Raw genomic sequence first — 288358 nt, 5'->3', positions numbered from 1 at the left:
CTGGCCAGGTGTCTAATTTGGATGCCCAGTAATCAAATGGGAATGACGGTTGAGGGAGAACATCGATAAGGGATGAAAAATAGTTTGTAACCATACTGGACAAATGTTGTCTCCTGTCACTTTGAATTGATGCTGCAGTACCTGTCCTGTCTGCGGTCATAGCAAAATCACTCCACAACCTGGTCAGAAAACCCCTCTGGCCAACGCCACTTCTGATTTCTGCCCCTCTAACTCCTCTGGTCTGCTGGCCCCTGCAGCTCGTGTGAGAACGATCACGGGCGCTGTGTGCAGGGAATGCCAGAAGCAAACGGTCAACAAGAGTTGATTGTTTGGTTGCTAATATTGGTTCCAAGTTCTCATGTGGCATTATATTTTGCAATTTGCCTTTATAGCGAGGATCAAGGAGGCAGGCCAACCAGTAATCGTCATCGTTCATCATTTTAGTTATGCGTGTGTCCCTTTTGAGGATACGTAAGGCATAATCCGCCATGTGGGCCAAAGTTCCAGTTCTCAAATCTGCGGTTGTGCTTGGTTGAGGGGCAGTTTCAGGCAAATCCACGTCACTTGTGTCCCTCCAAAAACCAGAACCCGGCCTTGCCGCGCCACCAATTTCCAGTGGCCCTGGAAAAGCTTCCTCATTAAAAATATAATCATCCCCATCATCCTCCTCGTCCTCCTCCTCCTCTTCGCCCGCTAACTCGTCCTGTACACTGCCCTGGCCAGACAATGGCTGACTGTCATCAAGGCTTTCCTCTTCCTCAGCTGCAGACACCTGATCCTTTATGTGCGTCAAACTTTGCATCAGCAGACGCATTAGGGGGATGCTCATGCTTATTATGGCGTTGTCTGCACTAACCAGCCGTGTGCATTCCTCAAAACACTGAAGGACTTGACACATGTCTTGAATCTTCGACCACTGCACACCTGACAACTCCATGTCTGCCATCCTACTGCCTGCCCGTGTATGTGTATCCTCCCACAAAAACATAACAGCCCGCCTCTGTTCGCACAGTCTCTGAAGCATGTGCAGTGTTGAGTTCCACCTTGTTGCAACGTCTATGATTAGGCGATGCTGGGGAAGGTTCAAAGAACGCTGATAGGTCTGCATACGGCTGGAGTGTACGGGCGAACGGCGGATATGTGAGCAAAGTCCACGCACTTTGAGGAGCAGGTCGGATAACCCCGGATAACTTTTCAGGAAGCACTGCACCACCAGGTTTAAGGTGTGAGCCAGGCAAGGAATGTGTTTCAGTTGGGAAAGGGAGATGGCAGCCATGAAATTTCTTCCGTTATCACTCACTACCTTGCCTGCCTCAAGATCTACAGTGCCCAGCCACGACTGCGTTTCTTTCTGCAAGAACTCGGACAGAACTTCCGCGGTGTGTCTGTTGTCGCCCAAACACTTCATAGCCAATACAGCCTGCTGACGTTTGCCAGTAGTTGCCCCATAATGGGAGACCTGGTGTGCAACAGTGGCAGCTGCGGATGGAGTGGTTGTGCGACTGCGGTCTGTGGACGAGCTCTCGCTTCTGCAGGAGGACGAAGAGGAGGAGGAGGGGGTGCGAACGGCTACAGCCAACTGTTTCCTAGACCGTGGGCTAGGCAGAACTGTCCCAAACTTGCTGTCCCCTGTGGACCCTGCATCCACAACATTCACCCAGTGTGCCGTGATGGACACGTAACGTCCCTGGCCATGCCTACTGGTCCATGCATCTGTTGTCAGGTGCACCTTTGTGCTCACAGATTGCCTGAGTGCATGGACGATGCGCTCTTTAACATGCTGGTGGAGGGCTGGGATGGCTTTTCTGGAAAAAAGTGTCGACTGGGTAGCTCGTAGCGTGGTACAGCGTAGTCCATCAGGGCTTTGAAAGCTTCGCTTTCAACTAACCGGTAGGGCATCATCTCTAACGAGATTAGTCTAGCTATGTGGGCGTTCAAACCCTGTGTACGCGGATGCGAGGCTAAGTACTTCCTTTTTCTAACCATAGTCTCATGTAGGGTGAGCTGGACTGGAGAGCTGGAGATCGTGGAACTAGCGGGGGTGCCGGTGGACATGGCAGACTGAGAGACGGTGGGAGATGGTATTGTTGCCGCCGGTGCCCTAGATGCAGTGTTTCCTACTACGAAACTGGTGATTCCCTGACCCTGACTGCTTTGGCCTGGCAAAGAAACCTGCACAGATACTGCAGGTGGTGCGGAAAATGGTGGCCCTACACTGCCGGAAGGGATGTTGCATTGCTGACTAGCTTCATTGGCCGAGGGTGCTACAACCTTAAGGGACGTTTGGTAGTTAGTCCAGGCTTGCAAATGCATGGTGGTTAAATGTCTATGCATGCAACTTGTATTGAGACTTTTCAGATTCTGTCCTCTGCTTAAGGTAGTTGAACATTTTTGACAGATGACTTTGCGCTGATCAATTGGATGTTGTTTAAAAAAATGCCAGACTGCTCTCTTTCTAGCATCGGATACCTTTTCAGGCATTGCAGACTGAGCTTTAACCGGATGGCCACGCTGTCCTCCAACAGGTTTTGGCTTTGCCACGCGTTTTGGGCAAGATACGGGCCCGGCAGATGGAACCTGTTGCGATGTTGATGCCTGCTGCGGCCCCTCCTCCTCCGCTTCAGAACTGCTGCCGCCTGCACCCTGTTCCCCCAACGGCTGCCAATCGGGGTCAAGAACTGGGTCATCTATTACCTCTTCTTGTAGCTCGTGTGCAACTTCGTCTGTGTCACCGTGTCGGTCGGTGGTATAGCGTTCGTGATGGGGCAACATAGTCTCATCAGGGTCTGATTCTTGATCATTACCCTGCGAGGGCAATGTTGTGGTCTGAGTCAAAGGACCAGCATAGTAGTCTGGCTGTGGCTGTGCATCAGTGCACTCCATGTCAGATTCAACTTGTAATGGGCATGGACTGTTAACTGCTTCACTTTCTAAGCCAGGGATGGTATGTGTAAAGAGCTCCATGGAGTAACCCGTTGTGTCGCCTGCTGCATTCTTCTCTGTTGTTGTTTTTGCTGAAGAGGACAAGGAAGCGACTTGTCCCTGACCGTGAACATCCACTAACGACGCGCTGCTTTGACATTTACCAGTTTCACGAGAGGAGGCAAAAGAGCTAGAGGCTGAGTCAGCAAGATAAGCCAAAACTTGCTCTTGCTGCTCCGGCTTTAAAAGCGGTTTTCCTACTCCCAGAAAAGGGAGCGTTCGAGGCCTTGTGTAGCCAGACGACGAACCTGGCTCCACAGCTCCAGACTTAGGTGCAATATTTTTTTTCCCACGACCAGCTGATGCTCCACCACTACCACTACCTTCATTACCAGCTGACAATGAACGCCCCCGGCCACGACCTCTTCCACCAGACTTCCTCATTGTTTTAAAAGCGTAAACAAACTAACGGTATTTGTTGCTGTCACACAACTTACACGGTGAGCTATAACTTCAGTATGATTTAGCTACCCCTTTACAGGTGAGTGAGACCACAACGAAAATCAGGCACAATGTTACACACTCTGTTGTTGGTGGCAACAAATGAGAGACATGCCACACACGCTGGACTGTCACTGAAGCACAAATGTAAATATTAATCTCCCACTGAATTTTTTTTTTTTTTTTCATGGAGACTTTAGGAAAAAAAAATAATAGAATAATATGATTTTTTCAGGAAGAATTTAGAAACCAAATAAAATAAAATGATTTTTTCAGGGAGAATTTAGAAAACAAATAAAACAAAAAAAGGCTTTCTATGGCCCACTGAGTGAGAGATGACGCACACAGGAGTCAGGAGTGGCACACAAGCCCAGAGGCCAATATTTATCTCCCACTGATTGATGTAGTGATTTTTTCAGGTAGATTTTGGAACCCAAATCAAGCTAAAAAAATAATAGGCTTTCTATAGCCCACAATTGGAGAGAGAGAGAGAGATGGCACACCCAGGAGTCAAGACTGGCACACAAGCAGAAAGGGCAATATTAATCTCCCACTGATTTTTTTTTTTTATCAGGGAGACTTTAGGGAAAAAAATAATAGAATACAATGATTTTTTCAGGAAGAATTTAGAAACCAAATAAAATAAAATGATTTTTTCAGGGAGAATTTAGAAAACAAATAAAACAAAAAAAGGCTTTCTATGGCCCACTGAGTGAGAGATGATGCACACAGTAGTCAGGAGTGGCACACAAGTCCAGAGGCCAATATTTATCTCCCACTGATTGATGTAGTGATTTTTTCAGGTAGATTTTGGAACCCAAATCAAGCTAAAAAAATAATAGGCTTTCTATGGCCCACAATTGGAGAGAGAGAGAGAGATGGCACACCCAGGAGTCAAGACTGGCACACAAGCAGAAAGGGCAATATTAATCTCCCACTGATTTTTTTTTTTTTTTCAGGGAGACTTTAGGAAAAAAAAATAATAGAATAAAATGATTTTTTCAGGAAGAATTTAGAAACCAAATAAAATAAATTGATTTTTCCAGGGAGAATTTAGAAAACAAATAAAACAAAAAAAGGCTTTCTATGGCCCACTGAGTGAGAGATGATGCACACAGGAGTCAGGAGTGGCACACAAGCCCAGAGGCCAATATTTATCTCCCACTGATTGATGTAGTGATTTTTTCAGGTAGATTTTGGAACCCAAATCAAGCTAAAAAAATAATAGGCTTTCTATGGCCCACAATTGGAGAGAGAGAGAGAGATGGCACACCCAGGAGTCAAGACTGGCACACAAGCAGAAAAGGCAATATTAATCTCCCACTGATTTGTTTTTTTTTTTTTTTTTCAGGGAGACTTTAGGAAAAAAAAATAATAGAATAAAATGATTTTTTCAGGAAGAATTTAGAAACCAAATAAAGTAAAATGATTTTTTCAGGGAGAATTTAGAAAACAAATAAAACAAAAAAAGGCTTTCTATGGCCCACTGAGTGAGAGATGACGCACACAGGAGTCAGGAGTGGCACACAAGCCCAGAGGCCAATATTTATCTCCCACTGATTGATGTAGTGATTTTTTCAGGTAGATTTTGGAACCCAAATCAAGCTAAAAAAAATAATAGGCTTTCTATGGCCCACAATTGGAGAGAGAGAGAGAGATGGCACACCCAGGAGTCAAGACTGGCACACAAGCAGAAAGGGCAATATTAATCTCCCACTGATTTGTTTTTGTTTTTTGTTTTTTCAGGGAGACTTTAGGAAAAAAAAAATAGAATAAAATGATTTTTTCAGGAAGAATTTAGAAACCAAATAAAATAAAATGATTTTTTCAGGGAGAATTTAGAAAACAAATAAAACAAAAAAAGGCTTTCTATGGCCCACTGAGTGAGAGATGACGCACACAGGAGTCAGGAGTGGCACACAAGCCCAGAGGCCAATATTTATCTCCCACTGATTGATGTAGTGATTTTTTCAGGTAGATTTTGGAACCCAAATCAAGCTAAAAAAATAATAGGCTTTCTATGGCCCACAATTGGAGAGAGAGAGAGAGATGGCACACCCAGGAGTCAAGACTGGCACACAAGCAGAAAGGGCAATATTAATCTCCCACTGATTTTTTTTTTTTTTTTTTTCAGGGAGACTTTAGGAAAAAAAAATAATAGAATAAAATGATTTTTTCAGGAAGAATTTAGAAACCAAATAAAATAAAATGATTTTTTCAGGGAGAATTTAGAAAACAAATAAAACAAAAAAAGGCTTTCTATGGCCCACTGAGTGAGAGATGACGCACACAGGAGTCAGGAGTGGCACACAAGCCCAGAGGCCAATATTTATCTCCCACTGATTGATGTAGTGATTTTTTCAGGTAGATTTTGGAACCCAAATCAAGCTAAAAAAATAATAGGCTTTCTATAGCCCACAATTGGAGAGAGAGAGAGAGATGGCACACCCAGGAGTCAAGACTGGCACACAAGCAGAAAGGGCAATATTAATCTCCCACTGAATTTTTTTTTTTTTATCAGGGAGACTTTAGGGAAAAAAATAATAGAATACAATGATTTTTTCAGGAAGAATTTAGAAACCAAATAAAATAAAATGATTTTTTCAGGGAGAATTTAGAAAACAAATAAAACAAAAAAAGGCTTTCTATGGCCCACTGAGTGAGAGATGACGCACACAGTAGTCAGGAGTGGCACACAAGTCCAGAGGCCAATATTTATCTCCCACTGATTGATGTAGTGATTTTTTCAGGTAGATTTTGGAACCCAAATCAAGCTAAAAAAATAATAGGCTTTCTATGGCCCACAATTGGAGAGAGAGAGAGAGATGGCACACCCAGGAGTCAAGACTGGCACACAAGCAGAAAGGGCAATATTAATCTCCCACTGATTTGTTTTTTTTGTTTTTTTTCAGGGAGACTTTAGGAAAAAAAAATAATAGAATAAAATGATTTTTTCAGGAAGAATTTAGAAACCAAATAAAGTAAAATGATTTTTTCAGGGAGAATTTAGAAGACAAATAAAACAAAAAAAGGCTTTCTATGGCCCACTGAGTGAGAGATGACGCACACAGGAGTCAGGAGTGGCACACAAGCCCAGAGGCCAATATTTATCTCCCACTGATTGATGTAGTGATTTTTTCAGGTAGATTTTGGAACCCAAATCAAGCTAAAAAAAATAATAGGCTTTCTATGGCCCACAATTGGAGAGAGAGAGAGAGATGGCACACCCAGGAGTCAAGACTGGCACACAAGCAGAAAGGGCAATATTAATCTCCCACTGATTTGTTTTTTTTTTTTTTTTTTCAGGGAGACTTTAGGAAAAAAAAAAATAGAATAAAATGATTTTTTCAGGAAGAATTTAGAAACCAAATAAAATAAAATGATTTTTTCAGGGAGAATTTAGAAAACAAATAAAACAAAAAAAGGCTTTCTATGGCCCACTGAGTGAGAGATGACGCACACAGGAGTCAGGAGTGGCACACAAGCCCAGAGGCCAATATTTATCTCCCACTGATTGATGTAGTGATTTTTTCAGGTAGATTTTGGAACCCAAATCAAGCTAAAAAAATAATAGGCTTTCTATGGCCCACAATTGGAGAGAGAGAGAGAGATGGCACACCCAGGAGTCAAGACTGGCACACAAGCAGAAAGGGCAATATTAATCTCCCACTGATTTTTTTTTTTTTTTTTTCAGGGAGACTTTAGGAAAAAAAAATAATAGAATAAAATGATTTTTTCAGGAAGAATTTAGAAACCAAATAAAATAAAATGATTTTTTCAGGGAGAATTTAGAAAACAAATAAAACAAAAAAAGGCTTTCTATGGCCCACTGAGTGAGAGATGACGCACACAGGAGTCAGGAGTGGCACACAAGCCCAGAGGCCAATATTTATCTCCCACTGATTGATTTATTGATTTTTTTCAGGTAGAATTTAGAACCCAAATCAACCAAAAACATAAATAGGCTTTCTATGGCCCACTATTTGTGAGAGAGATGGCACGCTCAGGACTGGCACACAAGCCCAGAGGCCAATATTCATCTCCCACTTTTTTTTTTTTTCAGGGAAAATTTATAAACCCAATAAAAAAATAAATAAATAGGCTTTCTATGGCCCACTATCTGAGAGAGAGAGAGGGCACGCTTAGGACTGGAACACAAGCCCAAAGGCCAATATTAATCTCCCTTTTTTTTTTCAGGGAGAATTTATAAAACCAAAAAAATAAAAATAAATAGGCTTTCTATGGCCCACTATTTGTGAGAGAGATGGCACGCTCAGGACTGGCACACAAGCCCAGAGGCCAATATTAATCTCCCACTTTTTTTTTTTTTGTTCCAGGGAAAATTTATAAACCCAATAAAAAAAAATAATAAATAGGCTTTCTATGGCCCACTATCTGAGAGAGAGAGATGGCACGCTTAGGACTGGCACACAAGCCCAAAGGCCAATATTAATCTCCCTTTTTTTTTCAGGGAGAATTTATAAAACCAAAAAAAAAAAAATAAATAGGCTTTCTATGGCCCACTATTTGTGAGAGAGATGGCACGCTCAGGACTGGCACACAAGCCCAGAGGCCAATATTAATCTCCCACTTTTTTTTTTTTTGTTCCAGGGAAAATTTATAAACCCAATAAAAAAAATAATAAATAGGCTTTCTATGGCCCACTATCTGAGAGAGAGAGATGGCACGCTTAGGACTGGCACACAAGCCCAAAGGCCAATATTAATCTCCCACTGATTGATTTATTGATTTTTTCAGGTAGAATTTAGAACCCAAATAAAGCAAAAAAAAAAAAAATGGGCTTTCTATGGCCCACTGAGTGAGTGATGATGCACACAGGAGTCAGGAGTGGCACACAAGCCCTGAGGCCAATATTTTTCTCCCACTGATTGATGTAGTGATTTTTTCAGGTAGATTTTAGAACCCAAATCAAGCAAAAAAATAAATAGGCTTTCTATGGCCCACTGACTGAGAGATGGCACACACAGGAGTCAAGAGTGGCACACAAGCCCTGAGGCCAATATTTTTCTCCCACTGATTGATGTAGTGATTTTTTCAGGTAGATTTTATAACCCAAATCAAGCAAAAAAATAAATAGGCTTTCTATGGCCCACTGAGTGAGAGATGGCACACACAGGGATGGCACTCTAGCAGAAATGTCAATCTTAATCTCCCACAAAAAAAAAAAAAAAAAACAGGGAGTGTCCAACAATTACTATCTCCCTGCAGTAATCTCAGCCAGGTATGGCAGGCAGCAATAAGGAGTGGACTGATGCACAAATTAAATAAAAAGTGTGGACAAACAAAAAAGATAGCTGTGCAGAAAGGAAGGAACAAGAGGATTTGTGCTTTGAAAAAAGCAGTTGGTTTGCACAACGGCGTACACACAGCAATGCAGCTATCAGGGAGCCTTCTAGGGCAGCCCAATGAGCTACAGCGCTGAGGGGGAAAAAAAAAATGTAGCTTCCACTGTCCCTGCACACCGAAGGTGGTGTTAGGCAGTGGAAATCGCTACAGCACAAGCGGTTTGGTGGTTAATGGACCCTGCCTAACGCTATCCCTGCTTCTGACGAAGCGGCAGCAACCTCTCCCTAAGCTCAGATCAGCAGCAGTAACATGGCGGTCGGCGGGAACGCCCCTTTATAGCCCCTGTGACGCCGCAGACAGCAAGCCAATCACTGCAATGCCCTTCTCTAAGATGGTGGGGACCAGGACCTATGTCATCACGCTGCCCACACTCTGCGTTTATCTTCATTGGCTGAGAAATGGCGCTTTTCGCGTCATTGAAACACGACTTTGGCGCGAAAGTCGCGTACCGCATGGCCGACCCCGCACAGGGGTCGGATCGGGTTTCATGAAACCCGACTTTGCCAAAAGTCGGCGACTTTTGAAAATGAACGACCCGTTTCGCTCAACCCTAGTCCTGACCACCAGGTCATAACAGTACAGGTGGCCCAAAGTACTAATGCATCTCAATAGAGGGATAAGAGAAGTTCTGAGACCATTTTTTTTTCTTTGCAGTGTGTAATGTCTCTATTTTCCCCTTTACCTCTGGGTGGTTCAGGACACTGGTGTAAACATGGACATTCAAGGTCTGTCCTCTTGGATGGATAATCTCACTACAAGGATACAAAACATACAAGATTTTGTGGTTCAGAATCCGATGTCAGAGCCTAGGATTCCAATTCCTGATTTGTTTTTTGGTGATAGATCTAAGTTCTTGAATTTCAAAAATAATTGTAAATTGTTTCTTGCCTTGAAACCTCGCTCCTCAGGTGACCCTGTTCAACAAGTAAAGATCATTATTTCTTTGTTACGTGGTGACCCTCAAGACTGGGCATTTTCCCTTGCGCCAGGAGATCCGGCATTGCGTGATGTTGATGCGTTTTTCCTGGCGCTTGGATTGCTTTATGACGAACCTAATTCAGTGGATCAGGCAGAGAAAATCTTGCTGGCTCAGGGTCAGGATGAAGCGGAGATATATTGTCAGAAGTTTAGAAAGTGGTCTGTGCTCACTCAGTGGAATGAATGTGCCCTGGCAGCAATCTTCAGAAAGGGTCTCTCTGAAGCCCTTAAGGATGTCATGGTGGGGTTTCCCATGCCTGCTGGTCTGAATGAGTCTATGTCCTTGGCCATTCAGATCGATCGACGCTTGAGTGAGCGTAAAGCTGTGCACCATTTGGCGGTACTATCTGAGCATGGGCCTGAGCCTATGCAATGTGATAGGACTTTAACCAGAGCTGAACGGCAAGAACACAGACGTCGGAATGGGCTATGTTTTTACTGTGGTGATTCCACTCATGCTCTCTCCGATTGTCCTAAGCGCACTAAGCGGTTCGCTAGGTCTGCCACCATTGGTACGGTACAGTCTAAATTTCTATTGTCTGTTACTCTGATTTGCTCTTTGTCATCCTATTCTGTTATGGCATTTGTGGATTCAGGCGCTGCCCTGAATTTGATGGACTTGGAGTATGCTAGGCGCTGTGGTTTTTTCTTGGAGCCCTTGCAGTATCCTATTCCATTGAGAGGAATTGATGCTACGCCTTTGGCCAAGAGTAAGCCTCAGTATTGGACCCAATTGACCATGTGCATGGCTCCTGCACATCAGGAGGATATCCGCTTTCTGGTGTTGCATAATCTGCATGATGTGGTCGTTTTGGGGTTGCCATGGCTACAGGTTCATAATCCAGTATTGGACTGGAAATCTATGTCTGTGTCCAGCTGGGGTTGCCAGGGGGTACATGGTGATGTTCCATTTTTGTCTATTTCGTCTTCCACTCCTTCTGACGTTCCAGAGTTTTTGTCGGATTATCGGGATGTATTTGATGAGCCCAAAGCCAGTGCCCTACCTCCTCATAGGGATTGCGATTGTGCAATTAATTTGATTCCTGGTAGTAAGTTTCCTAAGGGCCGATTGTTCAATTTATCTGTGCCAGAACACGCCGCTATGCGGAGTTATATAAAGGAATCCTTGGAGAAAGGCCATATTCGCCCGTTGTCATCACCGTTAGGAGCAGGGTTCTTTTTTGTGGCCAAGAAGGATGGTTCTTTGAGACCTTGTATTGATTACCGCCTTCTTAATAAAATTACAGTCAAATTTCAGTATCCTTTGCCGTTGCTGTCTGATTTGTTTGCTCGTATTAAAGGGGCTAGTTGGTTCACCAAGATAGATCTTCGAGGGGCGTATAATCTTGTGCGTATTAAACAAGGCGATGAATGGAAAACAGCATTTAATACGCCCGAGGGCCATTTTGAGTACCTGGTTATGCCATTCGGGTTTTCCAATGCTCCATCAGTATTTCAGTCCTTTATGCATGACATCTTCCGAGAGTACCTGGATAAATTCCTGATTGTGTATTTGGATGATATTTTGGTCTTTTCGGATGATTGGGAGTCTCATGTGAAGCAGGTCAGAATGGTGTTCCAGGTCCTTCGTGCGAATTCCTTGTTTGTGAAGGGGTCAAAGTGTCTCTTTGGAGTTCAGAAGGTTTCATTTTTGGGGTTCATTTTTTCCCCTTCTACTATCGAGATGGACCCTGTTAAAGTCCAGGCCATTTACGATTGGACTCAGCCGACATCTGTGAAGAGCCTGCAGAAGTTCCTGGGCTTTGCTAATTTTTATCGGCGCTTCATCGCTAATTTTTCTACTGTTGCTAAACCGTTGACTGATTTGACCAAGAAGGGTGCTGATGTGGTCAATTGGTCTTCTGCGGCTGTAGAGGCTTTTCAGGAGTTGAAGCGTCGTTTTTCTTCTGCCCCTGTGTTGTGCCAGCCAGATGTTTCGCTTCCGTTTCAGGTTGAGGTTGATGCTTCTGAGATTGGAGCAGGGGCTGTTTTGTCGCAGAGAAGTTCTGAGGGCTCGGTGATGAAGCCATGTGTTTTCTTTTCTAGAAAGTTTTCGCCTGCTGAGCGTAACTATGATGTTGGTAATCGTGAATTGTTGGCCATGAAGTGTGCATTCGAGGAGTGGCGTCATTGGCTGGAAGGAGCCACGCATCGCGTGGTGGTCTTGACAGATCACAAGAATTTGACTTATCTTGAGTCTGCCAAACGGTTGAATCCGAGACAGGCTCGATGGTCATTATTTTTCTCCCGTTTTGATTTTGTGGTTTCGTACCTTCCGGGCTCTAAGAATGTGAAGGCTGATGCCCTGTCAAGGAGTTTTGTGCCTGACTCTCCGGGTGTTCCTGAGCCGGCGGGCATTCTCAAAGAGGGGGTAATTTTGTCTGCCATCTCCCCTGATTTGCGGCGGGTGCTGCAAAAATTTCAGGCTGATAGACCTGACCGTTGCCCAGCGGAGAAACTGTTTGTCCCTGATAGATGGACTAGTAGAGTTATCTCTGAGATTCATTGTTCAGTGTTGGCTGGGCATCCTGGAATCTTTGGTACCAGAGATTTGGTGGCTAGATCCTTCTGGTGGCCGTCTTTGTCGCGGGATGTGCGTTCTTTTGTGCAGTCCTGTGGGACTTGTGCTCGGGCTAAGCCCTGCTGTTCTCGTGCCAGTGGGTTGCTTTTGCCCTTGCCGGTCCCGAAGAGGCCCTGGACGCATATTTCTATGGATTTTATTTCGGATCTCCCCGTCTCTCAAAAGATGTCGGTCATGTGGGTGGTTTGTGATCGCTTTTCTAAGATGGTCCATTTGGTACCTTTGTATAAATTGCCTTCCTCCTCTGATTTGGTGCCATTATTTTTCCAGCATGTGGTTCGTTTACATGGTATCCCGGAGAACATCGTTTCTGAGAGAGGTTCCCAGTTTGTTTCAAGGTTTTGGCGATCCTTTTGTGCTAGGATGGGCATTGATTTGTCTTTTTCCTCGGCTTTCCATTCTCAGACAAATGGCCAAACCGAACGAACTAATCAAACTTTGGAAACATATCTGAGATGCTTTGTTTCTGCTGATCAGGATGATTGGGTGTCCTTTTTGCCGTTGGCTGAGTTCGCCCTTAATAATCGGGCCAGCTCAGCTACTTTGGTTTCGCCGTTTTTCTGCAATTCTGGTTTCCATCCTCGTTTCTCTTCAGGGCAGGTTGAGTCTTCAGACTGTCCTGGTGTAGATACTGTGGTGGATAGGTTGCAGCAGATTTGGACTCATGTGGTGGACAATTTGACATTGTCCCAGGAGAAGGCTCAACGTTTCGCTAACCGCCGGCGCTGTGTGGGTCCCCGACTTCGTGTTGGGGATTTGGTTTGGTTGTCGTCTCGTTATGTTCCTATGAAGGTTTCCTCTCCTAAGTTTAAGCCTCGTTTCATTGGTCCGTATAAGATTTCTGAGGTTATCAATCCTGTGTCATTTCGTTTGGCCCTTCCTGCTTCTTTTGCCATCCATAATGTGTTCCATAGGTCGTTATTGCGGAGATACGTGGCGCCTGTGGTTCCATCCGTTGATCCTCCTGCCCCAGTGTTAGTTGAGGGGGAGTTGGAGTATGTGTTGGAGAAGATTTTGGATTCTCGTGTTTCGAGACGGAAACTCCAGTACCTGGTCAAGTGGAAGGGTTATGATCAGGAAGATAATTCCTGGGTTTTTGCCTCTGATGTTCATGCTGCCGATCTGGTTCGTGCCTTTCATTTGGCTCATCCTGGTCGGCCTGGGGGCTCTGGTGAGGGTTCGGTGACCCCTCCTCAAGGGGGGGGTACTGTTGTGAATTCTGTTGTCGGGCTCCCTCCTGTGGTCATGAATGGTACTTCGGCTGGTTCTGTCCATGGACTTCCTCTGGTGGGTATTTCTGAGTTTCACAGGTGACGAGGTTAATTGGTTAGCTGCTGCTGTATTTAACTCCACTTAGATCTTTGCTCCATGCCACCTGTAAATGTTCCAGTATTGGTCTGTTCACTCCTGGATCGTTCTTGTGACCTGTCTTCCCATCAGAAGCTAAGTTCCAGCTTGTATTTCTTTGGTTTGCTATTTTTCTGTCCAGCTTGCTATTTAATTTGTTGTCTTGCTTACTGGAAGCTCTGGGACGCAGAGGGAGCGCCTCCGCACCGTGAGTCGGTGCGGAGGGTCTTTTTGCGCCCTCTGCGTGGTCTTTTTGTAGGTTTTTGTGCTGACCACAAAGTAACCTTTCCTATCCTCGGTCTGTTCAGTAAGTCGGGCCTCACTTTGCTAAATCTATTTCATCTCTGTGTTTGTATTTTCATCTTTACTCACAGTCATTATATGTGGGGGGCTGCCTTTTCCTTTGGGGAATGTCTCTGAGGCAAGGTAGGCTTTATTTTTCTATCTTCAGGGCTAGCTAGTTTCTTAGGCTGTGCCGAGTTGCATAGGGAGCATTAGGCGCTATCCATGGCTATTTCTAGTGTGTTTGATAGGTTTAGGGATTGCGGTCAGCAGAGTTCCCACGTCCCAGAGCTCGTCCTTATTATCAGTAACTATCAGGTCATTCCGTGTGCTCTTAACCACCAGGTCCATTATTGTCCTGACCACCAGGTCATAACATTGGTCCCAGGAGCGTCTGCTCGCCGCTGATCAGTGCTGGCTACAATGGCTGAACCTGGAAGATCAGCAGTAACCAAGCGCACAGTATTTGCCTAAGCCAGACGCTGGGACTGACGTCTCTGCTGAGCAGGCTCCACTGCAGCTGGGAAGAATGGGAGAGCGCAGGGGAGGTGGTTTGAGATTCCCCCTGTGCAGCAGTGGTAACTCAGCACCTAACACATGCTTTTGGAGATATGCACCTGTAAATTAGGTGGATTCTCATCGCTACAGACATGCCAAACAAGTCGTTTAAGGAAACTGTGTGGCAAAGAAGGCAGGGGCCATTTTGATTGGGGAGCACGGATTTTGTTGGCTTTCCTTTTGGGGGCAGGGAGCAATAGCACTTTTACAGAGCCTTTGTACTGCCTGTAATGTGGAAGCTTCCTATGTTTCAGTTAACAGATGACCGATCTGAGTGGGGGCTTTTTTTGTGGATTGAGTTGAAGCTTTTTTGGGAACGTTTTACGTTACGTTTTGGATCACATTTATCTGGCGCTGTACTCAGAGCACTTACTTTGGGGTTTCCATCTAAATCTCTGAGTGACGTGATTCAGATGAAATCCCTGAGGAATCTATTCACTATAATGAGGCAGCAGTGTTACTCTGGACTCTGTCTGGCCTCTGTTCAGCTTTTCCTTCTTTTCAGAGGAGCACAAAACTGTGGCAGACTGTGCTTTTATGCACACCTAAAAAGATGGATGCTGCCAAATCACAGGTCAGATGGCGTCCACAGTGTCTACATCTGCCTCATTATAAGGAATCGTCCACCTTGGTTTCCATCTGAGTCATGTATTTCAGAGATTTACAGAGAAACCTAAGCGCAGGATGAATGTGAACTGAGCCTTACTGTGATCTTTGGGAGGCAGAATGAACAAATGAAGAGCACGTGAAGAATTGGTTTTATTTATTTTTATATTGTTCCTCATGCGGTATGAGTGTTTAGACTACTTTAATTTTCAGATTGGTGCGATTACCGCGATACCAGTTTTATATAGGGTTTTTATGTTTGGAGGCTGTCACACACAATAAAAATGCTTTTTTTTTACAAAAGCAAGTTTTTTCATCACCATATTTAGATAGCTATAATTGTAACATATTTCTGCTAACAGAGTCAAGTGAGGGCTTGTTTTTTGAGGGACAAGTTGATGTTTTTATTGGTGTAATTTTTGGGCACATAACATTTTTTGATCGCTTTCTATTCAGATTTTTGGGAGTCCTAATGAACAAAAACATCAATTCAGAAATTGTTTATGGGCTTTTTTTATTGCTGTTCTGCATGCAAGGTAGCTTTATTCTTCAGGTCAGTACAATTACAGTGATACCACATTTATATCTTTTTTATGTTTTGCTGCTTTTACACAATGAAAATTATTTTACAGACAAAAGAATTGTTTTTGCATTGCTTTATTCTGAGAGCTATAACTTTTTTATTTTTTCACTGATTGAGCTTTGTGGTTGCTTTTTTTTGCAGGACAAGATGACGTTTTCATTGGTGCCATTTTTATTGCCATTTGAATTTTTGATTATATTTTATTCCACTTTTTGTTCAGCAGTTTAATGAAAAAGCAGCATTTTTTGCTCCTTTTTTATGGTATGTACAAAAGAAGTTAACTACTGGGACAGTTTTATAGGTCGGGTCATTCTGGACGTGGCGATTTCAAATATGTGTAATTTTTGTTTTTACGTAAGTATATATATATATTTATTGCTTTAATTATTTTCTATTTTTTTATAGTTTTAAATCATTTTCTTACTTTTTTTTATGTTTTCACTTACTCCCTATGTGGGACTCCAATTTTTTACATTGGCAGGTCATCTGTTAAGGTACCGTCACACTAAGCGACGCTGCAGCGATACCGACAACGATCCGGATCGCTGCAGCGTCGCTGTTTGGTCGCTGGAGAGCTGTCACACAGACAGCTCTCCAGCGACCAACGATGCCGGTAACCAGGGTAAACATCGGGTTACTAAGCGCAGGGCCGCGCTTAGTAACCCGATGTTTACCCTGGTTACCATCCTAAAAGTAAAAAAAAACAACCACTACATACCTACCGCTGTCTGTCCCCGGCGCTGTGCTTCTCTGCACTGTGAGCGCCGGGCAGCCTGAAAGCAGAGCGGTGACGTCACCGCTCTGCTTTCCGGCCGCTGTGCTCACAGCCAGAGCAGAGAAGCACAGCGCCGGGGACAGACAGTGGTAGGTAAGTATGTAGTGGTTGTTTTTTTTTACTTTTAGGATGGTAACCAGGGTAAACATCGGGTTACTAAGCGCGGCCCTGCGCTTAGTAACCCGATGTTTACCCTGGTTACCAGCTAAGACATCGCTGAATCGGTGTCACACACGCCGATTCAGCGATGTCAGCGGGAGATCCAGTGACGAAACAAAGTTCTGGACTTTCTTCCCCGACCAGCGACATCACAGCAGGGGCCTGATCGCTGCTGCCTGTCACACTGGACGATATCGCTAGCCAGGACGCTGCAACGTCATGGATCGCTAGCGATATCGTCTAGTGTGACGGTACCTTTAGACTCAGCTGCTGGCTGAGTCTTACAGGCCACTCTAGCTGGCAGACCAGGAGCGTTAATGACTCAGGAGGATGTGACATGTGGCATGTGTGTCCGTGCACCACAACAGATATGTTACTTCAGTGTTTAATTGTAGTAAGATTTATGGCATATGGAAGGCGACCGCTCAGTATGAATTAAAGGAAATGCAATGTCACGCCTTCAATGCGCTCTTTCCCACCCTAGCTATTCCAATTTTTACAGAGTGAGGGAAACTGACATGAAAATAGCAAAAGTTACAAAATGATTGTAGAGTTCCAAGTTGTGCAAAAAAATTGCAACTTTTCAAAGCAATTTACGCCAGAATTCTGCTGAAATTGCTGTGATGATTCAGCCTCAAAATATATTAGAAATCTAAATAAGTTTTATTCACGATTAGCTAGAAATCTATTCAATACACGTTCAGTACTAGAAAATGTATTTGTAGATCAAATTTTATATCAATATCTTGATTTCATTATGACCGTTCAAGACACAATTATAAAATGAGCCAAAACATTTTAATTGTTATGTTTGGTCATAGCTGAGAATTAAGTTTACTTAGTTGGGTCATCGGAAATCTTTAAAGTGTTGCTTTTCCTGAGATGCAGACAATTGTGTATGGAAGGTGGATGTCAAGATTTTTCTATCTCTATATTATACTTCACTTTAAGTGTTATCAGGACATTGTTTGCAAAGGCATGCTGGCTGTCATGAAATCAGATAATTGCTTGGAATTGAAGCCAAAGGCGTTCTCTGTGCTATGCCAGTAGGAACAAACCCATCTGTAACTAATAACGTAAGCGGGTTGGCTCTTAAGCACTTGCGAGATTGACAATAAAAGACTTAAGATTCCTGTTAGAATCCATTAATCTTCCCAGGTTCAAGGTTTAGTTTTTTTGAAAAGAAACTGGGCTTATTAATCAGCTAGTCCTAACACTTGACCAAAAGTTTCATATTCTTTCGGTTATAAAATATTGATGCATTCATTATACTGATAGAAAATAGCTGTAGTGTTGATTGAGCTGATGTGTATAGGGCATAAAATGAGCAGATTAATGCTCAGCAACAAACTTGGAGAGAGACAAGCTTTTTTTTCCCTAAGGATGGGATTTCCAAGTGTTCCCAAGCTGTGTTATCTGATTTTTGTTCCATGTTAGCAGTCTGGTGGACAACCATTTAGATAACAGGTATAATTAACCCAGTAGGATGCATGTACACTGGGTACGGAAAGTATTCAGACCCCTTTAAATTTTTCACTCTTTGTTTCATTGCAGCCATTTGGTAAATTTTAAAAAAGTAAATTTTTTTCTCATTAATGTACACTCTGCACCCTATCTTGACTGAAAAAAAACAAAAAAGTAATAATTTTTGCAAATTTATTAAAAATGTATTAAAAAAGAAAAACAGAAAATGTTCTGTTATTTCTATATCATAAGTGCTAACCATGTCACGTTAAGCCATTGTGCCTATACCTGTATATCAAACTTCTTGGCAGTGGCATCTATCTTATGATGTTCTTTTCTAAGAGCAGTAACAAATTCACTCTATTTACAAATTCATATCATAAACATATTGTGAAAAATTGTAGAAGTTGAGTTTCTGGAGAGATTTGATATCTTTTAAATACTTTTTTTTTTCTTTAAAAGGGGTTTAGACTGCTGGACAACCCTTACGTAATCATTATTGAGCCCCATATAAAATAAAAACAATCGATTCTCAGCTCCAGCAGTGATACTGTTACTACAATGTCAACACTGCTATTCTTGGCGGGTCACATTGTGTCATGTGAACACTGTAACCAATCATTGGCTGCAACCTTTACTATTCTGGTAGAATGGACATCGGCTTTGGTGGAATAGTAAAGGCTGAAAACTTTTAGTAGTCACTGATTTGATGCAGCTAACATGTGACACAATAATGTCCTGCTAAAAATCTGCCTATCAAATCTTTTGCCTGAGTGAGATGAGTCCTTGCCAGCTTTGATCTTTCTTAATAGTTCACTAGAAATGCATGTGACTCCTAATTTGGCAGAATTGACCTGTAGCTCTTCCGGAGAGTCCACCTTAAACTATGAATTAACTTGATTTACACATCTTACACTGGTTTGCTCTCTATTATTGACTGCCTTAGATTATCATTCTTCTATTTTAATCTTACATCTATAATGGAATGTTATCTACATTGGGTTCCTCTTTCATTCTTATGGAGTCGTGCCTATCGTGGTTTCCTTTAAAGTCAGAGAAGGTTCACATGACCTCAGGTGCAGCTGAATTTGCAATCATATCATAGTTATAATATCAAATGGAATAGTCTTGTCCCAACTTTTTTGAGATGTGTTACTGTCATCAATTTCTAAATAAGTTAGTGTTTTCAAATGAAATAAAAAAAATGTCTGAATTTTAACTTGTGATATGAGTTTTATAAGCTGAATAAAATATGTTGTAAAAGATTTCCAAATCATTGTATTCTTGTTTTCTTTACATTTTACTGTAAAAAAATATTGTTGTGCACTCAGTAGGATGGGGAGGTGCTAGTTGATCGGGATGATTCTGCAAAAATGTAGTTGATAGAATAATCTACGCCACTCTGTGAACCTTGGAAGTTGCAAGTCATTTATTGTGAAATAAGCACAAAAGCAGTAGTGTGGAATACAGGGACATGGGAGACCAAATAAAGGATGTTTCAAGCATTCCAGGGTCATTATCGTGTAGTCGCCTAGATGTCAAAATAGCTCTGAGCAACATCCTCTCAAAAGATGGGGGAGAAAAGACAAATATCTGGGAGAGGACGCTGCTCAGAGCTCATGCATGCAACTAACTGACCCACTTTGCCATTAGGTAACTACAAGCTAACGACCCACGAAGGGTCAAAACGACCTTAATTTGAACAAGACAAGGTGTGGGAATTCTTTTCTCTGTTGACAAAAGACCAGCCTGTAGCTATTAAATTTAAGGGTTAAATCGCGGAAAAAATTGGCGTGGGCTCCCGCGCAATTTTCTCCGCCAGAGTGGTAAAGCCAGTGACTGAGGGCAGATATTAATAGCCTAGAGAGGGTCCACGGTTATTGGCCCCCCTGGCTAAAAACATCTGCCCCCAGCCACCCCAGATAAGTCAATTATGACACCTATCCATTATTAATCCAATAGCATGAAATGGTTAAAAAAACACACACACAATACTGCAAAGTATTTTAATGAAATAAACACACAGGTTGTTGTAATATTTTATTCCACTCTCAATCCACCTGAAGACCCTCGACCTGTAACAAATTAAAAATAATAAACCAACAATATCTCATACCTTCCGTCGATATGTCCCATGATGTAAATCCACCTTAAGGGGTTAAATTATTTTACAGGCAGGGGCTCTGCTATAATGCACCTGTGCTCGTGCCTGTAAAACCCCAGCGAATGAATGGAAACTAGGTCAATGACCTGTAGTTACCTTCATTCGCAGTGATGCGCCCTCTGCTGGATGTCCTCATATGAACTCGAGCCTGGGAACTTTTCTAAATATTTTCCCACGCTAGAGGTCATATGAGGACATCCAGCAGAGGGCGCATCACCGCGAATGAAGGTAACTACAGGTCATTGACCTAGTTTCCATTCATTCGCTGGGGTTTTACAGGCACGAGCACAGCTGCATTAGCAGAGCTCCTGGGTGTAAAAATATTGAACCCCTTCAGATAGATTTACAGCGTGGGACGTGACAGATCATCGGAAGGTATGGGATATTGTTGTTTTTTTTATTTTTCCTTTGTTACAGAGCGAGGGTCTTCAGGTGGATTAAGAGTCTAATAAAATATTACAACAACCTGTGTCTTTATTTCATTAAAAGACTTGTAATAATGTGTGTGTGTGTTTTTTAACCATTTCATACAATTGGATTAATAATGGATAGGTGTCATAATTGACGCCTCTCCATTATTAATCTGGCTTAATGTCACCTTACAATAGCAAGGTGACATTAACTCTTCATTACCCCATATCCCACCGCTAGATGGGAATGGGAAGAGAGTGGCCAAGTGCCAGAAAAGGCATCTTCCAGATGTGCCTTTTCTGGGGTGGCTGGGGGCAGATGTTTTTAGCCGGGGGGGCAATAACCGTGGACCCTCTCCAGGCTATTAATATCTGCCCTCAGTCACTGGCTTCACCATTCTGGTGGAGAAAATTGCGCGGGAGCCCACGCCAATTTTTTCTGCAATTTAACCCTTAAGTATAATAGCTAGAGTGCCCAAATTTTGCACATACACACCACTAACATTAGTAGTGTGGAATATGCAAAAAAAATGGGAATATGACATGGTTTACTGTATGTAAACCATGTCTCATATCATGTCGGGTTCAGGAAGGAGAAATGAAAAGCCGGCAATTGAATTACCAGTAGTGTTGAGCGATACCGTCCGATACTTGAAAGTATCGGTATCGGATAGTATCGGCCGATACCCGAAAAATATCGGATATCGCTGATACCGATATCCGATACCAATACAAGTCAATGGGACATCAAGTATCGGAAGGTATTCTCATGGTTCCCAGGGTCTGAAGGAGAGGAAACTCTCCTTCAGGCCCTGGGATCCATAGGGATGTGTAAAATAAAGAATTAAAATAAAAAATATTGATCCGATACCGATACCCGATATCACAAAAGTATCGGATCTCGGTATCGGAATTCCGATACCGCAAGTATCGGCCGATACCCGATACTTGCGGTATCGGAATGCTCAACACTAATTACCAGCTTTTCTGCTATATCGCGCTGAAGTAAATATAAATATATGGAGAGAGAGAGAGATTTCCCATTGACTTGCATTGGATTTCGTGTTTTGGTCGATCCCCGACCCCGACTTTTCGCGATAATCGGCCGATTTCACTCGACTTGACTTTTGAGAAATTCGGGTTTCGCAAAACCCGACTCGACCTTAACCCCTTCCCGACCTGTGACACAGCGTATGCGTCATGAAAGTCGGTGCCAATCCGACCTGTGACGCATATGCTGTGTCACAGAAAGATCGCGTCCCTGCAGATCGGGTGAAAGGGTTAACTCCCATTTCACCCGATCTGCAGGGACAGGGGTAGTGGTAGTTTAGCCCAGGGGGGTGGCTTCGATCGCTCTGATTGGCTGTTGAAAGTGAAACTGCCAATCAGAGCGATTTGTAATATTTCACCTAAAAAACTGGTGAAATATTACAATCCAGCCATGGCCGATGCTGCAATATCATCGTCCATGGCTGGAAACACTGATGTGCCCCCACCCCACCGATCGCCCCCCCAGCCCTCCGATCTGTGGTCCGCTCCCCTCTGTCCTGTGCTCCGCTCCCCCGTCCTCCTGTCCGCTCCCCCGTGCTCCAATCCCACCCCCGTGCTCCAATCCAACCCTCCGCACTCCGATCCACCCCCCTGCACTCCGATCCACCCCCCGCACTCCTATCCACCCCCCGCACTGCGATCCACCCCCCCCATGTTCCCCCTCACCCCATCATACTTACCGAGCCTCTCGGGGTCCGTCCATCTTCTTTCCTGGGCGCCGCCATCTTCCAAAATGGCGGGCGCATGCGCAGTGTGCCCGCCGAATCTGCCGGCCGGCAGATTCATTTCAAGTGCATTTTGATCACAGTGATAAAACCTCACAGTGATCAAAATACAAAAAATACTAAATGACCCCCCCCCCTTTGTCACCCCTATAGGTAGGGACAATAATAAAATAAATAATTTTTTTTTTCTTCCACTAAGGTTGGGATTAGAACTAGGGCTAGGGTTAGGGTTAGGGTTAGGGTTAGGGTTTCGGTATGTGCACACGTATTCTGGTCCTCTGCAGATTTTTCCGCAGCGGATTTGATAAATCCGCAGTGCTAAACCGCTGCTGATTTATTGTGGATTTATCCTATTGCCCATGTGAAAATGAAAAAATTGAGGCGAAAAGAAATTTTTTGTGAAAAAAAAGTACTTTTTCATTTTTACGGATCAGTTTGTGAAGCACCTGAGGGTTTAAAGTGCCCACTAGGCATCTAGATAAGTTCCTTGGGGGGGTCCAGTTTCCCAAATGGGGTCACATGTGGGGAAGCTCCAATGTTTAGGCACACAGGGGCTCTCCAAACTTGGCATGGTGTCTGCTAACGATGGAGATAATTTTTCATTCAAAAAGTCAAATGGCGCTCCTTCCCTTCCGTACCTTACCATGTGCCCAAATAGTGGTTTACCCCTACATGTGAGGCATCGTTGTACTCAGGAGAAATTGCCCAACAAATTTTAGGATCCATTTTATCCTGTTGCCCATGTGAAAATAAAAAAATTGAGGCTAAAAAATTCTTTTGTGAAAAAAAAGTACTTTTTCATTTTTACGGATCAATTTGTGAAGCACCTGAGGGTTTAAAGTGCTCACTATGCACCTAGATAAGTTCCATGGGGTGTCTAGTTTCCAAAATGGGGTCACTTGTGGGGGAGCTCCAATTTTTAGGCACACGGGGGCTCTCCAAACGCGACATGGTGTCCGTTAAAGATTGGAGCCAATTTTTCATTCAAAAAGTCAAATGGCGCTCCTTCCGTTCCAAGTCCTGCCGTGTGCCCAAACAGTGGTTTACCCCCACATATGAGGTATCAGCGTACTCAGGACAAATTGGACAACAACTTTCGTAGTTCAGTTTCTCCTACCATTGGGAAAATTACAAAAATTGTTGCTAATTTTTTGTGACTAAAAAGTTAAATGTTCATTTTTTCCTTCCATGTTGCTTCTGCTGCTGTGAAGCACCTGAAGGGTTAATAAACTTCTTGAATGTGGTTTTGTGCACCTTGAGGGGTGCAGTTTTTAGAATGGTGTCACTTTTGGGTATTTTCAGCCATATAGACCCCTCAAACTGACTTCAAATGTGAGGTGGTCTCTAAAAAAATGGTTTTGTAAATTTCGTTGTAAAAATGAGAAATCGCTGGTCAAATTTTAACCCTTATAACTTCCTAGCAAAAAAAAATTTTGTTTCCAAAATTGTGCTGATGTATAGTAGACATGTGGGAAATGTTATTTATTAACTATTTTGTGTCACATAGCTCTCTGGTTTAACAGAATAAAAATTCAAAATGTGAATATTGTGAAATTTTCAAAATTTTCGCCAAATTTCCGTTTTTATCACAAATAAACGCAGAATTTATTGACGTAAATTTACCACTAGCATGAAGCTCAATATGTCACGAAAAAACAATCTCAGAACCGCTATTATCCGTTGAAGCGTTCCTGAGTTATTACCTCATAAAGGGACACTGGTCAGAATTGCAAAAAACGGCCAGGTCATTAAGGTCAAAATGGGCTGGGTCATGAAGGGGTTAAAAAAGTAAAAGTTGCTCAACCCTAGTTATCTGCATAGGAGCATGCAGCAATCTGCACAATAGCATATTAATATTCTTGGCTGCAATGCACACCCAGTGATCACAAATGGAGTCACCCTTGTCTGCCTGATTTTCTTCTTTCTTGTTATTATTACAGCATGTAGTCTGAGCCTTAACCCACATGGACTTCTGGGTCAGCAGATTGGATTAGTGTCTGGAATTGGTCCAGTTTGCCATGGGAATACTTTCTTGACAAGCCTTCATGTACTGTAAGAGAGGGTATAGAGGGCAGCAGGTAGCTTTGTCACTACTAAGTGGACTAGATTGTCCTCTACAAGTGTAGGTCCCCATTGATAATTTACTTAAATAAATTCTGAATCTGTTGCTACAGAAATGAATAATTAAAAAAATTGTTAACAGCTAAAAAAAAGCCATTATTTTTTAAGCTTACAAAACACCAAACCGGCTTCTACTATCAAAAATGAAAAGGGATAATTTTTGTACCGTTGCTTGTCCAAAAAGTCACGTTTTTTTTCCATGTTTACAGCATGTTGATGAACACTTGTACATCAGGTATCTGTCCCCAAAAAGAGATTATTTTTATGACGTTTTTAATTTTAAAATACCTAATACCTCCAACAGTGCTGTTGGTTATTAAATAGATTGTTTGTTACTGCTGGTTATAATCCATTTACCCATAGCTACAGTGCTCATCATAAATAAGTACACCCCAATAGATTTGTCAGAAAACTTTTAGTTTCCTTTCAGAATCCACATTTTCTGTGGGACATCATACTACAAAATACTCCCACAAATGTGAGCCATAGATTGCAAACAAGATTTGTTATTTTACACACCCAAAAAAGTTATTTTTCTAACAAATTCATTCAAGACCATGTTGCAAAAATGAGTACACCCCAATGAAAGTTTTAGGAGCAAAGCCAAAGTTTAGACTGCAAAATGCTAATTACCAAGAATTGAAACACAGTTAAGCCTAATTATTAATTAAAAATAATTTTTATTTTTTGTCTAGTATTTTACCTATCTGTTATGGAGGGATCTATTGGTGTGTACAACGCGAACTATAGCAATATGCTTATACCATCCGGTGATGACTTCTGTGAGGAATACTCCAAACAAATCCTTGAACATTATTTGCCAGCCTTCATGAAGGAAAGAAATCCATATTTCAATAATAGTGATTATATACTGGCAGTTCAGTGGGACTATATTAATTTAGTCATGGTTGTCTGTCCATTGTTTTCCTTTTGTGTTCATAGGAGCATGCATATGTTTTTTCTTTCACCTATGTGTCTTTTTAATGTTGGCAATAGCTGAAACCATTTATTGACATGCAAGCCCTTTTATAGGGCTATGTACCTGCATAGATATTATTATATCACCTCTTTCTATGATTTATGGTATTATCACCTATGCACATATCTATATGCAAATATGACCAACAATCTTTTATAAAAGGCACATGGCACTTTTTTCTTTTTTTTCTTTATATATAATTACTTTTTTCTTTAATATAGTATGAGACTATTCCATTTGTCATTAAACTTTGTTTTGGTGCTTTGATAATTATGGCACTTAGAAGGTTAATATTTTCAGATATTTTATTTGACATCTATATTGATAAACCATACCTATTCCTTCCCCAACAAATGCCTCCTGATGGAGACATAAAGAAATATGCGATGGGGCTGTGGGAACTCTGCAGGCAGCTGGTGTGATTTACACTATATGTAAGTGCTATTCTTTTACTTTAGCCCATCTTCTGTTTGGTATGTGTTTTTGAAAGTTATATCTGACCTTATTACAGTATATCTAGGGGATCATGCTACATTTATCTTATACCCAACATGTATTTCTAACCATCACCTGCATAAGCTAGTGTTCCTCTGCATATGTACTTAGGAGCCTCTGAATTATATATTACTAGCTGTACTACCCGGCTTCACCCGGGTTAATAACTGCTGCTAGCAAAATAGAATGTGTTAACAAAAATTTATTCTGCACACAAAAACCACAAAACAAATAGATAGAAATGTAATTATTAAAAGGCAAAAACTAAGCTAATAGAAGCATTTCACAACATATATTTCAACACCAGAGATATTCCACACAGACTTAACTAAATTGGCCAAGTAATGTGAAGTAATCTTCTACTATTTATTCAAGAGCCTTTTGATAAACAACATTCTTAGTTTTTCCTTCAGGTGCAAAGATGAACAGATTTTTGGCTGTTCCAACTCTTGAACAGGCCACATAAAGTTGACCATGAGAAAAGCATGGAGATTGTAAATCGACTCCAACTGCTTTCAAGGACTGTTCCTGAGCCTTGTTGATGGACATAGCAAATGCCAGTCAAATAGGAACCTGGAGGCATTTAAAATCAAAAGGCAAATCAAATGGAATGAGAGGAATTGTTGGAATAAAAACATCTTCTCCTATGGCACATCCTGTCAAAATGGTTGCCTCAATTACATGTGGAAACAGGTTCTTAATCAAGAGTCTTGTTCCATTACACAGCTTTGGTGGATTCAAACTTCTCAATAGCAGAATAGGTGCTCCAGGTATTAGAGAGAGGTTGTAAGGAGGAAGTCCTTGTGGTTCCAAGGAATTGAGGAACTCAGTTGAAAAAAATAATGCTTGAGCAGGGTCTATTACTGTATCCACTGACTTGTAGGTGTGCATACACCTGCAAGGAGAGTTAGAAATTGAAGATTGATCTTGTTGACGCTGTCATTTTTGGGAGCTAGAATAGCCTTTTCACACAGCCAGCGAGAATTTTTGAAGTGGAGTTGAATGTTTGGAAAAACCTTTGCTTTCAACTCCTTAATGGAAGTCACAATGCAATAAAAGTTGCTAGGGAAGGTGATCTGTCCAGTACTTGAGTTTACTGGTGCCTTGCCATCTCCAATAGTCAATAGCTGGCTCGAAAACAGTCCAGCAGAAACATTGCCTGTCATGTAGACCCTCATGTTTGTGTTCAGTGACATTTTCTTTACTTTTCTCCAAAGGTACGATGCTTTGAGACAGGCATTGAGTTCGTCTGCAGGGGTTGATCTTGGAATAACAGGTAGTGTTTTGCGGAAGTCACCTGCCAAAACAACAACTACTCCTCCCTCGATATATTTGTTGCTACGCCGGTCTTGCAGCAGTCTGTCCACTGCTTCCTGAGCCCTTTTGTGTGATATGTTGCATTCATCCCAAATGATGGCACTGTATTTTTGAAGCCATTTGGCCAGTCCTGATCCCTTGGCAGTATTACACACGGGGCTGTCACTATGAGACAGGTTAAGTCATAGTTTGAATGTCGAATGTGCTGTCCTGCCACCTTTTAAAATCGTAGCTAAAATTCCAGAAGATGCCACTGCAAGTGCAATCTTTTTTTTGTTGTCAAAATTTTGCCAGGAGCAAGTTGATTACAAATGTCTTGCATGTTCCACCTGGAGCATCAAGGAAGACAATCCCACCTTTGTTGGTTTCACTGAAACTTAAAATGTAGTTATAGGCGTCCCTTTGATCTGGTACCAATATTGGCAGTTATCAATATTGTAGTTTGTTTCTATGGGATATAGGATTTCTTATTGGAGCAGGCAAACCAAGCAACTGTAAGACTTTTCTTGACATTGCTAGGCACTGATCTTCAAGGAACAATAAAGTTTCATTGAACATTTCCTCAGTGAAGTTGATGAGTTGCTAAGGATTTTACCTTCTAATCTGCATGAGGATGTCCTCACTGAGATCATAGTAACATAGTAACATAGTAACATAGTTAGTAAGGCCAAAAAAAGACATTTGTCCATCCAGTTCAGCCTATATTCCATCATAATAAATCCCCAGATCTACGTCCTTCTACAGAACCTAATAATTGTATGATACAATATTGTTCTGCTCCAGGAAGACATCCAGGCCTCTCTTGAACCCCTCGACTGAGTTCGCCATCACCACCTCCTCAGGCAAGCAATTCCAGATTCTCACTGCCCTAACAGTAAAGAATCCTCTTCTATGTTGGTGGAAAAACCTTCTCTCCTCCAGACGCAAAGAATGCCCCCTTGTGCCCGTCACCTTCCTTGGTATAAACAGATCCTCAGCGAGATATTTGTATTGTCCCCTTATATACTTATACATGGTTATTAGATCGCCCCTCAGTCGTCTTTTTTCTAGACTAAATAATCCTAATTTCGCTAATCTATCTGGGTATTGTAGTTCTCCCATCCCCTTTATTAATTTTGTTGCCCTCCTTTGTACTCTCTCTAGTTCCATTATATCCTTCCTGAGCACCGGTGCCCAAAACTGGACACAGTACTCCATGTGCGGTCTAACTAGGGATTTGTACAGAGGCAGTATAATGCTCTCATCATGTGTATCCAGACCTCTTTTAATGCACCCCATGATCCTGTTTGCCTTGGCAGCTGCTGCCTGGCACTGGCTGCTCCAGGTAAGTTTATCATTAACTAGGATCCCCAAGTCCTTCTCCCTGTCAGATTTACCCAGTGGTTTCCCGTTCAGTGTGTAATGGTGATATTGATTCCCTCTTCCCATGTGTATAACCTTACATTTATCATTGTTAAACCTCATCTGCCACCTTTCAGCCCAAGTTTCCAACTTATCCAGATCCATCTGTAGCAGAATACTATCTTCTCTTGTATTAACTGCTTTACATAGTTTTGTATCATCTGCAAATATCGATATTTTACTGTGTAAACCTTCTACCAGATCATTAATGAATATGTTGAAGAGAACAGGTCCCAATACTGACCCCTGCGGTACCCCACTGGTCACAGCGACCCAGTTAGAGACTATACCATTTATAACCACCCTCTGCTTTCTATCACTAAGCCAGTTACTAACCCATTTACACACATTTTCCCCCAGACCAAGCATTCTCATTTTGTGTACCAACCTCTTGTGCGGCACGGTATCAAACGCTTTGGAAAAATCGAGATATACCACGTCCAATGACTCACCGTGGTCCAGCCTATAGCTTACCTCTTCATAAAAACTGATTAGATTGGTTTGACAGGAGCGATTTCTCATAAACCCATGCTGATATGGAGTTAAACAGTTATTCTCATTGATATAATCCAGAATAACATCCCTCAGAAACCCTTCAAATATTTTACCAACAATAGAGGTTAGACTTACTGGCCTATAATTTCCAGGTTCACTTTTAGAGCCCTTTTTGAATATTGGCACCACATTTGCTATGCGCCAGTCCTGCGGAACAGACCCTGTCGCTATAGAGTCACTAAAAATAAGAAATAATGGTTTATCTATTACATTACTTAGTTCTCTTAGTACTCGTGGGTGTATGCCATCCGGACCCGGAGATTTATCTATTTTAATCTTATTTAGCCGGTTTCGCACCTCTTCTTGGGTTAGATTGGTGACCCTTAATATAGGGTTTTCATTGTTTCTTGGGATTTCACCTAGCATTTCATTTTCCACCGTGAATACCGTGGAGAAGAAGGTGTTTAATATGTTAGCTTTTTCCTCGTCATCTACAACCATTCTTTCCTCACTATTTTTTAAGGGGCCTACATTTTCAGTTTTTATTCTTTTACTATTGATATAGTTGAAGAACAGTTTGGGATTAGTTTTACTCTCCTTAGCAATGTGCTTCTCTGTTTCCTTTTTGGCAGCTTTAATTAGTTTTTTAGATAAAGTATTTTTCTCCCTATAGTTTTTTAGAGCTTCAATGGTGCCATCCTGCTTTAGTAGTGCAAATGCTTTCTTTTTACTGTTAATTGCCTGTCTTACTTCTTTGTTTAGCCACATTGGGTTTTTCCTATTTCTAGTCCTTTTATTCCCACAAGGTATAAACCGCTTACACTGCCTATTTAGGATGTTCTTAAACATTTCCCATTTATTATCTGTATTCTTATTTCTGAGGATATTGTCCCAGTCTACCAGATTAAGGGCATCTCTAAGCTGGTCAAACTTTGCCTTCCTAAAGTTCAGTGTTTTTGTGACTCCCTGACAAGTCCCCCTAGTGAAAGACAGGTGAAACTGCACAATATTGTGGTCGCTATTTCCTAGATGCCCGACCACCTGCAGATTTGTTATTCTGTCAGGTCTATTAGATAGTATTAGGTCTAAAAGTGCTGCTCCTCTGGTTGGATTCTGCACCAATTGTGAAAGATAATTTTTCTTGGTTATTAGCAGAAACCTGTTGCCTTTATGGGTTTCACAGGTTTCTGTTTCCCAGTAAATATCCGGGTAGTTAAAGTCCCCCATAACCAGGACCTCATTATGGGTTGCAGCTTCATCTATCTGCTTTAGAAGTAGACTTTCCATGCTTTCTGTTATATTTGGGGGTTTGTAACAGATCAGTTTTGTACTTTGTCCAAATCTCAAGAGGATTTGAAATGCTAAAGGTTGTTAGAATAATAGCAAAGAGGTGTCTTAGTCGCTTTGGGGTTTGTGTGGCTGCTGCTTCACTGAGGGTCATTTCCCAGTGTCCATCATTTTCCAGAAGTCCTTTTCTTTGGCAAGCTTGCCTGAATGTTTCACACACATGGCCTCCAACGGTCTTCAGGTCAGAAAATGATGTAGGGCCTTTGACAACATGGAGTAACATGCGCAGGTAAAAGCACTCTGCATTTGACTGATGAACAGTGTAGACGCGACCAAGAGTATCAGTTGCTTTCACCCCTGGATAGCCTTCAATATCAAGCATCCGTTTCCTCCGTTCCAGTCTTTTTCTGGAGGCATTCCAAGTGTAGTACTTTGGTAAATCACAGTAGAGAATTGTTTTTGCATAAAGGTCTTGTTGACACAGCTCAAAAAATGCCAAGAGGGTGGTCTTAGGTGGTATTAAGAGCTGCTACTGCAAGTTTGCTGGGTTAAAGAAAATTCTCTGTCCATTTTCCAAGTGCACACTCAGATGCACAACTAATGGGTAGCGCTTATGAATGGAGAATCCTAATATTCTCCAAACAACTTCATTGCGGCTTATGTACCTGCCCATCCGGAATGCCTCCACTTCATCAATAATAGGTCCATTTTTCTGGAGTTCAAAAACTGCTTGATCACTTCCTTTGTGGACATATTTGCAGACATGCTTGATTGATTTCACAGAGTGGCAAGATTCGACATTTATGTGGACCTGGAAGATTTTTGAGAGGAAAGGGTTATAAGGCACTACCCACCTGTTGTCAATTTCTATCTTTTGGAGTGATGATCCAACACACATTTTGAGCTTTGCTGAGAAACCACCATCCCCTGGCTTTCTTCTTCGGTAGACTGGATATCCATGTTGTCCTGTTTGGGTTTCTTGGACCAGGGATCGTGGGTAATGCTTTGAACACCTGCTATCAATCATACAGGGAGAGTTTTTGTTGTGACTCCCACACAGACCATGGATCACGTTTTTTGTGATGGTGTCAGACAGCAATGGGTCAATCTGAAGGTCTGGCAATTCTTCACTGATGATATTGTCAATTTTGGTAGGCTGTATTTTTTGCTTCAGCCAGATCAAGATGTGGGCGTGAGGAAGGCCTCTTTTTTGCCATTTAACTGAATACATCCAGCACTGCGTCTCATCATAAATATGTGATTTTGTGATGAGATTAGTCATTTTTAAAGTTTCTGTTTGAAAACCCGAGCAATAAGGTCATGGCGATTCACTGTTTTTTGGCCCGGCAACAGGTGCCCTCCAATTTCCTCCCAGGCAGGATTGCAAGTAAAGGTGATGAAAAGATCTGGACGGCCATACTTTCTCACATAAGTCATTGCATCCTGTGCGTATTCATGCATGTGTTGTGGGCTTCCAGTGACAGTTGATAGAAGAATAACCATTTTCCCCAACTCTTTTGGATCAGCATAATTTGCAACAGCATCTCTAAGGTGACTATATTCCTCTGCCCTGAGCTTCTTTTGATTTAGTCAGATATATAAAAGACGTTCACTCTCAATCTTTGCATACATGTCAACAATAAATTTGCATTTCAAGATGTGATTTTCCTCTGCAAATCTTATCATGATCCTATATGCATAGAAGTCCATGGCAGACACTTTTTTTTCCTGAAGGGTTGCCTGTTGTAGGATCTGTCTGAGGTATTCCAAAGTGATAGCCATCCTGTCCCTGCCAAAAGATGAATGGATATTGCAGTGCATCATAGGACCTGTGAGTTTCTGCTACTCGTTGCAAACTATTGTTCCTTTTCTGAAGCACAATGTCATGGCTTTGAAAATCATTACCTACAATCAAGATGGCTATCTCATCAAATGTGGGAGCATTGAAACGTCGCTGATGTTCACATTGTGGTGTTTTGTCAGCTCGAATGACAACCTTGTAGTCGTCATTTGGCATGCATTCAAATACAGTCTTGAAAAGTTCAACATATGGATAGTTGAAGCGAAGGAACTGTTGCAAAATAGTGACAATATCAAGGGGAGTGTTAGGAATTAAAGAGCATCTCCGCTGAGCCTCTGCTTCTGCATTTCCTATGAAGAAGAGTTGAAGAAATTAAGGTTCTTCTCTTTATAATGGAAGCAGTGAGCCAATTGAGTGGTAAACCTGTCCTTGAACTTTAAATGTCGGCATAAATCCTGTTGTAAACATTTCTTTTGTTGCACCAGACGATGTCATTTGGAAGCAGGAGTTGTACTTCCTGATGTTGTCCAAGAAATGCTTTGATATTGTACTGGTACCTGTCATCAGAAACATTGGGGGATCTGGTGGTGACAGGAGAGGTGGAAGTTCTATGTTGCCATTTGCACAGCATAAACCTGGCGGTTCATCTTTCCATTTCAGGGCACTGCAGTACATGCAGACCACATCCATTTTTCCTATCTGAACTTTAGGATTATCCTGATAGTTTATGTTTGACTGGTAACAAAAGGCAGCATTGTTGTGAATTCTGTGGCTGAATTCACTCCTGTGGTCACAAGTGGTACTGCAGCTTCTGAGCTTCCTCCCTCAGGTGTTCTGGTGAGCTCGTTAACTGCTTCATTACTTAACTCCGCCTGATGCTGCTATCCTTGCTCCTTGTCAATGTTTCAGTGTTGGATCTGAGCTTCTCCTGATTGTTCCTGTGACCTGCTGCTCTGTATAGCTAAGTGCCTTTTGCTTTTTTGTTGCTTTTTTTCTGTCCAGCTTGTCTTTTGTTTTGCTGGAAGCTCTGAGACGCAAAGGGTGTACCGCCGTGCCGTTAGTTCGGCACGGTGGGGTTTTTTTTGCCCCCTTTGCGTGGTTTTGCTTTAGGGTTTTTTGTAGACTGCAAAGTTCGCTTTACTGTCCTCACTCTGTCCTAGAATATCGGGCCCCACTTTGCTGAATCTATTTCATCCCTACGTTTTGTCTTTTCATCTTACTCACAGTCATTATATGTGGGGGGCTGCCTTTTCCTTTGGGGAATTTCTCTGGGGCAAGTCAGGCCTATTTTTCTATCTTCAGGCTAGCTAGTTTCTTAGGCTGTGCCGAGTTGCCTAGGTAGTTGTTAGGCGCAATCCACAGCCGCTATTAGTTGTGTTTAGGATAGGATCAGGTGTGCAGTCTACAGAGTTTCCACGTCTCAGAGCTCGTTCTTGTATTTTTGGGTATTTGTCAGATCACTGTGTGCGCTCTGATCGCTAAGCACACTGTGTTTCTGGATTGCCTTCATAACACCTGTCATTAGCAAACATAACAGTACAAGGAGCCAAACTAATGATTCTCAATAGAGGGAAAGAAAAAGTTCTGACATCATTTTTTTTTTTTTTTTCTGCTCTGTGTTCACTTTTTTTTTTTCCCCTAGACATTTGGGTGATTCTGGACACAGGTGTGGACATGGATATTCAGGGTCTGTGCTCTTCAATGGATAATCTCGTTATAAATGTACAAAAAATTCAAGATACTATTGATCAGAAATCTATGTTAGAACCAAGAATTCCTATTCCTGATTTGTTTTTTGGAGATAGAACTAAGTTTCTAAGTTTCAAAAATAATTGTAAGCTATTTCTGGCCTTGAAACCTCATTCTTCTGGTAATCCTATTCAACAGGTTTTGATTATTATTTCTTTTTTGCGCGGCGACCCTCAAGACTGGGCATTTTCTCTTGCGCCAGGAGACCCTGCATTGAGTAGTGTCGATGCGTTTTTCCTGGCGCTCGGATTGCTGTACGATGAGCCTAATTCAGTGGATCAGGCTGAGAAAATTTTGCTGGCTTTGTGCCAGGGTCAGGATGATATAGAAGTATATTGTCAGAAATTTAGGAAATGGTCAGTACTCACTCAGTGGAATGAATCTGCGCTGGCAGCTTTGTTCAGAAAGGGTCTCTCTGAGGCTCTTAAGGATGTCATGGTGGGATTTCCTATGCCTGCTGGTTTGAATGAGTCTTTGTCTTTGGCCATTCAGATCGGTCGACGCTTGCGCGAGCGTAAATCTGTGCACCATTTGGCGGTACTGCCTGAGGTTAAACCTGAGCCTATGCAGTGCGATAGGACTATGACTAGAGTTGAACGGCAGGAATACAGAAGTCTGAATGGTCTGTGTTTCTACTGTGGTGATTCCACTCATGCTATTTCTGATTGTCCTAAGCGCACTAAGCGGTCCGCTAGGTCTGCCGTCATTGGTACTGTACAGTCCAAATTCCTTCTGTCCATTACCTTGATATGCTCTTTGTCGTCGTTTTCTGTCATGGCGTTTGTGGATTCGGGCGCTGCCCTGAATCTGATGGATTTGGATTATGCTAAACGTTGTGGGTTTTTCTTGGAGCCTTTGCGGTGTCCTATTCCATTGAGAGGAATTGATGCTACACCTTTGGCCAAGAATAAACCTCAATACTGGGCCCAGCTGACCATGTGCATGGCTCCTGCACATCAGGAAGTTATTCGCTTTCTGGTGTTGCATAATCTGCATGATGTGGTCGTGTTGGGGTTGCCATGGCTACAAACCCATAATCCAGTATTGGATTGGAATTCCATGTCGGTATCCAGCTGGGGTTGTCAGGGGGTACATGGTGATGTTCCATTTTTGTCGATTTCGTCATCCAGCCCTTCTGAGGTCCCAGAGTTCTTGTCTGATTATCAGGATGTATTTGAAGAGCCCAAGTCCGATGCTCTACCTCCGCATAGGGATTGTGATTGTGCTATCAATTTGATTCCTGGTAGTAAATTCCCTAAAGGTCGATTATTTAATTTATCCGTGCCCGAACACGCCGCTATGCGCAGTTATGTGAAGGAATCCCTGGAGAAGGGACATATTCGCCCATCGTCATCACCACTGGGAGCAGGGTTCTTCTTTGTAGCCAAGAAGGATGGTTCGCTGAGACCGTGTATTGATTACCGCCTTCTTAATAAGATCACTGTTAAATTTCAGTATCCCTTGCCATTGTTATCTGACTTGTTTGCTCGGATTAAGGGGGCTAGTTGGTTCACTAAGATAGATCTTCGTGGTGCGTATAATCTGGTGAGAATCAGGCAAGGAGATGAATGGAAAACTGCATTCAATACGCCCGAGGGTCATTTTGAGTATCTAGTGATGCCGTTCGGACTTGCCAATGCTCCATCTGTGTTTCAGTCTTTTATGCATGACATCTTCCGTGAGTATCTGGATAAATTCCTGATTGTTTACTTGGATGACATTTTGATCTTCTCAGATGATTGGGAGTCTCATGTGAAGCAGGTCAGAATGGTTTTTCAGGTCCTGCGTGCTAACTCTTTGTTTGTGAAGGGATCAAAGTGTCTCTTCGGTGTGCAGAAAGTTTCATTTTTAGGGTTCATCTTTACCCCTTCTACTATCGAGATGGATCCAGTTAAGGTCCAAGCCATCCAGGATTGGATTCAGCCGACATCTCTGAAAAGTCTGCAAAAGTTCCTGGGCTTTGCTAATTTTTATCGTCGCTTCATCTGTAATTTTTCTAGCATTGCCAAACCATTGACCGATTTGACCAAGAAGGGTGCTGATTTGGTTAATTGGTCTTCTGCTGCTGTGGAAGCTTTTCAGGAGTTGAAGCGTCGTTTTTGTTCTGCCCCTGTGTTGTGTCAGCCAGATGTTTCTCTTCCGTTCCAGGTCGAGGTTGATGCTTCTGAGATTGGAGCAGGGGCGGTTTTGTCACAGAGAGGTTCTGATTGCTCAGTGATGAAACCATGTGCTTTCTTTTCCAGGAAGTTTTCGCCCGCTGAGCCTAATTATGATGTGGGCAATCGAGAGTTGCTGGCCATGAAGTGGGCATTCGAGGAGTGGCGTCATTGGCTTGAAGGAGCTAAGCATCGCGTGGTGGTATTGACTGATCATAAGAACTTGACTTATCTCGAGTCTGCCAAGCGCTTGAATCCTAGACAGGCCCGTTGGTCGTTATTTTTTGCCCGCTTCGACTTTGTGATTTCGTACCTTCCGGGCTCTAAAAATGTGAAGGCGGATGCTCTGTCTAGGAGTTTTGTGCCCGACTCTCCGGGTTTATGTGAGCCAGCGGGTATCCTCAAGGAAGGAGTCATTGTGTCTGCCATCTCCCCTGATTTGCGGCGGGTGCTGCAAAAATTTCAGGCGAATAAACCTGATCGTTGTCCAGCAGAGAAACTGTTCGTCCCTGATAGGTGGACTAATAAACTTATCTCTGAACTTCATTGTTCAGTGTTGGCTGGTCATCCTGGAATCTTTGGTACCAGAGAGTTAGTGGCTAGATCCTTCTGGTGGCCATCTCTGTCACGGGATGTACGTACTTTTGTGCAGTCCTGTGGGATTTGTGCTAGGGCTAAGCCCTGCTGTTCTCGTGCCAGTGGGTTGCTTTTGCCCTTGCCGGTCCCAAAGAGGCCTTGGACACATATTTCGATGGATTTCATTTCTGACCTTCCCGTTTCTCAAAAGATGTCAGTCATTTGGGTGGTCTGTGATCGCTTTTCTAAAATGGTCCATCTGGTGCCCTTGGCTAAATTGCCTTCCTCCTCTGATTTGGTACCTTTGTTCTTTCAGCATGTGGTTCGGTTGCATGGCATTCCTGAGAATATTGTTTCTGACAGAGGTTCCCAGTTTGTTTCAAGGTTTTGGCGAGCCTTTTGTGGTAGGATGGGCATTGACCTATCCTTTTCCTCGGCTTTCCATCCTCAGACTAATGGCCAGACCGAACGAACCAATCAGACCTTGGAAACATATCTGAGATGTTTTGTTTCTGCAGACCAGGATGATTGGGTGTCCTTTTTGCCGTTGGCTGAGTTCGCCCTTAATAATCGGGCCAGCTCGGCTACCTTGGTTTCTCCATTTTTTTGCAATTCTGGGTTCCATCCTCGTTTCTCTTCAGGACAGGTTGAGTCTTCGGACTGTCCTGGTGTGGATTCTGTGGTGGATAGGTTGCAGCAGATCTGGACTCAGGTAGTGGACAATTTGATCTTGTCCCAGGAGAAAGCTCAACTTTTCGCTAATCGCAGACGCCGTGTGGGTCCCCGACTTCGTGTTGGGGATCTGGTTTGGTTATCTTCTCGTCATATTCCTATGAAGGTTTACTCTCTCCTAAATTTAAACCTCGTTTTATTGGTCCGTATAGGATTTCTGAGGTTCTCAATCCTGTGTCTTTTCGTTTGACCCTCCCAGACTCCTTTTCCATACATAATGTATTCCATAGGTCGTTGTTGCGGAGATACGTGGCACCTATGGTTCCATCTGTTGAGCCTCCTGCCCCGGTTTTGGTGGAGGGGGAATTGGAGTATATTGTGGAGAAGATTTTGGATTCTCGTGTTTCTAGACGGAAACTCCAGTATCTGGTTAAATGGAAGGGTTATGCTCAGGAAGATAATTCCTGGGTTTTTGCCTCTGATGTTCATGCTTCCGATCTTGTTCGTGCCTTTCATGCGGCTCATCCTGGTCGGCCTGGGGGCTCTGGTGAGGGTTCGGTGACCCCTCCTCAAGGGGGGGGTACTGTTGTGAATTCTGTGGCTGAATTCACTCCTGTGGTCACAAGTGGTACTGCAGCTTCTGAGCTTCCTCCCTCAGGTGTTCTGGTGAGCTCGTTAACTGCTTCATTACTTAACTCCGCCTGATGCTGCTATCCTTGCTCCTTGTCAATGTTTCAGTGTTGGATCTGAGCTTCTCCTGATTGTTCCTGTGACCTGCTGCTCTGTATAGCTAAGTGCCTTTTGCTTTTTTGTTGCTTTTTTTCTGTCCAGCTTGTCTTTTGTTTTGCTGGAAGCTCTGAGACGCAAAGGGTGTACCGCCGTGCCGTTAGTTCGGCACGGTGGGGTTTTTTTTGCCCCCTTTGCGTGGTTTTGCTTTAGGGTTTTTTGTAGACTGCAAAGTTCGCTTTACTGTCCTCGCTCTGTCCTAGAATATCGGGCCCCACTTTGCTGAATCTATTTCATCCCTACGTTTTGTCTTTTCATCTTACTCACAGTCATTATATGTGGGGGGCTGCCTTTTCCTTTGGGGAATTTCTCTGGGGCAAGTCAGGCCTATTTTTCTATCTTCAGGCTAGCTAGTTTCTTAGGCTGTGCCGAGTTGCCTAGGTAGTTGTTAGGCGCAATCCACAGCCGCTTTTAGTTGTGTTTAGGATAGGATCAGGTGTGCAGTCTACAGAGTTTCCACGTCTCAGAGCTCGTTCTTGTATTTTTGGGTATTTGTCAGATCACTGTGTGCGCTCTGATCGCTAAGCACACTGTGTTTCTGGATTGCCTTCATAACACCTGTCATTAGCAAACATAACACAGCATGTTTCAAAACTCCAACCATTTCCTGTGCCCTGGTGGAAGAAATAGCAATTCTCTGAGTGGCAAGACAGCCTTCTCTCTGCTGAGATGACTCATTGGCCCTTGAGGAAGCAGCTCTTCTTCTCTTATCTGCAAGCCTCATTTCTCTCTCCTCAGAAAGTTCATTGGCTCTTGAGGAAGCAGCTCTTGTTTTCTCATCTGCAAGCCTCACTTCCCTCTCCTCAGAAAGTTCATTGGCTCTTGAGGAAGCAGCTCTTCTTTTCATGTCTGCAAGCCTCGCTTCCCTCTTCTCAGAAAGTTCATTGGCCCTTGAGGAAACAGCTCTTGTTCTCTTGTCTGCAAGCCTCACTTCCCTCTGCTCAGAAAGTTCATTGGCTCTTGAGGAAGCAGCTGCTGTTCTCATGTGTGTCAGCCTTGTTTCTCGGTCTTCGCATTTTTCATTGGCCCGTAATGCAGCTTTTCTTTTTGCATCAGCTGACATTCGTGCCATAGAATTCCATTTCTTATGAGGCATTATTGTGGTAAAAATAGTCTGTAACTGGCAGTATATATTAGCTCACACATGCACATAATAGACAGGTCATGTGACTGACAGCTGCCATATTTCCAAAATGGTACATTTGTTGCTCTTGTAGTTTTTCTGCTTATTAATCAGATTTTTATTTTTGAAGGATAATACCAGACTTGTGTGTGTTTTAGGGCACGTTTCAAGTTGTGTGTGTTGAGTTGCATGTGGCAACATGCATCTAGCGACTTTTGTGAGATGAGTTTTGTGTGGTGACATGCGTGTAGCAACTTTTTGGGTGTCGAGTTGCATGTGACAGGTTAGTGTAGTAAGTTGTGTGCAGCAAGTTTGGCACAAGGCGAGTTTTGCTCATGGCTAGTTTTATGTGTGGTGCGTTTTGAGTATGTGCAAGTTTTGTGTGAGGAAACTTTTGCATGTGTTGCAACTTTTGTACATGTAGCAATTTTTCCGCGTGTGCAAGTTTTGCATGTGCCGAGTTTTCCATGAGGTGAGTTTTGCACATGTGGTGAGTTTTGCGTGAGCCTAGTTTTGTATGTGGCGAGTTTTGCATGTGGCGAATTTTGCATGTGGTGAGTTTTGAGTGGCGACTTTTGTATTTTGACTTTTATGTGGCGAGTCTGGTGCATGTGTGGTGAAATGTGTGCTGAGGGTGGTATATGTGTACAAGCACGTGGTAGTGTGTGGCGCATTTTGTGTGTATGTTCATATCTCCGTGTGTAGTGAGTATCCCATGTCGGGGCCCCACCTTAGCAACTGTACAGTATATACTCTTTGGCGCCATCGCTCTCATTCTTTAAGTCCCCCTTGTTCACATCTGGCAGCTGTCAATTGGCCTCCAACACTTTTCCTTTCACTTTTTCCCCATTATGTAGATGGGGCAAAATTGTTTAGTGAATTGGAACGCGCGGGGTTAAAATTTTGCCTCACAACATAGCCTATGACCCTCTCGGGGTCCAGACGTGTGACTGTGCAATATTTTGTGACTGTAGCTGCAACGGTGCAGATGGCAATCCCGGACATACACACATACATACATACATACATACATACATACACACACACACACACACACACATTCAGCTTTATATATTAGACTAACTGTACAACCCGGCTTCGCCCGGGTTAATAACTGCTGTTAGCAAAATAGAATGTGTCAATAAAAATTTATTCTGCACACAAAAACCACAAAATAAATAGATAGAAATGTAATGACTGAGGAGAGTCTGCAAGCCTCACTTCCCTCTCCTCAGACAGTTCATTGGCTCTTGAGGAAGCAGCTCTTGTTTTCATGTCTGCAAGCCTCGTTTCCCTCTCCTCAGAAAGATCATTGGCCCTTGGGGAAGCAGCTCTTGTTCTCTGTCTCCAAGCCTCACTTCCCTCTGCTCAGAAAGTTCATTGGCTCTTGAGGAAGCAGCTGCTGTTCTCATGTGTGTCAGCCTTGTTTCTCGGTCTTCACATTTTTCATTGGCCTGTAATGCAGCTTTTCTTTTCACATCAGCTGACATTCGTGCCATGGAATTCCATTTCTTACGAGGCATTATTGTGGTAAAAATAGTCTGTAACTGGCAGTTTCTTTATCCTCTCACATAGAGGTAATGTGACTGACATCACCACCAGCACACCCTAACTGACATGCTATTACCTCACGCAAGCTTTGTTATACTGAGAATGTCTTTTGTTGCCTATATTAACCAATCAGAGCTCAGATTAATTAACTGTAGCAAAATAGAAGCTGAGCTGTGATTGGTTGCTATTGGCAGCCTGATAAATCCCCAGCCAACAGGAAGCCCTCCCCCCTGGCAGTATATAATTAGCTCAATACACATAATAGACAGGTCATGTGACTGACAGCTGCCGTATTTCCTATATGGTACATTTGTTGCTCTTGTAGTTTTTCTGCTTATTAATCAGATTTTTATTTTTGAAGGATAATACCAAACTTGTGTGTGTTTTAGGGCGAGTTTCATGTGTCAAGTTGTGTGTGTTGAGTTGCGTGTGGCGACAAGCATGTAGCGACTTTTGTGAAATGAGTTTTGTGTGGCGACATGCGTGTAGCAACTTTTTGGGTGTCGAATTGCATGTGACAGGTTAGTGTAGCAAGTTGTGTGTAGCAAGTTTTGCGCATGGCGGGTTTTATGTGTGGTGCGTTTTGAGTGTGTGCAACTTTTGTGTGAGGCAGCTTTTGCATGTTTTGCAACTTTTGTGAATGTGGCAATTTTTCCGCGTATGCAAGTTTTGCATGTGGCGAGTTTTCCATGAGGTGAGTTTTGCACGTGTGGCGAGTTTTGCTTGAGCCTAGTTTTGCATATGGTGAGTTTTGCATGTGACAAATTTTGCGCGTGGTGAATTTTGAGTGGCAACTTTTGTGTTTTGACTTTTATGTGGCGAGGTTGGTGCATGTGTGGTGAAATATGTGCTGAGGGTGCTATATGTGTTCAAGCACGTGGTAGTGTGTGGCGCATTTTGTGTGTGTTCATACCTCCGTGTGTGGTGAGTATCCCATGTTGGGGCCCCACCTTAGCAGCTGTACGGTATATACTCTTTGGCACCATCGCTCTCATTCTTTAAGTCCCCCTTGTTCACATCTGAAAGCTGTCAATTTACCTCCAACACTTTTCCTTTCACTTTTTCCCCATTATGTAGATAGGGGCAAAATTGTTTGGTGAATTGGAACATGCGGGGTTAAAATTTTGCCTCACAACATAGCCTATGACGCTCTCGGAGTCCAGACGTGTGACGGTGCAAAATTTTGTGGCTGTAGCTGCGACGGTGTAGATACCAATCCCGGACATACACACATACATACAACCCGTGGCAAAAATTATGGAATCACCGACCTTGGAGGATGTTCATTCAGTTTAATTTTGTAGAAAAAAGCAACTTTCTGGCTTTAAGAAACATTAAAAGAAATCAAGAACAAAAAATGTGGTAGTCAGTAATGGTTACTTTTTTTAACCAAGCATAGGGGAAAAATTATGAATCACTCAATTCTGAGGAAAAAATTATGGAATCACCTTGTAAATTTTCATAGCCAAAAATAACACCTGCATCAAATTAGATCTGCTCGTTAGTCTGCATCTAAAAAGGAGTGATCACACCTTGGAGAGCTGTTGCACCAAGTGGACTGACATGAATCATGGCTCCAACACGAGAGATGTCAATTGAAACAAAGGAGAGGATTAACTTTTAATAGGGTAAATCATCATGCAATGTTGCAAAAGCTGTTGGTTTTTCACAGTTAGCTGTGTCTAAAATCTGGACCAAATACAAACAACATGGGAAGGTTGTTAACGGCAAACATACTGGTAGACCAAGGAAGATATCAGAGTGTCAAGACCTGAAATTTAAAACAATATGTCTCCAAAACAGGAAATGCACAACAAAACAAATGAGGAACGAATGGGTGGAAACTGGAGTCAACGTCTGTGACCGAACTGTAAGAAACCGCCTAAAGGAAATGGGAATTGCATACAGGAAAGCTAAATGAAAGCCATCATTAACACTTAAACAGAAAAAAACAAGGTTACAAATGGGCTAAGGAAAAGCAATCGTGGACTGTGGATGACTGGATGAAAGTCATATTCAGTGATGAATCGCATACCTGCATTGGGCAAGGTGATGATGCTGGAACATTTGTTTTTGTGCAATTCCAATGAGATTTATAAAGATCACTGCCTGAAAAGAACATGCAAATTTCCTCAGTCATTGATGATATGGGGCTGCATGTCAGGTAAAGGCACTGGGGAGATGGCAGTCATTACATATTCAATAAATCCATACGTTTATGCTGATATTTTGGACACTTTCCTTATCTCATAATGACTTCAAAATCCTATATAAGGTGTGCTTAATTATTAGGCAACTTCCTTTCCTTTGGCAAAATGGGTCAGAAGAGAGATTTAACGGGATCTGAAAAGTCCAAAATTGTGAGATGTCTTGCAGAGGGATGCAGCAGTCTTGAACTTGCCAAACTTTTGAAGCGTGATCACCGAACAATCAAGCATTTCATGGCAAATAGCCAACAGAGTCGCAAGAAGCGAAAAAGGCAAAAAGGCGCAAAATAACTGCCCATGAATTGAGGAAAATCAAGCGTGAAGCTGCCAAGATGCCATTTGCCACCAGTTTTGCCATATTTCAGAGCAGCAACGTTACTGGAGTAACAAAAAGCACAAGGTGTGCAATACTCAGGGACATGGCCAAGGTAAGGACGGCTGAAAAACGACCACCTTTGAACAAGAAACATAAGATAAAACGTCAAGACGGGGTCAAGAAATACCTTAAGACTGACTTTTCAAAGGTTTTATGGACTGATGAAGTGAGAGTGACTCTTGATGGGCCAGATGGATGGGCCAGAGGCTGGATCAGTAAAGGGCAGAAAGCTCCAATCCGACTCAAACGTCAGCAAGGTGGAGGTGTGGTACTGGTATGGGCTGGTATCATCAAAGATGAACTTGTGGGACCTTTTTGGGTTGAGGATGGAGTGAAGCTCAACTCCCAGACCTACTGCCAGTTTCTGGAAGACAACTTCTTCAAGCAGTGGTACAGGAAGAAGTCGGTATTATTCAAGAAAAACATGATTTTCATGCAGGACAATGCTCCATCACATGCCTTCAACTACTCCACAGCGTGGCTGGCCAGTAATGGTCTTAAAGAAGAAAAAAATAATGACATGGCCCCATTGTTCACCTGATCTGAACCCCATAGAAAACCTGTGGTCCCTCATGAAATGTGACATCTACAGGGAGGGAAAACAGTACACCTCTCGGAACAGTGTCTGGGAGGCTGTGGTGGCTGCTGCACGCAATGTTGATCGTAAACAGATGAAGCAACTGACAGAATCTATGGATGGAGGCTGCTGAGTGTTATCATAAAGAAAGGTGGCTATATTGGTCATTAATTTTGGGGGGTTTTGTTTTTGTATGTCAGAAATGTTTATTTCTAAATTTTATGCAGTTATATTGGTTTACCTGGTGAAAACAAAAAAGTGAGATGGGAATATATTTGGTTTTTATTAAGTTGCCTAATAATTTTGCACATTGATAGTTACTTGCACAAACAGATATCCTCCTAAGATAGCCAAATCTAAAAAAAAGCACTCCAACTTTCAAAAATATTAAGCTTTGATATTTATGAGTCTTTTGGGTTCATTGAGAACATAGTTGTTGATCAATAATAAAAATAATCCTCTAAAATACAACTTGCCTAATAATTCTGCACACAGTGTATTCCGGATCTCAATCCAATTGAAAATCTTTGGTGGAAGTTGAAGAAAATGGTCCATGACAAGGCTCCAACCTGCAAAGCTGATCTGGCAACAGCAACCAGAGAAGGTTGGAGCCAGATTGATGATGAAGAGTACTGTTTGACACTCATTAAGTCCATGCCTCAGAGATTTCAACCTGTTATGAAAGCCAGAGGTGGTGCAACAAAATAGTGATGTTTTGGAGTGTTTTTTTTGTTATGTTTGTTTTTCATGATTCCATAATTTTTTCTTCAGAATTGAGCGATTCCATAATTTTTTCCTATTGCTTGATTAAAAAAAAGTAACCATTACTGACCACCACATTTTTTGTTCTTGATTCTTTTTAGTGTTTCTTAAAGTCAGAAAGTTGGCATTTGAAATGACTTTAGTTTTGTGCCATGTCTGTGATCTGCTTTTTTTCTACAAAACTAAACAACTGAATCAACATCCACCAAGGCCGGTGATTCCATAATTTTTGCCAGGGGTTGTACATGCATACATACATACACACACACATTCAGCTTTATAGATTAGATTTTTTGTACTTTGTATCTTAGTTAATAAAGTTTATTTTATTGGGTACATAATTTTTTCCTACTTCTTTCTGGTTTTGGTATATTATGTACGTTGTGACAATTATTCTGGTTCTTATATGGGTCCTTTGTTGTTAATGCATTAAAAATAATTTGTATTGCATCTTACCTTCTATATACAGTATGCATTACATTAGGCCACACTCACTGTCTTGGGGTTACATTTGAATCAGTTCTGTCCCATCCTCTCCATTGTGCTAATGACACTGCATCTAGCTGCAGAAGGTCTCAGCAGTTGGCTTTGCAGACTCCTTCCTAGTCCTTCTGAATTTAGGACCCGGTGGCAAATTCCCTTGGCTCTAGTTGACACACCTGAACTGGGGTGGATATAACTCCCAGCTTGCTGCTGGAAGTTGCAGTTGATTTTTCTATTTACAGTCCTCTGTTGTGGCTTGGAGCTATTCCTCCTTGGTGTTGCTGGAGGACATCTGTGTTTCTCTCTGAGTCTACTCAAGTTAAGTGTTCCCCCTTGTTTGCATATCCCATATGTCTTTAGTGGTAGTGGAGATTGATTAGCAATATCCTGCCTTCCCGACAAGCCAAGGATAGGCAGGAATTAGGTAACCTGCTCGACGATAGGTGCAGAACCTATACAGGGACGATAGGGCAGACAGGGTGGCGTGCAAAGAGTGTGCAAAGCAGATATCAAATCAAAAGGTGGCTACTTTGAGGGACCTAGAATATAAGACATAATTACAGTTGTTTCACACTTTTTTGTTAAGTATATAGTTCCACATGTGTTAATTAATAGTTTTGATGCCTTCAGTGTGAATGTACAATTTTCATAGTCATGAAAATACAGAAAAATCTTTAAATGAGAAGGTGTGTCCAATCTTTTGGTCTGTACTGTAAGTCTATGGGAAACCCGAGTATTTTTACCTCAATCCCCCCTGGGGGTCCTTTTAAGGTCTAAAAACATCTGAAAATGATGGAAACACTGCTCAAAGGACACAGGGACATCATGGGGAGCACCCCTGGAAGCATTACTGACTCGAAGTTCACAGCTGTAAACTTTTTTTTCCGAGATTCATGCCATTTTTCCCGGTGCCACAAATAACACACTAAAACGAAACCAAAACGGATTTTTCTGGGAAATATGTCAAGGTACATTCTTTGCAGGTTGATGACTTGCCTGTAAGGCCAAATAATTAACCCCAGACCAAAAATCTCCTCCACCACTTGGGCTTAGTCCAGACGGAGGGTTTTTGAAGAGTTTTTCAACTTTAACATTGCTTTCAACCACTACAAATGCATTCACTGGGAAATGTCATTGTAACAATTAACAACCCTAGCTGGCCATGTGGTGTGTGACACATAAGCAGACCCATCTTGTTTCATTTATGAAGGAGCAACTCTTAAAGTCACAGAGCCTATTTTTACTGGTGCATCAGGGGGCATTAATCTTCTTAAAGGGCCACTATTATACAGTGGGTCTCCTAAGCTATTGTAGCCTAGGCTGTGAGTGGATGGGCTGCCAAGAATTACGATGCACCACAATACCCCTTTCATAAGATGTCCAGGGGGAACTCCTGATAAAGTGTTGCATTGAATTCAAGGCCTGCCCTGTCACCAATTCATATGCACCCCAATAAGCATTTGAACCCACATACTGGATGGGCCCCTGAAAATCCACTTCACAATATGCATTTTGTACTCCCGTACTCCTTTGTTTTACACATTGGCAGCAAGTCTAGCCCTGCTGCATAGTTAAATGCACCCCATTACGCCTTGGAACCCACATACTGGATGGGCCCATGAAAATCCACTCGTATTTTTTAATGGTATGATGGTTCCCTCTTTGCAGAATTATTTACAGGAGAATTTGGCAATTTTATTTGCCATGTTTTTAACACTCAGGTTCAGCTACGGCTTTAAATAAGGCTAATACTTGCAATGCATCGCAATTTTATTGCAAACAACAAAATTCAAGGAATAGTATGATTGAATAGTGTGAGTGCGTACACTTTTGTATATGTTAATATACAAAGGTTAATAAGTACATATAAGGATTAAATACATATAATAATTACGTATATATGAAGATTAACAACATACAGTATACTTACATCATCCACAAGAGGCTTTTAAACATCATCTGTCTGGAATATCAGAGAAGCAACACAAAGACAGAGAACCCCTGGGAGATTACCTACACTGCATGGGTGTCCCCAATTATGCAGGTATCAGCACACTGTACATGTACAGGTACCCCAGTTTTGGCATCTGTCTTAGTCATGTTTCTCTGGTCTTACATAGTGATTTACACAATGTAGTAACTCTAGTTTCACCCTAACCTTCAAGTGGCCAGCTTTCAAGGTTGTATGAAACTGAGATATCATGGATTCATCAGATGAGGGGTCATAAACCACTAGAATGATTTGATTTAGATCAAACCACCACTGGCAGAGTTTCAGTAAACCTTAATGTTTTACAATGACAAACAGCAAACATATAGAGGCTTAGAACTCTTTGTGAAGTGAATAAACAAACATTTCTGAAGATTGTGCCACTATGAGCATTGTCTGTCACATCTATAAATGTTTTACAAGAAATGCAGCTATGTGATTGTCTGAATGCATTCGGTATACAGTATTTTAATCTGGTTTCCAAATCGCCATTTGTACATTTTAGGCAGCCAAAGTTATAGCTCTCAAGGGGAGAAACTAATATAGTCGACAAAGAAATATTTGTAATGAACTACTGAGCCAAACTAACAGCTTTGCTTTATCAATTTATATGAAGTGTATTGTGTCCATTGTGAGCAACCAGCCAACACAAAAAAGAGCTTTTCAAGTGAGCTCTTTAACCCCTTCATGACCGGGGGATTTTTCGTTTTTCCGTGTTCGTTTTTCGCACCCCTCCTTCCCAGAGCCATAACTTTTTTATTTTTCTGTCAATTTGGCCATATGAGGGCTTATTTTTTGCGGGACGAGTTGTACTTTTGAACGACATCATTGGTTTTAGCATGACGTGTACTAGAAAACGGGAAAAAAACTCCAAGTGCGGTGAAATTGCAAAAAAAGTGCAATCCCACATTGGTTTTTTGTTTGGCTTTTTTGCTAGGTTCACTAAATGCTAAAAATGACCTGCCATTATGATTCTCCAGGTCATTACGAGTTCATAGACACCAAACATGACTAGGTTATTTTTTATCTAAGTGGTGAAAAAAAATTCCAAACTTTGCTAAAAAAAAAAAAAAAAAATTGCGACATTTTCTGATACTCGTAGCGTCTCCATTTTTCATCATCTGGGGTCGGTTGACAGCTTATTTTTTGCGTGCCGAGATGACGTTTTTAATGATAGCATTTCGGTGCAGATACGTTCTTTTGATCGCCCGTTATTGCATTTTAATGCAATGTCGCGGCGACCAAAAAAACGTAATTCTGGCGTTTCGAGTTATTTTCCCGCTACGCTGTTTAGCGATCAGGTTAATACTTTTTTTTATTTGATAGATCGGGCGATTCTGAGCGCGGCGATACCAAATATGCGTAGATTTGATATTTTTTTTATTGATTTATTTTGATTGGGGCGAAAGGGGGGTGATTTAAACTTTTATGTTTTTTTTATTTTTTTCACATTTTTTTAAACTTTTTTTTTTAACTTTTGCCATGCTTCAATAGCCTCCATGAGAGGCTAGAAGCAGGCACAACCCGATCGGCTCTGCTACATAGCAGCGATCTGCTGATCGCTGCTATGTAGCAGAATTGCACGTGTGCTGTGAGCGCCGACCACAGGGTGGCGCTCACAGCGACGGGCAATCAGTAACCATAGAGGTCTCAAGGACCTCTATGGTTACAATATACAAGCATCGCCGACCCCCGATCATGTGACGGGGGTCGGCGATGACGTCATTTCCGGCAGCCCGGCCGGAAGCGGTAGTTAAATGCCGCTGTCTGCGTTTGACAGCGGCATTTAACTAGTTAGATCGCGATTCTGCCCGCGCCTATTACGGGCACATGTCAGCTGTTCAAAACAGCTGACATGTCCCGGCTTTGGTGCGGGCTCACCGCGGAGCCCTGCATCAAAGCAGGGGAGCCGGCATCGGACGGTATAGTACGTTCGATGCCGGTAAGGGGTTAAGGTACACAAATGTTATGAAGTCTTTGCCAACAAGGATGTGGTTTCACCAATGGGGTGTACGATTTTTAAAAATATACTATTGCCATCAGAGCCCCCTTGTTCAAAATTCACCGTACAGAGCACATTTACCCTGGTGATCTAGTGGCAGTTAAAGGACACATTGCAGGAGACAGAGTTAAGAAGTAGGCCCAATGTGGGGTCCTTTTTTACTAAATAAAATAGTGACATCACAGTCCCCTTGCCCAAAATTCACCATAGAGAGCACGTTCACCCTGGTGACCTAGTGGCAGATAAAGGACACATTGCAGGAGACAGAGTTAAGAAGTAGGCCCAATGTAATGTAACGCCCAATTCCCCAATGTGGGGTCCTTTTTTAACTAAATAAAATAGTGCCATCACAGCCCCCTTCCCCAAAATGCACCGGCCTATAACAGCACAGAGCACGTTCACCCTGGTCATCTAGTGGTTCTGGATGATGAGGATGAGGATAAGGTGGAGGATAACAACAAACAGACCAAATCTGGAAGCGTATACCCATGTGTGGTTGTGAAGAGGTGCATGAGAATACACCTCCCCAAAACAGAAAATGAATTTGAGGTTATGTTTCACGGTTTTCACTTGGTGGTGTACAGAAGTCTTTCCTAATCCAGCCCTTGTTCATTTTTATAAGAGTCAGCCTGTCAGCATTTTCAGTTGACAGGCAGATGCGCTTATCTGTTATAATTCCACCAGCGGAAATAAAAACCTGCTCTGACAGAACGCTAGCAGCAGGGCAGGCCAGGATCTCCAAGGCGTAGAGAGGCAGTTCATGCCACGTGTCCAGCTTGGATACCCAATAATTAAAAGGCACAGCGGAATCACGAAGGATGTTTGTACGATCTGCAAGGTATTCCCTCACCATTTTCCCAAACATTGTACTTCATGTGACAGCACCCCTTGCCTCTGTGCCATCACAATGGGAGGATCTGAGAAAACTGTCCCAGAACTTTGCCATTGTTCCCCTGCCTGAGCAGGATTGTACCTCTGTCTCTCTCGCTTGGACTCCTTGGTTGTACAACAAACTCTGACATCTGCTGCTAGCGGTCTCACATGGGAGTTTTCTAAGTAATTTCGCTACAAAGACTCTCTGGTACTGCAACATTTTAGTACACCTCTCTGTCTCTGGCAGAAGAGATTGAAAGTTCTCCTTGTAGCGTGCGTTTAGAAGTGTCACCAAACAGTAATGAGTGTCACCCAAAATTTATATAATGCGAGGGTCACGTGAATCGCAATGCAACATAAGGTCAGCCATGTGTGCCTGACTGCTAACAGGCAAGACTTCTGTGTCCACACCAACAGGACAACTGACCATGCTGTCCTCCTCCTCATCCTCCTCCTCCTCCTCCCTGTCCTCAGGCCATCCCCGCTAAACAGATGGTATGACAGCTGTGTTTGTAGTACCGTCTATAGCCCGTGATAGTAGCTCCTGTTCTTCCCACTCCTCCTCATTGCCTACCAATCCACATTGAGAAGACAAGAGGTTGGTCTGAGTGTAATCCCCCTGTATAGTTCCTTGCTCCATGTCCTTGTGCTCTGCCTGCAATGCATCCTCTTTAATTGTGAGCAGAAAGGTTTCCAGAATGCTGAGAAGCGGGATGGTGACGCTAATTATGGCGTCATCGTCGCTCACCATCTTGGTTCAGTCCTCAAAGTTTTGGAGGATGGAACATATGTCGGACATCCATGTCCACTCCTGAGGTCTTGTGTGTGGAGTCTGAACTGAATATTGATGGCCTTGTTGATGTTGGTAGTCAACAACTGCCCTTTCCTGCTCACAAATCCTTTCCAACATATGCAGCGTAGAATTCCAGCGCGTGGGGACATCACACACCAGCCGGTAAGCTGGAAGCTGTAAACGCTGCTGAAGCACGGCAAGTGCAGCTGAAGCTGTAGCTGACATTCTAAAATGGGCTGACAGATGGCATACTTTCACTAGCAGATCTGGCTGCTCCGGGTAGCTTTTCAGAAAACTTTGAACCATGAGGTTAAGCACACGGGCCAAGCAAGGTACGTGTGTGAGCTCACCTTGCCTCAGAGCCGCCACCAGGTTACGGCCATTGTCACACATGACCATGCCTGGCTGTAGGGTCAGCGGTGTCATCCAAACATCTGACTGCTCTTTCAGTGCTGTCCACAACTCTTTTGCATTGTGCGGTTTGTCACCTATGCAAACTTTGCTGTGGCCGCTTGGCTGAGGAAGTGCTGCAGTGCTTCCAGCTTCTGACTGATGTGTTGATTTCAGAGATGGAGGCTGAAGAGGAGGAGGAGGTGCAGGAGCTGTAGACTGTGGGGGCAACCCTGATTGACGTAGGGCCAGCAATCATCGGCGTGGGGAGGATGTGTTCCATCCCAAGGTCCGACTGCGTCCCGCCTTCCACTATGTTAACCCTGTGTGAAGTCAATGAGATGTACCATCACTACCCACAAGCACTTGTCCATGTGTCCGTGGTTAGGTGGACTTTCCCTGTAAAAGCATTGTTGAGGGCATGGGTAATGTTGTGGGACACATGCTGGTGTAATGCCAGCACGGCACACCGAGAGAAATAGTGGCGACTGGGGACCGAGTACCTTGGGACGGTCGCCACCATCAGGTTGTGGAAAGCTTTCGTCTCAACGAGCCTAAAAGGCAGCATTTCTAGCTCAAGCAGAATAGAAATATTAGAATTAAGGACTGTGGCCTATGGGCCGTTGGCTGGGTATTTCTGTTTGCTTTCCAAAGACTGGGGTATAGACAACTGAAGGCTGTGCTGGGACAAGGACATGGAAGGGCTTGATGATGGTGCTGCTTGACTGTGGGCCACAAGTGCAGGGCTAGAGGCATCTTCACATGCACGGTGGACTGGGGATTGACTTCTACAGAAAACAGTGGAAGAAGCAGTGGTGTCACCTGTAGACAGTGGTACTGGAGCCTGGGGTTCGGCCCACTAAGTCGGGCGCTTTGCTGCCATGTGCCTGATCATGCTGGTGGTAGTCAGGCTGGTTGTTTTGCTACCCCTGCTGATGCGGGCATGGCAGGTACTGCAAATGGCCTGTGTTAGGGGTCAAGTTCCTGCCTCTGCACAGGGGGAATCTCAAACCATCTCTGCTGCGGTCTCCCATTCTTCTCCAACCGCAGTGGAGCATGCTCAGCGGAAACGTCGGTCCCAGCGTCTGGCTCAGCCTGATACTCTGTGGATGGTTACTGCTGCCTTTCCAGGCTCAGCCATTGTAGCCAGTCCTGGTCAGCGGCAAAGTCCTGCTTTTTCCCTTCTGAGCATGCCCAAGGTAAGAGCTCTCATTGGAGGTCAGGGGTCACATGCTCAGGTACTGCAGCAGCTACCATTGGTCCTCTAGGAAGGTCCTGAAGTTGCTGCAGCTATAAAAGGTTTGCATGGCCGCACGGCCATCCGCTAGTGTCAACTAAAGTTATGTGCTCTGCGCCAGTGTGGTCTTATGCATGTGGATTCAGGGTTCAGCTGTAATAAACCCTTAGAGTACCGGCACCTCCGGTGAGGAGTTTTGAGTGAGTGGATTCAGGGCCCGGGTGAAATAAGCCCCTAGAATACCGGTACCTCCGGTGAGGAGTTGTGTGTAAGTTTTGCTGACTGCATGACCACTGTTGACTCTATTTGCTAGCTGTTCCCCTGTGAGGTTAACAGGGCACAGAGTTCTCTTTTCTCAAGCGTCTCTGTGAAGCAACAGAGATTGCTTATACTGCCATATAGTACCGCCATCTACTAGCAGCAGGTTTCTCTCCTGCATGGTGGACCCCGGGTTGCGAACGCACCTACTATTCAATATATATTTACTCAGTGCGTTCCACCAACCCTAACAGCCTGTTTGGGGTTATCGGCAGAGTCTTTAAAAAATAATCAGACTCGGAAAGATCTAACAGTTGGAATGGCAACTTCCCTCATGTTGGTGTTTTAAGGGGAACGGACGCACCCCTTCTGTCTGCGGCCACCACCCTGCTTCATCCTGCCTTTTGGGGCGATATGCCTCCTTCCACATGTGTGCTGCTGCCCTTGCTCTGCATGTCCTCCTGCCAGGTTGGGTCAGTCACACAGTCATCCACCACCTTGTCTTCCACATCCGCACCCTGCTCCTCCTCCCGACTTTCTGGCAATTGTGTCTCATCATCGTCCACCTCTTCTGACACTTTCCCACCATCGCCTTCGTGTGACCGGGGCTGGTCAAAGCTTTGGGCATCTCTACATGCAATCTCATCTGTCCCCATTTCAAGTTAACCGGCCAAGAGTTCTGATTCTTGAAATGGAGAACTGAACAGCTCTTCAGAGTGGCCAAGTGTGGGATCAGTTGTCTCAGGGCCCTCGGCATGGTGGGAGGAAGGAGGATCAGGGTCAGGAATGTCCAGGTCACACTCACGGCTACTCAGACTTGACCATGTGGAAGACATGGTGGTGGTGGCTAAGTGACTGGAAGCATTATCCGCAATCCAACCAACAACCGTTTCACACTGCTCCAGCTTCAATAGTGGTGTGCTGCGGTCCCCTAGAAACTGGGACATGAAGGTCGAGCAAGAAGATGTGGGTCTTTGTTGTTGCCCACTTTCACCTTGGCCATGGCCTCGTCCTCTGCATGCACCATCAACATCACGTCCATTTCACCGTCCCTTGCCCCTTGCTTTTCCCATTTTAAATGGACTACTGCACTATTTCAAATGCTCAACACAAATGTATTTATTAGTAGCAAAATAATATCTGATCAGTATGCCTGCAAATCTATGATTTTTCATACCCAAACACCAGGCAGGCCTAAGCCTGACATAACAGACTATATTCAATTTTTGGGGCTTTTTTGTGAAGTTAATTTATGCAAAATAGTGCTGTATATAAGTAAAGAAACAGACAGCAAAAAAAGTGGTCCACCGGCCTACAATGCCAAGACTTGGAGCACACAGATATATGAGGGCTGTCACGGAAATACCACACTGGCAAATATGTGGCCTTTTTATTTTTTTGTATGCTAAATAGTGCTCTGTATAATTACAGAAACAGACAGCAAAAAAAGTGGTCCACCGGCCTACAATGACCAAACTTGGAGCACACAGATATATGAGGGCTGTCACGGAAATACCACACTAGCAAATATGTGGCCTTTTTATATTTTTTATGCTAAATAGTGCTGTATATAATTACAGTTACAGACAGCAAAAAAAGTGGTCCACCGGCCTGCAATGCCCAAATGTGAAACACACAGATATATGAGGGCTGTCACGGAAATACCACACTGGCAAAATATGTAGCCTTTTTATATTTTTTATGCTAAATAGTGCTGTATATAATTACAGTTACAGACAGCAAAAAAAGTGGTCCACCGGCCTACAAAGACCAAACTTGGAGCACACAGATATATGAGGGCTGTCACGGAATTACCACACTGGCAAATATGTGGCCTTTTTATATTTTTTATGCTAAATAGTGCTGTGTGTAATTACTGTAACAGACAACAAAAAAAGTGGTCCACCGGCCTACAATGCCCAAACTTGGAACACGCAGATATATGAGGGCTGTCCCGGAAATACCACACTGGCAAATATGTGGCCTTTTTATATGTTTTTATGCTAAATAGTGCAGTATACAAGTAGAATAACAGACAGCAAAATAAGTAGTCCACTGGCCTACAATGCCCAAACTTGGAGGATGCAGATATATGAAGGCTGTCACGGAAATACCACACTAGCAAATATGTGGCCTTTTATATGTTTTTATGTTTAATAGTGCTGTATATAAGTAGAGTAACAGACAGCAAAATATTTAGTCCACCGGCCTACAATGCCCAAACACACAGATATATAAGGGCTGTCCCGGAAATACCACACTGGCAAATATGTGGCCTTTTTATATGTTTTTATGCTAAATAGTGCTGTATACAAGTAGAGTAACAGACAGCAAAATAAGTAGTCCACTGGCCTACAATGCCCAAACTTGGAGCACGCAGATATTTGAGGGCTGTCACGAAAAAACCACACTGGCAAATATGTGGCCTTTCTATATTTTTTATGCTAAATAGTTCTGTATATAATTACTGTAAGACATCAAAAAAAGTGGTCCACCGGGCTACAATGCCCAAACTTGGAGCACGCAGATATATGAGGGCTGTTACTGAAATACCACACTGGCAAATATGTTGCCTTTTTATATTTTTTATGCTAAATAGTGCTGTATATAAGTAGAGTAACAGACAGCAAAAAAAGTGGTACACCGGCCAACAATGCCCAAACTTGGAGCACTCAGATATATAAGGGCTGTCACGGAAATACCACACTGGCAAATATGTGGCCTGTTTTTTTTTTAAATGCCAAATAGTGCTGTATATAATTATAGCAACAGACAGCAAAAACATTGGCAAATGGCCTAAAATGCCAAAACTTGGAGCACGCAGATATATGTGGAGTTTTTTGTGAATTTAAAACACAAAAAAAAAACAGTGGCACAAGGTTAGCACACACAACTATGCTACGCATGCCTGACAAACTATGATTTTTAAACAGGCCTCAGTCTGACAAAACACACTGTATATTTTTTTGGGGGGTGATTTTTTTGGGGAAAAAAATGCAACTAAATATACAGTAAAGAAGCTGCAGCAGACAGTTATGGAGCTTTGAGAGGGATGCAGTGGGAGCAATGTACGCACATACAGTGCCTGCAGACCTTGCACTGATGTGGATATGCTGTGCCCTGCCTACCTTTCGCTGCAATATCGGGACCCACGAATTAGCCCTAAAAAGGACTGTTGGTTTCTCAGGAGTTGTGGATTTAACAGTTGCAGACCTACACTAACTATAAAAACCACGATTCTGACCCTATCTCGGCAGCAGCTCTCCCTACTCTCGCTGAATCCGGAACAGAATGTGGCGAGCAGGGCTGCGCCAGGTCTCTTTTACTCGGGATGATGCTGTGCAGCCAAGCCAATCACTGCACGACCACAACAAAGATGGCTGCAGAGTTTCATGGCCTGGCAGACAATCCCTGCAGCGTGATTGGGTCTCTAAAGTCCGACAAAAATGCTGGGTGGAGACAGAATAATCCTGGAAATGCTCGATGCTCGCCGAGTACACCGAGCATAGTGATACTCGGGTGAGTAACGAGCAGTGGCGAGCACGTTCGCTCATCACTAGTGATGAGCAAACCTTTCTAAGTGCGGTTCGATTCATATTGCCGAATGTTTAGATGTTCGCTGAACATGTTTGCTGAACGGTTGAGGAACATACCCATTAGATTAAATGAGAGGCCAAGCCAAACGTATACACAACATATTAATGGGTGACAAAAGCATCCCAAATAGCTGAAATTAGGGGCAGACACCATGAAAAGGTGCATTCATTGACCCACAGTAGAAATTTGCAAACGGCACAGCAGTAATACGCTATGGGCCATGAGTGAGGTATCAGGGTCTGGTCCAACATTTAGAGCTTGGAATTGAAGTTTCAATGAGAACCTGGTAGTGAAGGGAGCAATGTGAGCCATCTTAGCTTAGAGACCTGGTACCTCATGTAATACCTCCAATTCTTTTTTATTCCAGCCACACTCAGATGGCACAAACATCAGTTTCATAAAGTACTATTGGTAGTAAAATGTAAGGAGAGTAACACAGGTAGTTCACTGATCATTTGGCCCACAGTAGAACCTTTTATAATGGCACAGAAGCAGTCAGCCATGACCCATGCATGAGGTGGTTTCAATAATGATCTGATTGTTAAGGGAGTGGTGTGAGCCTTTTAGCTGGGAGCACTGATAGCTCATGCTACATCTCCAATTTATTTTTTTTATTCCAGCCTCACTCAGATGGCACAAACATCAGTTTCATACAGTAATATTAGTAATAAAATGTAAGGAAAGTAACTCATGTAGTAGACTGAAAGAAAGTGCAGGCCCGCCTGTCTGGGAGCACTACTTACACAGACAACCCACCAGATGGAGAACCAATTTGGAGTCTCCACATTTCAAAAAATAATTGTCACACACCACTAAAGTGTCATCAATTTCCATAGCGTAGAAATAGTACAGGGTGGAGCGCGGTAATTTGCTGATTTTGGAATGAAATAAAAAAATTATGATCATTAGAAAAATTTATTTTATATTTTAATTATACTGAACAGTAATGGAATTTTTAAATTACATGGTTTTAAATAGTGTATCTGGCAAATGTCGACCTTCGCTATCCACACACTGCTGCATACGTTTTCTGAAGTTTTCATGAACTCTAACAAGCATGTCCACTGGTATTCTGCCAATTTCAGCTTCAATATTGTTCCTTAGGTCTTCCAAGGTGTTGGGACGGTTGATATACACCTTAGACTTCAGGTAACCCCAAAGGAAAAAATCGCATGGGGCTAAATATGGTGAGCGTGCTGGCCAGTTCACATCTCCCCTCAAAGAGATAAGCCGTCCAGGAAACATTTGCCTCAAACAATTCATGGTAACCCTCGCTGTGTGTGCAGTGGCACCATCCTGTTGGAACCATGTATCCTCTAGTTCCATTGCCTCAAGAGCCGGCTGAAAATAATCCTGTATCATAGACAAGTACCGTTCGGAGTTCACAGTTATGGCACGACCATTATCCTGAAAAAAGTAAGGACCAATGATGCCTACTCGTGATATGGCGCATCACACAGTGACGCGGTCCGAATGCAGAGGTCTCTCGTGAACTTCTCTGGGGTTTGTTTCACTCCAGTAACGCATATTTTGTTTGTTTACACACCCACTGAGGTGAAAATGTGCCTCATCAGAAAAAAACACAATTGCGTCACGGGGTATCGTTGCTAACATGTCTTCACAAGAGGTCCGCCGTGTCAAATAGTCCCATGCTGACAAATGTTGGACCACGCACATTTTATACGGGTGAAAATTCAGTTCATCATGAAGAATCCGGTGGAGAGAACGTCTTGAAATGCCAAGAGCAAATGATTGCTTCCGAGCAGAGCGTTTCGGAGATTGCAGTACTGCTGCTCTAACTCTCTCGATGTTTTGTGGTGTTGTAATCCTTCTCTCAGGTCCCCTTCGTACACATGACACATTCCCTGCTGTTCTGAATGCATTCACCCAATTTACAATTGATTGCCGTCCAGGAACACGTCCGCGTGGAGGAACAGCGAATTGTAAACGAAAAGCACGCTGCACTGCAATGATCGAATGGGCATTTGAAAAATACGCTTCAACACAAAATGACCTCTCCTCACGTGTCCACTGCATGATGGCAACTGAAAGGCAGAGGAATACAAATCTCCCATCAGCCACTGTAAGCCACACCCACTCTCCCCTCTCTTCGACCGACAGTGCCGCCACAGCATGCAGTGCAAAAAAGCAAATTAACGCGCTCCACCCTGTATAATAGGCCTTTAAAACACATGCTACTACCAGCAACCCACCAGATGGAGACTCAACTTGGAGTCTCCAAATTAAAAAAAAATCATTGTGATACACCACTAAAGTTGCATCAATTTCCACAGAGTAGAAACAGTATAATAGGCCTCTGACAGACCTTACACCACAGGAAATTCACCAGATGGAGACCCAACTTGAAGTCTCCACGTTTCAAAAAATTGTTTGTAACATCAGCAGCAGTAGCAACAGCAGGCACAGAAGACACCACAAAGGTGTCACAGACTGCAATAATGCAAGATCAATGCATGACCCTAAAGACTACACCATTGTCAAGTCTGCTCAGTCTGCAACTGGGGTGCAACAGTCATTGGAGATCCATGACATGCCCATTTTGATGAAAGTTAGGCAGTCTACACTTTCAGGGGACAGCCGGATGCACTTATCCAGCAGGACACCACCAGAAGCGTTGAAGACACATTCTAAGAAACTGCTGGCTGCCAGACATGACAAAACTTCCAAGACATGACGGGCGAGCTCAGACCACTCTTCCATTTTTGAAGGCCAAAATGCAAAAGGGTCCAACCCCCCAATGGCATTGATATTGAGCTTTAGATACTTATGTACCATCTTCTCCAGTTGTTCATAAAATGTCAGACTTGTACTCTGTTGTGCTGGTGTACAGGCTGGTCTAAAAATGTGTGAAATGACTCACAGAAATTGCTTTGCCACTGACACGGCTGCTGCTAATGTTTTTGCCATGACACCTTAACATTCTCGGGGCTGGACATCTAGAACTAGGACACACACACTGTGTACCTCACTGATTTCTTGGGGATACTCCATCATGTGTGTGTCCCTTAGTGCAGCAAGAAGGCTCGCATGTGTCGGGTGCTTCCACAAAGTCCAAGTCCATGGTGTGTTGGTGGCATGGTAGCATTCAAGGTTGCTTCCTTTGTCCCCTCCCTCCAACCAAGGACAACAGAGAGGGGATCATTATTCTTTCATCTCCTGACTTTTGCGCATCCATCACCTCTTCCTCCTCTATTTTATCCTCTGCTCCTGCACCTTCACTAACAGTTTGTTTGGTACTATGAGCCTTCCTCATCGCTGTAAGCCACCCTTCAATTGGCACTTGCCTGTGCGATGACAGTCTCGAAAATTGAGATATTGTTATCCCTTCCGCATCCTCCTCTGCTTAAATCTCTTCCTCGGGGACTACCACCTCCTCACACAGACTATTCAAAGTGTGCTCCAGCATGTGGATGACCTGAATAGTGATGCTGATGATGGCATCGTCAACGCTAACCATGTTAGTAGCCATTTCAAAACTATGCAGAAGGATACAGATCCACAAGTATGATTTGCACCACGTCCATACTGCGTTGGCTCAGGCTGCGTAAAAGGACATACTGCACCATGGCTTGTCGTTGCGGCCACAGTCACTGCAACATGGGCAGAGTGCAATTCCAACATGTCAGAATATCCCAAATCAAACGATTAACAGACAGGTTGAAAGACCTCTGTAAAGATGCTAGTCGATGACCTGCGGGGTGCAAGAGTTGGAAGTGAGCAAACAGAGCCCATGCTTTCTGCAGCAGCACATCCAGGCCCAGATAGTGGTGGAGAAATTGCTGTACCACCAGGTTGAGGATGTGAGCCATGTAAATCACGTCTGTGAGGTTGCCCCAGCATAGAGCCACCATCAGGTTTACACCGTTAACACACATGGCCTTCCTTAGCTCCATGTTCAGTGGAGCCAGCCATTGCTTTAACTCGGCCAAGATAGCTGTCCACAACTCTCGACCTGTGTGACTGCGATCTTCAAGGCATAATAACTTGAACCATGCCTGAGTGAAGAGAGCCATGGCTGTGCAGTATGGAGACGGGGGAGTTTCTATCGGCACTGTTGGAAAGTGTGTCTGATTAAGGGAGAGGTTGAGGGCACAGGTGAAGGCCCTAGAGGAGGTGGAGGAGCCCGAAGCAATGGAGGAACAAAAACTTGTGGAGCAGCCCCTTGATAACCTGCCCTCACAGGTTATCCGGGTGTCAGTGGTGAAATGCATGCTGGCAGACATTGATTTTTTTCAGAGAAGGAGTAACATTGTCTGTGACATACTGGTGTAGTGCAGGTACATCTTTCTTAGAGAAGTAATGGTGACTGGGCAACTGGTAATGGGGGACTGCAACGGCCATCAACTTTCTGAAACCATCTGTATGCACCAGGTGGAAAGGCAGCATTTCTGTGGCCAACAGATTGGAGATGGTGGAGTTCAAACTGTTTGCTTTGTCATCTGCAGGAGGAAACATTCTTTTGCATGACCACAACTGTGGGAACAAGGGCTGGCTGCTGTGCTGACAGAAGGTGGAGCATGGAGAACAGGAAAAACTGCTGTACTGTGAGTGAGGTGCAGGTGGAAGTGTTATGGTGTATTGAGAAAGATGTATTGTGCTAGGTGACACAAAAACAGCAGTCATATAACACTCTGTAACAGCTGTCTAGCTCTCACTCACCCCTCAAGCCTTGAGAAAGGTCCACACTTGGGACCGAAACATTGCACATGAGCCAATAAACCGCAAGTGAATTTTCAGCTGTTTGATGTGCTGCCTGCACTTTTTGGATTTATTTATTTTCTTAGATAGCATGACTGAACAACACTGTTATCCCTAATGATTTTTACATGGAAATCTGGCCTTCTGATTTGTCACTGAAATGCAGTTTTATCACAAACAATTTGGATTAGCTAATTGGGCAACCTTGGCTGCAGCCCAATATTAGGCCTAACGATTTTTTAGTGGAAATCTGGCCTTCTGATTTTTCACTGAAACACTGTTTCAGTTTGATTTAAGGAACTATCACTGAATTTTGTCGACTTTGAGTAAAAATGCTTGTGAAACTGAACATGAATCCAAATGTCCTACATTTGTGCTGCATTTGAGATTGGCAAATGTTTTCCAAACACGTTCGCTCATCTCTACAGTGGGTACGGAAAGCATTCAGACCCCTTTAAATTTTTCACTCTTTGTTTCATTGCAGCCATTTGGTAAATTCAAAAAAGTTCATTTTTGTCACATTAATTTACACTTTCCACCCCATCTTGACGGAAAAAAAGCAGAAATGTAGAAATTTTTGCAAATTTAATAAAAAAGAAAAACTGAAATATCACATGGTTATAAGTATTCAGACCCTTTGCTCAGTATTGAGTAGAAGCACCCTTTTGTTATGCTAGTTACTAGCCTGAGTATACCAGACCTTAGCTGTCTGCTTAATCTTGACTTGTTGTAAAAAATGGGGAGCTCCAGGCTCAAATGGCAGCGTGGAAACTGCGGCTGTCTGACAGGTGGTAATAATTTTACTGCCTATCAGAAGCAGTGTTTGCCGCACTGTCATGCACATGATAGCGTGGCAAATACTGAATGTTCAGGCTCACCATATAAGTCAATGGGGTTCGGTTTCGGGTACTGTTCTGGTACCCAAACCAGGGCTCTTTTTAATTGTTTGGTCAAACCTGCCAGACCCGAACATCCAGGGATCTAGCCATCTCTAATTAGGAGAAAACATGTTGTTGGGAGTGTTTCTTTAAATAAAAAGGGAAGTCCCAAACTAGTGATAGGTACTTTTGTAACACAGTGTTTATGAAGGCTAATTGTCCAAAACTGCAAATAAAATATTGTGGATATGTTCTCTCTTCCTTCTTAGCCTTATCCATCTGAATTGGATGCCTTTACCTCGAAACACCTGATGAAACGGATCTTACTCAAATTGATATTGAGTTTAACTGCAATCCAAAGTGAAAAGCTGACCTATGAAACAGTCTGTATGATTGACTCCATGACTTGACTTTTGTCTACTTAGTTCCCTTGCAGGTTCTAGGCAATCTAGGAAAATATATAAAAATATGGGGGACTTTTGGTATCATGGGTACAAAAAACAGAGGTAGCTTCTGTCAATGTGAGTATTTTGATAGACATTGTTTCATGCATTTTACATTCTTGCAAATCACATCCCACTTTGAGCAATAAAGCACCTACACTTCTTCACAGTGTCCCAGGAGCCATTTGTCAACATGATAATGCCAGGCTTCATATTGTTCATACTACTGAGAGAAGTCTGTGTGGTTTACATGTGCTCCCATGGCTTTCAGACTCTCCAGATTTGTCTCACATCAAGCACATCTGGGATGTCAACGTTCAACAACTGCTACGTGTTCTGCCAGCAGTTGGTCTTGATGATTTTCATGCACATTTGAATTCAGAATGGCAAGAATATTCCTTAGCCATACATTAATAGCTTCATTGATAGCATGCCATTTTGTAAGTGTGTGTATCTCTGGTACACATACCTGATACTGAATAAACTGAAATATTATAAAATGAAAATACTAGGGAGAAAGTAGTGCTAATAGGGTCTTATCTAACATACAATTATAATTCTTAATCAGATTGTACTAACTTGACTCATGATTTAAAAGGCATTTTTAAATCATTTGTACAGTAGCTGTGGATCCACGGGTTACAAAACTAACAGGTAGAAGATAAAAATAAGTTGTACCTCCCACGCTGCTTTTTCCATCTTTTGACTAGCACTTGCTTATTACTGTGATTTTTTTTTACAACAGAGTATTTTTGACCTCACTGTGCTCTTTTGTGTCTTCAAGTTTCTTAGTGGTGTGTGAACAGGTTCCTACAGACTTGTTCATTGTGCAAGTAGCCCATGTGTTTCTGTTTCTGTAATTGTTCTCTTGTTTCTACAAGACTTGGGAGTCCACCACTCCTTATGGGTTATTTGGATCAAAGCTCTTCCATCCAGCATGTCCACATGAAAATTCCCTCTCTGAACCCTGCTTATACAGGTACTATACAGATGATCAGGTTTTTAAATACATCAGATAGGGATTATATACATTAGGTAGGACTGCTCTATATGGGTATACCTTGACGATTGGTGGAGCAGCTTAGTATACTTTTTTTTCAAAAAAAAGTATCAACTAAATACCCTGTTTTTTACCATCTTTTGACTAGCACTTGCTTATTACTGTGATTTTTTTTACAACAGAGTATTTTTGACCTCACTGTGCTCTTTTGTGTCTTCAAGTTTCTTAGTGGTGTGTGAACAGGTTCCTACAGACTTGTTCATTGTGCAAGTAGCCCATGTGTTTCTGGTTCTGTAATTGTTCCCTTGTTTCTACAAGACTAGGGAGTCCACCACTCCTTATGGGTCATTTGCATCAAAGCTGTTCCATCCAGCATGTCCACATGAAAATTCCCTCTCTGAACCCTGCTTATACAGGTACTATACAGATGATCAGGTTTTTAAATACATCAGATAGGGATTATATACATTAGGTGGAACTGCTCTATATGGGTATACTTTGACGATTGATGGAGCAGCTTAGTATACATTTTTTTCCAAAAAAAGTATCAACTAAATACCCTGTTTTTTTCCATCTTTTGACTAGCACTTGCTTATTACTGTGATTTTTTTTACAACAGAGTATTTTTGACCTCACTGTGCTCTTTTGTGTCTCCTCGTGTATGGAAGATGCCAAATCTCAGTGATTTGTTCAAACGTGTTTTTTATTCTATTCAACGTGTTTTAAAGTGTAAAGCACTTTTTCCTCAGGAAATGACCACATGTGGGCTTGATGTCAGCTGACATTACAAAGCTGGTATCAACCCAACAACTATTATCCCACTTGCCATCACACCAGGGCAAGTGGGAAGAGGCGGGTAAAGTGCCAGCATAATAGGTGCACCTTTTCTGGAGCGGCTGCAGGCTGCTATTTTTAGGCTGGTAGGGCAAATATGCATTGCCTCTTCCCTGTCTGAGAATACCAACCCGCAGCTGTCTGTTTAGATTGACTGATTGTTAAAATTGGAAGACCCTACACCATATTTTTAAATTATTTATTTAAATAATTTAAAAAAAAGTGTGGGGACCCCTGTCTTTTTGATAAGCAGCCAAACCAATGCTGACAGCTGAGGGCTGCCGCCCGCAGCTGTAGGTTTTGCCTGCACTGGTTGTCAAAAATAGTCATTTTTTTAAATGTATTTATTGCACAGGAGCTGGTTGGTGAATACTCCCATCATCGTATACCTGCTCTTGCTGCCATCAGCAAGACCAGGTGTGGGATGATGAAAATAATTTAACCAGTTGACGCCTGTGACTGTAGGTAACCTTTTTACTGCCGGTCACAGCTGCTGGCTCACACGCTGTCATGTGTATGATAGTGTGGGAACCTCAGCGCTTTGACCAGTGGTAACAAACGTTTGAATGGGGTCCAGGTTCGGATGTGAACATCCAAGGATTCGCCCATCACTACTTACTAGAATTCAATAATTAATTATTTATTCTAAAGATATGTTTCAATTCTTCCTCGGCTGTGAGCTGTACAACTGTTGTCAGATGCTTTTTAAATATTTAAGTATTATTTTCAATTTTTATTGGGTTTATTTATAGGAATTTTAATATTAATTCTTATAATTAAACTATACAAATCTTCCATAAACTGTGATTAATTTTTGAAATCTAAAAATAGTCAATATTAAATCAGTTCTTGTGAGAAAAAAATGTGACTTATAGAAGCAAGTATATTGTTGTGAGTACTGTTTTTTTAATTACTATAAATCTTTTCAATTTATAAAATATTTTTACTAAATTTGCCAAACCAAGTGTTACATCTTTCCTCTACTAAATATTTACCCATCCTGACACCAATAATATTGTTTAAGTCTACCAATAAGCAACAAATTACTATCCTGACTTCCCTCTCTAAAAAATTGTTAAATGTATAAATCACCTCCAGATTAAATGGGGAGGAGGTAAGTATAATAATGCTGTAAAACAATGTGAACCAATCACTGACATTCCTTATAATTTGAGCAGGCAGTCTTGTGTTTTTCTGCTTGCATCTCTGTCCGCTAAGCCACTGGAGATCTGGTTGCTGTCCAGGTGCTGATTACCCTTTGTCTTTTCTTCCACTCCTTTCTTACAGCAGTTGTTTTCCATGTGCTATTTTTCCAATCCTATCATTGTACATCCATAATATAAATCTCACTGCTTCCTCTGTTCCCTGCTGGTGATAGCTTACAAATACCCAGTTTAGTGGTGAAGGAGTAGTCCTTATTTGTATCAGTTAATTGATGTTAATTCTAGGAGTTATCTGCATGGTTTTGGTTGTGTATGTATTTCCTTATCCTCTCCCATTTGGTTGGTCGTTCCTATTGTTCCCTTGTTCTCCATTTTGTTGTTTCATGTGCATTTTTGTGTGATTGCAATTTCCTTTAATTTTCCTGTCTGCCAGTTTGTGCTACCCCTTTCACTTCTTTCCCATGCCACCTTGAGTGGGGGAGGGAATAATTTCAGTGTGCATTCAGGAACATAGTAAAGTTGGAGACCCAGGCTTCTCTACCTTCAAGAGTACCTCTGGGACAGATAGTGAGGGCATCAGATCCAGGGACAGTTGCAAGCCAGCACATCGTGACAATTAGTGCAAAAATACAACTCTATAGTTGTTATCAATTTTTATTTTAAGGTACTTCAAATTTTACTCACACTCCACCTTAGTAAGAAGCATAGATAGCACACTTGAGCAGGGTGAACACCTGCATCCACATCTTATATAATCTACCAATAGTTTCCTCAATAAAATGTGTTTCCTGCAATCAAATCAAGTAGGATTTCTATTGGTTTATCATTTCAAACACAGCTATTCCTGCAACTTTATTTCCCATCCCTTATTCCGTATATATTCCAGAAGATAAACTGACATTGCTAGCAGACCTTCCAGGAAGATTAAAGTGTATTATGCAAAAAAAGGAAGACTAACTCCACATATTGTATGTACTCGAGTATAAATCAACCCGAGTATAAGCCAAGGCACCTAATTTTGCAATGAAAAACTGGGAAATCTTATTGACTCGAGTATAACCTGGGTATACATTGTCCCCTCATCCCTATCCTGATATGCAAGGCTCCTCATCACTGCCTTTGTATGCATGCCTTTCCATCCCTGTCCTTGCATGCATGGCTCCCCATCCTTGTATGCATGGCTCCCCATCCCCGTCCTTGTATGCATGGCTTCCCATCCCCGTCCTTGTATGCTTGGTTACCCATCGCTGTATGCATGGCTCTTCATCCCCTATCCTTGTATACATGGTTCCTATAAAAAAAACACATCCTACTTACCTTCCCTGCGCCCTCACTGCATCTCGTTCCGGCGCTAGCAGCTCTTCCAGCTGAGCGATCACGTGTCCTCACTCATTAAAGTTATCAATATTCACTCCACGCCTGAGGGAGTGGAGAGGGGTGAATATTCATTACCTTAATGACCGAGGACTTGTGATCACTCAGCCGGAAGAGCTGCTGGAGCCGGAACGAAATGCAGCGAGGAAGCGCAGTGAAGGTAAGTAGGATGTGTACTGGAAGCCAGCGGCTGCTCCTGTAACTGTGTGCGCTGTAAGAGAAATTAATATTTACAGCCAGCACAATGAATATTCAATTCTTTTTAGCAGTTACAGCCCCAGCCGCCACCTCCTGCGTCTGTGACCCGTTGCTCCGCCGCGCCCGCTCCCTCGCCATCTTTCTTGGACAATGATTCATATATAAGCCGAGGGGGGCGTTTTCCACACAAAAAAAGTGCTGAAAAACTTGGCTTATAAATGAGTATATACGGTAAGTGGCAATTCATTTTAAAACAGATTTTCAACAATCAGTTATGGGTATGGTGTTCGGTAATACACATTTTTGCTTATTCATAAAAATGAGGGACATCAGAGAGCTCAATGAAACCAAGATTTTTATTTGACCTGACATTGCATTTAAATAACAGTGTTATCTTTATACTTGGCATTATAATGAGAATACATAGATATCATTATTAATAAGCTAATTCTGTGTGTAAAAATGTTCATAGCATTCTTGGAAAGTATTCTGACATTTTAATATGCAGCTACTCAGATTCCTTTGGGGTTACAATATTTATTATATTTATTATTTGTAGCAAAATATACTGTAGGATCTAGTACTGATTATCAACAACAACTGTTCCTAGGAATGTATGTTTCCCAATACAACAGTGTGACATGCTTATTTCTTTTTACTAGCCAGGTGTGCCATTCATAATGAGATAGACTTTTTCACAGTAAGAGTTTGTGCAGACGACCGTATTATGAGTGTGAGTCGACAAAACATTCGCTCCTACTCAGACCAAATTTATTCTATAGGGCCGTACACAAGTTCGATTTTTTTCCTCAGACAAAGCCAGTCTGGGGAAAAAATCACAGCATGAACAAGTTTGATCAAATATTTGGATCGCAGTCAGCCATGCAAGTCCATGGAAAAAATCAGACTGCACTCGAATGACATCTGAGTGCAGATCGATTTCCGTGGACTGACAGAATAGAGAGGATGGAGACATTTTTTTTTTCAATCTTCTCCTCATCCAATAGAATCTGAGGACACTCAGGTCACTCTCTGATCAAACTCTGGTCAGAGTGTAATTAGCATATTTGGCCAGATACTCTTAGGCTAGGGTCACATGAGTGTAGATTCTCTCATCTAAGAGCACACTGTGCCTCATTTTCCTTGACCTTGTGTTAGATTTAACCACTACAAACACTATGTTAACTAGATTTACTTTTGCTCTACAACCCATGTCCATTGTGCTTTGAACATACTAATTTAAGTAATTTTGCACGGAAGTAACTTCACTGCATATTAAAAGGACATTTCGGAGGTCACATAGGTAAAGAATGTACTACATATTCATCCATGAATTACATATATCAATTGACAAGTTCACAAAAAAATAAGAAACTGGACAGAACATTACATTTCATATAAACAAAGTTTAACAGTCAACTATGCAGCAATTAAGCTGAATCTGCAATGTAAAACAGTCTATGCACCCTCTCTGTCCCGGCTCCCACTGGCATTGCATTTTTTCTTTCATTTTCCCAACAAAAAATTCCATTTAATCTTTAAACATACAGTATGTATTGGTGGATATCTTCTTAACCCTCTATGTGAAAAACCTTAGGGTAGTAGTAGTAGTAGTAGTTGAGTTGCGAACACCCATGCCTGCCATGGCAGTACTCCTGTGAAGCACAAAAGTACTCCTGTTATGCTTCAAGGTGCTAAAGTAGAGTCTCCCCCCTTATGCCAAAGTAAACAAAGACCCCAGCACGCTTTTCAAAATTGCAAAGTATAGTTTTCTTTATTGTTAGCAAACTTAAAAATGCAATGTTTTTTTAGAAGCTAATCACAATGTAAAAGAAATGCGCAGAGAGGAGGTGTCACGATAATATAAATATGCCATATTCTGAGTTTACTTCCAGAAGGTTCCATGGCTTTCCAGACACACGCTGTGGGCTCTCTGACCCCCCTCTCCAGCTGCATAGGAAACTCTTCTTCTCACTACACACTCTGTGCAACTTGATATCAGTGTGCAGCAGCCCCACTGAGTAGTTTATGGCTTAAGGCTATGTGCACAAGTTCAGGTTTTTTTCACGTTTTTTCACGGTAAAAACACTATAAAAACTCATTAAAAGCGCATACATTATGCATCCTATCATTTAGAATGCATTCTGCATGTTTTGTGCACATGATGTGTTTTTTTCCGCGAAAAAAACGCATCTCGGTAGAAAAAAGCAGCATGTTCATTAATTTTGCGGATTTTCTGCATTTTTCCTGCTATTCGTTCTTCGTAACGAGTTTTAATAAAGTTCTAAGTCTCTCTGGAAAGGGGAGTGGAGTACATAGGTCCGCCCACTCAGTGATGTCATGACCAGGGGACATAAGTGAGTGGGAGCTCATTTTTCACTAGTCTTTGCCCAGGAAGCTAGCTGAGAGACACATCTATGATGCATTGGGACATATGCTCCCGTCTTCCCAGCCGCATGGTCAGCAATGATATGAAAGAACTGTAAGTCTATTTTCCTCCGTTAATCCCTTTTTATTTTGTAATTGTCTGTATATACATAATTGTCTCATTTTATCATATCTTTTATACGTTTGTAAACACTGCCTACCTTTTGGTGTAAAATATATAAAATTACTAGATTCGTTTCTCCTTGCTCTATAGCGTACTGTCACGTCCTCTGAAGTAAATTATGCTACTAATTGGGTTGGCTCCTGACACGTTATTGATTAAGGAATAGGAGCTGGTGGCAGCACTGAGCTTGTTGGGTAAAGCTGGCAGCAACGGAACGGAATTTATAAGTGTATTGCTCTGCTGCAGCTGGGAATAATTACGTATATCACCCTCACTGTCGTGTCCGCCCCACACCCATACATAGCAGGCAGCCTTTCTGGCGACTACTTATCCTTGGTGCAGTTCCCTGACTGACTTGATGGTAAGGGGGATGCCAGAGAGCTACAAGTTCCAAACCGGAAGTGGGATATAGATAAATCCCCTTCAGATAAGAACCGAGGCCGGCCAAAAAAACGCGATTCATGACAGGCGGTATGACTGATCGAGCGAGAGGCACCCCTCACCGGATAAGTCATACCACCACTCTCTGTGCATCTCATTTTTAGATTCTTAATTCTCTTCTGTGAACCAATGTTTGAGAAAGGTCATGTAATCTGACCGAATACCTATGCTTTTAGATTGCCTAACAATAAACAGAACAACTATACTTTCCATTATGAAAAAAAAAAATCCTAAGGGATTAAAAAGGGATTAACTTTATTGTTGTGCGTGCAGAATAAATTTGTGGAATTTTTTCTTCCAAGTCAACTTCTCTCATTAGCATAATGAACACAATATAAATTATCAGGACACATATCATTTAATATCTCTTCCTATCAGTTACCTACATAATTATTAATACAAGTAGTTTAAATATTGGGCACACATTTTCAAAAGAGAATCGTAGAAAGTGAAACATCCTAAGGTGTGTGACATTCATAGTATGTTAACTCTTTTAAATCTCCGTAATATTAAAGTACATTTAAAAATGATAAAATCTATTAAAATACACATTTTATGATGCTATATATGGATAAAAGTATACATTTGTAAAGCTTTACATGTACTGTATATATTGTAAACACAAAAAAATCTGATATGCATTTTCTTTGCTAGCTTTAGACTAGTCTCCAAACATAATAATGAAGGCAATTAAATATTAATCTTAACTTTAACCTGGTGCTTTTTTATAAAGCAATATTCTTTTTTTTTTCATTTTAATGAGCTTCTATGATTTATATCGAATGATAGTTTATAATTTATGGGGCCTTTATTACACAAAAAATCATAAAACCAGTGCTCAAAGAGTTTTTCAAGACAGTATAAATATTTTTTTTTTACTATATGGGCACAAATATGTGCACATCCCTCTTCATTGAGTTCTTTCAGCCACACACATTGCAAACAGATGCATATAATCAAGCCCACAGCCATGTATCGTCCATAGACAAACAATGGGAGTAGAATGGGTCATGCTCTAGTCAGTGGACAAGAACTGAGAACTTCATGAAGGACTGTAGATTTCTATGGTTGAGCTGCTTCACATAAGCCTCATATCACCATGCAAAATAACATGGTGGTAAAAATGCACTACTACAGGACTTTGGAGACATATTTCCTGGAGAAATTAATTATGTTTGACTATCTGGCAAGATAATTATCTGATTGGAAAAAGTGTGTGGATATCTGGAGAATTGCCTACCAGAATGCCTTCTGTAAAAAAAGAAAAAAAGAAAAAGGAAACAACATGGAGGAGGGATAATGGTATGAGGTTTTTTTATTTTTTAGGTTTTAGACCACTATTTCCACTGAAGTTTATTTTCATCATACAAAGATATTTAGATATGTTTCCAACTTTATGGCATGATTGTGCCCCAAAGTCCATAAAGCTATGGTTTGGAGGAGCTGTGGAGGAACTTGATTTGTTTGACCAGAGCTGTGACCTAAACCCAATCCAGCACCTTTGGAATGAATTGGAGTGCTAAGTGCCATCCAGACCTGCTCATTCAACATCAGTATCTGCAGCCACTATTGCTGTTCTGGTGGATTGGCCACAAATCTACTATATAATTGTCTAAGGGTCACTTCCGTCTGTCCTTCTGTCTGTCTGTCACGGTTATTCATTCGCTGATTGGTCTCGCCAGCTGCCTGTCATGGCTGCCGCAACCAATCAGCGACCGGCACAGTCCAGAAGAAAATGGCCGCTCCTTACTCCCCGCAGTCAGTGCCTGTCGCCCGCATACTCCCCTCCGGTCACTGCTAACACAGGGTTAATGCCGGCGGTAACGGACCGCGTTATGCTACGGGTAATGCACTCCGTTACCGCCGCTATTAACCCTGTGTGTCCCCAACTTTTTACTATTGACGCTGCCTATGTGGCATTAATAGTAAAAAATGTAATGATAAAAATAATTTAAAAAGTAGTCGTAGTCGCTCGCGCCGGCCGCCATCTTCCGTTGCAGGTTCCGGTGGCAAAGATGATATGGGAGAAGGACCTGCCATGACGTCATGGTCATGTGACCGCGACATCATCACAGGTCCTGCACTCATACCAACCCTGGGACCAGAAGCTGCCGTGGACTACAAGGGGCCCTTGGAAAGGTGAGTATATGTTTATTTTTTATTTTTTAACCTGTGACAAACCTGGCTGGGCAATATACTACGTAGCTGGGCAATATACTAACTTACTGGCTAATATACTACGTGGCTCTGTGCTGTATACTACTTCACTGTGCAATATACTACGTGGCTCTGTGCTGTATACTATGTCGCTGTGCAATATACTACGTAACTGGGCAATATACTACATGGCTCTGTGCTGTATACTACGTCACTGGGCAATATACTACGTCACTGGGCAATATACTACATCACTGGGCAATATACTACGTGGCTGCGCAATATACTATGTCACTAGGCAATATACCACATAACTGGGCAATATACTACATGGCTGGGCAATATACTATGTGGCTGGGCAATATACTACGTGGCTGGGCAATATACTACGTGACTGGGCAATATACTACGTGACTGTGCAATATACTACGTGGCTGGGCAATATATAGTATGTGACTGGGCAATATACTATGTGGGCTGTGCAATATAGTACGTGGCTGGGCAATATAATATGTGGCTGGGCAATACACTACGTGGGCATGCATATTCTAGAATACCCGATGCGTTAGAATCGGGCCACCATCTAGTTGCTACATAAACACTCTAATATCTTATGGAAAGTCTTCTCAGTGGAAGGAAGGCTTTTACAGCACCAAAAGGAGGTCCGACACATTTACCAAACAAGGTTTTCAAACTCGCTGTCCTACAAACTCCTTTAGGCCGGGATCACACTTGCGAGTGTGATGCGAGAAACGCAAATCTCTTACATCAATACCCGGCACTGCCACCGGCACTCGGGACCGGAGTGTGTGGCTGCATGTATTTCTATGCAGCTGAATGCTCTGTTCTCGAGTGCCCGCGGCAGTGCCGGGTATTGATGCAAGAGACTCGCACAAGTTTCTCGCATCACACTCAAAAGTGTGACTCTGTCCTTAGGCATATTTTATGGCCTGTATGCCTGAACTAACATGTCTATATCCATGAGATTGTATGTTTGGGTCAAGAGACCCTTAGTCAGTCCAGGTATTGCGGTCTGGCAGTGAAATATGGCTTTCTGAACCCGACCTTAGGTGTGACTGATTTTGAATCAATATGTACTGTATATGTTTGTCTAAAAGTCCACGCTAGATGATAAGAACATTTTTGTAACAGACACGTTATAACGTGATTGATGTGGTTTTCATGTGTGAAGATCCCCCCATTTACTCAAACTAAGGTTATTCTATCTACATCAGTTACAAAATAGCACTTCCTTTATCAGTGACCACTTACTACAGTCTCATAACAGACAATGTGTGATAACATTTTAAATAGAGGCGTAGAAAAGAAAATGAAGCCATGACGGTCTTCGAATGTGATGTGAGGACACTTGACTTCACTAGGGTGTGGATATGTAGAAAGGTTGACATGTGCATAAAGTGGTAAATGGTAAATTTACTTTGTGTTTTTTTGGGGGGGGAGAAGATAAGTTTAGTCCAGTTACTGAGTATAACTGCTTGGAATTTCTTTTTAAAGGGAATCCGCCAGCAGGTTTGTGCTATCTAATCTGACAGCAGAATGAGGTAGGAACAGAGACCCTGATTTCAGTGCTGTATCTCTCAGTTTACTGGGTGCAGAACTTATGATAGGATAATAAATTTCTCTGTTGTAGCTTTAGCAGAGCTTTGAATGTTGAGCCCTGTGTAACCCCACCCAGTTGATTGACAGCTTTCTATGTACAATGTACATTTACAGAAAGCTAATCAGTAGTGCTGGGGGTGCGGTTGGACTAGATGGCATTGCACTCTCTAGTCCTGTCGTGGTAATCTCCTTCTGATAAAACTGCAAAACACTGCCCGGTAAGTGACACAATGCTGGAATCAGGGTTTCTGCCCCTACAACATGGCACTCTCACATTACATAGCAAAAACCTGGAGACAAATTCCTTCTACAAAGAAAAACCGCCACACTTTTGCAAAGTTATAAGCAATGGGTTCTCTCTAACTAACATGATTAGCTAGATTTATTGTGTAATTTCCATCTTAAAATTACTATGTACTGAATGTATAAGGTATAATCAACAGGAATTCAACTACAGGAACATGCACTGATCACAATAACATAGGACCATTGGCCCCTTGCGCAGTTCTCCTGCACAGCAGCACCGCTCCATTTAGGTGAATGAGGCTGTGCTGTAGTATCATATACAGAATTATTATGCATGGAAGATAACTGAGAGAGCTGCTGATCTTAACTAAAATGTGATCCCGTCATTCATTTAGAATCCTGACAGCTGGGATTCTACCAACTACAATCTGATATGGCAATAAGCCTTAAGTTGGTAAGTCTACTGGACCTCTACATAAAAATTTTGCAAAATTCCCATGATCGTCTAATATAAAGCTGAGAATCCTGAAACTGTGCAGAAAATCTATGTACATGGTCAACGTGTTTGGATAGGGCTAAGCCGCAATACCAAACACAGTTAGTGGACAAGAGTGAGCCTGTTTAGGTGGGAAAGAAAATCCATACTTTTTCCATGTACCACTTATCTTAAATATCTATAACTATTATAACTTATTTCAGTGATCACAAAAGAGTTTGTCAATCCTACTCTTGAAAATTAGTATTCAATAAGTTGAGATCTCTTTTCCATATAACTGTCTGGAGGTAATTGGATTCTCTGAATTATAGTCAGTCGTAATAACAGCACATAATGTGTTACTCCTCTTATTTATAAAATGGTGGTGATTTGGAGCACAATGGGCTGTATGGAGGTTTCTTACTGGATGATATATGGAGGATATTAATTACATGCTTTCAATCCACTTTATAACAGGTAAAAAGAAAATGAGCAAATACCCTGAAGTAAGTAAATAAATAGCAATAGTACATGAAAATAATATAGGGTATTTGTTTAACATAAATACAATGTAAAAGCCATCCCACCACGTCAAGGCGACCATATTCAGTACAGTCCTAACCTCCAGCATTAAAACCTTGGTCCTGTTCAGCCTTTATTCACATTTAAGTCACTTAACATATGGTAATGTTTCATTACTACAGGTTAGGACTGATCTGAATAGGGTCACCTTGACGTGGTGGAATTGCTTTCACTTTTTGGAATCAAAATTATGGTAACTAAGTACCCTATGTTATTTTCATGCTCGATTGCTATTTGTTTATTTACTGCAGGGTATTTGTTTATTTTGCTTTTAACGTGGATTTTGTCTGTTTAGTGGTCAGTGTGAACATGCGCCTACATGTTTCATGCATACCACGTTATATTCCAGTTCATCTCTTTAGGTTTTTGGTCCATTTTATAACAGAATTACTTTAGTTAAACCTTATTTCTGTGATCTTTTTTTATAACTTTTCAATGAGTCATTATTACATTCTATGGGTTGTATGGGATTATAACGAAGGGTCTTCTTTACTTCCAGGAAAGGCATGACTCTTGTTGATGGGTTATATCTGATATTGTAGCTGAGCCATATTTACATTAATAAGGACAAAAGTGGGACTGTTCCCAATGAATTATAAGACCAATTTTTAACATCAGACAACCGCATAAAAATGCTTCAAAATTGTACACCTTACTTTTTCCCTTTAGACAACCATGATTTGCACTGCCCATGATGCAGTTCCAGGATGACAAGGGCAGAAGACCAGCTGCCATGGAGGACCAAACTAGACACAGAACCAGGGCAAAATGAATTGAATTGTACATCTCTAAGCCTATACTATTTTAAGGATTGGCATGATTTAATAAAAAGGTAGGAGGATTTTCTTCTCTTGACTTCGTCAAGTGTTGTTTTCTGATTACGCAAAACTAGTACTAATACAACTTACAAGAAATGAAGTAAAGGGAAGATGCTTGCTATGCTCTTTGCATAGGCACATACAGTAACTACTGCAGATATGGTACAAATATTTAAGAATGGAAAAATACATCAAATACATATTCTTTGTTTTTTATAGACAGGTGTCTTCTATTTCCACTCAGTAGGATAATAGATGATGGATTTGTGTTCTTGTAGAAAAGGAGAAAAAGAGAGGAACAGTCAACAGTTTCATGTCTCACAGTTATCACAACATTGTATTACTTAGGCTTCTTAAATTGGGCACACTGTGTCTTACATAAATATTGTGTATGTGTGTGAATATTCTTTATATTGTGTATATAGAGTATCAGATGAAAGATACTGGAAAATACTTAAAAGAATTATCATGAAGACAAGACAGCTTTGACACTTATCTGGATTCTCAGGCACTGAGCAAACATTCTTAAGACGAAATCTATCTTAGCAGACACAATAATGTCTCAAATCAGAGATTATATTGTAAATGTTATCTTTTCTTGATACATGTCTTGTGAATCTTCCGGAAACAAATGATGATATTCGAATGCCTTTTGTTCATTGCCTTACACACTCAACCAATGGTGAAGCTAATGGGAGACATTAAGAAACACATTTTTAGTTATGTGAAGCAAATTCATAAACCAAGTAATGAATATACTGTATTTTTTGCAATATACAATGCTATTTTGAACTAATGAAGTAGACTCGAAGCATATGGCAGAAAGTTTCCATGGAGCCTTCATTTACAGTTACTATAGATTTTCACCTGTCACATGTCACCTATCTTATCCATGGTTTTTCCCTTTTTTTCTGTGCTATGTTGTGCATAAATATGTGATTCTCCAGAATTTCTTTTAGTCTATGCCTGATGAAGAGACCTGTGTGGTCTCGAAAGCTTGCAATTTGTTACCATCTTTTCAGTTAGCCATTAAAAGGTATCAACCACTGAGGACTCTCAATTCTAAATATTTTTCTATAGATTTTCTGGAAGCATTCTTCCTGGCACCATGTAGTGTCTACAGTTAATGTAATATTGCAATGCTATTCTTTCATAAGTACAATACTTAAAAAAAATCAAAATGAAAGTAATGATGTTAAGTAATCAACTAGGCTGCGTCCTTTAAGGGGTGAAAGTAAATGTGCTCGCTCTAACACGGCACTTATGATTTTTAGATTCAAAGAACTTTAAACTCAGTATACATGCATACAGTACTATCAGTCCTTGCTAAAATAACACCAACACTCTTTAAACTTTGAACCAATATTAGTAAAGTTAATTAGATGAGTTATATTAAGTTAGAGATGTGGAATGTTTTATTCATTTAGAGTTGTGGTATGTTTCAGGGAGCCTAAAAGGTATTTTTTCTCTTGTGGAGTGAGCCAAGTAGGTGTAAGTAGACTTATAGGCCACGCAATGCTTCTCTGGGAATTCTGAACAGTTTCATTTTATGAGGTAATGACTCAGGAAAGCTTCAACATATCCAAGTGATTCTGAGATTCTTTTGTGGCATGTTGTACTTCATGATAGTGGTAAATTTTGGCCCATATGATTTGTGTTTTTGTATGAAAATCTGACAAAAAATTAGAAAATTTTGCAATTTTCAAACTTTGCATATTTATGCACTTGTACCAGATAGTTATACCATTCAAAATAGTTTATAAATAACAATTACCACATGTCTACTTTATGTCAGCATTATTTCTGAAACATACTTTTTAGTTTACAAAGTTAGAAGGGTTAAAAGTTTATATGAGATAATATAACTAAAAGTGAGACCATTTTAAAAACTACACCCATCAAGCTGCTTAAAACCACATTCAATAAGTTTATTAGCCCTTTAGGGGCTAAAGCAATGTAAAATGAAAAAAATGAAAATTTTACTTTTTTCCCATAAAAATATAGTTTTTTGAAAAGGGTAACAGGAGAAAATGGGCCATGCAATTTAGTGTGCAGTTTCTCCTGAGTACACTGATACCCCATACCCCATATGTGGTGGAAAACTACTGTTTGGGCGCATGGCAGGGCTTGGAAGGTAAGGAGCACCATTCAACTTATAGAGCAAAAAAATGGCTGGAATAGATAGCGGATACCGTGTTGCATTTGAAAAGCCCCTGAGTACACCAATACCCCATGTGTGGAAGGAAATTACAATTTGGGCACACGGCAAGGCTCAGAAGGGAAGCGACGAATGAACTCTGGAACATAATTTTAGCAGGAAAAGATACTGGATGCTGTGTCAAATTTGAAGAGCCCTTGAGGTGCCAAACTAGCAGAAACCCCTACAAGTGACCCCATTTTGAAAACAATACCTCTTTAGAAATTCATCTAGGGGACTAGTGAGCATTATTAACCCGAAGTATTTCATAGAATTGTATAACTTTGGACTGAGTCAATAGGAAATTACCATTTTTTCAACTCAAATATTGCTTTGGCCCCAAGTTTTCAATTTTCAAAAGGGAAAGTAAGACAAAAAGGTCTGTACAACTTGTTAGATACATTCTCTTGAGTATGCCAATACCCAATATTTGATCGAAAATGACTTTTGAGACCCATTTCGAAGCTCAGAAGGGAAGGAAAGCCATATTGGAGCTTATACCTTGCTGGAATGGTTTGAGGGTGCCATATCACATTGGCAGAGCCTCTGAGGTGTCAGAACAGCACTCCCCATTATTGAACCCATTTTACAAACTACATTTCTCAATTAATTAATTACTTTAAGGGTGCAGTGAGCATATTGACATCACATGTGTCTCAATGAATGTTATACAGTTGTGCTCAAAAGTTTACATACCCTGGCAGAATATTTGCTTTCTTGGCCTTTTTTCCAGAGAATATGAATGATAACACCAAAACTGTTTCTTCACTCATGGTTAGTGGTTGGGTGAAGCTATTTATTGTCAAACTACTGTGTTTTCTCTTTTTAAATCATAATGACAACTCAACAAATCCAAATGACTATGATCAAAAGTTCACATACACTGGTGATTTTGACCTGAAGTTGACACAAATGAGTTTGAATGGCTACTAAAGGTAACATCCTCACCTGTGACCTGTTTGCCTGCAATTAGTGTGTGCGCATAAAAGCTGAGTGAGCTTCTGGGATCTAGACAGACTATTACATCTTTCATCAAGCCACTGGATTGTAAGTCATGGGGAAAGCAAAAGAATTGTCAATGGATCTATGGGAAAAGGTAGTTGAACTGTATAAAACAGGAAAGGGATACAAAAAGGTATCCAAGGAATTGATAATGCCAGTCAGCAGTGTTCAAACTGTGATTAACAAATGGAAAATCAGGGACTCTGTAAAAACAAAACCACGGTCAGGTAGACCAGCAAAGATTTTGCTCACAACTGCCAGGAAAATTGTTCTGGATGCAAAGAAAAAGCTACAAATAACATCAGCTTTATTACAGTTTTCTCTGAAAACTAGCAGTGTGGCTGTTTCAAGATGCAGAATAAGGAGGCACTTGAAGAAAAATGGGCTGCATGGTCGAGTACACAGACAAGCCTCAATATTTCTGGAACAAGGTAATTTGGATTCATGAGACCAAAATTGAACTTTTTGGCCACAACCATAAACGTTACATTTGGAGAGAGGTCAACAAGGTCTATGATGAAAGGAACACCATTCCTACTGTAAAGCACAGAGGTGGATCACTGATGTTTGGGGGATGTGTGAGCCACAAAGGCATTAGAAAATTGGCTAAAGTTGAAGGAAAGATGAATGCAGTACATTATCAGCAAATACTGGAGGCAAATTTGCAATCATCAGCCTGAAAGCTGCGCATGGGATGTAATTGGATGTTCCAACATGACAGCGATCCAAAACACAAGGCCAAGTCGACCTGTCATTGGCTATAGCCGAGCAAAGTTAAGGTTCTGGAGTGGCCATCTCAGTCTCCTGACCTCAATATTTTTGAGCCACTCTGGGGAGATCTCAAGCGCGCAGTTCATGCTAGACAGAGCTGGAATTTACAGGAACTGGAGGCTATTTGCCAAGAAGAGTAGGCAGCTTTACCATCTGAGAAAATAAAGAACCTCATCTGCAACTACCTCAAAAGACTTCAAGCTGTCATCGATGTTACAGGGGGCAATACATGGTATTAAGAAATGGGGTGTGTGAACTTTTGATGAGGGTTATTTGGATGTTTTGGGTTGTCATTATGATTTAAAAAGAGAAAACACAGTAGATTGACAATAAATGGCTTCACTCAACCACTAACCATAAGTGGAGAAAAAGTTGGTGTTATAATTCCTATTCTCTGAAAGAAGGCAAAGAAATCAAAAATTCTTCCAGAGTATGTAAACTTGTGAGTACAAGTGTTCCATTGGGCAGCGAAGAAAAAATAATTATATTTTAACCTCAAAATTTTGTTTTAGCCCCAGGTTTTACATTTTGGGAACTTGGTATAAATGTCACCAAAATTTGTCCCACAATTTCTGTTGAATATGGCAATGCCCGAAATGTGGTTGTACAGTACTGCTTAGACAGGCGGCGAGACTCCGGAGGGAAGGAGCGCTATGTGACTCTCAGAGACCAAATTATTGAAGAATAGTGTGCGGACTCCATATACAGAGCCAATAAGTGCCGTAATAGCAGAATCCCCTCTCAAGTGACCTGATTTTGGAAATTTGCAAATGTACCTACAGGTGTAGTGACAGCTTTAACTCCATGGGTGAATTCCAGAAATAAGCAGCAGTGGATGTTCCTGAGTGAAAATTGCAAATCTGCAACTGTACTACCCATACATTGTTATGACCAGGACATTGCAGTGTCCATACATTGTCATGCCCGTACACATTGCGCCCAGCTCACATTTCTAGACACATGGGTGGTGTAAATTAAAGCGGGCTCTCATCACTACTAAATGCAAAACGTGTCAACACTAAATGTGGCTTAGGCACAGTGTGGGGCTCAGAAGGGAGGGGGCATTTGCCTTTTGGTTAGCAGAATTTTCGGGATTTCTTTTGGGGATGAGGAGCCACAGCACTTTTCCAGAACGTTTGGGTACTAGTAACATGGAAGCCCCCTATATTTCCATCAACAGATGACGACCCTGAGTGGGGACTTGTTTTGTAGATTGAGTTGAATCTTTTATTGGAAACATTTTACAAAATATTTTGCATCACATTTATCCTTTGCGCTACACTGAGCACTTACATCGGGGTTTCCATCTAAATCATCAAATTACGTGATTCAGATGAAACCCTTGAGGGATCAATTCACTGTAATTAGGCAGCAGAGTTACTCTGGACTCCATCTGGTCTCTGTTCTGAGGTGTCCTTTTCAGAGGTGCACAAAAACTGTGACTGATTGCGCTTTAATGCATGTTTAAAAATACAGACTCTGCCAGATCATAGGCCAAAGAGCAACTAAAGTGTTTCCATCTGCCTCATTGTAGGGAATCTTCAATTGTTCTGTCTGAATCACATATTTCAGAGATTTACACAGAAATCCAGATGTAAGCTCTCAGCGTAGAGCTCAAAATAGATATGAGCTGATCTATACTGTGATCTTTGGGAAGCAGAATGAACAAATCAACTGCAGGTCAAGAAATGGTTTTATTTATTTATTTTTATGTTGTGCCTCATATGGAATAAGTGATACCAGATTTATATCTTTTTTGGCTACTATCACAAGCTAAAAAACACTTTTTTTGTGCATCAACATATTTTGAGAACTATAATTTTTCCATACTTCTTCCAAAGGAGTCATGTGAGGGCTTGTTGTTTTAAGGGCAAGTTGCCATTTTGATTGGTACCATTTTCAGGCACATAATATTTTTTGCTTGCTTTCTATTCTTATTTTGGGAGGCAGAATGAACAAAAACCAACAATCTAGGAATTGTTTTTTGGGTTCTTTTTATATTCCATTCACCAAAAGTGATTAATCAGCTTTATTCTTCAGATCAGTACGATTACAGTGATAGCACAATAAAAATTATTTAATAGAAAAAATAATTGTTTTTGCATCGCTATACTCTGAGAGCTACAGCTTTTTTATTTCTCAGCCGATGGAGCTGTATGGTGGCTTGTTTTTTTGCAGGATAAGATTACATATACAGCTACATCATTTTTATTTCCATTTGTTCCAATTTTTGTATGATGAAAAAACATAGTTTTTTGCCCTGTTCTATATTTATATATTTCTTTTACGGTTTTCACTGAAGGGGTTTAATAGTTTTCTAGATCAGGTTGCTCACAACGCATAATACCAAATATGTGTACTTTTTTGTTTTTGTTTAACATAAATAAACCCATTTATTGGAATAATATTTTATCATTTTTTTATTTATGTGGCTTTTTTTTTACATTTTTTTTAACTTATCTACTTAGTCAGTCTACTAGACTTTAATCTTTATTACTCTGATTGCTGATATAATGCATTATACCTGTCAATGTTACACTGACAGAAGCCTCTTAGACCATGCTCCTGGCATGGTCTAACCAGGCTACCATAGCTGGCAGATCCGGGGGTCATCTTAATGACTTCTGATTGACATGACAACGAACGAGCCCTCACAATGATAGCCACCCCAAAATCTGTAATCAAAATCGGTCATGGCATTTAGGGGGCTAAATAGCCAGGGGCAATGCAGGCACTGCTCCTGGATGTGAAAGCCAGTGCTCGGGTATCATGTAAGCTGAGCTCCCTGAATTGATCGTGCGGACACAGCTCCTGTGCTGCACATAATCGCCATGACCTTCTTAGGCTATGTGCATGCATTGCTGATTTTGATGTGGATCCGCAGCATTTTTGGAAATGCGGAATTGCATCAAATCCGCAGTGTAGTGCACAAGCAATGTTATTCTATGTGAAATGAAGAATTGTTGTGTACATGCTGCGGAGAAATGAGCGAGGATTTGCAGCTTTTTATTTTCCACAGCATGTCAATTCTTTTTGCTGATCTGCAGCATTTCTGCATCCATTGACTTCAATTGAGTCAGGCACATCTGCAGCAAAACCGCAGGTGTAAAAAAGATCTGCAGATTTGCTACGGATGTGGGTGCGAGAAATGCTGCAGATTGGAAGTAGGGAAGTGTGTGAGCGGAGACTATGTGCGTATCTGTGTGCGGAGTCTTGGTGTATATGTGTGTCTGTGTGTGTGCATGTGTGTCTCTGTGTGTGTCTCTGCTTGTGTGTGGGTCTGTGTAAGCAGCCATTGTCTGATGGGACTACTGCTCCCATCCGACTATGAATGCTCACAGTGACAGCTAGCCGATGATGGGAAAGTAGTCCCATCAGGCAATTCATGTGTTCAGTACTTCAAAAAAAACATACAAAACATACAGCAGACATACAGGACATACATTACAGACAGTACATACTGTACAACATATAACATACAGTACATACTCACCAATCACCTAGTCCCCGAAGCCCTCGATCACCTGTAATAAAAATAACATAATTAACCAACCTATACTTACCTTTCCACAGTAGTCCAGTTAATAACGAGTGTCCCACGATGATCTCCCGTGTAGAACAGTGACATTGGGTGATGTCAGTGCTCTACAGGGCCTCCGCGATGAACTGACAGGTGGAGGCAATCCTCCGCAATGTATTCCTCTGCCACTGTCAGGAGAGAGGTCACCTGAGTTCATTTTCTTACCGGCAGCGCTGTGTGAGAAATTTCCCATGCAGCATTGCCATAAAGTGAGCCTGAACTCAAGTAACCTCTTCAGCGATGCACTGCAGAAGCCATTGTCTCCTGTCAGTGCATTGTGGGAGGTCCTGTAGAGCAGTGACATCACCCGATGTCACTGTTTTATAGTGGAGATCATTGTGAGACTCGTTATTAATTGGACTGCATCGGAACAGGACGTATACTGTTGGTTTATTATTTTTTATTTTTTTGCAGATGATCGATGGCTTCGGGGAATTAGGCATGGTTGTAAGTATGGTGGAATTAAGAATATTAAAATACTTTTTTCTGGCTGAGTCTTTATTTAACTCTTTCACTACTATGGGATTAGTAATGGATAGGTGTCTTATTGACGCCTCTCCATTACTAACCAGGCTTAATGTCACCTTACAATTAAAGGTGACATTAACCCCTTATTACCCCATATACCACCGCTACAGGGCAGTGGGAAGAGAGAGGCTAAGTGACAGAACTGGTGCATCTTACAGATGCGCCATTTCTGGGGTGGTTGGGAGCTGGTATTTGTAGCCGGGGGGGGGGGGCAATATCCATGGCCCCTCTCTATGCTATGAATATCTGCCCGCAGCTGTCTGCATAGCCTTTCTGGCTATAAAAGCCAGTAAAGGCTAATTATACAGCAGCGGGCTGATATTCATAGCCAGGGAAGCTCCATGGGTATTAACCCCTTCCCTGCCTAGAAACATCGGCCCCCGTCCCTTTTTTTAAAATTAAAGATATTTCATGCAGATTTTGTGTGTGTGTCCTTATTTAACTGTTTATGTACCATTTTATTAGGTTCATTACTAAACATCGGCCTTGGTATTATCTACCTATTATCTATCTATTATCTATCGATCTATTAGCTATCTATCCATCTATCTATCTATCTATCTATCCCATGTATATCGATTATCTAGCTATCTAGCTATCTAGCTATCAAGCTATCATCTATCTATCTATTATCTATCTAAATAGAAAAGACAAATAGCAGCACAAACTTGAGAAGATTTTGGGTCCAATACTTCCTGAATATTGTGGTTGTCCAACGCAAAATATAAATAGAAAAAAATCAGGCAGCACTCCAGTTCAAGAAAAATGATGTACTTTAATCCAGCTAGCTTGATACCTAGACACTTTGATGATTTAATATTGTTTGGGTGCTCACACCAAATTTTGATTTATATTTTCTTTTTGTTCATTCACTTTTTGTTAATTTATAAAAAGAAACTATTAACACTTATATTTTTAAAATCATTCTTTTGCAGCAATTTTTCAGCAGGAAAAAAATACTCTTATGTAATTAGCATAGATATACTAAAGAACGTGAACCCTAAATGGGAAGCCAGCTACTTCAAGCCATAACATGACTTCCTACTACCCTCCTATACATTACCAGAAAAATGGACTATGTCTAATTACTTTCTGGGACACTTAACTTTTATTATATTTACGTACTTTTATCTTATGCACTGGCATGCATCTGAATATACAAAACGTATGTTATTAACTTTTTATAAATATGTCTCAAAGTTAACCTTCTGTCAGTATTCTGTCAGAACATTTATGGTTCGAGTATGGACAGTGAAGTATGGATTGGCTTGACATATACTTATACGGCTGTTGAGCTTGGGTTGGGAGAGTCATGTCCGAACTGAAAGTCGCATAATGTACTTGGACTGTGAATTTTTGAAAGTTTGGAGCTGGCCTTAAATGCTAATTTATTAAAAGCAGATTCTTTGGAATGCTTTGACAACTTTACATATATGCTAGCCACCTTAGGGACAACTTTAAGCATTCTTAACTCCTAAGTGTGATGCAGCTCTGTTTTTCTCATTATTGAAGCTAATAAGTAGCATTACACTGCGGCAATAACAGGGCATTGTCCTGGCAATGTCCTGATTAAACACGTGGCCGGCAGTAGCCTGTATTACTAATTACATTGTTAAACCTATCATTAGCATGCTCTACTAAGTCAGTGACTAGTGCAGCAATAGTAATGACAGACCAAAGAAAATCAACTCTTATTTTGCTCTTTCCTGTTGAATACGAGATCTTTCAAGCAATATTGATTTGGTTTTGGTTCAACACTCTATAGTATTACCATCAATAATTTGAATATTTTTGATCAGATTATGGTTCTTATTTTTTCTATATATCTGCTACATTTATTTTTATTCTTACTTTATTATATGTTTTCAGGTTATTGTAAATATTATTATTATTATTATAAGTGGGGACACCTATTTTTGTGGAGAGGATTCTCATAGAAAATAATTGTATTAAACTACATAATTTGAATTAAAAACCATTAAAAATTGGAAAAGCAACTCAACCACAAAAATGATGAGAAAAAGCACAAACACTGTACATGATAATGGTATGGTACATAAAGTGCAACAATACAAATTATGCAGAATAGCGAACATCAAGTAATAATCCAACAGACAGTTTAAAGAGAGATAGAAAAATTTGACAATATAAATGGAGTAAAGGTGAGTATAATATCATCAATACTAGTCATAGAAATAATATGGCCTTTCAAGAATATTGTGTGAAGATTAGGTAAAGTGCATAGTGCAGACAATTTTCAATGAAATATATAGAGAGGGATAAATCAATCCAGTATCTAATTGCATATCAAATCTGTCCATTTTTCATCTGAAGAAAAGAATATAAAGAAAATTTTTTATTTTAATTATTGAAGCAGTGTAGTAGGATTATATGCATATGCACAGGGCCGGACTGGGACTAAAATTCAGCCCTGGCATTTGAAGTTACACAGGCCCACTGGTCACATGGTGACTGTATAATATCTTTGTACACTTGTAGGCAGGGCCGGTTTTAGGCAAAGTGGGGCCCTACTCCTAGGCAAAGTTTAAAATGGAGCCCCAAATGCCAACATATTACACATCACACAAAAGCATTTCGGTTGTATTTACATGCGCTGAGTTCAGGCCGCTAAACGAGTTTGATCAACAATACTGAAGTTGTTCAAAGCTTGTTTCCCGTCCTCTTTCCACCAGCTGAGGAATAATGATGGGACAGAGCGATCACTAACAGATCACCATACAGTATCATATTATCAGCAGCACATCTACAGTTTACGCCGGCGATGTACTGCTGAGAACAATGATTTTTGTTCCAGCAAAAACAATCTGAATATGCAGCATTTTACTTGTTTAGTATAATACACTCCCTATAGTCCTCCATATATTAAAATACACTGCTCAGTCCTCCATATAGCATAATGCACTCATTATAGTGCTCCATATAGTATAATGCACTACCATAGTCATCCATGTAGTACAATTCACTTCCCATAGTATAATGCACCCCATAGTTCTTCATATAGTATAACGTATTCCTCATAGTCCTCAATACAGTATAATGCAGCCCACATATGGTATAATGCAGCCACCACCCTACAGAATATAATGCAGCCAACCCAGAGTATAATGCAGCTACCCCATAGGAAATAATGCAGCCCCCTCATAGTTTAATGCAGCCCCCTCATAGTGTATGATGCAATCACCCCTCATGAAATCTAATACAGCCCCCATAGAATATAATACAGCCCACCTCCCCATAATATATAATGTAGCCCCCATAGAATATAATGAAGCCCCCCGTAGTGTATAACACAGCCTCCCCCATAGAATATAATATACCCCCATAGTATATAACACAGCCTCCCACATAGAATATAATATACCCCCCATAGTATAAAGCAAAGCCCGCATAGTATATAGCACAACCCGCATAGTATATTGCAAAGCCCGCATAGTGTATAGCACAACCCACATAGTATATAGCAAAGCCCTCATAGTATATAGCACACCCCGCACAGCATATAGCACAATCCGCATAACAAATAACACAGCCCACGTAGTAGTATACAGCACTGCCCACACAGTAGTATACAGCACAGCCCACACAGTGGTCTACAGCACAGCCCACACAGTAGTATACAGCACAGCCCACACAGTATCCAGCACAGCTCACATAGCAGTATACAGCACAGTCCACATAGCAGTACAGAGCACAGCCCACATAGTAGTATACAGCACAGCCCACATAGCTGTATACAGCACAGCCCACATAGCAGTATACAGCACAGCCCATGTAGCAGTATACAGCACAGCCAACGTAGCAGTATACAGCACAGCCCACGTAGTAGTATACAGCACAGCCCACGTAGTAGTATACAGCACAGCCCACACAGTAGTATATAGCACAGCCAACATAGTAGTATATAGCACAGCCCACGTAGTAGTATATAGCACAGCCCACACAGTAGTATATAGCACAGCCCACACAGTAGTATACAGCACAGCCCACATAGTAGTATACAGCACAGCCCGCATCTCTCCTCCCCCCTGAGAATGGCCCCACAGTCCAGTAAGAAAACCACACTCCTCACCTCTCCTCGTGCTCACGTTGCTCCCTGCTCCTGTCTCGGCGGCTGCCGCTGCACTGCCTAGGACACAGTGAGTGCGCGATGATGTCATAACCCATGTTGATGTCATGACCCAAAGTGTCAGAGGCAGAGTGGAGAATGATCGGAGAGCGTCAGCAGATGAACTCTCCTCCATTATTGCATTCAACTGTACTGGCGTCATAGACACCGGTTTAGTTGAATGCGGCGGTGCTGGTAGGGGGGTGTGTTGTGAATTCTGTGGTCAAGCTCCCTCCTGTGGTCATGAGTGGTACTTCGGCTGGTTCTGTCCATGAGCTTCCTCTGGTGGATGTGAGTGGGGCTGCGGCTTCTGAGTTTCCTTCCTCAGGTAACGAGGTTAAGTCGTTAGGTGCTGCTCTATTTAACTCCACCTAGTTCTTTGTTCCTTGCCTCCAGTCAATGTTCCAGTATTGGTCTTGCTCTCTCCTGGATCGTTCTTGTGGCCTGTCTTCCCTGCATAAGCTAAGTTCTGCTTGTGTTTCTTTTGTTTGCTATTTTTTCTGTCCAGCTTGCTATTTTGGTTTGTCTTGCTTGCTGGAATATCTGGGACGCAGAGGGAGCACCTCCGTACCGTTAGTCGGTGCGGAGGGTCTTTTTGCGCCCTCTGCGTGGTTGTTTGTAGGTTTTTGTGCTGACCGCAAAGCTATCTTTCCTATCCTCGGTCTATTCAGTAAGTCGGGCCTCACTTTGCTAAAATCTATTTCATCTCTGTGTTTGTATTTTCATCTTACTCACAGTCATTATATGTGGGGGGCTGCCTTTTCCTTTGGGGAATTTCTCTGAGGCAAGGTAGGCTTATTTTTCTATCTTCAGGGCTAGCTAGTTTCTTAGGCTGTGCCGAGGCGCCTAGGTCTGGTCAGGAGCGCTCCACGGCTACTTCTAGTGTGGTATGATAGGATTAGGGATTGCGGTCAGCAGAGTTCCCACGTCTCAGAGCTCGTCCTATGTTATTAGTAACTATCAGGTCATTTTGTGTGCTCTTAACCACCAGGTCCATTGTGGTTCTAAACCACCAGTTCATAACAGGGGTGAGTCGGCGCGCTGCAGCCCACTACTGCCACCGGCCCTCGATGGCCAGTCCGGCCCTGCATATGCACCCCTTCTGAGGAAGATTGAATATCGAAAGCGCGTTAAGGAGTACACTGGTACGTGACTTCAGACAGGTTGTATCTTAATTTTCTTTGATACTTTCAGTTGCTGCTACTGCGGTCTATTTAACCATTTCAGGTCATGGTGTGCACATTATGCTCTGTTTTTCCTTTGAAGGCTTTAGATCTCACTGATCCTACTACACTGCTTCAATAATTAAAATAAAAAAAACCTTTATATTCTTAGCCTTCAGATGAAAAACGGACAGATTTGATGTGCAATTAGATACTGGATTGATTTATCCCTCTCTATATAATTCATTGAAAATTGTCTGCATTATGCACTTTTCCTAATCTTCACACCATATTCTTGAACGGCCATATTATTTCTATGACTAGTATTGATGATATTATACTCACCTTTACTCCATTTATAGTGTCAAATTGTTCTATCTCTCTTTAAACTGTCTGTTGGATTATTACTTGATGTTCGCTATTCTGCATAATTTGTATTGTTGCACTTTATGTACCATACCATTATCATGTACAGTGTTTGTGCTTTTTCTCATCATTTTTGTGGTTGAGTTGCATTTCCAATTTTTAATGGTTTTTAATTCAAATTGTGTAGTTTAATAAAATTATTTTCTATGAGAATCCACTCTGGAGGATTTTGTTTGTCCCTACATTTTCTTTGGTTACCTTATGGTCCTCCTATTTTGGTATTTTTTGAGCACGTCATTTTGTATTTATTTTTGTGGAGAGCATAGAAGATCAATTCTACAACTAGTATCCTACACTATGCAGTGCAAAGTTGATCATTTACTGTAATGAAATTTCTTCCATCAACCCCTTTTTTTCCTTCACAGATGTAGTAAGCATTGATTGTACCATACCTGTTACACTGAAAATGTACTTTATGCTTCAGGTATCCAACATATATTAGTTTCTCTATTACTGTTGATAATGATTATTAATATACAATGGTACATCTATCATGGATAACAAAATATGTGGTGTACAATAAAGGGGTGTCCCGACAATAAAAACTTCCTGTGGATCAGTGATAAGTGTCTGATTACTAGGAGCATCACATCTTTGGATTATCCACTTATGTGAATGGGGATCCAGTAACCCCAGATTGGAAAAAAGTTATATATTGTAGGAAAGCAATAGGTCAAGTTTTGGATGGTAGATATGTGTCGGTAATGTAAGCTGTGCCAGTAACACAAGGTTGGCAAGAGGACTTAATGTGACTGGATTTTGGGTTCTGTTTTTTTTGGACTTACAAAAAGAACCTGGCTGGGAAAAGTTGATCCTGTGATCCAATCCTAGGTTTACAGGCTTTGTAATAGCAGCTGGGTTAACTCTGCAGAATGGAGTGTGTTGAGTCTGGAGAAAGACAGAGCTGCTATTTAGTCTGCTCTGCCAAGAGGGGATTTGCTAGAGCCAAACAGAGAGGTGTTTGTTTGGTGAACACGTTTAATACAAGTGTGAACTGCTTTTTGGAAATACAAAGACTGCTGAGGCTGCTACATTTATGTTGTTTCATTCTAGCTGAAGAAAAGGATGGTTTATGTTATTTGTTGATACTGAAGGAAGGCTGTTTTTATTTTGGAGCCGTAAAGTTTGTGATGGACAATAAACTACATGCTTTTTTATATAAAGCATGTGCTATACAAGTGGCTACCCGAGAGCATGCAATCCCTGCAATATATTGATAGAATGTTAAATAAATGCTATATCCAGGGCTGTTTTAGTTATAGCTGTGAAATATCGCAATAACTAGTGATTTGGTTTAACAACACAAGTTTTGCAACTAAGCTGCTTTACATTTACAAAGGGTGAAAACACTTTTTGACCCCTTACCAAAATCTGCATACATTTGTGGAGCATGTTAATTGTGAGAGTTCAGGAGCTCAGCCTAAATCAGACCTGCTAGATGCTGGCTGCGTTACACAGCCAACATCTGTCTCTAACAGCAGCAATCAGAGCTGAGCTGTTAACCTCTTAAATTATACCCTCAATCTCTGAGAGTACCATTTAAGGCGCTGTACAGACGATGTGCAATTTCATGTGCCAAATGGCCCCATCAGAGATGTTATTACAGGTTGCTAATGGCTGCCATGGCCCCTTCACCTGCCATAGGATGTCATGGACTTTTCTACATGCAGCAATACAACAGTACTGTGGTATAAAGAACAACGATTAGAGAATAGCAAATTAAGTCCCTTAAGGAGACTGAGAAAAAAAGGGCAAAAATAGTGAAAAAAAAATCACCTCATCCCTCAAAAAATCAAGCCCTCCTCACATGGCTCAATTAATGTAAATTAAAAAAATAATAAATAGTTATTGGTTGCAGAAAATGGCTAAAAACTTTTTTTTTCTATAGAGCCAAGTCTCTTATATGATGGTCTTTTATATCATCTGATTAGTTAAAACTTAGTTTTTGGGGTGACAGTCTATATTTAACTTATTCCCACCAAAGTAGTCATTTTTCACCTCCTTGATCAGGCCAAATTTTTCAAATCTGATAAATAACTATGAGGCAATAACTTTGGAATGCTTTTATATATGCCAGTGATTCTGAAAATGTTTTCATGACACATTGTACTTTATGATCATGGTATATTGAGGTAGATATAATTTGTGTTTTATTCATGAAAATATCTAAAATTTCCTAAAACGTATTAAAAATTCTTAATGTTTAAACTTTACGCTTTATGCCCATGAAACAGATAGTCATACCATGCAAAATAATGAATAAATAATGTGTATAATATGTCTACTTTTTGTAAGCATCATGACTGGAAAAAGCTGTTTTTTTTGTTAAGATTTTAGAAGAAATAAAGGAGCAAAAAATCATCCAAGCTTTTCAATGATTTTTTATTCACTTGTGTGAACCCAACATTGCACTGACTGGAGGCCTCTTAGGCCCTGTTTAGGCCGCACCTAGTAGACCTGGAGGTTATTCTTTGACCTCCACTGGCACTTTCAAGTATCGGCACCCCATGATCCTGTCACAGGAGAATGCCGATGGGGTGAGAAGACATCTAGAGGGTTAAATAGGCTGTACCCGCAGGACCTCAGCTGATAGTTAAACAGAGTTCCATCAAAGATTGTGAAAAGCACAAGCTCTTATGCCAGCATAATCCCCTAGAGAAACCAGGACATCTAATGTTAAGAAGGAGTTACACATGCTTTTATCTCTTTTATGCTTTAAAACCAAAGTCTCTAATAAGGTATATTAAAACACTTACAGTAAACTGACGCACTTCTCCACTTTCTATTAGATCATATTCCTTTTCGGGAGTTATAGCGTAAGCAAATTTCTGAAGTAAAATAAAAATACACATTATGCTTTGCATTACATAATACACATACAACATACATATGTACAGCTCTGGCAAAAATTAAGAGACCACTGCAAAATGTTCAGTTTGTCCGATTTTTCTCTTTATATATAGGTATATTTTTGAGTAAAATGTAAATTGTTCTTTAATTCTATAAACTTCTGACAACATGTCTCCGAATTTCCAAGCAATAAATTTTGTATTTTTTTTCTGACAAATAAAAATGGTCAAAATAAAAAAAAAACAGTGCTTTCAGACCCCAAATAATGCAAAGAAAACAAGTTTATAATCATTTAGAAACAACAATACTAATGTTTTAACTCAGGAAGAGTTCAGAAATCAATATTTTGTGGAATAACCATGATTTTTAATCACAGCTTTCATGCATCTTGGCATGCTTTCCACCAGTCTTTCACACTGCTTCTGGCGCAGAAATGTAAGCAGTTCTTCTGTGTTTGATGGCTTGTGACTAAACATCATCCTCTTGATTACATTCCAGAGGTTTTCAATGGGGTTCAGGTCTGGAGATTGGGCTGCCCATGATAGGGTTTTGATGTGGTGGTCTCTTAATTTTTACCAGAGCTGTATAAGCACTGCTCAAATGTCTGATAAGTTGTATCTCACAAAAACGAAATTATATATTTCTTAACAATTTTTCAAAGAATTACATTTTACACAGAAACTTCTGTACATTGTATTAAACTAAATTGGACATAAAATAGTCATCAAAAGGTTATTCCAGCAGAAATTGTGCATCAGAAAATTTTCAAGATATGTTTGAGAAACACAGAGAAATTACTAAAATTGAAATGCATCGATTTAGGTCTACCTTAGCTATGCAGATGAACAAATCTTCTATACCATAACTTTTTTGAGATCTATGAAACCATATGTTCCATCTACGTATCACAGCTGATGTCAGTGATTGGCTGCAGCGGTCATGTGGGTAGGCAACATATGACTGTTGCGGAGAGGTAAATAGATATAAGTGGAGAGCTCTACCATGGTGGCAATTGAGCCACAGGAGATTCATTAGGTCAGTGGTTATTTCATATCTTTTAATGCCTCTAGCCAAATTTTTAGCAAACCAATTTTTAAATAGATTATTAGCAAAAATATGTGGATCTTTGCCCTGGAAAATGTGTGTAACACTTTGAGGTCTCTTAGGATTATATCCAACCACTTTTTAGCTCTTTAACCCCTTTCTGACCTCGGACGGGATAGTACGTCCGAGGTCAGAAGTCCCTCTTTGATGCGGGCTCCGGCGGTGAGCCCGCATCAAAGCCGGGACATGTCGGCTGTTTAGAATGTGCCCGTAAAAGGCGCGGGCAGAATCGCGATCTGCCCGCACCTATTAACTAGTTAAATGCCGCTGTCAAACGCAGACAGCGGCATTTAATTACCGCATCCGGCCGGGCGGCCGGAAATGACGACATCGCCGACCCCCGTCATATGATCGGAGGTCAACGATACTTCTCCATTGTAACCATAGAGGTTCTTGAGACCTCTATGGTTACTGATCGCCAGTATCTGTGAGCGCCACCCTGTGGTCGGCGCTCACAGCACACCTGATTTTCTGCTACATAGCAGCGAACAGCAGATCGCTGCTATGTAGCAGAGCCGATCGTGCTGTGCCTGCTTCTAGCCTCCCATGGAGGCTATTGAAGCATGGCAAAAGTTTAAAAAAAAAGTGAAAAAAAAAGTGAAAAAAATAAAAAATATATAAAAGTTTAAATCACCCCCCTTTCGCCCCAATCAAAATAAATCAATAAAAAAAAAGAATCAAATCTACACATATTTGGTATCACCGCGTTCAGAATCGCCCGATCTATCAATTAAAAAAAGCATTAACCTGATCGCTAAATGGCGTAGCGAGAAAAAAATTCGAAACGCCAGAATTACGTTTTTTTGGTCGCCGCGACATTGCATTAAAATGCAATAACGGGTGATCAAAAGAACGTATCTGCACCAAAATGCTATCATTAACAACGTCATCTCAGCACGCAAAAAATAAGCCCTCAACCGACCCCAGATCATGAAAAATGGAGACCCTACGAGTATCAGAAGATGGCGCAAATCTTTTTTTTTTTTTTTAGCAAAGTTTGGAATTTTTTTTCACCACTTAGGTAAAAAATAACCTAGTCATGTTAGGTGTCTATGACTTGGAGAATCATAGTGGTCGTAGTGACCTGGAGAATCATAATGTTAGGTTAGTTTTAGCATTAAGTGAACCTAGCAAAAAAGCCAAACAAAAAACAAGTGTGGGACTGCACTTTTTTTGCAATTTCACCGCACTTGGAATTTTTTTCCCGTTTTCTAGTACACGACATGCTAAAACCAATGATGTCGTTCAAAAGTACAACTCGTCCCGCAAAAAAATAAGCCCTCACATGGCCATATTGATGGAAAAATAAAAAAGTTATGGCTCTGGGAAGGAGGGGAGTGAAAAACGAACACGGAAAAACGAAAAATCCCAACGTCATGAAGGGGTTAAGGCAATCACAGCCTTAGTAATGTCAAAGTCACCTGGAAATATAAATGGCTATGTATAAACGGAGCCTGTTTTCACTTTCCTGACAAAGCTCCATTTTTCAATTCTGTGTCACTTTATGTAGCAACAACTCTAGAATGCTTCTTCAAACCTTGTGATTATGAGATTTTTTTTTATGACACTTTGTGATTCATTACCTTGGTACATTTAGGTCAATAAGATTTGCATTCATTTTTAAAAATTGCAGAAAGTTGGCAAAAGTGTTGAAAAATTAGCAGTTTTCAAACTTTGAGTTTTCATGCCCAAAATAGTTTTTCAATAGCGGTGATGTTTAGTAAAGCACTGTGGAATTAATGGCGCTATATAAGCAAGTGAATTTGCTACATAAAAATACATTTCTCATATGTTATTTTTAAAACATCATTTTATTATGGTGTTATAAGTTTGCAGAAATGTTTCATTTTTTTCAACAAATCAGAATCCACACAAAAGGGAGTACTTGTGTTATCTTTGTCTTACATTTAAAATTGTTTGATGATCTGGAACATTTAAGTGTGACAAACATGCAACGGAATGGGAAACCAGGATGCAGGCAAACACTTTTTCACACAACTGTATGTGACATTTTTTTTTTACTTTTTTTGCATTTTTTTAAATTATTACCCATGTCCAGAAAATGAGTTCATTCAGGAAGCCATAATGGCACAACGTAAATAAAATACGAAGATTAGGACTGCCCCATTATGAGATTGCCGTGAAGTGGCGGGGTAGCTCAAAGAATTGATCAATTGTTTGCTAAATGTCTCATATTTGAAATACAGTTAGAATTTATGTGCAATTGCACTTCAGTTATTGCGTTCTGACCATAAGCAGTGCTGGCTTCTTCCCTTTTTTTTTTTGCAGAAAATGAGTGACAAATGCAAAATTTTGTACTGTTTATGACACACACACTTTGTGAGGCAGATAGTCACAATTAAATTACTGTATTGTTTACCTTCTCTTTTATACATTTGTAACACTATTCATCCTTTCCAAAAAAGAATCTGCCAAGAAATGCTAGATAAAATCCAAAAAAATAACAGCAATAACAGCCGTCTGGCAGCAGTATTGTTATGCATGCATATATATCAAATTAGTCTATTAAAACAGGTGTGCAAAAAGAGGAACTGTTTGATACACGCACACTTTGTGATCAAGTGTAATATTTGTGGCTTGCTTTTGCATGAATGCAAAAAATTGAAACATTTCATTGAATAGTAGCAGATCACACAAGCAGCGCCAGATGCTATGTAGTCCATTCTGACCCTGCCCGACAGGCTTGATCTCCTCTTCTATGTTTCTCCATATCTGTTAAATCTGTATTATTCTCTGACTAGGGTTGAGCGAAACAGATCGTTCAATTTCAAAATTCGCCGACTTTTGGCAAAGTCGGGTCTCAGGAAACCCGACCCGATCCCTGTGTGGGGTCGACCATGCGGTACGCGACTTTCGCGCCAAAGTCGCGTTTCGTATGACGCGCTTGGCGCCATTTTTTTCAGCTAATGAAGGAGCATGGGCAGAGTGATGACATAGGTCTTAGGGGCGTGGACGCCTATCGTCATCTTGTTGCTTGTGCGCTGTAGCGATTTGCAATGTGTAACACCAGCTTTTCTGTTCAGGGACGGAGAAGAGAGAGAGAGAGAGAAAGAGAGAGAGAGAGAAAAAAAAAGTAGAAAAAAATTCCCATTGACTTTGCATTGGGTTTCGTGTTTCGGTCGATCCCCGACTTTTCGCCGTAATCGGCCGATTTCACTCGACTCGACTTTTGAGATAGTCGGGTTTCGCGAAACCCAACTCGACCCTAAAAAAGTAAAAGTCGCTCAACCCTATCTCTGACCGTCACACATTAATATTCCTCCTTACTGCTATGCTTTAAAACACTTTGTCAGAATTTCTCTTACTATATCTATAGCTAACCTGTGAGTTATGACATCCCTTCACTATCCAGATTCACGACAAAATGACTTCTGCATTTCCTGAAGCTACTTTAATACAGGCGAAGATAGACCAGCTCTATTTATTTGGGCAGCTGCAAGGCATTATGGGGACTCCTGCCCAACTCCGAGTGAAATCAATACAATTGAAAAAAAATACAATTCAAGTCCCCTAAATGACTTAAAAAAGTGAGAAAAGAGTTTTTAAATATATGACAAAAAATTAAAAAACACAAATATTCAAATCACCTCCATTTCATCCCATTAAAAATAAAAAAATGAAAAAAAACAAAAGACACATATTTGGTATTGCTGCATTCATAAAAGTTGGATCTATCATTAATCAGATAATGAGAAAAATCAAAACGCCAGAATTACTCATTTTTTACTTCGACAACATTGCATTAAAATGCAAAAAGAGGAAATAAAAACATTGTATCTACACCCAAATGGTATCAGGAAAAATTGTATAATTTAAAAAAAAAGCTCAGGGCGCAAAAAATAAGCCCTCACACAGCCCTATATCACAAAAAATGAAAATGCTATTGGTCTTGAAAAATGTAGTAAACAGCACAGAGAAAAAATAATAAAATATAACTTTTAATAATATATTTCTTAAAACTACCCCAACAAACAAAAATAATGTGATATAGTGCACGTTAAAATTACACTCAATCAATTACAACGTCCATCCGGACAGACATATCATAGGGATGTAAAAACTCTCATAAACCAGAGTCCCTAAAAATACATATGACAAACCAATTCTGATTAGATAGAGTGCCCAATCAAAAAAAGGTTAGTAGGTAGACCGTGTGCTCATAAATCCCGGCATCATACCGGGATACCGTAGATACCGTTCTTACATGGGGGACTAGGGTTCAGTCCTGATACTACTTGGGCTAAATGTGGTACCACATTTAGCCCAAGTAGTATCAGGACTGAACCCTAGTCCCCCATGTAAGAACTTTTGTTCCCTATTAGAGAGTACAGTTCCCCTGAGGAGTCGTGGTGAAGACGAAACGCGTCGGGTTGTACAGGGACAAATAGGGCTATGAGTATAAGGGTCAGATGTGGACTGCCCTTGTAAGGGCGGGAGTTTGGGGATCAGGGCCATTCTAGCCTATACAGGGCATATTAGGTCTATATGTGATCCACTCCCTCCATGGAAACCTGGTTGTCTGGGAATTAAGAGGAGATGACTGGTACCTGCTCGACTGATGGGTGAGATCCTCCCTTTTTTCCTGATTTATTTGTGTTGGTGTTTACATATGCAACCAGGCTAAGGAATCCACATATAGACTGTGTTGATATCCCTTTTTAACAAGAGCATCGGGTATGATGCCGGGATTTATGAGCACACGGTCTACCTACTAACCTTTTTTTGATTGGGCACTCTATCTAATCAGAATTGGTTTGTCATATGTATTTTTAGGGACTCTGGTTTATGAGAGTTTTTACATCCCTATGATATGTCTGTCCGGATGGACGTTGTAATTGATTGAGTGTAATTTTAACGTGCACTATATCACATTATTTTTGTTTGTTGGGGTAGTTTTAAGAAATATATTATTAAAAGTTATATTTTATTATTTTTTCTCTGTGCTGTTTACTGTTTAAGGAGAGAGAAATTGGGCTTTGACTCAACTTTGCTGGTATTTATTCTTGAAAAATGTAGACAAAAGCAAAAGAAAAAATTCTTACAAATTTCCCCCCCAAAATTTTCACAATTTAAGTAAAAAAAAAAAAATAATGTTTATTATGTACTTACTCATACTGACTTGGAGAATCATACTGCCAGGTCAGTTTTACCATATAGTATACAGGGTAAATAAAAAGAAAAAAAAACAATTGTGAAATTGCACTTTTTTGATGTTTCAATGCACTTGGAATTTTTTCTCATTTTCAGTACATTATGTGGTAAACTGAATGGGGTTATTCAAAAGTGCAAGTCCTCATACAGCTATATTCATGGAAAAATAAGAAAGGTATGGATCTTGGAAGAAGAGGAGGAAAAAACACAAACGAAAAAATGGAAAATGGAGATGGCGTGAAAGGGTTAATATTTGCCTGCCCAAGTGCATTCAGAATAGCAGAACACTCCTCAGTCAGCCATAATAATCTTAACTGATGGCATGCCAAGGCGTGTAAGTGACTGTATGTCTGGGTGTTTCACTCATACTGAATAAATCAAAATGTTTGGAAAATTTTGTTTAATTTTTTTTCATCATTTGCATATCACTAGCATTATCACTAACTATTGATCTTCTGACTTTCATAAGTGTATGTCTTTTCCTTCTTGGTGTTGCAAATTTATGTTAGAGTGTGTGTGAGTACGTAGAAGCACATACTGTATATAGAGTATATCTACATATATATAATATATATACATATATACATAAAATCAATACATAGGTAATGCACACACCATATATTGTTACTTACATCTCGAAATGATCCAGGAAGAGAACAAAATTTATATATAGCATAAATTGGTACCATTGCCATAGATGAAACCGCAAGTAACCATCCAATCACATTTGCCCATTCTGGGAATGTATAGTTTCCATATTTTGGAGACTTATAGGTGACAATGCTAACAACAACCACAAACTGCGAAAAAAGCAAATTATCATTATTATTACAATAAATTGAAAAATAAATAGATAGGTAGTATATACCTAGAGCTGTTTAGATGGACTTACACAGCCAACAATGTTTTTGGCAGATCTGTATAAATTTTCAAGTGTGATCTAAACACTTAAAGGAGTTGTTCACTACTATGACAATCCCTTCTCGATCTGAATGTTTGCCCTTGTGAAAATAAAAATACTTATACTCAGCTCCTGGCAGTGTCAGCAATCGCGTTCCCGGGTCTCACATGCGGTTGTTATGGCACATGAGCACTGCGCCCAATCAGCACTGGCGTCACTGAACCCACCTTCAGATGTGTATGCAATTAACAGGAAGTGAGAGAAGCTCACTTCCTCTTGACATCCAAAGGCGCGGACAATGACGCCAGTGCTGATTGGGCGCAGGGCTCATGTGTCATAACAACTGCACGAGAGCTTTGGGAACGCGAGGGCCGACACCATTGGAACAGGTTCTCTTTGCCCCAAGAGACTGGCCACTTCAAGGTGGTAAATTAGGCATCAAGCAAAAAGTATAAAATTAACAATCCTTCAATTCTTGAGAACAGAAATAATTTTTTATAGCAAGTAAATTGCAAAGTTGCACTTTACAATTTTTCCCAGGTAAAATGATACAACCCTATGACCGTATAATTCTATACACTGCGGTCAGTTTTACATGGTGTATGTACATAGAATGTGCTTTGATCAGAAGACCCAGGTTGACCGTTTCACATATTGCTATGGGTTGGGAGACCCAGCTGTCAGGCCAGATCTTTTGATGTGAGAACGGACTGTGTGAAAATGGCCTTACTGACAGATTTACCTATAGAAATCTGCCAAATGAGACTTTAAAATATTTGGTGAATTAGTCAATTTTCTATCTATACCCTGCTGAAAAAAGAAATGTTGGAAAGAAACGGAATGATTATTGTAAAATAGTTGAGAAAATTAGAAGTATAGGTCGGCTTGCCCAGTTTTTACTTTAGACAAACAATAACTAGCTGCATTTGTACCTGGAATAACCCTAATAAAACTAATTTCAAGGTCACTGTACAAATGTGAACATTTATGCAATTATTTTGCAGACAAAATAATAAATACATGTAAATCATTTTCTAGATAATGGTGTGTCCAAATAAACTATTATGTATTGGAAGAACAAAACAGAAATTGTCAAGGATAATTATAAAAATGACTGTTAATAAAAGGAGGCATGATTTAAAAAGAATGTCTATTCAAAAACTATTCATAGGGTAAAGAAAGTAAAACGTCTGAGAAATAAAATATGAGACAGCCGTGTACAGCTTACAATATCCTAACCCAATGATACCACAATGTATCAGCTTACAATATCCTAACCCAATGATACCACAATGTATTATACTAATCAAGTGTAAATTTTGCTCAATGAATGTCACACTCCAAATTTAAAATACTAATGACTCGTCTCCAGGATATAAGTAATAAGTAATTGACTCAGCTGATTGGACGAACCAGGAAGGAAAAGGCTTCTACATAGGTGAGTATAATGTGTTGTGTGTCTATCTATCTATCTATCTATCTATCTATCTATCTATCTACTGTATCTATCCCATAGCCATCTATCTATTCAAAAAAAGGCAGCATTCCATTCCTTCAGTGAAAACGTGGAAGATTTAATCAACCCACATGTCTGGGCGACGTTTCGGCTCCATACGAGCCTTTCTCAAGCAGTGGGTTCCTATACTTAGTACATATTTATATGTGTCTCAACAATCATCAATTAATACTTTTTTAAATTTACATTACATAAAGTGCATTAAAAAAATAATATATTATGCATTGTTTCCTTTGATTAACAAAGTGTACCTGGGATAAAAGAATTTGCAATGCCACCATTATATGCATATAAGAAGAGCAAGAACATAGGGGACTATTTGGTCAAATCAGATGTTGGCTCTTTGAGGAAAAGTACTCAGTTGACACTAACGAGTAAAAAGAAAAAGGGATGTTTTCCTTGTTTAAATTGGGTAAATTGTACACACATGAAAACGGGCTCTACGTTTCAGCACCCAGTAACCGGAAAAATATATGAGATAAAAGAATATTTGACATGCAACTCAGACTACGTAATATACCTCCTTATGTGTCCATGTAATCTTTGGTATATCGGTGAGACGACCTGTGAATTCAAGGTGAGGATCATCCACCACCGATATACCATAAGAAAGAAGAGGATGGACCTCCCAGTCCCCAAACACTTTGTAGAATGTAACCACTCTGAAAAAGAACTCAAGTGCAAAATAATAGATGGAGTTCCAACTCTGAGAAGAGGGGGTGATAGAGAACAAATACTTAAAAAGAAGGAGCTTAAGTGGATATATGAACTTAATACCCTTAAACCTGGGGGTTTAAATGTGGACTTTAAAATACATACGGTGATTTAAGGGGGAATATGTGAACCTTGCCCACTGAGTATAGTTGACAATATGTAGGTGACAAATAATGTTACTTAGAGTTGGGGGTATGAAGTATCCCTAATTTTAATTATTTTTAATTTTTTTGCCTTTCAGATATATGGCCATGGATAACACTTACCCTGGGAGAATGTGGTATCGTGGAGGACGAAGACAATATAATATAATATGTTCTTTTTTTCTTCATTTTTTCTTTCTCCATTATTTTTGTTTGTTTTTTACAGTTTTGTTTTTTTAATATTTTGTCTGTACATATTTGATAAAAAAGGATAGCAATAATTATTTTGGATAAAATAAATTGTCCTTTAATGAGTGGATGGATTGTTAATCAAGTGATAAAAAATTACTATTAAAAATCTTTAAAAATAATTCTATATGACATTGAAATTTTCTGTGGATGGTGTAGGTGTCTGTTCGGGACAATGGTGAAACTACCTTATAGTTGAACTTGTCACAGTTGCAACACTTTGGTCTGGAGGGATCATTTGGAGCATTTGGACGCTATGTGACCCCGGAGACAGCCTGGATAAGGTGTCATCCGGTGCATCAGGGTAGGATTAGGTAGGATTAGGTACCGTAAATATTCCGCATGGGGTCATAATGCCACACCAGAAAAAATGTATATATAGATATAGCCTTCTTAAGTTCAAATGAAAGATTTGCTTCTAGTGTAATGCCATAGTGGCTTCAGCGCATGTGCAGTTGAGAAATGGTCACAGTATAACTTTACAACAAGCATGGCGCAATAATATGTCTTTGTACATGCGCATATAGAAAAAAGGAGCTATATAAGATGTATTACTGGTTGACAATCCAATCCATAATATGGACAAAATACAGTTTTGTATGGTCTAAATGAAAGGCGCTACTGTGTGCATTTGCGTGTGCGCAGATAAGGAATTTTGATATGATGCCATAACAAATATGGCGTAGGAACGCGAGATTGCGTGTGCACAATTAAGAAAATGCCAGACAGGACTGATCATTGGTTAGTAATTCATTCCATTGTAATGACGCGTTGAGATCATGCGCAATAGGTTTTATTGAACGCTGTATATCGTGTATGGCCTCCTCCATGAATGCACAAGTCTCTTTAGGGTAAGTGTAAACAATAAGCAATAACTAATATTATAATCTATATAGCAATCAGCCGCATATTGTGAAATATGATCTGAGGAGCAATTTGGTGTTTAGCAGTAATATGAATGAATGTAAAAACACTAAGCACTTTGCACATGTACACTTTATGTTAATCAAGGGAAACAATGCATAATGTATTATTTATTTTTTTAATGCACTTTATGGAATGTAAATTAAAAAAAGTATTAATTGATGATTGTTGAGACACATAAATATGTACTAAGTAGAGGTACCCACTGCTTGAGAAAGACTCATATGGAGCTGAAACGTCACCCAGACATGTGGGTTGATTAAATCTTCCACGTTTTCACTGAAGGAATGGAGTGCTGCCTCTTTTTTTGATTACTTGTGAATCGGTGTAATCATTGGACGGATCACCTGGGTGCCTTGCACTCGAAGATAAGTAAAGTGTTGTGCTGTTCCTTTTTTATACTCTATCTATCTATCCCACATCTAGCTATTAATCTATCTATCTATCTATCTATCTATCTATCTATCTATCTATCTATATATCCCATATCTAGCTATTAATCTATCTATCTATCCCATATCTATCTATCTGTCTATCTATCCCATATCTATCTATCTATCTATCTATCTATCTATCTATCTATCTATCTATCTATCTATCTATCTATCTACAGTATCTGTCTATCTATCCCATATCTATCTATCTATCTATCTATCTATCTATCTATCTATCTATCTATCTATCTACAGTATCTGTCTATCTATCCCATATCTATCTATCTATCTATCTATCTATCTATCTATCTATCTATCTATCTATCTATCTATCTATCTATCTACAGTATCTGTCTATCTATCCCATATCTATCTATCTATCCCATATCTATCTATCCAGCTATTATCTATCTAGAATTTCTCAAGTTTGAGAAAGGTTCATGTGAGCCGAAATATTGCCATGCCATGTGAGCCAAATAAAGTCCACCATAACCCTTGGTAAGATAGATACAGTTGAAACTAGAAGTTTACACACACTATATAAAAAGACACATATGCATGTTATTCTCAATATCTGATATGAAATCAGAATAAATCTTTTCTGTTTTAGGTCAATTAGGATTACCATATTTATTAATAATTGCCAAATGCCACAATGAGAGAGAGCGAGTGTTTTAAAATATTTTTATTACTTACTACAAAGTCAAAAGTTTACATGTGATGGTGTTTGGAAGCTTCTGATAGGTTTTTTGGCAACATCTAAGTTAATTAGAGACACACCTGTGGATGCAGTTTAATGCACACCTGAAACACATGGCTTCTTTTTGTAGCATCATGGGAAAGTCTAAAAAAATCATTCAAGATATCAGGAAGGGAATTGTCGACTTCTACAAGTCTGGCTCATCCTTGGGTGCAATTTCAAGATACATAAATACATGAAGGTGCCTCTTTCATCTGTACAAACAATTATATGCAAGTACAAACAAGATGGGAATATCCAGCCATCATACCGCTCAGGATGGAGATGGGTTCTGTGTACCAGAGATGAATGTGCTTTGGTCTGACATGTGGATATCAACCCAAGGAGAAAAGCAAAAGACCTTATGAAGATGATGGTGGAAGCTGCTAAGACTGTGTCAATATCCACAGTGAAACAAGTACTGTATCAACTTGGGCTGAACAGCCACTCGGCCGGCCAGGAAGAAGCCATTACTCCAACAAAGAAGTTAAATTTTGGAGACATGTCCCGTGGTCTGATGAAACTAAAATTGAACTTTTTGGGTATAATAACCATCGTTACATTTGGAGGAAAAAGGGAGAATCTTGGAAGCCTAAGAACACCATCCCAACTGTGAAACACGGGGGTGGCAGCACCATGTTGTGGGGTTCTTCTGCTGCAGGAGGGACTGGTGAACTTCACAAAATGTGGCAATACTGAAGCAACATCTTAACCCATCAGCCAAGAAGTTAAAGTTTGTACGGAAATGGGTCTTCCAAATGGACAATGACCCGAAGCATAGTGCCAAAATGGTAACAAAGTGGCTTGAGGATAAGAAAGTCTATGTTTTGGAGTGGTCATCACAAAGCCATGATCTCAATCCTATTGAAAATTTATGGGCAAAGCTGAAAAGGAAGGTGTGAGCAAGGCCACCTACAAACCTGAATCAGTTACACTAGTTTTGTCAGGAGGAATGGACCCAAATTCTGACCAACTATTGTGAGAAGCTTGTAGAAGAATATCCCAAATGTTTGACCCAAGTCATTCAGTTTAAGGGCAATGGTACCAAATACTAATGAAATGTATGTAAACTTTAGACTTTGCAGTAAGTATTAAAAATGCCTTTGGCAGATATTTATAATTACGGTAATCCTAATTGACCTAAAATGGAAAGGTTTTGTCACGCTGCAGCAATGCAGGTGTGTGCAGACTCCATGAAGGAGAGTGAGTGACAGAAAAAGAGGTCACACTGGCCACACCGCAGCCCAGTGCAAGCTGCACTGCGCCACCAGGTGGCGACAGAGAGTGGTCAAAACAAGCCAAGTCCGTATAGTTTAAAGGGGAAAACAGAACTCGTGGTCTAAATACAAACCGAGGGTCCGAACCAGCCAGGAGCAAAGGTACCAGAGACGTGAGACAGAGATCGGAGCCAGAGTAAGCCAAAAGGTCAAAAAGCCAGACAGACGTGTGGTAACAAAAACTGGAAACATGAGACAAAGTCAGAGTTTTAGCCAAGTCACAAACGGAGGGGATACACACCAGAGTCAAACTAGGTCGGGTACAGGAGACAGGTCAGGAACAGGTAAGGGAGGTCAAGGGAAAAAGGAACACAAGGGTTTCACAGGTAGCAGTTCCAGCAAGCCCAAAACTATCACTGACACAAGCTGCCAGCAAGAGAACTAAGAAATAGCCACTCCCAAATCAAAGAGAGGCAGGAATAGTTAACCCCACCATGACCAGGCCCGAGCAGGAGAAACATGGCAAAATCCGACCCTGATCATGACAGGTTTATTCTGATTTTATGTCGGATACTGAGAAAAACATGCATATGTGTCATTTTATAAGGTGTATGTAAACTTCTAGTTTCAACTGAAGGTAGGTAGATAATTCTGTAACTTTGGACATATAATAATAGTTACCAGGAGAAAACAAGGGCTGACAAACTTCCAACAAAGTCTCCAGTACAGTCCTGGTCTTGATCCAATCATTTCCTTTATATCATCACTAAAGCGACTAACTCCTGTTGAAAATACACAAACGCATTATAACCAAACTCTACAAATCTGTTGCAATAAAGTAAAAAAGAACAAAACAGTCATATTCTAGGTATGAAAGATAAAATAAAGGTATGCAAATTGGCAGACATTTGGTTTGTCGGGTGTATGTTAGAGTGGATGTCAGGATTGAAAAACAAAAATAATTATTCATCTGAGAGCCATATTGTTTTATGTCCACTCTAGGCCAATAGAGCACAACATTACCAAAACCCAGTAGCCTGGCTACTGGTGGGAGCAAAGGGGGTGCAGTCGCTGTAGGTGCCTGACCCAGAGGAGCAACCGAGGTTGCATTGCAATTCCGAGTGAATGACGACCTTGACAATTGCGCTGCATTGTAGCAATGACACCTAGCAAACTTTGGACGAGTGACAGGTGTCACAACTAAAGTCATTATGTATCCATGTAGCCCCAGTCTCAGTAATTAAATATACTGCATCATTTTCATATGGCAAGAAGAATCCTGTTTATATGACTCTCATTTGCTAATTCACATCATGAGCAATCTAACGCTATAGAGATTGTGAATGGCGCTAAGTATTGGCACGAGTCCTCCCAGGAAGTGAAGGTCCTGCAATTGTGGAAATCCTGTGAATTTAACATAAATTTGTGAGATGGGAATACCCCCTTAACTTTTTGGTTGTGAAGCAAATAAAACAATTTTCAAGATGTGTATCAATCTTGAAATAAAGTTATAATATGAAATTGATCAGCAATGAATTTTGGACTAATTTAGATAAAACTAAAGACCAAAATAATTAGGACAATAAATTGTGCATACTGTATAGGAAACACTATTGATCAGTACTTACCATAAAACCATGCAATTCCAATAGCTTCAATGAGTACTCCAAATAAAATAGAGGTACCTGCTGCAAAATGATCAAGTAGAGTGAAAACGTAAATTCCACCCTAATGTAAAAAAAAGAACATGGCTGTTACATACAGAAAGATACTTATATATCTTCATAAATGACACAAAAAGATTGATGTTCCCTGTGAAACGTGCCTTCATTAAATCACATTGTGTAAAAGAGTGCGGACATTTTTAGGTCTTCATGAAAAATTGTGAAAAGAAAACATTGGTATTGCCAAAAAGTTATTGAGTAATTGTCAGTTTGCTACGACAAAACACAATATGTAAACATATGGGAGAGCTTGACCTTAGTCTACATTGTACATCATGTTCTGTAAAATTGATTTAATTTTGAGGCTACAGAGTTTTATGCCTTTCTTCGTCCTTATTATACCACAAAATGTCTCCTTAAACTGTTAGATTGTGGATAGACTTAAAGGGGTTGTCTCAATATCTTCAGTGCTGGAAATTTCAAATTGGTTGTAAAAACAAGCAGCATTGCTCGTTACCTGTTATTAAAAACTCTCTTTATCCTCAAGAATGGAGAGATTTGTAATGCTATAGTTTACTGCTCGTTGACTAGGTTTTCGTCCATTTCTGCAGTCTCAGGTCTCTTAGGCAAGTAGTGCAACACTTAACAGGTCGTTGCTATAAAATTTATATGCACTGCTCCAAATCTGTCCTCAATTGGCAACATTGGATAGTGGAAAATCTGATAAACAAAATCAGCTCACCCTTGGTAGAAACACTGCTTTGTGTTTCAGTGTGATAAGCAATGGGATCTCGTCTCTGCCAGAAGTCAGAAGAATTTGCAAAAAGGTAAGGATCAAGCTTAAATCCATAAAATCCAAAATTTATTGTTTTATTAAAAACATAAAGGCACTACTACATGCACCTAGGCATAGGTATGAGTTGGGTAAAAGGGAAGGAAACCTGACACGCTACGAATACTGATTGTGTTCTTAGACTCAGTCTGCTTTTAATGAAACAATAAATTTTAGATTTTATGGATTAAAGCTGGATCCTTACCTTTTTGCAAAAACATTGGATAACGCACAGTTCAGGCCAGTGATGAAACCGTGCTGCTGACCTAGGCTGTCAATCATTCAGGAGATAATTGCACCCTACTCCTGTAAACAGAACAAGGGGACGCCCCTTTAAATATAAACTTTTATTACAAAATAACCTAATTTAAATCAGGTTTTCTTGTTACATGTATTTTTTTACAATGTGTATTCTTTTATATATTAAAAAAACATAATTAGTAATCCGGAATTTTCACACCAATCACTGGACTCATACTTCCTTTCTAGAAGAGTTTTCCACAAGGCTCTATATTATCAGAGACAGGATTACAATGATAGGTAATGCCTCTATAAGCAACTGATAAAATGCAATCTACCAATCACAATAGCAATCACATCTGATCCTGTTGCCACTGCCTTCACAATGAGCTTTGCATATGCTCACTAGATTATTCAATACCAAAGATAGGATTGGATCTTGCATATTGTGGCTATGTACATATGTTGTTTCCTGTAACAGCAGGAAGTTAGAGTTAGGGTACCGTCACACAGTGGCATTTTGATCGCTACGACGGTACGATCCGTGACGCTCCAGCATCGTAACAATATCGCTCCAGCGTCGTAGACTGCTGTCACACTTTGCAATGTAGGACACTGGAGCGATAATTTCATGACGTATGTGCGATGTAGAAGCCGTTGGTTACTATGCGCACATCGTATACAATATCGTGCACACCTTTGTTACACCATGCGATCATGCCGCCACAGCTGGACACTAGACGACTAAAGAAAGTTTCAAACGATCTGCTACGACGTACGATTCTCAGCGGGGTCCCTGATCGCAGGAGCATGTCAGACACAGCGAGATCGCTGGAACGTCACGGATATATCGCTGGAACGTCACAAATCGTGCCGTCGTAGCGATCAAAATGCCACTGTGTGACGGTACCCTTAGCCCAGTTGACACTGTAAAAATTGCAAGATTTCTGTTTTTCTAATTTTAATGCTGAATATGTATAAAAAAATTGATATATATATATATATATATATATCAACACATAACATACAAATTTAGACAATAGTTCTCTTTCTGATTGTAGATTCCTTCTAGCAAAAAATACAAACCATTTGTTCAGGATTAGAAAAAAATGATTTTGTTTCCATTTATCTCATTTATAAACATTACTATTTCTGTACATGGACAGTTAAAAAAATTAATACCACAATACCAGGCATATTACATCAACTTGGTTTCTGTTGTTTCTGGATTCTAACCTTGTATCATTGTTTTAGTAACCAGATATTATTACATTTTATTAGGATAGGTCTAATTGTATTCACCAAAGTAAACATTGCCAGATTTGACTTAACCAGTAAAATATAATACTCCAGAAATATGTTTTCCGGTAATGAATGGCTGTTTACTGATTTTTGTTACCAAAATTTCATCATCTACCATTTCTCTTTCCATTCATTAATAGATGAGTACCCCTAAAATGGGAGTCCATTAGATTTAATGTTCACTTGCAGACTTAACTAATAGAATTTTTGCTTAACAATTTTTGCCAGGAAGATGTTTTCAAGGTCTTATCATAAGAAGTGCACCACCCCTCTGACTCCTGAATTCCTGTTTGCCTTGGATATATGCACTACTGAAGATTGAGAGTTTGCCTCAACTACCTGCTCTCCAACTTTGCAAGCAACAGCTAAAAGCCTCTGAAGTGACCTCCATCATTGGCAACTAGCTATTGCTACAGAATTTAAAATACTTCATTGTGCACAACGAGTAGGATTTTTAATAAAGTTGCTTGTTTAATATTAAGCAAAGTTGACCGTTTTTACAAACACTTTGCAATTTTACCCATTTAATAAGATAAGAAAATGTCTTCAATATCCCACGAAGTAGTATAAACTAATTGTCATACACTTAAGTGACCTATAATATTGCACTATAATTTGGAAAGGAAGGATCTTAGTATTTTGTAGAATTTTAGTGACTGAAGTATTTACTAGCTAAGGATCTCCTGATATGAAACAACGTACATTGGTCACACAGGAGAGGGATATGAAGAAGGTACAGAAAACAATGAAAAGTGTAAAAAGCTCTCGATGTCTGCGTAGGAACTTGAATTCATCAATGAGTCCTGTTATCACTGATTCCATTCCTCCCATCTGTAATATCGAAGGAAAAATAAAATTAGTTAAATAATCAATTTATAGAGACATTTTGGTCATGATAATACAGGGTGGGTCATTTATATGGATACACCTAAATAAAATGGGAATGGTTGGTGATATCAACTTCCTGTTTGTGGCACATTAGTATATGTGAGGGGGAAAACTTTTCAAGATGGGTGGTGACCATGGCGGCCATTTTGAAGTCGGCTATTTTGGATTCAACTTTATTTTTTTAATGGGAAGAGGGTCATATGACACATCAGACTTATTGAGAATTTCACAAGGAAAACAATGGTGTGCTTGGTTTCAATGTAACTTTATTCTTTCATGAATTATTTACAAGTTTATGACCACTTATAAAATGTGTGCAAGGTGCTGCCCATTGTGTTGGATTGTCAATGTAACCCTTGTCTCCCACTCTTGACACACTGATAGCAACACCACAGAAGAAATGCTAGCACAGGCTTCCAGTATCCTTTGTTTCAGATGCTGCAATCTCATATCTTCGCAGCATTGACAATTGCCTTCAGATGATCCCAAAGATAAATGTCGAAGGGAGTCAGATCGGGAGACCTTTGTGGCCATTCAACTGGCCCACGACGACCAACCCACTTTCCAGGAAACTGTTCATGTAGGAATGTTCGGACCTGACACCCATAATGTGGTGATGCACCATCTTAGGTGTCAGGTCCGAGCATTCCTACATGAACAGTTTCCTGGAGAGTGGATTGGTCATCATGACCAGATGAAAGGCCACCGAGGTCTCCCAATCTGACCCCCTTAGACTTTTATCTTTGGGGTCATCTGAAGGCAATTGTCTATGCTGTGAAGATACTGCAGCATCTTAAACAACGGACACTGGAAGACTGTGCTAGCATTTCGTCAGCGGTGTTGCTATCAGTGTGTTAAGAGTGGGAGAAGAGGGTTGCATTGACAATCCAACACAATAGGCAGCACTTTGAACACATTTTATAAATGGTCATAAACTTGTAAATTACTCAGGAAAGAATAAAGTTACATTAAAACCAAGCATACCATTGTTTTTTTCTTGTGAAATTCTCAATAAGCTTGATGTCTCACATGACCTTCTTCCCATTGAAGAGCTGTGTATCTAATCCTATCCTGTGTGATACTGACTGCTGAACCATGTATCTATTTCTCTCCTATGTGATACTATCTGCTGAACCGTGTATCTAATCCTCTCCTGTGTGATATTGTCTGCTGAGCTGTGTATCTAATCATATCCTGCGTGATTCTGTGTTCTGAGCTGTGAATCTAATCCTATCCTGTGTGATACAGTCTGCTGAGCCATGTATCTAATCCTAGTATCTAATCCTATCCTGTGTGATACTGTCTTCTGAGCTGTGTATCTAATCCTATCCTGTGTGATACAATCTGCTGAGCCGTGTATCTAATCCTATCCTGTGTGTTACTATCTGCTGAGCCGTGTATAAAATTCTATCCTGTGTTACTACTGCTGAGCTGTGTATCTAATCCTATCCTGTGTGATACTGTCTGCTGAGCTGTGTATTTAACCCTATCCTGTGTGATACTGGGCTGTGTATCTAATTCTATCCTGTGTGATACAGTCTGCTGAGACGTGTATCTAATCCTATCTTGTGTGATACTGGGTTCCCCCTGGGCTCCCCCTGCAGTCTGTGGCAGAGGGTGGTCTGCGTCGGCACGGTAATGAATTATGTTATTTCCAGCTTTACAGAAGGAAGATAACACCATAGAAATGATAAGAATAATAGGCCTCAGTTACCACAACTGTCTACAAGGAAAACATTTGATCATAGCGACCAATCACAGCTCAGCTTCACACACACACACACACACACACACACACACACACACACACACACACACACTCATTTTAATAAATATATAGATGTACACATCTGTATAGAGCATACAGTATGTACACTGAATACAACTATAAACTCAACACTTTTGTTTTTGCTCCCATTTTTCATGCTGATTGTGGCATTTTGAATGTTGGTTCACTCCTCTTTAATGACTGCATCAAGTTGCTGAATATTGGCATTAACTTGAACACAATATCATATACAACGTTCAGGGGCGTAACTGCGACCGGGTCTGGCAGGCCAGGGGCCCAGCAGGTCAGAGGCACCCGAATAAACCATACCGGCATCTATGATGTACATGCCATATAGAGGCTTAGGAGGAACCATCCTACTGTCAGGCTCCTGTGACTGCTGTAAGGCACTGCTCCTGAAAGGGTTAACCTTCATCACTACCTATGTGTCCACATTACAGACAGTGGTCCTATATGGTCTCCATATGCCCCGTAGCCCTCATCGCCGCCGTCACCGCAGCCCTCACAGGTCTAACCCCGCACAGAACGGAGCCTGCGCCGACAGGTTTCCATAGTGACGATCGCAGCACCGACTGGTGACAGGCATGTCAGGGAGCACAGGACCATGACATAGGCGGCAGGGATGCGGTCACCTGCAGCTTACTGAACATGGAGGAATCCCGAGCAGAGGAGACCGGACAGAAAGAGGCTGAGGGTCAGGATGGAGAGGAGGAGGAATGAGGAGGCTGCGGGGAAGATGAAAATCACAGGGAGGAGGAGGAGCAGGAGGCAGGGCCAGCGCCTCCCAGATCCTCCATGCTGGACACTCAGGTGTGTGTGCTCCCAGTGGTGTCCTCTCCTACCCAGGGGGATTCTGCCAGTGCAGCCCTGTCTGCAGCTGGTGCTGGGGTGCAGGGACATTATTTTCTGTGCACGATGCATAAGGGGACATGTAACTACCATGTACACACCCTGTAACTACCCTATACATGGCCAATAAATACCTTGTACCTACCCTATACACAGGGGCATAACTACCACAGTCGCAGTGGTTGCCGCTGCAACCGAGCCTGGCAGGTCAGGGGCCTGGCAGGTCAGAGGCACCCAACTTTCCCTGCCACCGCATTGAACTATACCAGCGTCTATGACACCAGTACAGTTCAAAGCAATGATGGAGGAGAGAGAGTCAGCTCTGCCTCTGACACTGCAGGTACACGATCACATCACTTCATCGTGCACCCGCTGTGTGCAGGGCCCAGGCAGTGCAGCATCTGCACAGGTGATGGCAGCCGCCATATTGACGGAGCCTGTGGCTGCTGCTGGGCCCAGGAACAGGTGGCTCTGGAGATGGCAAGGGGCGCGTGGACCCAGCCACCCAAGAGGGGGATGCTGCAGCGGCTGTATGGGACCGGCGGCAGTGAGGTGTGTCTGCTGCCCATGTGTCGCCATCCCCGGGCCCCTGTGACACCAGCCCAGTTTCCTCCCTGCTCTCCTGCACCCCATGTCCACGTAGGTCCCCAGGTTCAGGTCATTGTGCTCTTCGGGCTCCCGTATGCACCTTGTCACTACTCCCGTGGTCCTCCAATGCTCCCCATCTCCCATGCCTTGAGTCCTCCTGCACCCTCATGCATATCCTGCCCCTTGTCCCCGTGTGATCCATCAGCCCTGCTACCAAGTCTCCCCTGTCCCCTTTCTCACCATGTGTTCCCCATCTATCCTGTCCTCATAATCCCTGTGCCCCCTTCTTCTGTGCTCCCAAGTCTTCCCCGTCTTCCCCTGTCCCCTTACAGCCCCGTCTCCCCATGCGTCCCTATCTACTCTGCTCTCGAAGTCCCACTAGTACTTGTGTGTCCCCTTGTGTCAGTCTTCCTTGACCACTAGTCCCCGTGTGTCCCCTTGTGTCATTCTCCCTTGCTCACTAGTCCCCGTGTGTCCACTTGTGTCAGTCTCCCTTGCCCACTAGTCCCCTTGTGTCAGTCTTCTTTGCCCACTAGTCCCCATGTGTCCCCTTGTGTCAGTCTCTCTTGTGTCACTTTGTGCCAGTCTCCCTTGTCCCCTTGATTCAGTCTCCCTTGCCCACTAGTCCCCGTGTGTCCCCTTGTCAGTCTCCCTGGCCCACTGGTCTCCGTGTGTCCCCTTGTGTCAGTCTCCCTTGCTCACTAGTCCCCTAGTGCCCTTCTCCCCTGCCTCCTAGCCCCCTTGTGTCCTCTTGTGCCCTGTCTTCCTTGCTCACTAACCCCCCTGTGTCACCCTTGTGCCTGTCTCCCCTAGCACCCTTGTGTCCTTCTCCCCTGCCCCCAGTCACCATTTGCCCATGTCTTTTTCACTGCCCCTGTATGGAGGGGCTGCATTATACTATGAGGGGGGCTGCATTATATTCTATGGGGGTTACATTATATTGTATGGTGGGGCTGCATTATACTTTTGTGCGGTGGCTGCATTATACTCTGTGGGGTGGCTGCATTATACTATTTGTGGGCTGCATTATACTGTATCGAGGACTATGGGGAATACATTATACTATATGAAGAACTATGCATTATACTATGGGAAGTGAATTGTACAACATGGATGATGATGGCAGTGCATTATACTATATGGAGCACTATGAGGCGTGTATTATACTATATAGAGGACTGAGCAGTGTATTACACTATATGGAGGACTGAGCAGTGTATTTTAATATATGGAGGACTATGAGGAGTGTATTATGCTATATGGAGCACTATGAGGAGTGTATTTTATTATATGGATCTATGAGGAGTGTATTATACTATATAGAGGACTGGGAAGTGTATAATACTATATGGAGAACTATGGGGAGTGTATAATACTATATGGAGGACTATGAGGAGTGTATTATACTATATGGAGGAATATGGGGAGTGTATTATACTATATGACTGTGAACTGTGCAGTATATTATATAGAGGACTATGGGGGTGCATTATATTATAAGGAGGACTATGGAGGTGCATTAAACTTCCTATATGGATCCCCATGACTTCTATGTAAGACCCTGATGAGTATAATGGTTTATTTTTAGTGATGAGTGAATATACTCGTTGCTCGGGTTTTCCCGAGCACGCTCGGGTGACCTCCGAGTATTTGTTAGTGTTCGGAGATTAAGTTTTCATCGCCTCAGTTGAATGATTTACAGCTATTAGCCAGGTTAAGTACATGTGGGGGTTGCCTGGTTGCTAGGGAATTCCCACATGTAATCAAGCTGGCTAATAGCTAACAGCTGCTGCGATGAAAACTTAATCTCCAAACACTAACAAATACTCGGAGGTCACCCGAGCGTGCTCGGGAAAACCCGAGCAACGAGTACACTAGCTCACCACTATTTTCTTTTATACATTACATAACAACAGCAGTACGGGGGACAAACATATACCAGGATGGGGCACCGGATAGTTACGCCACTGAGGTCACACTATACAACTTTGCAATAAAGTTATAGTGTGCGAAATGAATAGGGAAAATGTGAATTTGGGTGGAAAATATTTTGGCATGGTGGGGGGGAAGTTCACACCGGGGCTCATAACTTTGTAGTTACGCCACTGGTGCCGATCTATAGCATCCCAAACATGCTCAATGGCTGACATCTTCGGAGATTGTGCTGGCCATGCAAGAACTTTGCACAGCCAGTGAAGAGGAGTGGACCAACATTCCACAGGCCACCATCAATAACCTGATCAACTTTATGCAAAGGAGATGTGTAGCACTGCGGGAGGCAATTAGTGGTCCAACAAGATACTGACTGGTTTTCTAACCACCCAGGCACGCAAATACTGTAGAACTGCACATTTTAGAGTGACCTTTTATAGTGGCCACCCTAAGGCACCCCTGTGCAATAATCATGCTGTCTAATCAGCATAGGAATATGTCTCACCTGTCAGGGAGATCCTGAGCAGAGGAGAAGAGCTCACTAAGGCCTTTTGTGTACATAGACCGCAGTCTCCAGATGCAGCATACAAGTAGCCCTTAATGGGCCTCCAGCACCTCTCATGAAATATTTCTTCTCCTTGCCTTTTTACTATGAGTAAAGTTTGATAAAGACCAAGTGGGTCAAAACATTAGCTTATACCATTGGAATACCTTATTGTCTCAACTGTGGTGAATCATTTAATTTTGGTGTTTTGAAAATAAAATTCTAAATTGTTTGTAACTTAAAGGAATTCTGAGTGTGACTGTTTATCTTTAGAAAAAGTCTTGGCTATTTGATTTCTGCTCATGAAAAATGGGAGCAAAAAGCAAAAGTGTTGCGTTTATATTTTTGCTCAGTGTATATTTATCCATCACCAATTTTCTAAGTAAATATATTTTTAAAGTTGCAATGGCCACTAAATTCTCATTAGATATTGGTAACAATTCATCCAATCCACACAGGTAAAGAAATCAAATCATAGATGTCCATACATTAAGTTATATGTAATAATGAGAAATGACACAAGGAAAAAGTATTGAACACATGAAGCAAGAGAGGTGCAAAAGGCCGTGGAAAGTCAAGACACCAGCTGAAATATATCAGTAATTAGAGAGCAATACTGGCACTTAGTTAAAAATAATATCAGCTGGTTCAACTGAAGGCCAATAAATAGGTGTCTCATTATCAAGGTGCCACAAAAGAAACATCTCATGATGGATAAGACCAGTGAGCTGTCTCAAGATCTTCACAACCTTATTGTTGCAAAATACATATAGAACAATTTCTAAATGACTGAAGGTTATAGTGAGTAGCGTTTGGGCCAAAAATCTCTGCTTTTACTTGAAACTGGGTGAGGAACAGTCAAATTCTGCTGGTGTGGTGAGGTGAGGTGTTTGAAGTCAGTATAATGTCACAGGTCATACACCATGACAAAGCTGAGCACAGCACCAAGACTCAAGGTACTCAAGGTTTGGTAGAGATTCCTTGCAATTTGGGGTTACATTTCAGCAAATGGAGCACAGGTTTGGTCAGGTTTAATGCTGTCAATACTGAGAAGTTTAGGCAGTTTCTTATCTGTCATGCAATACCATCAGAGAGGCATCTTAAAGCTTTTACAGCAGGAGAAAAACTCCAAACATGCAGCGAATGTCCTAAAAAAATGTTAGCATAAATCAGAACAAAGAATCCTGCAAGTAAAGAGATATGCCCCCCATAGAGCACTGATCTCAATGTTGAGTCTGCCTAGAATTATATGATGAGAAAAAAGAATTAGTGCAAGACAAAATCCTCAGGAAGATCTGTGGTTATTTCTACAAGATGTTTGAACAATTTCTTCAAAGACTGTGTGCAAGTGGACATCGAATAATTGATGCCTTTTTGAAGAGAAAGAGTGGTCACTACTCACTAGAAATGAGCAAAACAGGCAAAATTTGAATTTACCTGTTTGCACACTTTTTCCTTCTAAATTCCATTCACGGAGCAGTGATTCTATGTAAATTTAATTTCCCTGTCTTCAGAGTCTATTAAGTGTTACATGTAAAAAAAATCGATATACCTTATCGATTTACCTTTCTGGCGCCTCCTCTCCTCTCCACCACCTGTCTAGTCCTCATCACGTCTTTGGATTACTGTTGGCTGCACAGGGCCTTGTTCGCCAAGCTGAGATGTCTGGGTTTACTAAGTCAAGAAGGATTCTGCACGTGTCTGCAAAGGTCAGGTCAAGAGTGAAGGGGCCAGAGAGGTGAGTACAAGTATATAAAAAAAAATGTAATAGTCTTTAACAGATCAAAAAAAGGACGGCAAGCAGCAGCCGTTTTGCTGAAGATGCACAAAAGCAAATTACAAAAAAGTTGCATTTATTGAATGCTTATTATTGTAAAATTCAGTTCCACTCAAATGTATTCGCTCACCTCTAGTGATCACACCACGTGTTAATCTCATTTAAATTTCTTTTTTGTTCATTAATTTAGTATTTTGTTAATTGATAAAAATAAACTATAAACACTTCTATTTTGTTAAAGCATTCTTAATTTGCAGCATTTTTTCACACCTGCCTAAAATTTTTGGCACAGTACTCAGTATATACTGTAAATATATGTAACTATTACTTATGTTGATGACCTCCTATTAGAGATCATTGATGACGAGTTTTTATTTTTGCAAGGTCACATAATGCATGCTATACCCCTATAATTTTGCACCTAACCAGTTTTAAAAAGAAGATCCACAGCAATGATGTCACTGTTGCTCTAGGGAGAAGCGTATGCTTTGGGGTAAAAAATAACTTTGTCACAGTCAAGACTTCTGTTGTGCATCTCACTGGACTAGCATGAGGCACTGCGGCTTTTTGGTCTGAGATGTAATTATTGGCCAGTGGGATTTTGGCAAAAACATGAATCATTCTTTATTTCCATTTTGCATGCAAATTGCTCAATTTGAGTATCAAGGTGAAAGTATGAAAGATGTAGAGTTAATATTGACTCCTATAGTCTGAAGGGGACCAATGACCATTCTACCACAAAAGGGAATCCCTCTTTTTACTCATTCACATGTCTCCCAACAGTTTGGAAAGAAGATGAGCACATACTATATATAACTATATCAGCAATGAACCACCATAGAAGAAACCCATAGCATTTTTCTGGTTATGTAATAGTCTGCTTAATTATTCTGAGTGATGCGGTGTTACGTTATGCATGTGAATAACCGCTGTTTAAATAAATGGTATTTCAGGTACTGCATGTTTAGTATGTACCATAATTATAGTTTATTGTATGTATGGTGTCTCTAATGCAGTACTACACACATGGTAAGTAAAAGACCAACTAACTAAAACATCTGGAAACCCAAATTTGTGTCAATCTCAAAACTTGTGGCCACAATTGCATATTCTCCCTGAAATGCTGCAGCGTTTCAGTATTGATATAGAAAGGTTAATAGTTTGCCTTTAAGTGCCTTTTGCCTTTAATTGCTACAATTGCTAGAATCTGTTGATGCAGTAGTCTTAATGTCTCCAATTCAAGGAGACCATACTTCTTATCATGTATGTTCCCAATATTCAGTCACAACATGCTCTGGGTATGTTAGAGAATAAAGGTCAGTATGACCCTGGGTGATGGAGGGGGCTACATGAATTACATTAGAGTTACAGTTGTTGTAAATGGTATATAATATTGCCTCTTGCTCTATTACTTCAGATAAAAGTGACTTGCTCACAGGATATGTGTGAGGTGTCTTTTTGTCTCCAAGCGCGCTTGTAAAATGACGGGCTTAACTCCACAATTTGGCCCTCACTGGTGATCTGTCAGCTGACATTTGGGTCAGAATGAAAAACAGCTACGACAGTTTTGGCGCCCAACGTGGGGCCGTGTATCCAGCCTGTTCGGAATCCGTATGGGGGAGCTTCTGGGAGATTGGACATGCAAAACACCAGCTGCAGCAAGGTGAGAAATATTATTCTTACACTCTGTTTTGCACTTGCAATCTCTCATCTGGATCTCTCCATACCTCTGGGTAAAAGGCTGCGAACATGGTTCAAAGAATCCACATCACCAGTGAGTTTTGTGTTTTGTCTATTTATGTCTGTATGAGAGTTGAATAATAGAGTTATAAGATGATAATTGTTATCTGTATCATTTATCAGTATCCTAATTGGTTGTGTATTTGTGTAGTGTGTAATACAGAGCTGGGATAGACTCTGTGCAGTGTTGTTATTTTGGTCATTTTGGATTGGCAGTACATTATATGAAGCTGTATTTTGTAATAAGGCCATGGTTTTTGTTGTTTGGCCTTAAAGTGCTTTCAGAGTGTCAGTGGACACTGCTGCAGTTTTTGTTATATAGAGTTATATAGAGTTGTGTTAATTCCAAAGTACAAAATAGGCAGGCTGTGTGAACCTTGTATGTCTATGAGAACTCTGAATGAGATGAGAAGTGAGTAAATAAGTATAAGGAATAAACATAAATCCCTGATTGATGAGGGGTTCCGTTAGGTGTGGTCCTCTGTATGTGACAGAAGACATTATTCAGCGCAGTTTGAGCTGAATTAGGTGGAGTGATTGAGATAAGGGATTTTCTTCTTGTAAAAATCAACTGAAAAGTGGAAGGAAAAGAAACAACAATCCCTGAATGAGCATGTATGTATGAGTGATCACATAAGTATCATTACTTATCTAACTGTTGTTAATTGTCCAGGATGAATGAGTTGTGGATATTTTTAATGTACATTTAATTTACATCTGAGATTCAGTGAAACCCGTGTTATGTGTGGTTTGACATTGGATAGGTTTCTATATGTGTTTTGGCCGGACGCGGTCAGAATCAGCTTATTCAAGTTATGCAGTGATCTGCCTGTATAGAGAAACTATTTTTAATTCCGAGAGAATGAATGTTTTGTAGAGATTAAGTCTGAAAACTGCTGCATTCTGTTTGTGTGTGTGTAAGACAACAAGCTTATCAGCGCGAAATAGCTGATGGGAGGGGTAAGCTGAGCCCCTACGCGACTTGCTTGACATTTCTCCCTTTTGTGCTGTGGGCCAGAGAAAGGGGGGGGGGAAGCCATACAGCCGCACTGTAGAATATAGAGCTGTGCATATTTTATCCTCGGGTCAGTACGCGCTGAGAGATTTTGTGTTTAAAGCAATAGTACTGACTGTATGTATTGAAGTAGAAAGAAATATCGTAAGTTCAAGTTGGAATTTGAAAGTGAAAGAATTGTGCCTAGTATAGAGGAAAATTTGTAAGTGATTGAAAAGATTGGTAAAAGATTCTCCTGCTTCAAGTTGAGTGATTGATATAGCGAATTGAGGATCCACAGAGGAGGTAGCCAACTGCACGGCTGATGTAGTGTACGGAGTAACCTGCTACAGTCAGTCTACGGCATTAGGTGGTGTAACCTTGCCGTCCATGGAGCTGTGCTAGCCAGCTGATTTACCGAGTGGTAGGTAGTGAACCTGCTTGGTAAAATCCTTTAAGTCCACCGAGTGGTAGGTAGTGCACCTGCTCGGTGCCACCGAGTGGTAGGTAGGGAACCTGCTCGGTGTTGTTGAGCGGATAAGTTGAAGCCATGGGCAACTTATTCTGTGTGCAGTCAGGGCCCCCAATGGGATCCAAAAACCGCTGTACAGATTGGAAAAAGGAAGCAGTGAAAGATGTGAGACCAATATTGAAACAGGCAAAAATGCCAGTGAGTGGATGGATGTTTGGATGTTCAAAAAGGCACAGACAAATGAGGAAAATAGCATGTGAATAAATGGCATCTGAGAGAGTGCAGCAGGACGGAAGCAAGGTGTATTATGAATGTTTTGATGCTTAAAAGTCCGACTATGACCGACACATTACTGCTACGGTCATACCTTTTTATAACCAGAGACCAAGACAAGACAGATGGACTTGTAAACATTGCGGTCAGACAAACCCAGACTGGAGAAATACTTGTATGATCTGTGATGTAATCAGGTAGTGTAAGACAGATACAGGAGTATTATCCCTGGAAGCCCTCTGACTAGCTAGCTATGATAAAATGATTGGCTGACCCTGAGAACAAACCTTTCCCATTTTACAGACAAAGACAATATGATGGACGAATAAGTGCACCTGAGCAGACCTAGAGAGTTGGTGAGCACCAAAGCAGGTGACATACTAGGATGCAAATTAAGACTTTTACAGATGTGACTAAAGGAGAGAGAGTAGAGATGTACTCTGGACGGTTACAGCTGAAATGGGCAGACATGGGGTACAGTCCAGTAAACCCACTCGATGTTAAAATATTGGTAAATACATTCATTGACGGTATGACAAAAGGCTTATGAGACGCAGTACAGACAGCCAGACCTAAATGGAGAAATGTAGATCCAAAGACCTCCTAAAGGTTGCTCAGGAGTTGAAGAAACTAGGACAATAAGACGACGTGTCATGTATGCTGGAAAACAAGGAAAACAGTAGAGACGTAGTAAGGGACCTAAGGACTTAGAAACAGTGACGTGCTGGAATTGTGGAGAAAATGGACACTCAGACCAATCTTCCACCTCCTTCACCTTCAGACTAGGAAACTGACAACCCAGTGACAAATGTGTGCCCTGTTCTTGTCCCCTCCGGACCTGGTCCTGCCTTGATGACCACCATACCAATGCTGGGAGGGAAATAGACAGAATTCTTGACCGACACTGGGGCAGCTGGGACTAGTACACAAAGACTTGATACTGCCAGACATGATTACTGACGAGACTGTGGAATACGCGAGGGTAGGGGGACAAGCGACTGAAGCCCCTATGACTAAACAAGAAAAGACTAGAGTCACGAGACAGCCAAGAGGTGCTTACAAGCTTATTGTTAGTGACAATACCCCTATGAATTTGCTGGGAGCAGAGTTGAGTGCTGTCTAGGCCACTATACAGTACTCTCCTGAGGGTATTACAGTCACAAGTCCACTTTCATATAAACACTTAGGGCAGAGGGACGCCAGGGTCTTCCACGTGCTCATTATACCACAGGTAAATCATGCCCTATTGTAGTTACACTTAATTCCATTCATTTGCCAGTTTTAGTAGTTTCCTTACACAAAGATGGTATAGTTACTGTGTATTTCTAGGTTGTCTTCATATGATATATAGTTTTTTAGCCATTCATTATATTGGCTCAAACCATAGTCACTGTTTATTTGTCTTTTCCAGTTCATATACCTTATCGCAAGCAACTGGCATTGATATTTGGCATTTTTCAAATCCCTTCTTTTCGTATTCGGAACTGTTAGTTATGGATTTATATAGGGCTGCTACTTTCTTAGAATAAGCTTGTGCTTTGCTGTGGCCTATGGCATTGTGATCCCCCGTTTTATGACTCAGTATCTTTCGTAATTATATATATATAATTTTCTTTTGGTAACATTTTGTGAATCAAATTTAGTTTTTTTTAAGGGGTACTCTACCCAATCAAATACAGGTAGAAATATTTGGACATTAATGTGTGACTTATATAAACACTTGTGTAATATTGCAGAAATGGTGTATATGGCAAGAGTAGTGAAAGTAACACCTGACACCAGAATGTCTGAGGACAGGGAAAAGAGTCAGGTACCAGACACCGTTTGGGCAAGGGGAAAATCTGTTATGGGTCGACTGCCCATTCCCCCTGTCATGATAAATCAAGAGAAGTAATCACTCCTCTTTGGTTAAGGCAATACCCCTTAAGTCTAGTCAAATCAATGGCCCTGAGCAGGGATATTAAAGAGTATGTTAAGGCAGGGGTTCTAGTGCAGAGATATTCCCCCTGCAACACCCCTTTGTATCCCATTAAGAAAAAAAAGGACCCAAGGGTTCCCCTGACACTTACAGAATAGTTCATGACTAACGAGCTATTAATGATGTTACAGTGAGTGTGACCTCAACTGTCCCTAACACACACACCGTACGGTCACAGATCCCCGCGATGTCAAAATGTTTCACAGTTATTGATTTGGCGAATGCATTCTTCTCTGTACCACTGCACTCTGACTGTCAGTATCTTTTGTCTTTCACTCACGAAGGTAAACAATACTGTAGGACGGTCCTCCCACAAAGGGGGAAAGAACTCCCCAACCATCTATTCAACAGCGATGGCAGGGATTCTTGAGCAGTGGCAACCACCTCATCCACAGATTGTACTACTACAGTACGTGGATGACCTCTTGCTCTGCTGCCCGGACCAGATGTCCAGAAGCTACAGTTTCCTTGCTGTGTTTTTTTTTTTGCAGAAAAGGGTTGCAGAGTCTCACGTGACAAATTACAGTATTGCAAATAAAAGGTGACATTTTTAGGACATTGTATTGCTGAAGGTACAAGACACCTGACTGAAGACAGAAAACAGGCAATACAAATCTCCCTTTACCCAGGTCACACCAGCATCTACGCACCTTTCTAGGTTTGGTGACCTACTGTAGGCCTCAGATAAGGTCTGCTTCACAAATGATGCACCCACTCTATGACTGTTTGCCATCAGAACCCTACAATCTCACTCAAGAAGCAATTGACTCCTTCCACTCTCTCAAGCTGCTCATTGTGTCAGACATTCCAAACTATGATCATCCATTTTTCTTATTTTTCACAGAGCAGGGTGGACATGCTACCGCAGTACTGACACTACAACATGGAAAGAAACAGAGACCGATAGCTTACTACTTAGCACAATTAGACCCAGTGATTAGAGGGTCTTCTACATGTGTACATGCTGTAAGAGCTGCTGTATTACTGAAAGACATGTGAGATCACACTGACTTTTTCTTTTTGACATTTTGTTCCCCACGTGACATTAATGCCAGACTCGTACAAGTTCAAGCAAAACACCTGTCTAAGATCAGACAGATCAGACTTGAATATGTCACCCTCAAAAGACATAATGTTCTGAATCCAGCCACTCATCTGCCTGTGGATTCAGAAAAGGGGGAATTGGTGACAGCAGTGGCAGGTGGGAAAGAGAACATGACATGACGTTGACATGACGCACGAACATGACTGCATAGGAACTGATGAGTCAGGAGACAGTGGGTTTTACATATGTTCGTGGGAAGAAAAAAAAACCTGTTCCTAATGCATATTTTGAGGTTTTTTTATTTTTGTAGATGGCTTCAGATACCACCAGAATGGGCGACTCTACATTGGATATGCAGTAGTATCCTCACATGAGGTAATCCGAGCTGAACCACTCGCTCCTCACATGTCGGTGCAGGAGGCAGAGTTGAAGGCACTCACTGAGGCGTGTAGAGCTGCTGCAGGTAAAGTCGCTAACAGTTACACAGATTCGAATTGTGCATGGGGAATATCCCATGATTATTGCCCTATCTGAAGAAGCAGAACGTTTCTTACATCAGCCGGTGAGCCCATTAAAAATGCAGAGCTGGTGAAACAATTAGTGGAGGCATTGACGTTATCAGTCCAGGTTGGCATCGTCAAGGTAAAAGCACACATGGATGGTGACTCTGTGGAGGAAAAGGGCAACAGAAGGACAGACGAGGCTGCTAAAGTAGCAGCAAGGCGGCCTAGGGAACAGTGGACGGTGGCCGGGAGTCAGAGTATTCCAGCCACACTGAGCCTAGATGTCCTGAAATCCCTCCAGCTGCCCAAACAGAGAAGGAACACTGGGAGAATGGGAGCTGAGCTGAACTCAGAAAGAGTTTGGGAGAATCAGGATAAATCGTATATACCAAGATCCCTGCTCCCAATCATGGCGCAAGCAACACAAGATGCCTCCTGGATCGCTCCTGGTTTCAGTTACGCAGCCGCAAAGCTCGTACGGTCATGCCTCATTTGTGCACAGCACAACCCAGGTAAAACAGTAAAAATCCCTAAGAAAGCGACACCCAGGCCTCTTTACCCGTTTCAGAGACTGCAGACTGGCTACATACAGCTACCCAAGGTAGGAGTGTGTGAAAAATATCCTAGTATGTGTAGATCTCTTCTCTGGTTGGCAGGAAGCCTATTTTGTAAAATGTGCAAATACTAAAGCGACTGCAGACAAACTCATGAAAAAAAAAAAAACTGATCTGCAGGTATGGTGTCCTAGAAACCATAGACAGCGATAGGGACACACACTTCACGGGAGAAATAATGAGGGAAGTCATGCAGGTCCTGGGAGTACAGCAAGCATATCATGCACCATATAGACCACAAAGTAGTGGGAAAGTGATGAGACTAAATGGGACACTTAAACTGGAAAACCAAAGGCCATGGCAGACAAAGGAAAGAGCGTGGTAGAGTGTTTGTCTCTTGCACTCTTTTCAGTCACACACACTCCAAATAGAAAGACAGGCTTGTGTCCTTTTGAAGTCCTGTTTAGTAGGTTGCCAGAGGCTGGTCTGTACTTCCCACAGGTGCTACAAAAGCAACACGGTGCTATGACAGCCCATGTCCAGGCCGTACAGAAAAGACTTAATGTGGTGCATAAACATGTGTTTTCATCCATTCCAGATCCTAATGCCAGTGCAGACGTATATCAGCTGAATCCAGGTGATTGGTGGTCATACACAGATGTACATCAGCTGAATCCAGGTGATTGGTGGTCATACACAGACGTACATCAGCTGAATCCAGGTGATTGGTGGTCATACACAGACACGTGAGAAGGAACCTAGATCCACGGTTTGACGGCCCGTTTTAAAGTCCAGCTGACCACATTCACCTCAGGGAAACTTGAGGGAAAGCCCACCTGGATCCATGCCAGTCACTGCAAAAAGATCTTTTCACCAGCAGAATGACTGTTCTCCTAATCACCTTGCTGGCAGTGGTAGGATGTTTGCATCTTACAGAGACACTGGATAAACAAACTTATTCAACATCTTGCTTTTCTTATAAAAGACGCGGAAGGACAAAAACTGCTGGACTGTTGGATCTGTGCACACAGCCCAGTATCTGCAAGGACTATGCTGTACTTAGCCTTACCCCAGGACCCAAGGAAGGTATTAACACCACACTGCATGCACAAGTGAGACTTGGACTCAGATTTTCGTGGTTCCTTAAGGCTCTTAATGAGACTAATACAATATAGAGACTCCTTTTTAAATCCAGCCAATTGGCTTAGCGGCCTAGTGGGATGGATTATTTTTGGTGTTTTACAGACTTGTATGCAAATTTTGTTACTTTGCTTATTCTTTTATGTAGCCGTAAAAGCGCTAATATACAGTGGGGCAAAAAAGTATTTAGTCAGTCAGCAATAGTGCAAGTTCCACCACTTAAAAAGATGAGAGGCGTCTGTAATTTACATCATAGGTAGACCTCAACTATGGGAGACAAACTGAGAAAAAAAAATCCTGAAAATCACATTGTCTGTTTTTTTAACATTTTATTTGCATATTATGGTGGAAAATAAGTATTTGGTCAGAAACAAAATTTCATCTCAATACTTTGTAATATATCCTTTGTTGGCAATGACAGAGGTCAAACGTTTTCTGTAAGTCTTCACAAGGTTGCCACACTCTGTTGTTGGTATGTTGGCCCATTCCTCCATGCAGATCTCCTCTAGAGCAGTGATGTTTTTGGCTTTTCGCTTGGCAACACGGACTTTCAACTCCCTCCAAAGGTTTTCTATAGGGTTGAGATCTGGAGACTGGCTAGGCCACTCCAGGGCCTTGAAATGCTTCTTACGAAGCCACTCCTTCGTTGCCCTGGCGGTGTGCTTTGGATCATTGTCATGTTGAAAGACACAGCCACATTTCATCTTCAATGCCCTTGCTGATGGAAGGAGGTTTGCACTCAAAATCTCACGATGCATGGCCCCATTCATTCTTTCATGTACCCGGATCAGTCGTCCTGGCCCCTTTGCAGATAAACAGCCCCAAAGCATGATGATTCCACCACCATGCTTTACAGTAGGTATGGTGATTGATGGATGCAACTCAGTATTCTTTTTCCTCCAAACACGACAAGTTGTGTTTCTACCAAACAGTTCCAGTTTGGTTTCATCAGACCATAGGACATTCTCCCAAAACTCCTCTGGATCATCCAAATGCTCTCTAGCAAACTTCAGACGGGCCCGGACATGTACTGGCTTAAGCAGTGGGACACGTCTGGCACAGCAGGATCTGAGTCCATGGTGGCGTAGTGTGTTACTTATGGTAGGCCTTGTTACATTGGTCCCAGCTCTCTGCAGTTCATTCACTAGGTCCCCCCGCGTGGTTCTGGGATTTTTGCTCACCGTTCTTGTGATCATTCTGACCCCACGGGGTGGGATTTTGCGTGGAGCCCCAGATCGAGGGAGATTATCAGTGGTCTTGTATGTCTTCCATTTTCTAATTATTGCTCCCACTGTTGATTTCTTCACTCCAAGCTGGTTGGCTATTGCAGATTCAGTCTTCCCAACCTGGTGCAGGGCTACAATTTTGTTTCTGGTGTCATTTGACAGCTCTTTGGTCTTCACCATAGTGGAGTTTGGAGTCAGACTGTTTGAGGGTGTGCACAGGTGTCTTTTTATACTGATAACAAGTTTAAACAGGTGCCATTACTACAGGTAATGAGTGGAGGAAAGAGGAGACTCTTAAATAAGAAGTTACAGGTCTGTGAGAGCCAGAAATCTTGATTGTTTGTTTCTGACCAAATACTTATTTTCCACCATAATATGCAAATAAAATGTTAAAAAAACAGACAATGTGATTTTCAGGATTTTTTTTTTCTCAGTTTGTCTCTCATAGTTGAGGTCTACCTATGATGTAAATTACAGACGCCTCTCATCTTTTTAAGTGGTGGAACTTGCACTATTGCTGACTGACTAAATACTTTTTTGCCCCACTGTATATATTACCTAAGCTATGGAATAATGTATGTGTAGAAAAAAACCCTAAGGCTGAACCTTCTGTAGTATATCATAGGCCCCGTATGGCCACTGTTGACGGGGGAGGTGAGTGTCCACACTGAGGGTGGATGGGTGAAGCAGGTAGGAAGTCCCCTTGTGGGTACTAGACCCATGAGACAGGAGCTCCTTTGTGGACATCAGCTGACCCCGTAGCAGAGGTTATACCATTTACAAAAGGGGGAAATTGATATAGAAGGGTTAATAGTTTGCCTTTAAGTGCCTTTTGCCTTTAATTGCTACAATTGCTAGAATCTGTTGATGCAGTAGTCTTAATGTCTCCAATTCAAGGAGACCATACTTCTTATCATGTATGTTCCCAATATTCAGTCACAACATGCTCTGGGTACGTTAGAGAATAAAGGTCAGTATGACCCTGGGTGATGGAGGGGGCTACATGAATTACATTAGAGTTACAGTTGTTGTAAATGGTATATAATATTGCCTCTTGCTCTATTACTTCAGATAAAAGTGACTTGCTCACAGGATATGTGTGAGGTGTCTTTTTGTCTCCAAGCGCGCTTGTAAAATGACGGGCTTAACTCCACAATTTGGCCCTCACTGGTGATCTGTCAGCTGACATTTTGGTCAGAATGAAAAACAGCTACGACAGTATAAACTATACCATGTTGCAAAGGCGCAGCAAGGCTCTAAATCATTCGCCGACCATGGTTCAGGCAGCATGAATCTGATGAGTTTTCTGCCTTTAATACAAATCTATCAGGTCAAAAATATGGACAAAAAAGAGCAAAGGGAGAGGAATGGATTTAGATTGAAACTAAAAAAAGCTTGAGAAATCAAGCGAGGTAGAAACAAAATATATGGTAACTTTCCTTTTGTTTAGAAAAGGCTCTATTTGCTATTCATTCTGTAATATTTCTTTCTGTACAACTAGATGACTGCGAAGGTGACCCAATAGAATCAATACATTTTTTCCATCGATAATAAAAATATTTACTCACGGCACTGTCAATTCCAAGCGTAAGAAGCATTATAAAGAATATAACTGCCCACACAGAGGAAAGCGGAAGAGTAGCTATAGCTTCAGGGTAAATTATAAATATTAATCCAGGCCCTAAAAGACAGCAAAATCAAGTACAATGATCAGATAACTATCTGTAATTCAAGACGTCACATATTGTCATATTGAACATCTGAAAATGGCTACAAAAACATGATTTTCATTTTGTTCCAATTATTCACTATGGGGAAAATACTAGGAAATTCTACCATGACTTAAATTACAAAAGTTTTTTAGTTTTTAAAGATTTATTAATTAAAATGTACTTTTGAGTTTTGGACTAACCCTTTAAGCAGTGGTGTTAAAGGATGTTTGTTCTGTCCTGCATTATTAAGACTAAGCATTAATTTGAAAATGAGATTTATAATGCCTCATTTCCCCTGCAGTGGCTCAAAGACTTTATTCACATAACAACTTGATCTTGCATTTAGTGTAAATTCAAGGAAAAGCTATGAAAATATATCCATAGGATTTTATTTTATTCCTTTTAAACTTTATCAGACCAATATATATTTAGGCTATGTGCACACGTTGCGGAATGGGGTGCAGAATTTTCTGCACAAAATCCGCATCTCCTGGCAGAGTCCGCAGGTGCAGATTTGCCGCGGATTTTATGCGGATTTTGTGCAGTTTTTACCACTGCGGATTTCTGTAATGGAAGGGTGCAGAAACGCTGCAGATCCGCACAAAAGAAGTGACATGCACTTCTTTTAAATCCGCAGCGTTTCCACGCGGATTCTTCCGCACCATCTGCACAGCTTTTTTTTTCACATTGATTTACATTTGTACTGTAAATCACAGTGTGGATCTGCAGCGTTTCTGCACAGGAAAAATCCGCTGCGGATCCGCACTAAATCCGCATCGTGTGCACATAGCCATATAACATTATATAATTTTACTTAATGGAACAGTGGAAAAGTATAATTTATGTTTTTCATTACATTGGGTTCCTGTTAGGTATGTATTTTAATGCTTTCCTATACAGATTTTTCTGCTGCAGCTTTCTATTTGAGTTTGTAGTGCAGCGGTAGCACACTTACGCAGTGATGAGGCAGTGACCCAGCACAGTTCCAAACAAAAAGTCTCTTTAATGCGTTTACTTCACAGCATAAATGTCTAACTCACAAAAACACAGCATTAATGTCCAACTCACAGCTCTACATAGTAAACTACATAGAACCATATCCTCCAGATTAACGTCCCTAAATATGCTGGTCCACCTCTAACCTATTACCGTGGGCGACTGCACCGCCATGTAAGCTGTGGGTGCTAGGAGTTTGTGCTGCTGGGCTCTGTGTTACTCTCACACAGATCTGAACTTTGGCAGAGCTGTCTGCTTTGCTTGCTGCAAACTCATCTCTGATACTGACACAGCCAAACCCTTTACTGCAGGGATTTTAAACTAGAATCTGTGGCTTTCAGCCACATGGAAAACACGGACCGGGACTGAAACGGACTGCACGACTACCATCCTGCAGTCTGTTTCAAAACACCAAAAGCCCGAGCAGGTTTTCCCTAAATTTGCCTTGGACACTAGCATGTCCAACACCTATACTTATTTTTTATTCTGCATTGCAATCACAGCTATGCCTGTGACTGCAATGCACTCTCAAACTGGAATCTGTGGCCATAGGCCACCTGTAAGACCTGGCCTGGAGGAAACGTTCCAGCCCCACTTCCTTCCTGCAGTCTGTTTCTAAAATAAAAGCCCATACCGGTTTTCCTGAACAATACCAGGTCAAATAGCTTGACCAGGTCAGGTTACTTTTATATTGCCCTTTGACTCACGGGCGTACTGCTGTGACCACAAGGAACTCCAGCGGGTCTAATAGGGCTCCATCCTGGGGGGGAACAAACAGCGACTCCTACATGTGACACCGGTCACTGCCTCACAGAGGTTCACGCTTGGATGTCTTCCCATTGTATCCCTCCATTGTAGCCACTAAAACATGTTATGCACATATTGCCTCAATAGCTATGTCTAAATTGTATGAAAAATGAAATGTGAAACTAACCTTTATGACAGATTTTGAGAATCATTATTAATCTTACCGTCTTTTGCAACATCGCCAATTGGTACGTTATGTTTCTGTGCCATATATCCAAGGAAAGAAAAGATGACAAAACCAGAGAAAAAGCTTGTCAAAGAATTAACTGAAGTGGTGATGATTGCATCTCTGCAAGAGAAGAGAAAGTAGATGCTTTTCTATCAGCAGCTAAGAATAAGAAAATATTAGTTGTCCCACTAACAAAGTGCATTTTATTCAGGTCTTGGAATTATAATAAGTTCCACAATTGGATGTGTTTAAAAAAAAAAGTTCCTGTGCTGAATGTGACAAAGTCACTGGTAAAGTACTGGAAGGGAGATTTGTGTCACTACGCTTAGTGGCGTCAGTGATGTAAAACCCAGAGTATTTTCCTCCAGCGCAATACATGCTTGTAAGGTTTATGCTAAGTTGCCTAGTGAGCTACTTTTTATGTGAATATTTATAGAGTGGGTGGGAGGATGTCCACCTTATCTCCAACTGCAGAGCCGTCACCACCGTGTGCTGATAGGACCTGTGTGGTGTCACAGTCATGTGATCAGTCACGTGGGCGGTGGAGTTACATAGTCTGGGGATTAAGTAGCTGACCTCCAAAGGCAGGTGGGTATCAGTGGCTGGAAAGGGACACTCCAGAGAAGTGGTTTGTGTTTTATTTATGCCTGAACCATGGGTCTTGCTAACCCTAGTTGGGCTGATCCCCACTAATGCAAGGTCTGTATCTAGTTGTACCATTTTGTTTTGTTTTTCTGTTTTGTCCAGATGGCAGGCAAAAAAAAATAAAAAATCAGCTGTGAACCCATGCTGTAATGTAGTAGAAGAGTTCAGGTGATGAACTGATCATCTGCAGTCCAGGGCTTTCACCAATAGAAAATATTTGACTCATTATGGAAAGAAAAAAATCAGGCAAGGAAGACATAGGATTTTCAGATTGCAAGGGCATCTCTCGTGTAGAACTCTCTTCAGGTCAACCCACAGATTTTCAATTGAATTCAGGTTTAGGCTGTAGCTGGGCCACTATAAAACTTTGATCTTCTTTTGGTGCTTTGGAGGTATACTTATGGTCATTCTCATGCTAAAAATTGAATTTCCTCTTCATATTCTGCTTTTTAGCAGAGGACTAAAGGTTTTTTATGCAAAATTAAATGATCATTGGAACTGTTCATAATTCTCTCCATCTTGGCTAAAGCCCCTCTTCCAGCTCTAAATAACAGCCCCAAAGCATAATATTGCCTCTATCATGCTTCACCGTGGGTATGGTATTCTTTGGTGATGAACAGTGTTGTTGGAGCGCCCGCCAGTGCCTAGGGGTTACTCGGTACCTCGGTCTGGTCATCATTAAAGGGGTGGTCACGGTGGCAGCAACCTGGTCCTTGGCCCTGTGCATCCAAGTAAAAGGGAATGTCTTTAAAGGGGTTTGTGAAATAAGAAATGTTCATGATGCCACATGTGGTATTCAGTCAGGGATGGTGTGGTGCCAGCAATAATCAGAGGACACAAGGTTGCAGTCTCTTTACCTGTTTACTGATGGTTTACGGCCACAGTCCAGGGTACCGGCAATTATGGATCATTTTCTCAGGTGAGGTTAGAAAGCCTTCCTTCTCGTGCTGTAAGGTGAGTCCGTTGCTGCTTATGGCTACTCACAAGGTCCTCTCTTTCCCTGTTCTAGGACAGTACCCGCATGATAGGCAAAGCAAGCCTTTTTCAGGTGTCTCTAGGATGACTCTGGGCTCTGTATGTTGCTGTACCTTCAGGTGTGTGTGTGGACAGCTGACTTGAAGTCTTCTGCCCTCCTGTTCTGCTGTGGGACATACAGTTCCACACAGCCTCGGGCTCCCGGAGCCCGGTTCCTGCGCTACAGCTTAGAGGAAGCTCAATCGCAGCTTTCCTTCAGCTTCTTAGTTCTCCTGTGCTTCTCCCCTTTGGCACTTGTTACGATACAATGCTGTCTGCTTCTCTTCTCTGGCCTGGAGCTGCAGCACCATGTGGCAGCACGGCCCCAGCTCTGCTGCCCACACTCCTCTCTCCTTCACTGTTTGCTACCGACTACCAACTACCTAATTCCTCCTCCAAGCCAGAATATATACAGTACAGATCAAAAGTTTGGACACACCTTCTCATACAAAGATTTGTCTGTATTTTCATGACTATGAAAATTGTAAATTCACACTGAAAGCATCAAAACTATGAATTAACACATGTGGAATTATACACTTAACAAAACAGTGTGAAACAACTGAAAATGTGTCCTATTTTCTAAGTTCTTCAAAGTAGCCACCTTTTGCTTTGATGACTGCTTTGCACACTCTTGGCATTCTCTTGATGAGCTTCAAGAGGTAGTCACTGGAAATGGTCTTCCAACAATCTTGAAGGAGTTCCCAGAGATGCTTTGCACTTGTTGGCCCTTTTGCCTTCACTCTGCGGTCCAGCTCACCCCATACCATCTCGATTGGGTTCAGGTCTGGTGACTGTGGAGGCCAGGTCATCTGGCGTAGCACCCCATCATTCTCCTTCTTGGTCAAATAGCCCTTACACAGCCTGGAGATGTGTTTGGGATCATTGTCCTGTTGAAAAATAAATGATGGTCCAACTAAACGCAAACCGGATGGAATAGCATGACGCTGCAAGATGCTGTGGTAGCCATGCTGGTTCAGTATGCCTTCAATTTTGAATAAATCCCCAACAGTGTCACCAGCAAAGCACCCCCACACCATCACACCTCCTCCACCATGCTTCACGGTGGGAACCAGGCATTTAGAGTCCATCCATTCACCTTTTCTGCGTCGCACAAAGACACGGTGGTTGGAACCAAAGATCTCAAATTTGGACTCATCAGACCAAAGCACAGATTTCAACTGGTCTAATGTCCATTCCTTGTGTTCTTTAGCCAAAACACGTCTCTTCTGCTTGTTGCCTGTCCTTAGCAGTGCTTTCCTAGCAGCTATTTTACCATGAAGACCTGCTGCACAAAGTCTCCTCTTAACGGTTGTTGTAGAAATGTGTCTGCTGCTAGAACTCTGTGTGGCATTGACCTGGTCTCTAATCTGAGCTGCTGTTAACCTGCGATTTCTGAGGCTGGTGACTCGGATAAACTTATCCTCAGAAGCAGAGGTGACTCTTGGTCTTCCTTTCCTGGGGCGGTCTTCATGTGAGCCACTTTCTTTGTAGCACTTGATGGTTTTTGCCACTGCACTTGGGGACACTTTCAAAGTTTTCCCAATTTTTCGTACTGACTGACCTTCATTTCTTAAAGTAATGATGGCCACTCATTTTTCTTTACTTAGCTGCTTTTTTTCTTGCCATAATACAAATTCTAACAGTCTATTCAGTAGGACTATCAGCTGTGTATCCACCAGACTTCTGCTCAACACAACTGATGGTCCAACCCCATTTATAAGGCAAGAAATCCCACTTATTAATCCTGATAGGGCACACCTGTGAAGTGAAAACAATTTCCGGTGACTACCTCTTGAAGCTCATCAAGAGAATGCCAAGAGTGTGCAAAGCAGTCCTCAAAGCAAAAGGTGGCTACTTTGAAGAACCTAGAAAATAAGACATATTTTCAGTTGTTTCATACTTTTTTGTTAAGTATATTATTCCACATTTGTTAATTCATAGTTTTGATGCCTTCAGTGTGAATTTACAATTTTCATAGTTATGAAAATACAGAAAAATCTTTAAATGAGAAGGTGTGTCCAAACTTTTGATCTGTACTGTATATCTGGGGGAAGCTCCCCTGAAACTGGGTTCAGAGCTCCCCCTTCTGGCCTGGAATTGGAACATGTTGCATGTTTGTGTACCACCTGTTAAAGGGAACTTCCTTGCTTCCAGGCATGGCATCACACCCCCCCAAAGGAATGCAACACCACTGTAACAACCGGCTTCATGGGGTGTTACACTGTCTTTGCTCCAAACATACCTTTTGGAATTATGACTAACAAGTTAAACTTTGATCTCAATAGGCCATAACACATTTTGAGCAAAACATAGCAGGGAACAGATTATTTTCTTTGTAAGCTTCCACTTCCGTTTTGCCACCCTATTCCACAGGCCAGCCAAATGCAGAATACAGGGCAGTGTTGTCACATGCAGTACACAACCACTACTTGACAGAACTTTCTGCAGCTCATTCTGTGTTGCTGAAGGCCTCTTGGCTGCCTCCTGGAGTGATTTTCTTCTTGTTTTCTTTGTCAATTTTTGAGGGATGCCCAGTTCTAGTTAATGTCATTGTTGTGCCAAATATAAATCAGCTCTTGATGCCTGTCTTCACAGTGTCCAATGGTATATCTGTTTGGAATTTTTTTTGTACCCTTCCTCTGACTGATGACTTTAAACACTAAGATTCCTTTGCTGTGGTGTAAGCTGCTTATGGACCATAATTTTGCACACAAATTTAAACCAAGAAAATGTCTGGAAAATCCTGCTAGAACAGTTAAACTATATATGAGGTTGATCAGAATCACTTTAAATGATTGCAACTGTATACTGACTATTATTTAACATGAGTATAAATGTAATTAGAATTAGCCAAACACAACCACATAGTAAATTATAAGAGATGTTCACACTTATGAAACCATATTATTTTAGGTCATTAATTTTATTTCTCCCTCTCAAAATTTTTTCAGTTTGTTTCTCAATGGATTTGTACAGATTATTAGTGATATGAAAGGAGGAAAAAGCACTTGAAGAGGTTTTCTCATGAACAAAGTTAATTTTAATTAACAATTTAACCAATAGATTTTCGAATAATAAGTTCCACAATTGTATATGTTTTAAATAAAATGTTCCTGTGCTGAGATAATCGTATAAATGTTCCGCTGCTGTGTACTGTGTAATGGCCGTGTCTGACCATACAAGAACCTGGTCTCATCATAACCACAGCTGGGCAGGGGAGGAAGCAAATGAGTATACAGACATAACAGCATGGGATCGCAGCTGATTCTTTCTATGAGGCAAAACATTGATTAACAACAGGCAGTGAAATGTTTTGCCTCACAAGAAGAATCAGCTGCGATCCTGTGCTGTAATGTCAGTATATTCTCTTATTCTTCTTCCCCTGCCCAAGAGCTCTGGTATGATCCGACCATGTCCCTGTACGGTCAGACACGGCCATTACACAGTACACAGCAGGGGCACATTTATACAATTATCTCAGCACAGGAACATATTTTTTTAACACATCCAAATGTGGACCTTATTTTTATTCCAAGATCTATTAATTAAAATGTACTTTGTTTGTGGAAAAGCCCTTTTAAATTCTTCGTGTTATGATTTTTTTTACATGACAATGCTGCCAATATTTTGCTAGAGGTTATGTCTGTACAAGCAAATAAAATAAATTAATGAAATAATAAATAATAGGTTAATATAACATATATTCAGAGAAATACTGTACCAGTTTAATGAGTGTACTTTAACTGTACAATAACTTGTATAATTTTGTTAACTCCATAGTAACAAACATGATTATTTTTATACAACCATGAGACATACAGTAAATATTTTTTATAGGACTAATATCATGTGCTGATGTTTAAGTTTAGTGTGCTACAGGTTAGCATGAAGGCTAGTTTAGTACAGAGAACATCTGGTCTAGAAATTTATATGGTGAAGTCAGAAGATTTAATACCAATTTTGTATCTTTTGGAAATGTTATATATTTTATATATTTATAATATTTTATAAGTATAAATTGTTTTAACTACACTGCTCAAAAATAATAAAGGGATCAATTAAACAACACAATGTAACTCCAAGTCGCTCACATTTGCATGAAAACAACCTGTCCAATTATGAAGCAACACTGATTGTGAATCAAATTCTCCTGTTGTTGTTCAAATGGAACAGACAACAGGTATAAATTATTACCAATTAGAAAGACAACCCCTATAAGGGAGTAGTTCTGCAGGGAGTGACCACAGACCATTTCTCTGTTCTCATCCTTTTTGGCTGTTGTTTTGGTCACTTTAACATTTTGTCATTGCTCTTACCCTTAGAGGTACAGTAGCATGAGGTGGTGTCTAAAACCCACAGAAGTTGCTTAGGTCGTGCAGTCCATCCAAGTTGGCACATCAATGCGATCTGTGGCAAGAATTGTAGCTGTATTTGTCAGCACAGTGTCCAGAGCATGGAACAGATACCAGGAGACAGGCCAGTACACCAAGAGATGTGGAGCGGGCCGTAGGAGGGCAACAACTGAGCAACAGGGCCACTACCTCCTCATTTGTGCAAGGAGGAACAGTGCCAGAGCTCTGCAAAATGACTTCAAGGAGGCCACTAACATCCATGTATCTGCTCAAACTGCCAGAAGCAGATTCCATGAAGGTGGTATGAGGGCCCGACATCCACAAGAATGTGTTGTGCTACATCAAAACACTGAACAGGGCGATTGGCATTTTCCAGAGAACACCAAGATTGGCAGATTCGACATTGACGCACTGTGGTCTTCATGGATGAGAGCAGATTTACACTGGGCACATGTGACAGATGTGACAGAGTCTGGAGACGCCGTGGAGAGCGTTCTGCTGCCTGCAACATCCTCCAGCATGACCAGAGGCAGTGGGTCAGGAATGGTGTTGGGAGGCATTTCTTTGCAGGGCCGCACAGCCCTCTATGTGCCAGCCAGAGGTACCCAAACTGCCATTAGGTACCAAGGTGAGATCCTCAGACCTATTGTGATATCATATGCAGGTGCAGTGGGCCCTGGGTTCCTTCTGATGCATGACAATGCTAGGCCTCATGTGGCTGAAGAGTGTCAGCATTTCCCTGCCCGTTTGACAGATCTGAATCCAAGCAAGCACATGTGGGACATAATGTCTTGTTCCATCCATCAACGCCATGTTTCATCACAGACTGTCCAGGAGTTCACTGATCCTTAAATCCAGGTCTGGGAGAAGATCCCTCAGGAGAACATATGCCGCCTCATTAGGCGCATGCCCAGGTGTTGTAGAGAGGTCATACAGGACGTGGAGGCCACACACACTACTGAGCATCATTTCCTTGTCTTGAGGCATTTCCACTGAAGTAACATCAGCCTGTAATTTGATCTTCCACTTTGATTTTGAGTATCATTCCAAATCCAGACCTCCATGGGATATTAATTTTGATTTACACTAATCATTTTTATGTTTTACTGTTCTCAACACATTCCACTATGCAATGACTAAAGATTTGTCTCTGGAATATTTTATTTAGTGATATCTAGGATGTGGTATTTTAGTTTTCACTTTATCTTTTGAGCAGTGTATTTTAGTTTAGCTTGACACCTGAAAGTGTGTACAAGTTTCTTTTTTTATTTTTATGTTGAACTCTTAACACTTACCTAGGATAAATGTGATTACTAAACTAACATGTTTGATTGATGCAAATGGTAGACCTATGTCTTTTGCTTACCTATAGCAGTTGTTTGTAAACTTATTGTAGCTGGAAAAGGCGATTAGCACACCAAACCCAACACCGAGTGAGAAGCAGATCTGAGTGGCAGCATCAATCCAAACCTTAAACAATCCCCAGAACCAACCAGACAAAGAATGGTAGAAGGAGGAGGGAGAGAGGGAGAGCTGTTATTAGAGATAATTGCAGGAAGCTCATTCAGCATAAAGATGAAAGATACTGTTGAATGCAAGGTAATTTCACCAATTACTGAGACCAATTCCAATTTCTCAGATTATTGCTTTGAGTTGTCAAGTCGTGAGCTCACGAAGAGGGAAATTAAGCCCCTCTGGTGCTCTTTCTTATGGAAAATAAAATATTGGTTTAAATTAGCTGCAAATTAACAGAATAGACCATGTGGCTTTGTTTTGTATTTTTTTCTAATAAATTAATTTGTGTCAAATATCTTTGAAGAAACATTTAATATAATACATTCAATGTAATGTTAATTAACAGTATACACTGAAGAGATTATTGAAAAATAAATCTGAATTTAAGTAGATTTGTGCTTAAACAATTGTACCATACTGTAGTTCAGATCCTTTCTCTTCTGTAAGTGCTTATTATATAACAGAGGTGAACGAAAACTGGGACATTAAAAAATATTTTTATTATTGATGACCTGTCCTTTGAAAAGGTCATCAACATCAGATTGTGGGTTCTGACTTTTGGCAACCACTTCCATCAGTTGTTTGGAAGTGGCAGTGGCATAGCTTTGTACATGATGCAGTGGCCATGAGTTGTACTGCAAACTATTTCCTATACATGTGAATGAGAGATAACTCTACCTTTAACCTCCAAGTTAGAAAAAGAGATAGTTGAACCTAATTTTTTTTAGTAGCCCATCTGTTTCCATCTGAGAACAGCATGATATATGAAGTACTATAGACAGGGGAAAAAGCCACACAATAGAACAGAACCATTTTAAAAGAACACCACTGAGGGAATTGTGACAAAGTCATATGGTCTTCGCTTAAATAGCTGGACTCCAGTGGCAGTCTGGGTGTTGAGTGTCTGGAGAGGAATACTCCAGAGAAGTGGTTTTGTGCTGTGGTTTATGCTTGAATCGTGGCTTGTGCTAACCCAGAGCAGCCTGACCCCGCTACTCCAAGGACTGTACCTAGAGCTACCATTTTGTTTTGCTATTTTTGCCCAGAGGGCCATGTTAAATTTGTGCCTAACCCTTGGTTTATGCCACATTTAATACACCAAGTGCATCCTTCAAGCCACAGTGTTCTCGTATTTACCTCCATGTGCAGCCAAGTGAGCCGACCTAACACAGATGGTGGAGAATGCAGGCAGCATTCTCAGTGAACATGTATGATGGTCACAGGCCAGCATACAACATTACATTAACATTAGGAAAGATGGAGGACCAGCTCAAATATATTCTAAAAGCAAAGCAGCAACAGCACCAACAACACCAGCAACAATCACAGCAGCAAAAGATGGCACAACAAAAGAAAAGTTAGCTGCTTATACTGCAGATGCAGGAGCACTGGCAGCATCAGAAACAGATTGACTTGCTTGCATAGGCGGTTTGTGGAAGGTCGGAAGCCACTACTCCAAGTCTAGGTGACGACACATATGTCCGGGAGGCGGTAAGATGAACAATGCAAAAAATGGATGCATTTTTGACTGAGCGAGTGGCAAAGCGTGAGAAGCTACCATCAGAGCAGAGGGTGGAGTTGCTTGCCCCTATCTGACTGGTGTGCCCCAGATGGCATATCATGATTTGGCATTGCAGGATGCGCAGGAGTATGCCAAATTAAAAACTGAAATTTTGGCACGCGCAGGAGTGACTATGTCCGTCAGAGCACAAGGGGTTCGCCACGGGGCATATTGTGAGGACAAACCGCCTTGATCCCAGATGCTTGACTTATTGCATCCTGTACAAAAATGGTTGCAGCCAGAATCTTCCACCCCAGCCCAGATGGTCGAGTGTGCTGTCAGACCTGGGTTGCCCAGGGAGATCCCCAAAATTTGGATGAACTGGTGGGCTTAGTGGAACTGTTCCAGGTGGTCAAGAGGTCCCTAAAGAAGCCAGGGGGTGGTGCATCTCCATACTAGGATAACCAGTGGGAACCTGAGCCCTAAAAGGGGGGTAGTAGAGCAACCACTGGGAAGAGTCCTAGATCCCAAGGGGTCACTGAGAGGTTATCAAAGGCCATGGGGAGAGACTTGCTTTGCTGTACATGTTGCAGTCTTGGACAAACAGCTGCCCATTATCCCTTGCCTTCCAAAGGGACTGCAGCCTATGGAGGCGCTGCTTCTACTATGCATATCCCACCTTCAGTGTGGACTATCAACCTGAAAAGGGGCCGCAGTTATGTCCTGTGACCAGGGGTGGATTATCAGAGGGTCAATATGGGCGGTAGCCCAGGGCCCAGTGGTCTGGGGGGGCCCTGGGCTACCGCAGATTAACCCTCTGATAATCCTCTGTGACTGCCCGCCGGGCGGCGTTTATGTGCCCCCCGGACCCGGTCGGCAGAGAGAGGGGACCCGCATTGGGCCCCTTCTCATCTGCTCACCGGGTCCCTTCTGGCGCTGAGGCGGTTTCCTATTGATGTGCGGGCACGCGCCCGCACGTCAATAGTTAACAACAACAGCCGCCAGCCAATTGGAGGCTGGCAGCTGATGTCGGCCGCAGCGCACACGTCGCCGGCGTCTGACGTCATTGTCCGTCGCCGGCGAGTGTGCGCTGCAGCAGGGAGCTCGCCGCCTGGAGCACGGACAGGTGAGGAGACTGCTTGTTTTTTTTGTTGTTTTTTTTGGATCAGTTATCGGTGCGGTGGACACACTGGGGGGCAATGCTGGAGGACACACTGGGGGGCAATGCTGGAGGACACACTGTGGGGCAATGCTGGAGACACTGGGGCAGATTGGAGGACACACTGGGGGCAATGCTGGAGACACTGGGGCAGATTGGAGGACACACTAGGGGGCAATGCTGGAGACAGTAGGGCAGATTGGAGGACACACTGGGGGCAATGCTGGAGACAGTAGGGCAGATTGGAGGACACACTGGGGGCAATGCTGGAGACACTGGGGCAGATTGGAGGACACACTGGGGGCAATGCTGGAGACAGTAGGGCAGATTGGAGAACACACTGGGGGCAATGCTGGAGACAGTAGGGCAGATTGGAGGACACACTGGGGGCAATGCTGGAGACACTGGGGCAGATTGGAGGACACACTGGGGGCAATGCTGGAAACAGTAGGGCAGATTGGAGGACACACTGGGGGGCAATGCTGGAGACACTGGGGCAGATTGGAGGACACACTGGGGCAATGCTGGAGACACTGGGGCAGATTGGAGGACACACTGGGGGGCAATGCTGGAGGACACACTGGGGGGCAATGCTGGAGACACTGGGGCAGATTGGAAGACACACTGGGGGCAATGCTGGAGACAGTAGGGCAGATTGGAGGACACACTGGGGGGCAATGCTGGAGACACTGGGGCAGATTGGAGGACACTGGGGGCAATGCTGGAGACAGTGAGGCAGATTGGAGGACACACTGGGGGCAATGCTGGAGACAGTGGGGCAGATTGGAGGACACTGGGGGGGCAATGCTGGAGGACACAGTGGGGCAGATTGCTGGAGACAGTGAGGCAGATTGCTCGAGACAGTGGGGCAGATTGCTGGAGACAGTGGGACAGATTGCTGGAGACAGTGGGGCAGAATGCTGGAGACAGTGAGGCAGATTGGAGGACACACTGGGGGGGCAATGCTGGAGACACTGGGGCAGATTGGAGGACACACTGGGGGCAATGCTGGAGACAGTGGGGTAGATTGGAGGACACACTGGGGGGCAATGCTGGAGACACTGGGGCAGATTGGAGGACACACTGGGGGCAATGCTGGAGACAGTGGGGCAATGCTGGAGACAGTGGGGCAATGCTGGAGACAGTGGGGCAGATTGCTGGAGGACACACTGGGGGCAATGCTGGAGGACACACTGGGGGCAATGCTGGAGACAGTGGGGCAGATTGCTGGAGACAGTGAGGCAGATTGCTGGAGACAGTGGGGCAGATTGCTGGAGACAGTGGGGCAGATTGCTGGAGACAGTGGGGCAGATTGCTGGAGACAGTGGGGCAGATTGCTGGAGACAGTGGGGCAGATTGCTGGAGACACTGGGGCAGATTGCTGGAGGACACACTGGGGCAGATTGCTGGAGGACACACTGGGGCAGATTGCTGGAGGACACACTGGGGCAGATTGCTGGAGGACACACTGGGGCAGATTGCTAGAGGACACACTGGGGCAGATTGCTGGAGGACACACTGGGGCAGATTGCTGGAGACACTGGGGCAGATTGCTGGAGACACTGGGGCAGATGATTGCTGGAGACACTGGGGCAGATGATTGCTGGACACACTGGGGCAATGCTGGATACACTGGGGTAGATGATTGCTGGACACACTGGGGCAATGCTGGAGACACTGGGCCAGATTGCTGGACACACTGGTGGTAATATGCTGGACACACTGGGGCAGATTGCTGGACACACTGTCTGGGGGCAATATGCTGGACATACTGGGGCAGATTGCTGGACACACTGGGGGTAATATGCTGGACACACTGGGGGTAATATGCTGGACACACTGGGGGCAGGACTGGAGGCATGGGCAGAATGTAGACACGGGGCATGATTGGAGACATGGGGCAGGATTGGATCATGGGGCAGGATGGATACGATGGAGACAGATGGGGCAGGATGTGGAGATCATATGGGGTAGAATGGATACTCATGAGTGCAGGATGGGAGAACATATGGCTGGAGCCAGGAATGAGATAAATGGAGCCAGGGTGGGGAATATTATTACCATAGGGGCTAATTAAGGGATATTATTACTGCAGTGATGTATTTATTTTATTTTTTGAGTATACTGTTTAAATGGGGGGGCGGTCCTGTTATTGTGCAGAGTGACACTATATCGCCTTTTTATCTTCATGTGGTGTAATGTAGAAGTTGTGAAAAATTAAGTAATGTGTTCTGCAAGTGGAGCTCGAGATAACTGTGTTATTTCCTGCAGAAACGAGTCCTGGCTGGAAGAAATGATGGCAGTCTGTGCTGGATAAAAGATGAAGGAGTTCACCTAGAGACATCACTGGTGAGTCAGTGTTGCCTATACACTGACACTATACACTGTATACTATATACAGCGGTCCTGTGTACAATGTCACCAGTGATCACTGTATTATCTCTACACAGACACTGCATACTAAGTACAGATCTCCTGTGAATACTGGCACCTATGGTGATAGTATTGTGTTTTTGTTTTTTTATTACTGATCAGTATTGTGGTACTCAGTCACTATGTGGTGGTAATATGTGGTCTGGAAATGGTGTTGTGGTATTTGTCCCTTGTATGTGCTATTTGGTCACCAAGTGGTAATATGTGGTCTTGACATGGCGCGGTGGTATTTGTTCCTTGTATGTGATATTATTCGATCACTGTGGTTGTAATTTGTGGTCTGGTCACGGTGCGGTTGTATTTGTTCCTTGTATGTGATATTATTGGTCAAGATATTCCTAAATTGTATTGCAGATTTTAACAAATATTTAATAGGTTACAGTAGAGTAGGGCCCAGCCATTTTTCTGGTATAATCTGGTTCAGGTATATCATGACCCCCGTCACATGACCCCGTCACATGACCCCCGTCACATGACCCGGGGGGCCCACAGTGTGTGAACAGCCCGGGGCCCTGGCTACCCTTAATCCACCCCTGCCTGTGACCATAACAGAGTGCTGGTGACAGGACTCTTACACTCAAGGAGCTTGGTGACCCTTATAAGGGCCACATTCCCCCACCAATTGGTCCAAGGGAAACACATGGGCGTCCGCTGTAGCCATGGAGACATCAAAGACTATCTTGTTGCAAGAGTGTCAGTCAGATTCCCATGAGGTCAGGGTAGTCAAAGGTTTGCTACACCCCGTGATAATTGGGCAGGACTTCAGCCTTTCCTGGGACTTGTGGGGAAAGGCAGAGATACCAAGGGACACAGACAGGAGCCGGCTCAACCCTAATGAAGCCCTATCGCTGTCAGAGTTGGATGAGTTTCACTTGTGTGTCTTGGCTGGTGACGAGGACAAGATGGTGACCAGTGAGGATGAAATTCCTGAACTGGAGAGGTCTGGCAGGAATTTTGGAACTGACCAAATGCAGAATTTAACTTTGAAGAATGTGCTTGAAAAAGTGACTGTGATAAATGGGGTTGCCCAAGAGCCAGAGGCCGACACCAGGTTCTCATATTTTGCAGTAAATGATGAGTTGCTATATCCAGTCACTAAACAGCGAGGGGAAGAATTAGAGCAGCTGTTAGTCTCAGGACCTTATAGAAGTAGGGTACTAGACCTGGCCCATGCTCATGTCTTTGGGGCATTTAGGTGTAGATAAGATGCAAGAGCGAGTCCTTCAGAGGTTCCATGGGCCTGGGTGTCACAGGGACATTGTTAATTTCTGCCGCTCCTGTCCAACCTTCCAGTTAATGGCTCCCGTATACTACTTCCTTAATCCCCTTGTTCCGTTACCATAATTGATGTCCCATTTGACCAGATTGCCATGGACCTGGTCGGGCCCTTAGTTAAGTCCACCAGGGGTCATCAATACATCCTGGTAGTAATGGATTATGTTACACAGTACCAGGAGGTGGTGCCACTGAGAAACTACTCCGCTTGGAGCATAGCATGGGAGCTAGTGCATATTTTCTCCCAGATGAGCCTGCCAAAGGAGATCTTGACAAACCATGGAACACCGTTTATGTCCAAGGTAATGAGGCAGTTGTATAAGGCCCTCCAGATTATACAACTTAGGATGTCGGTGTACCATCTGCAGATAGACGGCCTAGTGGAGAGGTTCAATAAGACCTTGAAATCCATGTAAAAGAAGATTGTGGAAAAGGATAACCAAGATTTGAATTGCTTCCTGCCATATTGATCTCCATCGACGTCCTACAGGTCCTTCTCAAAAAATTAGCATATAGTGTTAAATTTCATTATTTACCATAATGTAATGATTACAATTAAACTTTCATATATTATAGATTCATTATCCACCAACTGAAATTTGTCAGGTCTTTTATTGTTTTAATACTGATGATTTTGGCATACAACTCCTGATAACCCAAAAAACCTGTCTCAATAAATTAGCATATCAAGAAAAGGTTCTCTAAACGACTTATTACCCTAATCTTCTGAATCAACTAATTAACTCTAAACACATGCAAAAGATACCTGAGGCTTTTATAAACTCCATGCCTGGTTCATTACTCAAAACCCCCATCATGGGTAAGACTAGCGACCTGACAGATGTCAAGAAGGCCATCATTGACACCCTCAAGCAAGAGGGTAAGACCCAGAAAGAAATTTCTCAACAAATAGGCTGTTCCCAGAGTGCTGTATCAAGGCACCTCAATGGTAAGTCTGTTGGAAGGAAACAATGTGGCAGAAAACGCTGTACAACGAGAAGAGGAGACCGGACCCTGAGGAAGATTGTGGAGAAGGACCAATTCCAGACCTTGGGGAACCTGAGGAAGCAGTGGACTGAGTCTGGTGTGGAAACATCCAGAGCCACCGTGCACAGGCGTGTGCAGGAAATGGGCTACAGGTGCCGCATTCCCCAGGTAAAGCCACTTTTGAACCATAAACAGCGGCAGAGGCGCCTGACCTGGGCTACAGAGAAGCAGCACTGGACTGTTGCTAAGTGGTCCCAAGTACTTTTTTCTGATGAAAGCACATTTTGCATGTCATTCGGAAATCAAGGTGCCAGAGTCTGGAGGAAGACTGGGGAGAAGGAAATGCCAAAATGCCTGAAGTCCAGTGTCAAGTACCCACAGTCAGTGATGGTGTGGGGTGCCATGTCAGCTGCTGGTGTTGGTCCACTGTGTTTCATCAAGGGCAGGGTCAATGCAGCTAGCTATCAGGAGATTTTGGAGCACTTCATGCTTCCATCGGCTGAAATGCTTTATGGAGATGAAGATTTCATTTTTCAGCACGACCTGGCACCTGCTCACAGTGCCAAAACCACTGGTAAATGGTTTACTGACCATGGTATTACTGTGCTCAATTGGCCTGCCAACTCTCCTGACCTGAACCCCATAGAGAATCTGTGGGATATTGTGAAGATAAAGTTGAGAGACGCAAGATCCAACACTCTGGATGAGCTTAAGGCCGCTATTGAAGCATCCTGGGCCTCCATAACATCTCAGCAGTGTCACAGGCTGATTGCCTCCATGCCACGCCGCATTGAAGCAGTCATTTCTGCCAAAGGATTCCCGACCAAGTATTGAGTGCATAACTGAACATTATTATTTGATGGTTTTTTTGTTTGTTATTAAAAAACACTTTTATTTGATTGGATGGGTGAAATATGCTAATTTATTGAGACAGGTTTTTTGGGTTATCAGGAGTTGTATGCCAAAATCATCAGTATTAAAACAATAAAAGACCTGACAAATTTCAGTTGGTGGATAATGAATCTATAATATATGAAAGTTTAATTGTAAATGTGGCACCCCTAGGGGTATTTGCCACAAAAATAGTTACTGACAGTAAGTACAAATACTAAAATAGCAAGACTGCACTACCACCTCCGGCCAGAAGGGGGAGCTCCAGAGACTCCCCTTGATCCATTCTGGTCTGAGAGAAGAAATGGCAGTTGGGCCAAGGAGCTGATAGTGAGAGGTCATACAGTTAAATCTCTAACAGCCCTGTGACTGTTACCAGGCCTAAATCACCGGCCTGAGGAGAAGAGGGATAGAGAAAAAGGACATTGTGAGAACCGGGTAGCATTAATCACTACCCAGAACAGGCGCAAAGACGGATACCGGATCCGTGGCTGTATTCATTATATATAATACAGCAACCGGAAAAACGTGAGGTGATATCAGCTTCACTAGGGTCGGATGCAGCAACAGACACAGAGTTCAGCGGTACTCCCAGAGGGGGTAAACCGATAAAAGGACTCGGGTTGCCCGTCGAACCAGGACCCGGAGGGGACAGATTGGGCCGGCAGCCAGTTCACATACAGCAGCAGGGCCACACAGAAATTGCGCACAATAAGAGGCGAAGACCCCGGCAGGGTCAAAGTAACTCAGAGTTCCCATACAGACTTCGGTGACAGGACTGGTTGTAAATCCTTTTATGTTAAAGTAAACTGGTTAAACGTTTCAGTGCCTCAGTCTTTCATTTGGACAATAGCCATCTATCCAGGATCGAGATCGTCACCGCTGGGAGAACCTGCTGCTGATCAAGTAAGTGCCTGTCCCCTCATGATACCCCTTACACTGTGCATTGCCTGAGGCCACAGCACCGGGTCAAGCCACCCGTGACATCCCCCTCAAGAGACAGACTCCATTGGTCCGGTGCTGGGTATCCCGGTCTCCTGGGCGTCACAATTGGCGTCACGAACAGGATCTAGCCAGCCCGTATACCGGGTATTGTGTGCCGTGATTGGAGCCCAAAACTGTGAAAACTGGGATGAAAAATCTTGAAAATTGACTTTATTAAAGAAAAATCCATTCCCCATTGAAAACTATTGAAAGTGACTTTTCCCCATTGGTTATAATGGAGTAAAGATGGCCGCCATCCCCTGAGGTAATCACTTCATAACCGTTAGGCACGAGACTGTTAATTGAGCTACGCCATCACCTGAGCCCCAGTCTAACTGAAAAACTTCAGAATCCGCCATTACAGAGCGCGGTGGGTGGGAGCAGCAGGGGGCGTGTCATTGTGGGCGGCACCAAGCTGAGCGCTCTGACATCAGAGCAAGGGGAAAATCGATCCTGCTGCACAGCGGAACGAATCTACACTATCCCGACGGAAGCGGAGGACCGGAAGGGTCCGGATTAACTAAGGGGGCACAGTATGTCGCAGCACGGAGACGCCGCAGCACTCGGCAACGCTAATGCAGCTGAAAGACAGAGTGTCAATAGAGAGTCCGGCAGCGCAGCGGTGCAAGGAGTGGCGCCCATCATGCCGGTGCTGATGCCATATACCCCGGGTGGCCCATGGCTTCCAATGTATGAAGGTGAGCCTAATACCCTTGACGATTTCAGAGAAAAGATGCTGGCCCATTTTGACATGTTCCCTGTGGGTGAAGTTCAGCGTGTTAGTCTCCTGATGATGCAGTTAAGTGGCCATGCTAAGCGAGAAGTCACAGCATGGGCAGCTGATCTAAAAGGCACTGTTGAACGCATATTTGCTGGATTAAAAGCTACATTTGAAACCACGGCCAGCAGCAAAGCTAAAGTACGATTCTTTAGTTGCAAACAAAAAGCTAATGAGGGCGTGAGAGACTTTGCCTTAAACCTGCAGGAAGCCCTTAAATCACTTACACTGGCTGAACCCATTTTTAACACCGGAGCGGATAAACTGCTAAGAGATCAATTTATTGAGGGACTCTACACCCCTTCTCACCGGGGGCATGTGAGCATGCTTGTTTTTAAGAACCCTGAATTGACATTTGCCCAATTAAAGGAGAGCGCTATACGTCTCCAGCTGGCAGAGGCACCTCGGGATCAGGATCCTGCGCAACCCATGGCAGAGGCACCTCAACAACAGGGAGTGCCAGTGACATCAGCTATGTCTGGGGCCATTGCTAAGCCCCTAGGGCCCAGTACTAATAAGGCTCTTCAACAAAAGCTTGACTCTTTAGCTGATGTTGTTGCTTCAATGGCTAAAACCATGCAGGAGATGAGAGGACACAAGATGGAGTTGGCAAACTGTAGAGAGGATGTTCCATGGATGAGACCCCGGAGATACCCGACATGGAGAGGACGACCCCGCGACCACTACCAACCGGATGGACAGCCCATTTGCCGCCGTTGCCAGCAGCCGGGCCACTTTGCACGAGATTGTGATTTAAACGGGAATCCCCTGGGAATGCGGGCCGCTTCGCAGGAATGAACTTTCAAGGCCCAACACCCTGGCACGACAGGTACATCGGAGGACGACCCATTATCCCTATCGTGCTGGACGGAATTCCCCTCAACGCTTTGCTGGACACAGGTTCCCAGATTTCATCTATACCGTATATCCGTTATAAGAGGTACTGGGCTGATGCAGATATTGATAAAGGGCCCTCTGATGTTGAACTAGATATATGGGCCAGCAATGGTAAGTTGGTACCGAAACTAGGATTCAGGGAGATGACCATAAAGATTGGTAAAGTAGAACTGAAGAAACAGGGTATAATTGTTGTTGATGTTGACCGGCGGAACTGTGAACCAACTGTATTGATAGGAATGAATGTGTTAGAGAACTGCTTTTCCGAAGTCATTTCTGTCTTACAGCAAATTGCTGAAACTGCCCAATCCTGCCAGCAGAGAGTTCTCCGGAGGGAAATAAAAGTATTGATGTTAAGGCAACAGGTAGAAGTTGCAGGTGGAGAAATCGGCAGTGTGAGGGTAAGTGATCCAACGTCTATTGTAATCCCACCAAAAACAGAAATGCTGGTATGGTGTAGAGCAGCCATTGGTACTAAGGGACGAGATTATCAAGCCTTAATAGAACCAGTGTACACCGACAGCAGGCCCACTATACTCACAGCACGAGGGATAGTCGAGGTACACCGGGGACGAGTGCCGGTACGACTTTTGAACTGTGGAGAGGAAGAGGTCACTTTGCCAAGGTATGCTACAATGGCAAAGCTATATACTGTTGACAACAATGCCATCACAACCATTGAGCCCTTAGAACCAACCTGTCAGGTGGAAGGCAATGGCTCAGATGGAGAAATGGAGGATTGGTGCCAACAGCTACACGTGGGCATAAATTCAACACCTACCCATCAAAAACAAGGGGTGTATAGGCTAGTGAAGGAATATGAACAAGTCTTCAGTAAACACCCATTGGACTTCGGACGGATAGAAGGGGTAGAACACACAATCCCCACAGGTGACCATCCCCCAATAAAAGAAAGATATAGACCCATACCGCCCGCTCACTATCAATGTGCAAAAGATATGCTGAGGGAAATGAAACAGGCTGGGGTAATAAGAGACAGCTGTAGCCCCTGGGCGGCCCCTCTAGTGATTGTCAAAAAAAAGGACGGAACCATGAGAATGTGCGTAGACTACCGGAAGAATAATAACATCACCCATAAAGACGCCTACCCCTTGCCTAGGATAGAAGAGTCCTTAACTGCTTTGAAATCTGCTAATTATTTTTCCACCTTAGACTTAACAAGCGGGTATTGGCAAGTCCCTGTGGCTGAGAGAGATAAGGAAAAGACGGCATTCACCACACCAATGGGTCTATGTGAATTTAATCGCATGGCGTTCGGACTCTGCAACGCATCCGGTACCTTCCAGCGGCTGATGGAATGCTGCCTCGGACACAAGAACTTCGAGACCGTCCTCCTGTACCTAGATGATGTGATCGTCTACTCAAAGACTTACGAACAACACTTAATAGACCTGGCAGAAGTGTTCGAAGCCTTATCCAGGTATGGCATGAAAGTCAAGCCATCCAAATGTCACCTTCTCAAGCCAAAGGTACAGTACCTGGGACACATCGTGAGTTCGGAGGGAGTAGCACCAAATCCCGAGAAAATAAGCGCCATAAGGGATTGGCCAAGACCTACCAGCGCAAAAGAAGTGAGACAATTCCTGGGATTGGTGGGTTACTATCGCAGATTTATAAAAGGATTTACCAAGTTGGCAGCACCCTTGCAAGACACCTTGGTAGGGCAGACGAAGAAACCTTCAAACCGAAACCCTCCTTTTCAGTGGAACGACGAAAGGGAAGACTCCTTTGAACAACTAAAGAAGGCACTAACCGGAGAAGAGGTTCTGGCATACCCAGATTACCATAAACCTTTCATCCTCTACACCGATGCCAGTAATGTGGGACTAGGAGCGGTGCTGTCACAAAAGCAAGAAGGTCGGGAGAAAGTAATCGCCTTTGCAAGTAGAAAGCTCCGGCCTACTGAAAGAAATTCAGAAAATTACAGCTCCTTCAAATTGGAACTACTGGCAGTAGTTTGGGCTGTGACGGAGCGTTTCAAACACTATCTGGCCGCTGCAGAATTTATTGTCTATACTGACAACAATCCGTTGACCCACCTGGACACAGCCAAATTAGGTGCGTTAGAACAGCGATGGATAGCCCGGTTATCTAATTACAACTTCATAATCAAGTATCGAGCAGGTCGCAAGAATGGAAATGCCGATGCCCTATCCCGGATGCCACACTTGAGAGATGTAGAAGAGGAAACGGGGGAGCTTGAAGAAATTGAACTATCAGCCTTCCATCGTCCCAAGGCAAAACATCATCAGTCAAGTACCTATCAGAAACAACAAGAGGTGAATTTTAATCCGTTAGCACACCATAGATGGGCTGACACCCAAGACAGCAATCCGGCTGTGAAGTTGGTGAAGGAACTGTTGACTGAGCAAAGTGCATATCCCTATGAGGATGCCCCAGAAGAGACGCATCAACTCTGGAAAGAGAGAGGCAAAATGTTCCTGTATCAAGGGAAGCTCTGTAGAAGATACACCAATCCGAAAACACATGAATTGGTTTGGCAGATTATTGTGCCTAAACAAGATGTGAAGATGGTCCTCGAAGCTTACCATAATGGTGCTGGTCACTTCGGTTGGAAAAAGTTAGAAGTACTTCTAAGAGAAAGATTTTATTGGGTCGGGATGAGAAAATCAATCGAACAGTGGTGCAGAAATTGTGGCCCGTGTAACCTCAGAAGAAACGATCAAAAGAACCAAAGAGCACCACTGCAGCCCATAATCACCAAACAACCACTTGAACTTGTAGCCATGGACCACGTGAAGTTGACACCAAGCCAGTCCGGCTATGTCTATGCCTTGACCATCGTGGACCATTATTCAAGTTTCTTGGTAGTAGTACCCGTAAAAGATCTGACAGCAAAAACAGCAGCCAAAGCATTCCAAACGTACTTTTGTAGACCCCATGGATATCCGGAACAGGTTCTCACCGACCAAGGTACAGCCTTTGAATCAGAGATCTTCAGAGAATTCTGTAATATGTATGGTTGCAAAAAGATCCGGACGACGGCCTATCATCCACAAACAAACGGCTTATGCGAGAAGATGAACCATATTGTAATAGACCTACTAAAGACTTTACCTGAGACAGAAAGGAATCAATGGCCAGAGAAATTGCCTGACTTGGTGGATCTGTATAATCATGTCCCGGTGAGCTCCACCAACTGCACCCCAGCTTACCTTATGCGTGCAAGACCCGGCCAATTACCAATCGATCTAGAAATGGGAATTTTGAAACCAGACGCAGAAGTTCAAGACTCCAATTGGGATATCATACGGCAAAAGCAGTATCGCCAAGTGCAAGAGAGTGTGGAAAGAAGCCTTCAGCAAACTAGAGAAAGACAAGAGCGAACTTTCAACCAGAATGCTCTAGCGACCCCATTAAGACCGGGTGACCAAGTGCTCAAGAGAAATCGTCGAACCAATAAACTGGACAATCAGTGGGAAGCCGTACCCTACACAGTTTTACCAACAAGAGTGGATAATCCTAAAATGTGTCTCATTAGCAAAAACGGAGGCTTAACATCTGTACTAGTGTCAAGAGACAATCTTAAATTATGTCCGGAAGCATTGAAAGAGCCAGACGTTGTCCAGCCAGAACCAGAAGTTATTCAACCCATACAGGTTCAACCAGTAAAGGAAAAAGAAGAGGAAGTGTATCACACCTGTATAGGAGACTTTCCCAAAACCCTACTAACATACCATGGTGCAGTAGTGGTTCCCATGGTGGCCTTTTACCCAACACCGAACCCAATACCAGAAGTCCCAAGACAGGAAGAGGCTGACCCCGTACTACAGGAGGTTCCAGGCCAGGAAGAACAGATTCCTGGTCAGAGTAATCCCATTCACGGTGGACTTGCCAACTCCATAGTCGTGGAATTATCTTTAGCAGAGCGGGCAGATACTACATCCGCAGTAGACAGTAGTACACCACATGAAGAGACACCGCTATTACGTAGATCACAGCGTAGTACCCAGGGTCAATTACCGGCCAGGTATGCAGATTACCAACTATAAAGCTCATAATGTGAATTGTATATATGTTATGCCGTATATAGTTAAACAGAAAATGTAGTATAGTCATTGCTATCAGTCTGCAACGTTTAAGCCCAGTGCCTACAGAGACTTGTCTGTATGAACTTATTGCATATTCTTGAACTTTTTATCAGCCCGGAGGCACTAAATCAAAGCTCCGGAAAGACTGCTTTTTGAACTTTGCTTTTTGCTCTTTTTGAACTTTCTTTAGACTTTATATTGATAACTCCGTTGGAAAAATGGAACTAAATTCCTGGACACTAAGTACAGTGCCGTTCCTAATACCTTCAAGGATAGAACTGTATTAATGGACGCTATTTGAAGTGACTTTTTACAGAACTCTATTTTTGTTTCCTTGAGTGGTTTTTGTAACTTTTCATTTTTAAGACTCTGTACATATTAATTGTTATTTCAAAATGTTATTGTCCCACAGTCCCGGAGTACTGTTCTTAACTAAGGGGGAATGTGGCACCCCTAGGGGTATTTGCCACAAAAATAGTTACTGACAGTAAGTACAAATACTAAAATAGCAAGACTGCACTACCACCTCCGGCCAGAAGGGGGAGCTCCAGAGACTCCCCTTGATCCATTCTGGTCTGAGAGAAGAAATGGCAGTTGGGCCAAGGAGCTGATAGTGAGAGGTCATACAGTTAAATCTCTAACAGCCCTGTGACTGTTACCAGGCCTAAATCACCGGCCTGAGGAGAAGAGGGATAGAGAAAAAGGACATTGTGAGAACCGGGTAGCATTAATCACTACCCAGAACAGGCGCAAAGACGGATACCGGATCCGTGGCTGTATTCATTATATATAATACAGCAACCGGAAAAACGTGAGGTGATATCAGCTTCACTAGGGTCGGATGCAGCAACAGACACAGAGTTCAGCGGTACTCCCAGAGGGGGTAAACCGATAAAAGGACTCGGGTTGCCCGTCGAACCAGGACCCGGAGGGGACAGGTTGGGCCGGCAGCCAGTTCACATACAGCAGCAGGGCCACACAGAAATTGCGCACAATAAGAGGCGAAGACCCCGGCAGGGTCAAAGTAACTCAGAGTTCCCATACAGACTCCGGTGACAGGACTGGTTGTAAATCCTTTTATGTTAAAGTAAACTGGTTAAACGTTTCAGTGCCTCAGTCTTTCATTTGGACAATAGCCATCTATCCAGGATCGAGATCGTCACCGCTGGGAGAACCTGCTGCTGATCAAGTAAGTGCCTGTCCCCTCATGATACCCCTTACACTGTGCATTGCCTGAGGCCACAGCACCGGGTCAAGCCACCCGTGACATCCCCCTCAAGAGACAGACTCCATTGGTCCGGTGCTGGGTATCCCGGTCTCCTGGGCGTCACATAATCATTACATTATGGTAAATAATGAAATTTAACACTATATGCTAATTTTTTGAGAAGGACCTGTATATGGACGGCACCTTCAGGGTCTTCTGGACATTGCAAAGGAGACCTGAGAAGCAGAAGTAACACCCCACTGGAGCGTTATCAAACATGTGGTCCAGATGCAGGACAGGATCATAAGTATGATGCCGATTGTGAAGGAGAGTCTCCTCCAAGCACAAGGGGCCCAGGCAAGGGTCTACAGTCAGTCGGCAAGACTGAGACAGCTTAGCCCTGGGGACCGGGTGCTGGTATTGATCCCCACCATTGAAAGTAAATTCCTGGCCAAATGCCAAAGGCCATACAAGGTGGTTGAAAAGTTGAGTAACACCAACTACAAGGTCTATCAACTGGGGAGAAGAAAACCATACCAAGTGTACCACATTAACCTGCTGAAGCCATGGCGAGATAAGGATCCGGTAGAAGCAACATGCCTAGGGGTCCATCCTGAAGCCAAGGTTGAGGATGTTACAGTGGCAGAGACACTGTTGCCGGCACAGAAAAACAGTGCCGTGAGCTGCAGGACCAAGACCAGTTTTCGGAGTTACCAGGATGTACGCAGGTTGTGAACCACAAATACTTATTGAACCGCAAGTGGGGGTGAACCAAAGGCCGTATTGGATACCTGAAGCTTGCCGCGAGGTGATCTTTAAGGAGGTGATGAGATGTTGAGCCTGGGCGTCAGCAAGGAGTCAAAGACCGGCTGGTGCAGCCCTATTTTCCTTGTGATGAAGCTGGTTGGAGAGTGGTGCTTCTGTAATGATTACAGGAAGCTCAATGAAGTGTCCAAGTTCGATGCTTATCCGATGTCCTGAGTCGACGAGCTTATTGAGAGGTTAGGGTCAGCCAGATATATCACCACCATGGACCAAACACAAGGGTGCTGGCAAATTCTCCTTTCTCCAAGTGCCAAGGAAAAGACGGCCTTCTCTACACCAGATGGGTGCTTTCAGGATATCCGAATGCTGTTCAGACTTCAAGGAGCCCAAGTTACCTTCCAGAGGGCTATGGACCGGATACTGGTCCCTCATAAGAAGTATGTCACCATTTACTTGGACAACATCAAAGAGGGTTTACCATAAACCCAAAGAAGTGTGGCCTAAGAAAAGAAGAGTCAAAGTACTTGGGCTACATCGCTGGAAGTGGCGAGATTAAGCCACAAACAGACAAAGTGGAGGGAATCCAAAAGTGGCCTCAGCCGTTCTCCAAAAAGCAGGTTAGGGCATTTCTGGGAATTGTGGGTGATTTACCCTGAATTTTGCCATGATAGCCACTGACATATCTTCTCAAGGGTACAAAATCATCTATGGTCAAATGGTCCTCTGAAGCTGAGATGGCATTTCAGGAGCTGAAGTTCATCCTGTGCAGACAGCCATCTTGATCACATCAGACTTCAGTAAGGAGCTTGTGCTTCAGACGGATGTCTTCAAGGTCAGTTTGGGAGCTGTGTTGTCCCAGGAAATAAATGGGGATGAACATCCAGTCCTATACCTGAGTAGGAAACTCTCCTGTGAGAAGAACAATGCCATTGTGGAGAAAGAGTTCTTGACCATCAAGTGGGCAATCGACACCCTGAGGTACTACCTGTTAGGCAAGAAGTTCAGGCTAGTATCAGATTTTACGCCCCTGAAATGGATGAGAGAAAAGAAGGGGAAGAATGCCTGGGTAACTAGGTGGTTTCTAGCGCTCCAAGAATTTACTTTTCATGTGGATCACAGGTCAGGGAAGTTGCATGGGAATGCATATGCCCTGTCCAGAGTCCCCTGCTTAGCCAGTGAAGGTGTCAAAACCCCTTAGACAGAGGGGGGATAAGTGACAAAGTCACATTGTCTGGGCTTAAATGGCTGGACTCCAGAGGCAGTCTGGGTGTTGAGTGTCTGGAAAGGACACTCCAGAGAAGTGGTTTTGTGCTGTGGTTTATGTCTGAACCGTGGGTTGTGCTAACCATGAGCAGGCTGACCCCATTACTACAAGGACTGTAGAGCTACTGTTTTGGTTTGCTGTTTTTGCCCAGAGGGCCATGTTTATTTTGTGCTTAACCCTTGGCTTATGCCACATTTAATAAACCAAGCCGCAATGTTCCCGTATCTACCTCCGTGTGCAGCCGAGTGAGCCAATCTACCACAGGGTGGCTGAACTCACCTGGTGGTGTTGTGTGAAGTGAGAATATCCGCAGCTCCTGCCAGGTGGCTGGAGGAGATATCTTCCAGATGAGTATTTATTAGAATGGAGATAATCATGCTAGGCGAGCTGAACTGCAGGAAGTGAGGAGCCGCGGAGCTTCAGATAAGATTTTCACTGGTACCAATGCTTTTCTGCTCCAGACCACTACCTCTCTCAAGGTCAAAAATTTGTTTTTGAGCTTCAGAAAGGTGCCAATGCAGTGTTAAAATTCATCTAGTGATAATCTCATGCTGTTAAAACAGTGATTTTAACAAAACTACAACAAGCAGCCCAGTAAGTGACACTTTGCTGGAATCAGGCCTCTGTCTGTCATGGAATTCCAAGTCGCTGATAGGTCATGGCAAAACACCCATGACCATTGCCATGACCAATCAGCGACGGGCATAGTCCAGCGGCAAAATGGCTGCTCCTTCCTCCCCGCAGTCAGTGCACACTCCATACTCCCCTCCAGTCAGCCCTCACACAGGGTTAATGGCAGCATTAATGGACCACGTTATGCCACGGTGTAACGCACTCCATTAACGCAGCTATTAACCCTGTATGATCAACTTTTTACTATTGATGCTGTGTATGCAGCATCAATAGTAAAAAGATCTAATGTTACAAATAATAATAATTATAAAAAAAAGGTTATTCTCACCCTCCGACGTGTCGCTCTGTCCTCGGCAGTGCAAGCGGCAGGTTCCGGTGCCAAGGATACTATGCAAGAAGGACCTGCCATGACGTCACAGTCATGTGACCGTGACGTCATCACAGGTCCTGCGTTCATACCAACTCTGGGACCGGAAGCTGCCGCGTGCACCGCACACAGGCGCCAGGACTACAAGGGGCCTTCGGAAGGTGAGTATATGTTTATTTTTTATTTTAAGTCTTTTTTAACCACGCTTATAGTGCCCACATTGCTATATACTACGTGGGCTGTGTTACATACTGCATGGGCTGCGTTACATACTACATGGCTGCTATGTACTACATGGGCAGTATTATATACTATGTGGGCAATGTTATATACTGCGTGGGCTGCGTTATATACTACATGGCTGCTATATACTATGTGGGCAGTGTTATATACTATGTGGGCAATGTTATATACTGCGTGGGCTGCGTTATATACTACATGGCTGCTATATACTACGTGGGCAGTGTTATATACTGTGTGGGCTGGGTTATATACTACATGGTTGCTATATACTACGTGGGCAGTGTTATATACTGTGTGGGCTGCGTTATACAATGCATGGCTGCTATATACTACATGGCCAGTGTTATATACTATGTGGGCACTGTTATATACTGCATGGGCTGTGTTATATACTGCATGGCCACTGTTATATACTGTGTGGCCTGTATTAACGCATCGGGTATTCAAGAATATGTCGTGGCCTGTGCTATATACTATGTGGCTGCTATATACATACATATTCTAGAAAACCTGATGCGTTAGAATCGGGCCACCATCTAGAATAATAATAAAATGGGTATTTTAGGTTCTACTGTACTAAAGCAATGGCAATATAACTCAAAATGAAATTAAGGATATTCATGTATTAACCACATGTCCACTTACCGAAGCTTCACAAAGACGAAGAAAATCAACACTTAAATAGGCTTTAATTCCATCTATAGCTCCTGGTAGAGTGATACCACGAAGTAACAATGCTGTCAAGACAACATAGGGCATTGTAGCTGTAATCCACACTACCTAAAATCCAAAGCAAGATGAACGTTACTAAAATATAAAGAGAGCAAACGTCATAAGAATAAAAGGAATTTAAAAAAAAAAATGGTGCATAGGAAAATAGAGGAAATCCCTATAGCAGTATTGCTGGTTATTTTCCAATCTTGCCTGAAAGGTTGAAGGAGAATTTACAAACACTGTTAAGTTTAATTGTACTGTATTTAATTACATTTCTTTATTTTTAAGAAATTACTTTATAAGGACTTTCAAAACATTTTAGTGGCTTTATTAGATTTCCCCTATCAATATGCCATTTTAAAGGGAACCTGTCACCAGTTTTTTGCCTAGCAACTAAAAATATCTTCTAATAGAGTGTGAGCTATACATTCCCCAACTACTTGTGAAACCCCCCGACTCCCCATGAATCCCCCATAAGAACCTTTTATATTTCTCCCTCGCTGTATGGAAATACATGCTCCGGAAGAACTATGTCCCTGAAGTCTTTTGCAGTGTTCCAGACGTAGTTTACTGGTGCATGCGTACTAATGCTTTTTGGCTTCGCCCGCAGTTGGGCAAAGCATACTGCGCACGCGCAGAAGGCAATTTGAAGGTGCACGCGCGGGCCTGTACGCGAACAACGCTATTCACAGAATGGAATGCGTACAGCACATCGATTTGGGGTGGGGAGTGGGGCCAGAACCAACGCCCATCGGACCGGACCGAGGATATTTCCATACAGCGCGGGAGACATATAAACAATTCTTATGGGGAATTCATGGGGAGTCGGGGGGTTTCACAAGTAGTTGGGGAATGTATAGCTCACACTCTATTAGATGATATTTTTAGATGATAGGAAAAAAAACTGGTGACAGGTTCCCTTTAATTACATATTGCTCAGGATTTCACTCTAGGAGGTAGAACATATAGGCATTGTGTATGAGCAGCTTTGGTTTAGATCTGGTGGACTTAAATGATTCTTGCAATACATGGATGGTCTTTTAACCGAAAGACTACCATGAAATGCTACATTGCCCCCACAGAGGCCAAATAGGCCTGGCCAGTGGCCAGCTCTAGCCAAATTAGCTATTTGCCAGGAGCATGGAAGATCAGGACACTGATCACCTGAGACCACATTTTTAAAGGGATTGTCTCTGCTGAGATCTCCATTTAAAACATTTATCCTGAATCAGAAGTTAGGGAACAAAAATGAGGCAAATACCCATGGGCTTTGACCACGTAGGACTTCCTTCTTGCCATTGAAGTTAAAAAATGATTTGCAATTTTACAATATAAAAGATCTAACATGCTGAAAAAGATATATGCTTTTCTGGATATTTACAATGTGATAACATGTCAACAAAAAATTGTATTCAGGATTTCTCGTGAGAAAATGAGCAGTTCCTAGCACCGGAAAGAGCTATAAGAGCTGAGGGAAAAAAGGAAATTTGAAAGCTATTGGTACATTTTAGAGGGAGGCATCAAAATGTTACAGTTTTTCTGTAAGTATCTAGGAAAAGAGAAATTTAAGGGAATTAAATTCCTCTATTTGCCCTAGTAAAATACAGAAACAGAAAAAAAAATATTTGTTCCGCTTCACAGAAAGAATGCAGGCTCACATATATTAGAAGTGGTAAAAAATTAGAATTTTACATAAGTGTCAGACTTGATCTAGCTGTATTGAAAATCTATTAATTAGATTTATTTGTAAAAGTAGGTTCAATTCACAAAATTCTAACCTTGCCAGAAGTTTTCACCCCTTTCCATAAGCTGAAATAAAGGAATACAATCACAAAAATAAGACAAGATGTAAGCTTCCAGCGAGGCAGGCCTAAATCGTGGATTCCTGTACTTTCATGAAGATGCAAAACACCCCGTCTGTATGTGACAACAAATATGAAAAAAAATCATTAATATCATAAAATAATTTTAAGCTATTACCAATGATAATATGTCTCTTTTGCAACAGTTCAAATTCAGTTAGAGGTTCTTTTCAAACAAAGTGCACAGGACAAGTGAAGGAGTTGTACAGGTAAACTAGTTAGATTTTTAGCTTCATGGTCCAAAGGGCCTTAGTGCAAGAAAAACATTTTCCACTATTAAGTTCACTTTTATTTACATGCCAGTGTTCCAGCTTGCTCTATCAATTCTAAGAAAAATTAATTTTATGTTTTGTGACAGGGTACTGGCACTGTATGTGAGGAGAGATATGTGTCACAGAGATTGCTTTCCTCCGTGATCTAGAAATCCATAAGTTTCTTTTCAGCATGCTATCTGCTGAAGGAGTTAAGCGGCCATGTTATGGGTGGGTTTTTAGGTGAGTAGGTAAGAGATGGGCAGGATGCCTACTCACCATATCTGCACCTCAAGGGTGTGGCTGGAGAAATAAATGTCCAGCCAGTTTGTTTTTTCTCAGGCTGTGTTGTGTGGAGACAAGGAAGTCTCCATACTGAAGCTCCTGTGAGAGCTGCCATAAGTGTTGTCACAGAAGTACTGGGCAACACTGTGTGAACTGTTTACTTTCTTTTGAGCCAGAAAGGTGGGTTTTCTGTTACCATTTTGGGTTTATGATGCAATAAACCACCCAGAGACTTTAACCCCACATGTGCCTGTGCCTACTGTGAGGAGCAGCTAAGTGAGCCAACCTTTCACAGTTTATATCATGGATCATCTTCTATTGTGACTGCTTATTTTCATCACTTTAATGAGATTCTCTTGACTAGGCCTTCTCAAAGTTTTTCTTCTATGGCCTGACTACAAAGACCAAGGTAATGCATTAGCAGCCTCACTAGACAGACAAAGGTAATTCCTGGGCCTCACAAGAAAGATCAAAGTAATGCCAGTCCATACTAAACAGATCAAGATAATGCCTGGTCACACTAGACAGATCAAGGTAATGCCTGAGACTTACTTAACAGACCAAGCTGATGCCTGGGCCTCACAAGACAGACCAAGGTGATGCAAGAGCCTCACTAGAGAAACCAAGATGATTCCTGAGCATCATTGGACAACCTAAGATGATACATAAGCCTCACTGCATAGACCAATGTAATGCAGGGGCTTACAAGACAGATGAAGTTAATACTTGGCCTCACTAGACAGAGCATCATGAAGCCTTGGACTCAGCAGATAGGCTACTTGGACTCAGAAGATAGGCTAAGGTGATGCCTGTACCTCACTAGACAGACCAATGTGATGCTTGGCCCTCACTAGACAGACCATGATGATGAATGTGCCTTACTAGATAGACCAGGTTGATGCCTGGGCCTCATCATGCGTGATGTAAATAATTTCCCAAAAACAAAACATTTCTCAGTATATTCCATTTGTTTGAATGTTGTATAACATTGAAGCGAACCTGTCCCCAAGTTTGGTCGATATGAGATAAGGCCACCACCTTTCAGGCCTGATACACAGCATTCTATAATGCTGTATATTTTCCCCCAACCTGACCTGCAAGAAAAGAAAAAGAGTTTTTATTATACTCACCTGTGGGACGGTCCGGTCAGTGGGGTGTACTTGTTCTTGCGACACCATCCTCCTTCTTGCTTTGGATGGAAGACACATTCCGATACCATCCACATAGTCTCTCTGGCATCATGCCATCATGCTCCTAAGCAAATGTACAGTGGGGCAAAAAAGTATTTAGTCAGTCAGCAATAGTGCAAGTTCCACCACTTAAAAAGATGAGAGGCGTCTGTAATTTACATCATAGGTAGACCTCAACTATGGGAGACAAACTGAGAAAAAAAAATCCTGAAAATCACATTGTCTGTTTTTTTAACATTTTATTTGCATATTATGGTGGAAAATAAGTATTTGGTCAGAAACAAAATTTCATCTCAATACTTTGTAATATATCCTTTGTTGGCAATGACAGAGGTCAAACGTTTTCTGTAAGTCTTCACAAGGTTGCCACACTCTGTTGTTGGTATGTTGGCCCATTCCTCCATGCAGATCTCCTCTAGAGCAGTGATGTTTTTGGCTTTTCGCTTGGCAACACGGACTTTCAACTCCCTCCAAAGGTTTTCTATAGGGTTGAGATCTGGAGACTGGCTAGGCCACTCCAGGGCCTTGAAATGCTTCTTACGAAGCCACTCCTTCGTTGCCCTGGCGGTGTGCTTTGGATCATTGTCATGTTGAAAGACACAGCCACATTTCATCTTCAATGCCCTTGCTGATGGAAGGAGGTTTGCACTCAAAATCTCACGATGCATGGCCCCATTCATTCTTTCATGTACCCGGATCAGTCGTCCTGGCCCCTTTGCAGATAAACAGCCCCAAAGCATGATGATTCCACCACCATGCTTTACAGTAGGTATGGTGTTTGATGGATGCAACTCAGTATTCTTTTTCCTCCAAACACGACAAGTTGTGTTTCTACCAAACAGTTCCAGTTTGGTTTCATCAGACCATAGGACATTCTCCCAAAACTCCTCTGGATCATCCAAATGCTCTCTAGCAAACTTCAGACGGGCCCGGACATGTACTGGCTTAAGCAGTGGGACACGTCTGGCACAGCAGGATCTGAGTCCATGGTGGCGTAGTGTGTTACTTATGGTAGGCCTTGTTACATTGGTCCCAGCTCTCTGCAGTTCATTCACTAGGTCCCCCCGCGTGGTTCTGGGATTTTTGCTCACCGTTCTTGTGATCATTCTGACCCCACGGGGTGGGATTTTGCGTGGAGCCCCAGATCGAGGGAGATTATCAGTGGTCTTGTATGTCTTCCATTTTCTAATTATTGCTCCCACTGTTGATTTCTTCACTCCAAGCTGGTTGGCTATTGCAGATTCAGTCTTCCCAACCTGGTGCAGGGCTACAATTTTGTTTCTGGTGTCATTTGACAGCTCTTTGGTCTTCACCATAGTGGAGTTTGGAGTCAGACTGTTTGAGGGTGTGCACAGGTGTCTTTTTATACTGATAACAAGTTTAAACAGGTGCCATTACTACAGGTAATGAGTGGAGGAAAGAGGAGACTCTTAAATAAGAAGTTACAGGTCTGTGAGAGCCAGAAATCTTGATTGTTTGTTTCTGACCAAATACTTATTTTCCACCATAATATGCAAATAAAATGTTAAAAAAACAGACAATGTGATTTTCAGGATTTTTTTTTTCTCAGTTTGTCTCCCATAGTTGAGGTCTACCTATGATGTAAATTACAGACGCCTCTCATCTTTTTAAGTGGTGGAACTTGCACTATTGCTGACTGACTAAATACTTTTTTGCCCCACTGTACTTCTCTGCCCTTTTGAGTAAAGTGCTGCAGTGCTCAGGTGCCGAGAAAGGTCAAAGAGCCCCAGCGCCTTCACACTGCAGGACTTTACTCTGCCCCAGTTAGGCCAGAGAAGTACACCTGCACAGGAGTGCGATCTGTTGTGAATTCTGTGGCTGAGTTCACTTCTGTGGTCACAAGTGGTATTGCAGTCTCTGGGCTTCCTCCCTCAGGTGTTTTGGTGAGCTCGTTGGCTGCCTTGCTATTTAGCTCCACCTGAGTCTGTCTTCCTTGCTCCTTGTCAATGTTCCAGTGTTGGATCTGAGCTACTGCATCTTTCCTTGGGCCTGCTGCTCTGCTAGATAAGTGCTTCTAGTTTGTTTTCTGTTTTTTCTGTCCAGCTTGCTATTATCTTTTGCTGGAAGCTCTGAGAAGCAAAGGGGTGCACCGCCGTGCTGTTAGTTCGGCACGGTGGGTCTTTTTGCCCCTTTGCGTGGTTTTCGTTTTAGGGTTTTTTGTAGACTGCATAGTTCTCTTTGCTATCCTCGCTCTGTCTAGAATATCGGGCCTCACTTTGCTGAATCTATTTCATTCCTACGTTTGTCTTTTCATCTTGCTAACAGTCATTATATGTGGGGGGCTGCCTATTCCTTTGGGGTATTTCTCTGAGGTAAGTCAGGCTTGTATTTCTATCTTCAGGCTAGTCAGCTCCTCAGGCAGTGCCGAGTTGCATAGGTAGTTATAGGCGCAATCCACTGCTGCTTATAGTTGTGTGAGGATAGATCAGGTACTGCAGTCTACAGAGATTCCACGTCTCAGAGCTCGTCCTATTGTTTTTGGTTATTGCCAGATCTCTGTATGTGCGCTGATTACTGCACGCTGTGTTGCCTGATTGCCAGCCATAACAGTACAAGGAGCCACACCAATGATTCCCAATAGAGGGAAAAAAGAAATCCTGACATCATTTTTTTTTCTTAGCTCTGTCTTCAGTCTTTTTTTTCCCCTAGACATTAGAGTGCTTCAGGACACAGCTGTGGACATGGATATTCAGGCTCTGTGCTCCTCAATGGATAATCTCGTTGTAAATGTACAAAAGATTCAAGATACTATTGATCAGAAATCGATGCTAGAACCAAGAATTCCGATTCCTGATTTGTTTTTTGGTGACAGAACTAAGTTCCTGAGCTTCAGAAATAATTGTAAGCTATTTTTGGCCTTGAAACCTCATTCTTCTGGTAATCCTATTCAACAGGTTTTGATTATTATTTCTTTTTTGCGCGGCGACCCACAGGACTGGGCGTTTTCTCTTGCACCAGGAGATTCTGCATTGAGTAATGTTGATGCATTTTTCCAGGCGCTGGGATTGCTTTACGATGAGCCTAATTCAGTGGATCAGGCTGAGAAAAATCTGCTGGCTTTATGCCAGGGTCAGGATGATGTAGAAGTATATTGTCAGAAATTTAGAAAGTGGTCAGTACTCACTCTGTGGAATGAATCTGCACTAGCGGCTTTGTTCAGAAAGGGTCTCTCTGAAGCTCTTAAGGATGTAATGGTGGGATTTCCTATGCCTGCTGGTTTGAATGAGTCTATGTCCTTGGCCATTCAGATCGGTCGTCGCTTGCGCGAGCGTAAATCTGTGCACCATCTGGCGGTATTGTCTGAGAGTAAACCTGAGCCTATGCAGTGCGACAGGACTATGACTAAAGTAGAACGGCAAGAACACAGACGTCTGAACAGACTGTGTTTCTATTGTGGTGATTCTACTCATGCTATTTCTAATTGTCTTAAACGCACTAGGCGGTTCGATAGCTCTGCCGTTATTGGTACTGTACAGTCCAAATTCCTTTTGTCCATTACCTTAATGTGCTCTTTGTCATCGTATTCTGTCATGGCATTTGTGGATTCAGGCGCTGCCCTGAATCTGATGGATTTGGATTATGCTAAACGTTGTGGATTTTTCTTGGAGCCTTTGCGGTGTCTTATTCCGTTGAGAGGAATTGATGCTACACCTTTGGCCAAGAATAAGCCTCAGTACTGGGCCCAGCTGACCATGTGCATGGCTCCTGCACATCAGGAAGTTATTCGCTTTCTGGTACTGCATAATTTGCATGATGTGGTCGTGTTGGGGTTGCCATGGCTACAAACCCATAATCCAGTATTGGATTGGAACTCTATGTCGGTAACCAGCTGGGGTTGTCAGGGAGTACATGGTGATGTTCCATTTTTGTCTATTTCGTCATCCATTCCTTCTGACATCCCAGAGTTCTTGTCGGACTTTCAGGATGTATTTGAAGAGTCCAAGTCTGATGCCCTACCTCCGCATAGGAATTGTGATTGTGCTGTCGATTTGATTCCTGGTAGTAGATTCCCTAAGGGTCGTTTATTTAATTTGTCCGTACCTGAACACACCGCTATGCGCAGTTATGTGAAGGAGTCCCTGGAGAAGGGACATATTCGCCCATCGTCGTCACCATTGGGAGCAGGGTTCTTTTTTGTAGCCAAGAAGGATGGTTCGCTAAGACCGTGTATTGATTACCGCCTTCTTAATAAGATCACTGTTAAGTTTCAGTATCCCTTGCCATTGATTTCTGACTTGTTTGCTCGGATTAAGGGGGCTAGTTGGTTCACCAAGATAGATCTTCGTGGTGCGTATAATCTGGTGAGAATCAGGCAGGGAGATGAATGGAAAACGGCATTTAATACGCCCGAGGGTCATTTTGAGTATCTGGTGATGCCGTTCGGACTTGCCAATGCTCCATCTGTTTTTCAGTCTTTTATGCATGACATTTTCCGTGAGTATCTGGATAAATTCTTGATTGTTTACTTGGATGACATTTTGATCTTCTCAGATGATTGGGAGTCTCATGTGAAGCAAGTCAGAATGGTTTTCCAGGTACTGCGTGCTAATTCCTTGTTCGTGAAGGGATCAAAGTGTCTCTTCGGTGTGCAGAAAGTTTCATTTTTGGGGTTCATCTTTTCCCCTTCTACTATCGAGATGGATCCGGTTAAGGTTCAGGCCATCCAGGATTGGACTCAGCCGACATCTCTAAAAAGTCTGCAGAAATTCCTGGGCTTTGCTAATTTTTATCGTCGCTTCATCTGTAATTTTTCTAGCATTGCCAGACCATTGACCGATTTGACCAAGAAGGGTGCTGATTTGGTTAATTGGTCTTCTGCTGCCGTGGAAGCTTTTCAGGAGTTGAAGCGTCGTTTTTGCTGTGCCCCTGTGTTGTGTCAACCTGATGTTTCTCTTCCGTTCCAGGTCGAGGTTGATGCTTCTGAGATTGGTGCAGGGGCGGTTTTGTCACAGAGAGGTTCTGGTTGCTCAGTGTTCAAACCATGTGCTTTCTTTTCCAGGAAATTTTCTGCTGCTGAGCGTAATTATGATGTGGGCAACCGAGAGTTGCTGGCCATGAAGTGGGCATTCGAGGAGTGGCGTCATTGGCTTGAGGGTGCTAAGCATCGCGTGGTGGTTTTGACTGATCATAAGAACCTTACTTATCTTGAGTCTGCCAAGCGCTTGAATCCTAGACAGGCCCGTTGGTCGTTATTTTTTGCTCGTTTTGATTTTGTGATTTCATACCTTCCGGGCTCTAAAAATGTGAAGGCGGATGCTCTGTCTAGGAGTTTTGTGCCCGACTCTCCGGGGTTATCTGAGCCGGCGAGTATCCTCAAGGAAGGAGTCATTGTGTCTGCCATCTCCCCTGATTTGCGGAGAGTGTTGCAGAAATTTCAGGCTAATAAACCTGATCGTTGTCCGGCCGAGAAACTGTTCGTCCCTGATAGGTGGACTAGTAAAGTTATCTCTGAACTTCATTGTTCGGTGCTGGCCGGTCATCCAGGAATCTTTGGTACCAGGGAGTTGGTTGCTAGATCCTTCTGGTGGCCATCTCTGTCACGGGATGTGCGTGCTTTTGTGCAGTCCTGTGGAATTTGTGCTAGGGCTAAGCCCTGCTGTTCACGTGCCAGTGGGTTGCTTTTGCCCTTGCCGGTCCCGAAGAGGCCTTGGACACATATTTCGATGGATTTCATTTCTGACCTTCCCGTTTCTCAAAAAATGTCGGTCATTTGGGTGGTCTGTGATCGCTTTTCTAAAATGGTCCATCTGGTGCCCTTGGTTAAATTGCCTTCCTCCTCTGATTTGGTGCCTTTGTTCTTCCAGCATGTGGTTCGTTTACATGGCATTCCTGAGAATATTGTTTCTGACAGAGGTTCCCAGTTTGTCTCGAGGTTCTGGCGAGCCTTTTGTGGTAGGATGGGCATTGACCTATCTTTCTCCTCGGCCTTCCATCCTCAGACTAATGGCCAGACCGAACGAACCAATCAGACCTTGGAAACATATCTGAGATGTTTTGTTTCCGCTGACCAGGATGATTGGGTGTCATTTTTGCCGTTGGCTGAGTTCGCCCTTAATAATCGGGCCAGCTCGGCTACCTTGGTCTCTCCATTTTTCTGCAATTCTGGGTTCCATCCTCGTTTCTCTTCAGGACAGGTTGAGTCTTCGGACTGTCCTGGTGTGGATTCTGTGGTGGACAGGTTGCAGCAGATCTGGACTCAGGTGGTGGACAATTTGACCTTGTCCCAGGAGAAGGCTCAGCTTTTCGCTAATCGCAGACGCCGTGTGGGACCCCGACTTCGTGTTGGGGATCTGGTTTGGTTATCTTCTCGTCATATTCCTATGAAGGTTTCCTCTCCTAAATTTAAACCTCGTTTTATTGGTCCGTATAGGATTTCTGAGATTCTCAATCCGGTGTCTTTTCGTCTGACCCTCCCAGACTCCTTTTCCATACATAATGTATTCCATAGGTTGTTGTTGAGGAGATACGTGGCACCTATGGTTCCATCTGTGGAGCCTCCTGCCCCTGTTTTGGTGGAGGGGGAATTGGAGTATATTGTGGAGAAGATTTTGGATTCTCGTGTCTCTAGACGGAAACTCCAGTATCTGGTCAAATGGAAGGGTTATGCTCAGGAAGATAATTCCTGGGTTTTTGCCTCTGATGTCCATGCCCCAGATCTTGTTCGTGCCTTTCATGTGGCTCATCCTGGTCGGCCTGGGGGTTCTGGTGAGGGTTCGGTGACCCCTCCTCAAGGGGGGGGTACTGTTGTGAATTCTGTGGCTGAGTTCACTTCTGTGGTCACAAGTGGTATTGCAGTCTCTGGGCTTCCACCTCAGGTGTTTTGGTGAGCTCGTTGGCTGCCTTGCTATTTAGCTCCACCTGAGTCTGTCTTCCTTGCTCCTTGTCAATGTTCCAGTGTTGGATCTGAGCTACTGCATCTTTCCTTGGGCCTGCTGCTCTGCTAGATAAGTGCTTCTAGTTTGTTTTCTGTTTTTTCTGTCCAGCTTGCTATTATCTTTTGCTGGAAGCTCTGAGAAGCAAAGGGGTGCACCGCCGTGCTGTTAGTTCGGCACGGTGGGTCTTTTTGCCCCTTTGCGTGGTTTTCGTTTTAGGGTTTTTTGTAGACTGCATAGTTCTCTTTGCTATCCTCGCTCTGTCTAGAATATCGGGCCTCACTTTGCTGAATCTATTTCATTCCTACGTTTGTCTTTTCATCTTGCTAACAGTCATTATATGTGGGGGGCTGCCTATTCCTTTGGGGTATTTCTCTGAGGTAAGTCAGGCTTGTATTTCTATCTTCAGGCTAGTCAGCTCCTCAGGCAGTGCCGAGTTGCATAGGTAGTTATAGGCGCAATCCACTGCTGCTTATAGTTGTGTGAGGATAGATCAGGTACTGCAGTCTACAGAGATTCCACGTCTCAGAGCTCGTCCTATTGTTTTTGGTTATTGCCAGATCTCTGTATGTGCGCTGATTACTGCACGCTGTGTTGCCTGATTGCCAGCCATAACAGCGATCCCGGAGAGACTGTGTTTTGTGTTTTGTTTAATCTTAAAAAAAAATGACATACAATTCCTGTGGCACTTGTCCATAAATATAGGTTTATTACATCACAAATATATTGTAAATAATTAGCTTTGCTTTATACTAGTTAAAGCATGTACAGTTAGGGCCAGAAATATTTGGACAGTGACACAAGTTTTGTTATTTTAGCTGTTTACAAAAACATGTTCAGAAATACAATTATATATATAATATGGGCTGAAAGTGCACACTCCCAGCTGCAATATGATAGTTTCCACATCCAAATCGGAGAAAGGGTTTAGGAATCATAGCTCTGTAATGCATAGCGTCCTCTTTTTCAAGGGACCAAAAGTAATTGGACAATGGACTCTAAGGGCTGCAATTAACTCTGAAGGCGTCTCCCTCGTTAACCTGTAATCAATGAAGTAGTTAAAAGGTCAGGGGTGGATTCCAGGTGTGTGGTTTTGCATTTGGAAGCTGTTGCTGTGAGCAGACAACATGCGGTCAAAGGAACTCTCAATTGAGGTGAAGCAGAACATCCTGAGGCTGAAAAAAAAGAAAAAATCCATCAGAGAGATAGCAGACATGCTTGGAGTAGCAAAATCAACAGTTGGGTACATTCTGAGAAAAAAGGAATTGACTGGTGAGCTTGGGAACTCAAAAAGGCCTGGGCGTCCACGGATGAAAACAGTGGTGGATGATCGCCGCATACTTAATTTGGTGAAGAAGAACCCGTTCACAACATCAACTGAAGTCCAGAACACTCTCAGTGAAGTAGGTGTATCTGTCTCTAAGTCAACAGTAAAGAGAAGACTCCATGACAGTAAATACAAAGGGTTCACGTCTAGATGCAAACCATTCATCAATACCAAAAATAGACAGGCCAGAGTTAAATTTGCAGAAAAACACCTCAAGAAGCCAGCTCAGTTCTGGAAAAGTATTCTATGGACAGATGAGACAAAGATCAACCTGTACCAGAATGATGGGAAGAAAAAAGTTTGGAGAAGAAAGGGAACGGCACATGATCCAAGGCACACCACATCCTCTGTAAAACATGGTGGAGGCAACGTGATGGCATGGGCATGCATGGCTTTCAATGGCACTGGGTCACTTGTGTTTATTGATGACATAAGAGCAGACAAGAGTAGCCGGATGAATTCTGAAGTGTACCGGGATATACTTTCAGCCCAGATTCAGCCAAATGCTGCAAAGTTGATTGGACGGCGCTTCATAGTACAGATGGACAATGACCCCAAGCATACAGCCAAAGCTACCCAGGAGTTCATGAGTGCCAAAAAGTGGAACATTCTGCAATGGCCAAGTCAATCTCCAGATCTAAACCCAATTGAGCATGCATTTCACTTGCTCAAATCCAGACTTAAGATGGAAAGACCCACAAACAAGCAAGACCTGAAGGCTGCGGCTGTAAAGGCCTGGCAAAGCATTAAGAAGGAGGAAACCCAGCGTTTGGTGATGTCCATGGGTTCCAGACTTAAGGCAGTGATTGCCTCCAAAGGATTTGCAACAAAATATTGAAAATAAAAATATTTTGTTTGGGTTATGTTTATTTGTCCAATTACTTTTGACCTCCTAAAATGTGGAGTGTTTGTAAAGAAATGTGTACAATTCCTACATTTTCTATCAGATATTTTTGTTCAACCCTTCAAATTAAACGTTACAATCTGCACTTGAATTCTGTTGTAGAGGTTTCATTTCAAATCCAATGTGGTGGCATGCAGAGCCCAACTCGCGAAAATTGTGTCACTGTCCAAATATTTCTGGCCCTAACTGTATTTCAGACAATTCTCATACACGATGTAACACTAATGCCCGTGCCCCTGCATGGTTCCCCTTCTCCCTCCATGCAGGTATGTCAGCATATTCACTGCCCTCACCATAGAGCTTGGCATTCATACTGCTTCCTGTGTTTGTGCAAGCTGCATATCCCGGCAAAGCAAATAGTGCTCTTAAGGGACAGAACGTAGTAAAATGGCCCCAGCTAAAGGCTGGGAGGCATTTAGCATGAAAGGCATCCTCCTGAATAGGGAGGTGTCTGAGAAAAATGGAGTTATTAGTGAGTGAAGTGTGCTACTAGTGAGTTATTAGGTCCCTTGTATGGCTATGACCTGAACCCATCCTGTGGTCATTGTGTGGCTAAGTCCTGACATTGTTCCCTGGTCTGCATGTGGACAGTGCCTGAACCTTATCCCTGGTTCGTGTGCTGCCAGTGCCTGAACCTCGTTCCCTGGTCTGTGTGTGGCCAATGCCTGAACCTGCTTCCCTGGTTCAGCCAGTGTCTGAACATGCACTTCTAAAATCAGTCTCAGAATGCAGTCCTATCTTTAAGTCCTGCTGAGGTTTAGTCTGAACAGACCCCAGGTAGGTGTCCATTCCTGTGTACCTGACCCCTGGGGTCAGCAGCTGCAGTAACAGGGACTGCCTAGGAGTGGTACCTGGCAGCTACCTGCAGCTCAAGCCTGACTGCACAATCAGTAGCTCCAGTGAACACCACGTAGATAACTAGTTTTGCCACTTCCTAGGTAAGCCCGTCCTCGTGGTACTATGAGACCAAAAACCACGTGCTCCACCTGCATTCGGGCACATGACTTCATTCACAATAATTCTGGTTAGAAAAGTTATTCAGTGGTTGCAATGATCTTTCAACTAGTCATTGTACCATTACATTATAGAAGTTCTGCTAAACTATGTGATTAGGCGTGTTGTAAAGCAATTGATAACTTCCAGTTGCAGAAATTTTAATGGAGCTATGGGCTATATCCCAGGCTGTTATCCAAAGCATGTACAAGGTCAGGAAAGGAATATTTTTACAAAGATACTTGCCTGCTCATGTAGATAAAAACTGGTAAATAAGATTAATAATGATCCCAAGATGAATAGCCTCAGTTTACATAGTTATATTACGATATGACTATGTTAATCACAAACAAGTCTGTATGGTCTTAAATACACCCAAATAAATGGCTTCATGTCACATATAACATATCATACAAAATCAGGAATGGGTACTAACCTAGCAAATGAAGTGAAGAGGAAGAATGCATAAAATTTAATTTTTTATTGTGCTATAATTAGTGATAAGTGAAAGTGCTTGGATATCGTGCTATCCGAGTATCTTCGGCGTGCTCGGATAATGCGTTTGAGTCCCTATGGCTGCATGAATTGACGGGGTTTGCCTCGTTCGCTCATCACTAGATATAATTAAAATTCATACAGAGTATAAAATCAGGAGTGCTGAAAAAATTGAGGGATACAGGCTTGAGTATACTGATAACAGGAATAGGTAACAACAAAGCGAAGGTTCAAATAGCAGAGAGTCTTTATAGCATTTTGAGTTTTAATTGAAGTCAAATATCATTATTGAAGCATTGTGATTGGCTGCATATTCTCCCGGCATATGCTTAGAGAGTCGCGGCAATTCAATTGCTATTCAATATAATTCTCAAGTATAAATAATTGATTAAATTCAAAACAATATATGCCCACTGACCCTGACATTAGTATGAATTATGAAATGTTAATGAGATATTATATTGCTCAAGCAGATATATCACAATATCATTATAAGTGTGAGGAAAGAGGGTGCAGCAGTGACTGTAGTCTCTATCCCCTGATGATTTCCCATTTGAGTATCCCAGTATGCACTGGGGATTCACAAACTAAATTTAATTAAAACGAAACTAGATTAGTTAGATAAATTAGAGAGGAGACTGGACTTTTTAATAAAAGTGTAAAAAAGAAAAGCAATTTGATTATTACAATAAATAAATAGACATTTAGGTTAAAAACTAATATTATTTTTGGACCACCCATTTAAGGCAATACATACAATAAAGTACAACAACCTTATTCAGTTCTGGACCAGGGGTAGACACTGGAAAACAATTGCCTCTAGGTAGAACGTATTTTTGAATATACCCTAAAAAGGAGATAAGTAGCAAAAAACTGTGTGCCGAATCATTAGGCAAGTACGTATTTTAACCATATCATTATTTTTATGCGTATTTTCCAAGTCGAACTTGTTTAAACTTGAATGCTTACTGGATGAAGCAGATCAGGTGATGTGTATTTGTGTAATGAGGAAACTTGTGGCCTAAGGATACCAAATTCCAGGACAGTTTATAAAAATATTGCGCTTTTTGTCCTCTCCTTAAAAAAAATCTGTGATTTTTTTGAAGATGAAGAAACTTCAACAAATTATTTTGACTGTAATTATTATCATTTTACAGTTTACAATGAATAAATTTAATATCTTCATATCAGAATTATGGGCTGCAGACATGAATCACATACAGTAATTATAATGATTTATTCTAGTTTTTCAATATGTCTGTAAAAAAATCTGTCCGTTGGCAATGTCATCTGGGCCCGTTTCACCGAAGTAAGTGTAATATGAAATCATAATTAGTTACTTTATTTTAGAGATATAACTTAGTCCAGGTGTATGATATTGTGAAGATGCGTTGAATTAGTTAAGTGGCAACTGCCTACTAATGAATTTGATGCATCTTACCACGCCACCCCTCTTCATTAAAGGTACCGTCACACAGTGGCATTTTGATCGCTACGACGGCACGATTCGTGACGTTCCAGCGATATACTTACGATCTCGCTGTGTCTGACACGCTACTGCGATCAGGGACCCCGCTGAGAATCGTACGTCGTCAAGTGTCCCGCTGTGGCGGCATGATCGCATCGTGTAACAAAGGTGTGCACGATATTGTATACGATGTGCGCATAGTAATCAACAGCTTCTACATCGCAAACACGTCATGAAATTATCGCTCCAGCGTCATGCATTGGGAAGTGTGACCGCAGTCTACGATGCTGGAGCGATAATGGTGCGATGCTGGAGCGTCACGGATCGTGCTGTCGTAGCGACCAAAGTGCCACTGTGAGACGGCACCCTAACACTGGCATGTACAATGCCAGTTTTAATTAATCAGCCCTTTGTAAAGTATTTATACATTTCCGTTGGGGTTACAAATTATAGACAAGACAACACCATGGAACAATGCAGTGGATATGGATTAGCATTTGCAAGATTTACAGCTAGTTTTTCAATTTGTTCAAAAATAAAGCCAGTTAAGTGGGAAGAAGATATGAATATGTTTTTCGACTCGTGGAAAGAATCAATTGAAATAACATACAAATCAAACGTACAGTACAGACCTAAAGTTTCGACACACCTTCTCATTTAAAGATTTTTCTGTATTTTCATGACTATGAAAATTGTACATTCACACTGAAGGCATCCAAACTATGAATTAACACGTGTGGAGTTATATACTTAACAAAAAAGTGTGAAACAACTGAAATTATGTCTTATATTCTAGGTTCTTCAAGGTAGCCACCTTTTGCTTTGATGACTGCTTTGCACACTCTTGGCATTCTCTTGATGAGCTTCAAGAGGTAGTTACCGGGAATGGTTTTCACTTCACAGGTGTGCCCTGTCAGGTTTAATAAGTGGGATTTCTAGCCTTATAAATGGGGTTGGAACCATCAGTTGTGTTGTGTAGAAGTCTGGTGGATACTCAGCTGATAGTCCTACTGAATAGACTGTTAGAATTTGTAATATGGCAAGAAAAAAGCAGTGGCCATCATTACTTTAAGAAATGAAGGTCAGTCAGTCAGAAAAATTGGGAAAACTTTGAAAGTGTCCCCAAGTGCAATGGCACAAAACCATCAAGCACTACAGAAAAAAACTGGCTCACATGAGGACCACCCCAGGAAACCAAGACCAAGAGTCACCTCTGTTTTTGAGGATAAGTTTATCCGAATCACCAGCCTCAGGAATCGCCAGTTAACAGCAGCTCAGATAAGAAACCAGGTCAATGCCACACAGAGTTCTAGCAGCAGATACATCTCTACAACAACTGTTAAGAGGAGAATTTGTGCAGCAGGCCTTCATGGTAAAATAGCTGCTAGGAAACAACTGCTAAGGACAGGCAACAAACAGAAGAGACTTGTTTGGGCAAAAGAACACAAGGAATGGACAATAGACCAGTGGAAATCTGTGCTTTGGTCTGATGAGTCCAAATTTGAGATCTTTGGTTCCAACCACTGTGTCTTTGTGCGATGCAGAAAAGGTGAACGGATGGACTCTACATGCCTGGTTCCCACCGTGAAGCATGGAGGAGGAGGTGTGATGGTGTGGGGGTGCTTTGGTGGTGACACTGTTGGGGATTTATTCAAAATTGAAGGCATACTGAACCAGCATGGCCACCACAGCATCTTGCAGTGGCATGCTATTCCATCCGGTTTGCGTTTAGCTAGACCATCATTTATTTTTCAACAGGACAATGACCCCAAACACACCTCCAGGCTGTGTAAGGGCTATTTGACCAAGAAGGAGAGTATTTGACCAAGAAGGAGAGTGATGGGGTGCTACGCCAGATGGCCTGGCCTCCACAGTCACCAGACCTGAACCCAATTGAGATGGTTTGGGGTAAGCTGGACTGCAGAGTGAAGGCAAAAGGGCCAACAAGTGCTAAGTATCTCTGGGAACTCCTTCAAGATTGTTGGAAGACCATTCCCAGTGACTACCTCTTGAAGCTCATCAAGAGAATGCCAAGAGTGTGCAAAGCAGTCATCAAAGCAAAAGGTGGCTGCTTTGAAGAACATAGAATATAAGACATAATTTCAGTTTTTTCACACTTTTTTGTTAAGTATATAATTCCACATGTGATAATTCATAGTTTTGATGCCTTCAGTGTGAATGTACAATTTTCATAGCCATGAAAATACTGAAAAATCTTTAAATGAGAAGATCTGTCCAAACTTTTGGTTTGTACTGTACCTGTCAGATTAAAGAAGATTTCTGAGGATGGATCGGTCTTATGCTGAAGGAACTGTACTCAAAAAGCTAACATATTACATATTTTCTGATCATGTCCTAAAATAATCGACCCGTGGAAAGAAATGGCTAATTTATTGAGCAATATTAACAACTCTGTAGCTGAATTGACTCCTCAACTGGTTTTGTTCTCGTTTGATTCAAATCGACTCCCGCCCCCCAAAATTAAATATCTTGCAATCCATCCTGCTGTAACAAAAATACTTATAGCATGTAAGTGGAAATATAGATGTTCCCTCCAATCCAGAAATAATGAAAAGAATGTCAGCCCATAATTCTTTTGAACACATTTTTGTGCTGTAAATATATGTGATATTTGTTTTTCTTTTTTTTTAAATTTCTACATTTCTGGGGTTTTTTCAGTCAAGATGGGGTGCAGTGTACATTAATGAGAAAAAAATGTACTTTCTGAATCCTTTCCGTACCCACTGTAATTTCTTACTTAATTGTTTAATTGAACAAATTTTAGATCACTCTGTTATGTTTTATTATTCACCTTATTGACTATAACTATAATCCCCTTAAATTTTTCAAAATCCCCCAAATAAAAATAATATTGTTGGGAAAAATAAAGCCAGTCAATGTAATATGGTATGTGTTGTTGCTACAGAGGGGAAAACAGTTATCTAGTTTTGAAAACTTATTTTCAAATTCTAAAACAATGAAAGTGGAGGGGTCACTTATTTTACTCTTCTACTCTGTCTACGATCAAGTTTTCAATGTCATCCTGAACATCTGCATTTTGGCTGAAGAAACATCCAGACTCTTGGTCTCATCATGATTCATATGTGCTTTTTGTGCTTTACACCACTTTTCCACATTTGTTTGTCCAATTGTAGATGCATATATTTTGTAGATATGGTCACAAAGCTAACATATTTAGCAGCTATCAAAGCCTAACAGCTTTTGGAGAAAAAGAGAACATTAATACCGCAATAGAACGTCTCCACCTCCCTAAATCAGGGATCATGGTAAACAAGAAGCAGTCACACATCAAAACCTCATGACAGCTGCAGCTTCTGCTGTGGTAGAGGATTTGCACAACAAAAGCACATCTTATTGGGCATAAAAGACCAGCTGTCTAAGGTAACTACATAGCTTGGATCAAAACACTTAGTTTCTCTAAACTTTTACAAACAATTCAATATTCATCTAATCTGTAAGACACAGTGACAGCCACCAATCTTTGAAAGAACTTTATGATAGAGACATGTATGCAACAATGGTGAGAGTACAAGAGGTTCAACTCTGGGGAACAGCTTAGTTATATAGAAGTTCACCGCTTTATAGCAATGATGATGCAAGTTTCATTTCAACAGAAGTAGCATCAAATTACCAGAGTGTAGGGCAACTTGTATAGTACCTTCTTAAGTCAGCTTCAAGGTCTTCTCAGTAACTGTATGCATTGTTTCCTATTGTCCACACTAAATACCTGCGATGTTTTCACAACTCTACATGGATGTCTTGCTCTGGTCTCTTGACAGGTTCAGTAGTAGCGCATTGCCTGTCTTGGTCTTGGCAATGATGTTTCCACATAAATAGAGATGAGTGAATACGTTCGAAAAACGATCACCAAACATAAATTTGGCATGAATATGGCAAATTCGTATTCGTGATCGGGCACATTTTCAGAAATTCATGAAAAATCGGTAACATTCAGTAATTAGTGCGGGAAAATATTTGCGTTGTCACTAAAGAATTTTGAGCACTTTTGCTAGGATAGCGGGGCAGGTGTTTGTTGAGGGTAGGGGGTGGGGAGAGCTCAGAGGAGCAGCGTTCTTGTAAAAAACATTTTTTTAGAACTTTATGTGTGCACTTTGCAGTTAGCCAATCAGGGCACAGGAAATATCCACAATGTCCAGACATAACGGCTTGTGTCATTGGCTGCTGAAATCACATGTCCCTCTCTATGTTAGGCTAGGTTCACATTGCGTCAAGTACATGGCGTTAAACGGATTCGTTAAACGCATGTACAGAAAAGGAGCCAAAATATGTGTAAAATCGTCGTCATGGTAACGCTAGCGTTAACGCACATGATCGCGTTTTTTCATTTGGATGTTCGTTACGAAGTATCCGTTTGGCTGCGTTTGTCACTGTCAATAAAGTTGTCCTTTTTTTTTTTTTTTCTTCCCTTTTGTCATTGTCGGGTGTGGGTACAGACTCATTCTCCATTTTAAAAGCATTGAGTGAACTTCTGCTAGCAAGATGTTTGTGTCTGAGCTTGTTAGATTTCGCTTGATGCGGTTGCGACTTCGGCAGAGAAAGCGTAGTTCGCAAAGGAGATATTGGATCCACGAAGTGAATTTCTTGCGGAATACATATGGTGCCTTTCACACCCTGTATGTTCAGCTTCGGGATCATCCCTTCAAATTCCAACGCTATCTACGGATGTCCATTGAGACCTTTGATGTTCTGCTCTCACATGTGAAGGATGAGATACATCATCATCGCAGCACTTTTCGTGAAAGCATCTGTGCGGAGCAACGTTTAGTAGTGACTTGAGGTAATTATACATTTTTTTTATTATTCTATTGACAAAGACTAGATCTCGGTATCGTGTGGCCTAATGTTCATTTAGCAATTGTATATTCTATTGTAACTAGCCTTTTAGTTGATCTTTAAAATCCTAATTTTTTTTTCTTTTTGAATGCCGACAGATATCTGGCTACCGGAGAATCTTTTGCGTCACTGCATTAGCAGTTTAGACTTGGGAAGTCAACAATTTGCCAACTGGTTCGGGAAACTTGTGATGCCATTTGGAACAACTTGCAACCACTTGTGCTACCAACACCAACATCAGAAATGTGGCTAGCGATTTCCCAACAGTTCGAGGATGTGGCTAATTTCCCCAATTGTATTGGTGCCGTGGACGGCAAGCACATTCGGATTCAGAAACCTGCGCATAGTGGATCCCTCTACTATAACTATAAGAAATACTTTTCCATAGTATTGATGGCGATTGTGGATGCCAGGTACCGTTTTGTTGCTGTGGATATTGGTGCTTATGGCCGGACTAACGATTCCAGAGTCTTCAGAGACTCCAACATGGGCCGATGTTTGTACAGCCAAAATTTCAACATACCCTCATCACGACCTCTTCCGGGGACCAAAGGCCCAAGTTTGCCCTATGTTTTAGTTGGTGATGAGGCGTTCCAACTCGGACAAAATCTCCTCAAGCCGTACTCAAGCCGTAGTCTAAACTCCACCAGGCGCATTTTTAATTATCGCTTGAGCCGGGCAAGACGTTATGTGGAGTGTGCCTTTGGGATTTTGACATTAAAATGGCGGATTTTACTAACCTGCATGCAACTGCAACCAGAAAATGTGGACCGTGTTGTGAAGGCGTGCATCTGTCTGCATAATTTTGTGGCGAGAAATGAACCCCAGGTGGTAGACCCCGATGATTGTGAGTCAAACCTCATTAGCATTGAATCGAATGCAGTTCGGTCTACAGCACAAATAATGAGGATTCGTGATCAATTTGCACATTACATCACGCATGAAGGCCATGTTCCATGGCAAGACAGATACGTGTGAAAATAATTTAAAGTCTTCCTGATGTCGTGTAAAAAGTTATGTTGTGTAATACCTGATGTCGTGTAAAAAGTTACCTTATGTCGTGTAAAAAGTTATGTTGTGTTAAAAGTTTAAGTCATACAAGAATCTTAAATTTGAAACAGTTTACTAAATGTTTATGGATTTTTCCAACAAACTGTTGGTAGACAGGTTTAACATATGATATCCCATAGGGATGAAAAAAAAAGGAAAATAGAAATTGGGTGTTACAAAAAAAAAAAAAAAAAAACAACAAAACTTGCAACGCGGTAATTGCACCTGGCTGGGGACAGTGAACAGTACTAAAGACTTTGGTACTGCACGGGCGTATTGTCTGCCCAACTGTATGATGGACTGCTACATTGTCTATGAGGTTCCATGTTCGTTTCACCCCGGTCTCTATATTGAGGGTTGTAGGCCAGCATGTCCATTCTTCTTGTTCCCGATGGAGCGGGTTCCTGGGGGCCCACAAATTCCTCAAGAAGGTCGTTCAGTCTTTGTCTAAACATAAGGTTTCTATGTGCTGGGATATTTTGAGCGACAGGCACATAGGACCAGAAAACTAGCTTCCACTCATTAGCAGAGTATACAGACTCGCGGGCTTGCAGGTGGGTAATTTACCGCCTCAGGTCTTTGAGCTCACTGCGACACATGTCCTCTACCCGTTGGAGTCCATCGACGATAATTGCATCAGCTTCATCTTTTTGTGATGCTCGCTTGCGTCCACACTGTGATTGCAACCGGGCACTCACACCAGCAGCAACAGTGCTTCTCTCCACAGATCGTGGCTCGCTGATGCCAGACACATCTTCAGGTTGGGTTGGTTCCACTGGAGAAGGCTCCAGTTCCTCTGCCGGTCTAGGCGCAGCAATACTGCATATCGTGCTGTAACCCCCCCCCCCCAAAAAAAAATTAATTATTTTCCTTTCAACAAATATGCCTCGCACACAGACCTATTTGTACTTACGAGCGCTGAGACAATGTTTTTTGAAGGAAGAGCAATTGGTCGTAATGCACATACGGGGTCACCCGTTTGCCACCTGATCCGCTTGGTGCATTCTGACTGTTGCGGTAGTCACGGACAAAGCGATCGCGTATGGACTTCCAATGGGTATGGACAGCATCGGCTTTAAATTAAAAAAAAAATATATATATATATATATATATAAATAGTAGATAGATAGTTTGAAGATATATTAGTAGAAAAATTGTTGATAGTTTGTTACGATAGTTGATATATAAATAGTAGATAGATAGTTGTTAGATAATAGAGAAATAGTTTAGAAATAGTGTATAGATAGATATATAGTGTACAGATAGTTGAGAATTGAGAGATAGATAGCAGACAACAAGTGGATAGGTTGATAGGATAGAAATTTTTTTATGTTTTCACATTTTGCAATGTAACGTCACCAATATTTACCAATTTTTTTCTTTGAGGTTGTCGACTTCTCCATGTATCGGGGATCAAAGTGACAGATAATTTGATCCCACAACTTGCAGTTCTTCACAATGTCATGGTGGGAGCTGTCGCTCTGGTCCCATATGGAGGGGTTGGCTTCCACAAGGTTGATCAGTGTCTCGTTGTGAATAGTCAATGGCTCTTCGTCAATGACAATCCTTTTTTTTTTGGTCGCTGACTTGGACTATGTAAACACAAAACGTTATGTTGAAAGTGTCAATTTCACTGGATGGCCATATTCATAGATACAGAGATAGATAGATAAATAGATAGATAGATAGAGCGATAGATAGATAGATAGATAAATAGATAGATAGATAGATAGATACATAGATATAGCGATAGATAGATACATAGATATAGATAGATAGATACATAGATGGAGCGATAGAAAGTTGATAGATAGTTTATAGATATAGTAGATAGAAAGTGAATAGATAGATTGTTGATAAATATTGGATAGAATATTTCTAGTTTTATATTTACCACTGGCAATTGTGGCGACGACAGACGGCTAGGGACCTTCTTTCTTTTGTGTCCTCCGTGTGCCACAACCTATTGTGTATGTAAAATGAAAAATAAATTAACATTCATTGGATCAATAAATTTATGCCTGAAAAATTCAAAATGGGTGCCATGTACCTTTGTGGTTTTTGCCTGTTTTTTGGGGGGAGGTCTAGCAGCCTCGGGCTCAGAAGACTCCTATTCACAATAAAAACATGATTTTTATTACGTGCTTAGCTCAATACAATGGAGTTTCACACAACATTATTGTGGTTTTTAAAGAGCAAGCCTACCGATTGAGAAGAAAACACCGCAGACACGCTGCTGCTGCTGACATCAGTATCCGACATCTGCGTGCAACAAAGCAATACATTTTTAGTACACACACATCCGACGGACAATACAGACTCCCATGATGTATACAGAGATATATAATATATAGAAATGTACTTACATTTCCTGTGATCTCTTGCAAGACTCTGTCACGTGCAGTAGGCCTCAGGAGAAATGTGTGGGTGGGATACTCCTCATTTGGCCGAAATCACATTTCCTGTCACATGACCACATGTGACCACCCTCAAACGCTATAAAAACGTGTGGTTCTATTTGGAAATTGTTCATGATTTGCGTCTGACTGCGTTTGCCATAGCCTTCTATGGCAGAATGAAAGCTTCCGTTAGTATTGCGTTAGCTTGGCCGGACCCGAAAACGCTGCAAGCCGCGTTCAAGGTCCGTCAGAAAAAAAACGTTATGTGACAAACGCATACCAATTTTGGGATGCGTCATGATGCGTCAGACAATGCAAGTCTTTGGGTGCGTTAGTATGCGCGTTACATTGCGTTTTTACTACTTAAAAACGTGTCCGTTAGACGGACCCACCTAGCGCAATGTGAACCTAGCCTAAGGAGCGGACATCTTATTTTAGCACCATTTCGTCAATATAATATTGCAGAGAGGCTGCTCCTGATTCTGGGCCTGGGTTCTGATAGATTTTAGCTAGTTAGCCAGGCGGTTGTTTCTAAATGAGATAGTTTAGATAGCAAGTGTCTTATGTGGCTGTGAAATCAACCTTCCAGCAAATTTTCTTTGTGCCTTTAGTGAGGTCCACAGACAAAGACAGCACGGCACATTTCATAGAATTGTGTTGTGCATTGCTGAGATTCTGCTCTATGCACGAGTAGACCTTTCAAATTCTATTTTTTAAGTTGCTAAACGTGATACAGCACGCCAAAGCCCACCATGTCATTTAGTGGTGGTGAAATTGTTCTGTGTGTAGAGCTGTTGTACAGTAAAAAAAATTAAGCAGTTGCTAATGAGATTCAGCACACCATATCTCACCTTGTCATCTAGTGGCGGTGAATTTTTTCTGTGTGCAGAGCTGTTGCACACTAACAAAAAAATTTTTTTTTGCAGTTGCTAATGTGATTCAGCTTGCCATATCTCACCAAGTCATTTAGTGGCAGTGAAATTGTTCTGTGTGCAGAGCTGTTACACAGTAAAAATAAATATTTTTTATATTTTTTGCAGTTGCTAACGGGATACAGCATGCCATATCGCACCTTGTCATTTAGTGATGGAGAAATTCATCTTTCTGCACAGCTTTTGCAGAGTAAAATAAAAAACTATTTTTTTCTGTTGCTAATGTGATTCAGCATGCCATATCTCACCTTGTCATTTAGTGGTGGTGAAATTGTTCTGAGTACAGAGCTGTTGCACAGAAAAAATTGTTTGGAGAATATTTCCAAGGTTATCAGGCCTCATTCACACTAAAAAATACTTCCTTCTGTTACTAGCGTGATATAGTAGGGAAGATCTCAGTTTGAAATTTATTGGAGCATATCTTCTTTGCTATACAGGCCTCATCCATTCTGAAACAATTCTCTCTTCTGTTACTAATGTGATACAGTAGGGGAGATCTCATTTTTATAATTGTTTGGAACATGTTTTCTTTGTTATTCAGGCCTCATCCACACTGAAACAATTCTTTCTTCTGTAACTAATGTGATACAGTAGGGGAGATCTCAGTTTGAAATTGTTTGGAGCATATCTTTTTTTGTCATACAGGCCTCTTCAACACTAATGCAATACAGCATGTCATATTTTACTTCGTTATATTTAGTGCTGCTGAAATTCATCTGTGTGCAGAGGTGGTGCAGAGTAAAAAATATAATTTTTTGTTGCTAATACTGTGATCCTACCACATTATCTGAGCAATATGACTGGGAAAAAGCAAGGTTGTGGTGGAAGGGGGATTAGGCTTGGTGTTCAAGGTGTACGTGGGTTAGGTGGCAATGTTAGTGAAAGCACTAATGAACCAACAATGTCACGTCTTATAACAATACAACTGGCAGCTTATGTTACTGGACGGGTTTCTCCACTACTTTTCTTTGGCAGCCGCACAATGGTATGCCTTGTTAATGAAGGCTAGAAAGAGCTTGTGTTTGAGTGGATGGCAAGCTCAGCTTTAAGTTGCCTCTCCTCCTCTTTCTCCACCTCAATATCACACACGCTACCATCCACAGAGGTGGCACCCCAATTAACTTTGCATCCCCCATGTCACAACTCTCCAACCACCCAACTGACTGTAGGGAACCACAGATGGCTGAGTCTGCAGAGCTGTGTGTTAACACATTCTATGCCTTGCATCAGAAGTGCACTCCAGAGATTCACAGAGACAAGAGAAAGAAATCATCTGTACCAATGCCCAATATTTTTTTTTAGCTTGGATCCAAGGCAAGATGAAGTGGGGTCCAAGCAGCAGCCTGATCCTCGTCACCAGACCTTAACCCCTGGAGGGGGAGGTGATCCTGATGAGACTCAGATATCTGAGGCTCACACGGACATCGCCACTGTTCAAAACAGCTGACATATCCTAGCTTTGATGCGGGCTCACCGCCGGAGCCAGCAACAAAGCGGGGGTTCTGCCACTGGATGTACAAATCCGTCCGATGGCAGAAAGGGGTTAATACTCCATAGATACATTTAACCCCTTAATGGCTGGAGCTTTTTTCATTTTTATGCTTTTGTTTTTTGCTCTACTCCTTCCCAGAGCCATAACTTTTTACTTTTCAATCAATAAGGCCTTGAGAAGGCTTATTTTTTGCTGGGCAAATTGTACTTTTGACCGACACCATTGATTTTAACGCATCGTGTTTGTTTTTCTTGCTAGGTTCATTAACCCCTTCATGACCCAGCCTATTTTGACCTTAAAGACCTTGCCGTTTTTTGCAATTCTGACTAGTGTCCCTTTATGAGGTAATAACTTAGGAACGCTTCAACGGATCCTAGCGGTTCTGAGATTGTTTTTTCGTGACATATTGGGCTTCATGTTAGTGGTAAATTTAGGTCAATAAATTCTGCGTTTATTTGTGATAAAAACGGAAATTTGGCGAAAATTTTGAAAATTTCGCAATTTTCACATTTTGAATTTTTATTCTGTTAAACCAGAGAGATATGTGACACAAAATAGTTAATAAATAACATTTCCCACATGTTTACTTTATATCAGCACAATTTTGGAAACAAATTTTTTTTTTGCTAGGAAGTTATAAGGGTTAAAATTTGACCAGCGATTTGTCATTTTTACAATGAAATTTACAAAACCATTTTTTTTAGGGACCACCTCACATTTGAAGTCAGTTTGAGGGGTCTATATGGCTGAAAATACCAAAAAGTGACACCATTCTAAAAACTGCACCCCTCAAGGTACTCAAAACCACATTCAAGAAGTTTATTAACCCTTCAGGTGCTTCACAGCAGCAGAAGCAACATGGAAGGAAAAAATGAACATTTAACTTTTTAGTCACAAAAATGATCTTTTAGCAACAATTTTTTTATTTTCCCAATGGTAAAAGGAGAAACTGAACCACGAAAGTTGTTGTCCAATTTGTCCTGAGTACGCTGATACCTCATATGTGGGGGTAAACCACTGTTTGGGCGCACGGCAGGGCTTGGAAGGGAAGGAGCGCCATTTGACTTTTTGAATCAAAAATTGGCTCCACTCTTTAGCGGACACCATGTCACGTTTGGAGAGCCCCCGTGTGCCTAAAAATTGGAGCTCCCCCACAAGTGACCCCATTTTGGAAACTAGACGCCCCAAGGAACTTATCTAGATGCATAGTGAGCACTTTAAACCCCCAGGTGCTTCACAAATTGATCCGTAAAAATGAAAAAGTACTTTTTTTTCACAAAAAAAAATTTTAGCCTCAATTTTTTCATTTTCACATGGGCAACAGGATAAAATGGATCCTAAAATGTGTTGGGCAATTTCTCCTGAGTACACCAATACCTCACATGTGGGGGTAAACCACTGTTTGGGCACATGGTAAGGCTCGGAAGGGAAGGAGCGCCATTTGACTTTTTGAATGAAAAATTATTTCCATCGTTAGCGGACACCATGTCGCGTTTGGATAGCTCCTGTGTGCCTAAACATTGGCGCTCCCCCACAAGTGACCCCATTTTGGAAACTAGACCCCCCAAGGAACTTATCTAGATGCATATTGAGCACTTTAAACCCCCAGGTGCTTCACAGAAGTTTATAACGCAGAGCCATGAAAATAAAAAATAATTTTTCTTTCCTCAAAAATGATATTTTAGCCTGGAATTTCCTATTTTGCCAAGGATAATAGGAGAAATTGGACCCCAAATATTGTTGTCCAGTTTGTCCTGAGTACGCTGATACCCCATATGTGGGGGTAAACCACTGTTTGGGCGCACGGCAGGGCTCGGAAGGGAAGGCATGCCATTTGGCTTTTTAAATGGAAAATTAGCTCCAATCATTAGCGGACACCATGTCACGTTTGGAGAGCCCCTGTGTGCCTAAACATTGGAGATCCCCCAGAAATGACACCATTTTGGAAACTAGACCCCCAAAGGAACTAATCTAGATGTGTGGTGAGGACTTTGAACCCCCAAGTGCTTCACAGAAGTTTATAACGCAGAGCCATGAAAATAAAAAAAAAAAATTATTTTCTCAAAAATGATCTTTTAGCCTGCAATTTTTTATTTTCCCAAGGGTAACAGGAGAAATTTGACCCCAAAAGTTGTTGTCCAGTTTCTCCTGAGTACGCTGATACCCCATATGTGGGGGTAAATCACTGTTTGGGCACATGCCGGGGCTCGGAAGTGAAGTAGTGACGTTTTGAAATGCAGACTTTGATGGAATGCTCTGTGGGCGTCACGTTGCGTTTGCAGAGCCCCTGATGTGGCTTAACAGTAGAAACCCCCCACAAGTGACCCCATTTTGGAAACTAGACCCCCAAAGGAACTTATCTAGATGTGTGGTGAGCACTTTGAACCCCCAAGTGCTTCATAGAAGTTTATAATGCAGAGCCGTGAAAATAATAAATACGTTTTCTTTCCTCAAAAATAATTATTTAGCCCAGAATTTTTTATTTTCCCAAGGGTTACAGAAGAAATTGGACCGCAAAAGTTGTTGTCCAGTTTCTCCTGAGTATGCTGATACCCCATATGTGGGGGTAAACCACTGTTTGGGCACATGCCGAGGCTTGGAAGTGAAGTAGTGACGTTTTGAAATGCAGACTTTGATGGAATGCTCTGTGGGCGTCACGTTGCGTTTGCAGAGCCCCTGATGTGGCTTAACAGTAGAAACCCCCCACAAGTGACCCCATTTTGGAAACTAGACCCCGAAAGGAACTTATCTAGATGTGTGGTGAGCACTTTGAACCCCCAAGCGCTTCATAGAAGTTTATAATGCAGAGCCGTGAAAATAATAAATACGTTTTCTTTCCTCAAAAATAATTATTTAGCCCAGAATTTTTTAATTTTCCCAAGGGTAACAGGAGAAATTTGACCCCAATATTTGTTGTCCAGTTTCTCCTGAGTACGGTGATACCCCATATCTGGGGGTAAACTACTGTTTGGGCACATGCCGGGGCTTGGAATTGAAGTAGTGACGTTTTGAAATGCAGACTTTGATGGAATGCTCTGCGGGCGTCACGTTGCGTTTGCAGAGCCCCTGATGTGCCTAAACAGTAGAAACCCCCCACAAGTGACCCCATTTTGGAAACTAGACCCCGAAAGGAACTTATCTAGATGTGTGGTGAGCACTTTGAACCCCCAAGTGCTTCATAGAAGTTTATAATGCAGAGCCGTGAAAATAATAAATACGTTTTCTTTCCTCAAAAATAATTATTTAGCCCAGAATTTTTTTTTTCCCAAGGGTTACAGGAGAAATTGGACCCCAAAAGTTGTTGTCCAGTTTCTCCTGAGTACGCTGATACCCCATGAGTGGGGTAAACCACTGTTTGGGCACACGTCGGGGCTCAGAAGGGAAGTAGTGACTTTTGAAATGCAGACTTTGATGGAATGGTCTGCGGGTGTCACGTTGCGTTTGCAGAGTCCCTGGTGTGCCTAAACAGTAGAAACCCCCACAAGTGACCCCATTTTAGAAACTAGACCCCCCAAGGAACTTATCTAGATATGTGGTGAGCACTTTGAACCCCCAAGTGCTTCACAGACGTTTACAACGCAGAGCCGTGAAAATAAAAAATCATTTTTCTTTCCTCAAAAATTATGTTTTAGCAAGCATTTTTTTAGATTCACAAGGGTAACAGGAGAAATTGGACCCCAGTAATTGTTGCGCAGTTTGTCCTGAGTATGCTGGTACCCCATATGTGGGGGTAAACCACTGTTTGGGCACACGTCAGGGCTCGGAAGTGAGGGAGCACCATTTGACTTTTTGAATACGAGATTGGCTGGAATCAATGGTGGCGCCATGTTGCGTTTGGAGACCCCTGATGTGCCTAAACAGTGGTAACCCCTCAATTCTAACTCCAACACTAAACCCCCCACACCCCTAACCCTAATCCCAACAGCGTTTCCGCGCGGTATTTTCCGCACCATGGGCACAGCGGATTTGGTTTTTCACATGTTTACATGGTACTGTAAACCTGATGGAACACTGCTGCGAATCCGCAGCGGCCAATCCGCAGCCAAATCCGCACAGTGTGCACATAGCCTAATTCTAAAGGTATGTGCACACGCTGCGGAAAACGCTGCGGATCCGCAGCAGTTTCCCATGAGTTTACAGTTCAATGTAAACCTACGGGAAACAAAAATTACTGTACACATGCTGCGGAAAAACTGCACGGAAACGCAGCGGTTTACATTCCGCAGCACGTCACTTCTTTGTGCGGATTCCGCAGCGGTTTTACAAATGCTCCAATAGAAAATCGCAGTTGTAAAACCGCAGTGAAATGCGCAGAAAAAAACGCGGTAAATCCGCAGCGGTTTAGCACTGTGGATTTATCAAATCCGCAGCGGAAAAATCCGCAGAGGACCAGAATACGTGTGCACATACGGAAACCCTAACCCTAGCCCTAACCCTAACCCTACCCCTAGCCCTAACCCTAGCCCTAACCCTACCCCTAACCCTACCCCTAACCCTAACCCTAACCCTACCCCTAACCCTAACCCTACCCCTAACCCTAACCCTACCCCTAACCCTACCCCTAACCCTAACCCTACCCCTAACCCTACACCTAACCCTAACCCTATTCTAACATTAGTGGAAAAAAAAATTTCTTTATTTTTTTATTGTCCCTACCTATGGGGGTGACAAAGGGGGGGGGGTCATTTATTATTTTTTTTATTTTGATCACTGAGATATAATCTATCTCAGTGATCAAAATGCACTTTGGAACGAATCTGCCGGCCGGCAGATTCGGCGGGCGCACTGCGCATGCGCCCGCCATTTTGGAAGATGGCGGCGCCCAGGGAGAAGACGGACGGGACCCCGGCTGGATCGGTAAGTATGATGGGGTGGGGGGGGGAGCACGGGGGGGGGGATCGGAGCACGGGGGGGGAATCGGAGCGCGGGAGGGGTGGAACCGAGCACAGGGGGCTGGAATGGAGCACGGGGGGTGGAACGGAGCACCGGGGGGTGGATCAGAGTGCAGGGGGGGTGATTGGAGCACGGGGGGGTGATTGGAGCACGGGGGGAGCGGACAAGAGCACGGGGGGAGCGGAGCACTGGATGGAGGGGAGCCGGAGCAGTGTACCGGCCAGATCAGGGGGCTGGGGGGGTGATCGGTGGGGTGGGGTGGGGGCACATTAGTATTTCCAGCCATGGCCGATGATATTTCAGCATCGGCCATGGCTGGATTGTAATATTTCACCCGTTATAATAGGTGAAATATTACAAATTGCTCTGATTGGCAGTTTCACTTTCAACAGCCAATCAGAGCGATCGTAGCCACGAGGGGGTGAAGCCACCCCCCCTGGGCTAAACTACCACTCCCCCTGTCCCTGCAGATCGGGTGAAATGGGAGTTAACCCTTTCACCCGGCCTGCAGGGATGCGATCTTTCCATGATGCCACATAGGCGTCATGGGTCAGATTGGCACCGACTTTCATGACGCCTACGTGGCGTCATGGGTCGGGAAGGGGTTAAATGCTAAAGCTGACCTGCCATTCACCAGGTCACTACCTGTTCATAGACAGCAAACATGTCTAAGTTCTTTTTTATCTAAGTGGTGAAAAAAAATTCAAACTTTGCTAAAAAAAATTGCGCAATTTTCCATTACCTATAGCGTCTGCATTTTTTGTGATCTGGGGTAGGGTGAGGGCCTATTTTTTGCATGCTACCCTTATTCATGAATTTTTTGACGAGGACATCTGTTTCCCTGGACTAATCTACAGTGTTGGTGCAACTGTGATGTGACCTGACAAATTGACTACGTGGCACATTCAATAGCCAACTTGGGAGACGGCAGCTATTTACGGATATGAAGCTGTTAGAATCTGTTGGATTTGTATAGGTGCAGGTTTGTATATTACCCTCAGAAATAGTGATATTTAAATCTAAAAAATGTACATTCTCCCTACTTATTGTAGCCGAGAATTCCAGATAAAATTTTTATTAATATACGTTAAAAACTGGTATAGAGATTCGTCAGTACCTTCCCAAATAAAAAAGATATAATCAATAAGATGCAGCCATAGGGCCAGACCTGCGCGCAGCCTGCCCTCCTGGTAGATGTGAAGAGCCTCCCATCTACCCACATAGAGATTTGCGTAGCTGGGCGCGAATCTGGTCTCCATGGCTGTACCCCACTGCTGGGTGTAGTAGAGTGCGCCCCGTATTTAAAAAATTGTGTGTAAGGATAAAAAGAGCACATTCTGTAAAAAAATTTGCTTTTTGTGACGCCTTTAAAAAGTAACCCATGGCTTCTACACCTTTGTTGTGTTGGATTACTGTATGCAGTGATGTAATATCTAATGTACCCATGATGTAATTACTTTTCCATTTTAGTTTATCTAGCACTTATAGGATGTGCTTGCTATCTTTGAGGTACGCCGGTAAAGTGGGCACTATTTTTTGTAAAAAGCTATCTACATAATGAGATAGATTGGAGGTTAAATTGCCGATCCCTGAAACAATAGGTCGACCTGGTGGGTTTATAGGATCCTTGTGGATTTTGGGTAGGTGATAAAATATAGACATTCTGGGATGTGGTGTATAGACATTCAAATTCCTGTTTGTTCAATAGTCCACTCTCTAGGCCCTTAGTTAGTAGATTCTTTAGTTCATTTGTGAATCTAATAGAGGGGTCACTTGGTAATTTCATATATGTCCTTGTATCATTTAGGAGGCGTAAAGATTCTTCTTCATGCTTGGATTGATCTAATATAACAATACCTCCCATTTATCAACGGGACGGATCACAATATCCTCTTTTTGTTGTAGTGTCTGGATAGCATTTATTTCTCGCTTGGGGAGGTTTTGTCTGATTTTGGCACATTTCTTAATACTCAATTTCTTTATATCATGAATCACGTTCCTTTGGAATGCTTCAAAGGATTCAGAGTATTCATTTAGATGGTTAAATTTGGATTTGGGGCGTAGGTTGGTAAACTGACCTGGTTGTATTTCATTAAATTGTGTTGGTGGTCCCTCGACAATCGGGATTTTTTAAATAAAAACCGCCTTTGAATAAATTATGCAAAACAGGCCGTGAATATTTAAGGTTCACCTGCGCAGGGGAAGCCAACCCTGATGAAGGAATCCGAAGCAATTCCGAAAAGCGTAGGCTATTGGCTCCCACCTGCGAGCCGTACTCTTCAGAAGGGGCACCACGTGACCGCTAGTCACGTGACCCGAACACTGTGAAGGTCCTTCTGAACATCCTGACCATCCGGCAAGGATCTCCAACCACGTGCACGCCCGTCACCGGCCTGGATGGTGCTCGCCGAAGACCTACATCTAAACTACCTCCGTATGAATACGAGTGTGACAGCTAAGTAGCTTTGATATATAAACTATCCGCTCATTATTACCGTGCAATCGCCGCTTAAGACTTACGGACCCTGTTCTAATGTATATAGTCGCATAATACAGGTACCCAGCAACTTATAACTGTGCCGCTATCAGAAACCCTACTTTTTGATTTGTGAAATCTATACACAGACTTTTTTCTTTTTTAGGTTCTAATTTGAGTGCATTCTACACACACGAAGCACCTTGTAACGAGCATATCAGCCCTTCATCGCAAAGCAGTAACACAAATGTGTGTATACACATACACGCTTATATGTAAGATCAGAAATTAGATATAACAAATACCTCTGTCTTCCTTTTTTAATAGAACTTACTTTCGTGCCACCTCCGATTTGAATCACGCCATATTTTAACATCTTGGGTAATCCATCTTACCAAACAGGTAAATCCAGATTAATAGTGGTTTATTTAATGTAACATAGGATTTAGCGCGGGTGCATATTCATTCTGTATATACCTTCTATTTTAATATTTCCCACATGTCTACTTTACATCAGCACAATTTTGATAAAGGAATTACAAAGAGAATGCTCACGTGGAAATATATATAACTCAAAGTGATATTTAAGTGATCAGTACCCGTGAGACTGGACGTGTAAGTGATAACATGGACAATTGGACAATAATTCAATTGAACACCTAAAAAAAGCACCAAAACCGACCATAAAATCCATTAAATACAATTTTATTATGTAAAATACAATAATTTAAATATTAGAGTAAAGGGAAAATTACAGGGTGATGTCAAAAAAAGGGACGCTGACCAAGGTTGAATATATATACCGTATATATATATCAGAAAGACACAGTGAATGATATATATATAAATTTAAGCCTGTTTTTATCTATATATATTGCTGTTAAAAAAACCCGACTAACATAATAATAAAAATAGAAGTGAAACAGCAAATAAAGTGTCTCCAAAACTTTTGTGACACACAAAATAAATTAAAACAAAGTGTAACTTAAAACAACGATTCACACTGTGAAATATCAGGCAAAAAATGTATTTATGTTTTTATATTATAAAATGAATTGTGCTAGCAATTGTGCATGAATAATAATGGAATAGTGCACGAATATTAATGGATTAGTGCAGTAAAATGGCACTAGAACGTTTTTCTTTTACTATATGCCCCTTTCTCTCGTATATATTTCTTATTTCCCGTTGATTCTTTATCACATGCGGTTTCACAAAAGCAACTGGATTTCAGTGCTCAGGCGGGCTAATCGTAGCGATATTTCTCAAATGACGAAAGATAAAGAAGAAAGCGGCACTCACCAGTTTGCAAACTGGTGAGTGCCGCTTTCTTCTTTATCTTTTGTCATTTGAGAGCCCCTGATGTGCCTAAACAGTGGAAACTCCCCACAAGTGACACCATTTTTGAAACTAGACCCCCCAAGTGGGGGGTCTAGATGTGTGGTCAGCACTTTAAACCCCCAAGTGCTTCACAGAAGTTTATAACGTAGAGGCGTGAAAATAAAAAATCATTTTTTCCACAAAAATTATTTTTTTGCCCCCAAATTTTTATTTTCCCAAGGGTAATAGGAGAAATTAGACCTCCAGAGTTGTGCAATTTGTCCTGAGTATGCTGATACCCCCATATGTGGGAGTAAATTATTGTTTAGGTGCACGGCAGAGCTTGGAAGGGAAGGAGCACCATTTTACTTTTTCGACGCAGAATTGGCTGGAATTGAGATCGGACACCATGTCCTGTTTGGAGAGCCCCTAATGTGCCTAAACAGTAAAAATCCTAAAAATTATCATATAACGGATACAGCTGGAATTAGTTATGGTTACGACTCATATGAAAAAAGCTAATACCTCTAAAACTACCTTTTATTAATCAATTTTTTAAAAGGGGGAAAAACACTCACAAACTTCACAATGTGAAAAACCAAACGAAAACAATAAAAAATGTTGCTAATCTGTATAAGGTGTACCAGCATAGGTGTATACCTATATAACCCTAATTACCCTTAGCTGGACCCTTCCTGACAGCGGAGATTGGCACCCTCTTGAGCGTAAATGGTGCCCCCACTCAACGGCGGCTCACTCTGTAGTCCCTAGAAGCCCCTAGAATAATTCAACCACAAATAAATGTACACTCATAACACAATCCAATATCTTTGACTTATTGTGACTTATTGTGGAATACTAGGGTAGACAGAGCAAACCTTTAGATGCAGGACCAGGGGGTTCAAAGAAGAAACTAATAAAGCAATACCACCGTTATACAATCAAGCAGAAATACCAAACCATAACTTCAAAAACACCTTGATAAAGGTGGTTAGATTAGTAGCTAATATTTTAGGGGAAGAGGGGAGGTGGGGATAACACTAATAAATAACTTCCACAGTCCCTATTTACCAAGTCCCTTCCTAACTGCGGAGGTTGGCACCCTACCACAACACGCAAATGGCGCCCCCGCTCAATGATGGCTTACCCTCAATTTCCCTATAACTCACCCCTTATTTATTATAAAGAGAAAAATAGACAGGTAAGGGGGAGAAGTTAGGGATCAATATACATCAGGTAGCCTTAAATGGGCTGTCAACTAGAACCACCCTATGCCCTATATAACCACTATGGGCATGGCTTGTGTTGCCAATATCTTGTGCCAAAAAATTGGCAGCCGTTGTTGGTGATATACAACTTGTTTTGCTAGTGACAAAAAAAACAACTTTTGTCACTGCATTTTACTGTGGCAGCCTAGATAGATTGTAACTCTATTGCACCATGCCCAAACAGATCAGCAATGAATTAAATAAATAAATTCAAGATACCATTTATCCTTAGTATGCTAGAGTGGCATTGCCTGTGCTGAAATAGCATTGCTTCTTATAATGCAAGATAAGCATATTCAGTTGTGAAAAATCAGATCATTTAGACAAAATCTATGGATAATGAGATATTGACATACCAGTCAATTCCTGTTGCTCAAAACCTATCACTGCATATAGGTGTGATAGCCCACATAATTCACCACTCCATTGCACTACACCCAAATAGATAAACAATCTGGCAACCGTAAAAAAAACTTAGCTCAAACATGCTTGATCAGCTTTGTCTCTGCTCAATCAGCATCAGCCTCAATGCGTTTCCCTCCCATGATGTGAGTTCTTCAGGTAACATATGGTATTTCAGTGTTCACTCAGAACATCACAGATATGAGATGACGCCTGGTTGCAGTGGATACCCCCACAAGTGACACCATTTTGATAACTAGATGCCCCATGGAACTTATCTAGATGTGTGGTGAGCACACATAAGTTTATAACGTAGAGCCGTGAAAATAAAAAAATCACATTTTTTCCACAAAAATAATATTTTTGCCCCCAAATTATTATTTTCCCAATGGTAGCAGGAGAAATTAGACCCCCTAAGTTGTTCAATTTGTCCTAAGTATGCTGATACCCCATATGTGGGGGTAAACCACTGTTTGGGCGCACGTCAGAGCTCGGAAGGAAAGGAACGTCGTTTACTTTTTAATCTCAAAATTGTGAGAGCGGATGCCATGTCGGGTTTGGAGACTTGCCTAAACAGCAGAAACTCCCAACAACTGACCCCATTTTGGAAACTGCACCCCTCAAAGATTTTATCCAGGGGTACATTGAGCAATTTGAACCTACAAGTATAACACAGAATTTGATAACATTAGGTCGTCATATTGAAAAAGTTCATATTGTTCACAAAAATTTTGTTTTAGACCTGAATTTCTCACTCTTGTCAAAGATTACACCAATTACACCAAAAAATGGAACCCATAATTTGTTGCCCACTTTTGTATGACCACGGTGATATTCCATATATAGTCACAAAGTTCTGTTTGGACAAATGGCAGGGCTCGTACAGGAAGGGGCACAATGTGACAAATTGACAAATTTGACTTTATTTGAAATAGATTGTCATATTTGCATGGCCTGTGTGGTTCAAGAGCAAGAGAAATTCCCCATAAATGTATTTTTTTACAAATTGTACCCTCTAATCTATTTATCTAGGGAGGTAGTGAGTAGTTTGATATCACTATTTTTTTTTTATGCAGTTGATGCAACAAAAGTTTGAAAATTTACCATTTGCATTTTTTCACTGTCTCATTTATGATTCTTTTTTGAATGTTCTGAGGAACACACCTCAAATTTTATTGCACTAGTTTTTATGTGTTCAGAAATATATCCAATATGGCACCAATGTGAGCACTGGACACACGGTTTTGCCTATATTAGTAGATGGCACAGCATTTGATCTTTTGGGTAAAATTGAAGGTCCAGGACACATTCAAAGCTTCTAGAGATATTGAGTTATTACTCACAGAGGGAGGCATGCTCCTAAAAACTCATTGGCTGATTATAAAATTTGGTTTTGCTAACAAAACAGTTGTCCCACATTTGCGTATATTGTAGAAGGAAGAATAAACAGTACTGGAATGAAGGGCAAAATGTGGAGGAAAATGCAGCCAACTATGTGGCAAAGCTGAGTTTGTTCCCAAGATGAAAGTACACCAGCAGGGCTTGAATAGCAGACATTTTCAGAGACTTGTCGTACAATGTCCATTTAGCTCCATCAATCCCTATATCAAAGAGGAATGTGCCAATAGACGTGGTACACCATCGTAAGCTCACATCCGCCAAGGTCGGAACCACTATATGTACAAAACAACCAATTCTCTACAGAAACAGTAAAGTATTGTCTGGCACCAGAAGTTCGGCAACAACCATAAAGTAAAGCCCATAGTGTATAAGTATGGAACTTCCTCATTATTAGAGACCCTTCAATAAAATGATCATGCCTGTATCACCAACATAAATATATGCAATATAAATGGAAGCAAAAGTTTGTGTAGAAAGAGAGTTGTAAAAACAGTCAAAGTTAGATAAATGGTCGAAAATGTTTGTGAGTAATCAAGTCCTAGAATTAATTTTCAGATGACCTGACTTTTCAAGAACATTTGTGGGGTCAACCCTCTGGAGTGTGCAGATGTGGGTATGTGGACAAAAATTTGTTGGAATAGTAGTTTGGTATGTGACTGATTAAGTCCTAGAATTAATTTTCAGATGACCTGACTTTTCAAGAACATTTGTGGGGCCCACACTCTGGAGTGTACAGACATGGGTACATGGACAAGAATTTGTTGGAATAGTAGTTTGGTATGTGATTGATCAAGTCCCAGAATTTTCAGATGACCTGACTTTTCAAGAACATTTGTGGAGTCCACACTCTGGAGTGTCCAGACATGGGTACATGGATGAGAACTTGTTGGAATAGTAGTTTGGTATGTGATTGATCAAGTCCTGGAATTAATTGTGAAATGGGGTCAAATGGGATCTACTAATGAAAATATTCTCTATTACTTGTTCCAAATTACTCTACTGGGACCACTAAGCAGAAAATAAAAATTATTTAAAAAAAAAACAACTAATAATTGTAGGTGGTGTTGTAGGTCTCAAAACAGGAGGAGATACAAAGGCCTGGTTTGGATGGGCACGTGGGGCAATAGAACCAGGAATCACTCTGTCTCCCATTCTTCCTACATGATGCTTTTGGGTGGGAGTGACAGATAGGGTGAGGAAAATGGCGCTCTGCTAGTCTCTGGTGAATCCTCAGTCTTGAAAGCTTCCCTCTCTGCCATTGACTAAAACATGAGTCCCTCAACTATTTTTTCCTGAAACTGTAGTAATGTAAGTGGTCCTTGGGACTTTTTGTGCAGGACAAAACTGTTGTTTGTGGCAGTTTGGATAAGGTAGATTGCCACCTTTTTATACCAGGCCTTGGTCTTCCGCTTCACCAGGTATGGTTGCAGAACCTGGTCTGACAGGTCAATGCCACCCATAAATTTGTTATAATCTGTGACACAGATTGGTTTGTTTGTCCCTGGTGGAGCCCCAGTCTCTGATCATCACAGTGGTGTTCGCATGCAGTGTGGTCAGCATGTAGACATCCTTCCTTTTATTCCACTTCACTGCAAGAAGTTGGTCACTTGCGAGTGAGAATGACGTCCTTTTCTCCAAACGTCTGGACACCAACTGTGATGGAAACTCACTTGGTTTTTCCTGACTGTCCCACAGGCCCCTGTATTTGCAGCATGGAGGGATTTATATAGGGGGATGCTTGTGTAATAGTTGTCCAATTTTGTCTGGGATACCAATTGTCTGGGGGCAGTTTGGGGGGTTGATTTGGTGGTCCCTACCTTCATAAATTAAGAAGGTGGAAGTGTACCCTGATGAGCTCTCACAAGTTTTGTACAATTTAATGCCATATTTGGCTCACTTGGAGGGGATAAATTGGCGGAATGACAGACGGCCCTTGTAGTTCATCAAGGACTCGTCGACTGCCACATTTTTCTCTGGGGTTTAGGAATTTAGAAATGAATTTTGCAGGAGGGAAATTAGGGGTCTCAATTTATTTAGCAGATCATAGTTGGGGTCAGTTCTGGGAGCGGCTTGGGAATTGTCACTGAAATGGAGGAATCTCATCAGGGCTTCATAATGGACTAGGGACATGTCAGCTGCAAATACAGGGATGCTGTTGACAGCTTTTGTTGCCCAGCAGGATCGGAGTGTGTTTTTTTTTACTAATCCCATATTTAGGGTAAGGCCCAAAAATGTTTTTATTTCGGGGACATTTGTGGGGATCCAGGAAAGGGAATGAAAGGCAGTGGGTTTTTGGGAGATGTATTGTCGGGCGTGTAAGTTTGTTTGGTGGGCGATTAATTGTAGGACTTCTGTGCTAATGAAAATTTGCAAAAATTAATGGAGGTAAAATTTGTGACATCCACTCTTATTCCAGGGGCTGCAGAAAAAGGGGGAACTTGAGGGGAAAATGAAGTGTCATTATACCACAGCAGTGGGGAGACTGCGGTACTTGGTCCTGCATCTGAAGTTTCAGCAGTGACGACCGACTCCGCTACCATCGGGTTGGAAGATCCCGTGGAGGAAGACTCATCGTCACTGCCTGAAAATTGCTCTACTTCAAAGGCAGATCCTGTTTCACTGCCGGAGCTGCCAGAGGAAAGCAGGCTGTACGCTTGCTCCGCAGTGAATGTTCTGCGGGCCATTTATTTATTTGGCTGGCTAACAAAAAACTAACCCTAATCTAACACTAGCATTTTTTCCTGCTTACCCTAACCCTAATACTTGTAACCCTAACCCTAATATGTGTAACCCTAACCCGTCTAACCCTAACTGCTAAAAATTATTTTAAAAAAAATATTTAAAAAAAATTAAAAATATCTATATTGTTTTATAATGCCCTGACAACGGGGTCTGTCGGAATTACGGAGAACGAGGGTGGGTAAATGGATGTTTTATGGAGTTTGCGGAAGCAGAACTTCATTTTTATAATTCTGAGATGGCACTGCTAGTCGATCTCTCTTCTCTCCCAGAACAACTACAAGGAGAGAAGAGAGAGGTACAGCCCAATTACTGCCATATTTACTAAATATTGTGGGTTTTGATCACTGTGATAGGGTCTGTTACAGTAATCAAAACCCAGCAGCCAATGAGAGAATTCTCATCGGTTGCCAGGTGCAGGCAGGCAGATCTTGGCGGGCGCACAGCGCATGCACCCGCCATTTTCTTTCTGTCAGAGGAAGGAGGGGAGCTGGAGGACAACTGATCCAGAACATAAGGTACCGTGGAGGGCTTGGGGGACCCTATTTCTCTCTCATAGAATGAGAGAGCTTGAAGGGACCTCCTGGGTCATCTGGTCCAACCCCCCGCTCAAAGCAGGATTCACTAAATCATCCCAGGCAGATGTCTGTCCAGCCTCTGTTTGAAAACTTCCATGGAAGGAGAACTCACCACCTCTCGTGGCAGCCTGTTCCACTCATTGATCACCCTAACTGTCAAAAAGCTTTTTCTAATATCTAAGGAGAGAGAAATTAAATGGAAAATAGCACTTTCTTTGTGGTCGCCGTTATACTGTTAATAACGGCGATCACAACACATGGGTTAGTAAAAACCAACCTGAATCATGTTCTCTGGGGTCTCGGCTACCCCTAGCAGTCGAGACACCGGAGAAATTCTGACTCTGGGAGGACGCTATAACCTTTTTCCACAGCGCCATTAACGGTGCTGTGGTTTAAGTACCTTTAACTGCTGCGGTTAAAAGGCATATCGGCGGTCGTTAAGGGGTTAATCATCCAGCAGAAATTAGGTCTGTTTTATATTATAACACAGCCAATCGGCTGTGGTGATAACAAACAACTGATTTTGAGGCTGTCTGAGCATGCTGTGGGATAACTAATCAGGCATCAGTCAATAGATACCTGATATCGACGAGTCATGCCACACATCAGTCCAGTGCAGCGTCCTTACTGGACACCGGCACGCCCGCAGGATCGACAGGGTGGATCTGACACGAAGGTGGATGCATGTAACTGGAGGGTAGAGCCAAGCGGTCATCTGGCAGGACACATTGCCCAGACAACCTCAAGATGGACTCACCCCATACTGAATCCATCGCGATACAGTACGCCCGTCATCAGGGGGTGGGGGTTACACATCCGGCCAGTCATTTAGGCCTCTGTAGGGAGGAGAACAAGGCTAATGGTCCCTCTTGCATGTCTGGGCTGGAACTGTCGGACTCTCACCATTATTTCAGGGGGAAGAGATTTCTGACCGAAGCAGTTCAGGACACCTGACTGATGGAGGTGGGTCTGACTTAAATAGCGATGTGCGTTGGAAGACGGGGCTTTTGGCGAGGAACCAGCGTGAGAGCTCTAAGACGGTTGACTCCTCCTTGACAGATCCATGCCAGCTATCTCACTCGGTTAGCAGTGCCATCCCGACTGACAATACAGAGGCCAAGGAGATCCCCGAACTGCACAGTGACCAGTACGGACTTCAGAGCATCCTTCTGCTCACTACCGCAGAGGCACTGCTGAGTCCTATCCCTGCGGTGCTTACTGAGTGCCGGCCTGCTTCCTGTGGCCGTAACCGCTGGACTGCATACTACTTATGTGGCCTTGTCTGCTGATTTGTTTGCTAGGTCCGCTGTGCCAGGGACCTACACCTCTAGAACTTTTCGTGCCCGTACCAGGAGATCACGTGACTTGGAGGATTCACCACCGCAAGGAGACAGTGCATCGCCTTTCTGTGGGACCGAATAGGAGACTTCTCACGACGCCTGTGGTGCCACAAGGAAACTTCCAGCCACCTCCTACTAAGGCCCAGAGACTGATAAGTTGAACTGTTGTTACTTTTATTATAATACCCCTGCTTGAGCTATTGTTGTGATATATAAAATCCCTGTTAACCCTTGCTCTATCTCTTGTGTGTCACTGCATCCTACCTTTCTGCTAGCTTCTTACACCTCCATGGGATAGATTCACTATGACGTGCTGGTGCCTGCGCACCCCCAGCAAACTGCAAAATCAGACTGATGTACATATTCTCCAGACTAAGACACGGCAAGTCTAAGGGACCTATTCATATCTCGGCAAAGTATCTTATGCCTATATGCAGAACACATCAAGGTAAAAAAATATATCATATGTACTCGAGTATAAGCCGTCCCGAGTATAAGCCGAGACCCCTAATTTTGCCACAAAAAACTGGGAAAACGTATTGACTCGATTATAAGCCTAGGGTGAGAAATGCAGCAGCTACTGGTAAATTTCAAAAATAAAAATAGATACCAATAAAAGTAAAATTGAGACATCAGTAGGTTAGGTGTTTTTGAATATCCATATTGAATCATGAGCCCCATATAATGCTCCATATTAAAATATGCCCCATATACTGCTGCATAAAGGTTAATGATGGCCCCATAAGATGATTCATAGAATAATATGCCCCATATAATGCTGCACAAAGGTTGATGGCCCCATAAGATGCTCCATAGAACATTGTGCCCCATATAACGCTGCATAAAGGTTGGTGATGGCCCTGTAAGATACTCCATATTAAAAAATGCCCCATATAATGCTGCACAAATGTTAATGGCCCCATAAGATGCTCCATAGAATATTATGCCCATATAATGCTGCATAAAGGTTGATGGCTCCATAAGATGCTCCATAGAATATTATGCCCCATATAATGCTGCACAAAGGTTGATGGCCCCATAAGATGCTCCATAGATTAATATGTCCCGTATGCTGCTGCTGTGGTTAAAAAAAAATGACATACTCACCACTCGTCGCTGGGAACCAGGTGTCAGTGTTGCCGCTTGGTCGGGCCCCCGACAATTGCGATATTCACCTGTCCCCGTTCCACTGTTATGTGCCGCTGTGTCTTCCGGGTCTCAGCAGTGACTGTTCAGGCAGAGGGCGTGCACTAACCATGTCATCGCGCCCTCTGACCTGAATGTCACTGCCAGAGGACGCAGAAGACAGAGCCTGGCGGTGGAACAGGGACAGGTGAATATCGCATGGCTCACCTTCCCCGTCATACTCACCCCCTCCTGCGCGCAGTCTCTCTGTATGTCCCTGTTTCGCTGATGGTCTCCGGTGTGCATTCATTAAAGTAATGAATATGCGTGCCACGCCTATGGGAGTGGAGTCGTGTCCATATTCATTACTTTAATGAGCAGTACTACGTGACCGCTGAACACAGAAAGAGCTGCGGGCGCCGGAGACCATTGGAGAAGCAGGGAAGTGCAGAGACCGTGCCGGGAGCAGGTGCGTATGATGGGACAGCCGCCGCTCCCCCCGCCAACCCCCTGGGACAATGACTCGAGTATAAGCCGAGAGGGGCACCTTTAGCCTAAATAAATGGGCTGAAAATCTCGGCTTATACTCGACTATATACGGTATGTAGATTAGTAAGAAGAAAATAAAGATTACCACAATATTTTGTGCAAGATATAAATAAACATAAACTTCTATAATACAGGTAGACATGTACACATACATTCAACTGTCCTTAATCATACACGGCAACATTGAATACTCACAAGACAAACACCAGAAAAAAACTCATTTCGATTTTTATATGAGAAGAAACGTCATATTAAAAAAATAGTGAAAGTGAGTCACAAAAGAGGCGAAATTATAAAATATGAAATCAAAATCAATAATAATAGTAAAATAATTTAGACACAGATGATAACAACACAGCTGATGCCAAAGTGAATAGTGAATCAATGTTTTCAATGTGTCAGCATGGAGTACTGAATGCTCTCCGCTTCTTCATTGGCTCTAATGAGTTTGTGGACAGCCTTTGGCTTCCACAAATCGGGCTTGAGACCCTCCAGTTAGTATTCCTCCACAAACTGAATGACATCGCCATAGAACCATGGCTTCGTCCAGTTGCAGAGGTAGGAGCTGTCCCACTTGCCCCAGCTGAGTCGCCTATAAAAAGGAAGCAAGAAGATGCGAGACATAGACCTGAGCCTCTCTTGACTTGCAGAGTTCAGCAAACACAGTCACACACGAAGAAGGTTTGAAAGAGGGTGAGGATATTAGAATACTCTTCCCATCCTTGCATGGCTCCTTGCACATTATGGTTCACCTCACTCTCTCCATTTTGGAGCCCCAGACAAAGTGAAACACTGTCCTGGTAATGACCCTGCACATAATGATATGGGGGGGCCTGGTCTGGGCCATGTACTGCAGCACGGGAAATACCTTGTTTTGCAGGACAAGCAATTTACTCTCAAAAATGAGGTGTCTGAGGTTCTCCAGTCCAATTCATTGTTTGACTTTGGCCAAGCATTCTTCCCAAGACTTAAAGGCCGCTCCTTCCTTCTAGAACCAGACTCCAACCTTGATGAAATCCGGCTGGATTTACACACATATAATATATACTCATACAGCATACATAAAGCATAAATACACTATAGTCACACATAAGAATCTCAGTTCCTCAGTATATCAGATCCTGGGCTCCTCTGTACATCGGTGTGTAGGCTCCGCTCCTCATGAGCCCGGACATTTCTCAGCTTCTGCACTGCCTACACTGTTCCTATTGTTTGGGGCAGAAGTGTACAGAATGCAGGGCAATCTCCAGAGACCCCCTCAAACTCACTGCTACTCACTGTACAGTCTGTGCTTATGTAAAATAAATTCTTACTAGCACCTGAGTGGAGGACTGTGGCGCGACACTGCAAGGTGCAGGAACGCCACTATTCCTACCCAGACCACCAGGTCACCAACGTTACTGGCAGCCTCCACACTAAGCATTCTTCCTCTAGATCCTCTAGGAACATCCCTGTTCTTAACTTTCTTAACTATGTTACCCAACTTCTAGATACAGCGACTCAATGAGTAAGACCCTGGAGGGTTGAAACATCTGTAACTATAGTCGCTTTGTATTTGATCAATTATTTTGCTCCCTTGTAACAATGGATTTGCTAATTGGATTGTAATAAATGAAACTCATTTTTCACCATATATCTCAAGAGTGTGCGGTGAACTTCTGATTACCTAGGGCTTCTGCGTAGACAGACAAGGTAACATCCCTATCTTTTGAAATAAGCCAATCAGTCATTCACTTTACATACAGTATTAATGATATGCAGACACGGCAAACTCCTATTTCAAGCACAGATCACAAGTAGAACTGCCAGGAATTGGGATAACTGCTGATATTTCAGGATTTGGGAATTTTTGTTGATACAAATTTATTAGAAAGTTGAATGTATTTATCTAAGGAAATCATATAAAGATATTAAGATGTATTGGACAACCAGATAAATTGGTTATACTAAGCTATATCAACAGTCACAAACATTTTTGATCACTATATGCATATAAAGTTTCAAAATTAAGCAAATTGTTTTAAATATACACATACAATATATTATGGATGTAGCTATTAGTCAAATCTGTGCCTCCAAGGTGGAAAAATACAAATTTTATATAGTCTGATTCAGTAGAACTACTCACTTCCATTTACTTTCTACTTCTTCCTTATATTTGGTAGTATAGTAAGAGGTAGGATGATTAATTTTTTTAGTCTTCAACATGGAGATGCATAGATCTTGATTGCTGTTCCACTCATATTTGATATGACCGGTGTCTCACTCCTACCTATATACTGAGTCTATAATATATAAGTATAATAAGATCAAATATTCTTTGAAAGTAGACGGGTGCCATAGTTGTTTCATCTACATACCATGGCATATGAGGTTGGGATTTTTAAAGCATTTTAGTAGAGATTAAATCATACACTTGTGGTAGGGAAGGGTAGGAGGTAGAAGTACTTACTCAAAATATTCTGCAGCAGGTGTCACTTTATAACTATCATTGATGTTTGAAAATCCTGAATCATTGAAAATGTTATATTTTGTTTCTGAACAGTCATCACTATTCCATGAATTGTTGCAGTGGATCCAAGGTAGTTCTGATGTGAATGAAGAGAATAGATAATATATCGCCCATGCAATGATGACATTGTAGAAAAACCCCACATACAATGATATGAGAATGACCGTATAGCCAACACCTAAAAGAAAAAAAAAGAACATTTTTTTTTACCAATTCCATATTTACTTGTATGTCAAATTATTGATTTATAGTACTCTATCTGGATATTTTTCCATGGTGTATATGTATATATACTTATAAGAACACACTATCTACCTGTAAACTTTGCCTTGGGATCATTTCTGCCCTTTTTTGCCCTATATAGTCAACATTCCTCAATACTTTCCCCTCCATGAAGGTCAGATTTTTGAAAGCAGTAGTCAAGTTTAAAAGATTCTAGCATATTATGTATAATTGTGAGATTCCCCAAGAAGCCCGATTTTGTGGAATTTTTTTTTATATCAGTATCAGGATCTGTCACCCAACCACAAAACAAACTCCGTGCAATAATAAATAGATCTTTTAGATTTGATGAGGTTGGTGTATGTGTTTTGAAAACTCGTGTCAGAATGACTGTGTAATCCTGAAATTATAGTGATCCAAGAAGTATCATTTCTCCTTGCGAAGAGTGACATGTTAAGCATGACGAGGTGAGGTGACTTAAAGGCGCAATGCTCCTCAAGACTAGAACTCTAGTGCCACCTATTGGAAGTAGCAATCCTACCAGTCAATGTCGAACCTTTAACGAGCCTTGTCACATGACTTAGGATAAAAGCCAAAACAGAATCTCAATTATCTCAAATTATAGTGAGCATTTTATAAGTCCAGCTTGAGTTCTGGACTAAAAGATTTATTTATTAATGTATTGTGAAATTTGGTCATTTGGTCATAGATCTGTTTGGTTTTTACAAGACCCAGAAAACTTTTAGATCATTGAAAACAAGTAAATTCCTCATACAGGTGCTTTTCACAAAATTAGAATATCATCAAAAAGTTTATTTACCGCATTTTTTGGATTATGAGATGCACTTTTTACCCCAAAATTTAAAGGGAAAATAGGGGTGCGTCATATAATGTGGATATACCTTACAGGCCGCGGTGGAACAAGGTCCCAGGATCACTGCTGGAGGAGAAAAATAAGGTAAAAACGCCCTTTTTTAAATAAAATAGTGGTGCTTCTTATAATCCATAATATATGAGTTTTACTTTTTTTATTGAAGAACTGAAATAAGTTCACTTTTTGATGATATTCTAATTTCGTGAGAAGCACCTGTATATTCTGCTCAAACTCTGATCCGAGTGTCAATTTAGTGTGATCTGATCACGTATCACTGGCACGGAGAAAATTGAGAACTTATTTTCTCCATCTTCACCATTTTCTGGGTCCACGTAAATCACACTGTACTCGTATGTCATCTGAGTGCTGTCCGATGTTTCATACTCACATATAGACTTGAATGGGTGAGCGTCGTCCAATTTGCGAAGCCACTTGCTCTATGTTGCAATTTTTTTCCACAGACCGATTCAGTTTGTAGAAAAAAAACGCAGATCTGCGCCGCCCCATAGTTTCATATTGGTCCAATTCCTATCCAATAAAACATCAGATAGCACTCCGCTGTGTTATACGCTCTTGTCAGCGAGCCCTAATGTGGATTGTGTGTATCAGGAGCTGAAGGAGGCGCCAGCGCAAAGATGTCTGGAAGCACCGGCAACTGCTTCAGGGAAGCAAGTAAACAGTTATAATATTCTAATACATTCCCAAAATTAAGGAAAAATGTATTTTAGTATGTCTTGAGCATTTTTAAAAGGTGTTGGGATACACACTTAAGAAACCTTTCACATGGGAGGCATTAATGTAGGTAATAATGTTTCAACTTTTACTCGGAAGGTTTTTGAATGTTTGAGAATACATTTCCTTCCAAACTGCTAAGGGTATGCTCCGTTTGTCGAAGGACGACAATGCAACTGTACATGCTATGCTTCCCCTCTGACTCGTATAGAAAGAGTATGTGAATAATGTGGGCATGTCACAACATGGAGATAAACATACTGAGCGACAGCCTGTCCAAACAGATGAACAGCACATGCGTGATCACGTCTACCATTACTGTGTATCAAGTGGCTGGAAACAGAAATTGGCAGTCAGAAAAAAATCTAAGGGTTGTTATCAATGGCACAACTGCAGGTTATCATAAAACTTGTACGTTATTTGCATTACATTTACATTTCAAAATCATTTATTTTTATATTTTCTGTGTTATGATTAGTAATATTATTGAAGGAGAACACCTTTAAAGTAAAATGTTTACCTTTGAATATTGGACATATCTTCCAAACTCCAGCAGCTCCTTCTCTGTTGAATTGTCCTATAGCCAATTCCATGTAGAAAAGTGGCATTCCAGCAATTATCATGAAAAACAAATATGGCACCAGAAATGCACCTGTGGGGACAAGGAATTACAGCAACATTTAAAGAGGACCTATCACCTTCACACATACTATGGTATATTACAGTAAGGAGGCTGTAGAAATAAATAAATTATGAAATAAAGGACCTTTGTAAGAATAATGACTATTATTACATGTATTATGTTGTAAAGAACTATTTTATGGGAGCAGCCATTTTGGGATTTGCAGCTTAGTGTGCTGTGTTCTAATGAGACACACCCCAAGAGGCTGGTTGCTAGGAAGCATCTCTGATCAACAGCAGTGTAGTAACCCTAAGCGCTCATTTATCGAATTGTACCATTACAGAAACCCGATAAGTGCATTTAAAAAGGGCTTTCTGTCTATATATAGTGGGGCAAAAAAGTATTTAGTCAGTCAGCAATAGTGCAAGTTCCACCACTTAAAAAGATGAGAGGCGTCTGTAATTTACATCATAGGTAGACCTCAACTATGGGAGACAAACTGAGAAAAAAAAATCCAGAAAATCACATTGTCTGTTTTTTTAACATTTTATTTTCATATTATGGTGGAAAATAAGTATTTGGTCAGAAACAAAATTTCATCTCAATACTTTGTAATGTATCCTTTGTTGGCAATGACAGAGGTCAAACGTTTTCTGTAAGTCTTCACAAGGTTGCCACACACTGTTGTTGGTATGTTGGCCCATTCCTCCATGCAGATCTCCTCTAGAGCAGTGATGTTTTTGGCTTTTCGCTTGGCAACACGGACTTTCAACTCCCTCCAAAGGTTTTCTATAGGGTTGAGATCTGGAGACTGGCTAGGCCACTCCAGGACCTTGAAATGCTTCTTACGAAGCCACTCCTTCGTTGCCCTGGCGGTGTGCTTTGGATCATTGTCATGTTGAAAGACCCAGCCACGTTTAATCTTCAATGCCCTTGCTGATGGAAGGAGGTTTGCACTCAAAATCTCACGATACATGGCCCCATTCATTCTTTCATGTACCCGGATCAGTCGTCCTGGCCCCTTTGCAGAGAAACAGTCCCAAAGCATGATGTTTCCACGACCATGCTTTACAGTAGGTATGGTGTTTGATGGATGCAACTCAGTATTCTTTTTCCTCCAAACACGACAAGTTGTGTTTCTACCAAACAGTTCCAGTTTGGTTTCATCAGACCATAGGACATTCTCCCAAAACTCCTCTGGATCATCCAAATGCTCTCTAGCAAACTTCAGATGGGCCCGGACATGTACTGGCTTAAGCAGTGGGACACGTCTGGCACTGCAGGATCTGAGTCCATGGTGGCGTAGTGTGTTACTTATGGTAGGCCTTGTTACATTGGTCCCAGCTCTCTGCAGTTCATTCACTAGGTCCCCCCGCGTGGTTCTGGGATTTTTGCTCACCGTTCTTGTGATCATTCTGACCCCACGGGGTGGGATTTTGCATGGAGCCCCAGATCGAGGGAGATTATCAGTGGTCTTGTATGTCTTCCATTTTCTAATTATTGCTCCCACTGTTGATTTCTTCACTCCAAGCTGGTTGGCTATTGCAGATTCAGTCTTCCCAGCCTGGTGCAGGGCTACAATTTTGTTTCTGGTGTCCTTTGACAGCTCTTTGGTCTTCACCATAGTGGCGTTTGGAGTCAGACTGTTTGAGGGTGTGCACAGGTGTCTTTTTATACTGATAACAAGTTTAAACAGGTGCCATTACTACAGGTAATGAGTGGAGGAAAGAGGAGACTCTTAAAGAAGAAGTTACATGTCTGTGAGAGCCAGAAATCTTGATTGTTTGTTTCTGACCAAATACTTATTTTCCACCATAATATGCAAATAAATTGTTAAAAAAAACAGACAATGTGATTTTCTGGATTTTTTTTTCTCAGTTTGTCTCCCATAGTTGAGGTCTACCTATGATGTAAATTACAGACGCCTCTCATCTTTTTAAGTGGTGGAACTTGCACTATTGCTGACTGACTAAATACTTTTTTGCCCCACTGTATGTGTAGTGTGTAGAGCCAGAGAAAAGACCTACTGAGTAAACACACCATGTGTTACCCATATCCACTTATAAAAATTAACATTTATATCCCCTGGCTAAAAAGGAAGAAAGTGTAACTATATTTATATATATGCATATACAAGTGGTGTTCAAAAGTCCTGCATAGGCGTGAAGAAAACTGTATGTTTCATACTTCTGCATCTCTACAGTGAAACTGGTGGAACAGATATGTTTTTGTAATCCCTCATTGTATGCCATACTCATTTTTGAATGTCCCGAGTGTATAAATTGTTATGGTATGTGCATTTTTGATAATTTTTTTTACCGCATAACCATACCTACACTAGTACAGTGTGTAGAATGGTGAACAGGTTTCTAAGTTCACTAACTTCCAATGCAAGTTCACACAGACTTAAATTTTACTTTTTAAGATTTATTATTTTTTATTTAATTCAGAGTGTTGAGCAGAAGGCAGCATTTTCTTATTAAGGATGTCTATGTATTTTTTTTGCATTAACCATACCCTCCACAATATGAAGCCTTCCAACACCATTGGCTGCCATACAGCCCCAGACCATTACTTTCATAGGATGTTTCACAGAGGAGCTCAAACACTCTGGCTTGTACTCTTCATGTGGGAACCTTCTCACATAAGACTTGCCATCATTTCCTAAAATGCAAAAAGTGCTTTCATCACTAAATAGCACTTTTTCCCACTCCTCCTTCCTCCATTTTAACTATTTCAATGCCTACAGTTTTCGCCTTTGTCTTTGTATGGCTGTCATCAATGGCTTCTTTCGGGCCTTGCACCCTCTCAATCCTGCTTCCAAACATCTCTTCCTAACAGTTGATGTTGCTACCTCAATACTGCACTTTTCTTGCCATTCTCGCAGAAGCTGAGGAGAGGTGAGCTTTCGATTGGCAAGGGATGTTCTTATCAGTACTCTATCCTACCTTTTAGTTGACTTTCTGGGCTGACCAGATCTGGGCCTGTCCTGGGTGATTCCAAGCTGCTTATGTTTCTGCAAAATTCTTACGACTGTTCTCTGATTACAGCCGACCTTCCTTGCGATCTGGGGGCCAGTATAACCCTCTTCATGTAGCACCACAACTCGCACACGATCCTCCGCTGACAAAAATCTGAAGGCTCCCATCATAAAACTCTACAGTATTATTCACTAGATAGACCAACAGATAAAACAAACGAACAAAGCAGCAGATGTGATGCAATGTAATGCAATGTGAATGGCTGCCATATCCCGGTTATGATGGTCACAAGAACCTCATCTGTGATTGGCTAATTTTGGCTCTGAAGCTGTACAATGTTTAGTTCTGCTTTCAATTCCCATATTGTTGCAATAATTTCAGGCAAAACTGCTTCAAAAGCTAAAAATATTACAGGGAAAGAATGCAAAATTGTATTCTGAACAAAACCATATATAATATGTCATATTAGCATCGAAAATATTCGACAGAAAACATTTAAAACTTGAAAAATCAATCAATTTATCCTATGCAGGACTTTTGAACACCACTGTACATATACACACATACATACATACATACATACAGTACATACATACATACACAGAAAAACCTGACCAGCATCTCCTAATGTGAACAAGAGAACACTGTCAGACTACATTATATAGAGAAAAAAGAGTACAGCAGCACTATGCATGAATCCAGGCCATGTGAAAACACAGAAAAACATTAAGAACATTCAGTTTTGATGTTACAACTAGTGTTGAGCATTCCAATACCGCAAGTATCGGATATCGGCCAATATTTGCGGTAATGGAGTTCCGAAACCGAGTTCCAATATTTTCAGTATATTGGATGCCAGAATCTGAAGTTCCCATAATTCAAAGAGCCTGAATTCAGCCAATGAGGAATGATTAAAAGTGTGGGCACATCCTGTTCTGCATGGTAGGCATGTAACTACTGGCATGGCTGTGATTGGCTGCTGAAATGATGTCATGATGCACTATAAAAGTCGCCGCCGCCATTTTGGGTTCACTCTGCTGTGAATTCAGTTAGGGACAGGACACTGTGTTCTGACTGAGGGCCAGTTTAGAGATAGTGATTTGCTTCATTGTGCTTTACCCAGGCTAATTTAGCAACCGCTGTGTGAGAACCTTGTTTTTGCCTTGCAGCACTGTTCACAAGTGTCTACAAGGTGTCTGTGTGAGTGCAGCTCACTCTGTAGTCTGGTCTGCAGCCACCGCTGGTAGTAGTCAGCTCAGGGTGCATCACTGCCTCATACCGTTCCATTGTCCATTTTTCAATTAGTGCAGCCAGCTGCACATTTTTTCAAATTTATCCTATTAGTGGCTTTCCATCCGTATCCAGCTAGATTGTGGAATAACACTATATAGGATTGCATAGAGGAGCTTTTCTTGGCCTTGCAGCGCCATTCACGGCGGTCTGCACGGTCTCTGTGTGAGTGCAGCTTACTCTGTAGTCTGTTCTGCTGCCACAGCCAGTTGTAGTCAGCTCAGGGTGCGTCACTGCCTCATACCATTCCATTGTCTGTTTCTCAATTAGTGCAGCCTGCTGCACATTTTTTCAAATTTATCCTATTAGTGGCTTTCCATCCATATCCTGCTAGACTGTGGAAAAACACTATATAGGATTGCATAGAGGAGCTTTTACTGGCCTTGCAGCGCCATTCACGGAGGTCTGCACAGCCTCTGTGTGAGTGCAGCTTACTCTGTAGTCTGTTTTGCCGCCACAGCCGGTTGTAGTCAGCTCAGGGTGCGTCACTGCCTCATATCATTCCATTGTCCATTTCTCAATTAGTGCAGCCTGCTGCACATTTTTTCAAATTTATCCTATTAGTGGCTTTCCATCCATATCCTGCTAGACTGTGGAAAAACACTATATAGGATTGCATAGAGGAGCTTTTATTGGCCTTGCAGCGCCGTTCACAGAGGTCTGCACGGTCTCTGTGTGAGTGCAGCTCACTCTGTAGTCTGTTCTGCCGCCACAGCCAGTTGTAGTCAGCTCAGGGTGCGTCACTGCCTCATACCGTTCCATTGTCCGTTTCTCAATTAGTGCTGCCTGCTGCACCTTTTTTCAAATTTAGCCTATTAGTGGGTTTCAATCCGTATCCTGCTAGATTGTGGAAAAACACTATAGGAGTACATAGAGGAGCTTTTTTTGGCCTTGCAGCGCCGTTCACGGCTGTCTGCACGGTCTGTGTGAGTGCAGCTCACTCTGTAGTCTGTTCTGCTAACAAAAAAAAAAGTTAATGAAGTTCACCAAACACTCCACTTTACAGTTGTGTAGGCCACATTAGCTCATATTAAAGTTTAGTCGACACTTTAGAAAATTAGTGTTTCTTATACCTGTTAGGAGCTGTTCAGTAATAAGTGCACTAAGCCCTTAGTACTTTTCTGCCTATCTTTATCAGTCTACCAAGATGAAGAAGGCAAGGTGTAAGGCACGTGGTCGTGGGCGTGGAGCAGGGATTGGACGTGGGGATTCTGTGCCTGCTGTGGGCACCCGTGACTCATCATCACCCAGTTTCAGCAGGGAACAGTCCTTCATGTGCAGCTTTGTAGGAGATTGCCGTCCCTCGCTGCTGCGGGAAGAAAAATTGAAGCTGTTGTCAGATGGATGGCAGCTAACGCATCGACATCAATTAGTGCCACATCCTCTCAGGCACAGAGCACTGGAGAGCACCAATGTGTCTCTTCACCACCTGCCAAATTGCCCAGGCAGTCAGAGAGCCCAGGACAGGAGCCATCTCTACTTCTGTTCTCTGAATCTCTTGGCTTGGAAAGAGGGGGCCAGCCAAGCAGCATTCCAGAAATGGAAGAATAGGCAGTATGCAGTGATGCCCAACAGCTTTGTCTCTCTGAATCTGAAGAGGTGGGTGGGCCAGTGCCTCTGGTCAGCACACCTCAGTACGCATCTGGTGATGAGACTCAGGTGCCACTTTCTGGTGTGTGCTGTGCTGCCGAGACTACCCAGGAGAAGCAGTTGGTGGAATAGGGTAGTGTATATGATGAGGTCCTTGACCCATCATGGTGTGAGGTACAGGAAGGTGGTGAGAGCAGCTCTGAGGAAGAGATTCCCCGAACGGCCCAAAGAGGGAGAGGGAGGGGAAGACTGCGTTGACTGTAGCCTCCACTTCGGCACCCATTAGGAGCATGCCTCTTCCAAAAGCCAAAACAGGTGCTCCCAAGTCTTGCAGTGCCTGGTCCTTTTTTGACACAGTTGCAGATGACATTTGCCTTGTCAAATGCAAGCTGTGTCATCAGAAAATCAAAAGAGTGAAAAGTGTCAGCAACCTCAATACCACAAATATGTGGAAACATGTGCGGACCAAGCAGATGGTGGAGTTACAAAAACACACTGAAAACCTGGGCCAACCAACAGCGGCACCTACCACCTCTTCAGCTCGTGTTGTAGCTTCTTCCTCCAGGTCACACACAGCTGGTTCAGCTTCCTCACAGGATCGCCATGGAAGAACCTCTGGAACTGTTGTCCAGAGACCCAGTGTAATTCCACCCACATCACCACATTCCCAGTCATCCTCACACTCCCAGCCCAGTCTACAGCCATCGGTAGCACAGGCATGGGAGAAAAGGTGGCCATTCTCAGCAAACCACCCCTGAGCACAGGCTCTGAATGCTGACATTGCAAAACTACTGTCCCTTGAAATGCTGTCATTCAGGCTGGTGGAGACTGACACCTTCCGTAACTTGATGGCATTGGCAGTCCCACAATACAATGTGCCCAGCCGCTTTTATTTCAGCAGGCAAGCCGTCCCTGCCCTGCAAAAGCATGTGGAGGGAAACATTAAACATGCGCTACTAAATGCCATCAGTAGCAAGGTCCACCTCACTACCGATGCATGGACCAGTCACCATGGACTGGGACAATACCTTTCCCTCACTGCCCATTGGGTCAATGTTGCGGAGCCGGGTACAGATCTTCAGAGTGGCGCTGCGCGTGTTCTGCCAACTCCAAGGATTGCAGGAATCCAATCTGTACACATTGCCTTCTCCTCAAACTCCAGTTCCTCTGAATCATCACTGCAGGAGCCGTCACGGTCTACCTCCACCTTGACCCGTGAACGTTTACCTGTTATGACCGATATGAGCACAGCCGTGGCCAAACGTCAACAGGCCATACTGAAATTAATTTCTTTGGGGAATCGAAGCCACACAGCGCAGGAGCTCTGGAATGCCATCAAGCAGGAGAGTGATGTGTGGTTTGTGCCAGCGAATCTCCAGCCAGGCATGGTAGTGTGTGACAATGGCGGAAATCTGGTGGCAGCTCTGGCCCTAGGCAACCTCGCTCACATCCCCTGTCTAGCACATGTGCTCAACTTGGTCGTGCAGAGTTTTTTGAGGGACTATCTGGATCTTGATGTACTGCTGCACAAGGTCCGCCTAGAGTGTGCTCACTTGTGGCGTTCCAGAATGGCAAGATCGCGCCTTGCAGCTCTGCAGCACTGATTCCGCCTTCCAGAACATCGCATCATATGTGACCTACCCACCAGATGGAATTCAACGTTACATATGTTGGAGCGGTTGTGTGAGCAGCAGCCAGCAGTAATGGAGTACCAGCTGCATCAGGCGCAAAGAAGTCACACTGCGCGCCGTTCAGACTTCACAACCACTGAGTGGGCCACTATGAAGGACATCTGCCAGGTTTTGCATGCCTTCGATGACTCCACGCGGATGGCGAGTGCAGATGATGCACTAGTCAGCATGACTGTCCCCCTCATCTGCCTGCTTGAAAGAACACTGCAAGCGCTAAGGGATGAGGTTATGGAAGAGGTGGAGGATGAGGAGTCACAAATGCCATCTGCTTCTCGACAGTCTGCGCGACGTGGTTCCCCACAAAGTCCTAGTCAGGGGACACTTTGTGAGGAGGATGAGGATGAGTCAATGGAGGAGGAAGACATCTTTAAGGAGGAGGGAGTTACACAATGCTCCAGTAGTCAGTATGTAGAGCGAGGGTGGGGTGATGCAGAGCAGGCAGAGATCACACCTCAAGCAGGGGACAGCGTTTCTTGGCCAGTTGGCAGTCTGCAGCACATGGTTGATTTCATGCTGCAGTGCATGAGAAACGACCGCCGCATCGACCACATTTTCAACACGGCTGATTATTGGGTGTACACCCTCCTAAATTCGTGCTACTGGGACAACTTACAAACCCTCATAACACCATTGAACCGGGAGCGTAAAATGCAGGAGTACCAAGACACACTGGTGCATTCTATCATCTTCTCCAGTCCAACTGAGAGGAGTGCTGCTAGTGCTTTACAAAACAGCTCAGTGCGTCGAGGCAGTGGAGGAAGCTCAGCACAAAGAGGGAGCAGAAGCAGTGCCTCAGCACAAGGCAAGACCAGTCCGGCCCAACTGTGGCAAACTTTTGTGTGCCCACCAGAAATGTCTACACCAAGACAGACGGCTCCAGTCAGCAGGAGGCAACGCTTCAGTCAGATGGTGACAGACTACATGTCTTGCTCTCTAAGTGTACTCCCACACAGCTCTCCCCCTTCAAGTTTTGGGTCTCTAAGCTGGATACATGGCCAGAGCTTAGCCAGTATGCATTGGAGGTGCTGGCTTGCCCTGCTGCTAGTGTATTATCGGAACGCGTCTTTAGTGCCGCAGGTGGTGTACTAACAGACCGTTGCATGCGACTATCCTCTAACAACGTTGACCGGCTTACTTTTCTGAAAATGAACAAGGCCTGGATTTGGCAGGAATTTGCCACTCCTCTTCCACATTAAATACTTGGTTGGCAACAGTATCCAGGTCTCCTGTTGTGTTCATGTTTCTACCACCCTGGGCTCCAACACCGCCAGTTGCTGCTCAAAAGTGCTGTCTGCACAGTCAACACATGACCCAGTGTTATTGGGTTTCAGTAACGTCAGCTGATCCCCTGCTGTGTATCCGGCAATTGCTCCTGCTTCCTCCACACTCACACTACTACAGAAATTAAAGGGAACCTGTCCCCCTCCCAGGTATTTGTATCTGAAAGAGCCACCTTGTGCAGTAGTAATGCTGCACAAGGAAAAGATGGCTCTTTTAATTATGCTCCTTGCAAACGCAGAACTAAACACTTATAAAATGTGTCCCCTAATACCGTGAAACCGTCCCGGAGGTGGGACTTTCCTTCGTAATGAGACACAGCACAGCCATCATTCCTCCCCCCTTAGCGCCGGACGCCGCCCCCTGAGTGTTGTTTGAATCAGTCCTGGAGCCTGCGCTGTTATGTTAAACCTTGGGCATGCGCAGTTAGCGCTGCCCATCTTCTGACATCATTTGATGTCAGGCTGACTGCTCCTGTGCGGTCGCGAAGCCCGAGATCCTGCCCCGTAGTGTCTTCTGATTTATTCATACTGCGGGGCTGGGATTCATGGCCATGCCCTGTGCATATCTTTGCCTGTCACTCCTCTCCTTCCACCTTCTTCAGACTGTGCGCCGTCAGCTGATCCCTAATCACATGCCACGGCCGTGACGCCGCACAGTCTGAAGAAGGCGGAAGGAGATGAGCGAATCTGTGGATGTTCGGTTTCACCGGGTTCCACCGGTCTGTTTTTGCTGTAAAATGGCTGTAAAATGGTCGGAGTAAGGCTGCCGTCACACTAGCAGTATTTGGTCAGTATTTTACATCAGTATTTGTAAGCCAAAACCAGGAGTGGGTGATAAATGCAGAAGTGGTGCATATGTTTCTATTATACTTTTCCTCTATTTGTTCCATTCCTGGTTTTGGCTTACAAATACTAATGTAAAATACTGACCAATACTGCTAGTGTGACGGCAGCCTAAGGGTTAGGGGACTGCAAGAGGAAAAAATGGGGTAAGAGCAGGACAATTGCCCTGCAAACAAATTTGGATAGGAAAATTACTTAACCCCTTAAGGACCAAGCCACTTTGTAGGTTAATGATTAGGCCTTAATTTTGAAATCTATCCACTGTCACTTTATGAGGTTATAACTCTGGAATGCTTCAACAGATCCCACTGATTCTGAGAATATTTTTTCGTGACATATTGTACTTTATGATAGTGGTAAAATGTATTCAAAATTTAACTTTTTATTCCCCTAAATCAGAGCGTTATGTCACAGAAAATAGTTAATAAATAACATTTCCCACATGTCTACTTTACATCAGAACAATTTTTGAAATATATTTTTTTTTGTTAGGAAGTTATAAGAGTTAAATTTGACCAGCGATTTCTCATTTTTCCAACAAAATTTAAAAAAACATTTTTTTAGGGATCACGTTGCATTTGAAGTGACTTTGGGTCCTATATGACAAAAAATACCCAAAAGTGACACCAGTCTAAAAACTGTACCAATCGAGGTGTTCAAAACCACATTCAAGAAGTTTATTAACCCTTTTGGTGTTTCAGAAGAATTGAAGCAATGTGGAAGGAAAAAATGAGCATTTAACTTTTTTTCAAGCAAATAGTCTCTTCAGAGAGGAAGAGAACTAGAACTCTAGTGCCACCTATTGGAAATAGCAATCCTAAAAATCAATGTCGACCCTTTAACGAACCTTGTCACATGACAAAGTGCCTTGTCATCAGTGCAAAGTGTGAGATCTGGCTAGGTGAGATGAGGGCATCAGGGGAATGGGAGAGGTCATAAGTATGGTTTAATTAAGATAATTTAAAGGAGTCTATATCTTTCTTTCAATTAAAGGATTTTTTCAGGGGGTCTGTGTTTTATTACAATGTTACTATGGGGTTAGTAATGGGGGCGTCTTATTGACGCCTCTCCATTTCTAACCTCGAGGCTTGATGTCACCTGACAATATAAAGGTGAAATCAACCCCCCAACTATCCCCCCACTTGCCACCGCTACAGGGCAAGTGGGAAGAGCAAGGCTACGTGCCAGAAATGGCACATTTAAGAGATGCGCCTTTTCTGGGGCAGCTGAGAGCTGATATATTTAGCCTTTATTTAGGGGCAGTATCCATGGCCACTTCCTAAGCTATTAATATCAGCCCGCAGCTGTCCACATAGCCTTTGCTGGTTATTAATTATAGGGGACCCCACATCAATTTTTTTGGGGGGGTCCCCCATTTTAATATCCAGTAAAGGCTAATTATACAGCTGTGAGCTGATATTAATAGCCTGGGAAGCTCCATGGGTATTATCCACTTCCAGGCTATCAACATCGGCCCCCAGACATCAGCTTTCCCTCTGCTGGTTAAAAAATTGCCCACACCATTTTTTTCAAAAAAATAATCTTTTATTAATTAAATACATGTACAGTAAGCTGCACACACACTGCATTAATTGTACAGTGGGTACGGAAAGTATTCAGACCCCTTTATCTTTTTCACTCTTTGTTTCATTGCAGCCATTTGGTAAATTCAAAAAAGTTCATTTTTTTCACATTAATGTACACTCTGCAGCCCATCTTGACTGAAAAAAAGCAGTAATGTAGAAATTTTTGCAAATTTAATAAAAAAGAAAAACTGAGCTATCACATGGTCATAAGTAGTCAGATCCTTTGCTCAGTATTGAGTAGAAGCCCCCTTTTGAGCCAGTACAGCCATGAGTCTTCTTGGGAGTGATGCAACACTATTTGCCACTTGCACACACTCCACTATTTGGCCCTCACACACACTCAACTATTTGCCCCTCATGCACATGCTACACTATTTGCCCCTCATGCACACACTCCACTATTTACCCCTCATGCACACACTCCACTATTTGCCACTTATGCACACACTCCACTATTGGCCCCTTGTACGGTCCACTATTTGCCCCTCGCGCACACACTCCACTATTTGCCCCTCGCACAAACACTCCACTATTTGCCCCTTGCACACACTCCACTATTTGATCCTCACACGCACTCCACTGTTTGCCCCTTGCACACACACTCCACTGTTTGCCCCTCGCACTCACATTCCACTATTTGCCTTTGCACACACACTCCACTGTTTGCTCCTCACACACACTCCACTATTTTCCCCTCGCACACACTCCACTATTTGCCCCTCGCACACACACTCTACTTATTGCCCCTCGCACACACACTCAACTATTTGTGCCTCGCACACATACTCCACTATTTGCCCTTTGCACACACTTCACTATTTGATCCTCACACACACTCCACTGTTTGCCCCTCGCACACCCACTCCACTCTTTGCCCTTTGCACACACAATCCACTATTTGCCACACACACACACACACACTCCACTGTTTGCCCTATGCACACACACACACTCCACTATTTGCTCCTCACACACACACACTCTACTTATTGCCCCTCGCACACCCACTCGACTGTTTGCCCTTTGCACACACACTCCACTATTTGCCACACACACACACACTCCACTGTTTGCCCTATGCACACACACACACACTCCACTATTTGCTCCTCACACACACACACACACACTCTACTTATTGCCCCTCGCACACACACTCCACTATTTGTGCCTCGCACATATACTCCACTATTTGCCCCAAGCACACACTCCACTATTTGCCCCTCATACACACACTCCACTACTTTCCCCTCGCACACACTCAACTATTTGCTCCCCACACACACTCCACTATTTGCCCCTCACACACACATTCCACTATTTGCCCCTCGCACGCACACTCCACAATTTGCCCCTTGCACACACACTCCACTATTTTCTAATCGCACACACACTTTATATATATAGATGACATTCTAGTCACTAATTATCCTGTGTGTACCATCTGATGTCTGTGCACACAGTATACATATTATTGTATACCACATATGGTACATTGTAGAATACATGAATGGCACATAAAGGCGAGCAACTAAAGTTTCAGGACCGTGGTCTAGTGATCAGAAGAATATTCAGTCGCTGCTGGATAGGAGCCTTGTGATTGCTTTCTACCTTACAGCATCCTACAGGTGCATATCACAAAATTAGAATATCATCAAAAAGTGAATTTATTTCAGCTCTTCAACACAAAAAGTGAAATGCATATATTAGATAGAGTCATTAGAAACAGAGTGATGTATTTCAAGTCTTTATTTCTTTTAATTTTGATGATTATGGCTTACAGCCAATGAAAACCCAACAGTCATTATCTCAGTAAATTACAATACTTTATAACACCAGCTTGAAAAAATTATTTTAACATCCGAAATGTTGGCGTACTGAAATATATGTTCAGTAAATGCACTCAATACTTGGTCGGGGCTCCTTTTGCATCAATTACTGCATCAATGCTGCTTGCCATGGAGGCGATCAGTTTGTGCCACTGCTGAGGTGTTATGGAAGCCCAGGTTGCTTTGATAGCAGCCTTCAGCTTGTCTGTATTGTTGGGTCTGGTGTCTCTCATCTTCCTCTTGACAATAAACCATAGATTCTCTATAGGGTTAAGGACAGACGAGTTTGCTGGCCAATCAAGCACAGTGATACTGTTGTTTTTTAACCGGGTATTGGTACTTTTTGCCGTGTGGACAGGTGCCAAGTCCTGCTGGAGAATTAAATTTCCATCTCCAAAAAGCTTGTCGGCAGAGGGAAGCATGGAATGCCCTAAGATTTCCTGGTAGATGGCTGCACTGACTTTGGTCTTGACAAAACACAGTGTACCTATACCAGCAGATTACATGGCTCCCCAAACCATCACTGATTGTGGATACTTCACTGTAGACCACAAGCACCTTGGATTGTCTGTTTCTCCACTCTTCCTCCAGACTCTAGTGTGAAGTATCCACAATTAATGATAGTTTCGGGAGCCATGTCATCTGCTGGTGTAGGTCCACTGTGTTTTATCAAGACCAAATTCAGCACAGCCGTCTACCAGGAAATTTTAGAGCACTTCGTGATTCCCTCTGCCAACAAGCTTTTGGAGATGGAAATTTAGTTCTCCAGCATGAATTGGCACCTGTCCACACTGCCAAAAGTACCAATACCTGGTTTAAAAACAACAGTATGACTGTGTTTGATTGGCCAGCAAACTCATCTGACCATAACCCCATAGAGAACCTATGGGGTATTGTCAAGAGGAAGATGAGAGACACCAGACCCAACAATGCAGATGAGCTGAAGTTTGAGTGCATTTACTGAACATACATTTCAGTAGGCCAACATTTCGGATTTTAAAATAATTTTTCAAGCTGCTGTTATAAAGTATTTTAATTTACTGAGATAATGACTTTTGGGTTTTCATTGGCTGAAAGCCATAATCATCAACATTAACAGAAATAAACACTTGAATACATCACTCTGTTTGTAATGACTCTATCTAATATATGAGTTTCACCTTTTGTATTGAAATAAATTAACTTTTCGATGATATTCTTATTTTGTGAGATGCACCTGTATTTCTCTTCCTTTTATTTGTAGCTTGGCACAAAGTCATGTGTGTGTCATGCTGCAAAGATGACATTATGCAAGGACTACAAATCAAAACAGGAGACATAGATGTCGGCAGGTAGGAGGAGGCTCCCAGGGCTCTGATCTGGTGGCCACAGACTACTGACGTGACTGTTTGATCAGTGTCCTGTGAATCAATTCACTCGTCTGTACTGGTGTATAATATATTATGACCACACTTATCAGATATTGTATACAGGATGGCATGTGTCTGTTAAATATTACACTATGACTACAGACATCAGATATTACACCAGTCACATATTATCCTGTGCATAAGGCCGGAGTCACACGAGCATATTACACGGCCATGTCCTATGCAATTAAACAGCGCATAGCACTCAGACAAGTGTTATAATATGGGGCAGCTCAGATTTCCCATTATTTTCCCATGCCAAGAACCAAATCGCACGCACCCATACAAGTCTATGAGGAGTGTGAAACAGTGCAATTACTGCAGATGGCAGCAATGGAGGAGATGGAGAAATTACTTTCTCCATCGCCTCTGCACCTGTGCTACGATTCTTGCATGTGAGAGGATCGGAGCACAAAGCACTGACAAGCAGCTCACGGTAACAGCAGAGCAGGAGCCAAGTCTCATTAGTATATTTCTTCTGCTCTACGCTAATGTGATCCCGGCCTAACACTGGATGCAGGGCTGCCACTAGGAATTTCGGTGCCCCACACTGGCAAAATTTTCAGGGCCCCCCTTGAGTCTCCGCCCATGCTCCACCCCTCATACCATCAACAGTCCAACTGCTCTCTTTTGGAAAAACTCCACTTCTGCACCAAATCCTCACCAATCACAGATTTAGGCTATGTGCACACGTTGTGGAATTGCCACAGAAATTTCCGCTGCAATTCCGGAACTCCCTGCCGCGGGTAAAATGCATGCGGAATTAGCATGCATATTGCCGTGAAATACTAGCGTTTTACAAGCGTAATTAGCTTGCAGAATGCTAGCGTTTTCCAAGCGATATGTAGCATCGCTTGGAAAACTGATTGACAGGTTGGTCACACTTGTCAAACAAAGTGTTTGACAAGTGTGACCAACTTTTTACTATTGATGCTGCCTATGTTAAAAATATGTTTAAATAATGTTTAATGTTAAAAATAATTTAAAAAATGGTTATTCTCACTCTCCGATGGCCCCCGATCTCCTCAGCTCCCGGCGGCTTCTGTTCCCAGGGATGCTTTGCGCGAAGGACCTTTGTGATGTCACGGTCACGTGACCGCAGCATCATCCCAGGTCCTTCACGCAATGCATCCCTGGTAATGGAAGCCCCTGACGAAGCCACCTGGCGGTGGCGACACGCGTCTGGCATTTCCTCAAGCTCCCCCAACTATGGGCTATATTGCTGGTATCGTATAGGGTGCATATAGAATTTTCAGCGGTGTTCTCATGGCATTTTTTCCGGGCAAGTTTTTCCTAATCTAGCCTAGGTGATTTTTTCAAACATGAGTTCTTATACCGTGCTGGTTTTGATGGCAATTCTACACCCTCGATAGACCACTATATTTATCTTTTGTAGTGGTATTATAGGTACCTGATCTTAATACAGGAGTATCATTTGAATGCACTTTTTTTGAGGGGTTGACCCAATGTTTCTTATGCTCTGACTTGTCTCATTTAACTCTTTCATTGCTAATGAGTGTATATTATATGGGCATTTTTTTCATGCATTGTTTGACCATTGTTACTATAGGGCTTTATTGGGATTTCTTGCTGTATGTGATATAGAGGGTCATACTCCTCAATGTGTGTACATTGTATTTACAACCACTTGAATATTTATCCTGTTTGCCTTGTTGTGGGGTAGTTTTTTGGCTCTATTTTGAGCCTATAGGGTTGTATATTTGTCATGCTTGTGACTTTTAAATGGTTTTAATCTGGTATGTCTGTGTGTATCCAATAAAAATTATTTGTGTATTTGGTGGTGATCCCTGGTATGGTCTGCAGCTTTTCTTTTCATATTTATCTGGCAACGGAAGCAGCCGCATGCACCGCTGAGAGGCGGGAGGACTTCGGGGGCCATCAGAAGGTAAGTATGTCCCTATTTTTTATTTTAATTCTTTTTTTTACACAGGATATGGTGCCCAGTCCCTGGAGGAGAGTCTCCTCTCCTTCAGACACTGGGTACCATCCGCACATGATCCGCTTACTTTGCGCATGGTGGGCATAGCCCCATGCGCAAAGTAAGCGGATCAATGCATTCCTATGTGTGCGGAATCGCCGCGATTCCACACAAAGAATGAGCATGCTGCATATTTTTCCGCAATGCTATTCCGCCGAGGAAAAATACGCAGCATTAGCACAGCATTGCGGAATCCCATTGAATTCAATGGGTTGTTTTGTGTATGCATTTTTGCAGTGAAAAAATGCAGCAACAACACATACAATCCGCAACTTGTGCACATAGCCTTACAGTTCCCATCACCACATACATAGCCAGCAGCTTTTGTTTTTGCCAAAAGATTTTTTAATCCACCATCAAGACAAGGTAGACTCTTCTGGCCGGACTCTACTCTAATGTAACTTACTAAACATTTGTTAAAATATCCAATACAATTTAGGTATATTTTTATTTATTTTTCAATTTTTTAAATGACCAATAATATCATAAACAAGAAAAAATACCGCTACACCATGGTCAGACATCATATTACTACCACATAATGACCTATAATACCACATACAAGGAAAAAATACCGCCACACCATGTCCAGATCACATATTACCACCACAATGACTGAATAATAGCACATACAAGGAGCAAATACTACCGCACCATGTCCAGATCACAATATTACCACCACCACATGGTGACAAATAATACCACTTAAAGGAACAAATACCGCCAAACCATGACCAGACCACATGTTACCACCACATAATGACTGAATACTGCAATACTGATCATTAATAAAAAAAACACAATACTATCACCATAAGTGCCATTACACACAGGAGATCTGTACTTAGTTTGCAGTGTCTGTGTACAGGTAACACACTAACTCACTTCTCTAGTTGAAGTCCTTCAGCCTCGCTTTCCATCTTAATCCAGCACAGACAGCCATCACGTTTCTAGCCAGGACTCATTTCTGCAGGAAATAACATAGTTATCTAGAGCTCCGCTTGCAGAACACGTTGCTTAATTTTTTCCCAACTTCTACACTACACCAGATGAACAAAAAAAGGCAACCTAGTGTCGCTCTGCACAGTAACAGGACTGCCCCCCATTTAAAACAGTATCCTCAAAAAATAAAATCAATACATCACTGCAGTAATAATATCCCTTATTTAGCCCCTATGGTAATAATATCCCCAATCCTGGCCCCGTGTATCTCATTCCTGGCTCCAGCCATATGTTCTCACATCCTGCCCTCATGAGTATCCATTCTGCCCCATATGATCTCCCATCTTGCCCCATCTGTCCCATGATCCTGACCTATCTGTCCCATGATCCTACCCCATCTGTCTCCATTGCATCCATCCTGCCCCGTGATCCTGCACCATGTGTCTCCAATCTGCACCATGATCCTGCCCCATCTGTCTCCATCCTGCTCCACCTGTCTCCATCCTGTGTCTCACATCCTGACCTCGTGTCTCACATCCTGCACCTGTGTCTCACATTCTGTCCCGTGTCTCACATCCTGCCCCGTGTCACAAATTCTGCCCCATGTCTCACATCCTGCTCAGTGTCTCACATTCTGCCCCGTGTCTCACATTCTGCCCCATGTGACACATCCTGCCCCATCTCACATACTGCCCCGTCTCACATTCTGCCCCCGTGTCTCACATCCTGCTCCCATCTCACATCCTGCTCACCATGTCACACATCCTGCCCCGTGTCTCACATTCTGCTCCCTGTCTCACATTCTGCCCCTGTCACACATTCTGCCCCATGTCACACATTCTACCCCTGTGTAGTTTTCATTCCTGCCCCGAGTTGCTTTCATTCCTGCACTGTGTTTCCATTCCTGCCCCCTGTGTTTTCATTACTGACCCGTGTTTCCATTCCTGCCCCCAGTGTTTTCATTCCTGCCCCCCGTGTTTTCATTCCTGCCCCCCATGTTTTCATTCCAGCCCCCCGTGTTTCCATTCCTGCCTCTCTGTCTTCATTCCTGCCCTGTGTTTTTATTCCTGCCCCTTGTTTTCATTCTTGCCCCCTGTGTTTTCATTCTTGCCCTCTGTTTTCATTCCTGCCCCGTGTTTTCATTCCTGCCCCCTGTGTTTTCTTTCCTGCCCCCTGTGTTTTCATTCTGGCCCTGTGTCTTCATCATGCCCCGCGCTTGCCTCATTCAGCCAATGCCGACGTCCATCCCAGGCATTTCAGCGCCGACTCACCGGCGAATGACAATGACGTCATACACCGGCGACGTGCTCACTGACATCAGCTACCAGCCTCCGATTTGCTGGTGGCTTTAACTGTTAAAGAAGAAATGAGGAATCCAGCCCAGTTTGAGCTGGATTCCTCATTTCTTCTTTGACTTTCTACGCCCTGACACAGCGGTTCCGTGCTCCGAGTCTCCAAGGATGTCGATCATGATGAGCTGGACTTTGTTCGATTTTGGCTTTAACTGTTGCTTTGTGGGCCCGGATGGACCAGCAAGGCAATAGAGGACACTGAACCTGTGTCTCGGACGCAGGTTTAGTGTACCGTCAGAAGCCTGCTGCTGGGGCCCAGGCTCGATGGGCAGATGCGACAGGGCCCGATGCGGGCCCCTTATACCCACTGGGCCCCATATGCCAGTCAAGGAAGTAATGCCCTGATGGCGGCCCTGACTAGATGTCTGTATCACAGTATATTACATCCAGTATACAAACATAATATGTGATGGTATATGATATACTGTGATACAGACATCAGATATTACACCTATTATTGGGTATTAATATTAATATTAACTACGATTAATATAAAATAATAATTATATAACTTAATAATGAGCAGAATTAAGTATGCTGGTATTCCCTTATATGTATGAGCCCGGAAACAGCTCCCTTATGTACTGTATCAGCAAATACATAGCCCCCTGTACATACAGTATGAGCCCAACATAGCCCCTATATGCAGTATAAGAGAATGGACAGCATCTCCAAAAATCATACATTGATCTAATGTCGCTAGACAACAACTGAACATGAGGTTCTTAGTTTAACATTCTGATCAGACTGTATGAAGTCCACTGCCACATCATGGCAAATCTCTTAGTGGGTCCCTATCACCCTAATGGAGAGAAGTTGTGCGTTGACCGCTGCAGCGACAATGCACCAGCAGGGCAGACAGCCCGGTGCCTCACAGCGCCCATGTTGAAAGACTGCACCACCCCACAAGCACAAAGCCACAGTGACAGCAAAAATGGCCGCCACACAGCATTTATACCAAATGAAAGGAGCATTGTCTCATCTTCCTCAAGCCCTTAAATGAGAGCAAAAATATGCTAGACCCCTTTTGCAATCTCCTGCTAATTTAAAATCACCTGTGCCAAATGGGAGGAGAAAAAAAGGACAGATCATGCAATATGCTAAAAAGTGACAGCACCTCCAGAAATCATACATTGATCTAATATCGCTATGCAAAAATATATATAAGCCCCATATACAGTGTGAACCCCACATAGCCCTTATATACAATATGAGCCCTCACATAGCCTCCTATATACATTATGAACTCCCACATAGTCTCTCTAAATATAATATGAACCCTCACATAAGCTCCTACATACAATATGTGCCCCCACATAGCCTCATGTTTTAGTGTGAGGCCCAGCATAACCTCCTGTAGTGTAAGGCCCCATATAGCCTCTTATATACATTGTGAGGCCCCATATAGCCTCCTATATACAGTGGGGCAAAAAAGTATTTAGTCAGTCAGCAATAGTGCAAGTTCCACCACTTAAAAAGATGAGAGGCGTCTGTAATTTACATCATAGGTAGACCTCAACTATGGGAGACAAACTGAGAAAAAAAAATCCAGAAAATCACATTGTCTGTTTTTTTAACATTTTATTTGCATATTATGGTGGAAAATAAGTATTTGGTCAGAAACAAACAATCAAGATTTCTGGCTCTCACAGACCTGTAACTTCTTCTTTAAGAGTCTCCTCTTTCCTCCACTCATTACCTGTAGTAATGGCACCTGTTTAAACTTGTTATCAGTATAAAAAGACACCTGTGCACACCCTCAAACAGTCTGACTCCAAACTCCACTATGGTAAAGACCAAAGAGCTGTCAAAGGACACCAGAAACAAAATTGTAGCCCTGCACCAGGCTGGGAAGACTGAATCTGCAATAGCCAACCAGCTTGGAGTGAAGAAATCAACAGTGGGAGCAATAATTAGAAAATAGAAGACATACAAGACCACTGATAATCTCCCTCGATCTGGGGCACCACGCAAAATCCCACCCCGTGGGGTCAGAATGATCACAAGAATGGTGAGCAAAAATCCCAGAACCACGCGGGGGGACCTAGTGAATGAACTGCAGAGAGCTGGGACCAATGTAACAAGGCCTACCATAAGTAACACACTATGCCACCATGGACTCAGATCCTGCAGTGCCAGACGTGTCCCACTGCTTAAGCCAGTACATGTCCGGGCCCGTCTGAAGTTTGCTAGAGAGCATTTGGATGATCCAGAGGAGTTTTGGGAGAATGTCCTATGGTCTGATGAAACCAAACTGGAACTGTTTGGTAGAAACACAACTTGTCGTGTTTGGAGGAAAAAGAATACTGAGTTGCATCCATCAAACACCATACCTACTGTAAAGCATGGTGGTGGAAACATCATGCTTTGGGGCTGTTTCTCTGCAAAGGGGCCAGGACGACTGATCCGGGTACATGAAAGAATGAATGGGGCCATGTATCGTGAGATTTTGAGTGCAAACCTCCTTCCATCAGCAAGGGCATTGAAGATGAAATGTGGCTGGGTCTTTCAACATGACAATGATCCAAAGCACACCGCCAGGGCAACGAAGGAGTGGCTTCGTAAGAAGCATTTCAAGGCCTAGCCAGTCTACAGATCTCAACCCTATAGAAAACCTTTGGAGGGAGTTGAAAGTCCGTGTTGCCAAGCGAAAAGCCAAAAACATCACTGCTCTAGAGGAGATCTGCATGGAGGAATGGGCCAACATACCAACAACAGTGTGTGGCAACCTTGTGAAGACTTACAGAAAACGTTTGACCTCTGTCATTGCCAACAAAGGATATATTACAAAGTATTGAGATGAAATTTTGTTTCTGACCAAATACTTATTTTCCACCATAATATGCAAATAAAATGTTAAAAAAACAGACAATGTGATTTTCTGGATTTTTTTTTCTCAGTTTGTCTCCCATAGTTGAGGTCTACCTATGATGTAAATTACAGACGCCTCTCATCTTTTTAAGTGGTGGAACTTGCACTATTGCTGACTGACTAAATACTTTTTTGCCCCACTGTACACAGTCTGAGGCCCCACATAGCCTCCTATATACAGTGTACGGACCCACGTAGCCCCTGATATGCAAGCACACATCCGATATACATATAAAAGAAAGAAAACAACACATATTCACCTTGCTCTCATTCCCCCAAAGGTCTGCTCAGTTACCGGTGCACGGACTCACTGATTGGTGTAAGTAGGAGCTGGCGGCTACGTCTTCCACCAATGTATTCACCACTGTCTGCATCCTGAGAAGTGGTGTTATCGGGATAGCGGAGGGTATGGTGTGGCCCGTGGACCACAGTTTTCAGCACTCTGGCTGTCTTGGTTCGCGGCCTGGACTTTGTTGTTACAGTATAATGTATACCACACATGGGCAGAGATCAGATTTACAATACACACGTTAACCTGTACATAGCATCTGATGTCTGTTCACACAGTATACCACATAAAGTATATGGGGGAATTCATGACTGGTATATAATATATTGTGACTACACACCTCTGATACTATATAGCAATGTGTATTTTTAACACATTGAATGTCTGTATCACAGCAGATCATACACTAATCTGCATAGTGGATGTGATATATTATGTATATTATGTTCACAGATATACACTGGACAGATCACACCTGGAACTTCCCACAGGACCTCACATATTATATATAAAGCCATATGGTACAATCTGTGATGTGCTGTAGGCTCAAGTGTGATCAGTCAGTGCAGGATCCTGTATAGTGATGTCTGTGGCCTCTGCTGGGAAAGTTCTGTCTGGTTCAATAAATCACACTGACAGGAGGACCCTAATCTGCATCAAAGTTCAGACTGCAATAACTCACACTTACCACCAGCCAACCTGACAATATACAATTCTGTGTGAGGAGATGAGCCCTGCTCAGCGTCCCCCCTCACTGCAGTCCTCCTAAGTCCTGACCTACTTTTCCAATGAGGTCTCCGATCTGCATGCTCCTCTCCAGCAGAATGAATAAGTTCCAGGCGTGCTGTGTGATGTCCCTTCAGCAGACACATCCCACACAGATTGCAGGTGATATGTTTGTATCTCTGTCATGTGGCCCGAAAAGCAGCTGCTTGGGAACCAGCCCAGGAGGGATTTTGTTCCCCTGCACACCATCCCAGCCCACCCCTGTCCATTGACCATGTGCACTAGCCCTCCCAAGTACTCATCCTTGAAAATAACAAGTGGTTGGGCATCAGTGCACTCTCTTCCAGTTCTGCGGCGGTTCCAGGTAGATGGGCCACGGAACCACAGCCAGCGGAATCATCAAAAAGCAAAAGAGACTGCTGCATGACTTGGGGCTCAGACTGCTTGCCTGAGTTGCAAGAGGATGAGGTGGAAACCAGATGACTATGGTCCTCAGGTGCCAACTGTGTACCTTCTGCAGTGGACCAGGTGGAAGAAAATGTGAAGGAATTGGAGTCACTCTCAGTCATCCAGTTTAACACCTTTTCAACATTGTGTGGCATAACCATTTATGCAGAGGTTTTCGAACCTACAAAATTACGCATAACATCCTGTCTCCTGCATGCACCAGAGTTGTATTTGGGAAAGTAGCAGGTACAGAATGACCACGTCCTCTCCCTGCATCAGTTACATCACCACCACCATCAGCAACTACACCAGCACCACCATGGCCACGTCCCCTACTTGATGCTCTCCTCATTTTTGGAACTGGTTTTTATGCATGCTACTTGCAAAGAGTAGTTTTATTTATTTTTAAAAGTTCTAGAAAACACACTCCGGTACAGAAAATCTATTTCTTTGGCTTACAAATGGCAATGAGACAGCTGATTGTTATTTATTTCCCAGAATACTAGAAAACACACACCGGTTTGAAAAAATTATTTCTTTGGCCTACTAGTAACAATGAGATGGCTGATGCCAATTATTTACTTGCAACACTACTAGAAAACACACAGCAGCCTTGAAAAAATATTTATTTGGTTTATAAAAGGAAAAGAGATGGCTGAGGCCAATTATTTATTTCCCAGACTACTAGAAAAGCGCATTGGTCCAGAAAAAATATTTCTTCTGACCTATAAATGGCAAAGAGATAGCTGATGCCAATTTTTTTTATGCAACACTACTACAAAACACACAGCAGTCCTGAAATATTATTTTGTTGGCCTAGAAATTGCAGTGAACTGATGGATGCCAATTGTTTATTTGAAACACTACTAGAACACACAGTAATCCTAAAAAAAATACTTCTTTGGCCTATTAATGGCAACAAGATGGATGATGCTAATTATTTATTTGATACACTACTAGAAAAAACACACCGTCCTGAAAAACTTGTTATTTGGCCTACTAATGGCAACAAGGCAGCTGACGCCAATTATTTATTTCCCAGATTACTAGAAAATACACATCGTTTTAGACAAATTGTTACCTTGGCCTAGAGATGGCAACGAGATGGCTGATGCCAATTATTTATTTCCCAGACTACTGGAAAATACACTGGTTTAGAAAAATTATTTCTTTGACCTAGAAATGGTAATGAGATGGCTGATGCCAATTATATATTTCCCAGATTAGTAGAAAACACACACTGGTGTAGAAAAAATACTTATTTAGCCTAGAAATGGCAATGAGACAGCTGATGCCAATTATTTCTTTTCTAAACTAGTAGAAAACAGATACCAGTCCAGAAAAAAATATTTTTTTGGCCTAGAAATGGCAACAAGATGGCTGATGCCGATTATTTATTGAACAGACTAAAAAACACACAGCAGATTAAAAGCACAGTACTCCCACAGGCGAGAGGGGCAGAGTAAACACAGTGGCATAAAGACACAGTGCTCTCACATGCAGGGGGTGTGAATACACACAGCAGTTTAAAGGCACAGTACTTCCTCAGGTAGAGGGTGCAGAGTATACACAGTGAATTAAGGGCACAGTACTCCCACAGGCAGGGGGTGCAGCGTACACACAGATAATTTTTGGCACAGTACTCCCACAGATATGGATTCCAGAGAACACACAGCAGCTTGTGGAACAGCATGCCCATGGATATGGGTTGCAGAGAACACACAGTGGCTTTTTGGCACATTTCTCTGACAGATATGGTACAGGTATGAGTTTCAGAGTACACACAATGGCTGCATCCTATCCCTACATTAATAAGAGCAGAATGGGGGCTATGTGGTGCGCCAGCCAATCACAGCCATGCCAACACTTGGCATGGCTGTGATGGTTCTGGAAGTGCTCAGTCTAAAAGCTTGTTGATTGACTGCTGCAGCCTTTCAACAAGCTTTATTAGACTGGCAAACCCAAACAGGAAACTGTACATGCAGTAAAAAGTCTGTGTTCAGGGTTCAGGGTTTGTTACCAGAGACTAGGTTTCCAGTAAACTTTATTGTTCGGGTTTGCTCATTTCTAATATATAGTGGCATGTAAAAGTTTGGTCACCCCTGGTCAAAATAACTGTTATTTTGAACAAGTTGAAGATATAATACCTAAATTAAAGCTGACACCTTTTCTTTGTATTTTAGGCAAGAATATACAGTATTGTAAATACGGAGGACACGAGAGCAAACAGGTATATAAAAAATAGAAAATTTATTAACACACTATAAATATAATAATAAACAAAAAGTACATAATAAATGCAGGAACAACACATGAGAGCACCAAGGACTCCACACCGAATACTAAGCTGGGTAGCTGCCACATCCCAAACAGAGTGTTATATGCTATAAGTAGATCACATAAAGGCAGCCTGCCCGCACCCATAAACCTAACAGTAACCCATGGTCTAACATTACATCATCCTGAGGTTATGAGGGTGCTCACCTGTAAGCACACGATGGGGAGTCCAGGAGGGGGCACTCACGCCCGGTCCTGGACTCCCCATCGTGTGCTTACAGGTGAGCACCCTCATAACCTCAGGATGATGTAATGTTAGACCATGGGTTACTGTTAGGTTTATGGGTGCGGGCAGGCTGCCTTTATGTGATCTACTTATAGCATATAACACTCTGTTTGGGATGTGGCAGCTACCCAGCTTAGTATTCGGTGTGGAGTCCTTGGTGCTCTCATGTGTTGTTCCTGCATTTAGTATGTACTTTTTGCTTATTATTATATTTATAGTGTGTTAATAAATTTTCTATTTTTTATATACCTGTTTGCTCTCGTGTCCTCCGTATTTACAATTATTATTTTGAGCGGGTTTTGTTTTGTATGCCGAGGTGGCTTGTACTTATTACAGCCACAGATGTAACGCTAACATAATGTCTTTGAGGTTTTTGTGCCTAAGAATATACAGTATGTATACATTTTTCATCTTTTACATTTTAAAAATTGAAAAAAGGAAAGTGAGTCAATGCAAAAGTTTGAGCACCCTGCATTGTTAGTACGTAGGAAGAGTACCTAGGTAAAAAAGAACCCTCCATAAAGTCCATATACAAAATATAGTGAATAAGTAATGATTTTATTTAATTACATCAGTTGACAACAATTGAATACAAAGCAATGTAAATGGAAATGATTAGAAACTTAAAAACAGGGTTGCACTCACTGATACATTAAATACAGTAGTCAAGAAGGAGCAAAAAACAATGTACTTTGGTGACTGGTAAATCAAAGCACTAAGAGCTACAGTATATAGTAAAATTAGTAATAATTCCATCGCACATATGAGTGATGGTCTGTCTCTAGAAGGATGTCTCTAAAAGGATAACAGTAAATAGGATAGCAGAAATATGCCAGAAAAATAACCCCCTGCTATAGATGCTTTATTTTTATTTTTGCTATGCTTTGTTATTGCTATCAATCTGACAACTTATCTGCTTCATCCTCAGATATGTCCACGGGCTGCTACCCCAATCCCATCACCATCACCCAACTTTCCTTATCTTCCTCACCCTGCTATTCCTTCCTGGTATGTCCGCTCGCTGCTGCCCCAATCCCATCACCATCACCCAACTTTCCTGATCTTCATCACCCTGCTATTCCTTCCTGGTATGTCCGCTGGCTGCTACCCCAATCCCATCACCATCACCCAACTTTCCTGATCTTCCTCACCCTGCTATTCATTCCTGGTATGTCCGCTGGCTGCTACCCCAATCCCATCACCATCACCCAACTTTCCTGATCTTCCTCACCCTGCTATTTCATCCTGGTATGTCCGCTGACTGCTATGATTTTTTTTTTTTTCCCTGCATGTTTTCTCATTTTAATTCCTTGATGCCAATACACAGTTTGGCTTTATCTTTCCATTTGGATCTATTTCCCCTTGCATTTTCCCTTCTGACTTCTAATTAATCCCCTCCTGTGTCTGTGACCAGTCTTCCTGCTGCCCCTCCCTCCTGATCACACCTGGCCTATTTCATGAGTACTTAGACTGTTATAAATTCAGAGACACAGGTCTGTCTGGACCTTGGTCTGTCTCTATAAGGATAACAGCAAATACGATAGCAGAAATATGCCAGAAATGAGCCAGAAGTGAACAGAAGGTAAGACAAACCACTGTTAATAAATGTACTAAATTTAATTCCCTTTCCGCCACACTTATTCTTATCATGCTGACATACAGTTTAACAGTTTTGGCTCCCTTACTCCTCGCTCTCCTTCACTATCCTCAAACCCCAGCACCCCCTAACCAAGTAATAATCTCTCCTTCCCTCCTGCCTCCCCACCTGACCTCCTCTGCTGACCTGCTCCTCAACCTCAGATCTTGCCTAATAAAACACAAAACAAGCCCCCCACTCTCCTTCTCCCACCTGCTCTGTCTCTCTCTGCTTCTCCTCACTGCTGGAGACATATCTCCCAACCCTGGGCCCCCACAACTCATACCTCCTATTACTACCTCCTCCTATGGCTCCCAATCTATATATATAATTGTCTAAGTGTTTTTCTGTCTGTCTGTCTGTCCTGGAAATCCTGCGTCTCTGATTGGTCGAGTGTTATGACCTGGTGGTTAGGAGCACCCGGAACGACCTGATGGTTAAACTCACACAGGACAAGCTCTGGGAAGTGGGAGCTCTGCCGACCGCAACCCCTAATCCTATCACACAACTAGAAATAGCCGTGGAGCGTACCTAACACAACCTAGACACCTTTTCACAGCCTAAGAGCTAACTAGCCCTAAAGATAGAAAATAAAGCCTACCTTGCCTCAGAGAAATTCCCCAAAGGAAAAGGCAGCCCCCCACATATATTGACTGTGAGATAAGATGAAAGTCACAAACACAGAAATGAAACAGGTTTTAGCAAAGGCAGGCAGACTTACTAAACAGACTGAGGACAGGAAAGGTATCTTTGCGGTCAGCACAAAACCCTACAAAAAGACCACGCAGAGTGTGCAAAAAGACCTCCGCACCAACTCACGGTGCGGAGGTGCCACTCTGCATCCCAGAGCTTCCAGCTAGCAGGGCAAGATCATGATAGCCAGCTGGACAAGGAAACAATGAACAAATAAATAACTAGCAGGAACTTAGCTTCTGCTGGAGTAGACAGGTCACCAGAAAGATCCAAGAGCGAACTGAACCAGTACAAGAACATTGACAGCTGGCATGGAGTAACGATCTGAGTGGAGTTAAATAGAACAGCCAGCCAAAGAATAAACTACGTCACCTGTGGAAGGAACCTCAGAAGCAGCAGCTCCACTCACAGCCACCAGAGGGAGTCCATGGACAGAACTCGCCGAAGTACCATTCATGACCACAGGAGGGAGTTCGATAACAGAATTCACAACAGTACCCCCCCCTTGAGGAGGGGTCACCGAACCCTCACCAGAGCCCCCAGGCCAATCAGGACGAGCCAAATGAAAGGCACGAACTAGATCGGCAGCATGAACATCAGAGGCAAAAACCCAGGAATTATCTTCCTGACCATAACCCTTCCACTTGACCAGGTACTGGAGTTTCCGTCTCGAAATACGAGAATCCAAAATCTTCTCCACCACATACTCCAGCTCCCCCTCGACCAACACCGGGGCAGGAGGATCAACGGAGGGAACCATAGGCGCCACGTATCTCTGCAATAACGACCTATGGAACACATTATGGATGGCAAAAGAAGCTGGAAGGGCCAAACGAAATGACACAGGATTGAGAACTTCAGAAATCTTATACGGACCAATGAAACGAGGCTTAAACTTAGGAGAGGAAACCTTCATAGGAACATGACGAGATGACAACCAAACCAAATCCCCAACACAAAGTCGGGGACCAACACAGCGCCGGCGGTTAGCGAAACATTGAGCCTTCTCCTGGGACAATGTCAAATTGTCCACCACATGAGTCCAAATCTGCTGCAACCTGTCCACCACCGTATCCACACCAGGACAGTCCGAAGGCTCAACCTGCCCTGAAGAGAAACGAGGATGGAAACCAGAATTACAGAAAAAAGGCGAAACCAAAGTAGCCGAGCTGGCCCGATTATTAAGGGCGAACTCAGCCAAAGGCAAGAAGGATACCCAATCATCCTGATCAGCAGAAGCAAAGCATCTCAGATATGTTTCCAAAGTCTGATTAGTTCGTTCGGTTTGGCCATTTGTCTGAGGATGGAAAGCCGAAGAAAAAGACAAATCAATGCCCATCTTAGCACAAAAGGACCGCCAAAACCTCGAAACAAACTGGGAACCTCTGTCCGAGACAATGTTCTCTGGAATGCCATGCAAACGAACCACATGCTGGAAAAACAATGGCACCAAATCAGAGGAGGAAGGCAATTTAGACAAGGGTACCAAATGGACCATCTTAGAGAAGCGATCACAAACCACCCAAATGACCGACATCCTTTGAGAGACAGGGAGATCTGAAATAAAATCCATGGAAATATGCGTCCAGGGCCTCTTCGGGACTGGCAAGGGCAAAAGCAACCCACTGGCACGAGAACAGCAGGGCCTAGCCCGAGCACAAGTCCAACAGGACTGCACAAAAGAACGCACATCCCATGACAAAGAAGGCCACCAAAAGGATCTAGCCACCAAATCTCTGGTACCAAAGATTCCAGGATGACCCGCCAACACCGAACAATGAACCTCAGAGATAACGCTACTAGTCCATCTATCAGGGACAAACAGTTTCTCCGCTGGACAACGGTCAGGTCTATCAGCCTGAAACTTCTGCAGCACGTGCCGCAAATCAGGGGAGATGGCAGACAAAATTACCCCCTCTTTGAGAATACCCGCCGGCTCAGGAACACCCGGAGAGTCAGGCACAAAACTCCTTGACAGGGCATCAGCCTTCACATTCTTAGATTCCGGAAGGTACAAAACCACAAAATCAAAACGGGAGAAAAATAGCGATCATCGAGCCTGTCTAGGATTCAACCGTTTGGCAGACTCGAGATAAGTCAAATTCTAGTGATCCGTCAAGACCACCACGCGATGCTTGGCTCCTTCAAGCCAATGTCGCCACTCCTCGAATGCCCACTTCATGGCCAACAACTCTCGATTGCCAACATCATAATTGCGCTCAGCAGGCGAGAATTTTCTAGAAAAGAAGGCATATGGTTTCATCACCGAGCCATCAGAACTTCTTTGCGACAAAAAAGCCCCTGCTCCAATCTCAGAAGCATCAACCTCGACCTGAAACGGGAGCGAAACATCTGGCTGGCACAACACAGGGGCAGAAGAAAAACGACGCTTCAACTCCTGAAAAGCCTCTACAGCCTCAGAGGACCAATTGACCACATCAGCACCTTTCTTGGTCAAATCAGTCAACGGTTTAGCAACACTAGAAAAATTATTGATGAAGCGACGGTAAAAATTAGCAAAGCCCAGGAACTTCTGCAGGCTCTTCACAGATGTCGGCTGAGTCCAATCATAAATGGCCTGAACTTTAACAGGGTCCATCTCGATAGTAGAAGGGGAAAAAATGAAACCCAAAAATGAAACCTTCTGAACCCCAAAGAGACATTTCGACCCCTTCACAAACAAGGAAATCGCACGAAGGACCTGGAACACCATTCTGACCTGCTTCACATGAGACTCCCAATCATCCGAAAAGACCAAAATATCATCCAAATATACAATCATGAATCTATCCAGGTACTCTCGGAAGATGTCATGCATTAAGGACTGCAACACAGATGGAGCATTAGAAAGCCCGAATGGCATAACCAGGTACTCAAAATGGCCCTCGGGCGTATTAAATGCTGTTTTCCATTCATCGCCCTGTTTAATTCGCACAAGATTATACGCCCCTCGAAGATCTATCTTGGTGAACCAACTAGCCCCCTTAATCCGAGCAAAGAAATCAGACAGCAGCGGCAAAGGGTACTGAAATTTGACTGTGATCTTATTAAGAAGGCGGTAATCAATACAAGGTCTCAAAGAGCCATCCTGTTTGGCCACAAAAAAGAACCCTGCTCCCAACGGTGATGACAACGGGCGAATATGACCTTTCTCCAAGGATTCCTTTATATAACTCCGCATAGCGGCGTGCTCTGGCACAGATAAATTAAACAGTCGGCCCTTAGGAAACTTACTACCAGGAATCAAATTAATAGCACAATCGCAATCCCTATGAGGAGGTAAGGCACCGGATTTGGGCTCTTCAAATACATCCTGGTAATCTGACAAAAACTCAGGGACTTCAGAAGGAGTGGAAGGCGAAATTGACAGCAATGGAACATCACCATGTACCCCCTGACAACCCCAGCCGGACACAGACATAGATTTCCAATCCAATACTGGATTATGGACCTGTAGCCATGGCAACCCCAAAACGACCACATCATGCAGATTATGCAACACCAAAAAGCAAATATCCTCCTGATGTGCAGGAGCCATGCACATGGTCAATTGAGTCCAGTACTGAGGCTTATTCTTGGCCAAAGGCGTAGCATCAATTCCTCTCAATGGAATAGGATACTGCAAGGGCTCTAAGAAAAAACCACAGCGCCTGGCAAACTCCAAGTCCATCAAATTCAGGGCAGCGCCTGAATCCACAAATGCCATAACAGAATAGGACGACAGAGAGCAAATCAGAGTAACGGACAAAAGAAATTTAGACTGTACCATACTAATGGTGGCAGACCTAGCGAACCGCTTAGTGCGCTTAGGACAATCGGAGATAGCATGAGTGGAATCACCACAGTAAAAACACAGCCCATTCCGACGTCTGTGTTCTTGCCGTTCAGCTCTAATCAAAGTCCTATCACACTGCATAGGCTCAGGCCTATGTTCAGAGAATACCGCCAAATGGTGTACAGCTTTGCGCTCACGCAAGCGCCGATCGATCTGAATGGCCAAGGACATAGACTCATTCAGACCAGCAGGTGTGGGAAATCCCACCATGACATCCTTAAGGGCTTCAGAAAGACCCTTTCTGAAAATTGCCGCCAGGGCACACTCATTCCACTGAGTAAGCACAGACCACTTTCTAAACTTCTGACAGTACACCTCCGCTTCATCCTGACCCTGACACAAAGCCAGCAAGATTTTCTCTGCCTGATCCACTGAATTTGGTTCATCATAAAGCAATCCAAGCACCAGAAAAAACGCATCTACATCACGCAATGCAGGATCTCCTGGCGCAAGGGAAAATGCCCAGTCTTGAGGGTCACCATGCAACAAAGAAATAATGATTTTTACTTGTTGAACGGGGTCACCAGAGGCGCTGGGTTTCAAAGCTAGAAACAGTTTACAATTATTTTTGAAATTCAGGAACTTAGATCTATCCCCAGAAAACAAATCAGGAATTGGAATTCTAGGCTCTAACATCGGATTCTGAACCACAAAATCTTGAATGTTTTGTACCCTTGCAGTGAGATGATCCGCACAAGAGGACAGACCTTGAATGTCCATATCTACACCTGTGTCCTGAACCACCCAGAGGCTTAGGGGAAAAGAAAGACAAAAAACACTGCAAAGAAAAAAAAATGGTCTCAGAACTTCTCTTATCTCTCTATTGAGATGCATTAATACTTTGGGCCAGCTGTACTGTTATGACCTGGTGGTTAGGAGCACCCGGAATGACCTGATGGTTAAACTCACACAGGACAAGCTCTGGGAAGTGGGAGCTCTGCCGACCGCAACCCCTAATCCTATCACACAACTAGAAATAGCCGTGGAGCGTACCTAACACGACCTAGACACCTCTTCACAGCCTAAGAGCTAACTAGCCCTAAAGATAGAAAATAAAGCCTACCTTGCCTCAGAGAAATTCCCCAAAGGAAAAGGCAGCCCCCCACATATATTGACTGTGAGATAAGATGAAAGTCACAAACACAGAAATGAAACAGGTTTTAGCAAAGGGAGGCCAGACTTACTAAACAGACTGAGGATAGGAAAGGTATCTTTGCGGTCAGCACAAAACCCTACAAAAAGACCACGCAGAGTGTGCAAAAAGACCTCCGCACCAACTCACGGTGCGGAGGTGCCACTCTGCATCCCAGAGCTTCCAGCTAGCAGGGCAAGATCATGATAGCCAGCTGGACAAGGAAACAATGAACATATAAATAACTAGCAGGAACTTAGCTTCTGCTGGAGTAGACAGGTCACCAGAAAGATCCAAGAGCGAACTGAACCAGTACAAGAACATTGACAGCTGGCATGGAGTAATGATCTGAGTGGAGTTAAATAGAACAGCCAGCCAAAGAATAAACTACGTCACCTGTGGAAGGAACCTCAGAAGCAGCAGCTCCACTCACAGCCACCAGAGGGAGTCCATGGACAGAACTCGCCAAAGTACCATTCATGACCACTGGAGGGAGTTCGATAACAGAATTCACAATTCACCAATCAGCGACGGGCACAGTCTGCCGCGAATTCTGGAATCATCATTGTCCTCCACTGCTGTCAAGTGCTGCCATTGTGTTGTGTAAGGGTCTAATTGTCTGTCTGTCTCGGATATCAGCCAATCAGTGATATTAGTGCGGGATTTAAACACCACTGACAGCGCAACATACATACATACATATTCTAGAATGCCCGATGCTTTTGAATCGGGCCAACATCTAGTCCAATATAAACAACCGAAATCTTGCCCACCCCAGATCCATGCCCATGATGCCCACCCCACTGCACCCTCTCTCTGGATCACTATGGAATGCCCGCTCCATCTGCAATAAACTCCATGTGATTCACGACCTCTTTACCTCTCCTAATCTTTTCGTTCTGGGCATCACCAAAACATGGCAGACACCCTCTGACACAGCCTCCCCTGCTGCACTATGTTATGGTGGCCTCCACTTCACCCATAATCCTCGCCCTGGCAACAAACACGGTGGAGGAGTGGGCCTTCTCCTTTCTTCGAACTGTACCTTTAACCCAATCCCACCTCTACCCTCCCTAATCCTCCCCTCTTTTGAAGTCCACTCTGTCCGCATCTACTCCCCCTGTAACCTCCAAATGACCATCATATACCGACCTCCGGGCCTGACCACTGCCTTTATTGACCAATTCTCCACCTGACTCCTTCACTTTCTGTCTGCTGACATTCCCACCATCATCATAGGTGACTTCAAAATCCCCATTGACTCCCACCAGTCAGCAGCCTCCAAACTCCTGTCCCTTACTTCATCTTTTGGACTTACTAAGTGGTCCTCCTCAGCCACCCACACAGACGGACACACATTAGAGCTGGACTTCACCCGTTTATGCTCCCTATATAACTTCACAACCTCCCCTCTCCCTCTATCTGACCACCATCTACTCACTTTCTCATCCCTGTCCTCCTCACCTGTCACCCATGTCCAGCACCATGCGCACCCACGCAGGAACCTCTATCCTACCACTGTCCTCTATATTCTCACTCCACGACACAGACACTGCCACTGCATTCTACAATGCCACTCTTGCATCAGCTATTGACACGGTCGCCCCTGTCATGCATAGCAGAGTGCGACGAACCTATAGACAACCCTGGCACATTAACATCACTAAAAAGCTCCGGCAATTATCCAGAATTGCAGAACGGCATTGGAAGAAAACGCATTCACAAGATGATTTCACTGCATTCAAATAAGCAACACTGGCATTCAAATCAGCTCTCACCTCTGCTAAACAGGCCTACTTCACAACCCTCGTATCTTCCTAATCCCACAACCCCAAACAGTTGTTCAACACTTTTAACTCCCTCCTCCGCCCACCACTGCCCCCTCCGAGTTCCCTAATCATTGCCGAGGACTTTGCCATGCACTTCAAAAATAAGATAGACCAAACAAGGCAAGTCTTTCTTGTCCAACCACCACAACCCCTTTGTATGAGAGACCAATGCCCAAACCCCATAACTTCACTCTCCAAAATCTCTGAAGGGGAGCTTGCTCATCTTCTCTCCAAATCACACTTCACCACTTGACCCCATCCCACCTCCTCCCCAACCTCACCACCACACTAATCCCATCCCTAACCCATCTCTTCAATCTTTCACTAACTTCCGGTACCTTCCCCTCTGCCTTCAAACATGCCACAATCACACCTATCCTCCAAAAGCCATCCCTTGACCCAAGCGGTATGTCCAGCTATCGCCCCATATCTTTGCTTCCATTTGCTTCCAAACTCCTTGAGCAGCACGTCCATGCTGAACTTTCCTCTCACTTTGCATCTAACTCTCTCTTCGACAACCTACAATCTGGCTTCAGTCCCCACCATTCCACTGAGACTGCCCTGACCAAAATTACTAACGACTTACTTACAGCCAAAGCTAACAGACAATTCTCTATACTCCTCCTCTGCCTTTGATACAGTTGAACACTGATTCCTACTACAGATCCTCTCTTCCTTTGGGGTCAAAGATCTTGCCCTATCTTGGATCTCCTCATACCTTGCCAACCGCACATTTAGCGTTTCCTACTCCCATACTACCTCTTCATCTCGCCCCCTCTCTGTTGGAGTCCCCCAAGGCTCTGTCCTAGGACACTTACTCTTCTCAATCTATACACTCGGCCTAGGACAACTCATAATGTCCAATGGCTTCCAGTACCATCTATGTGCCGATGACACTCAGATCTACCTATCTGGCCCAGATGTCACCTCTCTGCTCTCCAGAATCCCAGAGTGTCTATCAGCCATATTCTCCTTCTTCTCCTCTCGCTTCCTCAAGCTCAATGTGGACAGATATGAACTCATTATCTTTCCTCCATCACGCATATCTTCCCTACCTGATCTATCTATCAAAATAAATGAAATCACACTTTCCCCTGTCCCCGAAATCTGCTGCCTCGGAGTAACCCTTGACTCTGCCCTGTCGTTCAAACCACACATCCAAGCTCTCGCCACCTCCTGTCGCCTCCAGCTCAAAAACATTTCCAGAATCCGTCCTTTCCTCAACCCTCACTCTGCCAAAATGCTCGTGCATGCCCTAATCATCTCCCGCCTCAACTACTGCAACATACTCCTCTGTGGCCTACCTTCTAACACTCTCGCACCTCTCCAGTCCATCCTTAACTCTGCTGCCCGACTAATTAATCTCTCTCCTCGCTACACTCCCGCTTCACCTCTTTGCAAATCCCTTCACTGTCTCCCAATTTCCCAGCGTTTCCAGTTTAAATTACTAACACTAACCTACAAAGCCATCCATAACTTTTCTCCTCCGTATATTTCCACACTAATCTCTCAATATCTTCCCTCACGTAATCTCCTCTCCTCCCAAGACCTCCTCCTCTCCTCCATGCTTTTTCGCTCCTCACCCAGTCGCCTCCAAGACTTCTCCCGAATATCACCCATCCTCTGGAATTCAGTGCCCCAACACATCTGGTTATCCACTACTTTTGGATCCTTCAAAAGAAACCTGAAAACCCACCTCTTCAAGGAAGCTTACAGCCTGTAAAGACCACACTGCCAGCTCAACACCATTGGAGCTACTGCAACCCTCGACCTACTGTCTCCTCCCCCATAATCCTGAAGAATGTAAGCCTGCAAGGGCAGGGTCCTCTTCCCTCTGTACCAGTCTGTCATTGTTAGTTTTGTTTACTGTAAGTGATATTTGTATTTTGATTTAACCCCTTCTCATGTACAGCACCATGGAATTAATGATGCTATATAAATAAATACTAACAATAATAATGTGAAGGTTAAATTGAGGTAGGAGAATTAGCTGTAAAGTGCTAGTGCAAAATAGCTATAAGTATCTCTACTAGTCCAAGGTATTAAAACTGAGGGGTTGGCTCACTCAGCTGCTTCCCAAGGTAGACACAGGAACGCTTCTTGTGGTAAATCACCTTCTGGTTTATTGTGGAACAGCATAAACAAATGCAGGTTTCAGCAAAGTAAACAGAGCCTTTCTGACATAATGGCAAAATAAAAAAATTCAAATTCAAAGTCCATATATCTGAGGGATTCAGCCACTCAGACCACCATGTGTTTTCAGCTCCACCTGGAGCCACAGTTTTGGAGTCTTTCATCTGCAAACCACAACCACTGCCTCTCAAGTCCAGCTATATAAACCCAGACTATGCGACTGATCACATGACTGTGACATCACACAGGTTCTGTGAGCACATGGCTGTGCAGAATCTGCAGGTGGAGATAAGGTGAACATCTTCCCACCCATTCTATAGATGTCCACATAAAACCAGCCCATGTAAGCACCTTTAATTTAACCCTCACAACACCTAGCATGCTAGAGGAAAATACTCTGGTTTTACATCACTGACTCCATTAAGCGCAGTGACACATATCTCCCCTCAAATACCGTGCCAGTGACCTGGTCACAGTACACATAATCAGTGCTGAAGGGTGACATGAGAGTGGGGTAGTAGAGGATGTAAACACTACCTCATAGTAAGTACATCAGTTGGTAGTGTACAAAAAGAGTAACCCATCCTATTAATGAATGACACTATCACCACTATTACATTCATCACCACTATTAGTGGTGATGAATGTACATAGAAGGAAAAGAAAGGCTTCCTCTCCTGGATGGCATCCACCCCGATGCGTATTTCGGCAATCCGTCTTCGTCAGGGGTTGGAGTCATCATAGTTAGTACCTAGTACCTTTTTGGGTGGATTTTCGTCCATTTTTCCTTGGAAAATTCTTCCAGTTATGTGAAATTCCTGGGTTGCCTTGCATGCACTGCTATTTTGAGGTCTAGCCACAGATTTTCAATGATGTTCAGATCAGGGGACTATGAGACCTTCAGTTCTTTTGAGATAGTCTATTGTAGATTTTGACGTGTGTTTGAGATCATTATCCATTTGTAGAAGCCATACTCTTTTCAACGTCAGCTTTTTTACAGATAATGTTATGTTTGCATCAGATATGCAAATTGCCTCTTTTGAGAAAAAGAGGACTTAAACTCTATAGCACCACCTGTTGGAAGCAGCGATCCTACAAATCACAATCAACCCTTTAACAAGTCGTGCAATATGACTTAGGATAAAAGCCAAATCACAGACACAGTGTTTCGGGCTGTTGACTCTCGTCAGTGTGAAGCATGAGAACTGATTTGGCTAGGTAGGAGGCTCTGGACTGGGGTCTAAGGGGTAACGTTTCTCCTTATGGAGAGTGACATACCAGCTGGCTTGTCAAGGTAAGGAGGCTTATTCGCCGTGCAATGCTCCTCTGGGAAATTAAATATGCAAATTGCCTCTTTTGAGAAAAAGAGGACTTAAACTCTATAGCGCCACCTGTTGGAAGTAGCGATCCTACAAGTCACAATCAACCCTTTAACGAGTCGTGCAATATGACTTAGGGTAAAAGACAAATCAGTATCTCAATTCACAATGTTTGCATCAAGAATTTGTTGAAATTTCATTTAATTCATTCTTCTCTCTCTACCCATGAAATGTTCCCTGTACAATTAGCTAAAACACAACCCCAAAGCATGATTGATCCACCCCCATCCTTAATGGTTGGCGAGATGTTCGTTTCCTGAAATTTTATACCCTTTCTCTCCATACACACCTTCTGATCATTGTGGCAAATCATTCTATTTTAACCTCATCGATCCACAGGACTTGTTTCCAAAATGCATCAGGCTTGTTTAGATTTTTTTTGCATACTTCGGACACTGAAGTTTATGGTGAGGACACAGGAGAGGTTTCCTTCTGATGACTCTTCCATGAAGGCCATATTTGTGCAGGTGTTTCTGCACATTAGAACAATGTACCACAGCTCCAAAATGTGCTAAGTCTTTCTGAAGGTCTTATACAGTTAAGTGGAACTTCTGATTTGCCTCCCTAGTAATTCTTCGAGCAGCTCTCACTGAAATGTTGCTTGGTCTCCCAGACATTATCTTGGTCTCCAAAATTCCTGTTAACTGCCATTTCTTAATTACATTTCAAACTGAGGAAAGGGCAACTTGAAAAAGATTTGCTATATTATAGTCTGCTCCTGCTTTGTGGACCTCCAGCATTCTAATTTCCAGAGTCTAGGCAGCTGCTTAGATGAACCCATAGCTAGGAAATTTGCAACAGCTGGCCTTTCCTAACAATGATAATGAGCAAGCCATAACCCTAGCATGCTAAGGTTTGAAACCTTGGTCAAAGAGCACACAAATCTCCAAGGGTGCCCAAACTTTTGTATCTTCACATTTCCCCTTTTGTAATTTTGAAAATAAAAAAAAGATATTTGTTTTTCCCAAAATACAAAAGAAATGTGTCATTTTTAACTTTAGGCATTTTAGAGGTAATTTCATCTTCAACTTGTTTAACTGTGCACAATAACAGTAATTTTGGCCAGGGATGCCCAAACTTTTAGATGTCATTGACATTGTATGTCATGGAGAGATAGATACATACCTTTATAATCTGTATAACACACAAGTATGAACAGTACATGTACATTGAAAATAATACTTGTGTAATATTTAGCAATGTGTATAGTACACAGGTATATTTGTCAGTCAATGTAGCTCTCTCTCTCTCTCTCTCTCTCCATAGTACATATGCAAACATTTATGGGAATTAATAGTGATATGCATATGTTTATGTGTGTATATTTATATATTTGTGTATGTGTGTTTGTGCATAGAAAGAGAGAAATGTCACCTGTCTGGCTGCCATGCCTTTCTGTCCGGTCCTTTGCACAATTCCCACCAGCCTGCCCTTTCTTTCAGTACTGAAAACAATATCCTCTTCTAGCATCTCCACTCTGCACTGGTGCATCACAATATGCATCACTCGAGGAGAAGACTACTAGATCTTGTGTGAAGCACATTGTGACATAAGATTCCTACTCAGCATTGGAATCCCCCGTGCAAAGTGAAGATACAGGAAAAAGACATCATATGCAATGATGACAGAATGGAGAGGCTGGAGGGAGCTGCGCAGAAGACAGGATGGGGGTGCAGCGATAGGACAGGTGATGGTAAAGGGTTTTTTTTTCACTCTACATTTATTATGCTCTGGAGCAAAACAAATTTCCTAGATAAATTTGAGCTGAATCAGATACACACACTGTGCGAGCAGGCACACACATGCACACATACAATACATACAAACAGCTCACATATTGTATATACCCACTGCACACATGTACACAATATACACTCCCTTAGACAAACATGTGACAGTATGTACACACACTCTATGCATACATAGACAGTATATACACACACTACATGTATACAAACATACAGTATATACACACACTGTATACATACACAGTGTATACACACACTACAAACATACACAGTATATACACACACAGCATACATACATAGACAGTATATACGCACACTGCACACATAAACAGTGTATACACACAGCATACATACACAGTATATATATATATACACACTGCATACATACGAACACTGTATATACACACTCACTGTACACACATTTGCATACAGTTCCTATATGCACCATACACTCATGCATGCACTTTATGCATGTACATACAAATACATTGCCCATATACAGGTAATGGAAATAATTAAACACCTCTTTTGCCCCAAATGACGGATTGCGATGGATTACAAAATAGGCTAGGGTGAAAGTAGCCTAAGGTAGGAGGAAGGAAGAGACGCAAGGGCAGCACTCCAGCTTATTGTCAGCTGATTTATGACACAGAGCATCACATGCAACAGATTCAAAGCAGGATTACTGCAGACTCACTGGCAGGATAGTTACCATTGTATACAGCCAGGGCCAGTTTTAGGCAAAGTGGGGCCCTAGGGAAAGTTTCAAATGGGGCTCCATATGCTAACATATTTTACACCACACAGAAGCATTTCGGTTGTATTTACATGCGCTGATCTCAGGCCTCTAAACGAGTCTGATCGACAATATTGAAGTCGTTCAATGCTTGTTTCCCGGCCTCTTTCAACCAGCTGAGGAATAATGATGGGACAGAACGATCACTAATAGATCACAATACAGTATCATGTTATCAGCAGCACATTTACAGTTTACACCGGCGATGTGCTGCTGAGAACAATGATTTCTGTTCCAGCATAAACAATCCAATCAATGAATAGGCTGCATTTTGCTTGTTTAGTATAATACACCCCACAGTCCTCCATATTGTAAAATGCACACCCCACAGTCCTCCATATAATATGATGTGCCCCATAGTCCTCCACATAGTATAATACACTCCTCAGTCCTCCATGTAGAATTATACACTTCACATAGTCCTCCACATAGTATAATATACTCCTCAGTCCTCCATGTAGAATTATACACTTCACATAGTCCTCCACATAGTATAATATACTCCTCATAGTGCTCCTTATAGTATAATGCACCGCCATCGTCATCCATGTAGTACAATTCACTTCCCATAGTACAATGCATCCCATAGTTCTTCATATAGTATAATGTATTACCAATAGTCCTCGATACAGTATAATGCAGCCCACATATAGTATAATGCAGCTACCCCACAGAGCATAATGCAGCCACCCCACGGAGTATAATGTACCCCTCATAGTATATAACACAGCCACATAGTATATAACACAGCCTCCCCATTGAATATAATATACCCCCAATAGTATATGACACAGCCACATAGTATATAACACAGCCTCCCACATATAATATAATATACCCCCAGAGTATATAACACAGCCCGCATATTATATAACACAGCCCGCATAGTATATAGCACAGCCTCATAGTATATAGCACAGCCCGCATAGTATATAGTACAGCCCGCATAGTATATAACACAGCCTGCATAGTATATAGCACAGCCTGTATAGTATATAGCACAGCCTCATAGTATATAGCACAGCCCTCATAGTATATAGCACATCCCGCATAGTATATAACACAGCCCATATAGTATATAGCACAGCACGCATAGTATATAACACAGCCCGCATAGTATATAACAAAGCCCGCATACTATATAGCCCAGCATCACAGTATATAGCACAGCCCACATAGTATATAGCACAGCCCGCATAGTATATAACACAGCTTACATAGTATATAGCACAGCCTGCATAATATATAGCACAGCCTGCATAGTATATAGCACAGCCAGCATAGTATATAGCACAGCCCTCATAGTATATAGCACAGCCCGCATAATATATTGCACAGACCTCATAGTATATAGCCCAACCCACATAGTATATAGCACAGCCCGCTTTGTATATAACAAAGCCCACATAGTATATAACACAGCCCACATAGTATATTACACAGCCCGCATAGTATATAACACAGCCCACATAGTATATAACACAGCCCACATAGTATATAACACAGCCCACATAGTATATTACACAGCCCGCATAGTATATAGCACAGCCCGCATAGTATATAGCACAGCCCACATCCCCCGTGAGAATGGCCCCACAGTCCAGTACTCACTGTTATAGTAAAAAAAAACACTCCTCACCTCTCCTCGTTCCTGCGCTGCTCCCTGCTCCTGTCTCAGCTGCTGCACTGCCTGGCACACAGTGAGTGCGCAGTGACGGAATGATGGGAGAGGGAGCGTCAACTGATGCTCTCTCCTCCATCATTGCTTTGAACTGTATTGGCAGACACCGGTATAGTTCAATGCGGCGGCCGGGAAGTCGGCGCTGGCGGCAGGCAGGCCCCCCTGCCTCACAGGGACCCCATAGCAGCTGCATGATGTGCCTCTAGCTGAAGGCCCCTGGGGGAGCAGGGGCCCTAGGCAGCTGCTTGGTTTGCCTGCCGCTAACGCCAGCCCTGTATACAGCAGCTCAATGGTCCTGCTCTGCAGCTGGAGCAGCACTGCTTATCACTAGCTGAGCACATCAACAGTAGTATCGGTCACTGTGCAGACTGGCAACCTGCTTCTCATTTTCCCTTGATGTAATGTATCATGGCAAAGTGACATAAGCAGAGGAGTCTGATCATTTGAATCATAGGCTTGAGCCAAGAAGGAATTTTCCTCCCATTTGGTATATGCTTTGCTTCTAATATTTTTGTCAACTTATTAATATTATTACATAGGTTTTTACATTAAATAATAAAAATATAGTGATAGATTCTCTTTAAAGTCCAAATCAAAGCAAAAAAAAAATTCTCCCCTTCTCTCATGATCGTGTGCAGCAAAACATGATGAGTGGCATAACTGTGATGTATTTTTTTATTTCAGGACAATTCATCCATTTTGCAATTTTGCGCTTCTCACTGTGCTTTTATGGCCATTACTGAATGGTCCTATGTGTGCAGTTTATAAGCCCCAATTTGGGGCGTTAACCCCTTCATGACCTTGGGATTTTTCATTTTTCCGTGTTCGTTTTTCACTCCCCTCCTTCCCAGAGCCATAACTTTTTTATTTTTCTGTCAATTTGGCCATATGAGGGCTTATTTTTTGTGGGACGAGTTGTACTTTTGACCACCATCATTGGTTTTAGCATGTCATGTACTAGAAAATGGGAAAAAAATTCCAAGTGCGGTGAAATTGCAAAAAAAGTGCAATCCCACACTTGTTTTTTGTTTGGCGTTTTTGCTAGGTTCACTAAATGCTAAAACTGACCTGCCATTATAATTCTCCAGGTCAGTACGAGTTCATAGACACCAAACATGACTAGGTTATTTTTTACCTAAGTGGTGAAAAAAAATTCTAAAGTTTGCTGAAAAAAAAAAAATTGCGCCATTTTCCGATACTTGTAGCGTCTCCATTTTTCATGATCTGGGGTCGGTTGAGGGCTTATTTTTTGCGTGCTGAGATGACGTTTTTATTGATAGCATTTTGGTGCAGATACATTCTTTTGATCGCCCGTTATTGCATTTTAATGCAATGTCATGGCGACCAAAAAACGTAATTCTGGCGTTTCGCATTTTTTTCTTGCTACGCCGTTTAGTGATCAGGTTAATGCTTTTTTTTAATTGATAGATCGGGCGATTCTGAGCGCGGCGATACCAAATATGTATAGATTTGATTTTTTTTTTAATTCATTTATTTTGATTGGGGCGAAAGGGGGGTGATTTAAACTTTTATATTTTTTTTAACTTTTTTTTTTTACTTTTGCCATGCTTCAATAGCCTCCATGGGAGGCTAGAAGCTGGCATAGCACGATCGCCTCTGCTACATAGCAGCAATCTGCTGATCGCTGCTATGTAGCTGAAAATCAGGTGTGCTGTGAGCGCCGACCACAAGGTGGCGCTCACAGCTGCCGGGGATCAGTAACCATAGAGGTCTCAAGGACCTCTATGGTTACTATTCTGAAGCATCGCCGACCTCCGATCATGTGACGGGGGTCGGTGATGCGATCATTTCCGGCCGCCCGGCCGGAAGTGGTAGTTAAATGCCGCTGTCTGCGTTTGACAGCGGCATTTAACTAGTTAATAGGTGCGGGCAGATCACGATTCTGCCTGCGCCTATTGCGGGCACATGTCAGCTGTTCAAAACAGCTGACATGTCCTGGCTTTGATGCGGGCTCACCGCGGAGCCCTGCATCAAAGCAGGGGATCTGACCTCGGACGTACTATCCCGTCCGAGGTCAGAAAGGGGTTAAACTATTGGTAAAATATTAAAAAGCTCTCCAGCATATACTTCTGAAGTCAGTTTATTTTTTTTGACTTCGCATTAATCAATGTATTTAAGTTTAACCTCTTCAGTTCTGAGCCTGTTCTCACCTTCCTGACCAGGCCAATTCTGACCAGAGACATTTTATGTGGTTATAACTGTAGAATGCTTCACCACCATATACCAGTGATTCTGAGACTGTTTTTTTGTGACATATATAGGAGCTCTAGGACCCTATTTTGGAAACTACACCCCTCAAGGAACTTAACAAGAGTTATGGGAGCACTTTGAAACCACAGGTGCTTCACAGAATTTTATAACATTGAGCCGTGAAAATGAAAAAGTACATTTTTTCTGCAAAAAATATGCTTTAGCCTCAAAATTTTCATTTTCATAAGGATAACAGGAGAAAATGGACATTACAATTTGTTGTGAAATTTTTCCTGAGTACACTGATACCCCATATGTGGGGGAATACTACTGTTTGGACACATGGCAAGGCTTGGAAGGGAAGGAGCGCCAATTGAATTCTAGAGCGCAATTTTGGCTGAAATAGATTACTGATTCCAAAACAGATTCAAAAATGTTTGAAGAGCCCCTGACATGCCAAAACAGCAGAAACCCATTTTGGAAACTACAATTCTCCAGCAATACATCTAGGAGTGTCGCGAGCATTTTTAACCCACAGTCGATTCACAGTATTGTATAACATTGGGCTAAGGAAATGGAAATGTATAAATTTTTCCAATAAAATGTTGCTTTGGCTACAAGTTTTGAATTTTCAAAAGGGATGACAGTAGAAAATGAATTGTACAATTTGTTATGCAGTTTCTCCTGAGTGTGCCAATACCCCATATGTGCTTAAAAATTACTTTTGAGGAACAGCGCAAAGATCAGAAGGAATGAAGGGCCATATTGGAGTTCAGGTTGTGCTGGAATGGGTTGAAGGTGCCATGTTACATTGGCAGAGCCCCTGAGGTGCCAGAACGACGGACCGCCATAAGTGACCCCATTTTAAAAACTACACCTCTCAATTAATTTATCTAAGGGTGCAGTGATCATATTGTCACCATGCACGTGTCACAAAATGTTATACCATTCGACACTGAAGAAAAAATAATTACATGGGTAAATGGGTACCATTTCTGTTGAACATGGCAATATCCCATATGCTGAACATGGCAATATCCCATATGTGGCCGTACAGTACTGCTTAGCCACACGGCACGACTCAGGAGGGAAGGAGCGCTAGGTGACTTAGAGAACAAATTATCATAGGATAATTTGTGGACTCTATATACAGAGCCCAGAGAGCCAGAAGAGCAGAATCACCCTCAAGTGACCACTGCAATGCCTGCAGTGACCTGCAATGCCTGCACTTGAGGGAAAGACATAGCAAATCAGAAAAACTATACTACATTTCTAATTAGAGGTATTTCCTAATATTATTATTACTACACCTACTACATATTGGAATAGGATCTTGGAGATGAGAATACCCCTTTAACAAATGATGATCTAATCCCTGAATAAAAACAAAAATAGGGAAAAAGGAAAAAATGGGAAGAAAATAAGTCAGCTCACCAATCCCTCAACAGTGCAATGATGTCCATGCACGGAGCCGCCTTGGTCAAGGGCGTAGTCCAGAGCCAGCAATGAAAAAGAAAAAATAATCTCCAGCATGGATCTTCTAAAAAGTCAATTTATTGAAAACACTCCCAGGTGGTCAACGCCGACGCGTTTCGACCATCAGGTCTTAGTCATCCCTGAATAAGTCATCAATATGAGATTGATTGGGGAGCACATATGAGTTGATTGGTGGGTACAGGAGTTGGACTCCCACCATTTTCATATTCTTAAGTTACAGACAACCTTTTAAGGTAAATAGAAATTAAACATAGATTTAGAACAAATGCGCATGACTCTTACCTCCTCCATTCTTGTAACACAAGTAGGGAAACCTCCAAACATTAGCTAAGTCCACAGCAAATCCAATAACAGAAAGAAGAAAATCAATTTTCTTACTCCAGGTCTCTCTCTCTTCAATATCAGGATTTGTCTGTGATGGGTTTACCAGTACAGAATTAGTAAACTGAACTCCATTTTGCTCCTTTACAAGAATAAGTTCTACTTCCTTGGTTCCCATCTCATTTAAATCTTTAGCAGGAGCCACCGCTGAAGACATCTGCCCGACAGGTGGTCTAGGTTTGATCATTAGATGCTACCAACACTATAGACTGTGGTGATAGATGGAACAATAGTTTTTTTACCTGTTATAAATAAAAACAGTAGATAAAGAATAAAAATTCAGTTTGCGTCCATATATTTACCCTTCTTATTTCCATTATGAATAATAACATTAAAAAGTAGCATTAGATACCATAATTCATGTAAAAAAATGCAGCTATCCATTAAAGCACTTTATATAGATGCCTAGAATAAAATAGCTACCATTAAAAAAAAGCCTAAAACATGATGTTGTGATCTTCTTTCACAAAATGTAAATGCTATATATACTTATGTGTGGCCACCCAGGAGTATTTACCTAAATTTTTTGTGGTATTGCAGAGATTATAATAAACATAATTTTGGCGTTCTTGAATTTTTTTATTTACGGTGTTTACCAGTCAGGTTAATTATTTTCATATTTTGTTATTTTGAAGCTGTGATCATCTGATAGAGTAATTCATATGGTAAAAATCACAGTCTCTTTTGAAGCCCAGGTTTGAAAGGAACTCCGTAATGATAAGTATGGAGGTCTTCAACAGACCACTTCCTGACATAGCGACCCATCAGTAACCCTCAATTACGTCACAGGAGCGTGGATGGGCTCAAGGAATGACGCAACCACTTGCCAACATGTGTTAACAACATGTGTTGACATCTGTGACTGTTAGGCTATGTGCACACGTCAGGATTTCTTGCAGAAATTTCCTGAACAAAACCGGACATTTTCTGCAAGAAATCCGCATGCGCTTTTTTTCATGTTTTTCTCACATTTTTTGCGCGGTTATTATTGTGCGTTTTTTGTGCGTTTTTTTCCGGAGCTTCCCAATGCATTAAATAGCTGCAAAAACGCGAAAAATCCACAAAATTAATGAATATGCTGCGTTTTTTACCACGATGCATTTTTTGGTGGAAAAAACGCATCATGTGCACAAAAAGTGCTGAATGCATTAAAAATGATGGGATGCTTATGTATGCATTTTTAAAGTTTTTTTTCCGCGGAAAACGGCTGAAAAAACGTGAAAAAACCACGTAAAATCCTGAATGTGTGCACATAGCCTTAAAGGTACATCCTGGCTGTGACATACAGCCATCACCAGCTGAGTATGGGGCAAGCTCACGCCGTACATGTACGACACATGTCGTGAAGAGGTTGAATGGGTTTTCATGCAAACAAAGTCCATTTTAGTGAGTTTATCTTGGAGTAATAATAAGTTCCACAATTCTATGTGTTTAAAAAATTGTCTCTGTGCTGAGATAATGTCATAAATGTGCCCCTGCTGTGTGTTGTGTAATGGCCGTGTCTGACCGTACAGGAATATGATCTGATCATAACACAGCTCCTGGGCAGGGGGAAGCAATAGAGTATATTGATATGATAGCAGAGGATCACAGCTGCTGCTTTCAGTGAGGTAAAACATTTCTCTGTCAGTTTAAAAACTATGTTTTACCTCACAGGAAAAATGTTTTATTTCACAAAATAAATCAGCTGTGATCCCCTGCTGTAATGTCTGTATATTCTCTTTTGCTTCCTCCCCTGCCCAGGAGCTGTGGTGTGATCAGACCATGTTCCTCTATGGTCAGACACAGCCATTACACAGTACACAGCAGGGGCGCAGTTATAGAATTATCTCAGCACAGGAACATTTTATTTTAACACATCCAATTGTAGAAATTATTATTATTTCAAGATCTATTGCTAAAAATGCATTTGTTAGTGGGAAAACTTCTTTTAATTAATGTTGTGAGAAATTGTCTCAAAGCATACCTACCCTTTAAAGTCACTGTTCAGAATAAGCTGTTTTTTGTAAATGATAGCATTATTTCTGGACATGATATGACATTTTTCTTTTTACCCTCTACATCTCTAATTGTCAGTTTTCCCTGAGGTAGTGATTGAAAAGTAGCTGCTATGATGTCTCCCACAAGCTGCACACACTGGAGAGAAGATTCTGCTTCCCAGTTTATCTGTCACATACCCTCTAAATTAACAGAGGAGGACACCATATAAGCAATTGTTAGCAGAGCAACAAAATTAAAAACAAAGCTATTGCTTAAAAATTGACTCGGTAGAGCCTTCAGCAGCACGTGTGTGTTGTGTGTCTGTGTGTGTGTTTCTTGTGTGTGTGTGTTCTGTGTGTTTGTTGTGTGTTGTGTGTTGCATGTGTTGTGTGTGTTCTGTATGTTGTGTGTGTATGTTTGTTGTGTGTTTTGTATGTGTTGTGTGTGTTCTGTATGTTGTGTGTGTATGTTTGTTATGTGTGTTGTATGTGTTGTGTGTGTTCTGTATGTTGTGTGTGTTTGTTGTGTGTGTTCTGTGTGTTGTGTGTGTCTGCCTCCATCTCCTTTCTGCAATTCTCCTCTCTCTTTACAGAACCATAATCTTATAATGGCAAAATGTTGATGCCTCCATCAGCACAAAGAGGGATTTTTGCATTATTTCACAGTCAATGATGAGTTCAGGGGGCAAAGGTGGAGGAGAAGTGGCCATGAGTGCAGAAGTATTATTTCTTTAAAGATATATTGCAAGGTTTCTTATTTATGACCAGTTATTTATTCAAAGTTTATTAAAACATCAGTGATCCCTTAACCAAGAAAAAAATCAGGAGAAACACATCTGTTATACAAAATGTTTAAGGTCAACAAAACATGGATTCAAAATGGTTCAATAATGGACAATTCATTTACCCATATTTATATAGAAAAGGTAAAGGTACCTTCACACATAACGATATTGTTAACGATATCGTTGCTTTTTGTGACGTAGCAACGATATCATTAAGGAAATCGTTATGCGTGACAGCGACCAACGATCAGGCCCCTGCTGGGAGATCGTTGGTCGCTGAGGAAAGTTCAGAACTTTATTTCGTCGCTGGATCTCCCGCTGACATCGCTGGATCGGCGTGTGTGACGCCGATTCAGCGATGTCTTCACTGGTAACCAGGGTAAACATCGGGTAACTAAGCGCAGGGCCGCGCTTAGTAACCCGATGTTTACCCTGGTTACCAGTGTAAACGTTAAAAAAACAAACACTACATACTTACCTTCAGCTGTCTGTCCCCGGCGCTCTGCTTCTCTGCACTCCTCCTGCATCCTGTGTCAGCTCCGGCCAGCCGTAAAGCACAGCGGTGACGTCACCGCTCTGCTTTCCGGCTGACCGGCGCTGACAGTGCAGAGGAAAGCAGAGTGCCGGAGGACAGACAGCGGAAGGTAAGTATGGAGTGGTTGTTTTTTTAACGTTTACGCTGGTAACCATGGTAAACATCGGGTTACTAAGCGCGGCCCTGCGCTTAGTAACCCAATGTTTACCCTGGTTACCGGGGACCTCGGGATCGTTGGTCGCTGGAGAGCTGTCTGTGTGACAGCTCTCCAGCGACCAAACAGCGACGCTGCAGCGATCGGCATCGTTGTCGGTATCGCTGCAGTATCGCTGAGTGTGAAGGTACCTTAAGAATCACAACTGAAGAAGAAGCCAGTAATACATGAACAAAAGTAACTCCGGGAAAATAAAATAATGTAACATAAGTAAAACATTATATTCAATAATATTCATATTTTTAAAGGAAAACTGTCCGTGGGTGAGAATAGTGTACATTCAGAAGCAGCAAAAAGAAGTGAGTACAGTGGTAATGCTCAGTGAGCTGCGGGTACGCTCACATCTTGTGCCGTGCTACCTTGTATGTTTTGTTTGCGGCAGTTCAGAGAAACCAAAAACCATATCATGTTTGGTGCATTATATTAAATCACTACAAGACCACATGTATTTATGTTACACAGCATGGTGTAGACTGGATAGAAATGTAACAAAGCTTTAAAAGTATACATCAGTTAGATGTCTTTGAATGAAAAATAATTTGTCTTATATTATTCACTGAAAGGAAGCAAAATTTACGGTATACATAGACCGGCAAAGAACTGAAACAAACTATAACTAAAAGTCAAATTATAAAGAAATTAAGATTTATTTTCTGCAAAAAGTGGAGAAACAAACTTTGAATGTTTTGTAATTGTAATATTCAGGAGACTGCACATTTATGTTACTTGGTGACTCTAAAACCCTATCTTGGGAGCAAAAAATAATTGTAATGGCTAACAAAATCCAAGGGAAAAAAAATAAAAATAACTGAATGTAACAATTGCCAAGTAGTAGAAACAATAAATGATTTTACAATATCACCCAAACAACCAGTTAGGTCATTATTCTTTATTTTAATTATGTTTTAACTTTGTACAAGGTTTTTTTTGCATGACAGAAAAATCTACAAAACAATGAATTCAAGTAAGATGTGTGCAAATAGACAGCACACACAGTTGCGAAATTAACATGTGATAAAATAATGTAGAATTAAAGAAAGATGATATAATATATGTGGATGGGGCAGAGCTAAAAGTTATACATTTGTTTCTTACGTGTCAAGAAGATTTTTATGCAAAATTTCATAGTAAACTATGCCTAAAGAAAAACATTAGTAATTCAATATAAAATGGCTATTTTCATAATTTGGCATTGTCATTTGATAGAGTCCAAAACAATATTATTGTGTGTGATTTTTGCATATAAACTTACGTTATCTTAACCCAAGGATTCTTGATAATGCAAAAATAAAGGAGATTACTAATGCTGCTAGGTTATTTCTAGGTACCCAGATAAGGTCATTTTTTGTGATAAAATGTATTGTTAAACTGTAAATGATCTTATCTAAGCAAATAAATAGTGCAAGTCACATATCTAATGAGAAAATTATTATTTAAATGCTTATAAATTTAGTATATAACTTTAAAACCATAAGGCAGAAAAATAAACTGTGATACATATGTTTGACTGTGATTTTAGAATTACTCGCTTATCGACACAGACTTGAGTTTTAGAAATACAGAATAACCTTTCAAACGAAAGATTTTATAAAGTGCAGTGTAAATAAGATGACTGCCGTCTGTATTTGAACCAGAATGTTACAAACTATATATACAGGAAGGAGATATAGTGTATATTGGATCCATTTGTGAAGAAATAGTGTATATTGGATGTTACATGAAGCTGCACAATAATCATCATAAATGTAAATGCCAGCCGGACATTTTGTAAATCAATCAGTAGGTTAAAAGTTGACATCTATAGCCATTATTGGAGATGCATACAGTTACATGGCGCTAACTGTGATGATGACGCTCAACTCTTCAGAAAATGCCGAACCATGACCCCATGTTAGAGGGTATTAGTAACATTAACCAGTTACATACAAGTTAAAAGCAAGAATCGTTAGCTGTATGCTATAAAATAGGACAAACGTTATTATATTCACTAATCCAACAAGTTCTAGAACCAAATTTCTACACATTGTGTTTATTGTAGAGATCCATAAACCCATTGCATAAGCCTTTTTCACATTATCGTCAAGGATAATTTTCATCATTTTTGTTTTATCACTGGAACGGCCAATTCTGTAGCATTATTCTTTCCATAACTATTATGTGGGAAACCTTGATAGAACCCCCTTAGTCCCCATTAAAATCAATGGTGTATGTCCGGATTTGAAAGTAGCTATTTGATTCTATTTTAAGCTACGGATATTACAATAGTCTGAACAGCGCCTAAGATGTAACTTCATATGAAACTACTGTGATACATTATAAATTACAAAATAGTTTTGAAGCTTCGTGTAGAAATATATCAGCCAAAGAATATAAAACTACTAGATACTCTAAAAGGATAGTTCAAAGTAACTATTAATATGAATACCAGAGATTATAAAAAACACTAGTTTTTTTAGATTTCTGGATAACATTTAAATTTATTCTTACCGGTACACATATATAGAGTATATAAAGAGTATTATAAAAAGGGCAAGTGTTTGCATTTAATATATAGTTAAGAAAAAGTTCTACTTACTTGTTTAAATCTTTCTCACGCACACTGAAAAAAATGTGGAATATCGCAGGTCAAATGAAATGGGAAAAGGATTCTATTTGTAGGATGTCTCTTACTCATAAAGCTAAATAGGAATGACTGTGATCATAGTTTTCTCATATTCTGGATCCTCTGTGCTGGTAGGATGTGCAGGACGTCTTCATCTCTATGAGAGCCTGTGAGGTGTGAAGATCCACTGCTCTCCCTGAACTTGTACTATAGCGATGAGTTGCTGGAAGATAATAGGCTATAGCCCTCCCTCTTCTGCTCATCCTTTTGATGACTCTTGAGCTCAACCACTTATTACCAGCATGCCCTGGATGTTATTTTTTTTTCCACAAGCAGAGAATTGCTGAAAATTCTGTTATAGGTTATTAGTTCAATGCTCAATTCACAATTGACATCAGATTCAAACATTTAAACTGGATTGCATCTCTTTATTAGTAAAATTGGACACTGCTAGTTTAGTATAATCTTTTGTTTAAATGTTATATTGATCCGTAGTTCTCTGGATATTCTGTATGTATACATACAGTTTATATTTACATATAAATTTACACATTTAACTTAGATTTCTATTTTGTTTAATCACTTTGAGATTTGTCAAATGACAAGGTAAACTATTAACACTTCTTTTTTAAAACATTTATAGTGTGTATATTTTACACACCTGCCTAAAACTTTATATACACCATATTGTGCAAAGGTTTTAGGCAGCTGTGTGGAAAATGCTACAAACTAGGAATGTTTTTAAAAAAGTGTTAATAGTTTATTTTATCAAGTAAAAAATTCAAAGTAAATGAACAAAAGAGAAATCTAAAATCAAATCAAAATTTGGTGTAACCAACCTTTGCCTTCAAAACAGCTTGAAAGCAGAAATTCTAAGTACACCATCACACAGATTTTGAAGGAGCTCTGCAGAGAGGCTGTTATAAACATCTTGCAGAGTTAACCACAGATCTTATTTGAATGCAGATTTACACAAATCCTTTTGTGTCTTCTTGTAATCCCAGACAGACTCTATAATGCTAATATTAGGGTTCTGTGGGGACTATATCATCACTTCCAGGACTTCTTGTTCTTCTTTACACTGAAGATAGTTCTTAGTGATATTGGCAGTATGTTTGGGGGTCGTTGTCCTGCTGCGGAATAATTTTTGAGCCAATCAGATGTCTCTCTGATTGTATTGCATGATGAATAAGTGTAGCACTATTGCTGGCGTCTCTGCACGGTGTCCCCTTCTCCCCCATGCTGTGAGGCGGCATACTCACTGCCTGGTCTTCGGTGCAGTCCCCGGCATGTTCTGAGCCCTGTCTCTTCCTGGTGTGCACACCGCATTGTGTCTTGGCAGCGTGCCTAGTGCACACACTCCCCTGTTCTTAAAGGGGCAGCGCACGTACATGATTAATGCCCTCAGCTATCACCTGGGAGGCATTTGGGTAATGTGTTCATTTGCAAGGTGTTTCCCAGCCAATAGCTGGGAGGGATCTTGTATTAAAGGCAACCTCCTCAAATGGGAGGTGCCTGAGCAACCACTATAGTTTAGTGTTAGGCATGTGCAACTGTGTGTTTCTAGGTCCTTAAAAATAAAAAAAGAGAGCGCACTCTGCTCACTGGGTGCGGGCTGTACTTGGGAAAACCCAGAATACTCAAATAAACAAAAAACAGCCACACTCTATCAAGTTATGCTTTGCAGAAGTAGTGATGTATTTATTCACATGTGTTGAAATTTTTTTTCATGCAACAGGATAAAGATAGCAAAGTAACGTTTTGACCCCGCTTAGGGTCTCAAACTTCACTAGGAAATAGACATACAAATCAAAATTAGTGTTCTGTACAAAATCTCACATGACCAACAAACCATAAAACATATTTACATATATACAAAACTTCCATATATAAATCCCAAGATAAGCAATTATGCATAGAGTATAGCAAATACGGTAGGATCCTAACCGCCGTCTTGTGTAGGCTAGACTTTTGTACAAAGTGTTAGTTCGGGTAGGGAATAGGTTTACAGATAAAACTTAAAGCAATAAGCGGTGGTGGATAGCGCGAGCCTTAGTAGAAACATAAATAGACAACTGACCTGAAGTGTTAGTAGAAGAAAAAAGTGGGTCTGGTCCCTTTAAGGGCTGTAAACAGAAAGGTCTCTGTTAAAGTGTGTGCGAGCCAGTAAAAGAGCAATATGGCACGGGGTGTGAGTGGATTCTAGAGCACTCACCTCCGTGTACTGCGGTGGTGGGGTATCCTGCTTCGAGACTCGTGTCTGCCTCAATTGGTGGCAGTGGTTCTATTTATAGCGTACAGTCTTAGCGAGGCTGTGGCGGTGTGGGGAGCGATGTTCGCGCTATACTGGCGGCGCATGAGCCGTGTAGTTACTGAGAATGAAGCTTCGATTCTAGAGTGTCACGGCTTCTAAGCCGTATCACTGCGCATGCGTCAATCGCACTAGGGATAGCACTGCAGGGATAAGTATGTCTGGGCTGCCACATTCCTACAATGATGTAAAATGGGGACAGAGTGATGGTGTTTATGGAACCAATGCGCCGGAAGGGGAATGATTGATGTAAAACTAAAGATATGTATTAGAAGACGACAATCCATGGAGAATAAAAATGAAATAAAAAAATATGCTGTCCGTTGATGATATGAGGAACTAGGGGTTTCTGAAGGTGAAAGAGAAGAGAGAAAAGAGAAATGCCATGGTAAACAGTGAATCCTAGGTAGGGGTACCTTCAAGAAATGGTTGAAAATAATGTAATGTAACAAAAATTGGAAAAAATAAATAAGAACTAAAGAGTTAAAATAAAAATAAAAACAAAAATAGTAGATAATAAATAAAGTAGATAATAAATAAAAATAAATAATAATAAAATAAATATAATATAAATTAAATAATAACGCCGAATAAATGAATGAAGTGACAAATGAAAAAAAACAAGTAAAATTGGAAATAAAAATAAAAAATATATAGTGTGAGTTCACAATAATGAAAATATTAAAATTATCAAATAGAAAAAAGAAAAAAGGAAAAAATGACATTTTAAATATATAAAATGAAAAGATAAATGGAAAAAAAATAATGAAAAGAAAATGGAAACTCAACTGGGAGGTGCCTGAGCAACCACTATAGTTTAGTGTTAGGCATGTGCAACTGTGTGTTGCTAGGTCCCTGCCCTACTTCTGTTTAACTTGATCCTGTATCCTGAGTCCCATTTGCCTAGTACAATTAGCTTTTGTTCCAGTGACTTCTTCGGCGGTATCCATACCCTGAAACTGCACTGACAGTATCTGAACTGTTTCCTGAGACCTGAGTGTCTAATCGGTCCCTGTGGTCGTCCTGTCGGCACAGTCTGAATCTGTCCCTGTGAACATACTGTCTACCATCCAGAGACTGCACAGTCTGAACCTGTTCCTGTGGCCGTACTGTCAGCACAGTCCGAATCTGTCTCTGTGGCCATCCTGTCAGCACTGCCTGAACTTGTCCTAGAGGTCATCCTGTCTGCACAGTCTGAAACTGTCCCAGAGGCCGTCCTGTCTGCACAGTCTGAATCTGTCCCAAGTAGGCATCCTGTCCTGTGTAGGAATCTGGATTAGTGGCTTAGACCTTTTGGGGTCAGCTGCTACTGCCAGATCTCACCATGGAGTGGTATCTTGCAGCTACCTGTCGCAAAAGCCTGATCTCACCACTAGAGTCTCCAGCGAGAACCAAGGTAGCTGCTTAGTCATGCCTGTCCAGGGTAGGGCCGATCCCTGGCACAGTGGGTCCACAAACCATGTGCGCCAACTACATGCATAACAGGTTGCTTAGGTCAGTATTTGCGACAAGAACATTTTTTCATCCTTAGTTTTATAATGCCTGATTAAAAGCCCTGATATCTGGACAACCTGAAACTTGTACATCCTGAATGGAATCCATTATGTTGGATCTGCCTCAGTACTTTGGGGATCCAAAGAAGTTTTGTGGGTTCAAGGAGCAGTGCATGTGGCAATTTGAAGTTTTCAGCAAGCAGTTTTCCTCTGATCGGGTCAAGGTGGGATTCCTAATTTCCTATAAAGAGATGCCCTGGCATGGCTCAACCTCCTATGGGACAAAGGGGCTCCTATCACTTTGGACTTGCAGGCCTTCCTGGCGGCCTTCCAAAAGGTCTTCGGCAAGCCGAATCCAGAATCTCCTGAAGAAATTTCCCTATCTAGCTTCCAGGAGTCGACCAGGCAGGTGATGCATGTGAGGAAGCTGTCACGTCTGTCTCTGTCCTTCCAGAGACCACCTGTTCCTCAGCCTGGAAAGGCAGCTATCCATGCTGAACTCATGAAGGTTGACAGGAGTGGGATGGCTGTGCAGCAGCCTGAACACAGTTGTGAGAAGGTCTTGATTTATCGCTGCAGTTGTGTGGAACATACTGACGGTCTCTGTCCTGTGAAGTCTAAAGATCTCTAATGCCTAGAATCAGTAGGAGAGAATGGCCTTGGCGGGAGTATTTCCTCTCCACCAATGACTTTGACTGTATCTGTGGCAAGTGGAAGCTTAGGTCCAGTGTTAGAGATAGTTCTGCAGGCCATGAAGAGTCTGTGTCAGACTTCCATCTGTCAGCTCCAGAATCCGGTGAAGAAGTTGCCTAGTGAGTAATGAGCCCTACCAAAAAAAGGTCAAGTCATCTCAAAGCTCCAGATAGGAGAAGTATGCACTGAGAAGATCTTCTTCCATATGCTGTCGGAATACCCATAAATCATCCACGTCTGAGAACTTGTGTACCCGTTCTAGTCTGGAGACCCTGGTGGTGCTTCATTAGGGACAGCCAAGTCACAAGGGGTATCTGGTCACCATACATCCAGGACAGTCAGCAGTGTTGCAATCTTCACCAGATCTGGTTGCTGACTCACTGTGTACTGGCGCCTTCGAAGGAAGAGAAGTGGAAGTGATGTCCCCACACAGTCCAGTTGATGGCGCCAAGGATCTGTCCCCAGGAACCTCCCCGCTTCGTGTACATGTTGTCTTGAAGACCAAACTGAAGATATGATCTAAGCAAGTATCTTCAGTTCCTAATAGGTGTGGTGAAAAAAATGGCAAGGTGGTGGCATCTTCCAAGTTTTTTCAACTCACCAACTTTTTTTTTACAGGTGATTGAGGGCGTCGGGGATTAGCTGTATGGTGAGTATGTACTGTATGTGTATATGTATGTACTGTATGTCTATATGTATGAAGGAATAGTTACATCTCCTTCCAATTTTCCAGAATATATATGCACACTGACTGTCAGCTTTCTCTCTCCCCTTTCTTACTGACAAGTGCTGCCTCTATAGAGTATCTATATTGCTGGTTACACTCTAACCAACCAATAAGTATTTCCACCTTATCTCTCATGGGGCTATAAAGGGTTACAAGGGATAGTCAATGGTGAGCGGGGGCGCCAATTGCGCAGGAATAGGGTGCCAACCTCCGCTGATAGGTAGGGTGGGTACAGTCATAGAGCAGGGGAAGGCACCCTCTCTTCAGCCTTTTCTATCTAGCGTCTTTTTTATAATTGGTGATGGTATTGTGTTGTTGTGTTGATTGTTAATTTTAGATTGATAAATAAAAGTTATCTTTCAATATAGTGGAAAAATTGGGTCTTTTCTGTGATTTTTTTTTATATTGCATACTTCCAAAATTATCTTCTTGAGCTGTGAACTAGGTAAACTTTATACCTCTAATCGCAGCTGAGAGCTCATGCTGTCTTTTGACAGCGTGGGAACCGTGGCTCTCTGACTGACAGGGAGCTGTGGCTGACCGCACTTTCATGCAAGCCTAAAAAGATGAACACCTTTGGATCATAGGCCAGCGTCCACAGTGTTTCCATCTTTCTCATTATAGGGAATCTTCCGTCAGAGGTTTTCCTCTGAATCATGAATTTCAGATATTTACACGGAAACCTTGATGTTAATATGTAGTGTAGAGCACTGTCATGCTGTAATACTGAGGGTTACTGCAGAGTAACACAAACTCCACTGGATGGCAGCAAAGTGAGAAGGGAGCTGAATATCCTGCTATGAAGCAACCCAACAGTAAAGGTACCTTCACACATAACGATATCGTTAACGATATCGTTGCTTTTTGTGACGTAGCAACGATATCATTAAGGAAATCGTTCTGTGTGACAGCGACCAACAATCAGGCCCCTGCTGGGAGATCGTTGGTCGCTGAGGAAAGTCCAGAACTTTATTTCGTCGCTGGATCTCCCGCTGACATCGCTGGATCGGCGTGTGTGACGCCGATCCAGCGATGTCTTCACTGGTAACCAGGGTAAACATCGGGTTACCAGCGTAAAAGTAAAAAAAACAAACACTACATACTTACCTACCGCTGTCTGTCCCCGGCGCTCTGCTTCTCTGCACTCCTCCTGTACTGGCTGTGAGCGTCGGTCAGCCGGAAAACAGAGCGGTGACGTCACCGCTCTGCTTTCCAGCCGCTGTGCTCACAGCCAGTACAGGAGGAGTGCAGAGAAGCAGAGCGCCGGGGACAGACAGCGGTAGGTAAGTATGTAGTGTTTTTTTTTTTACTTTTACGCTGGTAACCAGGGTAAACATTGGGTTACTAAGCGCAGCCCTGCGCTTAGTAACCCGATGTTTACCCTGGTTACCCGGGGACCTCGGGATTGTTGGTCGCTGGAGAGCTGCCTGTGTGACAGCTCTCCAGCGACCAAACAGCGACGCTGCAGCGATCGACATCGTTGTTGGTATCACTGTAGCGTCGCTGAGTGTGAAGGTACCTTAATAAAGCGAAGCAACTACTAGGTGGCAGCGGAATAGACAGAAAGCCGAGTAGATCCCAGAGGATAATGCAGTACAAAGGTGCAAAGCCGAAACACAGAGCCAGAAGAGAGCAAAAGGTCAGTACTGGTCAGTAGCAGAGATATCAGAAAGATGCAGAATCAGGTCAAGGACGAGCTAAAGTCAAATACCAGGGAATCCCAACACATGGGGAAATAAGGAGCAGGGATGGGAATAACGGAGGTCAACAAACACGAGTTGAGTCAGCAGGACAGATCATGAATTCACCAGAGCCAGCTAAACACACCGAAGGCAAGCAATATAACTGACACTGCACACAGGTTGCAGCACATAGATATAGCAGACTGGGCAGAGGAACGAAGCAGTGAAAGTTAACCCCTGACATGACCAGACCGGGAAAGGAAAGACAAATAAAACCCAGCCTGGATCATGACAGTACCCTCCTCTCAAGTGGGGCCACCAGACCCCCAGGTTTCCCAGGAAATCATGTATGAAAAGCATGAACCAACTGATCAGTATGGACTGATCGTGCCAGAACCCAAGATTAATCCTCCGGACCATAACCCATCCAATGTACCAAATACTGAAGCGAGTTGTGAACCATCTGAGAGTCAACAATATGTTCAACTTCATATTCTGTTTGTCCATCCACAGAAACAGGAGGCAGAGGAGGTGGAAACTCAGTAGAGGAAGGTGCAAATTATTTAAGAAGGGACCTATGAAATACATTGGAGATACGAAGCGACGGAGGCAAGCATAAGCGAAAGGTAACTGGGTTAACAACCTCAATTATCTCGTAAGAATCAATAAACTTGGGACCCAGCTTAACAGAGGGAAATTTCAAATGTATGTTCTTGGTAGACAACCACACTTTATTTCCTACTAGAAACTTAGGTCCTACAGATCATCGCTTATTAGCAAAATGTTTCCGTCTGCCCTGAGACACCCCTATGCTCTTCTGAACCTCCCTCCAAACCTTCGCCAACCATTGAACCACCAAATCAGCCCATGGACACCCCGAATCCAGCCTGGAAAATTCACCAAAATGGGGGTGAAAACCGTAATTACAAAAAAAGTAGAAGTACCAGTGGACTGATTAACCAGATTACTGAATGTGAACTCAGCCACGGGCCATGAGGAACACCAATCATCCTGCTGAGACGTGGCAAGACACCGTAAAATCTGTTCCAGAGACTGATTGGTCTGCTCCGTCTGACCGTTAGTCTCAGGATGGTAGGCAGAAGTCAAGCTAATACCCAATCTCTTGCACAACTCCCTCCAAAACATAAACACGAATTGCACCCCTCTGTCAGACACCAAGTTCAGAGGCACGCCATGCAACCGTACCATATACTCAATAAACAATTTAGATAGTGTTTCAGCATTAGGTAGTCCTCCCAAAGGAACAAAATTCACCTGTTTGCTAAACCTGTCAACCACTACCCACGCCACTGTCCTGCCATTGGAAAGAGGGAGATCAGTGATAAAATCCATGGACAAATGAGTCCAGGGTCTATCCGGAATTGGCAATGGCACCAATTCCCCGGCTGGCCAGATATGTGAGACTTTAGCACGCGCACAAGTATCACAAGCAGACACAAACGTGGCGACATCAGAATACATGGAGGGCCACCAAAACAGTCTAGCAATAGCTCTCCTGGTTTCCAAGACTCCATGGTGCCCATTGAGAGCAGAGTCATGGAACTCCCAGAGAACCCTCAACCGATACTAAACTGGGATGAGGAGCTTGTTATCAGGAAGAGCAAGAGACTGAGCCTCACCAATTTCAAGCTCCAATTTGGAGGATACCCTAGCAATGACCACCCCATGCTGAAGAATGGAGGAAGGAGGTTTGGGAGGTGATATCAGATCCAAGCTGCGAGATAAGGCATCGACCTTGACATTCATGGAACAGGGCCAAAAGTAATATAAAAATGAAAACTTTAAAAAAAAGTGACCACCTGGCCTGTCTAGGAGTTAAACATTTGGCAGACTCAATAGAAGACAGGTTCTTGAGTTCCGTAATCATTGTGATCTGATGAACAGCCTCCTCCAAAAATTACCTCCATTCTTTAAAAGCCAATTTTATGGCCAACAACTCCCGATTACCAACATCGAAATTTCTCTCTGCAGGAGAAAATTTTCGGGAGAAAATGGCACGTGGTCTTAAATTAGTCAAAATGATGGGTCCCTGAGACAGCACCACCCCCACTCCCAGTTCCGATGCATCTACCTCTACAATGAATGGTTCTGACGGATCAGGCTGAACCAACACAGGAGCGGACATAAAATAATTCTTCAATGCTGAAAATGCTTCAACTACCTGGGACGACCAGACTTTAAGATCAGCCCCCTTACGAGTGAGATTGGTGAGTGGCTTGACCACCTGAGAAAACCCCTTGATAAATTTGCGATAAAAGTGGGCGAAGCCCAAAAACGCTGAAGACCCATGAGGTCTCTGGGTTGCACCCAATTTACAATGGTCTGTGCCTTTCCAGGGTCCGTACAAAACCCATTGGCAGAAAGAATGAACTCCAGAAAGAAAAGCTCCTGGACACAAAATGAACGCTTCTCAGGTTTAGCTAACGGGGAATTCTCCCATAACTTATGAAGAACTGCACGTAAATGACCTATGTGAGATTCTTTGTCAGGTGAAAAAATAAGAATGTCATCCAGATATACAACCATAAAGCATTCAATGAAATCAGAAATTCATAATTAAAGAAGTTTTGAAACACCACAGGCACGTTCGTGAGACCAAAGGGCATGACTAAGTTTTCAAACAAACCCTCCAAGGTGAGAAATGCCATTTTCCACTCATCTTCTTCCCAAATGTGGGTAAGTTTATATGCTCCCCTGAGATCCATCTTGTAAAACCACTTAGCCCCAAATAATTGTTTGTAAAGACCAGAAATGAGCGGGAGGGGATAGGTATTTCTCACCTTAATTTTATTTAGTTCCCAAAAATCGAGGCAAGGGTGTAAACCACCATCCTTGTTTTCAACAAAAAAGAATCCAGCACCCACAGGTGAAACAGAGGGATGGATGTGACCTTTGCGTAATCTTTTAGAGATATAATCTTTCACAGTGGTGCATTCCAGGCCAGAAAGATTGTACAAATGGGCCATGGGCAATTTAGCACCCCGAATCAGATCAATAGTACAATCATAGGGGCGATGTGGTAGCAAGACCTCAGCCTCTTTTTTGGAAAACAAGTCTCCAAAATTTTTCAGGTATTCCGGAATACCCTCAAGATTAACGGAAGACACCAGAACATCAGAAAGACAATCATTAGAACAATTAGGACCCCATTTAACAATATCCTGAGATTCCCAGTCAATAACAGGATTATGCAACTGTAACCAGGGGAACCCTAACACCAGGCCTGCAGGAAGGTTATCCAGAAGGTAACATGAAATTCATTCCTGGTGCAAGGGACCCACCTTGAGGAGAAACTCCTCAGAGACAAACTTGACCACATTTTGAGCTAACGGTGTCTTATCAATGGCAATGATATGGATGGGAGTCTCTAGCCTAGCTGTCCCTAACTTACTCTTGGACACCAGACTAGTGTCAATAACGTTCATGGATGACCCGCAGTTCACAAAAGCTGAAGTGGGTACGTAACCATGTTCACAACAAAATTCCACCTCTAACAGAATCTTTGGAAATGAGGAAAACGGTACCTGGAAGACTGGGTGACCTCCTCAACAATCACCCAGACTTAAGTGTTTCCCGGCAACTTGTTAGTCGGTGGGCAAGACGGACAGTCCTTCTTCCAATGTCCCGGACTTAGACTGCCATCACACTAGCAGTATTTGGTCAATATTTTACATCAGTATGTGTAAGCCAAAACCAGGAGTGGAACAATTAGAGGAAAACTACAGTATAATAGAAACATGATGTAAAATACTGACCAAATACTGCTCATGTGACGGCAGCCTTACACAATAGAAACATAATCTCCCTTCGCATCGCCACTTCCTCTCCTTCTCCTTGAGGTTAGTGGCCCCAACCTCCATGGGCTCCATATATGGCATCACCTCAGACTTAGCAGGATAGACTGGAACCTCTCTCTGGATTACTCCTCTTTCCCGCAACCTCAAATCCAGACGAATAGCTTGAGTCATGGCCTCCTCCAAAGAACTGGGTGGCAGATGCAGAGCCAGAGTGTCATTGAGATGATCCAAAAGTCCTCTCCTGAACTGTCATCTTAAAGCAGAGTCATTCCAAGACACCTAGGTGGACCACCGTCTAAACTCAGAACAATACCATTCAGGATTGAGTTTACGTTGGGAGAGACCGATAATCGTGTCCTCTGCCACCTTGACCTGGTCTGGTTCATCAAAAATCAGTCCTAAAGCCTCAAAGAACCTATCCACAGACATATATGTTCAGGGGCAGTAGCAGGTAAAGGAAAAGCCCAAGTTTGAGGACCCTCCCAGAATAAAGAAATAATTATCACCACCCATTGACACTCATCTCCAGAAGACCTGGGTCTAAGGGAGAAAAATAGCTTACAACTTTTTCTGAATGTATGAAACTTTTCCTTTTCTCTGGAGAAAGTATCTGGGAACCTAACCGTAAGTTCAGGAGAGTGTAAAAAAATATCAAGTGGGTCGGATTGTCTAATGGCTGATTGTGTAATGGAACCCTGAAAAGATTTAACAGCTTCAGTAAGTTCCCCCTGGAGTTGATTATAGGAATTATCTCTTTGGTTATACCACATCATTTTGGTCAAATTTGACATCTGATCCACAAGAGTACGAAGTGGATCCATAAAGAGAAAAAAAATGTGTGGCTAGTTGTAATGTCACGCTGTAATACTGAGGGTAACTGCCGAGTAACACAAACTCCACTAGATGGCAGTAAAGAGAGGAGGGAGCTGAATATCCTGCTGTGAAGCAACCCAACAGTAATACAGGGAAGCAACCACTAGGTGGCAGCGGAATAGACAGAGAGCCGAGTAGGTCCCAGGGGATAATGCAGTACATAGGGGCAAAGCCAAAACACAAATTAAAACGGTCAAAATAAAAAAAAACAGTGTTTTCAGACCTCAAATAATGTAAACAAAACAAGTTCATGATCATTTAGAAACAGCAATACTAAAGTTTAACTCAGGAAAAGTTCAGAAATCAATATTTAGTGTAATAGCCATGATTTTTAATCACAACTTTCATGCGTCTTGGCATGCTTTCCACCAGTCTTACACACTGCTTCTGGCACAAAAATGTAAGCAGTTCTTCTTTGTTTGATGACTATCCATCATCCTCTTGATTACATTCCAGAGGTTTTCAATGGGGTTCAGGTCTGGAGACTGGGCTGCTCATGACAGGGTTTTGATGTGGTGGTCTCTTAATTTTTGCCAGAGCTATATTTCAAAAAAGTTGTGACAGGGTTAAGAAAGGTCTACAGGCTAGAAAAATAAGTGGTACTAATGAAAAACAGCTAAAGTGTCAATTTTTAACTAAGTCACATGGCTGTGTATCAAAAGAACATATTAGAAATGCAGAGTCTCTCAGAAGCAAAGATGGTCAGAAGTTTACCAATCTGTGAACAACTGCATCTAAAAATTGTGCTATAATTTCAGAAAAATCCTCAAGGTAAAATTGCAATGACTTTCAATATCCCACCATCTACATTTCATAATAACAAAAAAAAAACACCTCAGAGATTCTGGTGGATTCTGACGGTCAAAATTGGATGCTTGCAATCTATGGGCCCTCGGGCTGCACACCATTAAAAATGGGCATGATTCAATCATGCAAATCATTGCATGGGCTCAGGAATACATCCAGAAATTATTGTCTGTGAACACAGCCATGTAATAAACAAATGCAAAATAAAGTTTTATCAGAGAAAGACGAAGCCACATACTGTATCAACACAATTTAAGAACACTACTAAGTTATCTGTGTATATTTTTTTATAAACACTGCCTACTTTTCCGGATTAAATATATAGAAATTAATAGCTCCGTTCCTCTTGCTCTGTAAACCGCACCACTGAAGCCATACTCTGCCTGTCAGGTGTCCAATCGGCATGTATAAAAAATTGGTGGTGGCAGATAGTTTGTGAAGCTTAGCGGTGACCGTATATATTTTCCATGCATTGGAATCGGATGTGTATTTACTATGTGTTCACTGTGAGCTCCCTAATATCCGGCCTAATAGTGACAGCAACCTCAGCCTCGTCCATCAATCGTTAGCCAAATGCATAAGTGTCTTGAAGATTTGAGGCAGCAGAGTTCTGGTTTGTGAGCACTGGGCAACGGTGGGGATATATCTGTGCAATCTCCCGGCTGTTCCCTGATACATTTGTGAAAGTGGTGGGATATAGAGGATTAGTGATCTGGATTGAGCAATCATTTATGTCACTAAAAACTTACACGGTCCCTATAAGGATTTTGTGCAGAGTTTTGTGGATCAGATTCAGTGTTTATTCATACCTGGGACAATACTGTATGTGTAGCTATTACACCCTTCTCCCCTCTCATGTTTTTCTGTTCTTTTATTTAGCGAATGACTGCTAAAATAGCAACTGCTTATATGAAGCACTAGAAAGCTGTGCTGATCTTTTTTGTGAGGAACAAGGTCTCGATGAGTCAGACAAAACCAAAGAGGTGTTGATCTGTGTCTTCGTTAAGGCTGATACCAAGCACCAACACAATGTGGCACCAGAGCACAGGACCAATGGAGCACCAGGATGCCCAGTTGTGGATCCGGTTCCAGAACTGTCTGACTCAGAAGGGGCCAGCAGCAGCAATAGCTCTCAGAGTGGAGTGGACTCTTGCTTGCCACTCATTCTGCAGCAACTCAGTGGATGTGACACTCAAATGAAGATGCAATTTGTTTTATAAGAACGCACAGTGTAAGTTTGCTGAGCGACAGGTCGAGCAAGAGGCGCAAGAGCGACAGGCTGAAAGAGACCACCAGCTGGAGTTAATCCAACAATGCACAAAAAAGAAAAGCAAGCCAGCACCATTCGTGGCATTCCAGGTATGAGAGGACATCTGCACACATCTTCCGATTTTGGGGGAATTGTGCCAATGCACACAAAACAGTCATCCGTCTATTAAGCCTGCCCCCTCCTGCATCCGTGTTTCATAGGTTCTTCAATAAAAAGTGTTTTATGGGACAGAGTACCAGCGTTTCCTCCTTTTCAAAACCTTTAAACCCCCTTCCCAGCATTTTCCTGTCATGGACAAGGACACAGATCTGTACACTTTTTTGAAGGGTTTTGTAAAGGCCTGAGACAGCAGTTGCCTGATGACCAGTGGGCATGATATTTAATACCCTGAAGAAGGAACTTGCTTCTGAAACGCGCATCAGGGTGTGCGTTATCAAGACAAAGCGGCTCTTAAAGGTATATCCCCCTATTTTCATCTTATGGCATTTTTAGAACTATCCACTATGCACTTTTAATATGCTATTAAGGTACTCTGTTTACTTTGGCACATGTGCACTTTAGTATTTACTCTTAATTGTGGCCCTTGCAATTGATTTTGTAATTGATTCTTTATTTCTCTTTATATATTTTTTACTTTGGTCACTAATATTTTGATACTAGTGCACTATATTTACTTTCTGCCTTCACGTGAGGCTCTTATTCATTATACATTTGGAATATTTGATTCATTATTGGTGCCTTTTTGAAAAAAAATGTTGGGGTATTTATTGATTTTGATAGTAATTATACACTACCGTTCAAATGTTTAGGGTCACCCAGACAATTTTGTGTTTTCCATGAAAACTCATACTTTTATTAATCAAATGAGTTGCCAAATGAATTTAAAATCTAGTCCAGACATTGACAAGATTAGAAAAAAAGATTTTTATTTGAAATAATAATTTTCTCCTTCAAAGTTTGCTTTCATCAAAGAATGCTCCCTTTGCAGCAATTACAGCATTGAAGACTTTTGGCATTTAATTTGCAGTTGTAATCTGGAGAAATTTCACCCCATGCTTCCGGAAGCCCTTCTCACAAGTTGGTTTGGCTTGATGGGCACTTTTTTGCGTACCATAAAGTCAAGCTGCTCCCACAACAGCTCAATGGGGTTGAGATCTGGTGACTGTGAAGGCCACTCCATTACCGATAGAATACCAGCTGCCTGCTTCTTCCCCAAATAGTTCTTGCATAATTTGGAGGTGTGCTTTGGGTCATTGTCCTGTTGTAGGATGAAATTGGCTCCAATCGAGTGCTGTCCACAGGGTATGGCACAGCATTGCAAAATGGAGTTATAGCCTTCCTTATTCAATATCCCTTTTACCTTATACAAATCTCCCACTTTACCAGCACCAAAGCAGCCCCAGACCATCACATTACCTCCACCATGCTTGAGAGATGGCGTCAGACACTCTTCCAGCATCTTTTCAGTTGTTCTGCATCTCACAGATGTTCTTCTGTGTGATCCAAACACCTCAAACTTGGATTCGTCTGTCCATAACACTTTTTTCCAATCTTCCTCTGTCCAGTGTCTTTGTTCTTTTTCCCATATTAATCTTTTCCTTTTATTAGCCAGTCTTAGATATGGCTTTTTCTTTGCCACTCTGCCCTGAAGGCCAGCATCCCGGAGTCACCTCTTCACTGTAGACGTTGACGCTGGCGTTTTGCATGTACTATTTAATGAAGCTTCTACTTGAGGACCTGTGAGGCATCGATTTCACAAACTACTGACTCTAATGAATTTGTCTTGTTGCTCAGTTGTGCAGCGGGGCCTCCCACTTCTCTTTCTACTCTGGTTAGAGCCTGCTTGTGTTCTCCTCTGAAGGGAGTAGTACACACCATTGTAGGAAATCTTCAGTTTCTTGGCAATTTCTCGCATGGAATAGATTTAATTTCTATGAACAAGAATAGACTGTCAAGTTTCACATGAAAGTTCTTTTTTTTTGGCCATTTTAAGAGTTTAGTGGAACCAACTAGTGATGAGCGAATATACTCGTTACTCGAGATTTCCTGAGCACGCTCGGGTGACCTCCGAGTATTTTTTAGTGCTCGGAGATTTAGTTTTTCTCACCTCAGCTGAATGATTTACATCTGTTAGCCAGCTTGATTACATGTGGGGGTTCCATAGCAACCAGGCTACCCACACATGTACTTATGCTGGCTAACAGATGTAAATCATTCAGCTGCGGCGATGAAAACTAAATCTCGGAGCCCGAGCACTAAAAAATACTCGGAGGACACCCGAGCGTGCTCGGGAAATCTCGAGTAATGAGTATATTCGCTCATCATTAGAACCAACAAATATAATGCCCCAGATTCTCAACTAGCTCAAAGGAAGTTCAGGTTTATAGCTTCTCTAATCAGCCAAACTGTTTTCAGCTGTGCTAACATACTTGCTCAAGGGTTTTCAAGGGTATTCTAACCATCCATTAGCCTTCTTACACAGTTAGCAAACACAAAGTACCATAAGAACACTGGAGTGATGGTTGTTGGAAATGGGCCTCTATACACCTATGAAGATATTGCGCTACAAACCAGAAGTTTGCAGCTAGAATAGTCACTTACCACATTAACAATGTATAGAATGTATTTCTGAATCATTTAATGTTATATTCATTGGAAAAAACTGTGCTTTTCTTTCAAAAATAAGGAAATTTCTAAGTGACCCTAAACTTTTGAATGGTAATGTTTATAATTATGTTAATCATACCTTAAATCCGCTATTTGTAATATTCTGTTTACATTTTTGTTCATTTTTTTGCTATTTTATTGAATAAAGATATATCTTTTTATCATATAATTCCAGTCCGGAATTAAATCTTTTGGTTTGCCATGTTTTAGGTTCTCGATCAGTTTCCACAAGGACAAGAGAGAAACTATGAGGCCATCAATCAGATCCTGATAAGGAAATATTGGTTGACTTCAGAAAAATGTCACAAAAAGTTCTGGACCCTTCAATGTGGACCTTGCGACAGCTACAGTGATGTGGTGGATGGGTTCAAAACCAACCTCGAGCAGTGTGTCCAGGGACTATCGGTTACCACCTTGGTGGAATTGAAGGACTTTATGGTGATGGACAAATGTCTTCATTTTTGTTCAGTGGAGATGCGATAGTTTATGATGGACCGAGAGCCACCAAGGCCACACAGATTGCCGATACTAATGTGGCCAACCATACACCTGAAGTGCGGAAGTCAGCTGTCATGAGCTGGAAATGAGGTAAGCCTACAACCAATGCCCTTGCCAGCGGACACTAAGGAGGTCTTGCCTAGCCTTCCAGCACCTGGCCTGCATCTGACTCCCACCGGTGCTATACCCACAACTGACCTGGATATATTAGCATCACCTATCTGAAGAGGCAGAAGAGGAACCCCACATCTGAGGCCCAGGGACCTAATGTGGCAGTCCTTTTTGTGGGTCAGGTTGTAAAGGCCCTTGAAAACTTGCAGCCGGTTACTGTAGTCGACACCGTCACTGTGGGGCTCAAGGACATCAGTGCAGAGTGAACCCTCATCCATCCTGAATTTGTATTCCCTGAAGAACTTATTCCTGGGAAGACCCTTGCTATCTCCGGGATTGGGGGTGTTCACCGACCTTTACCAATTGCCCGAGTTTTCCTTGACTGGGTTACAGGTAAGGGGTTAAGGGAAGTGGGGGTGTCCAAGAACTTCCCCACATATGTTTTCCTAGGGACCGATCTGGGAGAGTTGTTCGCTTAACAACCCTCTCATATCTGGCACTTCAGGTGATTCAAATGTCGATAACTTGAATGTCAATGTTATACAGTGGGGCAAAAAAGTATTTAGTCAGTCAGCAATAGTGCAAGTTCCACCACTTAAAAAGATGAGAGGCGTCTGTAATTTACATCATAGGTAGACCTCAACTATGGGAGACAAACTGAGAAAAAAAAATCCAGAAAATCACATTGTCTGTTTTTTTAACATTTTATTTGCATATTATGGTGGAAAATAAGTATTTGGTCAGAAACAAAATTTCATCTCAATACTTTGTAATATATCCTTTGTTGGCAATGACAGAGGTCAAACGTTTTCTGTAAGTCTTCACAAGGTTGCCACACACTGTTGTTGGTATGTTGGCCCATTCCTCCATGCAGATCTCCTCTAGAGCAGTGATGTTTTTGGCTTTTCGCTTGGCAACACGGACTTTCAACTCCCTCCAAAGGTTTTCTATAGGGTTGAGATCTGGAGACTGGCTAGGCCACCCCAGGACCTTGAAATGCTTCTTACGAAGCCACTCCTTCGTTGCCCTGGTGGTGTGCTTTGGATCATTGTCATGTTGAAAGACCCAGCCACGTTTCATCTTCAATGCCCTTGCTGATGGAAGGAGGTTTGCACTCAAAATTTCACGATACATGGCCCCATTCATTCTTTCATGTACCCGGATCAGTCGTCCTGGCCCCTTTGCAGAGAAACAGCCCCAAAGCATGATGTTTCCACCACCATGCTTTACAGTAGGTATGGTGTTTGATGGATGCAACTCAGTATTCTTTTTCCTCCAAACACGACAAGTTGTGTTTCTACCAAACAGTTCCAGTTTGGTTTCATCAGACCATAGGACATTCTCCCAAAACTCCTCTGGATCATCCAAATGCTCTCTAGCAAACTTCAGACGGGCCCGGACATGTACTGGCTTAAGCAGTGGGACACGTCTGGCACTGCAGGATCTGAGTCCATGGTGGCGTAGTGTGTTACTTATGGTAGGCCTTGTTACATTGGTCCCAGCTCTCTGCAGTTCATTCACTAGGTCACCCGCGTGGTTCTGGGATTTTTGCTCACAGTTCTTGTGATCATTCTGACCCCACGGGGTGGGATTTTGCGTGGAGCCCCAGATCGAGGGAGATTATCAGTGGTCTTGTATGTCTTCCATTTTCTAATTATTGCTCCCACTGTTGATTTCTTCACTCCAAGCTGGTTGGCTATTGCAGATTCAGTCTTCCTAGCCTGGTGCAGGGCTACAATTTTGTTTCTGGTGTCCTTTGACAGCTCTTTGGTCTTCACCATAGTGGAGTTTGGAGTCAGACTGTTTGAGGGTGTGCACAGGTGTCTTTTTATACTGATAACAAGTTTAAACAGGTGCCATTACTACAGGTAATGAGTGGAGGAAAGAGGAGACTCTTAAAGAAGAAGTTACAGGTCTGTGAGAGCCAGAAATCTTGATTGTTTGTTTCTGACAAAATACTTATTTTCCACCATAATATGCAAAAAAAATGATAAAAAAACAGACAATGTGATTTTCTGGATTTTTTTTTCTCAGTTTGTCTCCCATAGTTGAGGTCTACCTATGATGTAAATTACAGACGCCTCTCATCTTTTTAAGTGGTGGAACTTGCACTATTGCTGACTGACTAAATACTTTTTTGCCCCACTGTATATAATTATGATGTGTTTCTTTGTAAGGGAGAACTGAGCCATGTTATGCTGTGGGTGATGTTGCTGAGAATCCCCCAAAAGGAGCAAGTATCTGTAATGCCGATGAGAACAGGCACAGGGATCATAAAGAAGGTGGTTGCATGCAGCTGACCAGTGTTGATGATGGACTCTGACATGGCTGGTGGTAGCTGCCACATGATTAGGTATCAGTGGAGGCTAGGAACGTTTTATAACCAGCCAGTTAGGATGATGAGAAAGTATTATCTATTGCCCATCAAGCTGTGGGAAAAATGTTACCCACATCCTGTCAGAGAGATAGGAAAGTGGTACCCATAGCCTGTCAGGGCGATTGGAAAGTGGTACCTATGACCTGACAGGGTGATGGGAAAGTGTTACTCACGCACTGTTAGGGTGATGAAAAAGTGTTGTTATGCCCCAGGAACATGGCCAACATAGTCGCTGTCACCCACAGTCAGAGGCAGGCAATGTGCTGCCTTGTGGGCCTTCATCATCCAGCAGGACAACAGGACCAATTACTGACCCAGAGCAGGTCTCAGAGAGTTTCTGTGAGGTTGGATCCTTAACGTTGTGTAAGTCTACCTCTGGAGTTTCAGACTGCTCTTAGATTCCAGTCTTGAGGAGTTGAGTGACTTCACAGAAAAGCCCATCTCTGAGTCCAAGAAGTAGAGGGTATTGTGGGAACCAGTGAGGTTGTGCCATCAGGTGGGCTTAGGAGACAATCTGTAAATAAGTCTCCCATGCCACCTCTAAAAGGGGGAGGTGTCATAAAGAAAAAATGTAAAATCCATCAAGACATTGCTGGAGAGGGGACATATCACTCTCATATTGAAATATGAGATTAATTATAACTAGTGAAGTTATAGAGAGCTGAAACTTAATTCTCTATTGAAGTAGGACCTCCTGCAGTGACCAGATAATTACAACAGAAGATCTGCTCTGAGAGCCAACCACCAAGTCTAGGATTTGTATACTCAGAGGCGGAGAAGTATAAGGGCTTTCCCTGTTCAAAGAACTATCTCAGACACTCTGGAGCCAGTGGTCAGTGATGAATATTAGGGTTTGCATCTGACATGGTTTGGGAGATACTGTACATTTTCAGTGTCATAGCGAAGGAATGAACATAATGCATTCACTCACATCACCGTGAGGCCATCCAAACACCTGCAACTTAATATCGATCAGATGGATGATGCAATCCATGCCATGACTTATCTCTATAGAAAAGTAAAATTGTGATGGGAAACATGACAACAATATCTATCACCTGGGACCTACAGGGGCAAAGATATCCTGAAAGATGGGGATCTTATAATTTTCTAAAGATCTAGCACATCCCATGACCAGCCCCCCATATGAGTTCACCAAGGGGAGGTACGTGGGCAAAACCTTGATCTAATAAAATCAGAGTTTGGGATTTTGTGCTTTGTTAGTTCTGGAAGACACAGTGCAGTGTGGTTCCGTGACACAGGTTTAGTAAGTTTTCGTTAGTTATGTCATTTATTTCATGTGATTGTATATACCATATTGTTTTGCTACCAATTTGTAACATCTTTGTATATTTTTTTTATAAACACTGCCTATTTTTCGGGATAAAATATATAAAATGTAATAGATTTGTTCCTCTTGCTCTGTAAACTGCACCCCTGAAGCCATGCACTACATGTCGAGTGCCAATCGGCCTGCATAAACGATTGGTGGTGGCAGCTAGTTTTTTTGTGGGTTATTGGGAAGCTTGGTGGGGACCATACTGGAGTATATATTTATACTCACAATCCAGAAATGTCATTCAAACTTATTTGTGTCAACTTCTGTGCATGTTATCAGGCCAAAATCACCAGGGTATGTGAACTTTTGATCAGGGTCATTTGGATGTTTTGGGTGCTATAGAGTTTAAGGCATCTTTTTATCTGAAGAGGCAATTAGCATATTTAATTTCCCAGAGGAGCATTGCACGGTGAATAAGCCTCCTTACCTTGACAAGCCAGAGCTGGTATGTCAGTCTCCACAAGGAGAAACCTTACCCCTTTGACCCCAGTCCAGAGCCTCTCACCTAGCCAAATTAGTTCTCATGCTTCGCACTGACGAGGGCCAACAGCCTGAAACACTGTGTCTGCGAATTGATATACTGATTTGGCTTTTATCCTAAGTCATATTGCACGACTCGTTAAAGGGTTGATTGTGACTTGTAGGATTGCTACTTCCAACAGGTGGCGCTATAGAGTTTAAGTCCTCTTTTTCTCTGAAGAGGCAATTTGCATATTGGGTTGCCATTATGATTTAAAAAGAGAAAAAACAGTAGTTTGACAATAAATTGCTTCACCCAACCAGTAACCATGAGTGGCGAAAAAGTTTTGGTGTTATTCATATTCTCTGAAAAAAAGGCCAAGAAAGCAAAAATTCTGCCGGGGTATAAAAACTTTTGAGCACAACTGTATGTATATACAGTGGGGAAAAAAGTATTCATTCAGTGACCAATTGTGCAAGTTATCCCACTTAAAAAGATGAGAGAGGCCTGTAATTAGCATCATAGGTACGCCACAACTATGACAGTCAAAATGGGAAAACAAATCCAGAAAATCACCTTGTCTGATTTGGCAAGATTTATTTTGCAAAATATGGTGGAAAATAAGTATTTGGTCACCTAAAAACATGCAAGATGTCTGGCTCTCACAGACCTGTAACTTCTTCTTTAAGAGGCTCCTCTGTCCTCCACTCATTACCTGTAGTAGTGGTACCTGTTTGAACTTGTTATCAGTATAAAAGACACCTGTGCACACCCTCAAACAGTCACACTCCGAACTCCACTATGGTGAAGACCAAAGAGCTGTCGAAGGACACCAGAAACAAAATTGTAGCCCTGCATCCGGCTGGGAAGAAATACATGCATAGAAATACATGCAGCTGAACGCTCCATCCCGAGTGCCGGCGGCAGTGCCGGGACTTTATGCAAGAGACTCGCGCAAATTTCTCGCATTGAACTCGGAAGTGTGACCCCGGCCTTGCTGCCTATCTCAGATGAAACTTGCCAATGCAGGTCAATGGATGTGAGAAAAAAAATCGCACAGCACTCGGACCATGCGAGTGCTGTCCGATTTTAACAGACCGGTGTCCTTTGAAAAGTCGTCAATTCATGTATCGCATACAGTAATATCACACTGACAGGTTAAAATAGAATAGATAGAACACATAGAATATACAGTATATACAGTATATATAGATGTCAGTGACACACATGTATATGTATTTACATTATATAGATAGAAGAAAAAACGATAAATCATCTTCCCTGTTCTGTAAAATCACTGCAGGAGCCGACAGAATAGAAGAGATGAATTGCATACAGTAAATACAAATGGGATAGGTAGATACATAGATGTCAGCGACAAATACAATTAGTACAGTGTGTGTGCAAATTACTGGACATGTATTTAATTAATAAAAGATAATTTTTTTGAAAAAAATGGTGTGGGCTCCGGTGCAATTTTCATAACCAGCAGGAGGAAAGCCGATGACTGGGGGCAGATGTTTATGGCCTGGGAAGGGGATAATACCCATGGAGCTTCCCAGGCTATTGATATCAGCTCACAACTGTATACTTAGCCTTTACTGGCTATTAAAATGGGGTATCCCCCAAAAAAATGATGTGGGTCCCCAGGCTGGGAAGATTGAGTCTGCAATAGGCAAGCAGCTTGGTGTGATGAAATCAACTGTGGGAGCAATAATAAGAAAATGGAAGACATACAAGACCACTAATAATCTCCCTCGATCTGGGTCTCCACGCAAGATCTCACCCTGTGGGGTCAAAATGATCACAAGAACGGTGAACAAAAATCTCAGAACCACACGGGGGACCTAGTGAATGACTTACATAGAGCTGGGACCACTGTAACAAAGGCTTCCATCAGTGACACATTACACTGCCAGGGACTCAGATCCTGCAGTGCCAAATATATTCCCCTGCTTATGCCAGAACATGTCTGGGCCCATCTGAAGTTTGTTAGAGAGCATTTGGATTATCTAAAACAGTATTGGGAAAATGTTATATGGTCTAATGAAACCAAAGTAGAACTGTTTGGTAGAAACAAAACTCGTCGTGTTTGGAGGAGACAGAATGCTGAGTTGCATCCAAAGAACACCATACCTACTGTGAAGCATGGGGGTGGCAACATCATGTTTTGGGGCTGTTTCTTTGCAAAGAGACCAGGATGATTGATCTGTGTACATGAAAGAATGAATGGGGCATTGTATCGTGAGATTTTGAGTGCAAACCTTCTTCCATCAGCAAGGGCATTGAGGATGAAATGTGGATGGGTCTTTCAGCATGATAATGATCCCAAGCACACCCCCAGTGCAATGAAGGAGTGGCTTTGTAAGACGCATATGAAGGTCCTGGAGTGGCCTAGCCAGTGTCCAGATCTCAACCCCATAGAAAACCTTTGGAGGGAGTTGAAAGACCCTGATGCCCAGCGACAGGCCCAAAACATCACTGCTCTAGAGGAGATCTGCATGGAGCAATGGGCCAACATACCACCAACAGTGTGTGCCAACCTTGTGAAGATTTACAGAAAACGTTTGACCACTGCCATTACCAACAAATGATATATAACAAAATATTGAGATGAACTTTAGTTAATGACCAAATACTTTTCTTCCACCATAAGTTGCAAAATAAATCTTTCCAAATCAGGCAAGGTGATTTTCTGAATTTGTTTTCTCATTTTGACTCTCATAGTTGTGGTCTACCTATGATGGCAATTAAAGGCGTCCCTCAGTTTTATAAGTGGGAAAACTTGCACAATTGGTTGCTAACTAAATACTTTTTTTCCAACTCTATCTATCTATCTATCTATCTATCTATCTATCTATCTATCTTTCTATTTGTGTATTTAACAGCACCTGTAACTTACCTGTGGCACCTGACAGGTGTTGGCAATAACTAAATCACACTTGCAGCCAGGAGACATGGATTAAAGTTGACTCAACCTCTGTCCTGTGTCCTTGTGTGTGCCACATTGAGCAAGGAGAAAAGAAAGAAGACCAAATAACAGTCTGAGGACTTGAGAAACCAAATTGTGAGGAAGCATGAGCAATCTCAAGGCTACAAGTCCATCTCCAAAGACCTGAATGCTCCTGTGTCTACCGTGCGCAGTGTCATCAAGAAGTTTAAAGCCCATGGCACTGTAGTTAACCTTCCTAGATGTGGACGGAAAAGAAAAATTGACAAGAGATTTCAACGCAAGATTGTGCGGATGTTGGATAAAGAACCTCGAGTAACATCCAAACAAGTTCAAGCTGCCCTGCAGTCTGAGGGTACAACAGTGTCAACCCGTACTATCCGTCGGCGTCTGAATGAAAAGGGACTGTATGGTAGGAGACCCGGGAAGACCCCACTTCTTACCCCGAGAAATAAAAAAGCCCGGCTGGAGTTTGCCAAAACTTACCTGAAAAAGCCTAAAACATTTTGGAAGAATGTTCTCTGATCAGATGAGACAAAAGTAGAGCTTTTGGGGCAAAGGCAACATAGAGTTTACAGGAGAAAAAAAGAGGCATTCAAAGAAAAGAACGTGGTCCCTACAGTCAAACATGGCGGAGGTTCCCTGATGTTTTGGGGTTGCTTTGCTGCCGTGTGCATGGCATTATGAAGTCTGAAGACTACCAACAAATTTTGCAGCATAATGTAGGGCCCAGTGTGAGAAAGCTGGGTCTCCCTCAGAGGTCATTGGGTCTTCCAGCAGGACAATGACCCAAAACACACTTCAAAAAGCACTAGAAAATGGTTTGAGAGAAAGCACTGGAGACTTCTAAGGTGGCCAGCAATGAGTCCAGACCTGAATCCCATAGAACACCTGTGGAGAGATCTAAAAATGGCAGTTTGGAGAAGGCACCCTTCAAATATCAGGGACCTGGAGCAGTTTGCCAAAGCAGAATGGTCTAAAATTCCAGCAGAGCATTGTAAGAAACTCATTGATGGTTACCGGAAGCGGTTGGTTATTTTGGCTAAAGGTTGTGCAACCAAGTTATTAGGCTGAGGGTGCCAATACTTTTGTCTGGCCCATTTTTGGAATTTTGTGTGAAATGATCAATGTTTTGCTCTTTTGTGTTTTTTTCATTTCAGACAAATTAAATGAAGATAATAATACCAAAGAATTTGTGATGGCAATCATTTTCAGGAAGAAACTGAGTATTATCTGACAGAATTGCAGGGGTGTTAATACTTTTGGCCACAACTGTATATATATATATATATATATATATATATACAGTGGGGCAAAAAAGTATTTAGTTAGTCAGCAATAGTGCAAGTTCCACCACTTAAAAAGATGAGAGGCGTCTGTAATTTACATCATAGGTAGACCTCAACTATGGGAGACAAACTGAGAAAAAAAAATCCAGAAAATCACATTGTCTGTTTTTTTAACATTTTATTTGCATATTATGGTGGAAAATAAGTATTTGGTCAGAAACAAAATTTCATCTCAATACTTTGTAATATATTCTTTGTTGGCAATGACAGAGGTCAAACGTTTTCTGTAAGTCTTCACAAGGTTGCCACACACTGTTGATGGTATGTTGGCCCATTCCTCCATGCAGATCTCCTCTAGAGCAGTGATGTTTTTGGCTTTTCGCTTGGCAACACGGACTTTCAACTCCCTCCAAAGGTTTTCTATAGGGTTGAGATCTGGAGACTGGCTAGGCCACTCCAGGACCTTGAAATGCTTCTTACGAAGCCACTCCTTCGTTGCCCTGGCGGTGTGCTTTGGATCATTGTCATGTTGAAAGACCCAGCCACGTTTCATCTTCAATGCCCTTGCTGATGGAAGGAGGTTTGCACTCAAAATCTCACGATACATGGCCCCATTCATTCTTTCATGTACCCGGATCAGTCGTCCTGGCCCCTTTGCAGAGAAACAGCCCCAAAGCATGATGTTTCCACCACCATGCTTTACAGTAGGTATGGTGTTTGATGGATGCAACTCAGTATTCTTTTTCCTCCAAACACGACAAGCTGTGTTTCTACCAAACAGTTTCAGTTTGGTTTCATCAGACCATAGGACATTCTCCCAAAACTCCTCTGGATCATCCAAATGCTCTCTAGCAAACTTCAGACGGGCCCGGACATGTACTGGCTTAAGCAGTGGGACACGTCTGGCACTGCAGGATCTGAGTCCATGGTGGCGTAGTGTGTTACTTATGGTAGGCCTTGTTACATTGGTCCCAGCTCTCTGCAGTTCATTCACTAGGTCCCCCCGCATGGTTCTGGGATTTTTGCTCACCGTTCTTGTGATCATTCTGACCCCACGGGGTGGGATTTTGCGTGGAGCCCCAGATCGAGGGAGATTATCAGTGGTCTTGTATGTCTTCCATTTTCTAATTATTGCTCCCACTGTTGATTTCTTCACTCCAAGCTGGTTGGCTATTGCAGATTCAGTCTTCCCTGCCTGGTGCAGGGCTAGAATTTTGTTTCTGGTGTCCTTTGACAGCTCTTTGGTCTTCACCATAGTGGAGTTTGGAGTCAGAC

The 288358-nt window shown here is 42.3% G+C and overlaps 1 protein-coding gene across 1 annotated transcript; it reads right to left on the bottom strand.

The window, feature by feature from the left end:
• Window positions 1-62876: 62876 nt before the first annotated feature.
• SLC6A3 (solute carrier family 6 member 3) lies at window positions 62877-255845 on the bottom strand. The gene is made up of 16 exons (XM_069732277.1): window positions 255505-255845; window positions 208863-208994; window positions 206455-206692; window positions 161274-161412; window positions 159427-159561; window positions 139176-139279; window positions 131791-131915; window positions 129680-129792; window positions 110522-110650; window positions 107410-107509; window positions 106463-106563; window positions 99577-99744; window positions 92575-92646; window positions 71368-71378; window positions 67016-67148; window positions 62877-63050 (listed from the first exon to the last, which is right to left on the bottom strand). The coding sequence occupies exons 1-16, from the start codon at window positions 255788-255790 to the stop codon at window positions 62877-62879; spliced, it is 2160 nt and encodes a 719-aa protein (XP_069588378.1). The 5' UTR covers window positions 255791-255845.
• Between the last annotated feature and the right edge of the window lie 32513 nt (window positions 255846-288358).

Source organism: Ranitomeya imitator, chromosome 6 (assembly GCF_032444005.1).
Source record: "Ranitomeya imitator isolate aRanImi1 chromosome 6, aRanImi1.pri, whole genome shotgun sequence".
NCBI classification, from domain to species: Eukaryota; Metazoa; Chordata; class Amphibia; order Anura; family Dendrobatidae; genus Ranitomeya; species Ranitomeya imitator.
Note: the sequence above shows the minus strand (reverse complement) of the source record. Positions and strands in the feature narration are given on the sequence as shown.

What these genes read in the sequence shown, in the direction of transcription:
- SLC6A3 (XM_069732277.1), bottom strand. Translation starts at nt 255,790, where the DNA reads ATGATCAAACCTAGACCACCTGTCGGGCAGATGTCTTCAGCGGTGGCT. An exon ending in TCAGCCCTTGTTTTCTCCTG is followed by an intron (nt 99,745 to 106,462) that starts GTAACTATTATT and finishes CTTTTTTCGCAG; the next exon opens with TTTGTGGTTGTTGTTAGCAT. An exon ending in TTCCTGGATCATTTCGAGAT is followed by an intron (nt 92,647 to 99,576) that starts GTAAGTAACAAT and finishes ATTTTACTTCAG; the next exon opens with AAATTTGCTTACGCTATAAC.